The 288358-nt window shown below is 40.2% G+C and overlaps 6 protein-coding genes and 1 long non-coding RNA gene across 28 annotated transcripts in view; 2 read left to right on the top strand and 5 right to left on the bottom strand.

The window, feature by feature from the left end:
* The window catches only part of ablim2 (actin binding LIM protein family, member 2), a 108213-nt gene extending 12958 nt beyond the window's left edge, over positions 1–95255 (bottom strand). The window contains exons 1-17 of one of the 18 annotated variants that reach the window (XR_002428091.2): positions 79428–79634; positions 58132–58296; positions 41842–42025; positions 37800–37912; positions 37558–37684; positions 33179–33272; positions 22949–23036; positions 18567–18625; positions 17841–17933; positions 15643–15720; positions 15384–15527; positions 14250–14282; positions 11647–11764; positions 10918–11202; positions 10203–10274; positions 3877–3984; positions 2363–2416 (exon numbers count right to left, since the gene is read on the bottom strand). Coding sequence is in view for 17 of the 18 variants with exons in the window: in XM_021315833.2 (XP_021171508.2) it covers positions 2363–2416; positions 3877–3984; positions 10203–10274; positions 10918–11202; positions 11647–11764; positions 14250–14282; positions 15384–15527; positions 15643–15720; positions 17841–17933; positions 18567–18625; positions 22949–23036; positions 33179–33272; positions 37558–37684; positions 37800–37912; positions 41842–42025; positions 58132–58296; positions 79428–79443 (1831 nt within the window). In the remaining variant the exon portion in view is untranslated. Of the gene's footprint in view, positions 1–2362; positions 2417–3876; positions 3985–10202; positions 10275–10917; positions 11203–11646; positions 11765–14249; positions 14283–15383; positions 15528–15642; positions 15721–17840; positions 17934–18566; positions 18626–22948; positions 23037–33178; positions 33273–37557; positions 37685–37799; positions 37913–41841; positions 42026–58131; positions 58297–79427; positions 79635–94923 lie in introns of those variants that run through there. The other 17 variants (XM_021315834.2, XM_021315833.2, XM_021315835.2 and 14 more) reach the window with 17 other exon arrangements.
* A 6620-nt stretch (positions 95256–101875) lies between these two features.
* On the top strand, positions 101876–117626 carry zcchc4 (zinc finger, CCHC domain containing 4). The gene is made up of 13 exons (XM_036146184.1): positions 101876–102079; positions 102758–102876; positions 102954–103036; positions 103127–103399; positions 105578–105658; positions 112183–112255; positions 112323–112473; positions 112750–112850; positions 115703–115824; positions 115956–116031; positions 116125–116176; positions 116262–116409; positions 116524–117626. Exons 1-13 carry the CDS (start codon positions 102001–102003, stop codon positions 116639–116641), a joined length of 1476 nt encoding a protein of 491 aa, XP_036002077.1. The 5' UTR covers positions 101876–102000; the 3' UTR covers positions 116642–117626.
* si:dkey-219e21.4 (E3 ubiquitin-protein ligase TRIM62) lies at positions 107142–112142 on the bottom strand. 2 transcript variants are annotated; one of them, XM_036146186.1, is made up of 7 exons: positions 111953–112142; positions 109390–109612; positions 108894–108989; positions 108570–108803; positions 108460–108479; positions 108253–108383; positions 107142–108153 (listed from the first exon to the last, which is right to left on the bottom strand). In XM_036146186.1, exons 2-7 carry the CDS (start codon positions 109597–109599, stop codon positions 107561–107563), a joined length of 1284 nt encoding a protein of 427 aa, XP_036002079.1. In that variant the 5' UTR covers positions 109600–109612; positions 111953–112142; the 3' UTR covers positions 107142–107560. The 2 variants fall into 2 exon arrangements, with proteins under 2 accessions (XP_036002079.1, XP_012716897.2); XM_012861443.3 differs by having other exon boundaries at positions 109390–109609; positions 111953–112141.
* A 16259-nt stretch (positions 117627–133885) lies between the features above and the next one.
* Positions 133886–255554, top strand: pde5ab (phosphodiesterase 5A, cGMP-specific, b). Of its 4 annotated transcripts, none has more exons than XM_036146183.1 (22): positions 133886–134091; positions 187250–187757; positions 189416–189589; positions 196896–196985; positions 201423–201494; positions 202717–202806; positions 202888–203025; positions 217149–217216; positions 231240–231348; positions 231427–231511; positions 231976–232151; positions 234302–234361; positions 236907–237053; positions 240899–241024; positions 243405–243499; positions 243707–243794; positions 247538–247638; positions 248954–249031; positions 250295–250358; positions 254203–254277; positions 254435–254518; positions 254624–254743. In XM_036146183.1, the coding sequence occupies exons 1-22, from the start codon at positions 134087–134089 to the stop codon at positions 254741–254743; spliced, it is 2553 nt and encodes an 850-aa protein (XP_036002076.1). In that variant the 5' UTR covers positions 133886–134086. The 4 variants fall into 4 exon arrangements, with proteins under 4 accessions (XP_036002076.1, XP_012716921.2, XP_012716920.2 ...); XM_012861467.3 differs by lacking the exon at positions 133886–134091 and adding an exon at positions 176385–176819 and having other exon boundaries at positions 234302–234352; positions 254624–255554; XM_012861466.3 differs by lacking the exon at positions 133886–134091 and adding an exon at positions 176385–176819 and having other exon boundaries at positions 254624–255554.
* Positions 255555–257038: 1484 nt separating this feature from the next.
* On the bottom strand, positions 257039–262486 carry mad2l1 (MAD2 mitotic arrest deficient-like 1 (yeast)). The gene is made up of 5 exons (XM_012861469.3): positions 262295–262486; positions 259511–259657; positions 258274–258394; positions 257549–257652; positions 257039–257459 (listed from the first exon to the last, which is right to left on the bottom strand). Exons 1-5 carry the CDS (start codon positions 262356–262358, stop codon positions 257287–257289), a joined length of 609 nt encoding a protein of 202 aa, XP_012716923.1. The 5' UTR covers positions 262359–262486; the 3' UTR covers positions 257039–257286.
* Positions 262487–262695: 209 nt separating this feature from the next.
* On the bottom strand, positions 262696–264513 carry LOC118565952. Its single transcript, XR_004932701.1, has 4 exons — positions 264331–264513; positions 264070–264229; positions 263501–263738; positions 262696–262851 (listed from the first exon to the last, which is right to left on the bottom strand). It is a non-coding gene; the product is annotated as an uncharacterized LOC118565952 (long non-coding RNA).
* A 16006-nt stretch (positions 264514–280519) lies between these two features.
* Positions 280520–284243, bottom strand: LOC110368470 (chromosome partition protein Smc-like). The gene is made up of 2 exons (XM_021315890.2): positions 282262–284243; positions 280520–280756 (listed from the first exon to the last, which is right to left on the bottom strand). Exon 1 carries the CDS (start codon positions 284149–284151, stop codon positions 282262–282264), a length of 1890 nt encoding a protein of 629 aa, XP_021171565.2. The 5' UTR covers positions 284152–284243; the 3' UTR covers positions 280520–280756.
* Positions 284244–288358: the final 4115 nt, after the last annotated feature.

Here is a 288358-nt window from a genome sequence, read left to right as displayed (position 1 = left end):
AGTTTCGCAAATCCGTCATTTTTTTTCCTGCTGCAATTTTGTAGTCCAAGCTGTAGCTAAAAGTAGATAAGTGAAACGTGTTGTTGCTGTTGTTGAGTGTATTAACTCACAGTTTATTACACTGTCCCCCAGCATCAAAATGGCCAAACAGGGTGGAGTGGAACACTTTGAGACCTGGAGGGGGCAGGGTGTGAAGTGCCTCCTTTGTATTTAAAGAGACAACACCTCAAAACAGGAGCAAAAAAAAAAAGTGGTGAAGCATGATATGTCCCCTAAATCTTGCCACAGGCTCTCTGGATTTAGGTCTGGACTTTGACTAGGCCATTCTAACACCCAAATTACTTTAATCTAAACCATCCCATTGTATCTCTGGCCATATTTTTAAGGTGGTTGTCCTGCTTCAAGGGAAACCTCCACCCCAGCCTCAGGCCTTCTGCAGCCTCTAACAGGTTTTCTTCCAGTAGTGTCCCAGATTTAGCTACATCCATATTCCCACCAACTCTGACCAGCTGCCCTGTTCCTACGGAAGAAAAGGTGGTGGCAGCAACATGCTGTAGGTATGCCACAGCATGATACTGCCACCACCATGTTTCACAGTACATATGACGTGTTCAGGGTTATATGCAGTCTTACGTTTCCTCAAAATTACGTTTGTGGTTTAATGTGACAAGTTGTGGAAAAGTTCAGGGGGTGGGAATACTTTTTTCAAGCGCTATATGCATTATTCGTAAGGTGAACCTCTAAATGTAGATGTGAGTTTCAGTACTACCTAAAGGTTTGGAAACACTACAATAAATTATTAAGAGAAAAAGCAATATTTTTCCAATTTCAGAAAGTTAATTATGCAGATTCATAAGACAAAATACTTCAAGCCATTATCTGTTGCACTTAAGATGATTATGTCTTATAGATAATAAAATCCTCTAATTCAGTGTCTCAGAAAACTTTAACTTTGGGAAAAAGTGGAATATTGGTGTCACACCTTGAACGGCTTACTAACTTAAACATCAGCAAAGGTTCCCTGAGCCTCAGATTCTTGGGCCTCAGTAGTCCACACAATCATGGGGAAGACTGCTGACTGGACACTGATGACTATCAGACAGTAACTGACAGCCACATAAGGTCATTGCTAAAGAAGCTGGCTGTTTTATCCTGGCACAATCATAGAAAATTCAGTGAAAGGGAAGGCTGTGCTAGGAAACGGGAATAAAAGCTGCCTTGACAGAATTGTCAAGCAAAACCCCTACAAGGATTTGGGGGAGCTTCACAAGTAGCGGACTGAGGCTGGAGTCAGCTCATCAAGATCCACTAAACACAGACCAGTCCTACACATGAGTATGAAGACACTCCTGAACTAGAGACAAGATCAGAAGCATCCTACATGGGCTATGGAGAACACAATCTGGACTCTTGCTCAGTGGTTCAAAGCCCTCTTTCCAGATCAAAGTAAAATTTGCTCCGCTCCTCTGGAGGAAGACTGGACTTTGAAGAGTTGAGGTCATTTTCAGTCAGACTTAGTACTGGCCCACAGTGCCAAAAGATACCAAAAGCTGGTTCAGTGACCATGATCGGGCTTGAATGGTCAGCAAACTAACTTGACCGCATCTGCTTAGAGAATCCATGGAGGATTTCCTGAGGAAGACAAGAGACACCAGAACCAACAATATAGATGACCGGAAGGCCGCTATCAAAGCAACCTGAGTTTCCATTCCACCTCAGCAGAACCACAGGCTGATCGCCTACATGCCACGCCGCTTTGATCCAGTAATTCATCTAAAAGGAGCCCCAAAGACGTCTTGAATGCATTGAAATGGGCATACTTTTCCTGACACTTCAGTTTTAAAATATTATTTTTTATTGATGTTATAAAATATACGGATTTGTTTGGAGTCTCTGAATTTTATCTGTAAGCCATAATCATCAAAATTACAAGATACAAAGGCTTAAAATATAAATTTTTGGTGTAATGTAAATTACTGAAATGAGTGATTAAAAAATATTGAACTAACACAACATTCTAATGGTTTATGCTGTACCTGTATATTCTCAGCTATTTGGCAGATGTGACTCCTGGGCACCAATTTGACTTCAGTTTGAAGATATGCAGTAGGTCGGTAATGATTCACTTGTTTAGAAATATTCTTTAGATGGACAAAAATAAATGAGCAGCAGCCTGCAATACGTGCAGAACATTACACCAGCTCAAAGAATGTAGACCGTAAACTCTACCAAACGAGTGTAGGCCGAAGAAACCAAGGGATGAGAACTGGGAGGGTAAAAACAAGATGGCTGACATGCAACACATCGTGCAGAGACCAGACCAGACCAGAGAATGAAGCGTTAACGGCAAAGTTGACTGTACCATGCTGTCTGTAGATGGGGGGTTTTCTATAGATATTATCTTTGACCATAGTCTCTGAAGATGGACACAGAGCAGAGAAAATGGAGGAAGCCAACATGGGCGGGGGAGAGAAAGAAAGAAGGGAAGAGAGAGAATGGGGAAAAAGAAGCATGAGTTAGCATTTTATTGGAGGATGAACATACGGGGGGCAGAATAGCTTGGTTCAACACAACACATTTCTCTTTTTAATTATAGCAAACCAGGAGCATCAGGGTTTTTTAATAGTTTCATGCAACATAATAAATATATATATGTTGATTGGTTTCTATGGTGACTGAATATGAGGTTATTTGATGCAGGACATTTCAAGGAATCTCAAAGAATAATATCAAAAACAACACATGGTACCATCAGTCTTTGGATAACTGCAGATTTATTTTAGGATTAATGTATTAACTGCAATGCTGGATGAAGTGTTTCTGGAGTAAGATCAAGACAATGATTTCCCCCATGGCTGAGGGTTTCATCCCTCATGCTGTCAGTGGACACACACGGAGCTCTGAGGACCGACTGTTGCCCATTAAAACTACAACAGAGTTGTAATAAAACAACAAGAGCATTATTTTGTTTGGCTTGTTTCAGTGTCTGCCAGAATCTGAAACATCCAAACAAAAGCAATAACAATGGCTGCGAAGACCATTAAGTGGAAATCGTTGTCTGTTTTTTTTTTCCACTTAGCTTGCTTTTAATGGGAGACAATGTTGGTTTCCCACCTTTGCATGACTGACAGCGTTTTTGTCCAGAGGGACTGTATGCCGGACCAAACAGAAAGCAATGAAATACATACTGTTTAACATCAGCTTTTATCCTACTGTATCACCGTTTCATTGTGAGACTTGAAATCTGCTGTTGATTCAGTTCTCTGTCAAAGAGGATTTGTCTTAGAGACCAGGAGTAGGAGTTCAAGAAATGGACAACATCCAATCCAATGAAGGAGAAGTTAATCAGGAACTAATGCCTCGCTCATATTATCGTGTATCCGCCTTTCATTTCAGTGGTGTAGGAAGACACAATGCCGTAGTGAAAAAAAGGCTCAGGCATTGTGTTGGGAAAGGAAACGTGACAGCAGATTTAAATTGACCCATAGCTTTGGGCTGCCCCAACTTCAGTAATCAACACTTAACATCTGCTCCAGTACTGAAAACCAGCCAGTTAATCCATGAGCAAGGTTTAGTGGGTTAGAAGTACTATTGCCTTTAACACAGATAGTAATGGAAACACAGTTTTACACTTTACTGGCAGGCCAATCCAATTAACCAATATCAAACTATTGCTCACCACATTATGTTTACGTTTAGAATGACTATGTATGTTTTTCATCTGTCCTAAAATTTCTAACCAATTTGTTTTCATCAGATGTTTTCGTAGCAGCTCTAGAACTTACCTTGCACTTTACCTCCTGATCAGCTATTCCAGTCAAGGCAACAGGAAGAGTTAAGATGAGCCCTATAACGAGCAGTGCGGTTATGGCCTACCTGGTATGTGGAAATGCCGGGGAGCAGCCACGTATGTTGAAGTAGATGAGGGGGATTTGCCATCAGAGTAGGTGGACAAGCTGGGGGTACTCCGACCGCTTTCACTACCTCCAGTGTTAGAGATACAGGGCAAAGGGAAAGGGAGATTACAAAGGTTGAGAGGGGACAAAAACATCCTGTTATGTGAAGCATACTTACAAAGCTCAGAGGAGAAGCTGTGACTATAAACACTTGTGCCAGTGATTTGATAACCCAGCCCCTCATTGTGTTAATGTATGGTTTGTGGTTGTTGTAGAACAATTTTCTCATAATAAAAGACTGCCAACATATGAGCAAAATGGAACACTCAAGTCAATGACACTAAAAAGCAATCTTCCCCATCATCCTGCATTTTGATCACTGTCCTGTCATGCCTCCACAAGTTACATATTGGCCTAAAAAAATAAAAGGTCAAAGAAATGTGAATGGCTTTAGTTATGTATGCACAGAAAATAATGATCGAGGAAGTTAGTGGCCTTGTGCTCTGAAGGACTTGGTCTCTACATTACCTTGATAAGGTGGAAATTAAAAAAGTGCTCTAGTACGAAGGTTTTTAGTTTCTTACCAACCAAATACCAGTGGCAGATTAAAGCCCTACCTTATTACTGGTTAAAAAAATCACAAGCATACACAATCAAAATAACCATTCCACAGTTTTTATTCAACAAAATCTTTCTTATGTCTGGTTAACGATTATAAGAAGGAATTACTGTGGGGTCCTGACCCCAAGTTTTAGAACCAATGCTGCCGAACAGAACCTTCAATCCAAAGTCAAATGAACAATCTTCAGAATTTCAATATATTTAAAATGAATCCGCTTTAAAAAATAAAGCAACGTGCTTCATTCAACAAATGCCTTCAAAACTCCTTCTTCCTGCAGATACAGTTATACAGCTAAGCTCTCGGATTGATAGCAGAACAGTCTTTTGACTATCTAAGGAATCCGTTCTGAACTTTAGAGCCATAGAACAAGTATAACTGATTCACAGTAGCCTCATATCTCTGACTGTTTAGGAAACACTGAGGAAGTTCACGAGAAATCCATTTGGAGCATCTTGGAAACCAAGTGAGATTGGAACCCTTTATATAGGAAGCTTTTACAGTCATAGAAGTTGAGAGGAACGTTCTTCATCTCAGTCCCAGCAACCCACATTTTGTTTTTGGGTCACCAGTGAAACATTTTGCCAATTTTCCAACTTGTTGCTTTTACTCCTTTCCTACTTCCATTTGGAACTCACCAACAAACCAGATCCTGCTAATGTACATAGCATTAATATATCTTGTCATGAATCATGGAGAGGCCTTGTTGTAAAAATGCTCAAATCTCCGGTATAATTTAATTTAGTAGTTGCATTAGAGAGGGACTATGGCCCCCGTGTGGTCTAGGACTCCTAGTTTTACCACTCCATGTGACCTGATATTGGATGAGCCAAAGACATTGTATGAACACATGTCCATTATTATTATTTTTTGAATACTTTGTTATTCGCCCTAGAGGGATTCTTTTTGGTTTGCTGCCAGGTTTCAGTCAGATGACTCTTCTGATTTATGACAGACTATGACTACTGATCAAACTGCTTTTAGATATATTTGAGTCATGAACACATTTCATATGACTCTTGAAGCATGAGAACATGAAAATGTTGGTGTCTGAAGGAGCAAAGATCCCAACTAGGTCCCCGGTCCTGTTTTCTGTCACAGAAAGGCTGGGTGATCAAGCCACTGACACACTCAGTTCCAAAAAGGACAAATACTCTACATTTGCTTTGTGGAAGAAACACAGAGAAAGTGAGAGAGTTTGCCCATGAGAGAGCGTTAGCTGACTGAATGCACAGTCTCCACCCCTAAGAGGGAAACAGCTTATCAGCAGTAATCTGGATGCTGGTAGATGAGATCATTTACACATACGTCAGTCTCGCTTAAGTGATCTCTTACACACATGCTAAAAATCCCACACGTTAGGTTCAGAAAACTGTTGTTGTCTAAATGCAGGACAGATCCCTGATACAAAACAGAGCATTTAATGGTGAAGATATTTGCCACCCAAAGACATTGTACTACGTCTTTTAACAAAGATGAAGAAGAAAAGTTAGGGTTAGAAGCACAGTTAGGGATCCTGCAAGACAGCCAGCAACAGACGAACAATTGTATTGAAGCTCACTCTGCCCATATGAACTTCGTCATTTTAAAAGCTGTCATTCTGTTGTGATTTAGGTTTTTGTTTGTTATTGTTTGAACTTTCTGGACTGATTTTTCACACTTTGATCCTCTTCTCTCAGCCATCAGTCACTATCCAATCTGCTCAGTCATCTCCCAGCCACTACTTAGCACCTGACCAGCTCTACCTGCTGCCACTAATTACCTCCAGGTCATTTGACCTGTTTGCCTACCTTTATATACCTGCCTCAGTCTCACGTGCACTGCTGCCGTGTATTCTACCAGTTCCTGTGTGCTCAGCCAGCTTGACTCTGTCTATGCTCATGTTCAGCCCCACCGATGTTTGGTTCCAGTGTCTGCGTGCTGCTCAACACTGCTTTGCCCCTTGAGAGATCCAGCTGCTTGCTCTGCCTGTCCTGGTGGTTCCTCGGCCTGCATCATCTACTCTGGTCAGTTCCTTCCCTACGTCCTTGGGTTCCAAGATGGGGGCGCCCTGAGAGGCTGCGGCTGCTACGGTTCTCGACGACCTGCGAGCATTTCTACAAAATATGTCGCCTAGCACGCTACAAACTATTCATCCATCCAGTTATGACCGCCAGCGTCTGCTGGAGTCACGGTAATTAAGTGTTTTTGGACTCATAACTACAATCACTCTAGATTGTTTATGTAGGTTCGAAGTGCTTCGGGCACAAGTCCAAGAGGCCTACAATTCAGCGGACTCGCTAAGCAGCCCATGCCGGAGGAGGACCAAGCTAAGACGGTGTGACCGGTGGCAGAAGTGCAGCTGTCGAGGTGGGCTAACAGCTAAGCTAAAAGCTAACCCCTACAAACTTGAACTCTCTTCAAAGAGGGAGTTTAAAAACTGCTGCGACAATAAAGTTTATCTAAGTCTAAGGGTCTGTTCGGTCACTACCTACATCTTCTGGACCACTGCCTTATCTGCCAATATTCAACTTTTCTACAATAAACCTTTTCAAAACGTAACGCTGTGTCTGGCTGAATATCGGGTTCCCCGGCTCTACTCATCACACATTGATTAAAAGCTGTCACACAACCCTATCTCTCAGGTTGACATAGTTGTGTCAGCTTTAATTATTCTTGTTATCATTGCTAAACTGTTGGGGGTAATTTAAGACTCAAATCTTGCATCTCATTTGTCATTGCAACTGATGCCACTTAGCATGATTTTCAACCTTTTTATTCAGACGACTGTCAGGTTCATGTTCTCTTTACCTTGGAGCATTTTGCTGTCAGTCACTAATATAGATTCTAAAGTATTTTTAGTACATAAAAAGTTCACAATGGATCAAAAGGCAAGTGCTTTTTTCAGCCACTTTTAAAGTATGATTCATTCTACAGAGTGAAGTCATCCTCACCAAGGTTTGGGTTCATTGTCAGTTTAAGACCAAGGTTTCTGAGTCATGATTCATCAAAAATCATCTTCTCAAAAAAGAAAACAATCTTGATTACGTATTCTACTAAACAAATCGAGGTACACTATCAAACTACATCTTAATAAATAGCATAACATGAACATACACTACCAGCCAAAAGTTTGGACTCACCCTTGTCATTCAATGGCTTTTTCTCATTTTTATGACTTTCTACATTACAGAAACATAGTGAAGAAATCAGAGTAATGACTCAAAGCTATATAGAATTGTGTATCAAACACAACATTTTGAAATAACTCAAAACATTTAATATATTTTAGCTTTTTCTACATAACCCCCTTTTGTTTTGATTACTGCTTTGATCACTCTTGGCCTACCCTCAACAAACTTAATGAGGTTAGTCACCTGAAATAGTTTTCCAGCTGTCACAGAGTCCAAGAGGTGGTAATAAAAACAAAGACAAACCATTGAATGAGAAGATGAGTCCAAACATTTTACTGGTAGTGTAGATTTTTACCTAAAGCATGGATTTGCCTCATCTGTTCTTTATTTGTTTATTTCTTAATAGGACAGGCGTGAGAAGTTTAAGCTTTTACCAAACTCTACATCATTCCTAAAGGCCTAGAACGCAAATGAGACAACCTCAGATGCATAACAACATATGCTGTATGAGGGTGTTCCAGTCTATTTAACTAGAAATAAGCTAAAAGACAGAATCCAAGCAAAATCCACACTTTTGTGTAGTTAGCAGCAGACATTGTGGACTCACTCTATAAAATAAAGGCTATTGGCAGATTGCTGGTCTGTAGTATTAAGGTGTGTATTATACAACACATTAATGAGTATTATTGAATAAATTGCCCTAATGTGTGTTTAAATAAGATGCAAAGGCAATGATGTGTATATAAAGAAGCTTTAGTGAGCTGAACCACAGATTCAATTTACTGGCCTGTAGCATTAGCACAATGGCCTTAAGGAAAAGAAATTACTGCAAATGATCTTACAGAAGCAATTGTAATTGGCCATTAAACAGGTAAAGGTGATGTTTATGTTCCAAAAGGTAAATAAAAACCAGATTGTTCAGAGGCCAAAGTCAAACGCTGTATTTTAGACTGTTTTGGCCACACATAGCAAAATAAATGTTCCCAAAGACAGAAAAGGTAAGGCTTCTTTGGAAAGGAAAAAGGCTCATTTGTATAAAAAGGTACCTAGAAGCAAGACTTGGCTTTGCATAGTATCATAAAACAAACACAAGAACTTTTGGAATAATGCCAGAAAGAGATTCTTGAGTAAAATGTGAGATGATCTGTCCCAGAGCCAGACATTAGCCCAGACCTGGCTAATGACTGCAGAAAATCATTTTACAAAATTACCAGTAAGAAAATAATCTTAAAGTGTCACGATGGAACAGTCAGCATCCAGAACGTCAGACAGAATTAAAACAGAGGGAAAAAATGTATTTATCTTATTTTAATTGAACAGAAATAGCATGTTAAAAGCAATTTAGTCATCTTAATAACCAATGGAAATTTTTTTATTGCTATTACAGTGATCAAACCCTATTGCTCAGCAGCCTATCGGAGGTCTCTGCTGGTGTTTTAATGATTTATCTTTGAGAGGCCTCTAATCATCATCTTAATCTCTTTACCATCAGCCTAACCTTTAGCTCCCTCCATCAGATTGAAGTCAGCATGATGCCTGGGCCGCTCCAAAACATTAACAGTGCTTCCAGTCAGAAAAATTAAAAGATGACTTGGGCTTAAATCTGATGGGTGTATGCATAATTGCCGACTGTATTTATAAAGCACTTAAAAAAAAAAGTGCACTAAAATGTATACCAAAAACATACAATAAGATAAAAAAAAACAAGTCAAAAAGAAAATATAAAAATATGGGGTAGATTTTTCCACCTTTGAGGAGCAACAATAGAGAATGTCCTGCCCCCTCTGAGTTTTAAGAGTTTTATGGCCATGCAAAGCTATAATATCCTCCAAGCAATCCAAGAGTGTTAGACTGAAAAGCTATCCCTGTAATGGCAGAAAAAACAGTATAGCAGTCAAATGTAATTTCATACCTTCTAAGTATGGAACCTGCAGGCAAATAAATCTAACCAATTTTAGACTTACACTTAACATGACTTCTTCACCTTAGGTTTTATTTATGAAATGTATAAAATTTTAACTTGCAATAAGAAGCAAGAACTTTTGTCGCAACACATAAAATCCTGTTTTTTTTTTCTAAACATGAACAACATGCTAGAATTTCAATTTGGCCCAGTTGTCTACAGACATCTTCAGCGATCTTAAAAGAAGATACATCATGTACATTTTAAACTTAAAAAAACGTTTCTTACAGATTCATATGAGCACAGGGAGTGTTGACCATGACCAGGTATTATTCGGGCAAAACAAAACAACAGTAGATATGACGTCAAAGGCAGGCAAACAACAAGGTCAGTAATTGAACAAACATACATAAAAAGAGTCCCCCCAACCTTATTAAAGTTAAATGTCAAATGAATCTACAATGAGTTAAACCATGCACCACAACAACCACGTCAACAAACGCAAGTGACCAGAGCAAGCAGAATAAGAACATCTTGTGGTCCTCTGTATATGCTTTGAGGTATACCCATGAAACTCAACAACAACACAATACCAAACATCACAAAACCTCCTAACTACTCCACAAGGGGAGAGGAGACACAAACGAGAGAAAGACTACTGCTGTCTTTACCGTTAGGAGGTGGTAAATTGAGGTGCAGGGATGTCCTAGGCTTAGGACCGGGTTGGGGGTCCTGTTTGAACCCTAAGGGCGTAGGGAAAACCAAGCAATGGGGAAAAGATGAAGCTCGTGGGCAGTGGTTGGACAACCCTTTGAGCAGGGATTGCAGAGTGTGACTAGGAGAGTTATAGTAACGTTGATTTCATCAGTGTGTGATATTGTGAAGAGCATTGACAGTTTCATGGCTTTGGTGCAAGAATTAAACAAACTAAACCTTCATGATTGAAAAAACAGTGAGTATAGTAAAGTACATGCCAAGTAGGATACTCTGTTTCCAATTATAGCTCGTGAATCTAAAGCGAACTGAGAAGCCACAGAGTAAGAGTTTCCAGCACATGATGAATCCACATTTAACCAAAACCCACGCCAAGTGCAGTTAATTTAGAAAGCCCTTAACAGCACTCCATTCGTTAGGACTGGTGAGCTCAGAAAGAAAAAAAAAGAGTTGACTGGATATGTTGCTGCTTTGTTGAAGTCCAACAGCGTCTTTTCAAGGGATTTGTAGCGTCCTTACAAAATTAAGCGTTTTAACACTTTGAAAACAGATTTTAGGTACTTCAGATTGCAGCTTTTTGCTGGTTTGTTTTCCTTCCTTTAAATCTGACAGCACCAACAATCCCAGTAACTCATCCAGTGCACGGGGTTTGTCTCAAACTGGCTTTAATACCTCTGAAATAAGGGACGTAGTTGTGCTGCTGAAGCATTGCCAGGGTGGTGGGGTTCAGCTGTAAAGACAAGCTTGCACTGCCACCTGCTGGTATGGGGGAGTACTTGCCAAGGCCCACAGCACTACTGCTCCCTTCAGCCCTGCAATAGTGTGCAGGGAAGGAGGATGTATTCCTTGCCGAGGTGGCGGGGCTCTTAACACCACCCAGGTGGGGTATAGGTGAGGGGAGAGAACTGGAGTCACGGGGCAGGCTGCTGTATTTACCACCCATGTGTACCCCTGGTCCTGGATCCAATTGCATAAGAAATATGGAATTACTCATCAAAGTTTAGTTGTTTGTTAAGTCTTCTGTCCAAAACCCTTAAAGTGTGTTCACAAGCATTTTCTAAATAATAAGGCATTTGCTCGACAATAACAATCTGTGCAAAAGACAAAAATATTACATTTAAAAAAATGTTCCCCGGTACTTTCCTTGAAAATGTTATGTATTTATTATTATTTTTTGTTTTTTTCTACATATTATTACTTTTATTTATTTGAAGCAGAGGCAAGTCACCAAGGAAGAAAAAGAAGCGAAAAAAAAACCTAACAAACACCAAAAAAGCATCCATGTTGATGTTCATATCCAGGTAAGATCTCATTTTCATTTTTAAATGTTCCAAATCAATTAAAAACTTTCAAAGGCTGAAGAATAGCTTTGAAATGTAGAATAGTTAATGTGGGTTTTACCTGCTCTGCTGTAGTTCTGAGGAGAACGGGACGGGGTGTACCGACCGTATCCCCCCAGAGAGCTGTTGGAGCTGGGGCTGGAGGGCCTCCGCTGACGGGGGGACTTCTCCCCATCACCCTGGATACACAAACACACAAAATGGCAGAGAACGTCCTGTTTCTGTCTCTGGCTTCAGTTGCGACAGAAGACAAGAATGCCGACAAAATTCCATCACTGACATACTCCTGATAAAACTTTATGTAACTACAGAATACAAAGGGTATATTTTCTTAATCCTCAGCAGACATTACTGAGATGACAGGGATCAACTATGATGATTTGCAGGTTTCTTCAAGTGGCGCATAGTTTTTGGTGTAAGTTCTATATGAAAATGAATCTAAAAGGTACAAAGTACTTCCTTTAATCTTCATGTTTTCACATATCAGGACTTCACCAATGCTCATCTTTTCCACTGACTTAAACATCACCCACTATTACACCGTGTTATCTGTCGTTTGACTAATATACAGTCACAAATTCAGAACCAGCGAGTCAAAAACTCCTGTCCATGATCCGATAGGTTGTACAACCATGTTAGAAGAATAAGCAAGTCATAATCTTCTATATGGCCTCAGCTATCTTTCACATGAGTGCAGACATTCTCACCCATCCTTCCATACAAATTCACCTGAATTCTCCGAAGATTCGATGAACAGCTCTCAAGCTTTTCAGTCAAGCTAAGATCTGATTACAATGCTACTGAATTTTTCCTGCAGCCACTCTGTTGTGTATTTGCTGCTGTGTTTGGGATCACTGTCCTATTAAAAAGCCAATTAAGAGCAAGTCCATCTGTATTATGTCATGGATTGTGACAATGCCGTCAGGAAAAACTCTCCATATGAGAATCCAAATAGTGTGGAAAGGGCTTTCTATCCCTTCCCAGGGGAAGTGCAACATCAGTAACATCTCAAGTATTATTTTTGGTGTTTTTCCAATATTGTATTTCGTTAACACACTTCTAAATGCCCTAGACTGGAAAAGTGTGAGAACTACAACTTCATAGAGATCTAGAGCGATATCGCATTTGCTAATGTTCATAAATCAGAAATTTTCAATTCGTTCTAATGAAAGCTGTACACATGGACATTGTTGTTTCCTTTGCTTTAAATAAATCAAAGGATTATGTTTCTTTTCCACAACCCAATTACCCACCCAATGATACCTGCCTTTTTAATATTGTGGTGATGTTTTCCACTTCGTGGCTTCAGTAGAAAAAAATGATTTGATTTGAAGCAACATCAGGACAATGTGAGATTATGTAACATAAATCAACAAAACTAAACAGTTAACATTTTCGTTTTTCTTATGCATTACCGCATGTCAAAAAAACAGGCAGGTTAGATAGAATGAAAAAAAGGTGCTTATTTCACAGATTTCATGTATTACTATAATTAATTACTGAATGGGCCATTAAAGCTCTGACATGAGATACTTTTAAATAACTTTTTTGATGAATACAAACATTTAAACACTGTGTTACAAAAACAAAGGACATCTAAAGCAGTGGTCCCCAACATTTTTGGCACCATGGACCGGTTTAATATCAGACAACACTTTCAGAGACTGGTCTTTAAAGTGTGGGGGATAAATACAACAAAATAAAACTGTATGACCAACGCAAAAACTATGGTATTTTTAAAAATATATGTATATAAATATCTGCAAATATAAGTTGCATGAAAAATACAACTCACCATAATGTCAAATCAGTGGGAGCCCTGAACTTGACGGTCCCTTCTAGGGTCAATGGGAGACAATAACACCCGAAGTGTTTTGCTTGCATCCCGTCTACGTCCTAATTTTACTTTTCTCATAGCAACAATCCTTTCAACAAGCCTCGCCTAGAATTTCATGGCAAATGGTTTTGGTGGTGGGAAGGACCGATTCTTCACTAGTAATGAACGGCTTCTTAGCCTTAGCAACACGGGTTATCCAGCAAGTGTGACCCTACCTGTGCATTTACTGATGTTATCGAGACATGCATCTTGACATATGTCAGGAGTGAATCATAGACGGATGTAACAGACACAATCCTTTTTCAAAGTAAAAACAAATAATTAAAAATTGTCCTGAGTCAGATAACATATAAGACGTAAATTATGTAACAATAATAATAATAATAATAATAATAATAATAATAATATTAATAATAATAATAATAATAATAACAATGTTGTGATGAATTTTTTCTATGTGGCCCTATACCATATTTCTCACAGACCAGCACAGGTCCATGGCCCGGTGGTTGGGGACCACTGCTCTAAGAAATAGCACAGGTGCCGAGACATGACAAAATATGACAAGATGTGACACAGAACAACTACAGAAAAACTAATGATAATAATATTAAAAAATACAATTATTATTATCACAAAAGCACTCCTTAGTTAAACAAAAATTGGGAATGTCTGCCCACTGTCTCATCATCATCATCTGCTTTCCTTTAAATATGGAACCTGGAGGAAGGGAGGGAAATAAATAAATAAAGAAAGAAAGAAAGAAAGAAAGAAAGAAAGAAAGAGGAAGGGGGAGTTCTGTGCAGTGAGTCATCGTGTCACATTACCTCAGTAGGCGTAGGAGAAAGCAGCTGGGGGGACTGCAAATGAAAAACAGCGAGCAATTAGGATGAACTCATATGTGAGGACTTATATGAGTTACCATCCAGCAATGAGATTGGCAACTTGGTTTCAGTGAAAAATGACTGAGTGAGCAACATGATGTGGCAACAAAGTAAAACGTTTCATATACAAGCTCAGGGTAATGAAGCTGAATGCAGCATTGAGGAAGGTCTGTGCTGGTGGGGGAAAAGAAACCTTGATGAATGGCCTCTCTGTCATCAGCCGAAGAGAATAATAGGGGAACAGCAAGATAAGAAGCAACAAATGGATACTAGCTGAGAGGGAGAGGGAGCAGAACATGCAGTCCCCTGCAAAAGTAGTCATTCCTCTTGAACTTTTACACAAGGCACATTGTCAGCACAAACTTCATCAGGATTTCATGTGAAGGACTAGCAGAACGATGCACTGAATCACACTAAGGTGAGAGGAACAATATAGTACATCTTTAAGATGTTTACCCTTACTACGACGCTTCTGAGGTCAAAAGTCACATAAGAAGTACAGAGTCAATCTGTGTTCAACTTTATCTGAGTATAAATGCAGCGGTTCTGTCAAGACTGCAATAAACTAAAGCTAACCAATGCCTTGACCCGGGCTGGACGCCTGTAATAGTTCTGTAAAAGGAAGAGGACCAGAGGTCTCTCCACACCAACTCTGTGTCTGCTGTGAGATTGTAGCCTATGAATTTATTACACTGCAAAAAGGGAACTAAAAGTAAGTAAAGTTTTCTTGAAATGAGTGTAATTGTCCTTGATTTGAGCAGCTAAATAAGACTATTTGCCAATGGAATGAGTATTTATACAAGCCTAACCCCTAAAATGAGATATAAACAGGAGAATAATAATAGAATTAGATATCCTACACTTGAAATAAGATGACGGAGATGAATTGTACTTATTTTAAGTGCAAAAATCTTATTCCACTGGCAAATAGCTTTTTTTTTTTCTTATATACCTGCTCAAATCAAGGAACATTACACAAATTTCAAGAATATTTTACCTACTCTGACTTTCCTTTTTGCAGTGTACTCCTTCTAACTCTTAATAAAGTGATGTGTGACCAGCAGGAAGGTGCTATACCTCTCCATAGTGCCTCTCCTCAGACGGGTAGCTGACATAAGGAGAGTAGGAAAGCATGTCAGGCCTGTCGATGTTATAGATGGCCTTGGTCTTTGGAAGTGCTGCCAGGTCCTTGTAGTCCAGCGTCTCCTCTCCCAGTTTGGCCTAGGACCAGAAAACAGGGGGAAATGTTTTTACCCAGCGTCGTCTTTGTTCAGATGACACACATAAGATCTTTAGAACAGCGAGCAGAAAGCTGCAGCACGGTTAGCAGCCGTACATAGATGACTCTGCTGGGCGACCCGGAGGCACTGGATGCAGGAACTGAAGTGATGCTCTCAGAGGAGGTCCTGGTCACCTGAAACACAAACTCCCACTGTTTAAATGTTTAAACAGCCTGAAGAGGACAGCTGAGAAAGGTGGCACACTCAGACACTTAAAGCAGTCACTGACAAGGAAATGTGAGAACCCGGAACAAATGGCTTGATTAAGGGTTTCCACGCACATCTGTGTCTGGAAAAACACACAGCTTGGACACCTATGTGTTATTCATGCTATGTTTGGGTTAGTTAAACACCAGAGAGATTGATTTTTCGCTACAGCTTTGCTGCTGGTGATAAGCTTCTTGAAGGAAAGCATATATTTAAACAGAATGAATAGAATAAAGTTATTACTCGTCAGAATGTTGATTCAGTTTTAGAGTCCCTGTGTTCCCTGAGGGATATATTGGCGAAAAAGGGAAAACAAAGAGAGAGCCCTAAACGTCACTGTTTTCTTTTTCTGCTTGTGACGAGTCGTCATTAATAAGAGTTATTGAAAATGTTCCAAAATATGACTTTTTAATCACTGAAAATGATTCAAATAGTTTTTTGAAATTTACAGAAAACTGATTTAAACTTCAGACGTTTGATAAGTTGTTTATGTGAACCAATATAAATGGCTCAAGAATATAGCCTTGAGGAACTCCATGAAGTTTCTTAGCTCTGTTAGCATTATAACAAACTGCCGCCCTTTTGCAGCTGAAGCTAGTTAACCCTTTGTGGACAATACCATAAAACCCATGCTTATAAAGTGTCTTCATTAAAATATGATCAGTCACGGTGTCAAATGCTTTTGATGAATGGATGAATGCTACAGGAGAATCCATCATTTTTAAGTGCAGAAGTAACTCTATCAACTATGATGAATTATGGTCTAGATGACGGAGAATCCTTTCTGTACCCACAACACCACAAAACATGCCTTTATTATCAGAAAAAGGGAGACATTTGTCTTGCATCACAGCAAAGTTGCTTACAGACATATAGTGAATAGACAAAAGAATGAAAAAGTCTGCATTGTCAGATGTGCAGATGATGATAACCCATGTTTCAGGATTGACTGATGTACAAAAGCATCAGTCTTTTAACCTTAGGAAACTGTGAAACCCTGCAGCTTTGACTTGATGCTACCAGTCTCGTAATTATTTCTAGTGTTTTTGAAAAATATGGTTGAACAGATATTGGTCTGTAGTTTTGAAAACAAAATGGTATGTCTGACTTAACCAGAGGAATAACTTCTACTACTTTTAAATGATCTGGAACATTTGTTGTTTTCAGAGATTAAACATTATCATAACCAGCAGACTAGTCTTTACGTTTACCAGTTATGTGAGTTATTTATTGAAAACAAATGGGGTCAAAAAAAGAGATCACAGAAGTGTTTTGCTATATAAAGTCCAGAGGATTTCCATGACTAGGAGGAATTTTCTGAGCTAATTTATAACCAATACTGACATAGGAATGATTATATTTTTTGGTTGTATCAAAAGAGTTAGTATCAGGGAATACGGAGGGCAACTATGAATTCTATTTTCTCTCTTTGTAAAATTAGATTCAGTACTTCCCAGGGAGCTTTAATATCATTGCAACACTTACATTTTTCACTAAAATATTAATTTTTTTCAGTTTTGATTAGGTTATACTTATTCCTGTAAAATTTAGAAACAATAATTTGTAGAGCAAATCGGTCTTTTAGTCAACCTTCCCACCCTTTGATATGGAAGGTTATTGTTGTTGGTGATTAGATTAACAAGACTATCTCCGGATGAATTCAAGTAGTTTAATATGTCATACTGTAAACGTATCACACTAAATACAGATTTTCTATTAGTGAAGCTGTGTGAGCAGCTCATAAACGCCAGTCATCACTTAAAGCACACAAGCCGAAAAAGAGAGTCGAAGTCCTGTTGCATTTGATCTTTATCATCATGAACAAATATTTCGAGCTTATTAAATAATTTGTGTCCATGCACGAGCTGATCACCACCATCATCATTGTCACACTGTTCACATCTGCGAGCTGTAGACTGCAGAAGCAACGGTGCATGGCAGAAAGGTAAAGCTAGCAGTGTCAGAGAGTTAGAACCAACCCATGCAGCTAATCACTGTGGTAGGAGGCCAGTGTGGGTAGTTTGGAGATGGGCTTGCAAGAACTTACAGGGGCACAGACCTGATCATTAGAGCCATCACTGAGCTGTATCCGGACCTGCTTCTGAGAAGAGGTGTCATGATAAGGAGATAGATCACCGGGCTATTGATGGAATGATAATGTTATATGGTTTGCTGATGATATAAAGCTATTAATGCAACATCAACAGGATGTACTTGTTACCCAGATAGGATTGGGTTATGATAAAACAACATGAAATGCTATACAAAAGCAAAGAAAGAAAAAAAAATAGTGTTCTGATCATGAGTATCAGCTTGAGGGTCGGATCAAGTTTTTTTTTCTAAATGATCTTTATAAGAGTCACTGACCGAACTGAACTCCTGATACCTTTAGATAATATGCTGTCAGTGTATGCAAGCCGGTAAAGAGTGCAGTCATATTTGGGAGGGTGAGTTTTCACAAATCCCAATCAAATTATAATCTATTGATTTAGAATTTGCTTGTATGACTGAACTAAATAAACAGTTTTTTCATATTTATATCTGATGTTTTTTGTTGTTTCTTTATCTGTAAAGTGCCTTGAAACAGCGTTTGTTGTCAGTTGGTGTTACATAAATAAACTGAATTGAACTGAAGGTAGTTGCCCGCATCAGTCATACATCTTAATTTTGCACATACATAAAACTAGAAATAATATAGAAGGAAATCCAGCACTGCCATATAAGCCATCTAATGTTGACAGTTAAAGATTGCACCCTGGTATCTTTAACATACCTTGCTCTTCTCCTCTTGCTTGGCTGCTTGTCTGCATGGGGGATGCCAGATAGAAGATCCTGAGGACGCAGAGACAAACATAGAAACTGTTACACATTTCATTAAGCTTAAGTGTATTTTTCAGAGTTTGGTTCTGATTGGAACAACACACCATTAATTCTGGGAATCCTTGTGCAAAACAGGTCTTTGCTGAACTAATGAAGATGTTAATCATAATTATTTAACTCAAACTGGGTGTCTGGGCATACAGCCCAACAGAGTTACAAATGACCATTTCCCTGATACTGATCTTGTGTTCAGATATGTCACACAACAAAAGGAATATTTCTTACAATATGGACACCTTCAGCATTTGTTATGTTCAGCTCAAACTTAGATCACTAACACGCACACATTCATACACTGAGACGCAGTTCGGTAGGCAATCTGGGGTTAAGTGCCTTGCCCAAGGGCACATCGACATATGGCAAGGGGAAGCTGGAATCGAACCCACAACCTTCTGATTGCCAGACGACTACTCAACCCATCAAGCCACTGTTACTTTGCAGGACGGACACCCTAACCCCTGCACCACTGTACCCTTTAAGGTCCGAGTTCATGTTTCAAACACTCAACTTACATTTTCAACTGAGGATGTTGGTGATCTCCAAGAATTTTGCACATTTTAAAAACAGTAAGTTTACCCAAAGTGCTGTACACTTTGTGAAAGAGATAAAACCAAGACATAAAATAGAACAGAGCCAATAAAAACAGCCTTTAATCTCTGGGCCAAACACTATTGCAAAGAGATGTGTTTTTAAAAAGACTTAAAAACAAGAAGGAACGATGAAGCTATAATATTTAAAGTCAACACGCTCCAGAGTTTGGGAGCCGTAAAAAGAAAAGCCTGCTCTCTAAGTTTCCACCTTGTTTTTGGGACAAATGAAAGCAGCTTGGCCGGCAAGGACCCGCGAAGGACGATAAGGCTGGAGTAGGAAAAAAGAGCATTTAAGCGTTTAACATTAGGATTTTTGAATTAATGCTGTGATGCACATGGTGCCAATAAGGGAAAGACCAGATAGATACTCATACCTGTGTGTACCAGTTAGTTAGATGGGCAGCAGCATTTTAAACAACCTAGAGATGTGCAAGGGATGCTTGACTGAAACCAGCATAAAGTCCATTGCAATAGTCAAGATGAGTTGAAATTAAGGCATGCATTATTATGTTCTAGTTATGCCTTGATAGAACTGGTTTAAGTTTTGCTATTTGCCTTAGTTAGGTTAACTTTTATTTTTGCAAAACAGAGCTGATCTGTTTATTAAATGTAAAATATGAGTCCTTAATTACTTCTAGATTTGTTACATGCTGTTTGATTTATGACTTGAGGCAACCAAAATAAAAATAAAAACAGGTTGTGTGGGTTACTATTCAGCCTGAATAAAATAACCTCTGTTCTGTTTTCTTTGAAGTTCAAACATTTTAGAGTTATCCAAGCCTAGACATTTTGAAATCAGTTTAACATTAGCTGGATGGAGCATGGATTATTAGATGTTATAGGCAGATAACTCTAGAAATCATCTGAGGAGTAGTGGATACAAATGTCATGCTTGCTAAGAAAAGATACAGAAGGGAGCAGGTGTAAAGAAAACAGAAGAGGACCAATAAGTGAACCCTGAAGAAGGAAGGAAAGAGGCACAGAGGTGGACAGAAAATGTTCAATAATAACGCAAACCATTTATTTCCATTATTGTTGCAAGCAAAGAACACATTTATTAAAGGGAAATTTGAAAATTTAAAAAAAAAAAACACATTTTGTGAATGGAGATTTGAAAAAAAAAGTTAAATTCAGAAATTAAACTTTGCAAAACTTCTTAATCAAAAATGATGTTCATGTACAGTAAATATATATATTTTTTTAACATTTTTCTTTTTTTCTTTTTTACAGATTAAATATTTTGAAATTTTATCTTTTCAAATTTCTCATTTTCAAATTGCGTTTTACAGATCACATTCTCTTCACTTCGAGCTCTCGACACGCACATTGACCAGTAAAAGTGCCCTTGTGAACGTCCATGCAGACCGATAGAAATGTGTCTTTGAAAATGATGCAATTCGTAAAACTGAATCTGAAAGAAAGAGATTTAAGAAAATAAAATCTCGAAATGTAACATCTGTAAAAAAAAAATGACACTTTTTTTTAAATTAAACATAATTTTTTGAACAGCAAAGCTACAGTCAAAACCATTTTTTTATTAAGAAGTTTTGTAGTTTTTTTTCTTTCAAATTTCCATTTACAAAACGTGTTCTTTGCCTGCAACAAATACTGCTCTCCACTGCTAGCACAGAAAACATGGAAGGCCTTGTGTGAATTGGAGTGCTAACCGACTGTTTCTAACCATCTCTGGCCATTACATCCATAAGAAAACACTCCACAACCACAGTTTAACAAAAATGGCCACTTTACAAAGTGTTTGAGAAGGGTATAACTGCAGAGCGTAAGAACGCCCCCACTGTCGGAACGCCCACACGCCAACGCAAACGCTGATTGGTTCGTTGATTTGCCCACTTCAATACATATATTTTTTCCCTCCATCTCCTTCATTCAGCGGGACGGACGAAAAATGTCCGTCCCGCTGAAAAAATCCGTCCCGACGAAAAAAATCCCTATCGCAGGGTATTAGTTTTACCTAGGGACCACATGTGATTTGTAATAATAACGGCGTTGTATGCAGACAGATATTAACCGGCTCGCGGTGTCAGGAGAAAGCAACAGCGCGAGGACTATTATGACTATTATATGTAGTAGCCGATAGAATTCTGTCCTGTCAGGATAAGGGCTTCTACTGGAGAAACACCCCAAATATGCGACTGCACGTTCAAAAATAAAGCTAAAAAAAAAAAAAAAAACAACTCACGAAATTTACCAGCGACTGTAGAAAAAAAAAAGAAAGCATACAGAGGCAGAGTTGACAGCGCTGCTTCTGTCACACAGCTGCAGCGCAGCGTATTGATTACATGTAATCCCAGGTAAAAACCAGATCCAAGCGAGTAGGCGATTGGACATTTTGCTGCATGGAGCCAGGCAAAGTTGGAGAAAAAAAATCCGCTTCCTAGCATAAAGTCTGAAAAAGAAGGACAAATATGCGTGTGGGGCATTCAAAATCCGGACTGTCACCTGCCTTACAACGGACGAAAGGTTCGGATGCTTTTGTGTAACTCTGCAATATTTTTCAATGTATGGTTTGTTTAATAAAAAAACAAGTGTCCTAGTGTCCTTTTATTTGCGCACCCATAAGCGGAGCAAAAATCGGGCATCCTCGGACGGAGCTCTGGAAGTTTGCTTACTTTCAATACAAATTCGAAATAATTTATTAAGTTAGACAATAATTTAATTCAATCAATTGGTCCCATGTAGCCCATAAAGGGGTGACGTTTTCAGTCAGTTGATTTATCTGGAAAACGGGTGAGAATTCACGGGATTCAGTGTCTGAAAACATAAAGTACATTTTCCTGAATTGACTTGTATTGTGTCTGACTGCACCTTGGTCTGACCTAAGATGGCCGCTCTGTCGGCACGCCTCCCACCCGACAACGCGGCGTCTACGTATACATGTCTGTGCGCAGAAGGACCCCCCAGTCGGAACGCCCCCAGTCGGAACGCCCCCAGTCGGAACGCCCCCAGTCGGAACGCCCCCAGTCGGAACGCCCCCAGTCGGAACGCCTCCACAGTCGGAACGCCCCCAGTCGGAACGCCCACACAGCTCTGCAGTTACTCCTTACTGAAGTGTTTTAGAAAACAGATTTTTTTTTCACCAAGAACCCATCTGCATGTGGACAGGATTATGTGTATTCCACAGTTTGGAACGTCCACCTAGATCAGACCTATGAACACCAACTCAACCCAACCTCACAATCCAACATGTGATAGATTTAAGAATAAACAGTAAGTCTGGGCCTCTGAGCAAAACAATCAGCGAATCCTGCTGGCTTCTAACTGAAAACTAAAACAGAGCCGTGTTGTATATGACCCTATTTCCAGATCCAGTGTCCAAGTCAAACAGAACCGAGCACAAGCTAGCCATATCTATACATTTTAGAACTCAGCTCCGACAACAGGAGAGCCTTCACTTCCCCCAAAGGGAAAAGCAGCGGTTGAAGTGACACAGTGAATGCAGCAGCTGCAGCAGTAAATCACATCTCTGCGAGTCTGTCAGTGTCATCAGAAAAAACATTGGTAGGACTCATTCCTCCTGCTGCCGTGCCATTTCTTGGAATCAGTGGTATCTATGATCCAGTATTTTTAGAAAAATGGAGGAATGTGAACTGATAGAAGGGAAAAAAAGCATAAAACCAACATGATGTTAAGTAGCACTGACACAGCATGTGAAAGCTGCCCTCACCCTGCAGATACATTTCTTCTCCTTCTCCAAACATCTGCTCACAGCGGGCACAGCGGGCACATGTGGGGTGGTAATGCTTCTCTCCAGCCTGTTGATCCAAATATGAAAACATGTTAGATGCATGAAGTGGAAATTATTAGCTGGGACTTTTAGAGAAATCATGAAAGGAACAGCGCTGTAGGAACTGTAGATCCCTCAGATTCAGAGACAGAAAATTCCTATTCTAACCAAATCTCGAGAGATTGAGAAACTTTAGCATGAACAGTTAAAATCCTAAGATATATAGATATATTTTCTATCTATAACAATACAGGTAAAGATCCAATAAAGCATCATCCTTTTGATGTGATGTAATTTAACAGTACCCAATAGTAATAGCCTTTCTAATTTTGACAGCACCCTTGCTTTCTAAACCCTCAAATAAATGTATGTTATCTTTGATTGGCTGAGGCCCACAGTGCAACTGGAAATGCACCACAACGGATTTTCTTCAGCTACAAAAAAAAAACGGTACTTAACAGATTTGGTCATTCTGTTCTATCCACAAGTCACAAGGTGGAGCTATTGTGCAGCAAAGAAAGCTATGCAGGGGTAGAACTGTAATGGAAAGAAGCTGTTCTTTGGCTGCATAAATGTTGCTGAATGTTCAAAACTTCCAGGAACCCCCTCCATAAGTCTATGACCTTCCTTTCACCCTCCGTTTCTAATGACCTGTGTGTTTAACACAGAGTTGTCATAGTTTGCTTCACATTTAGAAGATAATTGGAGTAATGTCACAGGAGTTTGAAGAGAATCCACATGGTGGTGTGATGGGGGGGGGGGGTGTTTTGGAGAAGATGGATGTGTTATATTTTAGTTTGGAAATTATTTCTGAATCTGTGTATAAGGTTTTCAATGGTCCATTTGGTTCCCTGTTATCACCAGAGGGGTCAATGTAAAGGCAAAACGTTACCATCTTAACCTTACAGCCCACAGTGGCCACAGATCTGACTACCTCCCTAGGATCATAGAGGAAATAGGGGTGGGTCAGCAATAATCCTTGATTCCCAAGTAAGCACCTCTCAGTCTGATAGGCTTAAAAAAAACACCTTTGGATCACAGATTAGACGCAGGATCTGAAAGCGGTTGTTGTCACACTCTATTTAGGATGAAGTCTTATGCAGGATAACATGGTATGTTTGGATGCCTTCACGTTCCTGTTGCTTCAAACATTGGGCTGCCATAACATCTGAAAGCCTTATTGGTTTTGCAGTTGGTCAACCTAAGTAAACAATCCTCAAACATACCCCCTAAATGACCTCTTGCCAAGTCTTTCAAGTGCTGCTAATGCTATCTAATGAGGCTAGGAGGCATCTTTGTCTGGTGAAGTCTTAACTGACTATTGGATGCTTTGGTGACTGCAGGGACTTGACTCGTGTTCTACACACGCCAGCTCCATGAAAAATCATATGATTTACATATTCAATGCTGTCTGCATATGTACTGAATTACATCCAAATCAGACCAAAATGATGTTTAGTGTTGTGCCTCAGCCATGATGAATATAAATATCAGACTGTAATCTCACAGCTATATGAAATATGAGACTGTAGGAGCTTCCTAGGGCCGCCCTCACAGCAAGACGCCTCCTGAGACCTTGAAAACATCCCTACAGATTCAAATCGCCCTGTCTCCCGTGGACCATCAGAAGGTTCACCAATGGAGAGCTGCTGCACTGTCTGTTTCCTGACCATAACAGACAATATTTCCTCAAAGTTGAACCAAAGCTAAGTACAGTCTATTTTCTGTGAAATCAGCATAGACACAGAAGCAAACAGCTATCACAGAAAAAAGCTGTCCCGGATTGTTCTCTCCGCTCTTGCAGGGACTGGACATTAACTGTGCAAAAGCAGAGAACTGGGTTAAGAGGCGTCTTCAAACTAGCATGCTATTCACAAGCAATTGGCCCATTTGTGACTAAGAGTAGCCTTCATAGGATTGATATGAGAAAAGTGCAGAGTGCAGCCCCACCAGAAACCCAGCAGAACCTCCTTAGGGCACCTTGATCCCAAAACAAGAACCACTGCCCAGCTTTCAATACCTGAACCAGAGCGCTCACTACTGTCCTTGAAATGACTGAACATCATTGGATGTCACCCAGTCACCAAAGCGGTACCCACTAGGATGAGGTTTGGAAGAGAAAACAGGAAAAGTTAGTCTGGGATAAAACAATTAGGGAATTGTTTATTTTTCATTGTGTTTTGAAGTGAAAACCTGAAGCTAAGCTACCTGCTAATGATCTTTTGAAACAAAGCTATGATGCTGATGTGTTTTGGGTTGTGTTTGAGGTTACAATAAACTTTATTTATATGAGGGTTTAAAGACTGACTCGTTACACTAAAATATGACTAAAAAGTCAGTTTAAACATGCTCTCTGTTGTCAGTTAGCATTAGCAGCTAACAGCTCACTTCTAGCTTTCGTATAACATTAATAAGGAACATAAATGTTGATTAATGGTATGGACAGTATGAAGCTAGCTGCTTTGCTGTTAGCTACATGTGGCTAGCTAACAGCTACGTTCTTCTGTCCGCCCATCCCTTTAAAGCTTATCTCTACCATCCTAGTTCAAATCTGTTATTTCCAGAGAAATAATTACCTTAATTTAAAATCAAATGTCCTAAAGGTTATTGATTTTTAATTCAGGAAATCATTGTTTATAATATTATTTTCTCATATAATGTGTTATCTAACTTTAAGTTGCATTGTGAATGGGTTGAACATAGGGCTGGGTTTTTATCGTACAGTTTTATCGACATCGTGAAAGATTTCTTATCATGATAAGAATTTGGGTTTATCTTGAAAATTATAAATTCCAATTAGTAATGTCTGAAAAGCCCAAGAACTGCCGGTATTGTCAGGATTGTTGTTTGAGCCGTTTTCTCCACTGTTGGTTTCTTCAGAGCATCAATAAATGTCAATAAATCAACAAAATGCATAGTTTAGTGATAAAGATCACATGTCTGTATGCAACTTGTTGAAACTTGATGAAACATATTTCAAATTTAGTTTTAATATATGTAAAGCCCCTTGAGATGACATGTGTTGTAAATTAGCACTATATAAATAAAATTTAAGTGAATATATTAATACATTATTAAATGTGTGTGTGTGTGTGTGTGTGTGTGTGTGTGTGTGTGTGTGTGTGTGTGTGTGTTTTAAGGACAGTGTTTGCATTTATGGGGCTATAATTGACATGTACTCACAGCTACAAAGTTACCTAAAACGACTACAAAAAGTTGGTAATAGTCTTTTATCATCATTTTTATCATTATAACAATAGTACCACAATATATGGTGATGAAATTTAAAGTCCATATTAACCAACCCTAGTTCAACACATGCAAATTGTTGTTCTAAATTAGTTAAGCTAATTTGACTTGCTCCAAATTCTTTAAGATGAACCTTGACTCTCTAGATTAAAGATCCTCACTGAACTCATTTTCATGGAGACAGCGTTCAACCATTTTATTTGTCCTTTTGTTCTTTTTGTGTGTGTAGTTTCTTTTATCTTAATTTTACTTAGTAGTTTTCATTAGGTTTCATTAGGCTAAAAGTTGCTGGTGGAAATATGTTTGACTTGAAGACGACTTATTTCTGTTAATAAATTCTTATATTTAAATGGTGATAGTGAACACTCATTTATTCCATATGTGTGCAGTATTTGCTGTTAGAGAATCCTAGAGCTCGAATTCATTTTCCACCTATTGTCCTAATCTCAAAGCCATTTTTGGCCCGATAGTCACAGGACAATGCTGGACAGACCAAGGGTTATTTGATTAAATAATAAATAACTTAAAAGCATTTAAAAGCACAACAGCTATTAGCGGATGCACTTTGTATATTTTAGTGTGCTTTGGTTCGCAATGTTTTCTGTTAGAAAAACAACATAATAAATCAGTTCATCCATGAAACCAAGCATAGTTACATCACTTCTTGCTAATTTTCTTGCTCTCTGATCTCAGTCATAATGTCGACATCTCCTGATAGACGGGGTTTGCAGTGAGCTCATTGTATCCCTGTGAGGTCGGCCTGCCTTGCTGCGTCATTGGGGCCGGGAAGAACACCAGAAAACAGAACGCCAACGCCCAGTTTCTTGGATAACGTGCTGTTTAAATGCTTTTTCTGCAACAAATGGACAGCAGATGGAGAGAGAAGGCGTTTGAGGACAGACCAGTGCTGAAATTAAATGAGCACAGAGATTATAGGTCCAGGCACTACTGGGTCGAAACAAAACAAGTCAGACACTTGGAGATCCTCAGATGGTACAGGAGATCATACGAAGAGTTCATACTCCAACTAAATTAGGACCAAATGATGGAGGGAGACTGGAAGAAAGGAGGATGTTGACTTAAGAACACTGAGATACCAAATGGCTGGAAGAGGATTGAATTTTAAACATGGAAAGTATGAGTGGAGAGGAAAGCTGATAGCACCACTATCAAATCCTTCCTTTGTTGGAATCCAAGGCTGCATGAAGGGGAAATGATTTCCTTCAAAGACCTGCAGGGCTGATCTTTCAACTAAACGTAGCCGGCCAAAACTCAAAAGGAATGACTTTAAAGCATATACTTTTAAATATAAAATATTTTTTTACTGAGGCCTGGGGTTTGGCAGTGTGGGCTGAGATAAGAGGAGCATGGTGGGAGTAAAAAAGACCCACTGAACCTTCTTTAGTCCATCTCTCTTTTCCCTGCCAAACACAACCTAATTTCTCTAAATGATCCTCGATGTGCTCACAACGCCCCGGTCATCTCAAGAAGGAAGGAACCGCTCAGATGAGGGAAGAGAGACACTTAAACTATCAAAGTAGGCTGGGTGGGGCGTCCACTCAATACACATCAACATTTCATGGTGAGGTGTGCAAATCTTTAACTAATAATGTGTCTGAAGCAAGCTATACACACCCTGGATTACATAGACCTGTCTGAAACTAGATATCCAAACTAATATTTTAGGATGTTAACTGTTCATGCTAAAGAAACAATGCAGTCAGTTTCAACCTCCTTAAGTGCCACCAGTTTCAGTTACTCACTGATCAGACAGAAGGGACCTAATACCGGCTATACACTTACGATCCTGTGCCGGTCAAATTCAAAACACATCATGCGATAAAAAGCTCTGTGTTGTGTTTTTGCTAGTGTGAAGATAATCTCGGGTCTAATATCGCACTTCTAATACTCAATTTAACCTCAAGCTCTTATTTTGGAAGCTGTATATTGGAACCGCTATAATAGTCAATGTTATTCATAGATTTTTGCAGACGAGGAGCTTATTTCAAGTCCAAAGATGAAGTGTACATTATGTGAAATGAGATTAAGTTAGAGGAAATGGACTGGGGATATAATCTGGCTTCTATAGCCCCAGAGAGGCTTGTCCCAGTTACAGTTATTGGAAAAGGAGTGACTTTTGCCTTCCCATTATGTCTAATACAAAAATCATATTGCATTGACCAGTGGCCTGACAGTCAGCCTAGGGGAACACTGCCTCCTCAGTACAAACAAGGCTGAGCAGAGGATTTAATGGCAAACAGTAAATTATAGATGGCCTGTACTTGTACTGCACTTTACCAAATCCTGAGTTCCCCAAAGCACTTCGCTCCATATTCAGTCACTCACACATTCACAGGCTGATGGTGATGAGCTGCATTGCAGCCACAGCTGCCCTGGGCCAGACTGACAAAAGCAAAGCTGCCATACAATCAGCACTGACTCGCCCAAGACTGAGACAGTTGGAGAGGGAGTTCGACACGGCAACCCACCAGTTACAGAGCGAACTCCTCTCTCCTCCGTCACCATCACCCTCAATGAGATCCAAGCATTCACTACATGTTTATTTTTTAACTGACCTGTTTAAAACGGATCTAGATCATGTTTAATCTGACTTCCAGTTAGAAGAAACATGTTAGATAAATTAAAGTATTGCTCTGAACCTAAACCTAGAAGGGTATATATAACCTCTATTGCTGTGGTTGTGATTTTGGAGCATTTAAAGATCCTCTGGTAATGTTTATCTTTATGTCTCATCCAAGGTATCGTACAGTATCCATTATGCCCACTGACCGCTAAGAATGGCTTCTTTCAGTCATGACTGAAATGTTTTCTGCAGAGAACACAAGTCCTCTGTTCAGTCTTATAAATGTCTCCAACATTCAACAATTGTTTATAGATGGAGCAGATAACTATAATCAGTTCCTAGTTCTGGCTTTTTTCAACCAATCAGTGCTGGCTCTCACACACTCGGCTGTACTGTCCGTATACTGTGAGCCGCACAGGTGTTCATTCCTTCATTTTCGAGCGTATGTATTGCCTACATTTTTTGTGACAAATTCTTACATTTCCCATTCTTTCTGCCTGTGGGACAAAGCAGGCGAATGGATAGTGGCATGTTTGATGACCTAGTTGAGCACCCAGAGCCAGCAGGCACCCGCCGCATACCTGTCAGTGCAGCATAGAAAGTGGCTGTGACCTTGAGACCGCATGCTCAGTTTATCAAGTTCGGTGTCACAGTTTGATGTAAAGACTTCTCCCAGCCACGCAGTTTATAGCGTGACACCATGTACGAGGTAGTAAAACATGAGTTCTGCACGAATCTGACCACGAAGAGACCTGCCTCAAGTATGTGTGGATGTCGGAGGGGACTCATGTCTGTGCAATAATGTGGGACTCTTTAGTCTTAATTCTGAATACATTTTATGTTCCCCAGGTACGTGGTTTTAAACTCTCCTGGCATTAATAGTATTTGGCTTTTTTATTTTGAAATATTTTTTACATGTACACTGCAAAAACCGATCTAAAAATAAGTAAAATGTTCTTAAAGTTAGAATATTTGTCCTTGATTTGAGCAGGTAAATAAGATTATTTGCCAATGGAATGAGTATTTTGACCCCTAATATAAGATAATTAGACATCCTGCACTTAAAATAGGAACAACTCATCTCCATCATCTTATTTCAAGTGCAAAAATCTTATTCCATTGGCAAATTACCTTATTTACCTGCTCAAATCAAGGACAAATGCATTAATTTTAAGAACATTTTGCTCATTTTAAGTTCCGTTTTTGCAGTGTAGTTTCCGATCAAAGCTGCACACATGTTGAAATACAACTATTGGGGGTTCCTAATTTAAACTACTGTTGTAAAAAATTTTTTGTTTTTGTAAGAAAAAACTTGTTGGTTATTAAAAGGTAGGGTCATTCGCCATGAGAGCAGGTTGCCTTAAACATTCCTTTTTCTTTTCTAAACTGTGTACTACTTTCTAAAAGTACCTTGACAAAGCATTTTTACACCACTCATACCACTGTATATGTCCCGCCTCAGAAACCTGCACAGGGGCAGAATCCAAAGTCCTGCTACAATGATTCCGCTTCCTGTCACTGTTTGGGTCAGAGAACACGGCTTTTAACGGATAGGCCTGCTCAGCACTAAATGTGGCTGATGTCTTTTGCGCAGCTGGAAAGCACAGATATGTTCCCATCCTGGATTTCTGCCGCTTTGCAGACACTGAAGCCTGACTGCCGGGTGTAAAAGTATAGAAGGTGTAATAGAATGAAAAGGAATGGAGATTGTGTGATGGATGAAATGCTTTCCTCAGAAAACGGCCTGCTGTCCTGAGATCTCAGCAGGAGCTCAAAAAGCTCTCAACCTTCTGTCCATACCCTCATCCATTGTGTCTGCGTCAGGAAAAAGTGACTCCACTACCTGCCTTATGGTCTTCAGGCTTTCTCTTTCCAATCAGTCCTTCCAACTCTTTTAAAATGATAGACTATAGAAATGGAATTTTCCACAAAAGTAGTAAAGTTTTACTTCTTCCACATTAACCTGTAATTCCCATCTCTCCACAGAGCTCGTTAGCCCAATGATCGGACAAACAATGCTCTGCAGTTGGACTGTTATTTCTGGAATTTGAAGCATGCATTCAACAACGAACCAATTGTATCATCCTTTCTCTCTCAGTGGACCGCAGTCACTTCACTGTTTTTATTAAGAGTAACAGGAATCAGGCTAAACCAGTCTGGGCATCAATTACGAAAAGTATTCATTCCCATAAGAATTTTGACGGGGTTGTTTTTTTGTGATTTTATACGGCAGAACATCAGAAAGCAGTTTGCTAGCAGAACAAAACTTAAACTAGCTTTCACTCTTTTTTTCCACAAATTAAAATATAGTGTGTCATGCCTTTGTATTCAGCCACCTTGGATCAATCGTTTGACTCATTTGGCTCAGGTTACAGCTGCAAGTATTTTAGGGTATGTCACTATTACCTTTGTATGTCAAGGCCCCTAATTTGTTGCTTATTATATCTCTGGTGGCATTCAGAGTGGATGTCCTGCTGGAAGGTGAACCTCCACCCCAGTCTGTGGTCTCCTGCAGCCTCTAACAGGATTTCTTCCAGGATTATCCTGGATTTAGCTCCACCCACCTTACCATCAACTCTGACCAGCTTCCCTCTTCCTGCTGAAGAGAAGTATCCCCACAGCATGATGCTGCCACTACCATCTTTCACAATGAGGGAAGTGTTTTCAGGGTGATGTGCAGTCTTAATTTTCCTCCACTGAGCCTTTACATTCAGTATTTGTTGTTTGCTGTGTACCCAACATGGCTTTTAGTAAACTAGAGTTCCTCTGTACTGCCATAAATACCCGAGTTGTGGAGTTCATGACTAATACCTGTCTTGTTACCAGATTTTTCCCACCTGAGCTGTGAATCTATACAGCTCCCCAAGAGTTAATATGGGCCTCTTTGTTGCTGCTCTGATTAACGCTCTCCTTGCGCATCTTGTCAGTTAAGGTGGACATCCATGTCATGGTAGGTCTGCAGGTGGTCCATCCTCTCTCCATCTTCAGATGATGGATTGAACAGAGCTCTGGGAGATGTTTAATGCTTGGGAGATTATTGTAGAACCTAACCCCGCTTTAAAGTGAGCCAGAACTTTCTCCCCATTCTTTCTGCTGGGTTCCTTGGTCTTCAGGATGCTATTGGTTTTCTAATGTTCTCTAATGACCCTCTGAGGCCAGGTGCATTTAGGCAAAGATTCAATTACACAGCTGGACTGTGTAGGATAACTTCAAAATAACAGTGGTTGCACTGGGTTTTGTTTTGTAGAAACAGGAAAAAAGTTGCTCTGCAGTTAAAAAGGCTAGATTGCTATAATGTCGGTAAACATTTTCTATTGATACAGGCGTGAAGATTTTTCATCATATCAGCTTGTAATGAAACCTAAACAAAGGTGTTATTTTATTTAAAACTTTTTTCCATTGTTTTATTATATTTTCACAGTTTACCCCTGCCTCAGTCTTTTTTTTTTTTTTACCATAAACAACCTTTTTGTTTTAAAAAAAACATATGAAAGCATAAAATTTCCAGATGTATGAATACATATGAACTAAATTGTAGGGGTATCAGGGTAAAATCTGCTAAATATAAAGGTACTTCTCAGATTTCTATCCATAAAAATTTTTGAAGCTCAAGTACAAAGCTGGTTCTTGGCCTAGGCCACATAGGCAGTTGCCAAGAGTTATGATATGAAGGTTTGCCAAGTATTTCAGTTCATGACTTGGATGGCTAGATATAGTACATTCTTGATGTGCTGCAGCATGGACCTATAGCATAATTAAATAAATAGCACATTTTAAATGATATTGTTAAATACATATTTTTCAAATATTAAATAATGTATATATTTACATATAATTCCAAACCTGAATAGAGTCATCTCCACCTGTGTGTGTTTTATGATGCATTTAATGAATGGTTTAACAGATGATTTATTAATGCAAATGTGACGCTTTTGGCCCTTCATTGAACACAGAAATCATGAAATAATTAACTGCTGAAAAATGTACACATGCCTTTAAGAGACAATGAGTTCAAATGGATGTATATCTATTTTATTATTCAATTACGAATTTATTTATATTTTATAAACATTTAAGTTACAATTGATACCATTCTGGATTTAACCATTCTAATATATTCATTTACTATGATATCTTTACATAATTATACAACGATTTTTTAATGTTTTGGTTTTGATACTCCTTAACAGAGGCCTTTAAGGCTCTCCACAGACATTTCTAAGAAGTAAAAAACTTCAAATATCTGCTGGGTAGTAAAACAGAAAAAAAACAAGCAGGAAAGTGGGACTCATGCTGCATGCCAAACAAGTATTTCCACCACATAGTAAACACTGTACCTCCAGAACTTTCCCAGTGATGTACTTCTTACAGCTCTCACACTGGATGCCAAACATGGCATGGTAATCCATCTCACAGTAGGGGATCCCATCCCTGTTCAGACAACACAAGAAGATTGAATTAGGGTTAGCACAGACCATCAGCCATGCTTAATATCAACAAATAATGTAGAATTCAGCATATTCATTTCCTCTGTGTCTTGTGTCTTCAAGTGTCTTGTTTTGGTTTTAGAGGCATACCATGTGGCTGACATACCAAAAAAGATATCTGGAGATGGTAACCCAAGTGCTTGACTGACTTAAGAAATGCAGCTGGCATAAAAGTAGACAGATAGCAATCATTAAATATGAATCTGTGGATGTGTGACCTTTGTGTGGATGTGTGACCTTTGTGTGTGTGTGTGTGTGTGTGTGTGTGCAAGTGTGTGTGTGTGTGCAAGTGTGCCTGTTTGCAGACAGTGTGACTCGAGATTGAGACACAAGATGCACTTAAGTCACCAAAAAACCAACAACTTTACATCGACTTAAACCCTTAAAGGTGCGTTCACATTGGCGTGACAATGTCGGAACTTTTGCTTGCTGTCGCTCACTTGACACTTGACTCGGCAGGCGACAGCAATTGCACAGCGACCAATAAGCCAGAAATAGAGAAGTACAATGGCCCCATCTAGTGACACTTTCACTTCCCTGCCACTCCAGTCTTCACTCACTCTTCTCTAGGCTTGCTCCTTTCTGGACTTGTCTCAGTAGTAATAATTAGTTGAGTCATACTCAGGCCGACCGCAGACGGCCACTATCAGCATCCTATACGCAGTCCTTCACAGCCACATCCAGTTCCTGATCGGTTGTCGCGGCGCAACAAGACACAAAAGTTCAGCTTTTCCAAATCCAACAACTGTCGCTTGGCATCCATCGCAGGTGTCGTATCGCTCTGACTTCACTTTAATTGCCAAAATTCAGAATCAACTTTATTCGCCATGATTGTGGGTATAAACAAGGTAGTATCAATGCGTGAGGATCATCTCAAGTGATCCACAGTGTGTGTGTGTGTGTGTGTGGGGGTGGGGTGGGGGGGGGGTGGGGGGTCTCAGTCCCCAGCGTCATCTCCACAGTCTTTAGTGGGTTTAGCTCCAGGTGGTTCTGGGCGCACCAGTGGACCAGCTGACCCACATCAGTTCACCAGGTCTCATCCTGGATCAGACCGATGACAGTGGTGTCATGTGCAAACTTCAGGAGTTTCACAGACAGGGTCGCAGATGTGCCGGCATTAATATACAACTTCAGCAAACAGCAGTAAGGAGGAAAATATTACAGCAAAGCTGATGCTTCAGTCTTTTAAGCTTTCAGTTAGACTGTCATGTAACATGCAAGATTTGGATGTGTTTGCAAAGATCCTAGAAATCTTCCAGTTCTTAGTTCTAAAATTGCGCTATTAATGTGACAATGTCTGTTGGAGTAGCTTTGTTACTTCTATTCTGATATATACATTTACATAAGGGTATATGAAGCTTTTAATTTCTCAGCTTTTAATTTCTCAGTTTGCATATTACAATATTGGATGTTTTATTCACTCTGGTATAGGATGCTGTGCAGCTGGAAGGATTTTTGCCGATACCATTTCACTTTTGGACATTTGTTAAAAGCTTAACAATAGTTAACAAGTTGGCTTTCTACAACCAGGAGCAGCTGATTAATATATCAAGATCTCAAATAATACTTCACTTAAATCCCAGATGAGTTTTAAAGGAGGTGTCATGGATGCAAAGCAGGAGCAAAGACGAGAAACAGATGAAGGAAGTTCATATCTCTTCAATCTATTATGATGTGCAACATGAGATTGTTGGGATGCAAGTTGGTTGAACTCCAAGCCTTAACAAGGACCCCACCAGAAATTGCAGTATTACGTGTTTCACTGAAACATAGCTGCAGGATAATTTCCTCAACTCCAGCGTCTCTCGGCCAGGCTTTCTGACCGTACAAGGAGACAGTGAGTCAAAGAAGAGCAAAGGAGGTGCATTAGCAGTGCTTGTGAACAACAGATGGTGTCATCCAGGACATGTCACTGATATTGAAGTGTTAGCAGTGAGTTTTCATCGATATTATGTATCCAGTAGTTTACCAGTGTTATTTTAGCAACAGTCTACCTTCCTCCATCAGCTGTCGCTGACGCTGCATATGATGTCATCATCTCAGTTGTGGATAAACTACAAACTCAACATTCAAATACTTTTCTGGCAATATCTGGTTATCTTAACCATACCTCACTCTACCAGAGAAAATAGAACATTTGATTTGTTTTATGCAAATGTCAAGGACTCATAAATCTCTAAAGCAAGATCTCCTTCAGGGAAATCGGATCACAATCTTGTTTTTCTCAACTCGGAATATAAAGCCCTTGTTCAGAAGGAAACTGTGATAAAAATAACTGTGAGAAATGGTCACAGGAAGCTGAAGAACCCTTTTAGGTCGACTGCAGACTAGGATGCACTGTGCCAGCCACATGGAGAGGACATGACTACCATGACTGAGTGTGTAACTGATTATGTAAACTTCTGTGTGGATAACACCATCCCGAACAGAACAGTGAAATGCTTCCCCAACAACAAACCTTGGATCACCAGTGACCTGAATGAACTGCTCAATGAGCAAAAAGAGCCTTCAGAAAGGGAGACAAAGAATTACTGAGGAGTATACAGAAGCAAATTAAAGTCAGGGTAAGAAAAAGCAAGGAGGTGTACAGGAAGAAGCTGGAGAGCAAGCTCCAGCAGAACAATATGAGAGATGTGTGGTCAGGGATGAAGAAGATCACAGGCTTCAAGCAGGAGGATGGGACAGATGGAAGTCTGGACAGAACCAATGAGCTGAACACATTCTTCAACAGGTTCAGTTCAGGAACAAGCTCATCATCCTCCGTTGCTGCCCACAGTCATCAAAGCCTCAATTGACACAAAACTTTCCTGTCACATCTACAATGTTTTGTCTTCCACCTCAACCATGGGCACTTCTCCTTTTGTGTGTTTGTTTTCAGCCAAATACAAAGATGCTGATGTCCCCCTTTGCCTTCCCATTCCCCCTGTATGTCTCTAGAAGTCAGTGGAAGAAGCAGCTGGAGAGACTGAACCAGAATAAAAGGTGTCATCCCTGAAGGCCTGTGCAGAGCAGCTTTATGGTATTCTGTAGCAACTCTTCGACCTGACCCACTAGAAGATTCCAGTGTTGCAGGAGACCTTTTGCATTGTTCTGGCATTAAAGAAAACTTACAAATTAGTTCTTCATGACTATAGACCTGTTGCCCTGCCATCCCACATCAGAAAGGTCCTAGAGGGTCTTCTGTTGGCCCACCTGAGTAAAACATCAGGCAACTATCAGCAGGTCACCCCCTTTAGTGCACTGTCAAAAGGGAACAAAAAGGAAGTAAAATTTTCTTAAAATTTGTGTATTTGTTGTTCATTTGAAAAGGTAAATAACATTGTCTGCCATAGGTATGATTATTTTGCTCAAATGAAGAACAAATACACTAATTTCAAGAAAATTGTACTTCCTTTTAGTTCCCTTTTTGCAGTGTGACCTAAAAAGACTCAACAAGCTAATAAAGAATGCTGCCTCAGTTCTGGAGACTCTTGTAGAACATCTGAAGGTAACTGTACAATGAAGGATTCTTCATAAACCCTGAGCATCCTCTTCATCAGACTGTAATACAACAACAGAGTGTCTTCAGTCAGAGGCTTCTCCAGACTCGCTGTAAGACAGACCGCTACAGGAGATCCTTCCTGCCTGCAGCCATCACCATCTCTGTGAAGAAACCTGCAACAACTTTTGACTTTTTTCCAGGGATTAATGTAGTATCTTTGAATTGAATTAAGGTAATGCTCTGAATTCTCTAGGGAAAGCACACAGAGACCGTTGGTTGTAATGTTAACCGTGGTAATTGTCAATAAAGATGCTAAAAACAATTTCAAAGGTCAGCTGTCAGTCATCTATCGCTTACCGCTAAAACCTTGTTTTATAGTTTCTCACACTGGCTTCTGATCCTAACAAAAATAATGACTGACCAATCAAAACAAAGAGAAACATTTTGATTGTTGTTTATCATAGTTCTTAAAAAGGAAATAATAGAACACGCTAAAATGGACAGTTCAGAGCTATAGAAACAGAGATTGTCCACAAATCTATTTAAAAACAAACAAACCTGTACACGTTGTTTGCTGTGTTCTTACCTGTACCTATTGTTTATTTACTGCTTAGTGTTTATTGTGTGTACCCTAAGCTCGAGTATGTCCCAGAAAAACTTCACCACAGTAACACGCTGTGACAATTAATTATTCTCGATTCATGAATCGCTGATCTGTTCATGTCTAATAATAACCAAAGTAACTTACTTGCTGATGTACTCTGCATTGAGCACCTTGTTGCAGACTTTACACTTGAAGCAGCCCAGGTGCCAATGCTTGTCCAGAGCAACAAGAGACTGTTCATTCTTGAACTCCTTCTCACAGCCGCAGCAGTCTGCACACAACACATGATGTAGATGATGATAAAAGGAGGCCAGCTTCTGTTCCACCATTAAGTAGAAGGCCAATGTCACATCTGACATAATGGAAAAATGGGAACAAACACTGACTGTGGACAGCCTGGATGGGTGCAGGACTGTTGGCAGGCAGAGGTTGGGTACACTTCTGGCAGATACACTCCTTTCCATTAAATGTCACTCTGTCACCAGCTGGGAATGGCTGTCTGCAAACAAAGAACAATTATAGCATCAGATGAAAGCTTTCATTGGCCCTGTGTCATGTGATATAATCATAAAAAGGTCAAACTGTCACAAACCAGTTTTCAACCACTCAAAAAGATTTGGATACAATATCTAACATTGTATATAATTTAGTAACCTTGCCTGCAAGCTGAATTCTCGCAGAATTTGTGAGTTCACAAACACACAAGAATCCGTGTTGTTACCGCTCCCGCTTCAACCATTTGTCTCCAAACCAAAAACGGTTCGGGCCAATCATGTTGCAGTATTTTGGTTTAAGGCGGGACATACCGCTGTGTCGAAAGCAAAAGCGGTTGAGCCCACAGCCGAACTGACACAAACATGGCAGCGCCATCCATCCATCTATCTCGTAGCTGCTGCTAACACATCGGTTTTTGTAAGAATCCACAATTTCTTCTTTGATAGTAGAACAGCAAGAAGTGCCTTGACCAGCTTACCTTCCTGTGATTGGCTAAAACCAACCTTTGGTAGGCGGGCACTAGGTGTCGCTTCACCCAATCAGCTTGGAGAGTTCTGGTCTTTTCCCCAAACAGGTTCAACAGCAGCAGTCCCAGATTGATAATGTGCAGCACGTACAGTCCAAAACATTATCAGTCTGGCTGGCCAGGTTAATAATTATGTTCTTAGTCTGAAAATGAATTAGATCTCTTTTTATGTTTAGATTACTTTTCCATCCATCCATCCATCCATCCATCCATCCATCCATCCATCCATCCATCCATCCATCCATCCATCCATCCATCCATCCATCCATCCATCCATCCATCCATCCATCCATCCATCCATCCATCCATCCATCCATCCATCGTGTTTTGCGAATGTTCAGCTATGACTCCTACTTCCGTCTACCCAACTACCCTGTCAAGCCTCTCTTGGAGAATCCTGATGTACATCCAGAGCAGAGGAGATATCTTGTCTATCTCACAAATTCTAGGTCTGCCCTCATGTCTCCTCCCAGCTGGACCTGCCAAATATTACTCCTTTTAATTAAGCATTTGTTATGGTGCATCCTAAACAAAAACCTGAAACACCTTAACTGTCTCTGTTGGAGGTGGAGGGCCAGTAGCTCTTTACTCCGTGTTTAAGAAAGGGAATTAAAAACACAGTTGGTGGACTGGTGTTTGCTGGGGGATTGGTGGACAAATCGTCGTGCTTTCAATGTCAGTGAATGGGGACATGTACAAAATCAGAATGAGAGAAGAAAAGCTCCCTATGGAATGAGTGATGATATAGCAAGTACAGATGGAAAAAATATTTTGCTCAATTACTATAAAACAATAAGAAAGCAAGTGGCCACACATGGCACCACCTGCTTAGGTTCCCGTGTCCTTAGAGGAAGGCTTTTCTGAAGCAGAGCGCTACAACTCGTGAAGCCTCGATCAGTTCACAGTCGGTATCTTGCATTCAACTATTTCCTGAGTCTGGGAGGGATTTTATTTTAGCAGCATGTAGTGTGGAACAGTTTCTATCTTACTCTTCAGTCACCAGGAATAGCCCCTTTGATTTAAAAGTCCCATCAGAGACATACATGCAGCTGGAGAGACATTCCAAGCTCAGTGCAACAATGTTGATGCTCCTTTCTACAAAGTTGCAGCCACAGAGCGCAGACAGGAAGCTGATCACTTGGCACAGCAAGGCTCCGATTGGCTGCCACGTGCTGCTTTCCACAGCACGGAAATGGAGCACCAGTGGAGCTGTCATGCTGTCAGATCCTGGGGAATAACGGCTGTGAGAGGCTGAGATTATGGGTTAGTCATCAAGAAACAAGAGAAGTTTACCTTTAAACAGCAACAGACTGAGACTTGGGACGTGTTTTCCTTGCATATAGTGTCTAATGTAGTGAATAACACATACAGTCGTTTCTATCTTGGCACCTACAATAGTTTCCAAAAGTATTCATACATCTTTCAATGTGTTTTAGTGGGGTTTTGTGTGACGAACCAACACAAAGTCAAAGACTGTGGCATGCACTTGCATTAAGAACCTCTTTTACAATGATAACACCAGCAGAGAGGCCCAGTCTCTCTCATCATAGACACACAGTGGAGCGTGATGCATACCCACGAGCAGTGCTTCCTTTCTAATCCTGATCTCTATTTTTATTCCTCACAATAAGTGTGACTGTTTTGCCTCCACAAAAGCAACGCTTGTTTAAAAATAAAGCACAGGGGGTTGCGCGATCACGTTACAAACCTTGTCTGTCACATAGGAACATTCTAATGTCGGGTTCAGCAGAGGGATAAGTTTGATCGGAGGAGCATGAAAAATACAAACCGCTCATATCCCTCCAGTAGCTGTGGGAACAGAGCTAATGGCCGCTCCGACTTACCACACACTTAACATTTCTGCCACAGAGAGGCTCCTGTTACCTTCCTATGTGTGAGGAGCAGTGCTGGAATCAACAGCATGTACTACAGGGGGGAAGAACGTTAACCGTGAGGAAACGTGAGGATGACTGCCAAACAAGGACAGACACAGATTTTCAAGTGCCGCACCGGTGGACTAGCTAATATATCTGAATGCATAAGAAGTTCATAAAAGGCCAACACCACCCTGTTGATGTGAATGTTAAGACACAGGTAAGAAGTTAAAAAGATTCATGAGGCTAGAACAGATTACTAGATCAATGTGTGCTTCTGTGCTTTTTGTCTCTCTTGTTGTGTCTCTGTTCTGTCTTCCGTAACCCCAGTCGGTCGAGGCAGATGACCGTTCACACTGAGCCCGGTTCTGCCGGAGGTTTTCCTTCCCGTTAATGGGGAGTTTTTCTTCCCACTGTCGCTTCATGCTTGCTCAGTATGAGGGATTGCTGCAAAGCCATGGACAATGCAGATGACTCTCCCTGTGGCTCTACGCTTCTTCAGGAGTGAATGCTGCTTGTCGGGACTTTGATACAATCAACTGGTTTCCTTATATAGGACATTTTTGACCAATCTGTATAATCTGATTGATTTTGACTTTGTAAAGTGCCTCGAGATGACATGTTTCATGAATTGGTGCTATATAAATAAAATTGAATTGAAATTGAATTGAATTGAATTCTTTCAGCTGATGGTGCAAGACTGCTGCTCACTTCTTTCCAACACCAAACGCTAACGTACAAGAAAGGTTTCATTAGCCAGGACCAAGCCACGCTAAGTTAAGGGAAAGAAGATGAGATTCTACGCGGATTAGAAGCGTAAGAAAAATGGGGATAGGTGGGATGGAAAGGTGTTGTAAAGAAAGATGAGAAATATTAAATTAAGGTATAAAAGGGATCAGGAGCTTGAAAGGGATGAAAATGTGTCACAAAGAGGAATGAGAGAAATGAAAATAGTTGCCACAAAGGAGTGAGGAGAATAAGTAGGATGAAAAGGGGCCATAGCAACAGATGAGGACGATGAGTGATATGAAAAGTGGCCACAAAGAGGGATGGGACAGTGAGTGTCATAAGTAGGAGTTGTAAAGTAGGATGAGGAGAGTGAGTGAAATAAAATGGGTCATGTAGAGGGGTGAGGATGCTGAGTGGGATAAAAAGAGTCACAAAGAAGGATGCAGAGAATGAGTGGAAACAAAGGATCTTAAAGATGGAAGATAATGGATGAAAATGGGTCATGCAGAGGGATGAAAGTAATAAATGGTTCATGAGGAAAATTAGTAGAAATCAAAGACGTTTTAATTCAGGAGGATGAGTGTGAAGAAGCAGATGTGAAGAGGGTTGCGGAGGACGAGTGGGATGAAAGGATGAGTCAGGATGCATATGAAGGGAGGTTGGGATCAGGAGCCTGACACAGTGTGCTGAATGGTTCAAGCTGTAAGCAAGCTTGAGATTAGAGGTGTTAACCTTGCTCCACATTTCTATCCCTTTTGAGATTATTGTCGCATAGATTCTACTTCCCAGGATCCCTGTTCTTACTTGCATGAGGCGCAGACAAAGCAGCGAGGATGGTAGGTCTTCCCCAGCGCCGACACCACCTCCCCCTCAATGAAGTCCTGGCAGCTGAAGCAGCGGGTCCCGTACAGCCGCTGGTAGTCCAGCGTACAGATGTATTCACCCTGGCGCACAAAGAAGCCTCCTTGAGCAAGTTCACAGCCACATACTGGAAAAAGAGCACAGGAGAAAGAGGAAAAAAAGGTAAGAAAGACTGACATTTGAAACTAATAACATCCCAAATGAGAAGGATTTTTGTTCCATAAATAAAGCGTGATAAAAATGAATAGATTAAAATAACAAGCTTTGTTACCAGTGTTTATTTTATTTCTTCTTCAAGTCTCTCTTCCCTGACTCCTTGATGTTGACTAAAATCCACCAGCAACTAGTTAGAGGTCAAACTTCTGCAAGTTACCTTTTTCTAGGTAATGCCAATGAAATTGTTGACCAATGCATGCAGCACACCCTCAGCTCCAGTTACAGCTGGACTTTCACCTCAACTTTTATTCCTCACTTTTCTGCTTCGGTCTCACTTCTGCACTTCTGAATAGTTACAGTTGGGATTTATTCCATTCATTATTTCATTTTTGGGCAGTAGTGACCTTCAGTAAGCTGACAGGACATGGGGTTGAGAGGGGGGGGGGGGGGGGGGGAGACATGCAGAAGAGGCCTCCAAACATGGGTCATGTGCTCTGACTCATGATATTACATGATTAATATGGCGGATTTTATTATTCATAAGTCTTCTTATCCAATCCCGCAACTTCCTACTGAGACATCACTAAATACAAAAATTTTTATAGATACTGTTGTTATGTTTGATTTAATGTGATAAACCAACTGGAACATAATAATGAAGGATACATGGTTGTCTGTTGCAAATAATAGTCTGTAGTTAGTTAAATTTATATTCAGCCTCTCTGACACAGAACTTTATAGAACATCGTCTCACTCCAGCTGCAGGTCTGTTGGTGGACGTCTCTTTAAACATCCAGACTGAAAGTCTATTCTTTTTTTTTTTTCAATAGCCTGAAGTTCCGTCAGGTCGGATGGGAAGTGTCTGCGCACATCAATTGGCAAGCCTTGTGACCCTTTCACAATTGGAATTAGGTCATAAATCTGCCTAACCTACCTAACCCTGCTTTAAACTTCTGTAGAACGTTGTGCCTGACCTGTCTGCTGGGTTCCTGGGTGTTTATGATGCTCTTTGTTTTCTAAGAGCCAGAAACGGAACAGCTGCACACTCAGAAGAGCTTTTCTGGTGACTTCTGAAGGCAACATGGTTTTATTTCAGGTTATCACATTAAAAGGGGACTGAATAGAACTGTTGGCTACCCTTTTCAGATTTTTATGTCTCGTATATTTTTAAATACATGTATAAGTATCCTTCCATTTAGCAATTATACACTACTTTGTGCTCATTTGTAACATGGAACCCTAATTAAATGCATTGAAGTTTGTAGTTGTAACACAAAAAAATGACAGTGCACTATGTAGTACCTGTCAACAAGATCTGACAAAGCTAAAGCTTCCACACATTAATCTCCTCTCTAAATAGACCAAAAGCAAGCAATGAAAAGAGGTTGCTGTTAGTAGAGCCAGTCTGACACGTGTCTATTGCAAAAGCACAAACATGGGTGGGTAAATTCTCGTCACCATCTGTCTGGCTTTGTTCAAAAGATGACAGGAACTCATAATAATAATAAAGGACGTTAACCATAGCAACCGGATGACATCACATAACTACTGTGCCCCCCGGGAGGGTGCCCCAACTGGCTGTCCTCCCTTACTCTTTGTTTTCTGGAAAGAAAAACAGGAAAGATAAATTACGTTTACCTGCTGCCCTCAGTTCTGCACAGTCTCTCTCTCTCTCTCTCTCTCTCTCTCTCTCACACACACACACACACACACACACACACACACACACACACACACACACACACACACACACACACACACACACCTGTTTTAAATACTTGAGGACTTGACTTCCACTCATTTTCAACCATTTCTACGGCCTTCCCCTGACCCTAACTCTAACCTAAATGAGGGGGTCCAGTGGACTATGCATTACCTAAATGACACCTTAGTCCTAAACCTACTGCCCTCCCCCCCTCCAAAAAAAAAAGGTCTCACTTTACATCTAAGTCATTACTCTAGTGGTAAAATATGCAAAATATGTCCTCACTCAGCTCCATGTACAAGTACACACACAAAGAAAGGGAGGGAACGACTCAGATACACGTGATGTTCTGCTATTGTAACAAGGACTATGCATTGACTTCCATTAATTCATTGATTTCCATGGCTTGATCTTGACCCTAAACCCAACCTAAGCTAAACTCAACTAACCCATTAGCCCTAAACCTAACCCCTAATTCAAGAACTGCACTTTTCCTTGTTGGGAGCAAACTTTGGTCCCTAGATGGAGCAGTTGGTCCTCACAATGTGGTATATATTTGGAAAATGGTCCTTACACTGTAGCAAATGTTAGACCACACAATCACTCAGTGTCTCAAATGTGCATGAACATATGAAGGCTTCAAATGCTTGTGTACTTGCATCATCGTAAGGCGGTTCGGCCGGCTGCATTCACATTTCAATCATATTCGAAAAAAATCAAACAGGAATTGCGATGAGGCTTGTTTGTCAGAACAAAACCACCTTTTGAAAACCACAACCGTTAAGCAGATATTACACATATTTTTCAGTAAGCCCAAATTTCTGTATTACATTTTTTTTTGTCTTGGTCATATCTAATATTTGTATCCTAAATGACATGTTTTCATCAGCAGTATGCAGAAAATCATCTAAATCAATTAACAGTAATAGACGCTTCAAAACATCTATCTAATGTGTGACACTTAGTGAATTGAGTTAAGGAAATACATGGACTTTTGAATCAGATTCTAATTTAGTGAATGTGACTGTGCATATCTAATATCAGTGTGGGTTGGTTCCAATCCCTAGGAGTCTGGAGTTCATGACCTCTCTGCTGGCAGATTAGGGCAAAACCCAATGAGCATCTTGATCACATCTACAGTAAGTCTGTGTGTACTCAGCCTCATGTACTGCCATCAGCATGATTTCAGTCCCCGTCCTCAAGCGTTCAATCAAATTTTCTTTAGCCACTTTACAAAGTTACTGAGTAATGAAAACAATTCTAAATTTGATTCAATAATAAAACCAAATCATTTAATTACATCCCCAAGTAGTTGAATTACATTAGTTTTATCCTCAGTTGTAGCCTAGACAAAAAAAACCAACAACAACATCTACGCGAGGGATCAGGCGTGTGACCACAGGGATTAACAGGATCAAACTGATGCTCACTGCTGTGGACGAAACAGGATGAACCACACATCTGAGTCGCCTGCACATCACACCAAAGTCAAATGACAAGTTATACGCTTCCCCACAAGTTCTTCACTTTGTAAACCCTTTAATCCCCAGTGAAAACCTGAACAAACGTGTTGGAAAACCTTTTTTCCATAAACGTTTCACTGTTTGTGTTATAATGTCCCAGCAGGGAGCACAGCAAACTTTTACAACAACCGCAACAATACAAGTAGGGATGTTTTCTCAGGAAGTGGACGACATAGTTTCCAGTGGCCCCAGAACATCCCGTACACACTTCGGACAATCTGTCTAGAATGAGATAATGCTTAAGACTAGTGGGAAAAACACCAATGGATTAATGGATGGATGGAGAGATTTTCCTTCCACTTCACTATTATATAACCCTTTGTGTTTGTCTATGGAATAAAAATACATGAAAATACGCTCAGTTGGTGGTTGTCATGTAACAAACGGTTAAAATGGTCAACGGGAATCAATTCTTCTGCTATGAACTGCTGTGTGCTTTTAACTTCATACTCTTTGATTTGTTTTATGTGACAAAGGCCTCGATGTTAGACTTACTTTTTTAATTGCAGTTTTTCTGTTTTTTGTGGCACTAGTGGCTTGTTTTCTTTTTTTCCAATAGGCTGACAGGAAAGGGTGTTGGAGTGAGGGGGTGAGACATGCGGCAAAGGACCTCAGGCCAGAATTGAACGCCGGTCAGCCGCATCGAGGACCAAGGCCTCTGTACATGGGTCGTGCTCACTACCCCTGCGCCATCAGAGCAACGCCCCAGACTTGCTTTGACGGAATGTAGTCCTGACTTTGAATTGTATAACAAACAGAACAACAAGCAGCTCTGTCCTCTGCTGGTTGGAAGACACACGGCAGCAAAAAAATATACCCTGTGGGTGCCGAGTGCAGTTCTCATCGGCTCCCCTTTCACAACCTGCATTAGCCTCCTCCTCTTACCATATTAACAGTAAGCCACTTGCCTAAGAAGCTCAGCAGTTGCATTGATCATTTACTGGGTCCATTGCTAACAGAAAGCTTTATGTCCTCCACAGCTGACAGAAAACCCAACCTATCAATATTACATGCTTCTTCCTTAGCTCAGCAACTGTTTATACACTGCAGACGAGTAGATGTTGCTTTCGTATTAGTGTCTAATGTAGATCAAAAAGGATGTATTAGATAAAGTGGATTACGAAAACATGCAAACATCCTTCACTGCTAATGGAGACAGTCAAGGCTGTCTGCCTTTGATCTGCCATGTCTAATTTTGTCCTGTCTCATTCTATAATACCTGGGATTTCTTACAAGTCATGGAGGGATGGGGAAACTAAGCACACAAAGTTGTGAGGTACTTTGATTGATCTAATAACATTTATTTCCAAAGAGTGATAAAAAGTTTGATCTTGTTGCTGTCGTTGATCATATTTAAGACTTCTCCACTTGTTTAGATTCTACTCTATTTTCCATCAAATTTTGCTAGCTTTGTAACTCACAGCTGGCAATAAAATCTTTCACTTACAGCAATAGAACAAAAAAAAAAGAAAAAGATTGGGATTGGAAACAAGTCCACTGTGGGGCCAGCACATATAACACATGAATAACAATATGATCTCAAACTCTCTCATAAAGACAATTAGGATTCATCAGTCAACCTAACATTCATGTTTTAGTACTGTGCAAACTGGAATAAATGGAAGAACCAGACACAAAGAGAAATAACCTGCAAATGCTCCACAGACTGACCCAAACCCGAATATAAACCTATGATCTTCTAGCAGTGATCTATCCTCACCCCGTTAGCTGCCTACTCCCCTACCTCAGCACTTTGTATGTTTGCTGTTTTTGTCCCTCCCAGGAAAAACACAAACTTCTTCTCATAAGCATCATCGGTTAATGATGCAAAGTAATTTCAAAAATGTATGGGTTGTGTAACTCCAATAAATGATAGTCAAGCCGAAGGTTATCTGTTCCCGTGACAGATCTAAGTTCTCAGTAACCTTTTGATTTGACCGACGTGGACTGGAGCTGATATCAATGTTTACTGGTGGAGAATCTGTGGGTGATGATGATTAGGAGGCCTTCCAACCTTAGACTTGGAGCTCATCACTGAAGACAAATCTTTAAAACATCACAGGAAACATGGGAAAATTTGCTCAGCAAGTAGAAGAAGGTTGATTGCTGTAATGCCAATAAAATTAAATTTTCCATTGATTATTGGGAAGTGTAAGGATAGATTTGCACATGGCATTCTTTGTTAAAATGTAAATTAAACACTAACCTTCTTTCCAAACTGGAACATCCCTTACATGGTTTTGTTATCTCTCAAAAGATCAGGAAAAAAAACCTTCTTGACTGAATGAAAATTTTTTAAAATCTAAATCTGCTCGGCGTATAAATAATTTTGGGTTTAACATTATATCAAACAGGCAGGCGACATATTACTTATCAAGCCGTTGAGTCATGCGGCGTAATTTAAGAGTCATACTCTTTCATAAATAAAAGTCAACTGGCCCTAAAAAGAATCACAGCAGTAGGATGCAGCATGAGGGTAGGCCATTGGCTCCAACAGATATTAAAGGAGCAATAAGTAAGATATTTACTGTAAAATGAACCTAAATCATTCTCATTTCTCACCTGGGATGGAAGTAACATTCTCTATAAACAATCGGTCCTCTCCATTAACAATGTCTTAGTCAAGCGTTTCTCCTTACAAACCTAGAGGTACGGTCCGGAACTACTTTGGTTCAGAATGTCGCTTGTGTTTACTTCCTGGTTCCTGAGCCAATCATATGAAAGTACTCAGGGTTCCCAAATCAGAGTGCAACATTTGATATTGTGTTTTAGCAAAAGAGCAGCAGCCTGCAAACATGGAAGGCAGCAAGAGAAGCAGACCAGAAGTAGAAGAGAATGCAACATCATATACATTTCACAGCAACAACGCACAGTTCAGTAAACGGCTGTTCTCCGTGAAGGCATTGTGTATGTGTTGTTATAACGCTGGTTTGGGACCTTAAGAAACCTGGGAGCAGAGGTGTACGCAAAAACAAATATATGCAATCTCAGTGAATGGAAGCAATGTTATAAAGAAGCTAGAATCGTACAATATTTTTTAACTGCGAACAGGGCTTACGAATAACCTCCAATAGACATTTATTTCAGCGCAGACTAGGGCTGAACGAGAAAAAAAAGCGTATCGATAAATGGGCTCTATGAACTCTGTGAAGCTTGGTGACGGAGCGTTTGTGGGTCTGCGTTTTGATTGGCTGGGAGGGTGTAGCATTAACCTACATGATAGGCTAAAAGGCAAAGGAAGGAAAACTGTTCTTCTATTGAACTTTTTATGGATCCTTTTTTTCTATTGAATCACACATCTATTGATCAATATATATTGTTATTACATTTTGTCCAGCCCTAGTGAAGATCAGCTCAAGGATTCTCTAAATTCCATATATTCTTCATGTTCCTCAGTGTTAAATGATGACACTTAACCAGATCCATTTGTTTTTCTAATAAACGTAAATCTAAAAGTAGTGTATGAGCAGGTGGAGCTGTACAGAGATAGAGTTTGTTTAAGTTCAAATGATGTCTTTCTGTCTTTGTTGCTGTGGTATAATGGCAAACAGTAGTGATGAAACTTTACTGTTGTTCTAAATAACTGAAACTTCAATACCTGATAACAACAGTTGCTGAAGGTTTAACACCTCTAAACTCTGAATAACAGTCATTTGAAAGCTTTGGCCTAAGGTTTATCACACTTTTTCCCATCTCTATGACAACAGAGTGTGTGTACATAAACTCACTCTGGATTTCCTCAGAGGATGAGATCATGATTGAGCTAACTGAACTTTTTTCCTCAATACGTCAATGGCTACACGCCTGCAGAGATAAAACTCTTACTATTGCCAAGAGGAGTTGGCCTTATGAACTCTTGGTGAGTGGTAACAGTGACAGTTTCTGAAAACACGTGAGCCTTTGGTGATGTCCTTATATCCCAGCTCAAAACCATTGAAATTTTCCATGCAAAACTTCTAGAAAGACTAAGCATCATGTCAGGGCTATCCTTTAGGTTACTGGTGTGAGGAGTATATAAAGGGATCACTGAGGCAGAACAGTGTTGTAGTGTATTTTCTAAGGACTAAAGGCATATTGCTTTACATAAAAGTAATGACTTCCATCTCTGAAGCTTACCTCATCTGCTGAGAAGCCACTTACATAATTTAAATGACTCTCCAAGGTTTTCTGTGTGCCGTTAGATTTGCTTTCTCTGCACTGAGGGATCTCAGAGCCACACTTGCTTTTCCTTCAATTTATCTTGTTAAATGAGTGAAGACTCTAGCAAAAATTAGCAAAAAGTCCAACTGAATTCCTGACTTGTAACTGGAAGATAGCTAAAGCTGACTGAGGGACTCCCGAGCAACCACCCCCATCATTTGACAGTCTGCCACGGACCCGACCACCGCCCTGTCTGAAACAGACTTCACTGGTAGTGCTACCCGGCCCAGCCAAAAAGTGCCATTCATGACCCCCCACAGAATAACACTGAAAGACTGCATGATGCCAGAACTGTTCCCAAAGTCCATCTGAGCCTGAGCATTTCTCAGATATAAGGATATTTTGAGGAACCCGTTCGTCAGTATGTCTGTGATGTGAGAGTGGAGCTGAGCTTCACCTTCCAGAAGGACGATGACCCGAAGCATCCTGCTAAAGCAACACTCAACTAGTTGAAGGAGAAAGATTTAAATATTTTGGAAAGGACTCATCAAAGTCCAGACCTCAATCCAATTGGGAATCTGTGATTATGCTTGAAGACTGCTGTTCACAAGTCAAAACCATCAAACATAAAGAAGCTGGAGCAGTTTAGCTTTGAGGAGAAAAAGGAAATCCCAGTGTTTTGATGTGGTGAGCTCATAGAGATTGATCCAAAGACTCTGCAGCCAGAATGGAAGCAAAAGGTGACTCTACAAACTACTGACTTTTTTTTACTGTTAGGCACACTGAAGTTTTCTGCAGTGCAGAAAATCTTGTCCACCCAAACCCTGAGTCTCAATAAATTCCTCAGACAGAGAAGTAGTTTATGGTCTGTCTCACATAAACAAGTTTTTTGGTCCTAGCACTTTATCCTCCCAGGGAAAAATGTAAAAACAACGCACTCCATAAATCTGACAAGAAGCACACTGAGCTGAAGTTACAATTTCATGCAGTCACATGCAAAACAGATTTCATGCATTATTTTCTACATTGTTCTCATTTGGATGCAGTCCATAGCCAAGCCATAGCTATTTCATGTCTCATCTCTCAATCTGGAACCTATGTGGCTTCTACATTTTTCTAGCAATTCCACAGAGATGTGAAAATTTATTTTTAACACAAATGTCTAGCAAGATTTAAAAACGGTTAATAAATGTGTCCTTGGAATGAAATGCATACATTTCATACATGTGAGTTAGATCCCTGTGCTGGGGACATAATTTTCCAATAACAGCATCTCAGCTTACTTGTGCAAAGGTTGCCAGGTTAAGCATCCACCCATGAATTGTTCATAGGGCTTTTCCAGTAACAACATTTCACAACATTTTTAAAGGGGGCTGGCAGCACTGATATGCGTCTGATTCAACAAGCGAGGTAAGCAGAGAGCAGGGTTGGACAGTGTTTGTAAGACGAGGGGCGGCGCCAGCAGGGTTGTTGTCACTCACCGACCTTTTGTGTAAGAAAAAACGTTGCAGGATGTGGCCTGTTTGGGTGACTAATTTCTGAATATTTAAGGAAGCTTATAAAGGGGGATTCCCAAGTCATGTAAATTTTGACTGTTTCTCCTTTTTTGTCATTTGGTGGGGGTTTTTTTTCAGTACAAAAAGGAAACATCTGTCACCGGACGGTTCAGGAATTCAAATACATATTCATTTTGAATATTTCAAATAGTATTGTGCATTTCTGGTCTGCAGCTGACACAACATGAATCTGGATACACTGTAAAGGATCTGAATCCTTTAAAATACAGAATTGGATACAATATAATATCAAAGGACACAAATCAGGTCCCTACCAGGATGCGATTTTATCCACAGATTTTAGGTGAAATAAAGTGCGATTTGACACGAATGAGTATCTCGGCTCGAAGACATCGAGGGACGAATCAAAAGGAGACATCATAGCATTCTTCCTTTAATTAATATCTGTCTCAGTCATATAAGACAAATCCTGAACTACCAAGAGAAGTAAAGTGATACCCAATCGTTATTTAGAAGTGTACAAAATAGTTTTTTTTACGTGTGTGAAATGGAAGCAAGAACAAAACTGACAACCTGTGCGTGTGTGAAATTATGATGTAAACTGGCAAAAGGGGTAAACTGACCCTTAATTTGCAAGTGAGGTGAGAAGGGTCAGACACAAGCTGAACTGAGATACATCTATTTTATACTACATTAGTCAGTGTAGTTTAGATAGAGCTAAACTGCATTTGAAGTCTGAACGAGAGAGACTGTTGGGTCAGGACAGCTTGAACTGAAAAAAACCCAATATATTAGATGTACGGCACCTCCTCCTTGAGTCTACCTTAGGACACAAAACTATAAAGTGGAGAGAAATAACCAAAATGATTAGAGAGTGTGGTAGAAATTAAATTTAAACTGCAAGAGGAAAATGAGAACTGGGAATGTAAAATTTCAAAGCACTCGTTGCATTGTTGACAAAGCGTGAGTGACTTTCATTTCGAAAGGTTTAGCTCCAAGACATTGACAGTGATACAGTCACTAACATGGAAAGCTTCTGCTTTTACTCATGGTGAACTGGGGTTCATCTTCAGAAATGATTATTCACCACCACACGTGTTTTTCATCTGTTTCCAACCATTTCTTCAGAGTGAACAAAGTTTGGTTACATGAACTGCCTCAAGAGGAAGACTAAAAGTATATCTAAGACACACATGTGGTTCCACCCACTTTGAGGAAAAAAAAGTTTTGAGTTTAATGGAGAAACAAGAGAGCAATAACAAGATGCCGCACCCATGTTAGTGTTCTCCAGTGCATCTGGAGGAAGTGTGTGAACGACAGAAAGAAACACCCAAATGCAGTCTCCCCTTCGTAAGGGTGTGGCTGTATGTTTTAATATTTCAGCATTCCCCTAAGTGTCTAAATAATGTTTGCCTCCAGAGAGCTAAAACAGTTTATGCAAAAAGCGTGTGCCTGAGCTTCTTCTCTGCAGATGTGTGCTGCTGATGGTGTCTCGTGTCACTCAGAGCATGCCTGTGAAGCAGACATAACAGGATGAAGGGAGAGAGCCAAAACTGGCCCTTAAAAAAGCTAGACACTTCCTAAAATCATCCAATATTGTTTCGACAACAGCTGCCAAGAAAACAGCACCCATCAAAAACAGGTGGTGATGAGCAATGAGTAACAGAAAGCAGATTAATGCACTAAGATAGTATTTTGCTCCTTGTTTCCATAAAGATATTTATCCTGGGACTAAACCAAACAGCATAGCCAAATGAGCATTTAGAAAAAGAGACGTCATAATATATTTAGGTAAGAAAAGTATAAGAAAAAAATAAGAAACTTAAATTTATGCAAGAATAACTTAAGTCTCTAAACAACCATCTTACTTTCTTGTTATTGAAAGCTACAAAATCTTTTTACCTTAACACCCATATTGTCCCCATGTTCTTTGTCGTTCATTTTCAGAATAGATAAATAAGAAGTAAAAGAAAGGTACTAAATTCCTTCTGCTGGCTCTATAAAATGAAAACATCATAACCAACAACATGTGCTGTGTCTGTCAGTGTTGCTTTTACACTCCTTCAAAAACACAGCTACACACCTTATCAAACACCTAAAAAGACCGGTGTAATTCAGACCTAATTTGTAAGACAATCATAGCAGTCATTTTTATGAAAAAAATTCTGTTTTTGAGGAGCTGCTACATCTGGTCCGGACCGTCTGGACACAGGAGGACATGAAATATTGGGCGACTGGCATTAATTCTGGGGCTCAAGGCTGGGATAAATAATAAAGGGTGAATAGTTGCATTTGAAGTTGTACCATAAACAGGAAGTGTGGATTTATGATGTATTTGAAGGCTTGATTATTGTAATTCTATCAGGATATCCTTTAACTTCAGTCAGAAGCATTCAGCAAATCCAAAATGCTCAAGCAAGAATTCTAAAGAGTTCACAAGTTTCTCACTAAAGTTGGCAGTAGCGTTGGTCCATTCATCCTGATAGAACTGTAATTGAATGGGCCCACTTGCTTGCTCATGCCTTTTCAGCTCTGCCCATACATTTTCGATAGGATTTGGATCAGTGCTTTGTGATGGCCACTCCAAAACACAGAGTTTGTTATCCTTAAGTCACTTTGTAACCGGTTTGGTTGTATGCTTTGGATCCTTGTCCATTTGGAAGACCCATTTGCGCCCAAATGTCAGCTTTTTTGCTGATGTCTTCAGAGGTTCCTTCAGAATTTCCGCATATTGTTCTTCTCCTATGATGCCATCTATTTTGGGAAGTGCACCATTCGCTCCTACAGCAAATCAACCCCACAACATGACGCTGCTGCCACCACCATATTTCACAGTTGGGTGGCGTTCTGAGGCTCCAAAGCTTCCCCCGTCTTCCTCTAAATGTAACAATGGTCATTATGGCACAACACTTCAATTTAGTGTTGTGAGACCACAGGACATTTCTCCAAAAAGTGATTTCCTTGTCCCCGTGTGCATTTGCAACAGTAATCTGGCTTTTATGTGTTTCTTTAGGAGTAATGGCTTCTTCCTGGCAGAGTAGCATTTCAGCTCATGTCAGTACAGTACTCAATTTACTATGGATAATCACACACTCTCATCGTCTTTAACCAGCCTCTTAAGAAGGTCTTTTCCTGTTGTTATTGGGTTGGTATTACACATTTCAGACCAAAGCACGTTCATCTTTGTGACACAAAACCCGTCTCTTTACTGACCGATATCATGCTAGTGAGCACTGGAGCATCAAAGGGGTTATTCAGAAAACAGTCCAGTGTCATACACAGAAGAGCAGAGGCAGGCAGAGGTACCAGAGGGAGAGAGTTTTGTCCAGGAACGGTCCAATGTCTAGTTCCACGAAAACATACACACAAGCAGAGGTGACAAAGGGATTAGGCAGAGAAACTTGGTCAGAATACTTGCAAGGGTTTGATCAGAAGGCCAACGAGAAAGTCAGAACAGGGGCAAGGCAAGCAAGCAGGAATCCACAGAGCAATCTGAGTCAATCACAGAAAGGCAGTCAAAGAATACTGGAAGGTCTACTCATGGATGGCTTTTAAGAATCTGGCGGTTACCCACTGGGAGAGCCAGGAATATATAGTGTTCCTTCCAGGTGCAACAACTCCAGTAATTAGAGCTGCCACAGGTGTAAACACTCTAGATTGCCTGTGCAACACAGGGAGTGACGTCATGCACACAGCAGCAGGGCAACCATAACACACAGTCATAGGCTGTGACATTACTATCTGTGCTTTTCCTAGTTAATGATATGTTTAGAACGGCTGATCAGGTGCGACATGAACTTTAATAGAGTGCAGGTTTATGGTCTATAACTAGAACCCAGAACCGTGCATGTTGAAATTTGCTGCTAACCTTTCCTTGAACTATTTCTCTTTGACTTTCAGTTCAGTTCTGTGCAGCACAAAAATAAATGTGACCTACACTGAAGCAAATATGCTGCTTTCTTTCCAGCACTGACATTTGGAATAAGTCACCAACAGCATGTTTTATTTGCTAAAGCCCCACCCCAGTGGCTAACCAAAGCATTATAGTGCTGAGATAATTGGTACATGGAATAACCCAAATTAGTAAGAAATTCAGTTAATCCAGCTTTTATAGACAGACAGAAGGGTAGATGGGTGGAGTGAAAGGAACTTCCCAAAGAGGAGCCACTGACGGTTTTATTAGATTAACCAGTCCCATGCTTCCTAATTAGAGAAGCAAGGAGAATAACTTCACCCAGGAAGAAAGCTGCTTTCTGAGCCTGAATCCGGATTACAATATCTGCAATAAAATGATGTTTTAGTCTTAACATCTATATAATAGTGTTCAAGAATTCTGCCTTAAGGCATGTGAACACAAAAATGTCAATCAATTAGAAAAGCATTAAAGTCTATGTCCTCCTAGAAACTGACCTATTTAAAGTCAAAATAAAAGTTTTTTTGATTCACACTACACTGAATAAGATATTTTTTTGGTATTCAGCATTATATTTGGAATCGCATCAACAAAAATGAAAACATGTTAATAGTGGCACTATTTTTGGTTACAATCAAAAAAAGACTCTAGGTTGGAGAAATCTGGATTGACTATTCACGGCTCTCATATCATATTACAATGCATCATGGGTAATGTTGCTGCTTCCTTCTGTGGCCACAGGTTCAAAGATGGTGCTGTCTGCCGGCCAGCATAGGATTGAAGGTGATAAACTCCAGGAAGCTGTCGTCACTGTAAAGACCCCTCTGTTGCTTAGCAACTGTAGTGTATGTTGAAAACAACAGCAGTCTGACACAGAGCCTATGGTGAGAGTCAGGGCAGGAAAGGGCACAAACACTGAAGGCAGCACACACACGCACTTAACCCTACTCTCACAAACATATATACATACACTCATACATGCACACTTGTGAAACATGCTCACATTTCAGATTCTGACACTGGCAGTAACCCACCCTGAAACACACACTGCAAAAATCCACCCTGACGTACATCTTCTAAAGAACTCATTTGACGGGCTTATATCTGTCATTAAAGATCCTTATTAGTTACGCATTTTTTTATTAATATCCTTTTACAGCTGATGGAAGGCCAAACCCTACATAAATATTTCTTGTGACAAACCATCAGAGATTCACGTTCCCTCAACCTGATATCTTTTTGTTAAGATGGCGGAGGCGCAGGGATCAGTATCCGTCGAGGTGGTCCAGGCTTTTTTGTTTGTTTTTGTGTTTTTACTCTCTCACTCTGGCCAACATAAGATCCCTCGCCACCAGCGAGTGGACCTTCACAGAAGATTTTGTGTAGGGATTTTCACAGAATCATGGTTAGACGGCAGCGTCCCCGACGAAGCGGTAGGATTGGAAGAGTGCACACTGTTCAGGGCTGATCGAACGGTGGATGCTAATAAAAACAAGGGAGGAGGTCTGGCAGTTTACATCCACAACTCCTGGTGTACTTTGGCAAAAGTAGTCGGAACCTTCTGCTCACCTGACCTGGAACACCTTGCAGTTAAGCGCAGACCATTTAAACTGTCTAGAGAGTTCAGCTCTGTGATTATCATTGGCAGGTACGTACAGCCAAGAGCTAACGCTAAGCTAGCTCTTGAGGAACTTTACTGCTTTGTTACTGGCCAAATGAACAGTAATCCAGAAGTGGCTATGTTAATTGCTGGGGACTTTAACCATGTGAATTTAAAGGCTGAGCTCCACAAGTTCCACAAATTCATTAAGTTCCCGACCAGAGACAATAATACATTAGATCAAGTTTTCTGTAACATCCCAGGAGCATACAAAGCTGCCACAGCCCCACACTTTGGTTCATCAGATCACATCTCTGTGGACCTGATCCCTGCCTACAAGCCACAGATCTGCAGAACCAGACCGGCGATAAAAAACATTCAGGTTTGAACAGAAGAGGTCTGCTCAGCTCTACAGGACTGTATTTAAAGAGGGCGCTGACTTAGAAAGCTCCACATCATCTGTGCTTTCTATATCCACCTCTGCACTGATGCTGTCCTCCCCACAAAGACAATCAGAGTGTTTCCTAACCAGAAACCATGGGTGGATGACTCTGTGCAGTCCCTGCTGATGAAGGCCTTCAGATGTGGAGACAGACTGGCCTACAGCAGGGATGGAAGTGAACTGAAAAAAGGCATCCAGAAGGCAAAGCACAGATACAAGCAGCACATTGAGGACCACTTCAGCAGCAACAATCCAGTTAAAGAATTGACCTGACTGCGGTCACTCCAGGTTATTTTCCTGAATAATGTGGTGTTCCTGTTGTAGACTTCTGTAGTAATAAAAAGACTCCTGAAACCAAAACTATATTTTAACAGGTTCCTGGACATTCACATCTCCTCCGACCTCTCCTGGTCTGTGAACACCTCCCACCTGGTGAAGAAGGCCCAACAACGGCTCTTCTTCCTCAGGAAACTGAAAAGGTCTGGACTTTCCATTTAACTGCTAAAGAACTTCTATAGATCTACCATAGAGAGCGTTTTATGTCTCAGCATAACTGTGTGGTATGGGAGCTGCACAGTTCAGGAGAGGAAGGACCTAGCATGGGTGATGATTACAGTGCAGGGGATTATGGGATGCCGTCTGCAGGATCTAGACTCAATTTATGCAGAATGAGTCCAAAGAAGGGCCAGACGCATCTCCACTGATCCCACCCACCCAGGCAATGCGCTGTTTGCCCCTCTCCCATCAGGTAAACGCTTCAGAAGCCTTGAAGCCAAAACCAATAAGCTTAGAAACAGCTTCTTCCCAAAAGCTGTGAGGGCAATCGCCCCCTGATGGGAGACTGCAGCCCAACATGTTAAAAATCCCCCCACTGTTACTAGCCTGTCATACCTTACAATCACCTTAATGTTACTGTCTACTGCACACTATCATCTCAGAATATGTAAATGCATATTGCTGTAAATGAAGCATCAAGTCATCATTATTCAATAAGCACCCTATTACCTCATTATCTGTTATCTTAGACTTTCCCGAATGCTAAAAAAAATGTAACCCTTGAACTAATGTGAACAAGTAGCTGAACATGCAGTGACAAATAAATATAAAAGACTTCTTGACTTTTGATATGTTTCAGGGCACATGGTCCACATTCAGACCGTTTAGCTTGGTCCTTTGGGGTTGTGTGTTTGTGTGGAGACAGTGTGAAGGAAAGCAGTAAGAACTGGCTTTTACATACGTTTGCAGGCAAAACACTTTATGTGAAAGTGTTTGTTCTGAACTCGGAGAGCCTCCCCCTTACAGGGTTTCCCACAGTTCTGACAAGCGACAGACCCGCCTCCTTCCTGCTTCACCTTCTGCTTCTGCTGCTCCAGAGCCGAATGGACAGCCTGCTGTTGAAAGACTGCAAGGAGACACAAAGCACAGGAACAGAGATGGCTGTTATAGTCAAGAGGGCATGCGCTCACTCTTTGCACACTGATAACAGATTTTCCCAGTTGGACACAGGCTCACTGTTCCATATGCCCGTGCCAATGATGACATTGCCTGAGATAGTAAAAACCTAGAGTGACCACCATGATGAAAAGTAGGATACTGAATGTTGGCCAACAAGATCACAATACATTCCCACCTTTAGTGCAGATCCATAAAATGTTTCCCTCATTAAATGCTGTAATAATTTAGTAAATATCTGTCTACTTTCATTTAGCAGCTGTGAACTCTTTTGGATATATAAATATCAGAGTTAACAATTCAAATATCACTTCAGATAAGGACGCAAAATAGAATCACAATCATCTATATTGCCATTGTAATTTCTACAAGAAAACTAAAGCGACAATTAATCAGTGCATTACATAAAACAAAGCACAAAAGCACATAAATACCAATAATAACACACAGAGAGGCATAAATTCAAGCACTTTTGCACCTATCTGAAAATCAACATCATCCTTTTTTATCTCTCTGTTCTTGGACTATGAAAAACATGTTAATCTTCAACTGAGAAATACATGATAAACCAAATATGATTTAAAGCCCGTTGAGACCACATAAAACAGTATTAGCTGGTTTATAATTTAAGTATATGTATATTTTTATCCCCAAAGCTCAGCTGACTTTTTTGCTCAATAAACCTGATCAGTGCTGGATGTGGACCTGATATGGGCCCCTGATACAACTTCCATTTCAGAAAACTTAAAAACTATTTTTCCTTCTACTTCACAGTGATGCACTATTGTTGTTCTTTTGTCATTATAGTTAACCAGGCTGCTTTTCTCTGTTTTATTCACCTGACACCGATCTTTATTATAAAAGCGAAGAACGTTTTGCATCTAGCATTGCGATCTTCCATGACTCCTTCAAACAAACACTTTGAAGTCGCTGAAAAGCTGACATAACACTGATGCTTGACAAGCACCAGAACCTCAACAAGGTCCCAGCCTCTTTCGTCATAGTTAGCCTCTTTTGTTCCACACAGGAAGGACGGCTCGTGCCAAGAAAAATCCCATCAACACCACTATGAAAAAGATCCAGCTGAGGCACCTTAGGGGATTAATAACACGTGAGAGCAGAACATCTAGCGTTCTAACAGTACCATCGGTAAACTTCTCTCTAAATCTGGCTGGTGTGAGCACACAGCTGATCAGCCTTTCATCGCTGACACGGGGCATCAGCAGAATAAAAGGCTCTTTGTAGGAAACGCTGATGTTGTCACACTGGTTTCACCGGGCCTACCCGGTTGCCAATAATTGGGCTTGAAAAGAAGAGTTTATGTAATGCGCTGAATAACTGAAAGGGGAGACAGGGAGGGGAACACAGGGATGAAGTCAGTGTGGCAACTGGAACTGCTTTTTGAAACCAAATCCAGACCGGAAATGTGAGGAAGATTACGTGTCTTTGTGGTTTGGTCAATTCACTGTCTGTTTATTACAAGTTTTACTAGCGCAAGGCTTTGACTGAAACTCCGCTGTCTTCCAGAGGTCCGAACTTCCTAAACTGGCAAACATAAACCTGTGAATCTTGATTATCCCTAAGCGGCAACCGGCTGGTTCATTTAGTTGTTTATTAAGGCTGCAAAGTGTGTTTTACTTTTGAGTTTTCAACCTCTATGTTAGGGCTATTATGGCATTGGAACAAGCGTGATAAAGTTATATGAAATTAAGCAAAGACAGGTGCAGGAGCTAACTGACTACTGGCTGCCTTTTTCTTTCACCTTTTCTCCCTTTTAGAATTTTGTCCCATCTGTTTCTGTTCTTTTTTCACTCTTCTACCTTCCAGTTTCTTTGTCCATTGAACATGAAATACTCCCAGCATAAAATCTAATAAAGCTTCTTGCATTTATAAATCAAGTGGAGCACTTTAGCAAAAGCATTAAGGCTCCACTTGTGAAAGTAAAATCTGTTGGGCTCTCTTTGGCATTTAGACAACAATTCTTAATGCTACATTGCCAGACAGGACAAAAACAACATATATTCAGCATTGTATGATATTCAAGTCCTGATTTTCCAAAAATTTTATCCTAAAAAATTGTAAATTTGAATTAATCGATTTATCGCCCAGCCCGGCCTACAAGTGTTACGCATTGCCCAGGTGAATGCTGTGAGTTGGAAACAACGGATCCATATGCCATGGGTCACATGTCAGCACACAGGTATTGAATGATGTCACATGATAAGAGGACTCATAATAGTTTTGTGTTTGTTATAGTTTATTCTGTAAACCTATTGTCTATATTTTAAAGTTTTGTTCAAAGTTTTGTTGCACAACTGCCCTCTCACACACAGTGTGACATCACTTCTAGAATGTATATAAATAATGAATGACACACATGGCAAGGTAAAACAATGCTATTTGAATGCTACTCATTTATCTTCCTCTACTTCTTAAAGACATTTTCAAAAACGTTGGATAATCTGTACTGACCTATTTTAATGTTTTAATGTGCACAACATTTCAAATGTCTTACTTTTTGCAACATCTCTTCCATGAATATTCTGTCTTGACTGCATTTGACTGAATCAAAAGGAGCCAAAAGAGAGAGTTAGAAACATTAAAGCTGCTGTCACACTGCTCCTTCTCTTGCATGTATGTTGGTGGATCTAAAATCATGTAGAAGAAGATGATCAAGTCTCATCATGTGTACTAAATACATTTGTCACTTATAACTTTCCCCATTTTGTATAGCTAGCCGTACATCATCATCAGATGAGGTAGGAGCCTTGTTTCTTTAAAGCTGCACATTCTCCTGCGCTGCTGAAACACAACACAGGTATGCAGCAGTGAGATGGGAGTATAAAGAAACATCCTGTGAGTTGACCATACGGTAATACACACTGAAAGCCTTGCTTTTCTCCCTGTCCCTATAAATGCTTATTATCATAATGCTTCAACAGTGTGCCTATACGTGTGTGGTCCAACACATCCCTTTCTCTCAGAACCTTTATTTCGGCCACTCTGGCTGCGCTTTACAAGAAGAGACTTGACAGGGGAGGAAAAACAGACATTACACAGACTTCCAACAACAGCTTCTTCTGCAGCTTTTACAAGCAGAACTCACCCACGGCAGGGAATAAAACATTGTCCTTTCTTTGTCACAACAACTCAAATGTCGTTAGGCAGATTTTATTGGTACTTTGAGCAGGCCTTTCAGCATTTGTTCAAGTTTAATGTCAATGCCAGATTTCAAGGAAAAGAATAAAGATATGTCCTGATAATACTGTACATTCTTGTGGTAGGTAAATGTGAACTTTCATGGACACGTCCATGCTGCTGATGCTGTAACCAAAGAGCTGTTTGGCTTCAGACAGTAACTCTATATTAAAATTTGACCTCTAAACTGACAATGTGCTTATTTACAAATTGAGTCAACGCAGAAACAGGATTTAGACAAGAAAGTCCTTTCTCCATTTTACTGTGGGAGGCGGGGCCGTATTGAAAGCTCTAGTTAAGCATTCATGTGGGAGCTCAATAAAGTGAGGAATTTAGTAAAGGAAAGTCTTTAGACCTTGTAAAAAAAAAAAAAAAAAAAAAAAGGTTTCAGACCGAGATGATTGTAGCCAGATGGACAAAACCACTGGAGGAGTGCGTGAAAGGACTGAGAAGGAGGGTTAGAAGCCGGAATAAGTTGGTGCTGTTGGAGAAGGAGGAGGCTCTGCTACCTGATCTGGGGCCATGCCTGAACCATTCCACCTGTTGGGATTGATCAAGTGTCATTAGGTATTCCTGAAATGACAAACAGGTATGGGACATGCTTCTGTTCCATGTGTGCCAGATACAGAGACGTTCACGCACAAAAACACTGACTGGCTATGTGTTGTTGCAGTTTTGGATTATCAGTCAGTATTTAAAAGAAGTGAAGCAGTTACAAAGCTCTGGACAATACTGAATGTGAGACACTGTTATGTAATGTAAGGACTCTAGTGGCACTTAAGAGTACTGGGAAGCCAACTTTATTGGTCACAAGCATTTCTGCTTGTGACATTTGTCAGGTGCCTGCCAAACAGTTTGAACGTAGAAAGAAATTCAAATCAACCGGTCACACACATTCATGTAGATAAACTGGCCAATTGACATATAAGGGTTTGGGTTTGTTACCTGGTTGAACAAAAGTCTAGTTTGTTTTTCTGTTCAGAATGAAGGATGAGGTATTAAAGTAAAGTGCTCTAAGGGTAAATCTGCTGGTTTTCCTGCTTTAAAACCACATCTGGATATGTATGGTTGGGACAGAGATTATTGTGTAAAAACCTAATGACATGTTCACCACCAGGTGAATGGACAACAAACCCGTTGTCATGACACCACTGCTCATGGATTACCTTAAAGATGGGCAGAAATCCAGGCCCCAAGACCAGCCAGTGGTTGCAGAACATGACATGGAAGGGATTAGCATGTGCGATAACATGCTCAGCTTCTACACAGTTTTAATCTGGAACGAGCAGTGGACTGTTTGCACCATAATTCACTTCACTAATAATCAAGTGACAAGCCTGTCCACAAGATTAGAATTATTCAAGTGATGAAATGTTCTCTTTGGAAATCAAGAAGAAGAAGCCCCACCTGAATGAGGGAATTAGAAAATATGGTGCCACTTCACTGACACGCTTAACAGCTCAAACCCAGTACCATGTGTTCCTCTGTCTCTAAAAAAATCCCATAGTGCTTCGTCAAGTTTCACAAATGATTGCACATTTGTGAAATTAAAAGCTCAGTGTAATCAGTTTCTAAGTCAGTGGCTCCTACGTGAACCAGAAGGTTTCTACCTGTAGATTGGTGTGAGATGAAGCGGACAGTGGTCAGAGAGTCCTAAAGCTGAACAACGGGATAACACCGTACACATTCCAAAAAAAGTAAAAAACAAAGCAACTGGACTTATTTTCCGTAGTCCAGTTGCTTTGTTTTTTACTTTTTTTGGATTGACCATGACCTGGATGACTGAGAATCTTCACCAGCATACCGTACACATTCTTTAAAACCATAACAGTGGTCCAGAGTGTTCGTGTCCTGCTTGGGAACTTTACTTGGTAAAATCCCTTGAAACAATGTGCTCACCAGTTATTTGTTGTATCGCAGTGTCCTCACAACCTTCACAAGCAACTGACAAGCCGCCATTTTCTCTCTGACCTTCGGACACGTGGGCTAAACCTTCAGAACCAGCTGTTCCAAAGGATGATACTCTTACTCCAGCTAAGGTTGAATCTAGATCAGTAGTGAATAAACTGATCTAAATCTTCCATCCCTAAGGATAGGTCCAGACTAGGTTAGATTTTTTTCTATGCATGATTAAAACATGGATGACCATGTCACTCATTTCTCTGTAAACAGTTGCCGCCTAAATGTATATGAGTTGTACTGGTTTAGCCAAGTCCAACGAGCCCAAAGCATTTTCAACCTCTCTTGTTTATTGTGTTTTTGTGCAATTTTTTTTGTATTTTGCTATATTTGAATTATTAGCTTTTTAGGGTATGTAAAGCTAAAGCATTTTGACAAACTGAGTTCTATTTTGAAGTGCTCTATAAATAAAGTTGAGTTGAGTTGAGAAAATTGGAGAAGATAATGCCTTGGACTGCCTGATGTTTCAGGATTTTCTCGCTGGTAAACATGTTGGAGGAAATTTTTCCCAATGGCTCAGAGCACATCAGTTTATCTGTTTCTCTACTATTAACTCTACTTTTTATTTAACATTTGGGAGTTTTTTTTACTCTGTCTTCTCGAACCTTCAGTCGGTTGTAATAGCTGGATGCTGACACTTGATCAGGTTCTGCTGGAGTTTTCTCACCGTAAAAGGGAGTTCTTGCTTTTAATTTTATAGCATGAGAGATTGCTGCAAAGTTAATATCACCATGCAATTAACTGCCACTACATGCTTGTCCTGGAGGAAGCCTTGCTGCAAAGCGTGTGTCTAAATCCCGTCAGCTGTGTTTCATGAGAGAGAAAGCATGTAGTTGGAATAATAAACTAAACTTGATTTCACTGCTTTACCAATAGAACTGAATTGAATGTAACTGACTCTATATCAATCTGTATATGGCTTTAATTTATTTTTGGTTTTCTTTGTTTTTCAAAATGCATTCAGACAACAGTGGTCAGTGGTTAGAGGAGTTGTCTTGCAAACAGAAGGTGGTGGGTTTGATTCCAGTTTCCTGCTGTCATATATCAAGGTGGCTCTGGGTAAGGTACTTAACCCCAAGTTGCATACCAGTCTGCATATAGGTGTATGAATGTGTGTTAGTGACTGAAATTGGAGGAATGTGGCTCTAGTGTGAAGAACTTTGAAGGGTCAGTATGACTAGAAAAGCACTGTATTAATTTACAATTAGTAGTCACTCTTTGCTGCATTTAATTCAGTTCATATCTACTAAAATATGTACCTCTCTCTTCCTCTTGATAAAATGAACAATGCCACCTCTTTGCCTGAACCTAATAGCTTCAATGTGCATACATAAAAAGGGTGGCTGGTTAAATGATTCCTTCCAATTAAATTTCTGTATTCATTAATCCAACTTTTTTCCCATGGCTTCCCATTTCTCCAGTGGGAGGCCAGTTGTCTGTATCATCATTCAGCTGCTGGCGTGGTGCTTTTGGCCCAAAGCCATCGCTGATGCCATTGTCCCAAAGATTGCCGGCAGGCAGGCAGCCATCTGAGCAATCCAACACTCCATGTCAGCATTGCATATAGCAGGTGTCTGCAACTCCAGTGCAAGAGTGCCACTGTCCTGAGACCTTTAGTGACATCCCTCTTCTAACTAACCTTAATAAAATGATTGTTTAATTATCAGGCCTTTGCAGAAGTTGCTGACATGCCAAGGAGGTAATTCAGTTTTTGATTCAGTTGAGCTGGAGCAGGAATGCATCTAAGAATTGCAGGAGAGCAGCACTCAAAGACTGGAGTTGCAGATGCCTGACAAATAGTAACACCACCAGAAGCCACTGAAGTACCGTATTGGCCACAGGCGGAGCTTTAAGGCTTACCACCTGGAAAAGTTAGTAACATGGCTGTGTGTTCAGAGGTAGGCAAACATAACATGACCCTGTCGACTTTCACTCTTCGCCATGCTGTGCAAGACTCAGAAACCTTTATGTGGAATGCCATTTCAGGAGCCAGTACTCCTACACCTACCAAAAATAGTTAGTTCCCTTAACTCAAGGGGATCCCATGTTGCTCTGCAGCATTCTTTTGGGGGGAGGTTGACATCGTGCTCACGTTACCACAGCAGGAGAACTTTGTGACACCCAAGCTTTTGACCTTGACAACCTTCACTTTTTCATGCCTTAGCACATTATGCATGTGAGGATAAAAGGCGTAATGTAAAGCTGGACAAGGTCCAGAAGACATATAAAGGAATCTCCTTTATATGGCCTGAAACAAATCTGTGCATTTGTCATGTTGCTGACACTTTACTGGTGTCTTACTTAGTGGCCCCAAATGTTTTTGTTGACAGCCTAAAGGCCAGTGCCCCCCATTCACAAAGAGTCCCAAGACTATAAGTAGCTCTTAGTGACATCATTTTAGGAAAAATCTAAGAAATTCCCAAATTCTAAGATTTTTCTTAGAATGTTACCTCGATAAGATAAAAAGTCATTCACAAAGCAGCCTGGGCCTTAAGAGAGCTCCTAAAGGGGAAAAATGTTAGGAGTACTGAGGAGGACTTTTAGTGAGTCTGAAGCAGAGAAGATGGTTGAAACAGAGAGAGCTGATTGGCTGATCCACCACCTAAACAGTAGAGGAAATGAGCACATAATCTTCTAGAACGATTATTAATATGTAGATGTGATAAACTTTATCATCCGCATAGATGGAAATTAATAGTGTGGACCTAGTGTAATTTTATTGAGGATTAAGTGATAACAGGGAAAATATTGAATGATCATTAATACAAACTGGAGAAATCGACAAATAATATAGTACAGAGGAACCTTCATATAATTTACAGAAATGCTCTCAATAATAAACATTTTAGAAGAAATGGAAAACTTTGCAGAAAAATATATACATATAAATACTCTAGACAAGATAAAAGAGATGAGAAAGTATTTTCTGTATTGTACATGATGACGTCAGCAGCCTAAATGCTTATATGAATTTTGCTTGTGTGACGTCATCTGCTCTCTGGCTTTTGATCGCTGCACGGATCGATTCTCACTTTCCAGGCTGGTGCATAAAAGCACCAAGACATGCAGAGAAAAAGGCACATATGTGCTTCAAAGGCTGCCTATTTGCACTGTGATCCATGGACCAATTTACCTTTCAACACTCCTCTATTCTCCTCCTATAAGGGAATGCTCCTCTCGGTTTTCTCCACCATTTTTCCCATTTAATGTCAGTTGTTTTTTCAAATCCAAATGCTTTATACAAGCAGGAAAGCGCAGGAAAATTCTGACATGTGAGTGCACATTAACATCAAATAGAATAAATGACCAGTAGGGCGAGTAAATATAACAAGCAAATCAAAGTAATGATGAGGGTGTAAATAAGGTGTATTCAAACATTTTGATGCTGTGTGACAATTCTTTCATTTTATTAAGCTTCATCATCATGAAACACATTTCTTAATTGAATCTAATTGGTTAATTTATCTCTTTTTATCACTAGGAGCGTATTTGTGTGTTTTTGTACTGTCAATCAATCACAGCTTTAAGAAGCTAAAAATTAAGCATAGGGGTAGTAAATTCAGCTTAAATAAATATGAAATTTTAATTTAAACATTTAAGTCTACAGCATTTATTTGTGCGCATCAGCTCAATTTGTCTCAAATTTTAGGCTGTTTCAGCTCAAATAACCTTTTGAAACCTGGGTGAGGCTACTCAAGCAGCACACGAGACTCAGCGTTCAGCCTGTTTGGAAAGTCGACACACTCGTGTCTTCTTCTTTGCACAGAGCTACTATCAGCTTTGGAATGTCATCTTTTGCGCTTCGGAACATCTGACAAGTTCTCTGTCGGGATCGTAATTATTGCTGGAGGACCACCAACCTATACGTGGCTGCCCGTAGGACGCCATTTCAGTAGCTCATTGTAGATTGATTCATTTTTCCTGGTTTATTGTTAAGCAGTGTTTAGAACGTTTTCACTGAATCCTGTTCACAATGAACTGGTGCTGAAAAATGTGTAAATATGAAACTCCCAGAAAGACTGAGCTTTTAAAACACTACAGGCTACAACATGTGCATTGTGGGCAATTTCTGCCTTGTCTCTATTGGGAATAATCTTTCAAAACATGGGCCAGCCTTAAAGTCATTCATCTTATCAAACAGAAAATGTGAATGATGTCTTGTCTTTTAAAAAAATATTTAAAAAGCGCCTACTTGACCTTTTTTCTTTGAATTCTCCATCAGATCAACACAGTTGAAATTCGCAGAGAGGTTGCCATTGGCTGCTTAGTGGTCTACCTTGGGGAAATGAGGACAGTCTTTTTGAATATGTGGTAGGTGAAAGTGAATCCACTTTCAACACCTTGAAGTTAAAGCGAAATGGAACTTTCCTTTCACACTGTCTTTGTGAATCTCTCACCAGTATATGTCTCTACCTATCCTGTCCTTGTTTCTTTTTCTGCTGCTTGTTCAGCATTAGTGATCAAAAGGGACAAACTAACTTTTAGTAACTAACTTTTCTTTGTACATCCTGAATAAAAATATATTCAAAACTTGTTTCCAGATAACTTTTACATTTGTACAGAAGAGTATTACAGCCACTGGAAATATAGAAATTGAGAGTACTTTTTATCTTTTTATTCATCCCAGAAAAATTTTAGAATTTTGTTTTCCAGTGGCCCTACTACTCTTCCATACGTTTGCCTTTCACTATGTTAAAACCAGGAACAAGTGCAAAACCCGAATCTGTTTTTCTTGGATGTGGTGGCAGGCACCATCGACAGGACAGTGATACTGATATTGGTTTCTGATATTCTTGCTTTCAGGTTCCTGAGAGCCAAACTGGAGATCTTGAGAGTTGGGTGATGAAGATCCTCATCACCAAAGGTACTACAGCATGTGATCCAGCAAACACAACCATCATCATAGAGGGCACAGAAGTCCTGCAAGGGTTACATGTGCCAAGGGCCTGTGCTTTGCTGATGGGTCTCATCTATGCCCTCAATCTAAGCTACCCACGAGAGCTGAAGTACACCTGTGAGGTATTTCAGAAGGTGTTCCTTAGATTAGATAGTCAGAAATGCAGCCCAAAAGTCACATCTCTAAAGCAAAAGCTGCAAGGAAACCCCTTTGAGCCTCGTAGCTGAAAATCAAAAATGGGAACCTCATTTGTGCTATGATGGACTTGCTGTTCAAGTTGCTTTTCCAAGTTTATGCGGTGTAATGTCTTTCAACCCACATCTGGTTGCTGTTCATGTTATTCAGGTCTTTGAAGTCGGTAGTCATGTCTGAGAGCTGGAACATTGTTTTCAGCTGACCCAGAATGTTAATTGTTTTGTGTGGTGCTATATTTGTCTTTATGGTTACCCATCCAAATTAAGGGCATAGTTCATTAGTTTTGCCAAAATGCAAAAATGTCTCAGTAAGAGTCACAGTCGTTTAAAGTCGTTGACTCAACTTGTTTAGAGCTGCTAACGCTACACTGTAAAGACTAACACTAAATGCATACATTACACCCTGTACATACTGTACACACTGCATACTGTGACACACTACATACACACAGTAAAGAACTACACACTAACACATAAAAACAAAATATTGACCAAAATTGCAAGAGATCGTTAAAAAATGGAAATGAAAGTTAAACAGCTCTGAAATGAGAGAATTATCAATGGCAAGTTTTTAATAGTGCTGTTATTAAGATATTTGCACTTAATTTATACAAAATGTTCATAAAATAAACTGTTTTAATTGTGAAATATTGTTCTTGTTTATTAATTTCCCCCAACTAGAGCAAAAAATACTATAATTAATATGTTTAGTTTTTGCATGGACATTTTTGAGTAGAAAATGTTTACGTATACATTTACAACAACTTAAATTGGAATGATGAGATAACAAAATTTTAAGGAATATTGAATAATAAATTAAATAAGCACTACTTGATTTATCTCTTGAATATACATAAAAAACATGATCAATGTACTTAATCCGTTGTGCCATAAACATAAATCACATGCAACCAATGTGACACTTCAGTAATATATACAAAAAAACAATTAGATTCAACTTCAGATAGCTTTGTATTTATGTGGCTCTTTAAGTTGGTGCTGTTATGCTGGACTTGTAGAGATTACTCAATAAACAATGAAGTTGGGACAACTTAAAAAGATCCATGCAAAAAGTAGACATACCTTTTTAAGTAAACCCATTACATTATTTGTTAGAGTACAGCGTTACACCTAGCAATGGAGTCAACCACACTTCCTCACTAAGATACAAACTTCTGTCATCTCCTTCCTCAGAGTCGCTCTCAGCAGCTATCTGAATCCCTCTGAAGCTAAAACTCCTGAGTAGGAATTTCTAGGCAGTAGTAGCTCTCTGAGAGGACTCTTAAGATCCTTCTGAATATGGGCACAGAAATGCATTGACAACTGCATATAATGTTTTTTTTTCTTTTTTAAACGTGTCCAGCCTTGCAGTGTAGCACTTATGTGCTCGTTTCTTCCACTGTTTAGGTGGTGGATCAGCCAATCAGCTTTCTACCACCGTCCCTGCTTTAGGCTCGCTACAAGTCCTTCTCAGTACACTAACATTGCATCCCTTTTGGAGCTCTCTTAAAGCCTAGGACACTTTGTGAATAACTTTTATCTTGCTGAGGTCAAAATTCAATAAAAATCTTAGAATTCGAGAAGTTTTAAGATTTGTCTAAAAATGACGTCACACTGCGCGATTTTAGCAATCTTATAAGACAACCCATGACACACTGTGACGTGGCTTTAATAATCTTTGGTTAAGACGTCAGGTTTGATGTGTGCACATTGTACGATCATCTTTTTGTACTACATTACAACGTACGACAATAAGGAACTTCATCAGTGTCTGCCATCCATAAACAAACAAAATATGGTCTTCCCTTCAGTCATCTCCAAAAATTACAATACATTCGGCATTGTATGGTATGTCCCGGACCAGAGATCACATCACCCCTGTCCTCCAACAGCTTCACTGGCTTCCTGTCCAATACCGCATCCAGTACAAGCTTCTTCTCCTCACCTACAAGTCCCTTCATAATATGGCCCCTCCATATCTGACTGACCTCCTTAAACCCCACCCACACCAAACACCGGACCTAAGGGGGCCGAGCCTTCGCTGCTGATGCCCCCACCCTTTGGAACTCACTGCCCAAAACCATCAGGAACTCAGACTCATTACAGAACTTTTCCATAGTATGATTTATCGTAAATTTCTGAACGCTTCACTCGTCAGTCCTAAATCCATCCGAAACAAAACCACAATCACATATATTTAATAAAAACAGTCCAGTAAAAAATTTAAGTGTTATTATTGGATGAATCAATTTAGTCACATGTCAATGCCCTTCATAAATATTAATGAAAATATTTGTTGGGCTAAATGTTCTGGTTCAGTGCACCAAGTCCACTTCAGGCGCAGAAAATAAATAAATGAATAAAATAAATGCATTTTAAAATTCCAACAGTGAGAAAAAATGTATTGGGGTCCAAATGATTTGTCACTCAAGGACTAGGCTGCCACAATAAGCCATCATCCGCCTGTTCAGCCTGACACCATCATCCTGGCTGTTTTACATATCCAACCACATCAACCGCAGCACCGTGTTCGTCTGAATTATCGCGTTCACTGTCTGGTAATTTATAGAAAAACGTTCGGCAAAATGTTCCAGTTCAGCGCATCAAAGTCTGCTGCAGACATAAAAAAATGCGTCTAGGCTCAAATTATTTATCAGTCTTGGTACAGGCTCCCACAATGAGAGAACAATAACGAAAGCTGTCACCGGGTTGTGAGTGACGTTCAGTCCAACATGAACACAGCTGATGAAGATGCACCGTTCACAGCCCTGGTTGATGAAACAAACTTGTCTGCAAACAGGACAGGTCACAACAATTGACTAAAATTTTTTTTTTTTTTTTTGAACTTCAAAAAGTTTTGTGCATTCCCACATTGTAGCAAAGTTTCTCACTAACAGGTTGTAAAGTACCTTCCATGACACTACATGAACACAGTTCACCTGTCAGTGCAGCCATGTTGGGTTTCAAGGTGAGGTTGGTGGGAAACCTTTAATGTTCCTACTCTAATTTTCTCTTTTCAGGTGTGTTCCACTTCTCTGATTAATACTTCTACAAAGTTCACTATTTGCAAAAAAGCAAAAAGTTGAATCTGTCAAAGCATTTTATTTAGCATTTAATGTGAGCCAACTGTCATTGCAAATTAGGTGCTGCTTTTAGTATGAAGGGTGTTTTACAAACAAAATAAAGTTGAATTGATTTGCATTGAACAGGTCAAGTTTAATCAGACTGGATAGCTTCTCAGCTCTCAGCTTTTATGGTAACTGAGCGTTTTTCATTTAGCAGGTCCCACTGACATCAGAAATCTCTTACACAAGATAGAACTACAAATCACAAACTGCTTAAATCACATAATCCATGACTTTTGTAACATCTAACTGGTTTTCTTCCAGGATTGTTCTATATTTATTTTCTCTGTCCCTGCTGAAGAAAAGGATGCTCACAGCTTGATGCTACCACAGGCATATTTTATGGTAGGGATTATATGATCAGGATGATTTGAAGTGTGTGTTTTCTGTTCACTTATACAGTTTTGCAACTAGGTGCTCTCTGACCAGTGCAGAGCACCTTCTTGCAAAAGTGTGCAATGGCTTCTGTATGCCTTGTTGCTAGATGCAAACAACACATTTTGATAGTGGCCCTATCACCAGAATATTTCTCATGACCAGCGGATCTCAGCAGTTCATCCATTGGTATCATGGCTTCTTCTTTAAATAATGGTCTACTTGCCCCAAATGGGAGTTTAATCGGACGCCTGTGTCTTTGTGGTTGTAATATGGTGTAATGTGAAATGTTTAAAGAGATATGAACATTTAGTTCATATTTAGCGTGACACTGTATATATATAAGAACCCTTAATGGTTATGTGGGAAGGACACCAAGGACAGAGTACCGTATTTTTTGGACTACAAGGCGCATTTCAATCCTTTAAATTTTCTCAAAAATTGATGGTGCACCTTATAATCCGGTGCACCTTATAAATAATTACCAATGTGCTTACTGACTTTATGTGGTACAGCATTACAGTACCCTGTGTCACTACCCCCAACCTCGCGCACTACCAGTGCACTACCAGTGCGCGAGGTCGGGGTAAATCGGCTCGTAGACGATCGTAGCTCTGATTCAACAGCAGGATGCGCTCACGATCACTCGAGGGCCAACTGCATTTCTAACATGTTTGATTTTCAACCGACCGTCCGATTCCTGATCGTGAGGTGGTCGTGAGAGGCTAATTGCCCCTCGTTACCCCCTGTATACTACACCACGCAGGACGCACCATGCAGCTGAAACTCTGATCCAAAAAAATTCTCGCGTTACTGAAGAATCGGCCTGAAAAGGGCAAAAACTCATACAGTGTATGCCCCGCTTAAGTAAAATTTTCTTGAAATTAGTATGTTTTTATTTGAGCAGCTAAATAAGACTATTTTTCAATGAATGAGTATTTTTACCCCTAAAATATGATAATTAGATATACTGCACTTGAAATAAGATCATGGAGATCAACTGTTCTTATTTTAAGGGCAAACATCTTATTCCATTGGCAAAAAGTCTCATTTACCTGCTCAAATCAAGAAAAAATGCAATAATTTCAAAAAACTTTTACTTACTTTTAGTTCCCTTTTTGCAGTGCGGAGTGATATTACACAACTGGGAAGAATATTTAATGCTCCTTATAATCCGGTGCGCCTTATGGTCTGAAAATGGTAAGCAGAAATGAAAGTTGGAGAAAAATGATGGGAGAGTTTTGAGCTATGTTTGTCTTCCAGGCCGCGTGTTTCAGCCCACAGAGACACAGCATGACTTGTGAATAGAGCCTCTCAGTGGAAAGCATTGTGCCAGTTGTTTGGTGCAAAATCTGTGGCATATACCAAGAAACTTTAGCACCTCACAGGAGGAGATGACAGTAAGCAGCAGAGACTGTGCTGTAACTCACAGGTAGGTCTAAAGTCTTTCCACCCAAGTCTAGTGCTAGGTGCCAATATAAAAAATGTCCTGACTTAAGAGCTCGCATGCAAGTCTTGACTCAAAGTCCTAAACTTTTAATTTCAAACCGTAAACAAGTCATTTGACCAAATCTATCAGTTATCAAGAGCAATACCATTTTTGAGATTTTAGGATACTTTTTGTCTGCTGAACAACGAACAAGAAGAAGTGAACTTCTAGATTGACCAAACATCAGAGCTGATGTTGCTTCTTGTAGTAAATATTAACAAAAAAAAACTTAACCTGCAGTGAGTTTAGAAAATAATAAGCATTTTTTTCTATTAATGGCTATACAACAGCATGCTTGAAATATCTTAAAACCACATCCTTTAAAAGTGCAAATTTCTATAACACAAGGGCCAATAGCAGGAAAAACACTTTGAAACAGCAGAGAGTTAGGGTTAGGGTTAGTTTTAGGGACAGGTAGATATATTCATTTATCAAGCAAAGATCAAACGTCAGATAGGGTTACTGGGTCAAACACATTTAGAGACTATGAAAGTGGAAGGCCAGAAACAAAGTTATGAGACGTTGACGGATAAATCCTTCCTCTGATATTAGTGACTTTCATCAGAATAAAATGAGCAAGTCATCACTGTCAGCTTTAGAGGAGACAGGTACAGTAGGGATCACAGGGAAAACAGGAGTTTTTTTTTTTGTTTGTTTCAAACAGGAGAGAAATATTCCATTCTGGGAGCTTTTATCAATTAATTTAAAGAGTTCTGAAGTTGTAGTTCTAAAAAAGCTGAAAAACTGTTGCTCCGGTCAAATTAAGTCAACAGATTATAACCAATGTTTAGAGAATCCACAAACCAAAAACCAGAATATACAGCTGGACACCTGAATAGCCCTTCTCTATGCCAGGACACGACACACGATTAATACATGATGCAAATAGAACTAAAGGGTAGACACCTAGACATGGAAGTATATGAATGAACTTCAATATTCCAGTCAAGCGTCGTCAAAGTTTGGCTTTGATACGACCTCTTTGCTCCCTGTCATATTCCCTCGGTGTTTTTATTGACGCGCCGACACTCAACGCCCAATAGCCTGGAACACATTGTTCCAATCACTATTCTTGAAGTCACTGTAATGTCCTGAACATAACAGCTCCTTTTTGAAGGTGTTTTTCCATTTCCATTCCTATTGACCAAATTGCATCTAAAAACAAACCATCTTCTCTTTGTGTAATGTCGCAGTCGGTGTATTTTCCACTTTGTGAAAAGAAATTGCTACAGTGGAATGTGGTACCGTTGCCCTACTTCCAAACTTGTTTTAGAAAGTGCCAGTTTGAAATGCAGGAATGAATATGCATAAATAAATCAGTAGACAATACAGTCTGCAATATGAAAGGTAATGAAAATCTGTTTTGACATTTAAAAAAAAAAAACTTGCTTTGTGTTTTCTTTTCTTCTAAAAACAGCTGTGCCTCATGACTACAAGACAGCTTGATGTAAAGGATTTAAATTTAGTAACCAGCGGAAACAAACGTTGTACTGGTTTTCTATTGCACGCTTTTTTCCATTATTCCTTCGGTTGAGCCGAGTACAATATGACTTAATGCAGGGCTTTGTTCTGCTTCTGTTCAGGTAGAAACAGTCAACCTTCAATCCGTGTGACACATGCAGTCTAGGATTAACTACACCTTAAGAGACTTGCCAAGAGGCCAATAGTAACCCTGGAGGAGCTATGGCAAAAATAAATCCATTGTTGAAAGAAAGCCATACATCCTGTTTGAAATTTGCCACAAGCCATTTATAAGACACTACACACATTCAGAAGGTGGTGCTCTGATCAGATGGAACCATTAAGACGTTTCTGGGAGTACTTGTAGATTGATATGTGCAGTTAAAAACTAAAAATGCACCTTTGCCTGAACACACCATTCCCCTTGTGGTGGTGGTAGCATTTTTTTTTACATTAATTAACATGTAATTACCCAGCTAAAAGATCCATTGAGATCAAGAACTCTTTCGCTAGGGTGACCTGGCCAAGAAAGGCAGCAGCACATGTTCTAGTGGACAACAATAACGAAATAACCATAAATCTGTATAAACTGCAAGCAATTTGACAAATAAAATGCAGGAGTTATTTTTACAGTGACAATACAACATTTAAAGCAGTAATAATCAACACATTAAAACACAGGGAATGTTTACAGGATTTGCATTGTCAGTTAGAGCTGAAGGCTTTCAATGAAACAAGTTCTGTTAGTTTCAGCAGAGGTAGGCAGAGGAGCCATAAATTGTACTCAAGTAAGAGCAGCATTACGTCAACATATTTTTAAGTAAAAGTAAAATAGAGTCAGCCAAGAAGTTACTCAAGTAAGAGTAAAAAAAAGTATTTAGTAAGAAAGCTACTAAGTACTGAGTAACTAATCATAACAATTGATATAAATATTTTAAAATGATGTAATCAGTCAGGCAAATTTTTTTAATTATGTACAAATTCTGGTATTTAAATGACTAACATAAAAAATATACTAAAAAATATAACTTTTTTCACTTTGCAACAATTACAAAGTAACATATTCAGGCAGAAGAAACACTTTTCTAAATAATGTTTTTCAACATAAAACTTATGAAACCAAACAGTTAATACAGTAAGTTAGGACAGTGCAAAGTACTTTTAATGACAATATCTACTGTTTACTGTATGTCCACTTGACCAGTATATGTCTTGATGAGGTCAGCAGATGGAAAATAACGTTAAAACAACAAAGCTTGTGTACGAACAAGAAGTCTCACTTTAACATAAACTGTAGGCGTGTCTCTCTGGTGCATTTTTGCTCAAAACACGTTTGTTATTCAGTGAAGTTACTTACTGTGGGTAGAGTAGCCAGAAATTGGACTCAAGTAAGAGTAGCGATACTTCTTAATGACATGATTCAAGTAAAAGTAAAGCGTACAGTGCAGTAAAACTAATTCTAAAAGTACATTTTTTCCCAAAAGTTACTCAAGTAAATGTCACTGAGTAAATGTAACTTGTTACTACCCACCTCTGAGTTTCAGATCATACTGGAGGGCATTTCAAGCAGAGGGGGCAGAAGAACTGAACACTTTCTTTCCAGTTTCAGTTCAAAAACGAGGTGTAGTGAAATACAAAATGTAGTTCGATCGTATGGCATAACGGCTTTCAGTTATCTGCAGAAAAGTGCATCAATGAGTAGAAACAAACTAATAGACTCTTGTAAACCAGAGTCAGCCTCTGCATGCATTGCCTTACATTCAAGGAGGGCACGCTAGCTTTAGCAAACAGTTCACAGTGGTCAGTGAAGTGTCTGCAGTCAGCGATAAATCTGGGAGCTTAGTGGGACACCATGGTCAAGGACTGTGGGAAACTGACTGAAGCACAAAACTCAACATTACCGTAAGTACAGGAAGAAACATGGATGTTATCAGAAGCCTCCAAACTCTGAGAAACATGACTTGTGTCTTTTATAGAAACCGAGCTTCACTCTTAGTTTGGAGATCAAATATTTAAGATTAACTTTAAAAGCTCTGCATCAATGATTAATACCAGGTTGTTGTAACTGTGACTAGCTCATCAGTTTTATCTTGAGCAGTTAGTTTGATATTCCTCAGCAGGGACAAGAAAGTTGGTCAGATTCGATGGAGCTAATTCCTGGTCAATCCTGGCAAAATACTTGTAAGATGCGTTCCGTTAGCTGTGACATCATCCAGGGAAGACGGATCACCCGCTACTACCATCTAATGTAGAACAGATTACTGGATCAATGTGTGCTTCTGTGCTTTTTTGTCTCTCTTGTTGTGTCTCTGCTCTGTCTTCCGTAACCCCAGTCGGTCGAGGCAGATGACCGTTCATACTCTCCCGGTTCTGGTTCTGCAGGAGGTTTTCCTTCCCGTTAATGGGGAGTTTTTCTTCCCACTGTCGCTTCATGCTTGCTCAGTATGAGGGATTGCTGCAAAGCCATGGACAATGCAGATGACTCTCCCTGTGGCTCTACGCTTCCTCAGGAGTGAATGCTGCTTGTCGGGACTTTGATGCAATCAACTGGTTCCCTTATATAGGACATTTTTGACAATATTTGTATAATCTGACCCAATCTGTATAATCTGATTGATTTTGATTTTGTAAAGTGCCTTGAGATGACATGTTTCATGAATTGGTGCTATATAAATAAAACTGAACTGAATTGAATTGAATGCTGCAGAAGACCTGAGCCTGGGACAGAGGTTTACCTTCCAGCAGGACAAAGACCTTAAACACAGAGATAGAGCTACAATGGAATTGTTTAGATTAAAGCATGTTCATGTGTTACAACGACCTAGTCAAGATCCACAAGATAATCCAACAAAGAAGCAGAGAAGCTGTAGCAAGGTTTGAAAGCTGATAGAGAAGCAGGCCATCCAATCTGACTATATTTGAATGACCTGCAGCTGGAACAACATTGTAAAGTGGTTCTTTAAAGTATTGACTCAGGAAGGCAGAATACAGGCACACCACACTTTTCAGATTTATATTTATATAGAAATGTAAAAATCATATTGTCCCCCCTTTAACTTCACCAACATAAAACTCCAATAAAATATGCAGCATTTCTGGGCTGTGGCATGACAAAACATGATAACGGTCAAGGCGTGTGATTACTTTTGCAAGGCAGTCTAGTCGTTGGTAGTAAACAGACGGATAGATGGAGTGTTTACTGGTAGGTCTGAAATAGTACTAGGCGTCTCTGTGACGGCTGACAAGCAGCCAGTAAAACACGTCACGCACCCAGGATACGCTGTCCCACTCCTGGACTGAGACACAACCTGAAGGGGGGCGGGGTCCGTATATTCCACAGCTTGTTGGCTCTACAGTTGTCTGCAGTTTCACTGTAGAACAGCGTTTTAAATCTCCACAAGAACCGAATCCAATCAGGTGTTTACGACTTCTGCAGGATGTCCCTGTGCAATCTGAGGTTGTCTCCATTGTGTCCTCACCAACGAGAAAGCTTTGTAACATTATGATGATAGCGGGCACGCCTTCCTGCTCAATACAAAAGTAAGGTATGTCTATTATGCAGAAAGTAGCCGACAGAAGGAGGTTACCGGTGCTAACAAAAGAATGGGGGCTAATAGAAGGAAGTATTTATAGCCTGCTAATGACCACCAACAGTTAGGATTCTTCTCGTAGCCAACTGGGTCAAACAGTGGAAAAATGATTTTCCTCAATTACTAAATCATGCATGATAAAACATCTACACCCTCCTTATGAAGAACGTTTTTGACTGTTAATGCTTGCTGGGAGTAATCAAGGCATTCTTAGGAAAGTGACATTGGTTTCACACAGGAAGTGCAGGGGTAATTATATCAAAGTACTAGCATTAAAAAGGTTGTGCTGTTATGCAATACAGGGACCAAGTAAATAAAAACACCAAAGAGATTCCTCCTCAGCAACTGGCCCTCATCCCTGAGTAAGCTACCCAGATGGCTGAGCTCCCGGTGTCAGGGATGCAAGCCAGGGACCAGGGCAACAGTCTGGTTGCCAGAGATGTCGCAGCATATCGACCTGCAGCAAAAGGCATTCAGCTTTCTACCACAGCCGTGTTGCTGTCTCTCACGTTCACATGGTAAAGCACTGCTTCAGACTGGGATTAGGTAACACAAGGGCACATTGAGCTGTAGGTAAAGGACGAGCCAGAAGAGACGGGACGTGCACGCTCGTCTCAAACTTCAATCAAAAAGGTGTCGAGTGACACTTCTCAATAGAAACACCAGTAACATTAGTATAAGGTTAAGTGTTGCTTATTGCAAAAAAAGAAAGATCTACCTTTTACCCTCCTGTGTCCTTTCAGGTGAACAAACCACAACCAGCTCATTGAAGGTTAATGAGAGGAATTTTTACCTTTCTCCTCCGGCATTGTCGCTCAGTAGTTGCTCCCAGTTATAAAGACAGTTAATGTGTTTTAAAAAGAAGAATTACAGCCTAAATCCCAGAAACCTTCTTAGACTCCAGTGACAGTGTTGCAACACATCCTCTGCACACTCCAAAGCTGTGGTTTAATGATAGATGAGAGCAGAGAGTGAGCACTCTGTCCGGCACTATCTCTGGAATGAGCCGGAGGTCATGTGACTCTCTCTCTCTCTCCCACCTCGCAGAGTTATGGCAAATATCTGTTATAAATAGAAGCGCACAGAGCTCAAAGAGAATGTCACCTCCTCCTGATAATCCGTTACTGGGTGTGTCCCAGTCTACCCAGTCAACACAACACTCAACTTTGACAGCTCACTGATAAACTAAGTGTTGTCAAAAATGTTTTAAAAAAAATCATCAAGTTGTATTTGTAAATTATTATCCTGAAAAATCGCACAGGAAGGCAGTAGACGGATGCATTAGATGGCAAAATGAGACATTTCTGATTTTGACACAAAACGTTTTAGGAATGCCTAAAGCTGCATTATTTCTCTGTTTTTCATAAGATCTCATTATGGGTGTGGCTCTCTGTTCATGGCTCTCTTACAGTTTGTAGTCCTATATCCATTATGAGATATGCTAACCTTGCACTGGCTATTTCTGCATTAGATGCTTGAGAACTCAACATGAGTCATTGCACACGAGCAAAGAAAGTTCAAAGTTTTGAAATTTAGAGGTTACGGGAATGTAATATTATACCTAAGGCAAATATATTTGTCAGAGTTTTCAAATTGGGCTGCATAGTGGCGCAGTGAGTAGCACTGTTGCCATGCAGCAAGAAGGTCCTTCCCTTGTCTTTCTGCATGGAGTTTGCATGTTCTTCCTGTGCATGTGTGGGTTCTCTCCAGGTACTCTGGCTTCCTCCCACAGTCCAGAAACATGAATGTTAGGTTAATTGGCCTCTCTAAATTCTCCTTAGGTGTGAGTGTGTGCGCGAAAGGTTGTTTGTCCTGTTTGTCTCTGTGTTGCCCTGCAATATACTGGTGACCAGTCCAGGATGTACCCCGTCTCTCGCCCAGTGATCGCTGGAGATAGGCACCAGCAACCCATGTCTATCCCCACTAGGGATAGACATGGTAGAAAATGGATGGATGGATGGAGTTTTCAAATTAGTTTTATCCAACTACAAGTGTCTTCTCTACTTTTTCTGTGTGTGTGTGTCCTGTTTGAAAGTGTAGCATTAATAATTGCTGGCATAATGCCAGAGTCCAACAGATTTTACTTTCACAAGTAAAGCATTCCTGCTTTCACTATAGTGCTCTGCTTGATTTATATATGCAAAAATCTTTATTAGATTTGATTCTGGGACTATTTCATGTTCAATGGACACAGAAACAGGACAGTAGAAGAGGAAAAAAAGAAGAGAAAAAGATGAGATGAAATGCTAAAAGGGAGAAAAGGTGAAAAAAAAAATTGTGGAGCGGAAAAGTGGAGAACAAGATAATATCATCGGAGTCTGCTTCTACAGCTGCAAAGAGTGATATAAAATGAAAAGCAAAACAAACTGTTAAAGTATTACAGATACAAACAACCAACGCCTAGATAACAGCATCTGTGAAACATACACAGTATTATTATTTAATACAAGATGTATAAAGTGACAGCTAAGCTAATAATATGGGTTTTCTGTATAAAAGTGGGTCTGTGAGCACCGGAATCCAAGATCCTGTAGGTGTTTGCAAAGTTTTTCAATAAAAAAAAAAAATGCTCAAAAGTGGTTGTGAGGAGCCACAGACCCGCCCCCCAGAGTGCCGAGGCAGACACCAGGGAAACCAGAACCCCAGATGCCCGAAAGAGCCCCCAGAGCAAAGGAGCCCAAGAGGGACAAACACAGGGATAGCTGCTTCCCCCATCCCAGGGAACAGCCACAGTGCTGAGGTCCCTGGGAGCTGCCGTGACGAGCCTGATCCGCCAGCAGGCAGCCAGCTACGCCAGCACGGATCCAACAATGGGTCCAAAGCTACGGGGACCAAGGCCCCATTAAGCAGTCGCCAAGAGTGAGCCAGCACACCCCCGAGCACCCAGCCCAGACACCAAGGACCAGCAACGCACCAGCTGGTCAAAGTGCCAGCCAATGAAGTGGAACAGGACAGGGGGATGGGCTCCCCACCTAGTGGAGACCTGAGATGTCACAGGAGAGGGGGCACTCCAAACCCAACCTGACATAGGAGCAAACAGAAAACCAGGTACACAGGCACATTCACACGTTCCCACCCTAGCGCCCCCACATGCATAAACTCTTACCATACAGAAGAAGACAGCCCCCATATTGGGGCTGGCCCACCAATGTTTGCTTAAATAATAAACTTCTGAAATCACAGTGCGCATTCCCAACATGCTCTAGACACTAGGGTGACCAAACGTCCGTATTTCCCGGGACATGTCCATATTTCACGTCCTGTCCCGGGCGTCCCGGGTTTTTTTTAGAAAGTGAGGAAATGTCCTGTTTATTAAATTACCTTCATTGGACCATTAAATTGACAGGCACTAGGGCCCTGCGCACAGCGCTGCGTGTGACGTAATCCCTGAGCCGCGTCAGTGCGGGCAGCCCTGTTCTTAATCAGAAGATAGATAGCGTGGCTGTCAGTACGCCAACAACATGCCGAAGCGCAAATGTATGTTTACCGACGATTTACAAAAGAGTTTCCCCGCTTTCAGACCGGGTCAAGACAAATGGGAGGCCTCTATTGTGCTATTCATTCATTACAGGAATTGTTAAGCATTTTTTAAATAACAAATTTTGAATAAAATTATCATTTGTTATTGGAGTTATTGCTGTTGACTTTTACTGAAAAGCATTTTTAATAAACCAACTGTAAATATCACGTTATTGTAGGATTACGTAGGCCTATGTTAAGTGAGTGCATGCCCCAGACATCTCTATGCATGGGAACAGAGATCCCCCCCCCCCCCTCCGCTCCAAGGTGTCCTGGTTTTCCCAAATGAAAATATGGTCACCCTACTAGACACTGTGGAGGACAAATCATATGGCTCCAAGTTCAGATCGTCCAGTCAAAATACTGGGAATGCACATGTTATGTTTACGTTCTGCCAGATGTTGTGCGACCATCTAGAGTTGGTTGTCCTTGCTGGCTCATTGAAGGATCGATGCAAATATTTTCTGTTCAATATATGAATGATATGAATGAGCCTTTATTTGTAATTTTATGTATAAAAATGTAATTACATTTAGCTCATATAAAAGGGTTGATTTATGCTAATTCATCGGTTTAATTCAAAATTGATCAAAGTCAATCAGTTGAACAGGATTCACCTCCCTTGGCATCTTTCATGTTTTGTTGTCTCACAACTTGGAATTAAAGTGGATTGTTTGAGCGTTTGTACCGTTTCATTTACAGAACATGCTCATAACTTTAAAAATGTATTACCTTTATTGTGGAGTAAACAACAAATAACAGAAAACGCTTGGGCTCAGGGCTGGGAAGTAAACAAGAATATTTTTATATCTGCGGCAGCACAAACTGGCCGGGACAATCACATCCCACCAGTGGGAGGCTCAGTTAAACACCCAGACTTACAGTTGGCAGAAGGTTTGCCCACTCTCCCATTTAAGCTGGGATGTCCTGTATTTTTAACAAAATTAAAGTGTCTTTTTCTCGGATTTTGGCTACAGCCTGCAATTTGTATTTAAAACTCTAGATAGCACTGCTTGCCTTACTTACCTTGACTTAAAAAACAAAGTCACGTCGAAGTAGAAAGCACAGTGCAGCTTTGCTTCTCCAACGGATTAAATTTAAACCCGGCCACAATGAAGCAATCCTAAATTGTAATGGAACAACAAACATGAATATTAATATTACCTACAATAAGAAGACTTTCCTATCTTAACGTGAAGCCTGTTAACAAAAATCAATAATAACGTCCCTAATGCAAATTAGAAGGTCTGTAAAGCATTACACAGAGAACACAAGGAGAACTATTAAATTAAAGCCATTGTATATCAAGGGCAGAAGAACCTGCTGTTCACAAGAAATGAAAGATTTTTACTCTCAAAAGCTTTTGGAATTAGGTAAACAATTGCTTTACTAGCAATGTAGCATCCTAACATGAGTGAATACTGCATATACCGAATGGCAGAACAATGACTTCATTCTTCATCCAGCCGGCGTAGGGTCACCTTAGGGTAATGATGATGATGTTGGACCTTGTCCATGTTCAAGGCCCTTACAGAACAATGACCACCACTGTAACAGTGAACAAGGCACTGTCCAACTCATTAGGCACTGAGCCAGACATAACGGCATGTCCTGAGGGAGGGGATAGTCATCATTACTGCTCTTATGGTTGGTCTTCCTGCGTGTGACCTTGTAAAAATATATGATGTATTCTCTCACACATCCAAATAATTAAAATCATGTGTTCCAAACACTTCCATGGCCACAGGTGTATAAAATCAAGAACCTAAGCATGCAGATTGTTTCTACAAACATTTAGGAACGAACGGGTCGCTCTCAGTAGCTCAGAGAATTCCAGTGTGGTATAAGAGAACCAGTTGTCCACTTTACAATGACATTTAAGTTCCAGTTAACACATATTAAAGGTGTGTGATGGCTTAAAACAAAAATGATGTCATGTAAAAAACAGCGTCCTGTGATAGGATGCCACCTGTGCACAAAGTCCAGTCGTAAAATCTCCTCCCTCCTAAATGCTCCAGTGGTATTACAGTATAGTATTCCTATCCAGTGGTATTATAACAAAATGGAAGCAATTGTGAACAACAGTCAAGATGAGGAGTGTGTGTGTGTGTGTGTGTGTGTGTGTGTGGGGGGGGGGGGGGGGGGGGGGTAGCAGATGCTGAGGCGAACAGTGCCCAGAAAACCTTCTGTACTGTCAATCACTACAGACCTCCAAACTTTGTGGGGCTTTCAGATTTACCGGCTTGAATTTTGGCTTTTCAAAGTACATCAACTACAGTAAGTGATACGAAAAGGGGAACGACGTAGGAAGGGTCCTCGGGCACACTTGATGTAACAGGAAAGAGAAATTTAACACAGGACGTACAGATGTGAGGAAAGCAAGAGCTGCCAGGCCCACAGCCGGACCAAAATAGACATGGCAGAGCAGGAAGACACATGCAATTTAATTCGATACCGTGATTGGCTAAAACCAACCTTTGGTAGGTGGGCACTAGGTGTGGCTTCGCCCTATCAGCTCGGAAGGTTCTGCTGAATGTCCTTCCTTCCTCAGAATGGATTCGATGGGAGCAGACCCAGATTTATAATGTGCAGAACATACAGTACTACACATTATCAATCTGATTGACCAGGTTAGGTTTTCCTGCCTGCACCAAGGTTTTGGTTTCTTTAATAAACATTTTAAAGCACAAAACTGTGGCTGACTTGAATATCAGGATCATTGATTGTCTTGTGTGTGACAAATATGACAAATTCCAGTTATGGCTGCTGATCATTTTTTCGATCAGATGTAGTATTTCTATTTCAGTTCTGGCTTAGTTCCTGACAAAAAGGTATGATCAGTATAATGTTTCAAACCTTTTAGTTTGTTTGTAGATGCTGTATGATCATTAATATTAATAAGCACTTTCGGAGAAAGCCCTATCATTAAAACTGTCTTCAGTCAAGATGTCCACTTATAAAACATATAGACTTCTGATACCACTCATTCTCACAGGAAAGGATCTCTCCAAGATCTTTATCCTCTCGAACAGGGTATTGGGCCTTGGTACCTGTACACACATCCAGGAAAAAAAAACAAAAATGCATCAAGATTTATGAATGTAGACTTTAAGAATTCCAAGGTCTTGACAGATACAGTATCTTTATTTAGCAATTCATTGGGCACTCAAATGGTTTTACTGATGTCTAAATAATCAACAAGGACAGACCCAGATAATTGTGTAGCAAAATGTGGGGAACCCAAATGACTCCTAACTCTACAAATGTAGATTCAGCAGTAAAAGGGTGTCAGTCATACACTCATGATTTCAGTGCAGGGCATCAAGACTAGCAATACTGGTTGAAATATCCTTCATTTATCATTGCTAAATTCTTCTGTGTTTGCTGCATAGAAGATGAATGTACCCACTGGAGCTGATGTACCCACTAAAAAAATGACCCAATGTCTCACAGACAATTATCTGGTTTCCACCTGGGGCTTTTGCAGCATTTAATCCCATTTTTTTTTAACTTAGAATAGAAAGAGCCAAAATATTTGCCCTCAAGGCACACCTTCAGTGTCTACTGTGGGTCTGTGTGTACACCCACTGAGACTGTTAGCCAGGCCTTCTTGTTCACCATCATGTCTGATTTCACAAATGTGATCCGGCATGAAAGGTCGAAATTGCCCAAAGCCCTCCTAAACCCAACAATGACAGTTTTCCCAGATAAGTTGAAGCTGTTATAGCTGCAAGGGGAGGGATGACAACCTATTAAATCATGTGGATTAAGAATGGGATGTCACATAAGTTTATATGTCCATACTTATAAGTAAGTATATACTTATAAGACAATATTTTAGGCCAATACTGTTTTCTTTTCAGCCTATATTTTTATTTTTGTCATTTTTTTTATAATGTACCTCTAAGACTCTAAGGCTACGTTCACACTGCAGGTCTTAATGCTCAATTCCAATTTTTTTGTGAAATCGGATTTTTTTGCGTGGTCGTTCACATTTCCAAATATATGCGACTTGTATGTGATCTCCTGAGTGAACTGAAAACGTTCAACCTAAGTGTCTCGCATGCGCAGTCGAGTACGTGATGACGTCACACGTAGCAAGCGTCCTCAGTGTTTACAGAAGTAAACATGGATTATAATGCTGGCACGCATTTTGCGGTCTTTAATTTATTTTCTAACCGGAGCTTTCCCTCCATTGACTGCTCTTCTCATTGTAGTCCGCTATGGGTGTCGTCTTTCTTCCCGCTTCTGCATAGCAGGACGCAGAATAGTGACGTTTGTCAAGTATTAATGACTTGTAGGTCGGATAAATGCGACCTGGCCGTACAGACACAGGTCGCATTTGAAAAGATCAGATACGTATCGGATTCAGGACCACATATCCAAGTGGCTTGGGTCGCATTTGAAAAAATCCGATCTGTGTCGTTCAGACTGTCATAAAAAGATCAGATCCAGGTCGCATATGGGCAAAAAAAATCGGAATTGGGTCACTTCAGGCTGCAGTGTGAACGTAGCCTAAGATGCCAGTCAGAAACTAATACTAGCAAAACTAACACTTACAAACTAAAAAGTTCACTAAGTGTGCGCGGTCAAGACTGATTACCAAAACTTTCAAAAGGAAAATATCAGCTGATTTATCAACAAACCACTAATATCAGAAGGCTGACAATACCGGTCACTGTCTAATTGAAATCCATTTCATAGGTGATATATTAATATCTTGTAAAGTATTTTTGGTCAGCTATAATTGTTTTTAAATGTCCTTTAGACAAAAATGTTGATTAAATACACGGGTCCCTGTTTTAAAGCAATTATCGAGTTTAATGTTACAATAAACTGTGACGTGTGCAGTGATCTATTTCATCTTTTATAAAAAAAATAGACTATATAGTAAGGTCACTTAAATATGCAGTTACAGATATTTAGTGTGTAGTAACCCCGAGCTGATAGATGTACTCTTTCTTTGCAATGTATTGAACAGCTCCCTTTCAATGTCTACAAGTTTAACTCCTCCCAGCCAGTAGGAGGCGCACTCTCTCGCTCTTTTTCCAACCTTCAGTTGTACATTTTAAACATTAAACTTGACCGATGTTCACTCTCGTTTGCTTCTTTCTATTGTCCCCCCCCCCTTTTTTTGATTTGTTTGAATTTGAGAAATGAAACGTCGAGAAGAAGCCATTTATAAGTGCTATCACAGAGCTACTACAATCTGGCAATGCCTGAAGTCTGTCTCACGTGACTTTAACCTACTATTCCTACCGGTGAACAATCCCTTTGGCATCTTAGCCAGAAGTAAATATTAATATATTTTGGGCCTGTCACAATTTATGAAACAATTATTTATATATTATTTGTTTTTCAGTAAAATTTATATTTTTATTCTGCACCTCTCATTCTGTGGATGTATTATTTTTTTTAAATTTATAATTTTGATGAAAAAGTTGTAGCTATGACCTTTAACCCATGATGACTGCTGCCATATCAAAAGGTCTGTGTGTCCAAAATAGACGTTTGGATTAATATTAAGCATACTTCAAAACCGGGCTGAGGAAGTAATCATGTGAAACTGAACAGGTAACATGTTTTATTTTTAGGAAAGTGACAAATGAATAAAAAAAAATCTCACATTTTTGTCACATTGTTGGACATCAAACAGTTTCCAGTTGTGTCGGTTTCCTATATTTATTTATAGATTTAATTCATGTGTGATAAATCATAGTACTTTAGCTTCAGTCAAATACATGGTTAGTATCTCTGAAAAATCACGTGAACAAACAGCTTGTGAAAGTACAAACAACATGCCATTCCCTGCATCATCAAAGGCCCATGTAAAACAGCAGGCTGAGGGGAAATGTCACAAGCCAACAGCACACTGCAGGCCTAATTACTGCTCTGAGTGTGTGTTTGTGAGTAGCCCTAGTTTAGGTCTGTGTACCAGTGAGCTCAGCTAGTATTTATCCCAGTCAGAAAGGCTGTTGAATCCTCGCTGGATATGCAGCAACTGTCCCCACTGCGTTTTCACTTGGCATTGGTGGGTCATGACTGCAGAGACAATCTAGACAGCACAACCAGAGAAAACAAATCTAATAATTTAAATCATCCGATCAAATTTGTCAGGAATCTTTTGTAGCATTTTATTCCTCAATGAATTTGTAATAAGTCAGATAAGAAATAAGAGAAGTAAATAATAGGACCTGTTGTTATAGACGGCAATTTATTGCTTAAAGTATGTTTGAAAAGAAACATACATTTTATGTTGTAACATCTGAGCTTTTGCTATGTCAGAACCCAAAGGACATCTTTTGTAGCTTTGGACATCATTTATACCCTTATGTCCCATGTATTTTATTTTTTTTCAAACAAACGAAGAAAAACGGTGAATCATCCAAATACACTCAACCTGTAAATGATTTGGGTCAAATTATACCAACATGGTTCCAACATGACCACCCAGCTGTCAGGACATTTTCAGCTTCATTGGAAGACAGGATAAAATTGGACTCATATCATTAAGGTTAAAGTCCAGTTAGCTAAGCTATAAGGAACTATTCAACCAGCCAGATTCTTATGAAATGTGTCTTTTTTTGTTTTTGTTTTAATGTCTCCAAACATTTAAAAACATGTAACGTACGTATTCCAAGTATGAGAAGTGATTTTCACTGCTGTAAATGATGATTTCATTCTCTGAGGGAAAACAGCTGCCAAAACCAACCAGGTTGTGAGTGAAAAAGTAACCCTAAATCTAATTGATTGTTCCATCCTTGCAGCAACAGCTGCCTTCAAGTATTTGTGATAACTGGCAATCAGTCTTTTCAGTCAGTGTGGAGGACATTTGGTCCACATTGCATTAGAGAAACCTATTTAGGGTCACATCATTGCATCTCAATCAAATTTAAAGCAACACTTTGACTAGGCCACCAAACAGGTCTACATGCTCTGGATCTGGAAAGTAAATAAATAACTTGTGCTTTGAATGAGGGGTTTAAATGTTTTTTCCAGTGCTTAGAATATTGTATAATTTTATGCTGAGAGGGAAATAATGTTAAATATGACAAAAGAAATATTTTCTATTTAGAAATCTTCATACTGCTAAAGCAACACTGAAGTGGTTTACGATGAAACAGTTAGATGTTTTGGAATGGCCTAGTGCAGAGGTCAGTAACCTTTACAACCCGCAGAGCCATTTTTGCACTCGACCCAGCTAAACAGATTTTCTTTAAAGCCACAAAAGTTATACATATCTTTGAAACAACAGCTTGTTTTTATAGTATAGTATAGGTAATTTGTTTACATTTATTTAATTAAAGATCAAGTTTTATTATTCAAACCATTCATTTTTATATTTAGGTTTAATGCATTTTCTTCAATTGGACATTTGATTTTTATAGCAAATGGCATCAAAATTATAAAAAAAAGCAAGTCGTTTGCAACCTATTGACAAAAAGATACTTAATTTATCTATAGTAAAATATTCTATACACCATTAGTTTCTTTCTTTCTGGAAATATTATGCATATATTGCAGAACTAAATGCATCCTAAAGCTAGCAATTTTAATTTACGTTTACATTTAGAAACATTGACCAATTGCTTCCCCCCGCATTTTTGGTCAAAGTTTTTAAGAGCTAAAGGTTTAAAGAGCCACATGTTGCTCTGGAGCCACAGGTTGCAGACCCCTGGCCTAGTTAAAGTCCAGACCTCAATCCAATAGAGAATCTGTTCTTGGAAGATTGCTGTGCACAAACAGAAATCATCCAGCTTGATGGAACTGCAGCAGTTTAGCCTTGAGAAATGGGCAGAAATCGCAGAGGCCAGATGTGGCCTAAACCTAAGGCGTATTCCCCCAGAATGTTGTGTACAAACAGACAGAAACCAGCGCAAGAATCCTTATTGATTAGGTTGCTCCTCATGTGATCTTTGGCAGTAATCCAAGAGGGAATTAACAGGCGATTCTCCAGTCATCCTTCCCTATTAGTCACTGAAGTGAAGCTGCTCAGTGCTGTCCAGTTGTCCAAGATAAGCAGCTAGTTCGGAACTAAACACGAGGCCTGAAATGATGCATTACAGATCCATTACCCTGGAACTGAAAGAATGCTGACAGGAAGCCATCATGAAAATGCTGCAAGGTTTAGCTGAGGGTAAGATCATCATGCCAAGCCTGTTTCATGTAAGCTTGACCACACATATTCTTTTGGATTGAGATGGTAAACTATTTTACATTCAGGTGAAACAATCCCACCGAGACAGGCGTAGACGGAAAGCAAAAGACAGGATGTAATTAGGAGACACTTTGTGTAGGCTTGAGAAAAGACCCAGATAAGATCAGGACAGGACCCCTGGCAGGATCCGGCTGCAGCATACCTTTTGCACTAGGGTTGAAATTCATTATATTACTGTGAAGTTTTAAACCACAGCACATCAGATTCTTAAAAACAGCCAAGGGGTCAGGATGAGACTTGAGAATCAGGACAGAGTTGAGGAGAATGCTGGAATACGATGAGGTTCCGTGGCCACTTGTAAATAGCGCACTATATTAAGCAATGAGTTTAATACAATAGGATCTCAGGTGATAAAACAAAAGTTGATTCTGTGAACTGCCACCAAAGTGTAAGTGTGATCAGAACACAACCAAGGTCCAGGCAGCACCCTTCCACAGGTAGAGGGTCCGACTGTCTTATAAGTCCCAGACAAACATTAACTTTTGGTTAGCGCTTTCTTGGGAAGATTACAAGACCGTGCTAATGGATTTCTGCTGTCTTGAGAGCCAGACACACTGCAGCAATCTCATTAGTAGCTCCCGGGTATCCCTTTTAAAAGTAAGGACTATCATGGAGTTCTTTAGAGAGGAACAAATCAATTACAGTCAGGTCACAGGAACTATTATCTTTTTAACTTCTTCTGTTTTACCCTGAATCAAACCTAAGTCATATGACAATTCTTGTAAGATCAACAGCAAATATCATTCAGAGCACCCTGTTATGATTGCAGCAAAGTCAAATAAAATCAGACTGTTTCTAATGCTCTGTTTCCCTCCCCTAGGGCCTGCCCTCACGGCAGGGTGCCCTCTCTATAAGCCTAGCCCCCGAACAATCATTCTCTTTAATATTTTTTTTTCCTGGACCACGGCAAACCAGCCAGGAGAGACGAAGCTACCGTGGGCCTGCATGGGGTTGGCGACCCACCACATGGGTGCAGGCTGGACTTGAACCTAAGTACAGCCTGCCTTTTTCAACATTAAAACCTGAGCAGCTCACCACCATGGAAATAGGCTGTTTGTAATCTTTCCTCTTTTGCAGGAAAGATATATGTGGATATGTGGTCCTTTTGCAGGAGAAAAGATGACCTGACTGTGCATAGGCCCTCACAGGACGCCAAAGGAAACCCTTTTGATCTCAGGCCGGATTGACAAGAAGTGAGAACTGCCACTTCCTCGCCACCGGCCTGAACTGCTTTCAACCAGATGCCCCAAAGTCAACCGAACAGACACAGAGGCAGAGGTTTGGCAGAGATGATAAGGAAAGTTAGGACGGGATGAAGCCATTTAAAATGGTTTACTTCTTATGTGGTCTTATTGGGTTTTTAAAGTGTGACTGAGGTTAAGATGTGGAGCTTACAGGCTAAGTGACCCGCTAGCATAACTTTGAAACAAAGCTATGCTCACAGGTTTTGGGTTGTGTTTTATGGTTATGACAAACTTTATTTCCATAAGGGTTTTATAAACCGACGGGACATTAATGTTTGTGTCTTCCAGTCCACTGATTATGCCAAAATATAGCTTAAAAGTCCTTCTAAATAAGCTCAGAATGTCCGCTAGCATTAGCCACAATTAGCTTCCTTAATAACTTACTGCTCCCTAGTAAGCTTAGCTACGGTTTGCTTAAAGATAATGCTTGTTTTTGTTTCGCTCCGCCATCGTCCGACAGTGCTACAAGCGGGAGTACAGTATTAATAGGAAACATTATTGTGGATTTAATGGTATTTTGTGTAGCTTAAGAATAAATCATCAAGCTAATGGCGACATGGTCCCGGTGTGCCCAGACACACTTCATTTCTGGTCGAATGTCTGCCTACAGCACCCTCTAGCTTCTTAAGTTACCAATTTTAGTCTTAATTATTTCCTGGAGAAATAATTACATTAATAAAATCAAGTGTCCTAAAGATTTTTTATTTTTATTTATCAGATCATTATTTAAAATGTTATTTCCTCAGATAATGTTTTATCTAACTTGGAGTTGCATTGTGAATGAGTTGAACATATACCAAATTTTATTCTAAATTAGTTTAACTAATTTAATCTCATTCCATGTTCTTTGAGATGAGCTTTGGTTCTCTAACTTCGATCCGCAGTGAACCAGGATTGACTGAATTATTCTTACGGTGATAGTTTTCAACCATTGCTTCCATTCTTTTGTGTGTACATAGTTCCTTAGTTTCTTTAATCTGTTTATATCTGTTAATAAAGTCTTGTACTTGAAGAGAAGTTGTCACTCATTTATTACATATGTGTCCAGAGTATGCTGTTAGAGGAATGCCAGTGCTCAAATCATTCTTTCAACTGTTGTTCTAATATCAAAGCCAATTGGCTGGATATTCACCGGACAACACCTGACAGACTGAGAGTTATTTAATAAACATGAAATACCTTAAAACATGCATAATTGCACAACAGCCCCAACATTTACACAACCAGGATGCATTTGAACAATGCTACTCTGACTTCTCCCTCTCTAAAGCAGGAACAAATACAGCCACTTTTACCTCTAGTGAAAGTAATGATCACTTTTTTCTTAACAAGTCTTGAAATTAGAAAACTATGACCTCGAAGAGGACAGGAATTCAAGACAAACATTTTTTTCAATCAGCAGACATCCTAACAAATTTCATGCCAGTGAAAGTGTCTCCAAAGAAACAAATGAATGTCTCAGCACCAGGCCTCAGCAGGGCTGAATGGGTGAACGCTGACGAGGGAATCCAGCATTTTGATTCAGGTGTTTTGGAACAGGGATGCATCCAAAAGTTGCAAGATAGTAGCTCTGAGGACTGGACCTGGAGTAGATTACAGACATAAGAAGACAGCTGGCCTAACAACTAAAGTAGTTTTTATTGTAAAACTTAAAGCCAGAACATTGAAATTTTACAATGACTTCCGGTATATTTACACCCTTTGAACTTTGTCGCAAATTGTTACATACAACAGTGTATTATAAGCAATGTATTCTATTTGAATTTTATGTAAACGGACCAACACAAAGTAGCACCTAATTTTTGACGTGGAAGCAAAATAGATTTTTATAACTATTTACAGATAAATCCTGGAAAACTGTGGTGTGCATGTACTGCACATTGAGTCTGGTGAGTCAGTTTCTTGTAGAAGATCCCTCACTGCAATGACAGCTGTAAAAATAATACTCTGTGTTCTAGATTAGATTCAGGTCTGGACTTTGACAGCATCCCCACACCACCACGATGATCTCACCAACATGTTTCAGCATGTCCTAACCTAACCTTGCCTTAAAACTCTGCACAACCTTCTCCCTGACCTGTTTGCAGGGTTCCTTGGACTTCGTGATGCTATTTGTTCTATAATGTTCTCTAAAGAACTTCTGTGACAAGAAACGGAGCAGCTCCATCTATACTAACACAAAACATACAAAAAATAAAGGAAGTTCAATTAAACCAGCCAAAATTTGTAGTCAGTAACAGACATTCCCAATTCACGTATAGTTACAAGACAATGCACTCATGTTTCAGTTTATTGTTATAACTTTTCTATTCCAGGAAACCCAGCAGATTGCATCGAATTGCTCACTTGCAGCATTCAGATCCCTGATGGATGATGGAGCTTGATTATTAAAGGTTTTATATGTGAGAAGGAGAATTTTGAATTATATTCTTGATTCAACAGGAAGCCAATGACGGGAAGCTAAAATGGGACAAATATGATCCCTCTTTTTAAGTTTCTTCAGAACTTTTACTGCAGCGTTTTGGATCAGCCTAAGGCTTTGAACTGCATTTGCTAATTGTTCAACTTCTGAAAGTTGGACAACTATATTTTATTTAGGAGCACCAGATTAAAGGGGCCTAAATACATATGCATGCTGCACTTTTCAGATTTTATTTATAGAAATCCTCTTCCTTGCACTTTAGTTTTGCAACTACTTTGGGTTGGCCAATCACATAAAGTCCCACTGAAATGCACCGGCGTTTGTGGTTCTAATGTGACAAAATGAGCTTACATTGTGTGTACATGTTGTGGAACCTAAAGCGATGCCTAAGGGATGCATTTGTGTGAAACCTCTTTGTTGCTGTGTGTTTTCAGTACAACAGCAGGGCAAGGTTAAGATAAATCCTCCCTATACATGATTCACCAAGGTCCTCAGACACAAAGCCAGCTGTGGCAGCAGCACCACCCCACCAGGACTCCAACCTGCTGTGGACCTACAGTCTGAACCAGCAATGACTGCGGGGCTGCTGGAAAAAAAAACATCTATCAAATCCCCATCCTCATCAAAGCACCAATTACCAAATATGATTTATTTGCCACAGGACCAACATAAGCAAAGGAAATTATGCAACACTATATATCCTTTTGTGGATGAAAGGGGCACAATTATGGCCCAAGCAATGAAAAGCAGCATAAACAATGACAGAGCAGCAACAGACGCAGTGCTGATGAACACAGCTACAGAATCTGTTCAAAGCAGCGCAGAATTCCTCTTTATCCAAACTGTAATCACACCCTTTAGCGAGTTAAATCAATGCGTTTCTTACCAGTGCTGCTCATGATCGCAGTCAGATGTTTTCTCCAGTCAGATGATGCTCAGTAAACAAACCGGTCCACGCTGACAGGACATGGATGATGATGCCCGCAGCAGCCTCAGAGAGCAGCCAGCAGAATGGATAGACTGATGGGGAGGAGGGGGAAAAGGAGGATGACTCCGGGCTTTCCCTGCCTGCCGAGGCCGATCAGAGCTCCACAAACAGCCGCAGCAACGGACACGATGTCCTGCGTGGGTACCACTGCGGAGCTGCTCCGGTTCCCCGCGCAACGCACGGCGCAGGCTGGGTGTGGGTGCACCGTGGGGGCCGCTCCGCTGGAGTAAAGCTAGATACAGTAGATGTCATCACTTCCGCTGTGACCTTTCAGAATAAACGTTTAGTTCAAAGGGTCGTTCTGATGTTGATTGTATTAAAATTGAGTCCGTTTTTTATATATTAAAGAAATAATATTGATCGCATATAGTACTGTATATTACCAGAATAACTCCCGCTGAGATGTCCTCCACTTATTTCTACGTTGACTGTAATCAGATGAAAACCTTCCCACCCTCTGTGACCTTGAGCGACTTTCCAAAAGTACAGTAAACCAGGCAGGCTTTGCAATCATAGCCGTTCAACCATCAGTTTATGCTTTTATTTTGGAGGGGGACACGCCCGACTGCCGGTCTATCCGGGAGCGGAGTGACTGCTGCTGCATCCAGCAGACTGCCACAGAGCGGAGGCCTGGGCTGACAGCGCCGCTCTCCTGCTGGCGTGGGACACATGGGGCATGTAGTTCTTGACGAAAGCATTTTATTTCATCTGATTAAAGCATGTGTCTTATGTTATTTATTTCAATAAAATTTTATTTATTTTTGTACTGTTTTGATTTGAAAGTAGTATACTTGAAGTTAATTTAAAGTATACTTCAGTATAAGCTTAATTCTTAGTATTAATGTAATTACTGTGAATGCAGTAGGCATTCACAGTTATTGAGATCCTCTTCCGCCTTTTTACTGTTTAAACTTTGCTTCGCTTCTCCTCCTACAGTTTTTCTCCGATTTCAACCATTCAACTTTTAAACTATTCAGCTTCTTCTGGAATGGACGGCTATGTCTTTTTGTACTTTTAACTCTTCAACTTTTAAAAATATTCAGCTTTTTCTGCACATTTTCAGCTTTTTTTTCCTCCCATAGGAAATGAATGTAATTCACTAAAATTCCCCTCATTTCAGCTGCTTTTTGACAGGTTACTGCTTCAGCCTACTTTCAGCTAGAAACGCCATTCAACTTTTAAAATGTAGTGATATCTTTCAGCTATTATGGTCTATTTCAGCTTTTTCATATCTTTTACCATTTTCATATAGTACCTCCTTAAAATAATTTTGGCTTTTCAAGAAATTCAGCAAATAACATGCGTTGCTATGGTCGTCAAGGAGGCAGTTATAGAGTGCGCACTCTAGAAATTCAACAAATTCTTCTTCTCCGAACAACTTCTTCTCACTCGCTCAATTTTCAACCTATCCACATAAATTATACATCAAAACGTAGGAATTTTTGTCTGGATTCAGGAAATGTAACCGTCATTGGTGTAGCATTTATAGATTTTTCGCAAATCACCTCAGAGCGACACAAACCCGAAACCTCCCCCATTCATTTCCTATGGAGCGGTTTTGAAAAATGACGTCTGAAAATCCAAAACATCACACGTTTTCGCATCGTCGCTACTCCTAAACTGTTTGATGTACAGGCATGACACTTTCACATATGAATGTCCCAACCCTTCTGGCACTCACAAAAAAGGAATTTTGTGGATAACTGTTACGGTTTTTCCCCAGGAACAATTTGTTCGGGAGTAGCGAATTTGCAAAATCCTGAAGACGCTTTGGACCTCCATCACCCCAAATGATCCACTTTTTTACATCGTCGCTGTGCCTACACCGATTTTTGTACAAACATTAAAATGAGCAACATAGTCCTCAAAAGCCTGCTGATACTCACAGTGAAATAATTGTTTTGATATCTCTTATACTTTTTCAGATAGAGCGATTTGTTCGGGACTGTTTTTAGAGGATTTTGGAAATTCCTTAAAAAAAACCTTTAGATCATAATTTTTTACGCCTTTATTAAACTTTTTCCACCAAAAAACGATAGCTTTTCTTCTTCCCCTATCCGTTACGAACTAAACGCAGAAAAAATTACGTCTCTACCATTTAGGGATCAGGAGATATGAAGCGTTGTTCGGGGCAAAGTTCTCCATTATAATCCAATGGGACTTATTGTGAGCAAAGTCTCTGCACTTCGGTAGACTGGCCGCTGCAGCCAGGTGTGTCAGTGAGTTACCATGACGACGGAACTCTGAGGGCCAGAGGGAGAGGATCAATTGAGATACAATGGCAACTTTCGACGCTCACCGCAGTTGCTGTGATTAATGTAGGCATTTGCACAGAGCACCATCTACGAGCTCATAATTCTGGATATATTTGTATTTTGTATAACTAGTGTCTATTTTACCAATAAAACTACAGGTGAGTGAATATGACGGCTGCATCCGCAAAGGTCTAAAATAAACAACATGGGTGAAATTGGGCATCCTTATTATATACCAGGCAATACCTCAAACCTGGGAGTCACACCATGATTCCAGGATGCTGAGCCATTTGTTTTAGTAGAATATCCCAATTATTATTCAAATTAAAAAAAACATGTGTTTGGTGGTGTAGAAAGCCTTGCTAAAGTCACAAGACAAAAATGCATCTGTTTGAAGGTAGTCCCAATAATTAGTACATCAAGAATCAGTCTTGTGTAATTATGGATGCTTCTACCTTTTTTAAAGGCTGACTGGCATTCATCAACAATTAAGATTAAAACCCTCATTCAAGTGATTTGCGCAGACACCTGCTAACAGTTAATACCTCTAAAAAGGAGGGGGTGGGTGGTAGCTGAGAGCTGAGAGGTGGGAATTTCTGGAAAGAAGAGCAGGCTGTTGTCAAAAATAAAGAAAGAGGAGCCTTCCCTGGCAGAGTGTCTGATCAAATCTGCTGGATAACTGGTTTCATACCAATCACTTACACTAAACCTACCACAGGCCAGTATTTTGGGAAGTGACCTTAAGTTGTTTTCATGCCCTTCCAAACTCTGCTGCAGCTGGTCCTCCACCTAATTCCTGTAGATGTTTATTCCATCCCTCATTAATTAATTGTATAATTCCATCCCTCATCATTCTCAGTTCCTACTGCACAGCTCTAAGCTCCTGATCTAAAGCCTCTCTTATTCCCATTAAGGAGATCCTGTATTTCAGTGTTCATCCCGTGCTTGTTGTTCCAGAAACCTTCTACGTTCATGACAGTGTACAGTGCACACAGTGTCGTCCACACAGATGTTAACGTCATTTGTGATGCAATCTATGACGTTGCCAATGGCCACCAACATATCTACTGTTGAACAGCTGAAAAAAGCAAAGTGGAGATCCTGAAGTTCCCAAACCAGACACCTTCCTTTGCATCACTACACCTTGAGATCCTGATAATGAACACCACAAACTAGATTGGCGACATGGGGCAGCCCTGGCCAAGTCCAACGCGCACTGGGAACTGGCTCAGTTATGTGGTAAGAACACAGACGCAGCTCTCTCAACAAAGACTGTTTGGTCCTGAAAAGCTAACCAGCAATGCAGCCTCAATCTCATTTATATATATATATATGTATATATATATATATATATATATATATATATATATATATATATATATATATATAGATAGATAGATAGATAGATAGATAGATAGATAGATAGATAGATAGATAGATAGATAGATAGATAGATAGATAGATAGATAGATAGATAGATAGATACAAACACACATTAGGGCTGTTGATATGATTGCAATAACTATTTGTGCATTGTTGTTGTTTTTTTACTTTGACCGTGACAAAATAATGCAACACAACGGTTAATTTGAAAAGTGCTTCCTCTACATTGCCCTATACACCTCTGTATGCTCAGTCAATCTATCGATTGATGGGGAAAAGAAAACCCTCAGCTTATCATTTACCTGGGAGACAAACCGTGACGTCCAAAATAAATGTTACACAAACCAGAAAGCAGAAACCTTTTAGAGGAAGCTCCATATGTCGCTCTCACGTGTGATCATCAGACCTTTGCTAGCAATGATAACTATTTGGGTGTTACAGCCACTTTATTGATGCCAACTGGTGTATGAACTCCTTTGTATTAACTATGGAGCAACACTATGAAGAGGCATGTGCTGTCGCACAAGAATGGGCGATAGAGAAAAAGTTAACAACGCTTGGAACAGACAGTGCTCGAAACATGACAGCAGCTGCAAGACTCCTTCCATCTGAACATCTGCTTTGCACTGCACACGCTTTACAGAGAGCAATCGCAGTGTCAATAGGTAGACAGTGGCTTTGAAGCTTTTTTAACCAAACGTTGAAAGCTTGTTGGTCATGTTAAGCACAGCCCGTCTAAAGTTGTTTTTATTTCCCAGCTATTTAAAAGTGTGGACACTTTTGTTAAACTGATGACTTAAATTCTAAGTTGACTTGAAATGTGATTAATTGTGATAATTTGTTATAACAGATGTACTTACAGAGTGCGAGTGTAATACATGTGAGGGTGCACGCGCATGGTTGTTTGTCCTGTTTGTCACTGTGTTGCCCTGTGATACACTGGCAATCTGTCCAAGGTGTACCCTGCCTCACACACTGCTACCGCTGGAGATGGGCACCATTTTAACTTTATTGAACATTCATATAATGCAGTAGTACAATGACTTTATAGATATTTACCAATACAAAGCTTGTAGATGTGTAAATCATTCAAAAAGATAACACCAAAAGAAAAATACGCATTTCCTTCCCAAACAGAACAGTATTTTGCTTAATTAATATTTTTTTTCTGAGTTTTTGAACCTCTAACGTAGTGTCTATAAATTACTCTCCCTTTCTCAAGGTCCGCCTGCTGAAATGTAGTGATGTTTTTCATGTAACTGCTGTGTAGTGAGATATCACGCCACAGAAAAACAAATTCTGCTCTTTCTATCTACATATGTTTATACAAACCTTTCACTGTTTGATATACACACTCATACAGGCGTCTAACCGTTAATTTAAATGTCTGGATGTGATGCTGTAACTGTTTTTCAGTTCGTAGATTAGTGGGGAATGTGACCTCTAATTTCAAACCACGGAGCAGAGAACATGTTCTTAAGACACTAGGCCTTTAAAACCTTCAACTAAATTGTGTTCATATCAAAACAGTAATTTCTTGAATTTGACAGACAACACTGGTTTTACATGACGTATAAGGATAATAAATGTGTTATTGTTATGAATGTAATTAAAAGAAGTCATACTTTAATCCGTTTTCTTCAGCAATTTGCTGCTATACTGAGCAATGTACAATCCCTGGAGCGGAAACGCACCAAGTTTTATTTTTTTCTTTTGAGAACCTTTTTCAGACATTTATCCACATTAATACAAAAACTAATAGACTTAAAAACAGCTTATTTCCCAAAGCCTGTGAGGGCTATCACCTCAGGCAGAGAATCAATAAACCAACAGTCCAGTACATAATCTGCTACATCTTACAAACATACCACTGGTTCCACAGGTTCTTGATCCATGTGAATTATTTACACTGTCTATCACATGCAAAGAAGAGTACATTAACATGTATTATCTTTAAAAGGACTGCTATCTGACTCAAAAATTAGTCTTATTAGATGCTAAGGACTATATGCAGGCTTTAAACTTATCAGGTAGTGTTGTTGCTCAATGTAATCAACTGATTACACAGGAAAAAGAAGATTTGGAAAGATCATGTCTTGTTGTGTCTGTTATGTGATTATGAGGCAGCGTCTGTCTCAGTCATGAAACAGTGTATTAAATCAATCAGTGTATGAATATAATTATTCATTTTATAGTAATAGCTACCTGTGTATCATGCTCACAATTCTGCCTATAGTAATAGCCACCTGCACATATATCCATAGTAGCTACATGTAAACTCTGTTATAATAATCATCTGTATACTATGCTATTGTACATATCTGTAAAACTATATTCACAGTAATATCCACCTGCTATTGCACTTCTGGTTAGACTTAAACTGCATTTTGTTGCCTTGTACCTGTACCTGTGTAATGACAATAAAGTTGAATCTAATCTAACCTAATCTAAAACTGGGCCAATCAGAAAATTTTCAGCAATTTTGTTTTGAAATCAAGTTACAAATTTGATCCAGAATGGAACAAATTGGGCACTGTCAAAACAGATACACAGACGTTTGAAGATGATCCCAACAGAAGTAATATTCATATCAAAACGTTTCTGATTCTGACTTTAGCGGGGTAAATGTTATAAATCAACCTAAATAAAAGGTCTTTAACTTTATTAGTTATTACATATTGATTGGGGAGAAGAATAACGTCTCAAATACCCGAGCCATATAATGTTATTGGGAAACCAATATTATATGGAGAGGATTTTGTGTCTACATAAAATGTACTTTCCGTACAACGTTGCATTCAATCAACATTCGGAACTCAGAAATATTGGCTTCTGACAAAATCAACTGTAACCTTGTAAAGTCGGACAAGGTTCAGTATGGCAGTTTCTTGCATTAACAACAGTAATAAAACCTGATACAACTGTGATAAATGTTTATATTTTATAAGACACAGTTACAAGAGTGTCTTGGTGGCTGCAACTCTAAACCGAAGAAATTAAAAGTGCTGCTTGCATGTGGAAATTACAGTGACGTTTGTAAGAGTCACTACTAACATAACACCAGCTTTACCGGCCGTCGCCAACTTGTGGTTGTTTTTGTTTTGGAACCCCGACTGTGTTAACTGAGACGCTTCTTCCTCGGGTTGCCCCCATTCCCAGATCTTATTTTTGATTTCCGAGGCAACTGGAATGCAACAGCAGACACGTCGATGACGTCCGAAGTGACGTAAAATGCGCGCGACTTAAGCAGCATGGCGTTGTTGGTGTTTTCTTTTTGAAGTTTCTGATAGATTTGAAGTAGAGGAGGCAGTAGCCGTACAGACAGCTGAGACAGATAATGGAGGCGAACAGCGACAGTGTTGGAATAGACGTTGTCCTTCCAGAGGAGGGGAGAACAGCGCCCTGCTGTCCGCATGGTGAGCTGATGGCTGCTGCACGGCACCAAACTCTGGTCTAAAATCCCGCACACGGTACCGGTTATCTGAGAGGGATTTTGTGCAAAATATACCCCAGACCAGTGGCCTGCAACCTTTACAGTCTAAAGAGCCATTTTGCTTACAGACCACTTTAATTAAACTCGTTCAGAGCCGCAAATGTTGCCTGACCTTTTGAAAAAAGACAAGTTATATATTTTTTATATAAAGATCTAGTGTAGGAAGGGGAACCTTTTATGTCTATTTTGAGTAAAAAAAAAAAAAAAAAAAAAAAAAAAAAAGGGATGGACGGGATGTTGATAGTGATGTAAAAAATACATAATGAAAAAATATTGATTTAAAATTAAATATAACTGGGCACTTTTAGCATCATTCTGTTGTGAAAATTAAAAGCCATTGATCCAAGAAAAAACGTCTAAAACCTGCATTTATTATCATTATTACATTTAAATACCATAATAAAAATAGAATTTGTAGCCAAAGTTATTAAGAGCCACTGTGGAAGGTCCAAAGAGCCACAGGTTGCAGACCCCTGCCCCAGACTTATCCTGAATGTTTAAAAAGAAGCATAATAGGTCTCTTGTAAATATTTCCCTGTGTGTTAGCAGTTGTTCAGTAGAAGATAAATGGAGAGTGGCTCACCATCCTGTGTTTGCACAGGTCCTACTTTACTGTTCGAGAAGGTTGGCAAAGGAGGCAACAATGGCAGGCGGTTTTATGCATGCTCAGCCTGTCGGGACAGGAAAGACTGCAGCTTCTTCCAGTGGGAAGATGAAAAGGTAGGCCATAGTAGCAAAATATCTAATCCCTGAAAATTCAGAGTCACAAATAAATGTCTGACACACTTCCATTAAAGGTGTCAGAAGCCAGGATGCTGGCCAGAGAAGCAGAGATGCAGTCAAAGATGCCTGGTCTCACGCGGCAGGACTACTGTAACAGGTAGGTAGTCTGCTCATTTGGCTCAGGACCCGGCTTGTCTCTCGTGAGAACAGTGGATGAACGCAGCGTGTCTTCTGACGCGTTCCTCAGGTTTCTGAAGTATGCCTCCCTGCCCCTTCATGAAAAGAGGTTCTGTGAAGACTGTCAGATTCTGCTCCTGCCTGCGGAGCACGGCGCTCATTCTGCACACAGGACCGCGCCGGTCACCGCCGCCCAGCTGAGGAGGCCGAGCGTCCTGCTGCGTCCTCTTTACAACAAGAAAAGCAACGCCCAGTACCTGTTCACAGATCGCAGCGCGCACTTCCTGCTGGACACCTTAGCTGGTCTGGGTTACAGAAAGGTGCTGTGCGTGGGGACACCTAGGTGAGACAGATTACACGCGAGGGTGTTGTAACGTTAGGTGGGGCACGCTTTGTTTGTCGTTTTTAACACTTTACCTTGCTTGAAGAATTAAAAGGTTTCTCTTTACATGCTGTTATTGGTCAATTAAAAATAGGTCTGAAGACTGAAGTGATTTTTATGGCAGACGTAAGACTGCCTACATCAGGAGTACTTCAAGGTTCCCTCCTCGGTCCTGTCTCGTTTTCACTGTTTAGGCTCTTAGGGAACAGAATATAGTTTTCCCTTATACATTTTCTAACTATTAAAAACATTTTGAAACGATAGCCGTTTCCAACAGCTGGCATTTTTCAATACCGCAACATTTTACGAACTAAAATTTTAACCATATAAAACCTGTTTAGTTTGACAGCAATGTTACCGCCTGCAGACACGGCACCTTCTCTCTGGAAAGACCACATATTCTGACCTTTACATAGCCATGAACCACATTATCAATAAAGTACAGAGACTTAAGATAGACGAGCTGAAATGATCAAACCAACATCAAAGACAAAATACAGTTGCATTAAAGGTGCACAGGCACGTGATACGCCTTAACAAAAAAGACCAAAAAACAGTTGATCATGATAAAATAAGGCTATATACACCAAGCATCCGTCCTGATAGTGTTTTGATAGTCCTTTTTGAGCCCAAATAGAATTCCAACACCGGGTTCATGAGCAGACATGAACAGCCGTGGCGTATTCTGCCAGCAGTACCACAGAACTAGCAGAAAGCCAGATGGTGGCCATTGACAGCTATTTTATAGAACGCTGCAATGCCTCATGGAGAAGCCATAGCTCAGCGTGGTCAAAGACCAACCCGACCTATTCAAACTGAAATTTACAGACATCCCCTGGACATGATTTTAACGCACTGTGTACTGCGTTAAAATAATAATTATAATAAAAATGTACTCTGGGTAAATAAAAAAAATACACCTAATTGCATAACGTATCCCCTAATTCATGTAAAAATCACAGGGATCCTTATTCTCATGGATTATGAGTGTTATCACAGGAACTTGAACTGCAGCAAAATATGGTTTGCTAATTTGCGGGGGTATTTTTACTTTACAAATTACTGACATGGATGACTCGTACAGGACTAACAACACAGACAATCATTGTAATTATTACAAATGGCATGTGGTACCTAGGTAAAACTAACTCCGTCAGAATAAAGCTTAAAAGCACTTTAGCACTATTAGCAAGGATGTTTATCATCATTTATCATTAATCCATCAACTTCGCAGCAACATCTGAATGTTTCCTCCTGCTTTAGTGAACACCAACATTCAGACTGTAATCCTAGCTTTATTCAAGTCTTATCCCTCTTGGAATCAAACTTTTTCTTTTACGCTTTTTTTTTTTTTTTTTTTTTTTTTTTTACAACTGCGCTGGGAGTTCGATGCTCGCTCAACCCCATTGCTGCAGCTCGTTGACCAATTGTACGCATGCACAGTGCCATAGCTGCAGTCACAGGGTGTTGTTATGGTAAATATGCATAGAAGGGCTTTATTTACTAACAAATTGAGCAAAAACAAAGTGTAAAAAATGGATATAAGAACTAGTACGTCAGCAGGATGCCGTAATTTGTCAGAAACACTTTGCATGCAACCAGAGTGAGCTACTGGCGTATTAATTTTTAAATTCACCTTTAAGTTTTCAGGAGTTATTAATGTTATTCGTCCACAGACATTCATTGCTACATTACAGCAATGGAGTGAAGCTGTTGCTATGATGATTATCTTAATCCCTTGCTACTCGTACCACTGACTGTGGGTCCAGACCAAACAGCAGAGGGTGCTGTTGGCCCATCTATCAGGAGTTAATGCCCCCACTGAGGGCCCTCTGTCAGGCCCTAGAGAAATATTTTTGTACTAACAGTTTTCACCTAATAAAGCCTATTGGAGGTCAGACTAGTCATCAGCGTACTCCAAGCATATCTGATGATACACCAAGCAGTATTTTATAAATATATATAGGTAAAACATGATGGAAAACTAAGATACTCATGAGACTAACACTTCACATATGTTTACGTAATAGAAATTAGTTTAACTATTGTACCACATGCTTTGACCATGCAAGTCCTGCTAAAATGACGCCTTTTGAATATTATTACATTATTGATGGGAGTTTTGGGGGGGGGTGCCAGATTGCAGGAACTGATCAAGCTGAGAAACCTGGAGCAAAAACAGGAGCCAATGCAGAGTCTGCTGTTGGACATCGATTTCAGGTGAGTTTGGCTCTTTTTATTTAGTCCTCCATTTATTGTCACAATAGGGATTTCTAGTCTACAGAGGGTACTCAGTGGCTGAAAGCGCCTCAGGCCTTACGGCTGTACAACAGGCCCAAATCATCAGCTTTCCTCCACCATGCTTAACAGTTGGAATCAGGTGTTAGAATTGAGGTTTTCTGGATTAGGGTCAAGCATCTCAACGTGGGCCCCATCTGTCGAAGACACATTGTTCCAGAAGTTTTATGGTTCATAGAAATGCAAGTCATAATGCTTTTTTCTTTTGTTTGTTTTTTTAGAAAGAAATGGTTTTCTTGGGAGTAACCTTTCCAAACTACTTCTATTTGTTTTAATCTGAGTTCTTGGGTGTTTTGCAATTTCCATGAGCATGACACAGTCTGACACATGGGAATTATCTCGGACCTCTAGTCTTACAAAGATTGTCAGTTGTCTGAAATTTTATCAACTTTTAATCTTTTCCTCCGTTGACTGATGGCTGTTAGTCTGGAAATGGCCTTATCACTCCTCCCAGATCAAAGAGCAGTAATAGTTGCTTCTCTGAGTCTCTCTTTTTTTCTTGTCTTTCAACCTCGGCGTTGTGTTAAAAAACACCTGTATGCCCCAGAGTAGCAAGCTGCCAAAAAGCCTGCTTTTATAGGGTTGCTTTTATAGGCTTTAAAATTGAGTAAGCCTGGCAATACGAGTCCTAACAGGCAGTACGTGGGGCCACCATTATTTAAGCCTTTTTTTACATGGAGAAGAGATTGTAAACAGTAATGTGACCTTTCTTTTCAATATTTTCTGATTGCACTTTTAAACAGTCTTGGTAATAGGATCAATATATTGCTAGTTGTCATTAATAATGCATGAAGTCCTGACATTCTTAAATGATGTTAGCATTTATTTTGTGACATTTTTTGAAGATAAATCCCATTAGTCGTTACTGTATTATGTATTACATTTTAAAATTTGCAGTAAGTTTGTAATACAAAACATAGCATCTTAAAAGAGCTTTCATTTCAATTTAAAATGTGTTTAAGCTTATTGTCCTTATTGCTCGGCTCTAGAACAAATTCATAGTTATTAAATACTTTTCCCCTACCTGTATTAACACCGATGAGAACTTTCTTTTTCTCCAGTACAGCATCAAATGTTTTCCAGTTTGGTTCAGTTTTGTGGCTAACATTATCCTCCTCCTCATCAGAAAGTATTCACACCCCTCACTTTGTAACTCATTGTAAAATAAATGTGGCTATAGTTTTCTACAGCTTGAGTGCAGCTCCCCTGTGGTGATTGACCACGATTTAGAATGTAAGACCATGTCTAGATCAAGTCTCTCAGTTGATGGTGGAGAAATAAATCATCTGCAGACCTCTGAGACCGGAGTCTATTAAACAACAATTGTAGGAAGGATACTGAAGGAAGAACACACAAAAGTCTTAACAACAATGGTTAAAAAAAGTTTTAATATATTTGAAGTCTGTATAAGTATCAAAACCAGGTGTAAAACTGACCAAGCCTTGAGTCACAAAACATTGACTAACACTGTGGTTTTGACTCTTAGGACATTATAGTTTTAAATGTGAATAAGCTGATTAAACTAGGAAAGGACACATGGAAAATATGATCAAGCTGATGTCAGATACCAGCATTAGTGACTGCTTACAGTGTATTTCAGAAAACTAATGCACATCACAGTATTATGTTTTAATAGTGTAGCAGGAACTCATCCAAAACCAGACGTAATGCCCTGGGATTAGCTGGCTGACTATCGTCCTGTTCATTTTAAGATAAACCAACCATGCCTCAGACACTGTGAGATGAGGAAGGAAGAAACTACTAAATTAGCAAACCCTAGTAATGGTGCGCAGTGCCTCCCTTGATCCAGTGGGACTGTTAGCTTTACAGGGAGTAACAGAACTCCATGTGGTTTGGCCAGCTCTGGCTCTCTGCTGGTTCCAGGAAGCGTACGGCCGGGTACAACGGCTCAGTGAACTGATGATGAGCTCTGTCGAACACTGGCGTTACAGCTGCTGAGAACCTCTGCAGGGCAACCATCCTGTCTGCATCATAAAACGTCAACTGACCCTTATCATAATTCACCCACACTCCCACTCTCTCCGGCGGACTCCGCCCGCCACCCTGACAGACCATGTGCCGGTCGTTGTGCCAAGCTGACAGATTCCCGTTCTTGAGCTCCAAGCACCAGGAGTTCCTGTTGCGGCCCAGCTTAGCACCCTTATCCTGGCCCTTCCTTTGCAGGCTGCCATAGGCCACACCCACTGCCCAGTTAGAGCAGCAGCGGACGTCCACTTCCCAGTAACTCAAGCCTGCAGTGATGGGAGGCGAGCCCAAAGCGCAGCAGACCTTATCAAACTGCAGAAGATGCTCCGGAGCGGAGCCCAGCGTGGTAGAGAAGGTGGCGCCCCGCCCCGTTGAGGTAACAGCGATCTGGCTGTGGCAGGTCTGCCTGTCGATCACAGTGGGCCGTGAATCTGGAAGAAGGATTAAAGTTCATGTACCCCTGTGAGTCAGCCGGTTACTTTAAAGCAGTTTGACTAGACTGGGTGGACTAGAAATATTTGTTGGAATACCTAACAGCAGAGTCTTCCTCTGTAGCTGGGCCTTGAGGTTTTTGGAGATGGTGGAGAGGGTTTTCAGCAGCCTCTCGAATCTCTTGTGATTGAGTTTAATTTCCATCTCTGAGGCATCAGGCCTTTTGGGGCTGGATGAGTGGTTAACCAGATTAATGTTAGAAGTGGGGCGGAATACCACCTTCTAACCTAAGGCGAGGGACTTACCTGACGATCTCTGACTGACCCTTGAAGAGAAGGACAAGCAGAAGTGAAACATCAGCTGGATGCCTTCAGGCGTTGTTAGTAAGCACTGTTGGACAGAAATGGAGTCAGACCTTATCTTCCTCTGCTGTGGACGTCTTGTTCATGGCTCCCAGGATAATACTGATGCCCTTCATGACCTGCTCCTGATGTTTTACCCAGTTCTTCAGTATCTGGTCCAGCCTGGTCCCGGTCCTTTTCAGGTCCATATCCAGAGAGTCCAGGACAGACTGCTCATCCTGCTTTAGGACGCGCAGCATGCTGTCAAAGTGCTCCTGCACCTGGTGCTTCATCACCTCTGTGGTCCGCTTGATTAGAGAGCATACGGAGCATGTTTTAGTTCCTGTGTTTCAGAGCTAGCTGCACCAAGTCCTGGCAGCGTTGGGTTCCATACTCACAGAGAGGTCCGCTTTGCGTTTCTTCAGAGACTGGATGTGAGCGTCCGTCTTGGCTCTCTCAGCTTTCAGCCCTTCCAGACGTTGGGATAGCAGCTCCTTTTGGAGAACAGGGCATTCACATGGCATCACAATCAGCTCACTCAGGAATTTCACACTGGATATATGTTGATGCATTCTGGGAGGGTTCCTGAGCTTCATGACGGTAGACGAGTGTGTGGGCAGAGAAAGGACAGCTGGGATGCAGTTCATATAGGACAGAAACTTAGAGTTGGCATGAATTCAACCTTTGCATTACCAGTAATATATCACAATGAATACTTTTCCTAAACACTTATAAATTATTGTAGTCTGCTGTAGATATTGCCTTTCCAATAAATCAAGTTGTTTGGCTAGGTTGTTCTTCTGTTTGAGAGTATGATGGATGAGGAACTAATGGACTCTACTTAGCCCGAGTTGGTGCTCAGAAACCTTCATCACAACAAAGTCTTAGATTTACCTGAGAGGGCTGTTGGTCTTTGGCGGCCTTCCTCTGTAGTTTGGGCGACCGAGGGAAAGGTTGCACCGGGCCGTCACTGCTGGAGTCCAGAGGGGTGAAGCCTGCCCCGTCCTGCAGGAAGCTGGGGAGGCCAGCAGAGGGAGCCGAGAACTGACTTTGGTCCTGCGCAACAAGCCGTCCATCAATAACAGCCGATTGTTCCATAGCCATTTCTCAGGGCCTGCTTAAAAAGGAAACAAAACATGTGAAGCATTTTTCATTTTGAATTGGATAGAATACTTTTAGTTGTTTAAAGTTTGCTTTATTTAGAATCTGCAGTGACTTGGAAAAGCATTTCCATCTGAACATTTTGTGACTGAAGCCACAAATCTCACTATGTTTTATGGTTTTATGTGACGGACCACCACAGAGTAGTGGATAACTAAAAGTTTCTTCCAGGATAGTCCTGGATTTAGCCCCATCCATCTTCCCATTAACTCTGACCAGCTCCCCTGTTCCCTCTGAAGAAAAGCTTCCCCACAGCATGTGCTGCCTTTACCACTACTGTTGTGTTTTGTTTTTTTTTTTGCTTTAAACTTCTCCACAACTTCCTCCCTGACCTGTTAGCTTTGTTCCTTCGTCTTCATGGGCCCTTTATGGTAAGATAACATACTTTATTGTTCGTGAAATGTACATAAAATGGAAATTTCCCTTCAGCGTCTTGCAGGAAAAGACCAAACAAAAACAAATCTAAAATCCACAAAGCACTTAGCTAAAACTTTGAGCTAAGAACATGATCCCACCCACAGGCATAAAAAACTTACTGTCCTCAGTAAGTTTCATCAAAGTAAGACATAGTTCACTATTATTTTAGTATATCTATGTTTTAAAAAGTTACAGCTGATGGAACAAAATACGTCTAATAGTTTTCTGGGCTAATTCTGCCAGATGGCAACAACTTAAACCATGAAGGAGGGATTCTTATGCCTGGATGGACCACATTTTCCTGGTGTGAGAACTGATTTACGCCTGTAGTGCTACTGATTTCACTGATCGCCTGATTTAGCTTGTCTCAGTGTTTAAGGGAGAGGTTACTGTACCAAACTGTCAGATTAAAGGAGAGAACACTCTTCGTGATGAACTATGTTCAGTGTGTGTTTACTTGCATAAAGGTTCCCAATTTCCTCTAAAGAGTCAATAGACTTTTTATTTGTGTAATCTGCATGAAACTGTTATCTTTAATTATACCCAAGGGTTTGAAACGACCAACCTGCTCCACTTCCTTATCTTTGGGGATCATTGGCTTAAATACTAACGCTGTCATGCCATCTTCAGCCTCACACGCAGACACCGCTCTTTGTTTTCACTGACATTAAATTCAAGATTACTGCTGTCAAGCCAAATGATGAGGTGGTTGACATGCTAAAAGAAAGTAGGTAGGGTTCACGATAGGACGCAGACAAGATAGCAGAGCTGTTAGTGTGGACGGAAAATAACAGGGGATCAAACACATCCCTGTGGAACGCCTGTGTTTAAGCCGATGCTGTTAGAGTGAATGTTGATAATATAAACTAGTCATAGGTTTTCTTTTCAAAGCTCTCTAAATGACTGGCATTACTACCTAAATTCAGATTAAATCAACTCTTTAAAGGAAAATGGGGTTGAATTGTGTAGAAAGCAGATGGCAAGTCCATGAAAAGTATTTGCACGCATGACTCCACCTCCTCTTCTTCAGACAGAAAACTTTCTAACCAATTTGAGTAATAAACTGAATTAGAGTGGGTAGTTTGATAAGTAGGATCACTTGGATTGTTTGTACATGGCTTGGACTTTGTCCATATGATGGGAATGAAACAAGTTTTTCTCTTTTTCTAAAGTTCCTTGAGCCAACACTATATAAATAAACTGAACTGAACTAAATTACATCTAATTGACCAGGGACCTTATCCAGGAGAGCGGTTAACCCAATTAGCAAACTTTAAAGCATTTCTAACCTTGTCTAACCTCTGTGGCCTTCGTAGAAAGGCTGCATTTATGCCTGGGTTAAATTACCACACACACAGATGGACTGGAAGGCAGTCCATCTGTGGAACGCTTCCGGGGGGGCATGTTAGACTTTTCTGAACTCGATTAGTAAAAATATATTTTTCTTGTGCTTTGCAGCGCTAAACTGTTTTGTTTTGGCCTTTCATGTAAACTCTTGTTATTCTAAACTGAATTTAGAGGTTGTAATAAAAAAAGAGGTGTAAATACTTTCTCACGCCGCTGTAAACTAGTTCCTCGGGTTTGTTGCACCCTGTCTCTTCATGCTGAACGTTTTTTTTTTTTTTTCTTTTTCCAAACTATTGTTGTTTCCTTATCCCCCGAGTGGAGTCAAAGGCAGTTTTCTGACCCGGTGGAAGGGACCCATTTAGTTTATTAAACACTGCTGATTATTCACCCGAATCTGCAGTATTTCTGTCCTGCTGTCAAACTGGGCAGAAATTCCCCTTTAGTCTTCTATGTGCTAAATGTAACACGTTCCTTATGAGCTGCAGAGTAAACGGTGCTTCTGAATCAAAGAAATGTTAGAAGGAGCTCTTACCTGAGTTGCCGTGCTGCGTCTCTACTGCTGGGTTTCTCTGAAGAAGTGCAGTCGGGGTGGGTTGTGCTGTTTCAAGCTTGAGCCTGCAGCACGTTGTTCTTCATGGGACACAGCACCCCTGGCTCCATGACTGTTTCCTGTCAAATGCATACTCAGCAGATGGGTTCAAACCTGTTTCCCGAGCTGGGGCAAGTTCTAACCATCAGCCGAATGATTTGTCTGGGTTTCAGGTACGCTCAGTTCTACAGTCTGGACGAGTTCTGTCACTACAACATGTTCAACCATCACTTCTTCGGAGGAGAGGTAAGAGTTGCTGACCGAGCTTTCTGCAGTGTCCGGCTCTCAGTGATGGAGCTTTGTGTCCTTTCAGGCCTCCAGCGCCGTTCTGGACGCCTTCCTGAGGGAGCTCGATGGGAAGAAGGTGATAATGGTGGCGGACCCTCCGTTCGGTGGACTGGTCAAACCTCTGGCCAACAGTTTCTCACTGATATCCCAGACATGGAGGAAGCAGCAGAACCCCGGTTAGCAGCTTTTAGGTCATGGCCGTGACGTCTTTACGGCTGGTTAAAGAGCTTCTTTTGCTTCGATGCTGCTCAAAACAACACAGGGGATCAAGAAAAGGCAATTTTATGAATACAGATTTAAGTTCTTTTTGCTTACTTCTAATAATGCATTCATGTTCTGAAACCTTCAGGAAAAGGTTTAACCTCTCATACCTTCAAATGTCATTCTGCAGTGATATGAATGTTTGCGCTTCTTGAGAAATCTTGTTTAACTCCTGACCTGCATGTGTTCAGGGGACTCTAATGTTGACATGCCCATCATTTGGATCTTCCCCTACTTCTTTGAGCCTCGCATCCTGGAGTGTCTCCCTTCACTCACCATGTTGGACTACCAGGTACCAGCTTACTGAAGTGTTAAAATATATTTCTGCATCTGTATCGGTCCTCTCATGCGCATGGAGACGACTCAAAGGCGCTAACTCAAAAGCGTAGTCTGAGGCTACTGGCATTGTTTTTAAGTCTCACCAAACTGCAGCAGGTCAGGATAAATCAGAAACCCGGCGTTTTTATATCACATATCACATTCTAACCACAAACCTCAGTGTATTTCAGGAGGATTTGAAAAGAATACATGGATTTTAACATTTGGTACAAATTAACATCTTAATAGTTGGAGCTACAAAAAGAAAAAATCCCCGGAAAAGATTTCCTAGGAGCCTGGACAGATGATAACAATACTGGCAATACTAGAGGTTTGGCAGACTGGTGGTTTTAGACACGGGACTTTCCACTGCATGGGATTCTCCCTCTGTCCAGTTTATTACCAATAATGTTTTCTCAATGCGTACGCATCTTTTTAAGAAAGGGAGAGAGAGACTCTGAATAAGTTTGGAGTGAAACTCATAGCACCTGACGTATTATTCTCCCTGCTTTTCCAACCTCTGCCTTCTGCCAAGGTGGAACCCAACAAGGGCTTTCTACTTTTCCTCTACACCAAAACGGTCTACGTTTTCTCTGGAGTTGAAAATGAGTTCCAGTTTTGAAAGCATGCCAGCGTGCGTTGTCGTATAGATAGGATAACAGAATCTGCCTGTATGGGGAAGCCCCGCCGCATGCACAGCGTGACGTAGTGGTGCCGCCTTATTAAGCAGGGAGTGTTGGTTGGTACGCATGTTTCAAACACACCACCTACCGCTGTGATGTGCACAGAGATTATGATTAAAATGTTATTATGTAGACTGGTTAATAGAAACTGGAAAAGGTTTTAATAGCTCGTTGTGGCGTGAACAGGGGCTCGGTGTCTTCAGTGCTAGAACAGAACGGACATTTTCAAGACACGAGCTACCTGCAAGGATCCAACATCTTCCCCCTGAAGCCCATGTGGATCAAACGTTCGCAGTGGAGACGTTCTCCAACACCCCCTCCTCACTGATCAGATGATGCTGCTCATCGGTCCTAAATGTTCCACGTTCAGCTCTAGTTTAGTCTCATTAACCAATCACAGAACAAAGTCACTGTAAAGTCACAATAAGTTGAACTTCACTGTTTTATACCTAGGATCCAATTGGAAGGTGTACATGTGACTTTGCTGCCTTCTATTTTAAAGCTCTGAAGACATGTATTCATACTAAAGCATTTTTGGTAGCGCCCCGTTGATTCAGCAAGCATTATTATCGAACAAATTCAGCGTTGTTTTAAACTTGTAGTCATGTGCAACTAAAGAGTAAACTGACACGCTCCACCGTGCAACAGAACCATAAAGGAACTCCCAGCGGTTATTAAACTCTGCTTTTGGGGAACATTAAGGTTCCTTGTTCAGGTTCCTACGGTGATGGAGAAAAACAGGTGGACCGGACCAATGCCTCACCTCAGCGGGTTTTTATCAGGGATCTTAATTACTCACCTGAACTGATGACAAGCAGAATTTAAAGGAGTATTTAAAGTCCGTGTTTTACAGCTGAATACCGTGAAAAACATGTTTATTTCTATTATTGTAATGGACAAAAGTCATACCGAACCAACCAATGTACGTGCCTAAACCTCATTTTTGTGTAACTTTACACCCCTAGTCTATATGCTAATTCAATCCACTATATTTCACTCGTTTCAGTTTATTTATACAGTGCCAATTAACACATCGTCTCAAGGCAAGTTACAAAAAGAGTCGATCCAATCCTACAGAAAAGACAATTCAAGGACATCATTCCTATTGATCCTAGTTAGTTTAGTTTATTGTTCAAATTAAAGTTTTCTACCTAAGGAATCCCAGCAGGTTGCATCGAGTCATTGACTTGCATTATCCACTCATCAGCATGGAGCCACAGCGGACGGTCACTTGCACTGTTGGCTTTGCAGCAATCCCTCAAAAGCAGAGACACAAAATCGAGTACAGAAGCGCTGATCCAGGAGTACTTTCTATGTGAAAGAAGAGTAAAAACATAATGGCAGTACTAGTGGCTTTAACAAGGAGGGAAACTCAGCTAAGCAGAAAAGCTTAGCTCCTAAAGTCTAGAGGACTAAAGAGAGCACACAGTTAGCTGCAGTGAGAGCTCCGTCAATATCTGTGTTTAGGAGAGAAACAGGTTAAACGCTGGAAGACAGGACCAACTGTATCATCTATAGAAGGAGAGATGAAGATATTGACAGCAGGAGCTCAGCTGATGCGCCTTCCAGGAAGGCATTTGTCTGTTAAAGTACTGTGAGAAGACACTGGTTGTAAATGGGTGATGTATAAATAAACTGAATAGAAATAAACAACACTGAGATTGTCACCAGGCCCTTCACTCCCACCAGAATCAGAATCCTCCTCAGCCTCCAGCAGCAGGCAAGGACTCAGACTCTGGTCCTGGTGGTTTGAGGGTCCGGGTTTAAATGCTGCCACTCCTGCTTGTTTCCAGGATGCTCTGTGGTCCAGCTTCATGGAAGCAATTGTTATATTAGACACCAGCAATAGATCTAAGCTACCAACAATTACTGAGTAATATCTCAATATGTTTCCATTTAAATAAAGGGTACAAATGATACTAAATATCAGTTTAAAGCCCAGTTTTAATTTAATCAAATGTGCATGACTGGTTCTGAGTTCCACCGTGGTGAGCTGGTCGTTAAGGCTCCTTTAGGAAGCTCAAGTGATGCAGCAACTGCTGCGTCTGCAGGCAGTGTCCTGAATGGAGCAAAAGCTCTACAGACAGTAGCTGGAGCATCCATCGGTCTTTTTCTGTTGTCCTAACTGTGTGCTTTTACCAAGGTGGACTATGACAACCATCCTCTGTATAAACACGGGAAGACAGGCAGGAAGCAGTCTCCTGTCAGACTCTTCACTAATATTCCACCCAACCTTGTTGTTCTGCCCAAAGAGGAGGGCTACAGGTACCAACAACCCATCATTGACTCCTCATATGCCTCCAGCAGATGAGGAGTCAATGATATATTTGTGAGGCATGAACTTAAATCGTGTAGAATCAGTGGCATGTGTCAAAGTTGATCTTTAATTTCTGCAGGTTTTGCTCCATATGCCAGAGACATGTGTGCTCCCTGAACAAACACTGCAATAAATGCAATCTTTGTCCATCCAAGGTATCACATGCTCTTATGGACGTTTACTCTAAAACCTGTGATGGTGTGTTTAATGTCTGCTCTATAAAGCGTATTTTCTGTCTGTAACCTCAGGATGGCCGTGAATGGAAGCACTGCTCGGCATGCGGGAAATGTGTGAAACCATGTAAGACGCGTCATCTCTTAAGATTGTTGGGTTGTTGTTTCTTTGTACTGGATGTTTAGAATAATAAACACTTTCCCAACGTTAGCCTGGAGACACTGCGTGTCCTGCGACCGCTGCGCCCTGCCGGACCACCCCTGCAGCCGCGCCCACCCAGAGGACGGCTGCTTCGGCTGCGGCAGCCTGGAGCACAAACGCAAAGCCTGCCCTCTCAGAGACGCTCGCAGGAGGAACAGGTGGGCCGGGCGACATCCTGGAAGGGGTTAAATATTTCTCATTCATTTACAGATTGAACATGGCAGGCCTTAACTTGTCCCAATATCTGTGCGCATTTGATTTTGCTTCTTTAGTTACGGGCCCAAAGCCAAGAGACGGGGCGGGAAAGCTTTCCAGCAGCCACCAAAGCCCGAAGCCAAGAAGAAGTCTGGAGCAGCACGCAGAGCAAAGAAAAGAGCTCCGACTCTGTGATTTCATCTTGGTGTTGGCTACATCTCAGTTTGTGGATATTAAGTGCACCCTCTTTTACCCCTGGGCTTTTATAAATCAGAACATAATGTAATGATCTGGTGTTTGGCAGGTTCAAACAGTATTTAAACCTAACAGTGGGTGTGGATAAAACCCACAATAGACTAGATAAAGCGGAGAGGAGAGCCAGAATGGAATGGCTGTGTGTGAAAACCTAAGTACACCCCATAGGTGGCAGAGCCTCCTTCAGCAGCAATAACTCAGCGCTGGTTTTCTGCCTCTCACATCTTTGTGTGGGATCTTTGGTCCACTCTGTTTTTCATACAACACCTCTTCAGGTCAGTGAGGTTTGGACGCAGCTCTCTGAAGGTCCCGGCACATTTCAGTCAGGTTGATGTCTGGACTTTGACTAGACTGTTTCTACCTAAATTCTTTTCCAACCATTCTGTAGTAGATTAGCTGCTATGTTTGGGATCATTGTTCTCTTGATGACCCAGTTTGGACCTTCAGTCTTCAGCTATCGGACAGATGGGCTAACATTTGACTTTAAAGTAGAAGAGTTCATGCTCCACCCAAAACAAGCAACATACCCTGGTCCAGATCACCACTCTTCCAATAGCATGCTTGACAGTTTGTGCTGAGATGCTGTTTGTTTTTCCCACAAACATGCATTAAGGCCAGACGTCTCTACTTTACTCTCATCTGTCCAAAGGACCAGTTGTTCCAGAAGCTTAAGCTGCACTGCTGTAGTCTTAAAGAGAAGAGACTAGGTCCTGGAGAACCTTCAAAACAGCCATCTGCTTGTTCACTACAGTAATTGCCCTAAAGTAATGATGTTGAACACTTGAACTCCAGATGATTTTTATTAGGTTCTGATAGATAAAATGGTAAAACTAAAAGAGGATGCACTTTTCTTCATCAAAAGTTTAAAGCTGACTGGCTGTTCAACTGTTTATTGTTTGACTGCAATAAAGAGACCATAACAAAGCTTTTTCATTATTTGTTCACTGATTCAAATTTGTAATTTGCTTTAAATACATTTTTATACAAAGAAAGAATATATCTTTTATGTGTAATGCACTATGAAGTGATGGGAGTCAAACAAATCAAATATGTTTTTGTGTCCTGGGTCCTTTTTAACATTTCTGCTTCCCAGTTACTTGTACATAGTTCTCCAAGTAGTTTATGGACCTGTTCCTTTTCACAGTACTGTCATAATCTGTGGTTGAAGCCGAAAAAAAGTATTTACAGCCCTTAGAGATTTCTTCTGCTTCTCCTTTTTGTCACTAATTTTTTAGGATCAACAAAAAATGTTAAAATCAGACAAAGATGACTTGAGTGAATAGAGGAAGTACATCTCCAGTGAATTAATTCATTAAAGGAAAAAATCAAACAAACCAACTTGGTTAAATTTAACTGATTAATCAGATTCTTTGATTCAGTTTTACCTGCTAGACCCCAGACTATTACTGCCAGACCTGCAGAAACAAATCACTCCAATAATCCTGGTTTCCAGGGCTGTGGGACTCCAGAGAGCCATGGTGAGAACCAATATTCATGGAGCAAAATGGAACAGTGGAGAAACTTCCCAGGAGTGGTCTGCCTACCAAGATTACACCAAGAACTCTTTGATGACTCATCCAGGAGATCACAGAACCCAGAACAGCATGTAAAGCTTCATGCCTCAGTGAAGATTAATGCTGAGCTGCCCGGTCTGGGAGCGTCTCCTAGTCTACAACCAGCAGGTCTCCTGCACCTGGTGGAGATGATCAAGGAAGTCTGGAGGCCCTTCCAGGACAGCAAAGTGTGGGAGAATCTGGACTTGGAAAAAGTGCAGGACTAAAACTTTGTTTGAAAAAGGAGCTGGTGAGCATTAAGCCATGTGATTAAAGACCAGTTTGAAATGTACTATGTTAGACATGTAATCTAAAAGACAAATTGCAAGTGATGTACACTGCTAAAAAAAACAATGGGAACACTTAAACAACTCAATGTAACTCCCAAGTAAATCACAGTTCTGTGAAATCAAACTGTCCCCAACTAGAAGCAGTGAGCAACACCCCCCTCACCCGTACCCCAATAAAGGAGTGGTTCTGCAGGTGGTGACCACAGACCACTTCTCAGTTCCTCTGCTGTCTGTCTGATGTTTTTGAATGCTGGTGATACTTTCACTCTAGTGGTAATAGGAGACGGAGTCTACAACCCCTACAATTGGCTCAGGTAGTGCAGCTCATCCAGGATGGCACATCAATGGGAGCTGTAGCAAGAAGGTTTGCTGTGTCTGTCAGCGTAGTGTTACGAGGAGTCAGACTACCTCTGGAGAGCACATGGAGGGCTGTGTGGCCCCCAAAGAAATGCCACCCACACCATTACTGACCCACTGCCAAACCGGTCATGCTGGGCGATGTTGCAGGCAGCAGAACGTTCTCCACGGCGTCTCCAGACTCTGTCACATGTGGTGTGATCGGTGTGAACCTCCTTTCATCTGTGAAGAGCACAGGGCGCCAGTGGTGAATTTGCCAATATTGGTCTTCTCTGCCAAATGCCAAACGTCCTGCACGGTGTTGGGCTGTAAGCATAACCCCCACATGTAGACGTTGGGCCCTCATACCACCATCATGGAGTCTGTTTCTGATCATTTGAGCAGACACATGCACATTTGTGGCCTGCTGGAGGACATGTTGCAGGGCTCTGGCAGTGCTCTTCATGTTCCTCCTTGCACAAAGGTGGAGGTAGCGGTTCTGCTGCAGGATTGTTGCCCTCCTACGGCCACGTCTCCTGATGCACTGGCCTGTGTGCCAATAGGTACAGAGATGAGATCCTCAGACTCATGAGACCATATGCTGGTGTGGTTGGCCCTGGGTTCTTTCTAATGCAAGACAATGCTATACCTCATGTGGTTGGAATGTGTCAGCAGTTTCTGCAAGACGAATGCATTGATGCCATGGGCCGGCCCACCGATTTCCCAGACCTGAATCCACTTGAGGAGATCTGGGACATCATGTCTCGCTCCATCCACCAACGCCACGTTGCACCACAGACAGTCCAGGAGTTGGCGGATGCGTTGGCGGATGTGTTAGTCCAGGTCTGGGAGGGGATCCCTCAGGAGACCTTCTACCACCTCATCAGGAGCATGCCCAGGCATTGTAGGGAGGTCATACAGACATGTGGAGGCCACACACGCTACTGAGCCTCATTTTGACTAGTTTTAAATACATTACATCAAAGTTTGATACACCTGTAGTCTTTCTGCACTTTGATTTTGTGTGGCTTCAAATCCAGACCTCAGTGGGTTAACAAATTTGATTTCCATTGATAATCTTTGTGGGATTTTGTTGTCAGCACATTCAACTATATAAATAACACAATATTTAATAGAAATATTTAATCCATTCAGATGCAGGATGTATTATTTTAGTGTTCAATTAATTAGTTTGAGCAGCGTATATCAAAGTGCAGTTAAAATGTGTATTTAAAAAAGGTCTTAAGCTGAAAGTAACTTGCTAAATGTATTTAAAGGAGTGAAAAGCTATCAAAGTCTAAGCAGGTGAATATTCTCCGTCATCCAGGACATGGCAAATCAAAAAACAAAACAAACAAAGACAAAAAAATCTGGACTTCAGTTCTTTTGGTAAACTACCCTCATTGGAGGAAGCAAAAACGGTGAGAAGACGGCTTCAACAAGATGCGAACCTGAGCAGAGGGAATGTTGTCCAAATGTTGTCTGTTACAGAGGAGAAAGAAATAGATAACAAGCATGTTATGAAATCACTTCAGGCACTGAGCAAATTCCAGCTCAAAAACTTGTGAAACAAGTTGCCTTTTTAAGTGGTAGGCGCTTGCCAGTAAAATACCAACATAATAATAATAATAATAATAAATACATGTCTGTGCCAGTTCTCAGTTATCCAGGTCATGTACACCTACAGTTGGAGCGCTGCTGGATTTCAGCACATGGAGGCCCATCCTTTTAGAAACAACCAAGAGTCTTTATTGTCACTGTGTAACCATAATGGCATTTTGGAGAGACACCAGGTCAGAATTCACACATAACACACAGACACAAATGAAGACACAATGTTCAAGTTGAATGCACTGACAGTACTTCCTGAGATGCCAATAGTGTGCAATAGTCCTGACCATTTACTAAAATGTAAATGTTCAGGTCAAAAAAGACAGCAGTTCTTTTACAAAACGTTGTAAACCACAGTGCAATTGCACGAATGTGTCAGACAAACCACACAGCATTTGTGCTCAGGGGCTCCAAATGTCTTGCACCGCTGCTAATCTTCCTAAGGCATTCATGCAGCAGCAGGTTCTTTTTGCTGTGATGCTGGTGGGGTCAAACCTCCATTTTCCTGTATACTGAACGACTGTTCAAAGTGCTGCTGTTATCATTCAACTCTGCTCCAGTTCCCGTCCTCTTTGAGCCCTCTTGGAGTCAGGTAATCATTACAGCCAAAATCATTCTCTTCCGGTTTTCTCTCTCATCCGAAACGCCTACTTCCTCTTGAATGTACGGCAAGTGTTGCGTGCCAAAGCAAGTATCTAATGAGGCAACCTCTTTTAATCAACAAATAGGCTACAAACTGTAAACTGTGGAGAGGTCAAAGGGGATCAGGATTAGGGTAGAAGTCCCGGTACGCTGAGGGGTAAAATTTTGAAATGCCGGTACTATATATCAGTGTGTACCGGCCTACTTAAAGCACTGAAACAGTGAGCAAATAGTCATTATACAAAATTGACATCTTCAAGGTAAAGAACTGTGCAATTTGCAAGAATGTCAGAGCAAACACTCCCTGCTAAGGTAAAAGTGTGCAAATAGACATTAGCATGTGAGAGACAGTATATTAATTCTTTATTAGCTCCACCAAGTGGCTCAAGGTAAACCCCACAGGACTGCAGCGATTATGACTAATACCTGGTTAGACCCTAACAGATTTCTACTGGTTTTGCTTCTCTATCCCTAAAGGTGGCTCACTATCAAACTTATGTCAATGTCAGTTAAAGATACAAAAAGTAGTTTTCACATGATTATTTCACTGTGGGAAAAAAAGATTTCAACACAAACCTGGTCCTGTGTGAAAAAGTATTTACTCCCTAAACCTCTTAATCCTTAAAATAATGCTGGAGGAATTTTGGCCCGCTCTGCTTTGCAGAATTGTTTCAATTCAGTTACAGTTGTGAGCTTTCAGGCATGAAGGGCCTGCTAGGGACATGTCACAGCATCTGAAGTTTAAAGTCTAGACCAGACAGACAAAGTTGTTAGGCATGACATTTACCAGTATGTTTAATTTTCTCCTGAGTTTCTCAGAAACTCATGACACATATGGGATGACAATGTTTTTGGGTCTCTCTGTTTTCTCCTCTGTGAGACGCAGTGTTGTTTTTTCATGCTAGTTTTATTGGTCATTTTAACAAACCACAAGCCTGAAGTGATTTCCGGAGGTGATTTGTATCTGACTTGGAATAAGCTTTTTTACTCAGCTGCTGATAAACTTCTAAGGGCCACAATTGAAAGCATCCTGTGTCTCAGCGTGACAGTGTGGTCTTGGAGCTGCGCATCACAGGAGAGGAAGGATATAGCACAGGTGGTGAGGTCAACACGGGATTGTGGGATGTCATCTACAAGATCTAGACACAGTTTATGCAGCACTAGTCCAGAGAAGAGATGGATGTATTGTCATAGATCCCACCCACCTGGGCAGTGAACTGTTTGTCCCACTTCCATCAGGTAAACAATTCAGAAACATTAAATCAAAAACTAATGGACTTAAAAACAGCTTTTTTCCCAAAGCTGTGAAGGCTATTGTCCTCTGCTGAGAATTGAATAAACCACCAGCCCAGTTCATAGTCTGTTACATGTCGACATACAACTGGTTCCACAGGTTCTTGAGTGTGCTGTCACCATAACTCACTCTTTCATCCAACTAATATAGAGAGAATTCAGTAGTTAATTAATGAAGCAATTCCAAAACACATAAAGACATAAACATCTACTTTGGGGTTTTAGACACCTATATCAGTTCAGACATGGTGGGTCTGGGAGATGTTGCAAACAACAATCTAGTTGGTCTTCCTTTGTTCCAACAAAAAATCTTTGTTCTAAATTTCAAGTCACAACTTTTCATTTGATCCCCTTTCATATGATATGCATAAATAGAAGAACAAACAGATGTAAAGGGTGTCCAGCATTGTTAATTAATGTAAGAAAATCAAAAATGAGGAAATAAAACAGATGTTGCATTCTGGGAATGTGAGTTGTACTGTAGTACTCGACAAACTGTTTCCAAAGTGTCCATTTTGCCCCTCAAGCCTAACATTCCCCTCACGTTTTAAGGATTTTTTATTGGTTACTCTCAAGGGAGCACATTTTGTTTTACTCAAGCCTGAGATCCTCTGTTGGTCTTCATTCAAAGCTTTTTGTGCATACTGCTTCTTTACCAAGTTATTATTGAACGTATCTTGAATTACTGGTTTCTCAGAAATGAAATGAGAGCCATTCTTAAAGTTCAATAGTCTTTATGGTTAAAAAGGTGAATCATGCAAAACATGGAAACCGGTAGGTTTAAAATAAAATGTCAAAATAAATGTTAGAATCACTGCATTTTTGATTATTTTATTTTCCGTTTGCCAACTTCAACTGTTCTCGCTGTATTTATTACAGTACAACAATTGTGAATTTTGGTCTAAGATTATGTGCTGCAAACAGCTGTGCTTACTAAAACGGTGTTTTAAAGAAATCACATGTCCTACTTCACTTTTCAGCGGGTTGTGGTGCCCCCTGATGGCCAGTAAAACGCGTATGTTTTATTGACTTCATTGGAAACTATGATGTCAATACTTTGAGTGGCTTTCAGTTTTTGTTTTTTGTTTTTTTTTACATTGCATGAAGAACAGATCACCATAACAGATGGGGAAATCTAATTAGAAAGAACTGTAGCTGAGGAAACTCACAAAAGATGAGAAGTAAGGCCAACAAAGCATTAAAAAGCTATGCAAGTGTGAGGGATTTAAATGCTAAACAGGCAAAGGAAGATTTGTATGTGACAGCATTATCTTCTCTGAAATGGAAATAAGATAGGAATAAGGACAAAACTAATTAGATGCATCATAAAATGTGGAGGATTGGAGCACTTTCACTTCTACAATAAGATGTTTTACTGCTGAAACATCCAAACAGTGTAAAAATTGCTGGATTATGTTGGGTTTATGCTTTGCAGATAGACATTTTAACCAAACGTTACTTAAAAAATATGACTCAGTTTCTTGGGCTTGGGAAGGCAGGGGGAAGCATCATTATTCTTTAAATACCGCAATGACACACTGGCCTGATCAGTCATCAGACTGACCCTCTACCATGGGATGAAACAGGAAATAGTCAGATATTAAAATTAGGTAAGGTAAGGTAAGTTTATTTATATATATTTATTTACATATATTTATTTATATACATATTAATATATATTTTATATATTATACTGGATAGTAGTGGTCATATTAGTGAGTGGTGGTCAACACTTAAAATAAGGCATTTGGTAATTTAAGATCATATCAGTTTATTAAGTGCTAAATAGTAAGAGCAAGTGAGTGCTAACTATGCCTGACTTTCACATTTTGACCAATGACAATAAAGAGTCTTTATTGTCATTATATATCAATCATGAAATCTGGGAGAGACGCTGGCTCAAAATTCAAATATAATACACAGACACAATCAAAGACATGGAAAAATGGAACAAATTATCATTTGGAAAAATAATTAAGGTTGAGCTGGACAGCAGAAGAGAAAGACGTATCAGGAGGGAAATTACTGTGCAACTGTTGATATGTAAAGCATATTCAAACAAAAAATAAAACGTTTGAGTTATATGTACCAAACAACACTTCAATTCAATTCAATTTTATTTATATATACGCAATTTTACAACACGTCATGTTGAGTCAAATTCATTCAAATCATCCAGACAGATTGGTAAAAAATTTCCTATCCAAGGAAACCCAGCAAATTGCATCAAATCTTGACAAGCAGCAGTCACTCCTCCTGAAAGAGCCACAGTGGACAGTCATCTACATTGTTGATGGTTCTGCAGCAATCGCTCATACTGAGCATGCATGAAGCGACAGTGGAGAGGAAAATTGCAGCAGAACCAGGCTCAGTGTGAGCGGTCATCTGCCTCGACCGACTGGAGGTTAGAGAAGACAGAGCAGAGACACAGAAAGCACAGAAACTCAAATTGATCCAGGAATCCTTTCTATGTTAGAGGGTAATAGGGGATGATATGCCTCCCCTGGATGATGTCACAGCTAACGGAACACCAGACCAGGTGTACCTACTATGAAGAGAAAAAAGACAGAGAGCAAAAAATTTAAAATTTAACGAAAAACAATGCAAATTGGAAAACAGGAGGAGAACTCAGCAGAGTGATAAAAATAGACCCTGATGTCCTCCAGTAGCCTAAGCCTATAGCAGCATAACTACAGAGATAGCTCAGGGTAACCTAAGCCACTGTAACTCTGAGCTTTATAAAAAAAAAAGAAAGGTTTAAGTCTAGTCTTAAAAGTAGACAGGGTGTCTGCCTCACGGACCAAAACTGGGAGTTGGTTCCACAGGAGAGGAGCCTGATAGCTAAAGGATCTGCCTCCCATTCTACTTTTAGAGACTCTAGGAACCACCAGCAGACCTGCAGTCTGAGAGTGAAGTGCTCTGTTAGGAACATACGGGGTAATCAGAGCTCTGATATATGATGGAGCTTGATTATTAAGAGCTTTATACGTTAGAAGGAGAATTTTAAATTTGTATCTTGATTTAACAGGAAACCCCCGCGACCCCATGAGGGATAAAGCGGTTCGGAAAATGGATGGATGGATGGATGGATTTAACAGGAAGCCAGTGAAGGGAAGCTAAAATTGGAGAAATATGATCCCTCTTGTTGATTTTCATCAGAACTCTCGTTGCAGCATTTTGGATCAGCTGAATACTTTGAACTGCATAATTTTGGCAATAGTCCGGAGCTTCATGAGCAGCTAGAAAGTGTGCAAATAGCCCTTAGGATCTGATAAAATGTTTATTTTCAATTGTAAAAGAGATAGACAGCAGTCAATTTGTGATGTAAAATACTGTGCAATTGCATGGATGTACCAAACTTTCGAAAGCGTGCAAAGAGATATTAGCATAAGAGACACAGTGTGATTAATTCTCAATCAAATCAAGAACCTGTGGGACCAGCAGCATGTTTGTAAAGATGTAACAGACTATGAACTGGGCTGGTGGTTTAGGCACAGGCTGCTTTTGATTGTATAGCGCTATAGAAGTTTATGAGCAGATGAGTAGGACATCCAGTCCATTTCAGTTTCCTAAGGAAGAAGAGCCGTTGTTCACCAGGTGGGAGGTGTTCACAGTCCAGGAGAGGTGAGAGGAGATGTGAATGCCCAGGGCCTTTATGCTGTCCACACGCTCCACCACCTCCCCCTGTATGCAGAGAGGAGCTTGTTCAGTCTTCCTGGACCTCCTGTAATCTATTATTACCTCCTTGGTTTTACTGGTATTTAGGATGAGGTGATTCCTAGAGCACCATCGTGTCAGATTGTGGATCTGTTCTCTGCAGTGGGTCTCATCATTTTTGGAAATGAGATTCACTACAGTGGTGTCGTCCGCAATCTTCACAACTATGTTTGTGGGGTGGACAGCAGAACAGTCGTGGGTGAAGAGGACAGGACTGAGTACACATCCCTGCGGCGTTCCAGTGTTGAGGAGTGATGGGGCAGATGTGAGTTTCCCTATCCTGGAGAACAATTTACAAGAGGTATTTTTGGAAAATGTCACTAAAGGTCATCCATGAACACAGCAGGAGCTGAGAGGTGCTTCTCAATCTTGAAAGGACTAAAAACCTTTGTCAGAGACACCATGACTCAGGAGGGGTCGAAAACACCGGCTGTGATTATAACGAACGGCGCTGGTGAACCCGATATTCAGCCGGACACAGAGTTACGTAGTTTTAAAAGGTTTATTGAGAGGATGAATAATGGCAGGTGAGGCAGGCAATCAAAACCAGACTTGGCAGCTGAGTTATGGCTGAAGGTACAGGCAGGCAGGGATGAGCAGAGGACCAGAAGATGCAGGCAGTGACAGATCCAAACACAAGATGTGGACCGGGGAACCACCAGAACGGACAGAGCAGGCAGCTGGAACTCACGAGGAAACAGTGCAGAAACATGCAGATACCGGCAACTTTTAACTAAAGAGTCCAGCTGGCTGAGCACACAGGATCTGGTAGAGATGGGGTAGATCACAGTGGACAGACAAGAGAGAAGACAAGAAGAGAAGAAATGTTCTGGCAGGGATGAGTTGGCTGAGACAGGTATAAGTAGACAGGTGCACAGGTGAGCTGAGTTGGCAGTAATTACTGGCAACAGGTGGAGTTGACGTGGGCTAATTGACTGGGGGCTGAGCTGATTGGATGGTGGATAGTTGCTTAGAGGTGCCAGGCTAATGGGAAAGGTCCAGAAAAGACAAAAGCAAAACAAACACTAAATCATGACAATGATCTCCATGAAAAGTGACTTGTTTGTGAAGTGACAGATTTCAGTGATAAAATCATTGGAAAATTTGCCTACCAAAAGAACAGGAGAGCAAATTTGTTGCGTTGTAATCTCCAACCTCAAGCACCCCCCCCCCCTAAAAAAACCTTACCAGCCACCACTGATTTCTAGAATTTCTTTCTCTCCTGCTTTATAAAGTTTCCACTTTAAACTATGTACAATTTAATCATTCACATACATAACATATAATAATTTTAGTCTTAGAAAACATTTTAGGTTGGACCTGAAATGTTGAATCGTTTTTACACAATACTTTTTGAAACAGAACAAAGTAGATGTGGTATGGGAAGCTTCCGTTTTATAGTGCCTCAATAAAAACGTGTTGTTTTGTAAAAATGAAAGAGGGGAATCTGAGCTGAAAGAAGCCGGATCCTTTTTGAAACCATGAACCTCTGTAACCCTTTGAAGCAGGTGCTGTTTACTGAGCTTTAATCTACATCCATCAAAGACAGAACTCTGCAGGTGGTTGTCCTCTGAGAAGCACACCTGCCAACGCTGAACTGGTTGTATGTGAGACAGGAATCGTGTCCAAAATCATTGAATTTCACTCCAAGCAAAAGAAGATTCAAACACATGGTTCTTGATTTTGTTTGTAAAACCAAAACAATGTCCTCTGAAATTATTTCAGACATTACATTGAGAAGTGGAAGTTTTTGCTTCCACTGATCAGGATCAACCTGATTATTAACCCAAAACAAAGTCTGGCATTAAGTTCTTGCTCCTGTTGCAAATCGTGATTTATTCAATCGGTGCTGTAACTGTGTAAACAGTTCTATTTCAACACAGCATGACTAAATACTACTACACACACATAGAACATGTTTCAAGGTAACCCTTACCAGCACATTTCACACCCTTTCACTCCTTACGGTCTATATTACTCCTAACAGTGATCAATTTGTGCAAAACCATAATTGGCAACCCTAACTCGGCCTTAGAGTTTATGCTTCTTGGACTGGTCTCCATGAGGTCTATTGGATATACAGTGAATACACCCTTTTACTTTTTCCACATTTTTTTACATTACAGATTTATTCTAAAAGCCATTTGAGTAAGGTTTTCTTTTAAAAAGACCAATTGAAACAACCACTTTGGCAAAGTGAACACATGTAGAGATTAAGCGTCTCCCCACGGGTTAAAACAAGTCCAAATAAAGACTTAAAAGCAAAAGGTTACACACTCACTGCAATATACTTTTTCCAGGGAAGCTCAGAATCATGGGAGAGACACTTAATCTAACCCCGGAGTTAGGTTAACCCAAATCCATGCTGATGTGACTCTAGAACTGTACTAGAGTGGCTGCGTGTTGGAGCACTTCTGTTTTTATTTTTTTATTTTGATAATAAAATAAAAAAAATTAATTTCCCCTTTTAATGGATCAAACATTACTTTTTTGGATATTCTTCTCAACTGCTGTTGGATACTCTGCTGCTTGAAGGATTTTTGCTGGAAAATTGTAATTTTTTGGAACATTTGTTATGATGTGTAACCGTAACAACCAGTTTGTTTTGTACAACCCGGAGCAGCTGATTAACATCTCAAAAGCTGAAATAATACTTCAACTATGTCCCCAAATCCCACATGACCTGAAAAGGTGGCGCCAATGATGCAGAGTAAGAGCAGGAAGAAAAGAGAGAAGGAGGAAATTGAAGCCATCTCTTCCATCGATTATTATGTGCGATGTGGGAAACAAGTTGGAGGAACTCCATGCCTTAAAAAGGACCCTGCCAGAATATTGGGAATGCAGTATTATGTGTTTCACTACCGCAGGATCATATTCCACGACTCTAGTGTCTCTCAGGCTTTCTAAACATACGAGCAGACAGAGATTTAAAGAAAAGTGTAAAGAGCAAAGATGATGTTTTGGGGGTGCTGGTGAACAACAGATGTGTCATCCAGGACATATTCCACCATCAGCTGTTACCGACACTGCATTTCATGTCATCATCTCAGTTGTGGATAAGCTACAGACACAACATCCAAATGCTTTTCTGGCAATATTTGTTGATTTTAATCATGCCTCACTCTGCTGCAAATCCAACTTTCAACAGTTAGTCACCTGCTCTGCTGGAGAAAATAAAACTCTGGTCTTGTTTTATGCAAATGTCAAAGACTCATACATCTCTGAGGCAAGACCTCCTCTAGGCAAATCAAATCACGATCTGCTTTTTCTCTCCTCAGAACATAAGCCTCTTTCTCAAAGGCAACCTGTAGTAAACACATCCGCTGGAAAATGGTCACAAGAAGCCGAGGAAGCCCTTGAGGGGAGCTTTGAGGCAGCAGACTGAGATGCACTAGGCCAGCCACATGGAGAGGACATCAATGCCATGACTGAGTGTGTAACTGACTATATACATTTTTGTGTGGACAACACCATCCTCACCAGAACACTGAGACGCTTCCCCGACAACAAACCCTGGAACTGCTAAATGAGAAAGAAAATAGAGCCTTCAGGAAGAGAGACCAAGAATTACAGAGGAGTATGCAGAATAAATTTAAAGTCAAGATCAAAGAAAGCAAGGAGGTGTACAGGAAGAAGCTGGAGAGCAAGCTCCAGCAGAACAATATAAGAGATGTGTGGTCAGGGATGAAGAAGATCACAGGCTTCAAGCAGGAGGATCGGACAGATGGAAGTCTGGACAGAACCAATGAGCTGAACACATTCTTCAACAGGTTCAGTTCAGGAACAAGCTCATCCCTCTCTCTTGCTCACAGCCAAAACTTCTATGTTACACCATGTCACGCAATGGACCCTTCTGGCTCTGCATGTTTGTTCATCACAAGATGGTGCTGCTCTCCCTTTGCCTCTGCCTTCCACTTCTCTGTCTCTAGAATTTAAAGTGAAGAGGCAGCTAGAGAGACTGAACTGGAATAAGGCTGCAGGTCCAGATGGTGTCTACCCCAGAGTCCTAAAGGCCTGTGATGAACAGTTCTTTGGGATTCTACAGCACCTCTTAAACCTGACCAAGGAGAAGGTTACAACGTCGTGGAAGACCTCCTCCATTGCTCCTGTACCGAAAAAGCTCACTGATCAGTCCTCAATGACTTTAGGGCTGTTGCCCTGACATCCCACATCATGAAGGTCCTACAGTTGATCACAATATTCTCCTACATAGACTTGAGCATACTGTAGGGATTAAGGTGAAAGCATTAGGCTGGTTTAAATCTTATCTGTCTGACAGATTCCAGTTTGTTCATGTTAATAATAAATCTTGAAACTTTAGGGTACCGCTTGTGGAGTACCACAGGGTTCAGTCCTTGGGCCACTTCTCTTTACTGTATACATGCTTCTGATTGTTCAAATTATCAGACAGCATGGGATTAATTTCCACTGTTATGCTGATGACATTAAGCTATATTGATCCATAAATCCTGATGAATCCAATCAATTACTTCAACTATAGGCATGTCTTGATGATATTCCCTTCTTTTAAATTCTGACAAGAAAGAAATTGTAATCTTTGGACCAGAGTCCCCCAAAAATAAAGTTCTTCATCAATCACTCAATCATCAGGATGCATAGGTCTCTGGTAATAACGTAGAAAAAAAACAACCTGTTTTACTTTTTACCAAAACATGTCATTTAAATCCCATATTAAACAGGTTTCCAGGGTTTCCTTTTTTTACCTCCGGAATATCGCCAAAATTAGAAATATTTTGTGCAGTAGTGATGCTGAAAAAACAGTCCAATGCTCTTTATTTGTTATTTTTTTTACCATCAGGAAGTCCACAATATGCAGTTTGAATCCTTCAGCTGATCCAAAATACTGTAGCAAGAGTTCTGATGAAAATTAACAAGAGGGATTATATTTCTCAAAATTTAGCTTCTCTTCATTGGCTCCCTGTTAAATCAAATAAAATTCTCCTTCTCATGTATAAAGCCCTTAATAATCAAGCTCCATCATACATCAAAGCTCTGATTACCCCGTATGTTCCTAACAGAGCACTTCGCTCTCAGGCTGCAGGTCTACTGGTGGATCTAAAAGTAGAATGGGAGGCAGGTCCTTTAGTTATCAGGTTCCTCTCCTGGGGAGCTAAGCCTAAGTTTCAGTCTGTGAGGCAAACATCCTGTCTACTTTCAAGACTAAGCTTACAACTTTTGTTTTTGATAAAACTTATAGTCAGAGTTGCTGAGGTTATCCTGAGCTATATCTGTTGTTATGCTTCTGTAGGCTTAGGCTGCTGGAGGAGATCAAGATCTATATAAACAGAAAGGCCACTTTACCTCACTCTGCTACTTTCTCCTACTACTCTACAATTTTGCATTATTTGCTGTTAATTTAACTTTTCTCCCATTCTGTTTTTCTCATCATAGTAGCTACATCTGGCCTGGGGTTTTGTTCGCCCGTGACACCTTCAAGGAACGGGGCATTGATTGGGCTACTTCTGCCAACTACTTCATGTTTTTTTTCTTTAATATGTAGATTATACAGTTTTACCCTTCTCTCAGTATTTCACATTATCACTCTGTTTCACAGCAGTTATTTGAGGTAATATATACACTACTGTTCAAAAGTTTGGGGTCACCCAAACAATTTTGTGTTTTCCATGAAAAGTCACACTTATTCACCACCACATTGTGAAATGAATAGAAAATAGAGTCAAGACATTGACAAGGTTAGAAATAATGATTTGTATTTGAAATAAGATTTTTTTTACATCAAACTTTGCGTTCATCAAAGAATCCTCCATTTGCAGCAATTACAGCATTGCAGACCTTTACCATTCTAGCTGTTAATTTGTTGAGGTAATTTGGAGAAATTGCACCCCACGATTCCAGAAGCAGCTCCCACAAGTTGGATTGATTGGATGGGCACTTCTTGCGTACCATACGGTCAAGCTGCTCCCACAACAGCTCAATGGGGTTCAGATCTGGTGACTGTGCTGGCCTCTCCATTACTGATAGAATACCAGCTGCTGCTCTAAATAGCTCTTGCACAATTTGGAGGTGTGTTTAGGGTCATTGTCCTGTTGTAGGATGAAATTGGCTCCAATCAAGCGCTGTCCACTGGGTATGGCATGGCGTTGTAAAATGGAGTGACAGCCTTCCTTATTCAGAATCCCTTTTACCCTGTACAAATCTCCCACCTTATCAGCACCAAAGCAACCCCAGACCATCACTTTACCTCCACCATGCTTAACAGATGGCGTCAGGCATTCTTCCAGCATCTTTTCATTTGTTCTACGTCTCACAAGCGTTCTTCTTTGTGATCCAAACACCTCAAACTTGAATTCATCCATCCACAACACTTTTTTCTAGTCTTCCTCTGTCCAATGTCTGTGTTCTTTTGCCCATCTTAATATTTTTCTTTTATTGGCCAGTCTCAGATATGGCTTTTTCTTTGCCACTCTGCCCTGAAGCCCAGAATCCCGTAGCCGCCTCTTCACTGTAGATGTTGACACTGGTGTTTTGCGGGTACTATTTAATGAAGATGCCAGTTGGGGTCCTGTGAGGTGTCTGTTTCTCAAACTAGAGACTCTAATGTACTTATCTTCTTGCTCAGTTGTGCAACGCGGCCTCCCACTTCTTTTTCTACTCTGGTTAGAGCCTGTTTGTGCTGTCCTCTGAAGGGAGTAGTACACACCGTTGTAGGAAATCTTCAATTTCTTAGCAATTTCTCGCATGGCATAGCCTTCATTTCTAAGAACAAGAATAGACTGTCGAGTTTCAGATGAAAGTTCTCTTTTTCTGGCCATTTTGAGCGTTTAATTGACCCCACAAATGTGATGCTCCAGAATCACAATCTGCTCAAAGGAAAGTCAGTTTTGTAGCTTCTGTAACGAGCTAAACTGTTTTCAGATGTGTGAACATGATTGCACAAGGGTTTTCTAATCATCAATTAGCCTTCTGAGCCAATGAGCAAACACATTGTACCATTAGAACACTGGAGTGATAGTTGCTGGAAATGGGCCTCTATACACCTATGTAGATATTGCACCAAAAACCAGACATTTGCAGCTAGAATAGTCATTTACCACATTAGCAATGTATAGAGTGTATTTCTTTAAAGTTAAGACTAGTTTAAAGTTATCTTCATTGAAAAGTACAGTGCTTTTCCTTTAAAAATAAGGACATTTCAATGTGACCCCAAACTTTTAAACGGTAGTATATATATATATATATATATATATATATATATATATATATATATATATATATATATATATATATATATATATATATTAAAATTTGCTTCACTGATTTAAAACATATGAACAAGCAATCACAAGAATACTGTAAATATAAATTCACATCGCTGTGGATGTTTCAATAATTTTGAAATAGTTTTCAAACTTCTTGGTCATCCGGTGACTTCTGGGACTGCTGTATAGGTACTTAGTACCTAAGTCGTACAATAACAGATGTTTCCTACAATCCAATTATTGTTGTCGGTCACAAATGATGAGAGTCCACTTTTAAAGTATTTTAGATGACAACACATTTCTTACAAGGGAGCACAGCTGTAAGGAAATATGAGAGTCAGAAATTGCATAGATATCCCGGCTTCTGAGAAAGGAGAATGGTAGGAGGGGGTTTGAGAGTGGCCAGCCTCTCTAGAGGCCTGCAGTCTCCCAGATACAGAGGAGAAGGAGGGGGAGAGATGACGGAAAACCAGAGATTATTGAAGGGGACGGAGGTGTGACATCACAGGCTGGTAGGGTCCCGGCATGAGACTCTGGTTCTAATAATGATCCCATCTCTGCCTACTTAAAACACATGTAAATTATTTAGTGTACCCATTGAAGTTCCAAAAAAGGAAGCAACTAAAGTGAGTGAAAACATTGAGGAGACATCTGAGAAGGGAAACCCCCTCGGTGGAGCCACGAGGAAATCTGTGCCCTGCCATGGGGTGAGTACGATGCTGAGAAGAAGATGGAGGCAGCAGTTGGCTTCAGCAAACCACAACTGCATTTAGAGAACCACGAGACAGCTCCCTGTTTGGCTGTGTGTGTGTGTGTGTGTGTGTGTGTTTGTGTGCGATTTCGGCAAAAAGATGAGGGAGGGACAGTGTTGCACTTTTTGAAGTAGGAGGAACAGTTTGGGGTGCTTCAGAGCATGTAGACGTGTGTGATGTTAGAGCAGCTTTAAATCTATCTGACTTCATAATGGAAGAGCTGGCTCGCTGAAGCGCAAGCTGCTCTGAGTAAGACTTTATTACTGCGCTATCAATTTTGAGGGGTTTTTGTTCCTTATTTTAGGAAATAAAAGAGCTGTTTCTCCACCACCGCTGAAAAAACCCGACTTCAGATTCTGTCCAACATTCTTACTTCATGAGTCCAGCCCCTGACAAAAGTATCTACACCCTGTGAACGTTTTCACACTTTGCTCCATTCCAACCACATTTGTCATTTTATTTTAATGTGTTCTTATGCAACAGACCGGCCCACTGTAATTTCTAACGTCTAATAATGTCACTGATACAAAATTCTTATTACAGTACAGTATAACAGTTTTACTAAAGGTGCAAGCAGTACTGGATGGCCGTCTGACCTCAGCACTGATCTGGCTTGTGTCGCGACCATGAGCGCTCCGCTTCGCCACCACAACACCTCCAACGAGCCTGCCAGTCACCCCAAAAGTTAGCAATCAGGCGGTAGTAAGAAATCTTCACTGTCATGGACGGTCATTCACACAACTTGTAGCTTTGATGTCAATCTCACTGATTCACCACAATTATGTGGTGAAGCAGTGAGATTGTGGCCCATGAGAAAGCACAAAAAATTAAGCGTGGATCTGATAAGGAAGCTGTTTAAAATGGGAAGAACAGTTGATTCTGATTCCAGTTCAATCCAATGACCTGTTTGACATAGATCATTCATATTATATTTGGAGCAAATCAAATCATGCATGTGTGATAGTCAACCGTATGCAAACTGCACCACACCCACATGGTTCAGCCAGCAGTCACTGTTTCAGAAGATTCAGCATCACCTTAGTGTTAAGAATAAGAATGCATGCTTTGAATTTGTAAAGGAAAACGTTATGCCTAGCACAAACCCAACACATCCTATCACCCCCAAAAACACCATCCCCGCAGTGGTGGCAGCATCATGCTGTGGGGATGTTTTTCAGCAGCAGGGACTGGGAGACTGGTCTAATTCAAGGGAAAGATGGGTTGTGCTAAATACAAGGATGTTCATCAGAATCAGAACTGGTGTCAGTCTCCCTGTGATTTAACCTTCCAGGAGGACAATGACCCGAAGCGTGCTGCTAAAGCAACACTACAGTGGTTTGAGGGGAAGCATTTAAATGTGTTGGGATGGCCTAGTCAATGTCCAGACCTGTGCATTTGAGAATCTGCGGTTAGACTTGAAGATCGTTGTTCAAAAGTGAGCAGTTTAGCCTTGAAGAATGGACAGAAATCCCAGAGGCCAGATGTGCTGAGATCATGGAGACTGATCCAAAGAGACTTGAGTCGCTGCAAAAGGTGGCTCTGGACATAACTGACTTTAGGGGTGTAGGGGTGAACAGTTAGACACACTAATGTTTTCTGTTATTTTGTTTGGTTTGTTGTTCTCCACAATAAAAAATAATCAATCTTCAAAGTTGTTGGCAAGTGCCAAAGGGGGTGAATACTTTTGCAAGGCACTGTATGTGAGTAGTGAAGGAACCTGGCTGTCCTGGATCTTATTTAGGGGTCTCATAGTGAAAGGGGGAGATGAATGAAAATCTAGGCTACATCTTTTTATTTAGATTTTACGAAACAACTTTATTTTTTTATTCCCTAACCATGACATACTTAGATAAAATCCTTCTAAAATTAAACACTTGCTGTCCAAAAAAGAAAACTAAAACATCAGCATTTCACTTCCCATGGAGGTTGTGGGACTTGTGGGCAGAGTTACAGATCTTGAGAAGCCAAGCCAGCAAATCATCACCTTTAACCCAGACTCCTCCCAGATTAGCAGGAGATCAGAGTCGGCCAAAGAAGAAGCATTTGACTTCTGGATCTGTCAGTTTTGTTAATTTGTGCTCTCAGTCTGCTGTTCCCCATGCTTTTTGTTTCTTTTTCATTTTTTTACTCTCGCTTAACCTCTGTCTCATATAATTTAGCTCGCACAAACTCTGGGGTTTCTTCACATATTTCACATCTGAGCTCAGGACATTTTTCTGAACATTTTTTCCCTTTTTGCTTCTAAAACAGCTCCTCAGCTCTTGTGGCCTATCTCAGAGCTTTGGAGAGGTTACCCCGGGCCGCTCGAGCAAGAGGATGAGTTTGTCGTGACTATATAAGGCCTCTGTGTACTCTTCGGCTAGGCCTGCAATGTGGCCTGCTTAATAGTGGAAATATCTCAAGAGGCCTTTTTGCTTTGTTTTTATCACATGGGATCAGAGATGTTTATCTACTGTTTCAAAGCATGTGGGAATGGGATGAAATGGAGCACACTGGGTTGTTTTTAGTTTTGGCCTTGATGTGTGTAAGGTGGAGGAATTAGAGGTTTGATGGCAAATGATGGAAAGTGGAAACATTTTTTACTGATGAGCTTCTGGCAGCTGGTCTCCTGATATGTTGTTTAAAAGGGGTTGCCAGCTAGGATGGGAATTTGCTTCATTTGAGACTTTTCACATTTTGTCATGTGAGAACCCAAACACTTATATAATAAGCTGGACAAGGTGGTCTTTAATCAGAGAAGCAGCCACAGCAAGTTTGGAGGAGCTGCATAAATCCAGAGCTCGGGTGTGAAGTTATGTTGACAAGTCAAGTACTAGTTTACATTATGGAAGAGCGGCAAAAAAAAAAAGCCATTGTTGAAAGAGAGGCAGAAAAAGTCATGTTTGTTTTGCCACAAACGATGTGGGAGACAAAGCCAGCACTTGGAAGAATGAGCTCTGATCTGAAACCAAAATGTAACTTTTTTGCCAACATGCAAAGCACTGTGTGTAGTGGAATAGATCCACTTCACATCACCCTCAGCGCACCGCATTCCCATTGTGAAACATGGTAGTGGCAGAATCATGCTGTGGGGATGCTTTTCTTCAGCAAGGATAGGACAGTGTATAACATTAATTCTGTTAAACGCAGTGTTGTATAAAGTACTGAAATCTCGGAGTCAAGTAAAAGTATAAGTACCTCTCCAAAATATGACTTTGGTAAAAGTCCAAGTCACTGACTGAAATGTTACTTGAGTTAAAGTCTTAAAGTATGTGAAATGTATTGTACTTAAGTAAAAAGTAAAACAAAGCAAATGCAGTTTGAATGACCTTTTTTAGATGTTGGTAAACCTTGAAAGTCAAATTCCCTTAAAATAATATAAACAACCAAGTGCAGGAGAAATTTATACCAAGTTTAGACAGAAAATACAACCTTTTTGTAAGCTTTAAGTTTTCCTTCTTCAAGTAAGGTCAGTGCTATGCACTCTAAAATTGTACACAACCAAGTGCAGGCAAAATTTAGACCACGGGGTGTATACTAAGAACATGGTGAAGTGATAAACCAGGTTTAGTTAAACTACAGGAAGTGGTAAACCTGCTAATAGATACACCTGCAGGTTATCATTTAGTTGAGAAAATTAGGACTCTCTGCTAGATGCTTTACCTATACCACAAGGTTAATTTAACCTGCTTTACTACTGAACCAGCTTCATATCCTGTTAGTGGTGATGAACAAGACCAGGCAAGTCCCGACTTTGTCGTAGTCAATCAGTAGGTGGGGTCAAAACACTTGTTTCTCTCTCTTTTTGTAACGAGTAACTAAACCAAACATTGAAAATGTATTGGAGTAAAAGTCTGCAATTAAGTTCGGAAATATAGTGAAGTAAAAGTAAAAGTTATCAAAAGATGTTATACTCGAGAAAAGTATAAAGTACTCCAAAATATACTTAAGTACAGTAGTGAAGTATTTTTACTTCGTTACTATACAACACTGGTTAAACGTCTGGAATTTTTAGCAGGTTAGTTTAGTAGCACAGAGGGTTGTTATTAGTGTCGACTGTTCTGGTGTCAATGGAATAAACAATTAGAAGACCCCAAAAACAGGAAGGGTTCTTTGGGTGGAGGCTTCAGGAAGTTTCCCCTGCTCATTTGTTTTGACTGTGTTCAGTAGTTTTGCCTTTGACCAGGTTCAGGGTCACCAGAGGTAGCACTAGGGGATACCTGGACCCTGCAGAGATTGCACAGGCACTACAACTCCACCAGGATGGTACATCAATACCGGTCATAGCAAGAAGGTTGGTTGTGTCTCTCAGCAGAGTCTCTACAACAGGAGTTGGGAACCTTCGGCCTCCTGGACATATACAGAACCCTTTTATCTGGGATGCCATGCAATTTCAAGTGAATATAAAAAGCAATATATATATATATATATATATATATATATATATATGTATATATAATCGTCAAATAACTCCTATAATGTCTCTCCAGAGTGGATTTTTTCATCACTGCCAGTGGCTCCACATGAACTGCACACATGGGTTAGCTTTTCTCTTTAATGCAAAAATATTCATTAATCTATTTCACTTGAAAAACGTGACATTCAGCATCCACTTTTCTTTTTTATTGCTGTCGCCATGAGTGACACCTGTATACTCTATCTCATCTTATGCTTGCACATGACCAGTTATGTCATTTTGAAAGAACTAGGGCAGGGGTGTCAAACTAATTTCTATATGGGGCCACTTTGACGTCATGAAGTCATTAAAAGGGCCGGTTGCACGTGTATAGACGATACTTTTCATTTCATAATTTCATTCCAGTTCACATAGAAGTATAAAAAATGCACGGTAACATAGAAATAGCAACCTTAGGCCCAGTTTATACAGTTTATCTGCAAGAAAAGTTGATACTGGGGTGAGTTACACTTACAGGAGGCACAGTTTTAGCCACTTTATGCACTTTAAAAGGATATATGCCTCTACTTTATGACATGATATGCCTTTTTTTATTGGCTCTTGAGGGCTGGATAATTTACCTTGACGGGCCGGATTCAGCCCGCGGGCCTTGAGTTTGACACCTATGAACTAGGGTGTCCGTTCTGTAACCGGCTGGTTGATGGTTCAGTCCCCTGCTCCAACCGTCTCAGTTGTTGTGACCTTGGGAAAGACACTTCACCCGCTTTGCCTGTTGGTGGTGGTCAGAGGGCCTGGTGGCACATGTATGGCAGTCTAGGTTCTTTCAGTCAGAATCTGGAGATCTGGTGTACCGCCGCATACATGTGAGTTATTCTATTGTCTGAGGGAAGAAGTTCAGCAGTTCATGGAGATAAAGGGGATAGCTGCAGTGGAGCTTAGTGATATGGATGGTGTTTCATTAAAAACAGAAGTTGTCTCTGTAAAAGCTGAATTTATAAGAGAAACAGGAAAAGAATGGAGTTTGAAAGAAAATTACAAACAGACAGGGAACCAGGATTAATAATAAAGCGTTTACGGTTGTGTCCAGACATCTGTGAGCCGATGAGGTGTCCCAGCGAGGGCAAGGCGAGATAGGACTGCTCAGAGAGGAGAAAACCTGGTCAGGACAACAGGCAATGAAGGCAATGCGTGCTGGACAGAAAGGCTTTCGATAATCTGGAAGGGAATGGCTGTGGAAGACCTGCATATAAAGGCAGGATTACAGCGGGGAGAAATGAAGGTAATTAGGAGAGAGACAGGTGTCGCTGCTTCTGCCAATGAGCAGAGCAGCTAAGAAATGGTAGGAAAAACATGGAAGACAGGGCAAGATCATAACAATAACTTGTAACTGAAGTTGCTCGGTATCCAATTAAAGACTGTTACGCCATCACATCATGGCTAAATTGTGTTAATTTTGAACAATGTGTGACATGGGGAAGGAATCAAAATGGATTTTAAGCAACAGGAGTTTAGGACCCTCACAGGCACCAAGGATCTGCCCTCCCAGCAGGGTCCATGCTACAGACCACTCCCCACAGACAAAAGGTCAGAGCACTTCTGACCAGACTCTCAGATGACCATCACTTTCTCCCTGGAGCCCTCGAGGAGAGGGGGTTGTCACCCAGTCTTCACTTTCTTCCTGCCTGAGACAAAGGAGGAGGGAGGCTGGCCTGAACCATAAGGCCTCACGAGGCCAGGAAAGACACACAAGCCAGTACCTGGGAGAAATCCCTCTTCGCCCACAGGATATAACCGGGCAAATCAGAGTTAAGTCTGCTGTCTTAACTTCAGTGTCAGGTGCAGGAGGAAGGAATCCCTCCATGCCAAAAACGGCTTTGTTTATTTCTCTTCAGCTGTTACAAGAAAGGTGACTTGAGACAGTGCCGATCAGCCTCCTTTACCCACTTCCCACGCTGAGAGAAAGTGAGAGCTGAAATAGAGACTGCATGGAGCATCGGTCAAGGCCACCCCCTCGACCACATGCTGCTGCTAGACTGCAGAGCCACAGGCTAGCCCGCTGCTTAACAGACCAACGATTTTCCCTGCTTTTCTATTGTCCTTCCTTGGATGGCCAAAGTGGACCAGACTCACACGAGGCACCGACTTGGCAGAGAAGCTCGAGGGAAAGGTTACACAATCATTGGGAAATGCTTGTGTAATGCGTTTAGATGGTGTTTTCAACACATAGGGCTAACGGAGGTAGCTCATGCTAGCATTCTGTATCAGGCCATTGCCGATATGATTCGAGTGTGTTTTTATGGTTATAACAAACGTTATCTCCACAGGGGTTTCATACACTGATGGGATATTAATGTTCATGTTAACTGGCTCACTCATTATGGTTAAAAATAAAGCCAAGTCTTTAAAGTTAGCGCTGAAATTTGTAGCCAAAATGCTATTTAGCTTCTGGTAACTTCTGATTTCTGGTTATTCAACAGAAGAAGTATAAGGCTTGTTCGTTTCGCTCCGCCATTGTTCGATAGTGCTATGAGCCTTATTCCCACATTAATAAGGAGTATTAATGCCGATTTAAAGGCATTTTGGTTAACTTTGGGTGTAACCAATTTTAGCGACCGATCGCTGCAGCGACCCCAGCTCCCGGAGGTAGAATCACATTGATAAAATCGAGCACCCTAAAGTAAATTATTTTACTGAGCAAATAAATTCTTTACCATGTTATTTCCTCAAATAATGTTTTGTGTAACTCAGGATTTGCATTGTGAATGGATTGAAAACATGCCAAATGTTGTTCCGAATTAGTTAAGCTAATTTAACTCCATTCCATGTTTTTCTTACGTCAGATCTGCAGTGAACCAGGATTCACTGAACTATTCTGATTATGATCAACCAGTTTTGTTTTGTCTTTTGTTTTGTTTTTATGTAAATAGTTCCTTAGCTTAGTTTCTTTTTATCTTCATTTTGCTTAGTAGTTTAGTTAAGTTTCACTAGTAAAATAGAGGATTTATTGATTGAAATATAGTTTTTATTCAAATAAACAGTGTTATATAGTGATGTTCTCTGGATGTTTATTTAATTTCTGTTAATAAATTCTTGAACTTGAAGAAGTTGTCACTCCTTTATTCTATGTGTGTGCAGAGTTTGCTGTTAAAAGATCGCTAGTGCTAGAATTCATCCCTTTCAACCATTGTCCTGATATTAGCTTAAGAGCTGATTATCACCAGACAATACTTAAACAAACAGAGAGTTATTTATTAAACATTAAATAACTTTAAACACTGTATAACTGCACAACAAGACAAATGAACAAAAAGTGAGCTACGTGCTGTTTAAAGATCTTCCAGTCCAGCACAAGTGTAATGAACAGTGCTCAAAGAACCCGATATTCCTACCAGACACAGTTATGTTTAAAAGGTTTATTGTAGCGGTTGAGTTGTGGTAGATGAGGCAGACATACAGAACCAGACTGACCAGATGCAGGTGGAACCAGCAGTGCTTGACAAGATGAGATGATCTGGCAGTTGGTGGGTGAGTGAAGCAGTTTTATGAAGGCTGGGGAACAGGTGAGCGGAGTAAGAATGGATTAGTGACAGCAGGTGGAACTGGTCTGGGCTGATGACTGGTAACTGAGGACTAATTGGAGGGTTTCTGTGGCTAAGAGGTGACAGAGCTGATTCTAGACAAGTCCCGAAAAGTCCAAAACAAACAAGCAAAAACCTAAATAATGACAAGGGACTAAATGCAACCAAAACACATGATGATGATGTTTATACAGTCACTCCAGCAGTGGAGCTTTTCTCAAGAAAATTTTTAGTAATTGAGGTAGTCTTTGTTGAAGCTGATTTTAAACTGAAAGAAAGCAAAAAAAGAATTGAAGGAAGTTAAAAAAAACTGAAAGGAAACACAAAAAACTGGAAGGAAACTAAAAAAACAAAACAAAAAATGTTGTTGAATAGTTTACCTACTTCCGCTTAGGGAGGGGCATTTATTTATTTGTATCATGAATAAAATGATAGCTGTGAGTTGTGGTGAAAATTAGAAACTGATGATAATTGGAAGGCCCAGGAAGTGTGGTTGGGATTGTTAATTTTTCTTTTTCCCACAGTTGGCTTAATGACGGCATTAATAATTATCAATATATTTAAAACAATGAATCAATGCAACTAGTTCTGTTTAGTGGTACAGCTGCACCATTAATGTACCTGGTGTACATTTGTAAACTCATTGAAAGTGGGTAACTTTAATTTCTAGAAGCAGCATTTGTATTGTGGTTGTATTGCTGACCACACTTACTCAGATAAACTGAAATAAAAGACTGATGATTTTAAACTGTTTTCAATCACAGCTTTTTTCTCTTTCTCATATTACATACCATCAGCCACTGTGACAAACATTTTTCTTTCACTTTTTATTTTTTTTGCCTCACTGCAACTATTTTATCGATAACTCCTTGTGTCAGGAGTTTGTTTGTTTGAAGTAACAGATGTTTATTCAATAGTGAAAATGACGGCTTACAGGCAGACTGGGTAAACCGGAACCAGGAACACAGCAAGATGGTGACCAGAACCAGGTAGCATAACAAATGGCCTGACAACTGAGTATGGCAGACTGGCTATATAGGGGAGTAGACAAAAGGAAAGATCGGTGGAGGAATTAACCATAGAGGTTAGAGGGAGGGAGTGAGAGCAATGACATGGTAAAGACAGAACGGGAACAGAACCTAACAGGAATACATGCAAAATTACAGAATATAACCAAAGAATACACTAACCAAACTAAGAACAGGCAGGAAAGCAAAGGCCTGACAGATCTACAATGTTATGCAATTACACACTGTTTTAAAGTTAATTAATATTTAATAAATAACTCTATCTGTTAGGTATTGTCCGGTGAATATCAGCTATAGAGCTGATATCAGGACAATAGTTAAAAGGGATGAATTCGAGCACTGGCATTCTTTTAACAGCAAACTCTGCACACATATAGAATAAATGAGTGACAACTTCTCTTCAAGTTCAAAAATGTATTAACAGAAATACAATGAACATCCAGAGAACATCACTATATAATGCTGTTTATCTGAATTAACAATATATTTCAATCAACAAATCCTCTCCTAGTGAAACTTAATTAAAACTACTAAGCAAATTGAAGATAAAAAGAAGTTAAGGAACTATGTACATACAAAAGAAACAAAGGACAAAATAAAGTGGTTGATCATCATCAGAATTATTCGGCGAATCCTGGTTCACTGCAGATCTGAGTTAAAGATAAGATAAGATAGAATTAGATAAGATAAGATAGGGCTTTATTGATCTCACATTGGAGAAATTTACTTGTCACACATCGGCTTAATAAACAAAAAGAAGGTGCCAAAAGAAGGAGAGGTGCATAAGGTATAAGGTAAAGAACCAAAGTTCATCTTAAAGAATGTGAATTGAGGTTAAATTAGCTTAAATAATTCAGAACATTTGGTATGTGTTTCAACCCATTCAAAATGCAAATCCTGAGTTAAACAAAACATGATTTGATAAAATTATATTTTACCTGAGTTAAAGAACCAAAGTTCATCTTAAAGACTATGGAATGAGCTGAAATTAGCTTAACTAATTCAGGACAACATTTGGTTTGGTTTTTCAACCCATTCACAATGCAATTCTGAGTTAAACAAAACATTATTTGATAAAATAACATCTTAAAGAAAGATTTTCTCAGTGAAATCATTAACTTTAGGATTTTATTAATGTGATTATACATCTGGGAGGCTAGCAATTGGTCAGTAAAATCGGCTAATCCTAAAATTAATATTCCATATTAATGCAGTGATAATGCTCATAGCATTATCGAACGATGGTGGAGTGAAACGAAACAAACCTTATGCTTGAAACGAATCGTAGTTGCATATCCAGGAACAGACCTCTCAACTTTTATCAAAAGTTAGGAGTGAGATTATGCTAATTTGGGGGCGGGGCTTGTTTGGGGGCGGGGCTAACCGGACCCTGGAAGAGCCGGTGGAGTCAACTCCATCTCATTTTTATCCCACCAGACAATGAAGTAGACATGTATTACTTGTGTTAAAAAGAGAAAGAGACGTATTAATACTTTATTGTTCAGTTAATGGATTAAAACATAAAAAAATACACAATTGTTCAAATAATACTGAATAAAATTAAGTAGATTTTAATTATTGACCGAATTATTATACTGTTACACATTCATCTATGGGTTGTTTATCATTGTAAATCTATAACCTGATTGGTGAATCAGGCTGAGTTTCATCAAGCCTTTATGGTCAACATTTTACCCTCAGCAGCAACACTGAAGCACACAGAGGTTCCCGCTGCGTCTTTACGCACGATCCAGCTGCTGATGTCTCCCTCTTTTCAGCTCAATGCACTTCTAGACTGTTACAGTTTATAACATTCTCATCACCTTTCACAGCGACAGGTTTCTCAGTCAGTCGCCGCGCTGACCAGACAAATCTCTACTGCTCTCGTCAGTGCGCTCTGGGCGCACTGACGCCCAGAAAGCTCCTGCTCCGAGAGAAAGGAGGGGAGAGAGAGGAGCAAGCGCGGAGGCACAGAAATATGGTGCATGTAGTTAAAAAATGCAGAATTAATAAAAACGAAACTTATAAACTGACCAAGTGGCGTTTTAAACTGCATCTGGTTAGCAGAACTGTTTTTATGATCCAGCGTGCAGCCATGACTGGTTCTGAATGAACCGGTCATCTCGCAGCAGCTCCGCCCCCTCCCCTCCTCCTGTGTACGCGGTACAGGACCTTACCGGCTCACTTTCACCACTGTTAAGACTAAAATTATTCATAACTCTGATCACTCTTCCTGCTGCTCTGTTAACACGAACTGCAGCAGGAATTACTGATGGCTACAAGCTGTGAAAGAAGCCGAAACAGCTCAGCAGAAGGCAGAGTTTTGTCGTCCGCAGCCCAGATGGGCTTTGTGATTTTTATGCGTGAGAAATTCCATGTTTGCGTGTGAAATGCCATGTGTTGCGTGTGAGCGTGTGAAGTTAGTGAAATGCGTGTGTCACACGGTCAATGCGTGAGAGTTGAGAGCTATGTCCAGGAAGCTGGAAGTTACCGGAAGCTAATAGCATTAGGCTAGCGGACATTCGGCACTAACTTTAAAAAGCTTCAGCTTTATTCTAGTCATAATGAGTGAACCGGATAACATAAACATCAATACCCAAACGGTGCATAAAACCCTGGTGGAGATAATGTTTGTTATAACCATGAAACACACTGGAATCACATTAGCTATGGAATGGTATCAAAATGCTAACGGGAGCTATGTCGGTCAGCTCCATGTGTTAAAAACACCATGTAAACGCATTACGTAAACTTTCTAAATAAACCATTTAACTTTACCTGTTTATTTCTCTGACAAACCTGTCGGTGCCTCGTGTGAGTTCCGTTCACTTTAGGTGTCCAAGGGAAAGCAGTGGTCCAGGAAAACGTTGGTTATTTCAGCAGCGGGCTAGTGGCTCTGTGGCTAGCCAAAACATGGTTGGGTCGGAATCTCCCGCTTTTGTTGTCCCAACGAAACAGCAGGGACTGAGTTTCACAGAAGCACATTTTTACTCAGCTTGTGGGTCTTTCGAGCCCCATGATGGAGCATGGCTGGCTGGTCTCCCCTGCTACCCTCTCCTCCAGAGTCCCAGACAAGAAGTGTAAGATAGTGAGGAGTGGTCAATGCTTATAGCAGGCATCCCTGCTGTGAGAGGCTGTCTCCGCGTGGATATGTGAAATTCCTTTGCTTACAACCCATCCAGACTTATCCCCCATGGTACATGTTCAGAATTCAATCTGAATTCTAGTCCATGGGCAGATGGAACAACAACAAATAAACCACAAACACTGAAAATGAATAGAAAACTTAACCAGGGACAGAAACAAGAATCTACAGATAATAGCCAATACTAAATAAGTGCAAGATATAAACAGACTGCAGGATCCCCAGGAGCCTAAAATTAAATAATAATGAACAGAAACTGACTATGACAGACACCGAATAAACAAAGTCCTTTGGTTCCTGACACCAAGTTATTCACCACGCAGAGGACATCGCTGTCATGAGTTAAAAGGTTCGAAGCACAGTTACTTTGGTGGTTAGTTTTCTGTTGCCATATATTCATTTATATTTCTGTGTTTTCAAACGTTTTGCAGTCTGAGTTTCTTTAATGTTTTGTTATGTCCTGTTGGTTATTGCTTTATTTGTCCCTATGTTTCCTTTTGTATTGGTTTAGGTTCTTTACGGCAGTTCGTCCTGGTTTCCAGGTAGCTGTAGTCTCATAATTAGACTCACCTGTTTTGCATCCAATGATTAGCCTCAGCAGTTTTTAGCTCCGTGTCTCCAACCAATCTTCTTCCTATTTTCCAGTTTTTGTCCTCTATCCAAGATTCCTGCTTTGCTTTCTTTTGGGTTTCTTGCTTCAAGACTCTCATTTTTTATATATATATATTTGTTTTATTTAGTTAATTACACTGGAATCATGGTCCTACCTGCCTCTTGCCTGTGTTTGGGTCCAACACCACAACAACCATTCATGTGTCTGGAAGATTAAGATTGGACTGAAAATGTTGTTGCTTTTGTAATATTCATCAATTCTATGTAATGGGAAGGCTTCTTTGACTGTGTGTGTACTGATTTCCTCTCTCGGTTAAAAGACTACTACCACAAGTAAACAGTAACTTCTGACACATTTAAGCGTCTCATATTTCAGTTTATAAAAAGTAATCCAAAATTTGAGAACCACATCCAGCAGCTTGCCTTCACTGCTATAAAGCATCTTTAATTAGTTATGACACGAGTCAAGTAATGATGTGAACCTTGAGACCTTTCTGATTTTTTTCCTTCAGAATTTAAATTCTGTTAAATGTGGTTTGCAGGCTGTTGTTTCGGCACAGATCTCTAAAAATACCTTCCATATGATCAGCAATATATGTAGGTTGATGACTGACCCAATGAATGCATAGTGCACAGGTTCCATTGCTGGAAAAGGGGTCTAAATCTATGTTTCACAGTTTGTTTAAGGTGTGTGAAATATATTGTATGTTGTTACTTTGCAAACTCAAGCCGTGTTGCCATGTTCCTCTCAATGGAGAAATTTTTGCTCTGGCATTGTATCAACTTTCATAAACTTTAACATTTACCATACAGAAGAAAGCCACTACGCTTCTGAATAGCTAATAACATCAAATCATGAATGATGACGTTTTTTTTTCACGAAAATACATATTGGGATATTTAACATACATTTTGGGGGGAAACGTGTAAAGATATAAAACATTTCTTATCAATTTATGGTATATTTTTACTTTTGCACATGGGAAGGACAGTGTTTGGCCTATCTTTCACTGCATCAGGGCCCATACTACATTTCAGAGGCCAGATTGGATATAAACACGACAGACAGTCATGTGTTTACGTAAGGATATGTTTGCTCTTTTTCCACTGCTAAAACCCTTTGGGTGCAACAGTTTGATGAATGATTCTGCTCCCCAGCAAGATTTGGATTAGGCCTGCGAGCCTTGTTGAAAGTTATTACTTTCTATTGGGAACATATAAGCAAAGGCCATGTGCTTTTCATCACTTCTTGAATGACCATTGCACATGGAAGAAAAAAAAAACCCCGAAAGACCTGCAGACAATGTGTGATGTTACAGTATGGATGAGTGTTTGAATCATTTTGTTTTTGTTGTTTGGTCCAAATTCCTCTGTTCTTTTTTTTCTTCATATCTTCTTTTGGTGTAACTGAAGTCCTCTCTGGCAGTGTTACCCTGAGTATTCCCACTGGAAGTGACAGGGATGGGACTAAGATTCCATCGTATTATTTCCAAATTTCCATTTCAGGACACACGCTTTAACAAAGAATCTGAGGTTAAAATCAAATCTCCAAAAATGAGACAAACTGGGACTCGTTACAGCAGGAAGACATGCAGCTCATATTTGGTTTCCCATACATGTGTCAAAATGTGAAGAAAACGACTGGAAACAGTGATTTGTATTCAGATTCTGGCTTAAGGAGTTTTTCACAACACCTTTTAGGCAGAATAAATTCTGAGGAATGTTTAATTATGATGAATTAACATAAAGTTCTAATTGAAAAAAATCGGTAATGTATTTTATATGTTATTGTTATTACGTGCTGCGGAAGACCAGGGTTTATGCACCACATGAGCATTATTTATGAGGCAGGTGCCATTGATATTTGTCATTCCTTGGGGCAAATGACCCGCACAATTGTATAGGTACATAGTATGTATCATTACTTAAATGATGGAATATTGCACCTCTGAGTGATTTCACTCCAGCCTTGATAAATTCATATCTAGCTGTTTGCCTGGAAAGTTTGATTCAAGTGGGCAAACGTGAATGTGAACATTAGTGCTGATCACAGAAGAAAGTTCAGGTCTGCCCAAAATCAGAGAACCAAATGCAGGAAGCAGATTACAACGCTGGTCATTGTGGGTACACCAAAACACAACCAAAACAAACATGCGCACAGCAAGACTGCCGGCAGAAAAGACTTGCAAGTTAAAACGGCTGTTAGATGAAGTTTATGGTCAGAAGAATATATCCCAGCTGCTGTTAAGAACTCACAAGAAACATGAAGCTGTCAAACTGATTAGACCAGTGCCACATGACAGTGGAAAGAAAAGAAACCTCCAATTGTATTTAAGACACACGATGTGCTCAGAAGAAGTGGCAATTCAGGAGATTAAAAGAACTAAATGGCTACATTTAGACTGGATTCCTGACATTCTTTGTGCTTCCCTGGGCACTTCAATTTTGTTTGACAGACTGAGACAAAACAAACTTTGCCCAGCAGAATATAACAACACAAACTTAACTGATCCAAGTCAGCAATTGTACGGTCCATGTGACTTTTAAATTAAATAAAAGCCTTAGTTTGTAATCTCCTCTGAGTTTACTATAAGCTCTCATTTCTATCTAAACATAACTGTAATTTGTTTAAACTCACTCCAGGTGTCCACCTTCATGTAATTCTTTACAGTAAAGTGACAGCATTTCTATTCGATTCCGCTTATTTATTTTTGCACAATTCACAACTAAAGTCGGCTCAAGGCACATTGCAAAACCAACCTATCATAAATATACACATTTATATATTCCCAATTCAATCCAGTCATACATTGTCTACATCATTTAATCCCTTGTTATCCTAGGTATGGAACCGTTAAGTTCAGTTTATCATTAGAGTGGTAGAAAGTTTTCTGTTTAAGGAACCCAGCTGACTGCATTAGGACACTGACTTTGCAGCAAGCCTGTTTCCTGAACAACCACATAGTGACAGCGGACAGTTTCCTGCATTGTGTCATTGACTTTGCCGTGGTCCCTCAAACTATGCATGCATGTAGTGACAGTGGGAAGGAAAACTCTCCTTTAACAGATTCTTACTGGCTCCAGTGTGGGCCTTATCTACAACTTGCAACATGAAAATAGTTTATCATTTTCCTTCCACTTCGGTAATGAACTATGTTTGTTTCTCAGTTAAAACACATGTATGTTTTTTGTGGTTATAATGTAATGGTATGGATACTTTTGCAAGGTGCTGTGTTTGGTATTCTGTTGACCTTCAAGCACAGAAATACTGTTATAGACAACTGCCTTCAGCAAGCTGAATCAGCTACATTAAGTGCATAGGCACATTATATGCCTATACAAAAAGACTAAAGAAACAGTTGATCATGATACAAAAAAAAAGGCTATATACACCAAGCGTCCGTCCTGATAATGTTTTGATAGTCCTTTTTGAGCCCAAATAGAATTCCAACACCGGGCGCAATGAGCAGACATGAACAGGCATCATCTGCCAGCAGTACCACAGAACTAGCAGAAAGCCAGATGGTGGCCATTGACAGCTATTTTATAGAGCGCTGCAATGCCTCACGGAGAAGCCATAGCTCGGCGTGGTCAAAGACCAACCCGACCTATTCAAACTGAAATTTACAGACATCTCCTGGACATGATTTTAACGCACTGTGTACTCCGTTACAGTCACTCAGTGATGTTACTGCCAGCGCTAGCCAGCTGTGTAACAGAGTCATACCACAGTGCAATGCATGATGGGATCCACATTTGGATCTGCTCTGGTCGCTCCTTCTCTCCAGCCTTTTCTTTTTTTGATGCTGAATGTTATGGTGTTTTCTAAACACTCAAAAGCCTCAAATATTTGCCAAAAGCAAATAAAGATGTGCTCGGGGAATATGAAACTGCTAATCGCATAATGTAACCCCCAATTTCTGTAGAAATCACAGGAATGCCTATTCTACTATTATGACAGGAACTTGGAGTGCAGCAAAATATAGTAGGTAACTTGTAGGGTAATTTTTACTTTACAAATTATTGACATGGATGACTCGTACAGGATTAGCAACACAGACAATCATCGTAATTATTACAAATGGCATGTGGTGCCTAGGTAAAACTAATCCTGTCAGAATGAAGCTTAAAAGCACTACTAACACTAGTAGCACTATTAGCAAAGACATTTACTCATATATCCATCAATTTTGTGGCAACATCTCAATGCTTCCTCACCTTTAGCTTCTGCTTTAGTGAACACTAACATTCATACTGTATTCCCAGCGCTATTCAAGTCTTATCCCTCTTGGTATCCAACATTCTTTTGGTTCTTTTTTGCGACTGATCTTGGAATTTTATTATTTTTTCGTAACTCTGCTGGGAGTTTGACACTCACTTACCCCCATTGCTTCAGCTTGTTGCTATGGTAAATATACACAGAAGGGCTTTATTTACAAACAAAGTGAGCAGAAACAAAGCAAAAAAGACAGAAATAACAAACAATACGCCAGCAGGATGCTGTAATTTAGAAAAACTTTGTATGCAACCAGAGGTAAGCTACTGGCGTATTCATTTTGAAGAGGAATATAATGTGCCAATGCACCTTTAAACCTACAGAATAGACATTATCTGATAATGTTGGAATAATCAGCACAATTGGCATTTTGCAAATGTATCTGAATTAACAGCAGAATATTTAACCACAACCAACCTAGAACATGCTTGTAATTAGGTAGGGGAAGGGTGTGTATTTGCTCTATTTTCCTTCACTTAATGGGTTAGATTAGAGTTGCTGAAATAAAATAATTTTCAATAACATTCTAATTTAAAATATGACTGTACATAAAATATTCAAAAGCTTTGCTTTTAATCCCTGCATCATGATTCTGGCACCGCCATGATTTACTCTAAGAATGGTGCCAGGTGATGAGTAGTACCTGCTTTTGTCCAAACAAGATGCTTTGAGTTTAGACCAGAGTGTTCTACTTTGGTTTCATCACTGATATATCAGCAGGGTCAGATGGTCCACAGTGGGATCAGGACCACAGCCAGAAGAGATGGGCTGCAATACAAAGTCTTTGGAAACTATACGAGAAAAGTCCCTGATTCTCAAATATTCCAAATAAGAAGCACTAAATTATGTGGCCTGGAAAGAAATTGCGGGTGCAATAAGTGGGCATGTTGTGGGTGATCTTCAAAGATTGGGTCTGGAATGCATAACACGTGCAAAACCAGTTCAGTCCACCTCATTGAATTGGGTAAATTCTGTGCTACAGCAGTTTGGAAGCTGCTGAAAAAGAAAGGTGAACTTCTAAGGAATGTTTCAATTTCTGAATCCAACCAGAAACAGTCATCACATAATCTCTCCAGACACCCAGGTGCACAAAACCATTTAATGACGAGCTAAGATAAGAAATTCCTTCATTGTTCCACAATGGGACAACAGACAGTAGAGAATTGCTATTTAAGTTTTCCTTTTATTAGAAACAATTTTAGTTATTACTATAAAAAAAAGGTGGGAAAATGTTTTTTGTCCGCAGAAGCAAAAACTGTTTAACTACATAATGACGGAAGACCCAACTTTTTTTTATTTTAACTTTTCTGAGTTTAATACAGTAATATTACAGATGACAAATCTGATTTACATAGGAAATGAACATATCCCCGTTTGTATTTATTCTATGTAGGAACATTGAGGGAGGGAAATAATCCCTCTTGCCACATTTTATGGATGCGCACTCAAGGCACTCCCTCCCTCTCTCTCGCTGCCCTGCCTAATGTTTTGTTACATAGAGTAATCAGACATTCCAGATTAATCAGGACAACCCCGTTTTGAACGACATATTAAAGCTGTCCCTGGAAATGTCCCCGATTTTGCTGTTTTCTGTCTGAGAACTTAATGTTGCACAACAACAGCTGTAATGGTGGCTTGTTGTATATTCATGAAGGCAGACACAAAAAATGTTAGCACCCACGGTTCCGCAAATTATATACAAGCAAATTGCTTTGCACCTGGTATGAAGATCAGCGTTGCACATGATAATTAATTTGCACTTTTCAATACGTGCAAACCTTTTGAAGCTCAGGCCCTGTATGTGTAAATGGAACATCTTTTAGGTAAGGCAAGGTAAAGGCAAATTTATTTGTAAAGCACATTTCAGTACAAGGACAATGCAAAGTGCTTTACATGATTAAAACATAGGAAAGTAAAAATTGAATAAAAGCAAGTTAAAAAAATAGTTGAAATAAAATGTAGGAAAATTTTAATAAAAACAGAAAACAGAGCAAATATGAATGATTTTAAAAACAGTGCTGGTGCCTATCTCCAGTTGTCAATTGGCGAGAGGTGAGGTACACCCTAGACAGGTCACCAGTCTATCACAGGGCAACACAGAGACAGACAGGACAAAAAAGGATATAAAGACCTGAGTGGTCTAGGGGGTTCATACACTGACAATAAGTCTGATATATTTTGGTGCTAAGTCATTCAGTGAATTATAGACTAACAGAAGTATTTTAAAGTCTATTCTCTGAGATACAGGGAGCCAGTGTAAGGACTTTAGAACTGGGGTGATGTGCTCTACTTTCTTGAGTGAGGATGCAGGAGCCAACGTTCTGGATCAGCTGCAGCTGTCTGACTGTTTAGGCATACCTGTAAGGTCAACGTCCTGCAACAGACTGGCGACCTGTCCACGGTGTACCCTGCCTCTCGCCCAGTGAACGCTGGAGATGGGCACCAGCACCCCTCGTGACCCCATGAGGGATTAAGCGGGTCAGAAAATGGATGGATGGATGGATGTAAGGTCACCATTGCATATTTGCATGGATGAGTTTTTCAAGATCCTGATGGGACATTAATCCTTTTATATTATTCTATATTCTTCAGGTGATAGAAGGCTGACTAAGAAATCTAAGAAAACAGGAATAGCATCTAATCGTACGATTAAGCATATACGTAAAGCAAAAGCTGATTTCTACATTGATGTCATAAAAAGAGCAAATGGGAATGGAAACTTAATATGGGAAAATTTAAATAAGCTACTACGCACAACAATCATGATCATGCCACAAATCTTCAGATTAAAGTAAATAGTGCATTAAATGATCCATCCATACATCCGTTTTCTTCCGCTTATCTGGGGTCGGGTTGCGGGGGTAGCAGCCTCAGTAGGGAGGCCCAGACGTCCCTCTCCCCAGCCACTTGGGCCAGCTCCTCAGGAGGAATCCCAAGGCGTTCCCAGGCCAGCCGAGAGACATAGTCCCTCCAGCGTGTCCTGGGTCTTCCCCTGGGTCTCCTCCCGGTGGGACGTGCCCGGAACACCTCACCAGGGAGGCGTCCAGGAGGCATCCTGACCAGATGCCCGAGCCACCTCAACTGGCTCCTCTGGACGTGGAGGAGCAGCGGCTCTACTCTGAGTCCTCCCCGGATGACTGAGCTCCTCACCCTATCTCTAAGGGAGAGCCCAGACACACTACGGAGAAAACTCATTTCAGCCGCTTGTATCCGGGATCTCGTTCTTTCGGTCACGACCCAAAGCTCGTGACCATAAATGAGGGTAGGAACGTAGATCGACCGGTAAATCGAGAGCTTCGCCTTTTGGCTCAGCTCTCTCTTTACCACCACAACAGCTGGACAAAGGCAGCTTTGTGGGTGCTGTATTCCTTGATTTAAAATGTGCTTTTGATACAATCAACCATAATGTTCTGCTGGCTAAGTAAACTCAGTTTAATTTCTCTAAAAGTGCCCTCTGCAAATCATATCTGTCCAACAGAAAGCAAGCAGTTCAAATAGATAATTCACAGTCCACCTTCCTTACTTGCTCTGCTGAAGTACCACAGGGATCAATACTCGGAACAATTCTATTTAGCCTTTATGTCAATGATTTACCCAATATTTGTAAAACTGTAAAAATGCAATTATATGCTGATGACACTGTACTATATGTTCATGCAAAAACTAAAAGTGAAGCTGCTGCTGTTCTCTCTAGCGCTATGGTATCAGTGTCTCAATGGCTCCAGGACTCCTGCCTACATCTTAACATTAGAAAAACAGTCTGTATGTTTTTCTCCCGACAGCCAGTAGAGGGTGATGAACCATCCATCCATCCATTTTCTGACCCGCTTAATCCCTCATGGGGTCACGGGGGGTGCTGGTGCCTATCTCCAGCGTTCACTGGGCGAGAGGCGGGGTACACCCTGGACAGGTCGCCAGTCTGTCACAGGGCAACACAGAGACAGACAACCATTCATGCACACACTCACAACGAATTTAGAGAAGCCAATTAACCTAACAGTCATGTTTTTTGGACTGTGGGAGAAAGTCAGAGTACCCGGAGAGAACCCACGCATGCACAGGAAGAACATGCAAACTCCATGCAGAAAGACAAGTGAAGGACCTTCTTGCTGCATGGCAACAGTGCTAACCACTGCAGCACTGTGCAGCCTGGGTGATGAACCATCTATGTTAATCAACAGTCTCTCCGTTGATTAACTTAGATTGAATGTGGTTGAACACTGTAAATATGTTAACCAGATGTCCCAATTTGTGTGGAACTGTGCCACATTTTTCACTCCTGTGTTCCACAAATTGCAACAATGTTCCGCATTCGACTGAGTCAAATTACGAAAAGTCAAGAAATTTATTCTACAGGCGCTTTTCTGTAACATAAAGAAAGTACAACTTCAGTCATCGTCACAGAGCTGCACCAGCTGTTAGTTAAAATATGCAGCAGCATCCAATTCATGACCAAGATGCGCACGATGCTCATAAAATAAAAAGAAAAGGCTTTTGATATAGCTATACAGAATAAAATGAAAATTATGTCAAAGAAAAGGAAATGCTGCTTCAATATAGATAGGAGAATGGTTTTCCAACTCGGTGAGGCAAGAAAATGTGATTCTCAGAGAGTTTTTTGAAAAGTTTGCCCAAGTTATTTTACAATTTTCCACACAGGAGGCTGTACATTTTTAGCATGTACAGCTAAAAAAATAAAGCCAGCCAATCTATGGACTCATTTTTATTCAAACTCAAAGATGACTGCCAGACAGACAAGGAATGGCATCCAAGATGACATTTCACATTACATAAAGGTTTAATAACGTTTTCTGATAAACTTTAGAAAAAGTGTGGAACTTTAAAAGCTTGTAAGTTTTTTTCCCCCGATAAACTTAAAACAACTTCATTAAACTTTGAAAAAGTTTAACAGTTTAATTAAACCTTAAAAGAAGTTAAATAATATTTTTATAAAATCATACTTATTCATAGTTGTGCACAAACAAGCAAAGCAACGATTGATTAGTGCAATGTGAGATCTGTGTTAAATTAAAATGTATGACCTCATATATTGTTGGTAATGTGTCCCTCACGAGCATCCTTGTCCCACATTTCTCTTTTGAGATCTGCTCTCCCTTGCTTCAACTGGTCAACACATTACAAAATATGCTTTACTATGTCCTTAGTTTTATGGTAAACTGTCATTTTTGACTAAACAAGAGGGGTTGTCTAGTAGGTGTAATTCCAGCCTCCTCCTGTCACGTCTCAATGAGCCCCTCGCCCTCGGCAAGGCACTCAACCCCAGGTTGCCTAGCAATCTGTGTATCTGTGTATTATTGTGTGAATGTTACTGAATGGGATTGTGCAGCAGGTGTTCGGTGGATGAGTGTGTGATGTTCAACTACTCCATATTAACCCAGATATGACAGTGGAGATGCTGGTGGACCCCGGGTCAGCTGGAGATCACCTCCTGATGGTCATGCATGAGCACGACATCCAGCAAGTCAACTTCAAAAACCTGAACATTCACATTAATAATGACCTCAGCTGGCAACACACTCAAAAATTGTTTGTGCTCTAAACTTTCTTTGCAGACTCAAGGTGGTTTGGGGTTTGTACAGATATTCTGTTGATTTTTTAGGAAACAATTGAGTCCATTTTAAGCATTTTAATGGCTGGTTTGGGAATTTAACTGTAAACTAGGCAGATAGTATTTAACAGATCCCTCCCAATTTCTGCACTCTGAGCATGTCTTACTGATCTAAGGACAAAGGTATAGAGCCCCTCGCTTACCCATGGTTACAAGCGTTCATTCCTTCCGTTATCAGTTAAAGTTATTAAGGAACACAGAGATCACAAGATCGACATGTCTGAAAGAACGCAAACCTACCTAGAAAACTAATTCTTTAACCAGTTTAGTCCTTCGATAATGAATTTGAGGTTGGAGGAACGTGTTCCTTTTATTGTTGGGTGGGTTCCTTCCATTTTTTCACAATTATGAGAAGATGGCATTGTTTTAAGTAACTTACCTTTTTGTTGTGTTATTTTTTTACTTTACAATTTAACATGAAACATTGTTAGTCATGTGCTTTTAAATTAATTAGTCCATTTAAAAAAATGATTTTATTAAATTATGTATGTATTTATCTCCTTTGAAATGTTATGGAGGAGTGCACTGTGTAGTGTAACCCCTCTGTCCAAGGCCAATTTCTCCCAAGGGAGACAAATAAAGAGACTGACTTTGATTGAATGAATATGGCTCTAGTGTAAAATGCTTTAAGTGGTCAGTATGACTAGAAAAGCATTGGAATCTGAAGTCATATTCTTTGTTTGTGCCTACAAACTTGGCAATTCTGATTCTGGAATAGATGTAGTCCATTTACCGTGGTGGTGATTCTTTCCAGCCCGAAGCCATTGTTTTTTTTAGCTGCAACCATATCATGGATATTATTTGTTCAAAGGCTGTAGGGGGCATCAAGCAAACTTATTATAACGTTGCTAATATTCAGCATGATTCCGAACCTCATTCATAATATCAGTCAGTCATTTCTGTTACAACCACAGCCTCTATTATTACAAGCTTCTTGCAGTTGGCAGATATAGCACTTGTAATGTCAACACATATGGCAAGGTTGTTATGCAGTACTGTACATAACATTAGGCCAAGGAAGGGGAAGTGATTAAGAGCCACATGTGCATGGTCCACCCAGAGCGGGTGAAAGAGGACTCGTATTCTGATTAGCTGAGCTGTTTGGGAGGTTGGGTGCGTCTGTTCATCAGTGTTTCCAAATACGACATATTTTGTATGTATATTGTGATAAATAATGATACCATGATAAAATGTATCATACTGCAGAAGTAAACTCACAAAATAACTTTTACTGTCGATGCGTCTTTCTTCGTGTCTTGTTTTGCGTTCTATGGACGACTCAAATGCAGAGTTGCAGAACATGAGGTTTAACAATAAAAGTGTCATGATTTGTCTTTGGATGAACCCGGACACAGCACGCACACACAGAGCTTGTTCTTGAAGTGAGTTTTATTGCACAGAATGATGAGTGAATGACGAGAGGAACCAGAGTCTTTATGGACGGAGGTGAAGGGTGCGGAAGCTGGCTGGCAGGAGGAGCACGGGAGACTGACCCGGAGGAGACTCGGGAGCGGAGGACTTGAAGGCTTGAGCTGAGTAGCCTGACTGGAGAGCGTAGAACTGAGGAGCTGAAGACCGTGGAGCAGAGTTGCAGAGCTGAAGACCGTGGAGCGGAGTTGCTGAGCTGAAGATCGTGGAGCAGAGTTGCAGAGCAGAAGACCGTGGAGCTGAGTGGATTCTTGGAGGTGCAGAAAGGCGCGGGCGCAGGAACTCTGGCAACCAGACGTGGGAAAAATCTCTGGTTGCTGAAGATGTTTCTGTGCAGCCGAGAGGATTCTTGGAGGTGCAGACAGGCGCGGGCGCTGGAACTCTGGCAACCAGACGTGGGAAAGTCTCTGGTTGCCGAAGACGTCACCGTGCAGCCGAGAGGATTCTTGGAGGTGAGGGCGCAGGAACTCTGGCAACCAGACGTGGGAGGATCTCTGGACAGAGGCGCAACAGAGGATGAAACAGACAGAGACTGAACGGGAGTGAACACTACGGGCCGGCAACGAGAGCAGAAAGAGGTATGTTTAAATAGAGGTGGAACCAGGTGGAAGCAGTAGTGAGTTGATTGCAGCCTGCCAGGTGAAACCCATCAGGCTGCGCAGTAACGAGAGAGAGAGAGGGAGAGAGGCTCAGCATGCAGCCCTCACGCTGCATCCTGACAAAAAGTATTTTTAAAAAAAAGGAACCGGCATGAGAGATACTGGCAGGGGGGACAAAATGAAGCAAGTAGAGTAAAAAAAAAACTGTAATAGAAGAAAACTGACAATAGAGAATTATACAAATCTAGCAAGACAATGAGTAAACTGGCTGGCTTTTAGGTACTACGTAGATAATGGGCTTAAAAGCCGTGGATAAATGAAAGGAGAACCAGGTGTGATTAATCAAGAGAACAGAACTTTTTTAACCAAAGATAAAAGAAAAATATGTATGCTTTTTGCACTCAATTATGTAGGATGGGTTTAGGATGACAACCATCACTACTCATGTTTTTCCCAAAAACAACCTTATCAGGGAAACTGAAGGAAGGTGACCAACAAACACAGGATGGCCTTTTCCACCAAATCATTTTCAGGTCTTCTTGTTTCCACGGAGAGAAAACCCAGACTAGCAACAAAGAGCCAGTGCCAACTCTGCCCAAGTTCACAGCTGGGCCAGAACAAAGAACAGCTTTCGCCAGCAGCAAGGGGCGAGCCCATGGAGAACAGCAGGTGATCAGAACATTCTGAGGATGAAGGATCAGAACATTGAGTCTTCATTGTTGTCAATGTTTAACAGCTCACTTACGCAAGGTTGTGTTCCATCCTACTTTGAACACACTGAGGAAACTGCTACAAAACAAACCCAATCTTGACAGCAGGTTTATGGGTAACAACAGGGCGATTGAGAAACAGCTTTTTCTTAGTAAACTATGAGAAACAAAGTTGTACAGACAGATATCCACTATGCAATGTGCAGATCTGTTCAGTGAGGCTTTATAAAACTTTACTTCCCAGGCTCTTTTAAAGGTTTATAATTATCTTTTTAAAGCTTGTGATGCAGGGAATTGTAATTTTATTTGTTCTCAGTGCGGCATTTGATGCCTTTGACCGTAACACTATATTGTATAAGATGAGGGTTTTAGCTGGTACCTCTGGTTTGAACCAGAAACAATCTAGTGAAGATCTACACCAGATTGTTTCTCTTCTTATTCTCGGAGGACTTTTTCTGTTGGGGCAAACAGGTTCACTTCGATGATTGCTTCTGTAAACTGTGGGGATCCTCAGGGGACAAGTCTAGGACCATTATTACTTGCTTTTTACATGCTTCCTTTAGCTGGCATCATTCTATTTTCTGATGGCATTTATTTTCACTTGTATGCAGATGATATCCAACTGTATATGTCATGTTTCGGGTTAGGTTGAGGTAGGACCCAAACGCAGAGAGGCCAGGGCAGGGAGCGGTTATGGGTGAGTTTAATGAAAAAAAAAAAAAAAACTTACAAAACACTGGAGAACTTAGGAGCGCAAAACAAAACGTAGACCTGGGGTGCAAAGGAGGAAGCGAAGAGGCAAGTTTACATGAAGGCTCGGTAGTAGGCGCCGTCGTAGCGGAGACAGTAGAAACAGTCCCAGTAGAAGAAACCTGCAGTGGGTGGAGAAATTAGAGGAGCTTAATACTGAGAGGAAAGGAGCTGGAACAAAGGCAGGGATGGATTGGTTCATTGGACACAGGGGTGGAGAAGGAGCCGGGAGAGAAACTGAGGAGAGAGAGCTAGCGGCAACCGGGGGCGAGAGAGAGCAACAGGAAAACCAGACTGAATGTAACTAATGAAAATTATATACAAAACCCAAGAACTGAGTAACCCATGACAGAATATGTCTAACTTAATCAGCTGGATAGGCTGTCCATCATACTTCACTGTCTATTTATGATGACCTGACTGAGAGCATGATTGTATCTCCTCCTGAACTACATACATACAATTTTTTTGTCTAGCTCCTTGTCCAGCATTCTAAATCTTAGTGTAAGATTCAATTCATCTCTCGTCCTCCTTCGCCGGAAGGACTCTCCTCTCGTCTGAAGAAACCGGCTGAATAAAGCAAGAGTTTCTGAAGAAAGGACGACCCACTTCCTGCACAAAAATCCAGACAAAGACAACAGAAAAACAAGTTTTAAAGCACTATTTCCACGTTTTTTTAATGATTTTTTTCTTTTAAACTACACAAACTGGGCGATATTATGTTTCCGATCGACAATGATTTACAGCTCCCTTTTCTGTAGAAATCAGACTTTTTGGTTTTATTAAAGGCTGCACAGTGCTGCAGTAGGTAGCACTGTTGCCCTGCAGCAAGACAATCCTGGGTTCAGTGAAATCTCTCCCCTGCAGTGCGGGACTTAACTGACTCATGTGCCATTTCCATATCACTTATCTGCATCACTTTTATCTGATACATGCAAATATCAACATATCTCCCCCCTTTCTGGCTTCACTGACTTCCCATACATTTTAGGATTCATATGTTTTTAAGGCTCTTGATGGCCTTGCCCCTTGCTACTTTTTTGAGCAGTGGCACCATTATACTAACCTGACTCTAGCCAGATGTATGTCACTCCGCCTAGCTCCACTCACATCCATCTGGGACTGATCCATAGAAATTGCCTTTATTGAAGGCTGGGCCTTATCAAAAATCCTTGCATATGATTGGATAAGCCACTTGTCTGTCATCTTTATCGACGTGCTATTTCAACCACTCACACCAAAGCTAACCCGTGACGCTGTGAGAGCGACGCAGGAAAAAACAAAACTTTTTTTTTTTAAATGTGTTTGCGGCTCTAGTGGCACGCGTTTTATTGACAGTGAGCTGACAGGATGAGGGGGAAAGACAGGCGGCAAAGCGCCGCGGGTCGGAGTCGATCCCGGGCCGACCGCGTCGAGGACTAAAGGCATAGCTCTCAACTCTCACGCATTGACCGTGTGACACACGCATTTCACTAACTTCACACGCTCACACGCAACACATGGCATTTCACACGCAGACATGGCATTTCTCATGCATAAAAATCACAAAGCCCCTCTGGGCTGCGGACGACAAAACTCTGCCTTCTGCTGAGCTGTTTCGGCTTCTTTTACAGCTTGTGGCCATCAGTAATTCCTGCTGCAGTTCGTGTTAACAGAGCAGCAGGAAGAGTGATCAGAGTTATGAATAATTTTAGTCTTAACCAGTGGTGAAAGTGAGCCGGTGTTATGCTCAAAAGTGCATGCCTGCCGAGATATGCATCCCCTGTCGCGGGAGCGCGCCTCGCTCTGTACAAATGAATATCGACGGAAAACAAATTAAAATACGACCAACGGAGCGACTTGTTCTTATATTCATTATATAAAAACGTTTAAATGTACTTCTAGTGTGAAAAAAAACTGTGTGTATTTGGCAGATTCGTTTACAAAAGTACGGGTGTTATGAACAACATTAAATCCAAAGTTTTTATCCGAGGTACGGCTGATTTATTTGTTGTGGTCTCTTGTCATGCACACACCACAATAAACCGTGAGAGCCGACATGAGTTTTGAAACTGCAAAGCTTTTTCTTAAGCGGAAGATCAAACATGCAGACACAGCGTTCATAGACCAGTGGGATGCATTCGTGAGCGTCAGAAAGCTATGGTGCATTCAGGAGCATGGGACATTTCAAACTTACAAGGAAAGAGGCATAAAACGGAATAGAACTTAACTCATACAATAATCTATTTATCCAGAAACAGTGTGGGCTTTCTTACAATACTGAATGCTCTATAATTGTATTTCTGTTATGTTTTGATTATGCACATCTGCTAGCTTTTAATTCTGAAAAATCTATAATATTACAGCAGCAAATTATCAAAGTTTTTCAAAAGCCTGTTTAAAAGCTCCAAATGGGGCTTCAGATCATAAAGAGACAATTGCACTGTCATTGTTTTACAGGGCAGAATTTGCATTTGCTGACCCTTGTCCTTTAATTACAGATGGATATACAGGAATACAGTCAAGTGTCAACTCCTCTGAGATAGCAGGGGATGCGTTTTTTGGCAATGGGGCTGCCAAAAAACACATCCCCCTATGTTTTTAATCTAAAAATTGTCCCACACACCTGAAATTCACACTAGTAGTTCAGAACACATGTGTAAACACGTAGAAAATGTTACATCAACTACAAGTGTATATTTCTATGAAACAGCAGGGGATGCGTTTTTGGCAACGGGCTGGTTATAAACTGTAACAGTCTAGAAGTGCATTGAGCTGAAAAGAGGGAGAGATCAGCAGCTGGATCGTGCATAAAGACGCAGCGGGAACCTCTGTGTGCTTTAGTGTTGCTGCTGAGGGGAAAATGTTGACCATAAAGACTTGATGAAACTCAGCCTGATTCACCAATCAGGTTATAGATTTACAATGATAAACAAACCCATAGATTAATGTGTAACAGTGTAATAATTCGGTGAATAACTTAAAACTACTTAATTTTATTCAGTATTATTTGAACAATTGTGTTTTTTTTATGTTTTAATCCATTAACTGAACAATAAGGTATTAATTCGTCTCTTTCTCTTTTTAACAAAAGTAATACATGTCTACTTCAATGTCTGGTGGGATAAAAATGAGATGGAGTTGAGACTCCACCGGCTCTTCCAGGGCCCCGTTAGCCCCGCCCCAAACAAGCCCCGCCCCCAAAATTAGCATAATCTCACTCTTAACTTTTGATAAAAGTTGAGAGGTCTGAAAGGCCTCCTAATATGGTTCGCGCTAACTGCTCCGCTGCGGGCGCGCCCCGGAAACAAAACTTGCCAAATCCGGTCGGGAGAAGGGCAAAAACATGGTTTCCACCAACAAAAGCCTTCAGAGCCGTTCTCTGATGTTCTTTTAATGAAACAATATTAGGTAGATTGGACAACACGGAAGAAATAGCAGCATCAATGTTAACGCTTGCTTCCTCAACGAGCCGCCATTGCTGTCTGAATCAAAACAGTCTCACGTCACGGTCGCTTCTCCACTACGTCACATCTATAAAACTCCAGCCCTGCGTCCTGATTGGCTAGACAATAAAATTGGTTGGAGAAATCACTTTCTATGGGAGAGGTCCCAGATGGATGTGAGTGAAGCCAGGCGGAGCGAAATCCATATGACTAGGGTCAGGTTACCATTATACATCATCCTGCACCCTTTGGTCAGCTGATCAGCTGTTCCTTAGGGTGCCTAAAACAAAACAGAAGCTTAGGGGGACCGTGCCTTTGGTGTGCCAAGTCCTTAAATGTGGAATGAGCTACCACTGAACCTCAGACAGGCTACATCACTGTCTGATTTTAAATCTCTTCTTAAAACTAATTTATTTGCCTTTGTCTTTGACACCACGTGAGAAGTTGATGTTAGCTTCTGCTTATTTTAGTCTTTTATTGCATGGCTGCTAATCCATTTTAATCGTATTTCAGTACTGTATTTCATGTTTGTTTCCTTACTATAGAATTTTAATGCTTTAAATGTTTTTGTGTATTTTGTACAGGACTTTGCTCCCTTTGGTAATTTAAAGTGCTTTGTAAATAAAGTTGGATTGGATTGGATCACCAATGGGCTGTGCTTTATCTGACCATTTATGTTGTCAACACCAGGTATTGTTGGTAACTGTTCTTCAATTCAAGAAAAAAAGCTTTTTTTAATGCAAGCAAGTTGTGCTTCATTTATGGTGTCAATGAGATCAGCTGACATCAGCTTCTGTTAACCAGGTTCAGGGCCATGTGTTGAGGGATGTTTAAAATCATGCTAACACACACAAAATGTTTCATGTTCACAATAGACAAGTTCCACTATGTTTGACAAACTTGTCTAAATGTTTTTCCAGGAGTCGTTTTTTACCCCCTTAAAAAAAGTATGTTTATACTCATGCAGTGAACATCACAGACTGATCTAGACATTTTAGTGGAAAATATGTGGTTTACAGCCATGTGATAGATGAGGCTATGTCAGAAATGGAGACTGAACCCTGTTCAGTGTCACCTTGGAAACCCTCGGAGCCAAAACGAGATGAGTGGATAAAAGGGTTTGTGTGTTGAGTCTTAGAATAAAGCTTTTTATTTTCAGTGAGGCAGATTTATGGCTTTAACCTGCCAGTGACTTCCAGCAGGAGTTCTTCTCTTGAGACCAGTAATGTCTTCCAGTCAGTTTGCAGAGCAGCTGGTGACAGGTGAGGGTATCAGAATTGAATAGAGAGAAAAATCAACTAACAAAACGTTTCCAATTTCTATCCAACAAAGGATGGCTCCTCACACACAACCTTGCACTGAACTAGTCAGAGGAAGCTTTAACACTCAAAACTGAGAATCAGTGGACTTAAATACTGCTTGCAGTATTTATTTATTCATTACAATAAATTTTAGTTCAGGTTCAAATTTTAAAAGCTATTCCTATATTTTTTCCCCAGTTGTTTTCTCCAACTAGTTGCTTAATTTCTACACCCGATTCACAAAGTCTATCCCTCTAAATACAAGCAGGAGCATTCCAACCAAGTGTGTCCAGCTGAAAGGAGCAATTTGTACCTATACTTCCATGAGGTGCCAGTAGGCCTCTCTTCAGCCACAGACAAAGCAGACACATAAGTGATTAAAAACATAGCGAAATGTTTTAGTTTTTTTACTTACTTTTATTAATTTGTCCTGAGGGGACACATGCAGCCGGATACACACTGGATTCCTGGGGAAGTTGGAAGATAGTGTGTCTGTTTATTTTGTCCATCGAGGGCGTGGAAGATGCGTACATAATTGGATTTATGTTAACAGGATTTCTGCTTATTGGAGCTGGCGACTACCTGGTATATCGGAAAAGAAGGAAGATCTCGGCAGCAGTTCTGGCCTTGGTAAGGCTGTCGGGAGTGTGTGAAGGATTAAACCGAACTGTGATCACCCAGACTCAAATGCTTTGTGAGCAAAACCGCAAGCTGGATGTGATCCTGGCACAGCATCCCATGCTCTCTGTGGTCTGAACTCAATGGTTAAACGGATAAGACCTCTGGGAAGCTGTAGCTCGATTTACGGCAGAGAGACCAAGAAAACTGGCTGTTTGTGACTCCCATGAAGTTGGACCAGCAAAAACTTGAAAGCTGATAGAAATTTCACGGTCAGCCTAAGACAAAACAATCTCCATGTTATTGAATTTGGCTGTCCCATGCCGGCCTTGGAGGCTGGTTTATCTCAAACTCTCCAGGATGTTATCCAAACAAGAAGCTGTACCCCTGCCTGCACCCGTTCATGACACCTGTGACCTCCAACAGTGCTCTACTGACCTGCTGACAGCATACCATCTAGAACTATGGCTGGAGGGGGGAGGGGCTACTAGGCAATAATGGGCCTACTCTGACACACACACATACACATACATGAACATGGTGATAAATACATTCTCCACTCACTGCCTTTGCTGTGTACAATATGCTTGTGTGTATGTTGCTTTTTTGCACTTATTTTTTTTTATCATCATCCTCCTACTGCCCCCCTAAGAGACTTTTTTTTCCTTTTTTCCCTCAACCATCCCAATGTATTCCTTTTCTACACTCTGTAAAAGGCAGCACCTTGGAAAAGGCAGCAAGGCTTTGGCGACCTGCCTCCCATGTATGTCTTTCTCTTGATGGGTTGTACTAAAACATAATTTCCCCATGTGGGTCAATAAAGCAATTCAATTCAAATTGATTAACAGAAAAAGAGATTTACCGTGTGTCTTATATTGTCTTATCTTCCTTAAAGGTGTGAGTGAAGTAAAATCATGTCTCATATGCTACTTGTTGCCTATGTATAACTTTATCGCATGGCAACATTGAAAGTACAACAAAAGAAACACATCCTTTGAATTTCATCTACCCCCCTCACCACCACCACCCCTTTTCTCCTGCTGCACAAAAAAGAACACCAGCCTTTAGCAGATGGCATGTCCCTTCTGATCAGAATCATACAAACAATTTTAGTCTTCTAGAATTTCAAGTAATTAATTTTTGCTTTTATTTACACAAAATATACAAAAATATGATTGGGGTTTTCAATACATGTGGAACTATATCTCAGACATTTGGGTAAACTGCTTTAGCGCATTGAAACACTGGTTGCTCACCGAAGCCAGATTAGGATCATATCTGCCTATGTGTGTATAGTTTCAGAATGAGAAGCAAATCCACACTCAGGTTTGCTAACATTTAGTACCCCCAAATATCCCTAATAATTCTGTGCACATGTCTAGCAGTGTATGTAGACTAAAAACCACTATTGAGTACCTACAATCCCGTCAGAAAGCATTGAATGGGTAACCACTACTTTACCATAATCAATAAGGTACCGCTTGTAACCATAGTCATGCTGTTGTCCCCAGAAATGTAACATGAAACTACGTTATGGAGGTGAAAGCCATGTGTCTCTGATATTCATGGCAGGTGAAAAGAAAGACAGTGAGCACATGCCCAATGTTCAGGCAAGTTAATTATTTTAGGCTAAATCTATTTTTTGGACCTTTAAGTCTCATTTACACACTGAGCCTGCTGGAGGTTTTCCTCCCTGTTAAAGGGAAGTTTTCCTCTCTACTGTCGCTTCATGCATGCTCAGTATGAGGGATTGCTGCAAAGCCATCAACAATGCAGACAACTGTCCACTGTGGCTCTACGCTCTTTCAGGAGGAGTGAATGCTGCTTGGAGAGACTTGATGCAATCAACTGGGTTTCCTTAGAGAGGAAACTTTTTGACCAATCTGTTTGGATAATTTGACTGAATTTGACTTTGCAAAGTGCCTTAATATTACATGTATTGTGAATTGGTGCTATATGAATAAAATTGGGCTGAACTGAATTATACAGCACATTTACTATGGTCATATTCAATAAATTGGAATGTCTGTTGTCAGATTACAAGTACCTTTTGAAAATAACAACCTATAAGCAGGTGTGATTGTGAAACATACATTTCATTAAGCCAAACAATGTTTTGTATGTAATATTCTGGTCTTAGATGTGAAGGATGTTGATGTTGATTCTGTCTTTACATTTTCTGCCATTAAGTGTGCCTGATTTAGATTGTGTTTGGATTTGTTTGTTTGTTCCTCTCCATTAAGTTGATGTAATTAGTCAGGGTCATGCGTTCACTCACTTAGCAAAATGTACCCATCGGGACACTAAAGTATCTATTCTTTTCTATTCTGGCCTCAGAGGTCTGTTAGAGAACATTAGAGAACAGGCGGCATCATCAAGACGAAGAAACACAGCAGACAGGTCAGGAGGAAAGTTTAAACCTAGGTCAGGTTAGACTTTAAGATAACATCACAATATTTGAAGATGGTTTGAACCATCATTGAAAATCCTAAGCTTGGGTGGGGGAATCCTCTGTCAGGAGAACTATTAAGCATGTTTTTCACAAATAGGGCCTTTTGAATGAACACTTAAAAAGTTGGTAACACTGTCATAGTTTGAGTTCTGTTTTAGTTTAGGTCTTGTTGGTGTTTGAGATCTGTCATTATTTGAGTATTATTTCTCTGCAGTTCATGTGTTTTCTCAGTTCTGTTGGGATCTCGTTACTGATGTCGGCTCTGATAACTTACTCCTCACACCTGCTCATCTCCACCTCTGCTGCAATTAGTTCTAACATGCTTCACCTCTATCTACCACTACTTAACCAATTCTCAGACCCGACATCAGTGCCAGATCCTCTCGTGAGCTTACTTAGTGAGTTGTATCCAGTGGTTTTTTTTTTCTATCTGTCAATCCTGACCTTATTTGCTTTGTGGATTCTGAGCCAGCCTGACTCTGCACCTGTTTTTCCCTGCTTGTTTGGATTGCCTGCTTGCTTTTGTCTTGACCGGACCAGAGTTTTGAAATCCCTGAGTTTTGCTTTGTTCCTGCCTGTTTTTGGTTCAGCTCTCTTGTGTACCGACCAGAACTGTTACTGAGCCTGCCTGTCCCTTTTTTCTGCCAGTCTGAGGTTAATATATCCTCCTTTTATCTACTCCTGTTGTCAGTCTGAATTCTGGGTCCATCCGTCCCCGTTCATTACAAACACAACATCTGGAAAATAGTGCTCTGGTTAGACGAGCTCAATATTAAACGTTCTAGCCCAGATGGTTTTGTTCAGCCAGAAAGGTGAAGCTAGTTTTTGGCCAAAGTTGTTGAGGAGACAGATGAAAACCTGTCAAACATTGTGGAGGTTCACCTTCTAGCAGAACAGCCCTAACCATTCACCCAGAGCTACTGTGGAATGGTTTGGATCACAGCATATTCAGATGCATAGTCCAGAGCTACATTTTTATTTTATTTTAAATTTTTATTTCATTCATTGTGTTCAAACAAAACAATTAAACATTAAAACAAACATTCTAAAACCCTGAATGAAACAGAGCAGAAAGGAGAATAATCTTATATTATCTGTTCCCTTTACTTAAAACAATATATTTACAAAAAAATGAAATTACAAAATCATCAACAACACAATAAGCATCAAAATATACATAACAAAAACCAAAGATAATTCAATGAAATATCTGTCCTCCAAACTGAAATACACATTTTACGTTAGGTAATTTTCTGTACATTCATAAAACATAGAATTTCACATGATTATTAATAATCAGCATAACTAACATATTCACTCAGCATAGCGGCTTTTATTGTCCAAATTAAACTGGGAATCTGTTGCAAGACTTGAAGACTCATGTCTACAGATATTCTCCATCTATTCTGTCTGAGCCTGAGCTGTTTTACAGAGAAGAATAAGTTAAAGTTTCAATCTGTAGTTCAATCAAATCAAATCACAATGAAATATGTGAAGTTTCTGGCCAGCAAATGCAACTCAGTTCAAGGGGTGTGAATAAGTTTGAGATTCTATAAATTGGTTATTTAGGTGATAATTATCGTCATCCCAATATTGTTTAAGAGGTGATTTGGGGTATATTGACTGAACCTTATGGATCTTCCTGTAAATTATTAGGTTTTTTTTTTTTTTTTTTTTTTACATTTCTCTCTTCTAAACATGTTTGGAAATAATGAACACAGAATTTCATTGGCTATCAGGCCCTGTGGTTTATATACGGTGAAGAGGACTGTGAATTTTTTTTCTATGCCCCCAACCCCTTCATAGTTGATATGGGCTCTGCTGTCTTTGATTGGCTGTTTCTGCCGTCAGGGTGGGGGTGGAAGACTCGAAGGGTAGGGATGAGTCCCCCCGGGAAAGACCAGCCACCATCTGCTAGTAAGGTGACACCACCAGGGGGGCCCGCGTGTCCAGCTGGGAGGACACTGGAAACCTGTGCAGCAAATGCAGACCCAGAGGTTGAAAGCTATCAGACTTCATCACAAAAATCCTGACTTCCTCTGGCTTTGGTAAAAAATATTTGCTGTGCTACATTTCATTTGTATTTTCTTATTTGTTATGGCAGCCGTAACCACGTTTAGATTTAGTTAAAAACTAGGTTTCAAAGCAAATTAGGTTTAAAAAAAATAAGTTACATCATGCCATATTTTACCCTGGAATGGAACCTTCAGGGGAGCTTTTGATATTGTCCTCACCTTAAGCACATTTCTTTGTGATTTCTTTTTTCTGGGCCAAGGACACCAATCTTGTCTTTCTTCTGGAAATTGTTTACTGCCTATGCAAAGACTCAAACAATCAGCTGAACTCTTTTCCAGTGAAATCTGGAAGAATTCAATTTAGTTCAAGTAATTTATTTATGTAGTAAATAACTCTCACCTAATTTACAGTGCAATGTAACTTGTGCAGTAGGGCACATGCTTTATCAGTGCCACAGTCTGTATGAAGGCTTCATATAGAAAGGACACTGTGGAGCACATTGCAATCTCTGTATTAATTGTTTTTCAATTATTGTATTGAAGAACAGAAAATCTACATCAATATAAAAGAAGGATACAATTTTATTACATTTCAATAAAATGAATATACACTGATGTGGGGGAAAAGGATGTCCAATATAATATGTGATCATTTCAAAAGAAATGTTCCCATAATGATATCTAAATTATTTCTATTAATTATCTGGAAAAGTACACGTTTGAAATACAACACCAAAATGTAGCTTGTTTTTCCTCATATATCTGAATTAGAATTAGTTAAAGTTAATGAATGTCATTACATTACAACACAATAAACTCTACTTGAACATACATTCTCCTGTAGGCACTACAAGTCTATCAATCTTTATCTGTTGTTATTGAATCATTGTCCAGCCCTAGCATATGCACATGAAGCTATGAAGCTCCTAAAATGTTCTGGTGCAACTAATTACCTTCAAAAGTCCCATAATTAGGGAAATGAAGTCCACTTGTGTGCAGTCTAAGTGTCACATGACCTGCCAGTATAAACTTCTGTAAGGCCCAGAGGCTGCAGCAGCACTAAGCTGGAGGAATCACACCATGGAGACCAAGGAGCTCTCCAGACAAGTCAGGGACAGTTGTTGAGGAGAACAAGTCAGGGTGGGGTTAGAAAAACATTCAAATCTTTTTCATTAATCAGAGCAGCAGCTCAGAGACCAAAGGTAACCCTGAAGGAGCTGCAGAGCTCCGCAGCAGAGACTGGAGGATCTGTCCAGAGAACCACAATAAGCTGTACGCTCCATAGAGCAGGGCTTTAAGGTCCATTGTGTACTTTCAAAATAAGAAAGCACATTTTAAGTTTGCCAAAAGGCACATGGGCAACTCCCCAAATATATGGAGGAAGGTGCTCTGGTCAGACAACACTAAAACAGAACTTTTTGAACAACGATGTTTGATGCAAACCCAACATTCCCACAGTGAAACATGATCAGGATAAGTTGTTGTGCTCAACAGTGGGCATTTGACTCCACATCTTTGATTTTCCTCTGAACATCAGGCGTACACCTGCCTGATTAGCTTGCTTTTTCTGATTCTCAGGAATGATGGCAGCAAGATGCTCTGTTAATGCAGTGGCAATAGACTTAGATGTAGCTGACTGCAGAGGAATGAACTCAAACAATCTTTAATGCGCATGGTGTTAGCACAAATTGAGACTGTGCTATCTGTTGTTTCATCTGCCTGGGTAGATTTTGAAAAACACACTCTTTTGAGCTTCTTCAGTTATTTGCCAGGAGCTCACTTCATTCTGATGTTGAAGTAGCCTTAAAAGCAATTCTTTCTAAGCTCCATGCAGGAGAGGCAACAAAATCCACCAATCCATGAAATGTCCCAGGGTTAAAAAAGCTCTTTCCCTCATCATGGCCACGTAAAGCCAACTTAAAAGCTCCCCATCATTTCACTCAGTCTGTTCGTCTGGACAGTATATGTGATGATTTTTTGTCCACTCTTTGTTATGCTTTCTAAAGCCAACTCTACAGCTCTCATCTAGGTGTTCAGCAGTGCTTATTGCCCAAAATCTTTGGACGCATGCTGTTGTCAAGATGGCTACGGTTACTTTCATGCTATTTGCATTTTTCACAGAGATGTTCGAGGTCTCTGAACCACGCTTTTGTCCAGAAAACGTCATTGCCAACACCTTTAAACTGTAAGGTATGCGCTTCTGTGCAGTGGAAGCGGGGTGTGTTGTTCTCAACTTCCTCCAGCTGGGTTGTCTCTCTAGAGCAGAGTTGCAGCATCTTGCAACTGCAAATCACTTTGTTGGGTTAAAAATAAATCTTCTGTTGGACTTCTGCCAGATTTTGGGTCCATCCCAACAACCGATTGTGACAGGGTTATTTTTGTAATTCTAAACTTGACTTTAGCATTATTTAAACAGAGAAAGCTAAACATCCTCTGAAATACACTCTGTTATTATGATGTCTTCTTCCTAAACTCATTTCATAACTCTAGGGTTTAGGACTCTATTCCTCATGTCAAAATCATAAACTTTTCTCCTACTTCTTCTTTGGGGGTTATTTTAAATTGCCTGTACGTGTATAGCGCTTTATGAAGTCCATGGACCCCACACCAAAGCGCTTTTCACTACATTCAGTCATTCACACCCTGATGGTGGTGAGCTACATTGTGGCCACAGCTGCCCTGGGGCAGACTGGCAGAAGTCAGGCTGCCATGCATCAGGGTCACCGGGCCCTCTGACCACCGCCAGGGTGAAGTGTCCATTGTGTGGGGACACAATGACTGAGATGGTGAGAGTGTGGGTTTGAACTGGCAGGCAACCTGTCAGTTACAGGATGAACTCCCTAGCCCGTTAAACCACTGTCGTCTATTTTAGGAATATTCAGATGCCTTCAATAATTCTCTGAATTGGCCCCAAATGGCTATACTGGAATGTCCACTATTTTTTAAGCCATAGTACATATTTGATCTTAATAAAGCTTTCCTGAGGGGAAAGCGTGGAAACATGTTTACATGTTTCCCTATGGATTGCTGATGGTGGCACAACATACTGCTGTGAAGTTTTTTTCAAAAGTCAGAGAAGGACCAACCTACATCCAATACCCTAGAGTCCCTGACCTGAATTTGGAAGCAACACATCTTTAAACGTCTTCCTTTTAAACAATGCTACAAAAATAACTTTATACAGGACAGTAGGTTTTCACAAGTCCAAACCACTTGCGCTGGGAGGAAGGAGAGGTTGGCAGGGTTCCAACAAAAATGACTGCGATTCAGTAGGGCCTCAGTTTATCTCCCGCTGCAGTAGCAACGCACTTACTTCCACTTTGACTTGTAGTTTGGCCTGATTTCAGTCGAAAAACAGGGACGGACTTTAAATGTGGAAACTCGCTGGTTAGGATTGAGAAAACATTGCAGGCTTAAATCAGCGTGTTTCTAGATAACGTATCTGCAGGCATTGATAACCTCAGTTTGGACAAAACTCCAAAGTTCTGCTGAAACATTGTAGAAGTGCTTAAAAAAAGATATTTCTTAAGCATCTAAAATAAATCTTCACTGATGACTAAACTAACATTGTATTAAAAAAAGAGGACGCTAGAGAGGTTTCCACATATATTTGAGCAGACATCCATCCATCCCTCCATTGTATATGCCTGCCTATCCCTGCAGGGTCACCGGGGGGCTGGTGCCTATCCCCAGCGTTCATTGGACGTGTGGCGGAGTACACCTTTGACAGACCCTCAGTCCAGTGCAGCGCTTATTTAAAGAGATAGAGATTTAATATCAATGTTTCCAACACTGTGAAATTCAAGTAAAAGAAATAAACAAGAGCTAGAAAAAAGTCCATTAAAAAAAATCCATCCCAGGTCGCAGGTGGGCTGGTGTCTGTCTCCAGCGGACAATGGGCAAAAGGCGGGCTACATCTTGGACAGGTCACCAGTATATCCATGCAGAAGGACCCCAGGTCAAACCCAAAGTTCAAACCGAGGACCTTCTTGCTGCAAGGCAACAGTGCTACTAATTGCATCACTATGCAGCTCTTGAAAAAAAATCCCTTAAATTGTAACTGAAATAAATTTGGACACCACCACATTTATTCCATCTTAAGATCAGACAAAATTGTATCGCATCTGACGCGCATGATAATATTGTTTCTCATCATTCTGAAACAGGTTTATAATCCTTAAACCTTATACATTTAGTTTAGAAACTGAACACCTTGGGTTTATTCTGTCATATAAATCTGTTTCTCCTCATTCAGTCCTGTTAGCCGCAGCGCTAATAGCTGATCCCCGGTGGAAATAATAGACGTGTGCCATTGCCTCACCTGGTAAAGGCGAAAAAGAAAGGAAGACACACATCACTAGAGATATATATAGAAAAAAATGAAAACATGATAAAGATACAGAGCCATTGCCATCCAGGAACCACCTCACACCGTGCTGTAGAAAAGAAAATGTTAAAGAGGTCTCCAAAAACCCTAAAATATAAACTTGAGATCTACCGGAAGTTCCTGCTACTGTTGTTAAAAAACATGGCTGTACAATCAGAGAAAAAGATTAGCTTTAATGAGAAGTGTGCAAGGTGGAAACCTTTGCCCCCTAAAAAAAAAACATGAAGACCAGACTGAAGTGTGACTTGGCCTAGTCAAAGCTCAGATCTCATTAATGGGATGTAGAAATACTTGAAAATCAGCTGTACATGCAGGAAACTCTGCAGGAGATAGTTAATGACTACAAGAAACTGCACAATGTGGATGCCAACCCCCCATCGATGTATCAATGCGTGTAACTTTGCAGTTCCAAGGGAGGCAATATTTGGTGCAGTGTTGTATAAAGTACTGAAATCTCAGAGTCAAGTAAAAGTATAAGTACCTCTCTAAAATATGACTTTGGTAAAAGTCCAAGTCACTGACTGAAATGTTACTTGAGTAAAAGTCTTAAAGTATCTGAAATGTCTTTTACTTAAGTATGAAAATTACTGTAAAAATAGATGTACTTAAGTAATGTAATAAAAAGTAAAAAGTAAAACAGAGCAAATGCAGTTTGAATGACATTTTTTAGATTTTGGTAAACTTAGAAAGTCAAATTCACTTAAAATAATATAAACAACCAAGTGCAGGAGAAATTTAGACCAAGTTTAAACAGAAAATACAACCATTTTGTAAGCTTTCAGTTTTCCTTCTTCAAGTAAGGTCAGTGCTATGCGCTTTAAAATTGTACACAACCAAGTGCATGCACAATTTAGACCAGGGAGTGTATACTAAGAACATCGTTAAGTGATAAACCAGGTCTAGTCAACCTACAGGAAGTGGTAAACCTGCTAACTTAACCTGCCCTACCACTGAACCAGCTTCTTATCCTGTTGGTGGTGATGAACAAGCCCAGCCAAGTCCCAACTTTGTCACAGTCAATTAGTAGGTGGGGACAAAACACTTGCGTGCGTCTCTCTCTCTCTTTTTGTAATGAGTAACTAAACCAAACATTGAAAATGTATTGGAGTAAAAGTATGCAATTAAGTTCAGAAATATAGTGAAGTAAAAGTAAAAGTTATCGAAAAATTTTATACTCGAGAAAAGTATAAAGTACTCCAAAATATACTTAAGTACAGTAGTGAAGTATTTTTACTTCATTACTATACAACACTGATTTTGGTGTGATATAGGGGTGGAACAGTACACAGAAATCCCAGTTTAGCATGTTTTTGCTTTGCTTTAATTAACAAACAAAGTGGTCACTACCGAACTGACTGGTGATTTAGTTTGATTTTATTTAATTGATAAAGGATAGGAGGGTAGATCCACTAACAAAATGGATGGATGAATGTTCACGTATTAATTATTTTAATGTTACTGTATGTCAGAAAAGAATCAAAACGAATGCATTGTGGGCCTTCCACTGATATCCACATATTAATTATTGGATAGATGGTTTCGACAGAAGCATTAATGCTTTTACTATGAATCTCTTTCCACCAAACTGTACATTTGACATAATGTACAGTTTGTCAAATGTACAGGAGGGCAGATGGAATCCCCGTGTACCACGCTGGAATTTAGTGAGCTTCTGACAAAGCAGCCTGCATGTATTCATAGGTGCCGGATCTTACACACCTGTCCCCGTGGAAGAGAGAGGGAGCCAGAGAGATGCTGCGTTTTCTGCCAAGCCTCACTTTTTGAAAGAAAAAATAAATCCCTTTTACCGGTTCGACTTAACAGTGCTGCTGACAATTGTGTTTACCAATTCTTCAGCCCTCGGCTACTTGCCTATACTTGAAAAATATAGCTGGTTTATGAGCTGCGTGGTTGGTGGGGCTGCTGTTTGTACAGTCCCTCAGTCAGAGCGTGTATGAGGGCTAATTACTGCCCTCTGCCTCTCTCTCCCTCGCGCTCTCCTCATTCCTCCCAGACTCGCTCCAAGCAACTAGGAAGCGCCGCGCTCGGTCCCAGCCTAATTTGCTGTCCGCGAGCAGCGGCGGACCGTGCCACCGGCCCACGAGGAGCTCCGCGCTCGCGCTCCTGGGACTTTATCGGTCCGCGCGCTTTCATCCAGCCGCTCGCGGCGCAGATGTAAGACGCCGGTCCAAACCGGAGCTTTTTTTTCAGCGGGAGGAGACTCTCTGTCGTCGCCATGGAGGACCGCTGTTCCCCGGAAAACGAGAGGATGGAAGCGTGGCTGGACGACCACCTGGAGTTCACCCACTCCTACTTTGTCAAGAAGGCGTCAAGGTAAACAAACGGCATGGAGATGTATGTGTGGCTGCAAGTGAGAGTTTTACTCCGCGAGCGCAGTCTTCTGCTTGGCAGCCTCACAGCCGACCAGAATCCGTCCAGTTTCCTCTGTTAGCAACTGTTTTGACCTTCCTGTTTGGAATGAGCGGCTGTAGTGTGAACAGTTCAGAGCCCAGCACTCAGGTGTAGTGGTCCGTCTGTCATTTCACAGCTCAGCCTTGTTTCATTTCACCATCCGGTTAACGATCAGCTGCATCCAGCGCTGTAATCATTAACTTTTACTGCTGTCCGGGACTGTTTATTTTCACTGCATACTGTTGGATCGGTCCTTGCTGTTAATTATACGAGCCGTTTACATATAGGCCAGTGCCATAAATGAATGCACTGCACTCCAGCTGCAGCCCTCTCTCATTGACCCCAAAGAGCTGGGGATATCAGCCGGTTTATTTCTTGCGCACATTCCAGATCGCTCTTCCAGGAGACTTAACCGCTATATAAGCCAAAAAAGCATGCATGCAAACAAAAAAACAAAAACAAAAAAAATAACTGATTTATTAGCTCCAAGAGGTTTGCACACATGAGCCTCTCTGTTACTTTGCAAGAGTCATTTCTTCAAGAGGTATCGATTCAGCCACACCTCCCCTAGATACATTAGGCTTTATCCTGTGGGGAGTCAGCTCAGTGGGAGATGGAGCTCAGGGAGTCCTCAGATTGGGTCTGATGTGCTGCCTGGTTGTGTGTTTCCAGGTTTATTAGCAACGACACATGCCAAATATCGAAAATGGATACATTTCTTAATGTAAAGAATGTCTTAACCGAGCCCTTCGCGGCTGTGAAGGAACTGCAATGAGGAGCTTCATCGTGGCTTGAAAACCAGCATGTCAGCAGAGGTCCTGCTTGTGCTGTGTGTTTGTTGGGTGATGAGATTGCTGCTCAGATTCAGAATGTATTCCCTGTGTGACAAACCTATTCCCCAGTCCATCTAAACCTGGCCATGGCGTTAAATATGATAGATGTAGTGCGTTGCAGTATTATTCAAATTCACTTTTTCTGCTTTTTTACATAATAATTAATACGTAATATATTTCATTAGGATTTTAAAGTCTAGACCAACAAAAAGTAGTGTATAAATATGGATAGGAGAGAAAATTATGGTTTTCCAACAAAAAAAAAAAAGCCTTGCATTTATTTGCGTTCTGTCCCCCTTGTGTCAATCCCTTGTAGAACCACCCATCACAAGTTTTCTGCAGTCTCTAAATATCTGCTGGGACTGTTCTGTGATCAGCTCCAATGGGCATCCCACTAACCCCCAACAGCTTCCCTGGCCATGCAAAAAACAATCACAACTGACTGGATGGGAAAATGCAAAATGAATATCAGTTCTTAAAAAACAAAAAATCATAATTTTTTTATACATTTGATTGAAAAATGGCATGTTTATATATGTATATTCTATTGTTTAAAAAAACCCACCGGAAACATCTTTATTGCTATTAAAGCAAACACACCCTAATTGCTGATCAGCAGTGTGCATGTTTGCTCTTGTATGTTGATGATTTATCTTTGGTGGTGACCTCACCATAACCCTTATCTTTAGCCCCCTTTATGGACTGTTACATACAAATTGGATCTCTGACTGGAGTCCTAAAATATGTTTATACTACAAACTGGACCAATTAAAAGATTACTTTAAAGCTTAATCAACCGGAGATGTGAATCCTTTTGGACTTAACTCAACATCTACATTTGCTGAGTTTCCTACATGACCCCATGGCAAACTGGACTTCTTATGGTTGTTTTTCAACAATCTTCCTATTATCTTGCACATATAGATCGAAGTGTACAAAAGTAAAAGCTTCCTTGGAACAGGTCCTACAGCCTGAAGTGTGGATGTCTGAGGCTACTCCAGATTTCAGAATTTCTTTGTCAGAATAAAAAAACAAATCATCCAATTCACACATTTATACAGTAATTTGTATTGGTCTGTCAGACAACATTTCCAATAAAATACATCAACATTTGTGGTTTCAACATGATGAATTTTGAAGCGGTTCAGGGCTTTGAATAGTTTTGTTATACACTGTATCTGTCATTTATCCCAAGGTGTTCCCAAAGCTCCATACCAGTGTTGTGAAGCACTTTAAATTAACCCAAGGTCCACCAAAGAACTGTAAATATGCAAATGACAAACATAAAAAAAAGAAAGAAAATGAAACAAGTTAAAAAGTAGTTTAAAACTAGTCAACCTCTTAGGATGTGCTAAAGGCTTCAGCAAATAAACGTTTTATGACGATTCTGAAACTCTGAAACAGGAGATGCCTGTTTGACATACAAGAGCAGATCATTGCACAACTTGGGGGCAGCGAAAGCATACCCGACTCTGAGTTTGCGCTTGGTTCTAGGCACATTAAGGAGCTGCTGGTTGCCAGACCTAAGAGAGCTGGGAGGTATATGTGGCTGTAGCAGAGATTGGGGTCAAAGAAACTGGTGTGGAGTTGGTGGGGGTTTAGGCCGTTAAAGGATTAAAAAGCAAATAAAAGACATTTAAAAGGGATCCTGAAATGTTCAGGCAGCCAGTGGTGTGAAGTTACTATAGAGGTCCTCAAGCTTTCTTGTCGTTGTTAAAGGTCATGCTGCAGGGTTTTGCACAACTGCAGAGGCCTAATGGACCCATCTTTAACCCTGAAATCAAGCGCCTTACAGTAACTCAAATTAAATGTAGCAAATGATGGACGGATTGATGTTTCTAGATAGAATGGACTTTATTTTGGTGAATTGCCTCCAATGATAAAAAAAAAATAAATCCTAGATCTTATTAGAGCCCTGATTTGGCTTTCCTCTGTTTAAACTCTCAGATTAGAGATACTAGCATACTATGTTGGAGAACCAAGATCCATTGTGGAAGGTCTCAGAAGGGCCCCCAAACAAACACCATTCCTTATTTTCCCCCTTTTTTTTTTTCAAATGCTCGTTAAAGTGTAAATACTCTGAAGCCCTCCAGACCTCTATGTTATCAAGACATTTGAACAGTGAGTCTAATGAGAAACCCTTTGGCTTTTTAAGAGTGAAATAAAACTGGGGGTCATCCGCATAACAGTGAAAGCAAATCCATGATTCTCAAAGATAATGCCAAGAGAGCAACCATGTTTAGGGAAGGCATAGAATGGCCAAAACTGGTCAAAGACAGAAGAGAGGACCGGGATAGAGGGGGGTAGTGAACAGAGCGAGAGATCTGAGCTTTCAGAGATGTTACTTTATCAATAAGGAAGATGTAGGAATTTTTCACAAATCTCTCGAGAAGACTTGACACAAATAGTCTGTGGAGCATGAAAGACCAACTCAACAGTTTTAAATAAAAAATGAGCCTTACGACAATTTGCCTGAATAATAGCAGCAAAGTGCTTTCTTCTAGCAAGTTAACAGTGTTCTGATAAGAACTCCAGTAGTATTTTAATATTTCATACAACACCTGAAGTTTATCCTCCTTCCATTTACCTTCAGCTCTCCTACACATTCTTCTGGCAGCATGGGTGGGTTCAGCCAGGGTTCAGATTTGGCTTTTACTTGCCCGATCTTAAAGGGGGACACAGACTGTAAAACGATTGAGCAGGTTGAATAAAATGAGCTAAGCTCCTCATTATATATAGATTTAGGAAAGCCACAGTTCTGATTTAAAACACCAGATAAGTAGCCAGCAGTGGAAGGGTTAAAACATAATTAAGTAACAACCACAGCAGGAGGTGTTTCATTTTTGCACAAGAGAAACGTCCAACAAGACGGGCTTATGATCCGACCATGCTACATAACAGAGCTTTAAGTTAAAGTCAGGTTAACCTTGAGTTAAACAACGTTTCAGTGTGTGACCACATCTCTATGTAACTACAGACACAGATTGCGCAAGCTTAAAAGACTCTATAAGGATTCAAAAGGCCTTCGCCATTGGCTTATTAGGACAGCAAACATAAATATTGAATTCCCCAACAAGAAGAACCGGGATCATATTTTGGCACCATTTCAGCCATAATATCAGAAAAGTCATTGAATAAGTCCTTATTGTATGTGGGTGGCCTGAAGACCACAGCGCAGCTCAAACTCAGTTCAAAGTTACTAGGTAATGTTAATAAAGATAGTGGTTTACATTTATAGTGGTTTTTACAAACAGTCACTCCTCTGCCCGTCATCATAGGGAGTTTACAAAGCAGCTACCATCCAGTAAAACCTCTGTAAAAGCCCCTAGCCAGTTTCAGTTACTCAGACAAAATCCAGTATTTGGGACGTGAATGAGTCCTGGAAAATAAAAGGTTTTTTTTTGTCTGCGATCTGGCTTTTACCAGTTCAAAGCTGGCGGACATCAATTTCCGTTGCTATCTGCGAGACCTCACACAGCAGCCACATGTGCTGTGGATTCACCCTGTGCCGGCAGAGATGAGGAGTGACGGACATGGGGCACTAGAACATCTGAGTTGGCCCAGCGAGGCACCAATGGGATCCAGAAGGTGCGGAGAAAAGACGAAGCGAGGCATAAATTCATCCTCGTTCCAATGAGTCATGGAGAAACACACCAGATAAGTGCTAAACTTCACGAGCAGACCGCTGTGTTTGCCCCAGCGCCGGAAGATTGGGAGCGAAGTTGTCGTGGTTTAGTAGAGTGAAGACCCAAATGGAGGTGAAGTGGATGTTTAATCAAAGAAAAGAGAATTTACAGCATGGATCAAAGACAGAGAAACACAATGGAGCGCAAATGGGCAAGGACAAACCAGGAGTAGCAAACAGAAGGTACCAGTGACAAAACATGAAACGACACTACTTAAATACTAGGAGGAAAGGGAGAGAAAAAGCATGAGAAAGAGGTGGTTAGGGGACAGAGGGGAAAGCAAAAACGGATCTAAAAATAAGTAAAACTTTCTTAAAGTTAGTGTATATGTCCTTGATTTGAGCAGGTAAATAAGATGATTTGCCAATGGAATAAGATGTTTGCACTTAAAATAGGAGCAATTCATCTCCATCATCTTATTTTAAGTGCAGGATGTCTAATTATCTTATTTTAGGGGTCAAAATACTTGTTCCATTGGCAGATCATCTTATTTACCTGCTCAAATCAAGGACAAATACACTAACTTTAAGAACATTTTACTTATTTTTAGATCCGTTTTTGCAGTGTATGAAGGCAAAGCTGTGAGAAAGGGAGAGTAAAGGCAGAGCAGAGTGAGGAACCAGGGAGAAAGGAAACTATAAAAGATAAACCACTAGATAAATAACTAAAGAAGTCATCATCTAAAAAATGACAAAATCAAAACACACCCAATGATCATGACAGAGGTGTGGCGGAGGCAAGCTGGGATCCCAGATATAAATGGAGGGAATGTGTTATGTCTGGTATGATTGCCGCAGGTAAGATCACTGGCAAATGTTGAAGATCCAGCAATGTTCAGTGATCGTACACCGGAAAATAGTTGACTCTAAAACTAACCAGCAGCATAGGGGCAGAGACAGACGGCGAGCCACACACACGGCCATCTTGAATTGAAAACCAGTGACACGCCAAGTCGGTTACCAAATGCCAAAGTGTTGCACATATCAGTACTTAAGAGTTAGTTTTGCTTTTTATGTCTCTATTTTATGCTTATATAAGTCATATAAGCAATTTTTGTGTGGAGTAGATATATTCCTCAGTGTTTTTTGTAACAAGCCATCATAGTAATGGTTATAATGCTTATAACTATTAAAACAATTAAAGATTATTTATTGTCACCGCATGTTACTGTGGTGAAATTTCTTTTTGGCCACTTCACCTAGGAGTACACATAAAAGACAAACAAATAGATAACAGGTAACAAATAATGAGGTAATAGTGTACAAATAGGCAATGACATCAACGTATGACGGGCTACTAACAGTGGTGGGATTTTTAACATGTTGGACTGCAGTCTCCCATCAGAGGGCGATTGCCCTCACAGCTCTTGGGAAGAAGCTGTTTCTAAGCTTATTGGTTTTGGCTTCAAGACTTCTGAAGCATTTACATGATGGGAGAGGGGAAAACAGCGCATTACCTGGGTGGGTGGGATCAGTGGAGATGCGTCTGGCCCTTCTTTGGACTCGTTCTGCATAAAATGAGTCCAAATCCTGTAGATGGCATCCCACAATCCCCTGCGCTGTTCTCACCACCTGTGCTAGGTCCTTCCTCTCCTGAACTGTGTAGCTCCCAACAAGGCACATTTTAATGAAAGAACTTTTGCGAGGTGCTACTTTAAGGAAATTGAATAATGCAAAGGAATGTACATTTTTGGTACTGGCTTCAAATTGGGTCAATATCCCCTTAAGGATTAGGGGAAGTTTTGAGTATGTTTAGGGGGCGTGGCCAGGCCTCAAACTTGGCCTTGTCACCAAGAAAACATTCACATAGAAAAGTTTAATTACTTCAAAGTTGGTGGTATTCATCCATATTGGTGGCCTAATAATATTATTAGCGTGGGATCTTTTGAAGACCATATTTGTAGGCCTATTACGTCACAGCGTGGCGTGCACCTTTTTGTGACTTGCCGCAGACTGCACGGGGTGATTTAAAGGAGTCCTCGCCAAACAAATTTGCCTGTTCCGCCATCGAATGGCTCAGAATTTTCAACTGGCACAATTTAGTTAAATGCTGTGTTGTTAATGTTTACTGTGTTACTGAAAACAGCATACGTCACAAGTGCTTGTGAATTGCGACTACCTTGGAGCAGCTCAGTGTATCAGCTCGGTGTCACCTAGAAAACAGTCCGATATGAAGACTTCTTCCCACTGAGCAGTTTATAGTGTGACGACGCGTACATGCCCGTTGAACTGAGCTCTGTGTGTAACTGTCCACGGACTGATGTCTGCCTTAGTGTGGTGGAGCCTAGAGGCAGAAATAGCCCAGGATGCAATCTGCCGCTTTTTAGAAAAGGTAATCATTTTAAGAGAATTAACCGTACACACATACAGATGTTCACTCATTTATTACATGCCATGACCTTCTTGGGGGGAGGTCTTGTTGGAGGGATGGGGCGACCCCCCTTGTAGAATGGTAGGCGAAACACTGCGTTAGTGTCAGCATTACTAACTGTAAACAGCAGTCTCTGTGTATTCCTTGGGGAATGTGTTAAGTGGGAAATTTCCAAAAGACTCCCAGCATTTCCAAATGCAGCGTGACCTATGACACACAGAGACTGAAAATGTAAAAGGAAGAAAACAGCTGCTCACTGAGCGAGGGGTTAAATGCAGAGGACAATAAAGATGATTATTATTACACTCTAAACGGCTAAGTTTGAGTCCTCGCTTAGTAACAACTTCCATAGATTCTTATGCCACCGTTAAGCTGACTTGAAAGAGTGTGAAACATGGCGTGCATATCTTTAATTGTTCAAATCAAATTTTAGCTTCTAGTGATCTGTCTGGACCCATTGGTGTTGGAAGTAGGACATATTTTTTTCCCTCCTCATTAAGCACATGAAGCATAACACATCCACACACTCACACTTTAACATGTTGTGATTGGTTAATGTGCTCAGGCTTATAGTTTGAAAAAAATGGCCACTGTGGAAAAGGTTTTGCAGTTTGGGACTAACTGTGGATTTACTTACCAGGCTCATTTCCATTTTGACAAGGCCTTTTCCTGTTGAGTTTAAATATTAACCCCCAACAAGTGGAAGCCGATTGTTACTTACTCTCCTAAAGGTAAGCTTAAAGCACCGTTGTGTGACTATTAAAGTCTAAATGACTCATTTGTCCTGCTTTAAAACAGAAGCTGGCTAATGTTATGCTGAAATGAGATTTTGCAGAGTTCACCCAGGACTTATTGTGCTGCTATTCTGTTATGTTTTTGAAGTGTCACACATCCTAGTAACCTTTTCAGAAATCCTCAACCAGAGGTGATTAGGTCTTTTTTTGCAATAACTTCCATCTAAATCTTTGCAGCAAAGTATGCCAGAAGAAATGCATTCAATAGGTGGGTACTCACTATGTCTAAGTTTTTATGCTACCAATCTCCAGAACTTCTCTTCAGGGAACTGGTTCCATTTTATGTTAAAATTATAGTTTTATAAAACTTTGAAATTTAAACTTTGTGTTGTGTCTACAGCTTCTTAGTGTCTTTCATTTCCTTTTTGTGTTGTCAAAGGTCTTTAATCTTTACCTTTGCAAAGACCTTCAGGGAATTCTCAGAAAGTCTCTTCATTTTTAGTTGGTTATAAAGATTTCTCTGAGGTGTTTTATTGGAATTAAAAGTACAGGTACACCCTCATTTTTCTTGGTAAAGGGCTTTGAACTATGCAGTCATTTTCTAGCTTGAGCCAACAACTGCTTGTTGCTGAGATAGTCTTCAGTGTGTCTCTGTGCAGCGTGGGAGTCCTTAGAGATATCGACCATTTCCTTCAGGTCCAAATGTGAATATTAAATACGTTTTTTAGGGGATAAAAGAAAATGAATGACCATTGTTTTGATTTTGAGCTGGACTAAACAGTTTTCTGCTGATTCATGGTGATAGGATCAAGGACATCTCTTCTTGCAGCCCCCGAGGCTGAACAGGTAGGGGTAGCTTTTAGCAAACATGCTCACATGGACTGGCTCTTCACATAAATCTTCGTACTCATGCAATGAAAACAACTTTGCAAATGACACTTCACATTAATGCATTACTGTTAGATTTCAGTTGACCTCCACATGTTAAATGTTCAGGGAGCAGAACAATCCAGGGGCAACATCACATAGTACAGTTCTTTAAAAAAGTATTCACACTCCTTTAACATTGCGATAAACAGAATTGCGATATATTCAAAACATAATTTTGACTTTTCTCTGCATTAACCTTAAGCAACAAAAATGGCCTGTAGATAAAGATATTTCTAAGCAAGGACTATTCAAAACAAGAATTTTTACTGTTTTAATTAATCAAAATATTATTACTCAAGAGCATAGCTTGTTGAGTTGGACATCAATCTTTGTTGAACATAAAGTGCAACTAACAAAGAAGTCTATTTATTAAACATTTTGAACACTACTTAATGATATGTTGAGATTCCTGAAAGTTTTTGGTAAAAAAGTATGATTATATAAACTCTAAAAGAATTTACAAAATTTACAAAACTGGTGCAACTATCTTCTTTTCCATGTAAAGGCAAACCCACTTTAAACCTATTACGGGCACCTAAAGGACACATCTAATCCTTTAATTTGTTACATAACCAAAAATTGTGGACCTCTGCAATTTGTAAATTGTGTTTTTTAAAATTCCGATTATATTGCAAATGTGATTAATTTTCCATGTAGTTTATTGGGTTTTAAGTGAACGACCAACACCAACTTGAGCATGTTGGTCCGGGCTAAGTTCTGGAATTGCACATGCATGCTGTCGTAAGATTACTTTAAAAAAAAAAAAAACCTCACTTGGACACTTGGTCTTTATCTAATGTTGAGCCTATTTCTCATTTGCTCTTTCTTTCCAAGATTTTAGAAAAAACACCCTTTTACCAAACTACAGCCAGTTTTAGAACATCATTACATGTTTTGAAAAATGTCGGCGTAGCTTCAGACTGTGGCATAGCACAGAGTCTGCCTGAGGACTGCATAATAACATTGCTTTGTCTGTTGTCGTGGTGCTGCTGGACCTCACAGCAGCCTTTGATACTGTCGACCACTCTGCCCTTCTGTCGCACTTAAGCTGTGTTGGTATCTGCGGCTCAGCGCTTAAATGGTTTACATCCTATCTGACAGACAGGTCTCTCAGTTATAATTAATAACATATCTTCCGTCAGTGCTTCTCTGTCATGTGAGTTACCGCCCCCCCCCCCCTCCCCCAAGCGATTTCAACCTTACACCACTTGTCTTTCCACTGCCATGCGGATAATCTTCAGATTTACTTGTCTTTAGAACCTGGTAACAGTCACATGCAATACTCCCATCTTTAGGTTATGTCTGCAGTGGTTGAACAAGAAATTTCTCTCCTTAAATGAACAGAAATTTAGTGAAAAAAAAAATTTAGAAAGTTGGTATATAGATAGATAGATAGATAGATAGATAGATAGATAGATAGATAGATAGATAGATAGATAGATAGATAGATAGATAGATAGATAGATAGATAGATAGATAGATAGATAGATAGATAGATAGATAGATAGATACCTATGCCCTGGGGTTTCCTCTGAGGTAGATGTGTCAAAACCTCAAAGTAACTGGAATATAGAGGCCCCTTAATTAGAAATGAGAGCCACCTCTGATTCCGCCTTTTAATGCAGCAGAGTTCTGAATTTTTCTGTATCTCAGAGCTCCTCGCTTCTCCATTCCACCAGAGAAAAACTCATCTCAGCTGCTTTTGTCCCTAGTCTCCCAGAGAACAATGCTTCTAATTACTTTGTCCTCCAGGTAAATAGGTCAAAGATGGTAATACGTTTTCTTTTCTGTGTTGACAGGGAGATGGTGAATGCCTGGTTTGCTGAGCGTGTCCATACCATCCAGCCGTCTGTGTCTAAAGAAAACTCTTCGCAGCAGCGGACGCATCAGTCCACCTCAGATCTTTGCCCGTCTTCTAACCCCACTATCCTCTCGTCAGCCCTTACCCTCCTGGACAACCGCTGCTCCTCTCCAGCCACTGTCCCCAGCCCGGCTCCTGGTACCCCAACTCGCAAAATCTCAGCTTCAGAGTTTGACCGCCCATTGAGACCCATTGTGGTTAAAGACTCGGAGGGGTCCCTCACATTTCTGAGTGACTCTGAACGGGAACCCGTGCCTCTCTTTGGTTCAGTGATGGGGGAGAATGGTGGCAGTGGTGATGGTAGCGTTAGGGGTGGAGACCGCTGTACCAGGCTGCTGGAGCTGGTAAAGGAAGTATCGAGTCATCTGGATGTGACGGCACTCTGCCATAAGATTTTCCTGCACATCAATGAGCTGATCGCTGCAGATCGATACTCACTTTTTCTGGTAAGAACCTTTCACTGGAGTTCTGCCATCCGCTATTGGGAGAGAAGATTCGTGCAGATCGTTTTTTTACTTTATTTAAGCATGGTTTCCAAAACCAGGAACCACATTCAGAAAGATAAGTAAAAAATGTTTTAATTCAAGTGTTTTATTGCCACAATGACAAACACAATTTTGCATTAGGATGCAACATTGCTGACTTGTTGTTTTTGCCATGTCACACTGTGCATGTTGTGCTTACCCAATTAGTAACCCTCCCTGAGCTCTAGGTTATATTTTCCCTCCAGTCTGATCCCTGGAAAAAGGGATCTAATGATGTAAGGATAATACCTCGAATTTCACCTCGTGTTACATTCTGAAAATAACCCATAATGTGAATTGCAGCTGATGTGAAACCTTGGTTTCACATCTGTTGCAATTTGTCCCAGTATCAAAACATTTTCATGGAATTAGAAATATAATGGCATATACTAGGAATTTACTAAATCATTTACTTCCACGCCTACCAGCATTCTAGTTATGTGATCAATGCTTTTTGAGGGTGTGAAAGAAGCTTGTCTAATTAACTTACACACATTTCATTGCTCAGATATGCATTATATTATCAATCATTGTTGAAGGAATATTTGTGTTCAGAAATGCACCAAGCCAAGATTGTGTTTAATAATCCCTTATTCACTCAGACACAATCTATTACCTTTTCCTAATACTTTTGTGTTGCTGTCCATGGATTCTGGAAGGAAATTAGCTTAAAGATGCTTTGTTAGTTTAGCATTTTGGTTATTGCATTGTTATTAGATAAGTTCAAAGTGAAAACATGGAGTTCAACCGCCTCATTCTCTGATTTACAGTTCCTTGTAAAATTATTAAGTCACTTAAAATGTCACTAAATATTGTCACATTAATACTAAAAGCTTTAAAGATTTTTTATAAGGATTGTAGGAGATAAACCAACACACAGTACTGTCTAACTTTTAAATAGAAAATAAAACATGATCCATTTTTACAAATTAAAGTCTTAAAAGTGTGGCTTGCCTTTGCGTTCAGCCTGCTTCATTCTAATAATCCTTAATAAAATCCATTGCAGCCTTCAAACTTCACCTATTCAGTGAACAGAGTCCATATATGTGTAATGAAATCACAGCTGATAATTTTATGGTCTCAGAGGTTCTTTAAAGAACATTAGAGAACAAATAGCATTGTGAAGACCAAGGAGCCCAGTAGATAGGATGGGAGGCAGTGGTGAAGTTTAAAGCAAGGTTTATGTTCAACAACAGTCTCCCAGAGCTCTGTTCAATCCATATATCACAATATCAAGCATAACATCCTGAATGTTACGGGCACCGCTGTTTTGATTTGCTTAGTTCCGCCTTCAATCCCAGAGAGTAATAGTACTGCAGATCATCACTAGGAGGCGAGGAGCAACCGAGGAACCGAGATAGGTAGTGTGTAAACGGTCGTCAGAGCGAGGCTCGGCTTGGTTAACTGATCCAAGCTCGGACTGGTCTCGGCTCGGATCGGTTTAACAAGGGTAGTGTAAATGGGGCTTAATATACCAACTAAAACTGTTCTGCAGTTACAGGTTGCAAAGTTGTACAGCATATTTATTTGCTTCATGTCTTAACAGAGGTGCTGTTGTTTCTGTGTGTTTCTTCTTCCAGGTGGGCGAGGATAGCTCCAACAGGAAGTTCTTGGTCAGCCGGCTGTTTGATGTTGCTGAAGGATCCACATTGGAAGAATCCTCCAGTAGCTGCATTCGGCTAGAATGGAACAAGGGGATAGTTGGGCACGTAGCTTCAACGGGGCAACCACTCAATATCAAGAATGCATATGAGGTGAGGTCTTTGCTGTTTAACGTGGAGCTTTTAGTCCAGGTCAGCAGGATTTATGCTGATTTGTTTGTCCCTGTTTGCTTAAAACTGAGTTTGCTTTGGGCTCAAATGGTTGTTCTTGCTGACAGAGTAAAGACCACTGCCCATATTCACAAAGATTCTCAGAGTTCTCTTAGAGAGCTGCTAACTTAGCCTAAAAAATCCGGCCAAGAAGTCTTAGCTTCAGAGTGATTCAGATAGCTGCTAAGAGCAACTCTGTACAGATCACAGAAAGTCCTATCTTAGTGAGGAGGTGTAGCTGTCTTCTAAGAGCAAAAGAAGAAATCCACACGTGATCCTAGTAATCAGTGGACAGAAATTAACAGATTAGACTGGATTTATCATGTCATGTTGATAAAACTTAGCAAAATTAAGGAATTGTCATAGCATTAAAATGTTTGAATGCACATCCTTATCATTATTTTGATTTGCTTGTTCTGTTTGTAAAACTGGTCATTTTACTACTTTCATCTATTTAATGTTAATGTGCACTCACCTGTTAGCATTTTACTGGGATTGCCTGCTTATATAAAGTGGTCAGATTTGGCAAAACGTTGGAGAAAACCGAACTGGACAGAGGAGCAACGTCTCTGTCCGCACAGCTCTGTGAGGGGAATACTGGAGTGTTGAAAGGTAAATTGATCCCTGGATCATGGTGCGACTAGACGAATTTTGAAGCACACTACCGTATATAAATGCATCTGTTTTTTGTGCGTCCAGCCTGGAAAGTGAGAAGCGCTCCGTAGAGCATTCAAAAGCCAGGGAGGGAACGGCATCAGACAAGCAAACCTCTAGATGACCATTCAGGCTTCTGACATCATCATGTACAATACAGAAAACAGCTTGTCAAGAGTGTGTATTTATGTATATATTTTTCTGCTACTTTTTCCGTCCATCTATTTTCTAACACGTCTATTCCTTGTGGGGTCGTGAGGGGTGTTGGTGCCTATCTCCAGCTGTCAATAGGTGAGAGGCGGGGTACACCCTGGACAGGTCACCAGTCTATCGCAGGGCAACACAGAGACAAATATTCATGATTATTATTATTTATCCCCAAAATTATGTTACTAGAGCCTTTTAACCTGTCCTCCCACTAAAACAAATTAATTTTCCTCTATGGGGATGATGAAGTTTTTCTTATCAACATATTAATAATTATATGATTGTTATAGAAGTTTAGGTCCTTGTTTCCTCCACTGTTTAGGTGGTGGATCAGCCAATCGCTCTCTCTGTTTCCACCATCTTCCCTGCCTCAGAAAGTCCTTAAGGAGTTCTCTTAAAGCCTAAGATGCTTCATGAATTACCTTAATCTTACTCAGGTAACATTTCTAGAAAAATCTTACAATTCGACAAATTATAAGGCCTATTCATTTATTTTATTTTTTTGGTGGCATAATATGTGACAAGCCATGGCAAGACCAGGAACAAGTCTCCCCGGTATCATTTTGTGTTATCTACAAATCCTGAAAGAATGGAATCTAAGCTTTCCAGTGATGTCAAACTTGTGGAAACCAAACAAAGAATTGAAGAAGATATGACCAATTGAATGTTGACACGCTGCAAAGAAGATTAGTGAGAAAACAGGCCTCAGAGTTTCTTTAGAATCACCTGGGAAGGCAGATTGGGGCGTAAACAACAGCTGTTAATTTGAATACATTTGCAGCAACACCTCCCATCCCAGCAATGTCAACAGTGTCCACGTAAACTCACTACACTGTGGTGTGAACTCACAGCACTATTTTTCTATGTAAAGATATTTCACGGCACTGAATTACAATATTTGTGTTACATTTATGCACTGAATAAGAATCTTTCAGCTGTCCAGAAAAATAACAACACCAAATGTAATGGTAACACACACACACACACACACACGCACGCACCCACGCACACACACACACACACACACACACACACACACACACACACACACACACACACACACACACACACACACAATTGCACAGACATTTACATAATTGGTAAATGTTAATCAGTTTAAGTTTTTTTTTAAATCTCTGCATGTTTTTTGTATCTGTGATTTGCATCATGGCTGCAACTTGGTCTGAAAAACTCTCTCTTTAATCGGGTCTTCCTGCTCGGGGACCCAGAGTGGCAGTCTGTGAGAACCTCAATGCTAAGAAAAATACTCAATAACCCAAATATCCAATTAAGCCACTTTGTCACCTTTCTTATCTTGGACCATAATGTGCCTAAAATATTGTTAATATATAAACCAATAACATCATGTTTAATACTTCACAGTTGTCGTTATGGAAACTTTACTGTCATTTTTACATACTTTATAAACTTCAACATCATTCAGCTTTTGCTGTTCATCTGCCATAGTGACAAGCCAATACTTTGGCTTTTGCATTTTCCTTGTGTGTAAAAAATTACAATATTACAGCAGTTTTATACTTTCATCAACAGCAACAGCCACCAGGTTTGATTTTTAGCCATCAGTTGCAGATTTGATGGAAATGATTAACTTTTAAAAATTACTTTTTTAGTATTAATATGAATATTGATAGAATATTGAAACCCTACTTTCTTTCTTTCAAGATTTTTTGTCACGAGTGGCCTTTATTTGACAATAAGCTGACAGGAAATGGGAATAAAACAAACAATATCCAAAAGGAAAGTTCTCCACAGTGATTGGTTTAGTGCATATTTCTGTACACATTTAAGGCAAATACAAAAAAGCAACAAAATAAAACGCTTAAAGAATTTGTAACTACCATCATGCTTTGCTGTGCAAACATTAAAGTGTCCAAGTGCATACAGCATGTAACACTCCTTTGATTCTTGGAGCCTTTGGCCATGTAACATACATATGTTTTACCTGGTAATATACAGAAGGGACAGATTGAATAAGGAAGTTCAGTCTCAGCTCCTTTCATCCACCTTGTGGCTGCAGATCAGCACTGTGACCTGAGCAGATGGAGCTCCTGACATTTAACCCCCCTGTGTGCAACTCCTCGATTACTTCAGCCAGGACTCCCAAGTGAGACTGATGGCAGGGAGATCACGGATTGAATGGACTGAATCTGGGCCTAATTTAAAGGCTATCAAATGTGTGTGTTGATGGTGTGTAGAAGCTGACCACCTGGAAGAGTTCTGAGTGTCTTTGTATGTTTGTGTTCATGAGTGAAGAGCTGAGAGCAAGTGGCTGTAATTGAATGCATGTGTTTTTCTGGTGTCTGACTATCAAACCTTGTTTATGCACTCAGAATTATATAGCTTAACAGTAAATTGTTGTCTGACTCTTCAGCAGAGAACAGACATCTGGCCTATGTAAATATGTCTGCTCCTACGGAATTCTATTATTCAAATTGTCCTGGTCAGTGCTGAGACATTTGGACTTGTGTTGTCCCTGTGAAAACCTGCTGGCTGAGGGACAGTCAGGCTTTCTGTTATTATTGTTTTTTTTTAATTTTGCACAAATATTTGTATCATCCTGAGGTTACATTGAAAAGCAGAGGGGTAACGTACTGGTCTTACTCATTCTGATGCATCTCAATAATCCTGGTAGAAAAAAAAGAAAAAAATTGAGCTGGTATTTTGGACGTGTTCTTTGTTAAAACATTTTGTCTCTTCTCCAACACACTTCTTCAGGGAGATGAGACAAAGAAGAACTTGACCCGAGGATCTGTATCAATACAATGCGTCTTTCCATATGACCCCAATAAGCCGTACACTACATAGATTTGCATTATATGGAAGAGTGGCCAGAAAAAAAGTTACTTAGTGTTAAAAAGAAGAAGGCATGTGGGTGACTCCTCAAATGTATGGAGGAAGGTGCTCTGGTCAGGGGAGACTAAAATGTAACTTTTTAGCCATCAAGGAAGATACTGTCTGGCACTGGGTCAGCATAAGGATGGTGCTAAACACAGGGAAATTCTGCAGCACAGCCTGTGTCAGTCTGTCTGTGATTTGAGACTGGGACGGAGGTTCACCCTCCAGCAGGACAATGACCAGAAGCAGACTGCTAAAGCAACACTAGCGTGGTTTAAGGGAAACAATTAAATGTGTTGTGATGGGCTAGTCAACGTTCAGACATCAAGCCAATCGATAGTCTCTGGTTAGACTTGAAAATCGCTGGACAGAAGTGGAAACCATCCATGAAGGAGCTGCAGCAGTTTAGCCTCGAGGAATGGGAAAGAATCTCAGTGGCCAAATGTGGCCATGCTATACATAGGGATAATGTGTAAATCACTCGCTGCGAATGTGTCGTTTGTGTTTGGTGTAAACACACCTTAAGGCTTGCCCTATATTTTCAAAAGGGTTTTTTATAGTTTTTTTTTAATGTTTATTTTGAAAAGAAAATTAGGCTCAAAATTTTTTTTTTAATTTTATCTTTGTTTACTCATATATAAATCAAATATAGTGACATTTGCAATAGTGCTTCCACTGGAAAAAAAGATTGTTTAATGCCTAACCCTCACACGGATACCAAAAGTTTTAATTTACACTTGATAGCTGTGGAGCTTTACATGATTCATATCAGGTAAGTAATTTCAGGTGTAAATTGCTCCTAAACCCCTCTGGGTTTAAGGGGATTTATTAATATGAAATAGATGAAGTGTAAAATGACAATTATGGCCAGTAAACATAACAATAAGCAAATCATAAAATGATAATGATGATGATGTGAATAAAGTACATTCCAACATTATAATGCTGTGACAATTATTTAATGTTGTTAATTTTGCTAAGTTTTATTATCATGACACATTTCTTAATCCAGGCTAATCAATTAATTTATCTCCATGGATTACTAGGAACCATATTTGTGTGTGTGTGTGTGTGTGTGTGTGTATTTTGTTTGTTGTATCAACCAATAACAGCTCTTAAAAGACATTAACCTGGTCAACCACATCTCACTAAGATAAGAATATCTGTCGTCTCCTTACTCAGGGTCACTCTCAGCAGCTATGTGAATCATTCTTAAGGTAAAAGTCATTGGCAGGAATTTCTAGGCCAAGATAGGAACGGTCTAAAAGGATTCTGAGAATCATTGTGAATACGGGTCTATTCTTCAACACACAAATTTCCCTTGAGTTAAGTCAGTGATGCAAATAAAAAGACAGTGTCAGAGGCTTTAAAGGTAAGTTGGTGGGTGGGAGAGTTGCAAGTAGGAGCTGGGTCCAGTAAATGAGTCTTTTCATCTGGTATTTCCTGATTCTTCAAAAGCCAACTCCCTATGTAAAACCAGAGGTTTTGCTTCTCGTCACAGATCCTAAACACAGCATCTGCATATGAATTTGGTTTGCAAAGGAGTGGACTTTGTGTTGGCTAAAGCTGATGGCTCCATGTGTTCATCTTCTACTGAATATCAACCCTCTTATGTAAATCGAAACTGCAGGCGCTGTTAGTGTAGGCCATTGGAGTGCTTGTTGAAGCTAAGTGATGTCTGGTTCTGATGCTGATACATTGTTGAAATGTTAGCCACTCTTATGTAACCAGCTACTAAGCTCTGCTTATTGTTGGCTGACATTTAAAGCTTTCCGTTTGCAGACAGCACATAAGAAGTCAACAATTAAACGCGCAGTCAATGTATTTGTTGCTATGCTGAATGAGAGTTTCATCAGTACTCAACAGTGAATAAAATGTGTAGGAAGAGCCCTGAGTAGAACCTCCATCCTGTAACTTCCGCACAGTTTGTTTAAATCAGCAGTGCCAAAACACGTCTCTGTTGCTGTGTTTTATTGCCATTGGGAGTTGGAGGTGGAACTTATTCCATTTTTAATTCAGGATCAAATAAACACTGCCTTACATAAGTATCCATACCACCTAAACCTTTGGTCACATTACATTATCTAATAATGCTATTTCAAAAAGTATAAGAATCAGATCAGAATCAGCTTTATTTGGCCATGAAGAATTTGACCCTGGATTGTACATTGCTCACAATGTGCTTACTTACTTTATAATACAATAACACAATAATGTTACATAGAAAAACACACAAACACACTAGAAACAATGAACAAACTGAGAAAAAGAATGCAACGATGCAATGAGCAGAGTGCAAAGGATGCAGAAGTAAATATTTCCATTGTTGTTATTATGTACAGGTGGGGTTTTTTTTATTCTGTTTTGCCTTATTGTCAGTCAGTTGTTCATTAGAGTGATGGCTTGTGGGAAGAAACTGTTCCTGAGTATGTTGGTCTTGGCGTACAGTGCTCTGTTGCGCCTACCAGAGGGTAGAAGGTGGATCCTGCTGTGACCAGAGTGAGATGGACCTGCAGTGATGTTTCTTGCCCGTTTCCTGACTTTGGAAATGTACAGGTCCTGAACGGAAGAAAGGTTGGCACTGAGGATCTTTTCTGCAGCCCTGACTGTCTGTTGGAGTCTGGCCTGGTCCTTTTTGGTGGTAGATCCAAACCAGACAGTTATGGAGGAACAGAAGACAGGCTGGATGATGGCTTTGTAGAAGTGGATCACCACCTTCTTAGGCAGGTTGAGCTTCCTGAGCTGGCTCAGGAAGTACATCCTCTGCTGGACCTTCTTGATGATGGTCACAGTGTTGGGCTCCCACTGTAGGTCCTGGGATGTTGCGGATCCCAGAAACCTGAAGGTTTCCATAGCAGACACCGAGCTGTCGAGTATGATGATGGGGGGGCTCCTCCTGAAGTCCATGATCATCTCCACAGTTTTGACTGTGTTAAGCTCCATGTTGTTCTGGCTGCCCCACAGAGTCAGCTGATCAATCTCCTGTCTGTGCGCAGACTCATCACTGTGCTGTATTTATGCTAAGAGGCAAGAGAATACTTTTTCTTGGAAGCAGAGACTTTGTGTTAACATACTGTAAGTATGAAACTGTTGAGCAGCTGTAAATGCATGATGTCCTCCAGGTGGGCTGGTCTGCTTTTTAGGGAGCAGTGTGAAAGTGAACCAAACCAAAGGAAAGTCTTAAATCCTTCTGAATTTTCTACAAAGCAGCTAAATGTGGTGGATGAATGTACTCGGGGATGCTGAGGGAAAATCTCCATACTCTAAATCAGATAACTTTATGTTGGTCTGTCACATAAAAATCCACTTAAAAGAGTTCAAGGAGTGTGAATATTTTCAAAAGCACTGTGATTAGCTTACTGGCTACTAGCATTACTTGTATTTTGCACTATACTACATTGTTTACATTCACAGACTCATCAGTAAACGTGTTGATTTTCAAAGATGTTAGAAAGAAATGTTATCACTTTTTGTGTAAAAGCAACATAACTTCATACTAACAGGATCCCTTGTCTAACTTCTGCTTCCCCAGGACCCAAGATTCAATGCAGAAGTCGACCTGATCACAGGCTACAAAACCCAGAGTATACTTTGTCTACCCATCAAGAACCACAGAGGAGAGGTGAGGTGCTTTGCATATTTACGCTCCGTTTAAAGCTTTCTGTGACTGATTAATTAAATGTCTGATGATTTAAACTCAAACTGAACAAGAATATAACCTCAGTTTACCTATTGCTTTAATCAAGAGAGTCTCTGCCCTCTCAGAACGCCCTCCTGTGCCACTTTTTCAACCACCTAGCTGTTGATTTTAAGTTGAAGAATTTAGAGGAACTTGACTGTGATGACAAGGCAACAGGTATACTGAATAAGCTATGGCTGAGGGGTCAGACTAAAAAAAACAGGAATCAAACTGAACGAAGATACAAGGACATAATATAACACAGAACACCAACATGAGATGAATGATAGAGTCAACTATAAGCGATAAGTAATAATGACACCTAGTGTTTCAAATTGGAGCAACACACAAAACAGATACATCACTATATAATGCTGTGTATCTAAATGAACACTATACTTCAATCAACAAGCCATCTACTAGGCTAGTGAAACCTAACTAAACTACTAAGCAAAAAGTAGATAAAAAAGAAGCTAAGGTAAGGAACTATGTACATGCAAAAAGACAAAAGACAACATAACAGTGGTGATCATCTTCAGAATAATTCAGTAAATCCTGGTTCACTGCAGATCTGACTTAAAGAACATGGAATGGAGTTAATTAGCTTAACTTATTTAGAACAACATTTGTCATGTGTTTCAACCCATTCATAATGCAAATCCTAAGTTAAACAAAACATTATTTGATATAAAAATATTTTAATTGAGTTAAGGAACCAAAGTTCACCTTAGAGAACATGGAATGAGCTTAAATTAGCTTAACTAATTCAGAACAACATTTGGCATGTGTTTCAACCCATTCAAAATACAAATCCCGAGTTACATAAACATTATTTGAGGAAATAACATTTTAAACATCTGTAAACGTTAGGAACGCTCTATTTTATTAATGCGATTATTTGGCATAGGGCCCCTTCTAGGAGGCTAGTGGTCGCTGTAGCGATCAGCCCCTAAAATTGGTTACTTCTATAGTCATACAAACGCCTTCAAATCGACATTAATATTCCATATTAATGCTGTAATCACACTCATAGCACTATCGAACGATGGCGGAGCGAAACGAAGCAAGCTTTATGTTTGAAACAAGCCCTTTTTGAATGTCAGGAAAGTCACCAGGAGCTAAATAGCATTTTGGCTAGCGGATTTTCTGCGCTAACTTTAAAAGCTTAAGCTTAATTTTAGTCATAATGAGTGGGCCGGATAACATAAACATTAATATCCCATCAATGTATGAAACCAGTGTGGAGATGACGTTTGTTATAACCATAAAAGCACACTCGAATCACATCGGCAATGACATGGTATGACAATGCTAGCGGGGAGCTACTCGGTAGCTCCATGTGTTTAAAAACACATGTACCCGCATCACACAAGCTTTCCAAACAAACCTTTTGACTTTCCCTGTGGTTTCTCTGCCAAACCTGTCAGTGCCTCGTGTGAGTTCGGTTTACTTTGGCCATCCAAGAAAGAGCAGTGGAAAACAGGGGATATGCCGGTTCTTTCAGCATAGGCTCTGCGGCCTAGCCGACACGTGGTCAGGGTGCTGGTCCAAGTGCCTGCTTGCACTCTATGAGCTCTCAGCTTGTCTGGTGAGGGAAGGCGACCAATCCACCGTCTTGCGTCTGCTTTCCTGCAACAGCTGACAAAAATAAACAAAGCTGTTTCGGCATTCTTTACTTTGCGGTTGGTTGCGCAGAAGTCAGAGTGCAACTTAGCTGCGGTCGGGTCGATGAATCTCCGAACTCAGTCGGGTCCTCCGCTCCACAGAGGATGAGTTTCTCCCCATTTGCTGTCCCAACGAAACAGCAGGAACTGAGTTTCAGAGAGGCCCATGAGGCCCCATGCCTGGCTTGTGCGGGCGAACTCTCTCTCCTCCATGTCTCCAGGCAAAAGTGGTGGGAGCTAAAGTTTTGTAGCACCGATGTACCCCTGCTGAGGGGGCTGGTCTTTGGTGCCTGTAAAGCTTAATTTTGCTTCCAATCCAATCTGATTTTAGTTTCTCATCATGGCTCAATGGCATTACAGTCCTATGCTGCTGTGAAACCCCACTGAATTTTTACTTACACAGGACAGATATATGCTGTTGTGTTCTGTTCTATTTCTGGTTCGCTTCTCTTACTGGCTTCCATGTTTGCATGCTGCTGCTTTTTTGTCAAGATAAAATATCCAATGCTGCACACGTTTTTGGCAACCCTGGGAACTCTCATATGATTGGCTCAGGAACCAGGAAGTAAACACGGGCTACGCTCTGCACTGAAGATGTTCCGCACCGTAGATGTTCTGCACTGTATCTCTAGGTTTGACATTGAAGATAGAGAGGACTGTATATAGGGAATGTTACTTCCATCCCTATATACAGTATACAGTGTTACTTCCATCCCGGATGACAAATGTAAATGATTTTGGTTAATTTTACAGTAAATGCCTTCCACTTTGCTCCTTTAACATTTAAAGACATTTAACCCCTAGACAAAGACCTCTAGAACATAATAAATGACAAGAAAAACATCAATCTAAACCATAACCAAAGACCTCAAAATTGTGACATCCTGTGCATGAGTGGGTTCTCTCCGGGTACTCCGGTTCCTCCCGCAGTCCAAAACCGTGACCAGAGAAACAGAAACATAACAGGACTGAATTCTGAGAATGTTTACTGTTAGTGTCACTTACTGGTAAGTGTATTCCTTCAAACTGTCTTCCTCACTTGTTTGTTGTGACCAGATTTTGCCTGCTTTCTTAAATCCTGTACTGTGTGATCTCTTAGCAGGTCCATTTGTTCTAGGTGATCTCCATTCTTTTAGTAAGTCCAGGTCCAGTCTCTGAAAGTCATGTAGCATGTCCCAAGCTTAACCAGGATGTCCATGACCTTAATGTTCTGCTTCTTAAGCCACCCCATTGTTGTCTTACCATTGTGTTTGACATTATTGTCATGCAGGAAGAGGCACCTATCTTTACTGTTCTCATCCAGAATTTCTCATTCATTGGCCCTTCAATGCCATAAGGTCTTCTCTGTATTTCGAGCAGAAAAACAGCCCCAAACCAAAGTGTTTCCACTTCTGTGGTCAACATTAGAGCTGGTGTTCTTGACGACATAATTAATATGTCCCTTCTTGCAAACACAGCAGGTTGAACTGATGTAAATTAGTTCAATTTTGATCACATCTGACCACAGCAGTTCCTCCCAAAATATTCTCTAAATAATTTTGATGTTCACTTGAGAGCCAAGACGGGGCCTGCTCATAGTCCTTCTGTTGCAGGATAGTAGATGTAGATTTCAGTCTCTCACAGAGGAGTGTGCTACAACAGGTGTTCTCCGTGACTGTGGTCTAATTGCCTTCACATTGTTAACAAGCTTGTTCCCTGCCTTGCGTGAAGCCCAAAAAAAGCTCTGGTATGGTTCCAACAGCTCTCATTCTCTCACCAAGCTTCTCGATGATGTTCTTGGAGCCCATAGTAGTTCCATCTGGTCCTAGGGGTCCGTTGACAGCACGGTAGTCTGTCAGGGTGGTGGAGAATCTGAAGGAACTTAGTGGACTGATGGTGTGATGATCTGTGAGCAACAGGAGTACATAACCCATCTGTCAGAAATCTGTTTTTTATTGAAGAATGTTAAATACTTATTTCCATGACACAATACAAGTTTAAATTTTTTTTAAATTGAAATTCTGTCTCTCTGCATTAAAATAAAACTACCAGAAAGTTTGCAAACAAACATAGAAAATCTGCAGGGGATCAAATACTTAGTTCCCTCCCTGTATGTTCCACTCCGGAAAAAGATTCATTAAAATACTCCAAATGATACAAGGTTCATGGCAATGATTGCTGCATGAAAACAAGTGAAAGGCAGGAACAGCTAACATTTGGTCTGATGAACCAAGAATGGCTCCAGCCCTCACTGGGATGTCCCTGTGGTAGAAGATGGCACCAGCGGATGTCGTCCACAAGGAGCTAACCATCTGTTACTTATCCCAGCTGGATCTCATTGATCGTTTGCTTACAGTAGAAAAATATTAGGCTTGTTCTTGTTCTTTAAAGTTACCCTGTTTCCATCTGAAAATCACCAGCTGTCTCTGTTCCTTTTAAGAAGCAATGCCGTTTTTGTGGGGCTTTGATCCAAACATCAATATGTTGGTGTTTCCATGTACACATTTAAACATGAGTTCATAAAAAGATGTGTTGATACTGTTGTTTTCACTTTCCATTCTGTGTAATATAAAAGAATGAACACCACCAAACCAGCTCATAAGACGGTAGATTTTTACAGTTAATGTTTGGTATTTAAAGAAATCCTGTTTGGTCTGAAGCATTTTCTGACCTCTGTAAAGCTGCTCTAAATAAATGACTCCTGTCTTTGCTTCATTATTATTCCAACTTGCTGCAGGTAGTTGGAGTGGCCCAGGCTATTAACAAGAAATGTGGAGAGGATGGTGCCTTCACTGAACAGGATGAAAAGGTTGGTCAGTTTGACTGAATAACACTGTGAGCCAGTGGTTTTGCTCAAGCTCTGTTATTGTTACCTCTTATAGTACTCTTCTACAGAACAAGCAGCACTTCTCTCTCTTAGCTTCTCTTCAACCTTGTCTGCGGAACCTGTGGATATTTTTATTTCGGCCATGTCCATGGAGAGCTATTCTAAACAGATAACGCCTTCACGCCTAGACTACTTCAGTAATCTTTTTACTTGTTTCCATAGAAAGGAGATTTATCCCCTTCAGGTGTCCCATAAATGCAAATGCAAAGTTTGAAACTAGAGCTCAGGAAAAAGCTCAAACGATGCCTGTTTCTGCCTCCTTTCACTTGAAAATCCTGATACTGACTTTTAGAGACTTTAATGGTAAAATTAGGACTTTGATCTAAAGTGAGGACCTTTTTTTGGTCCTTCCTTTTTTCTGGGCTAGAGGTTAGGTTTAGCACTGAGGTGGAGAGAGAAAGAGAATGTGTGTGTTTTGTGTAGATGTGGGCGCTAGTTTGCCACCTAGATTTGCAAAGATGTTACAATGATTAGAAGAGTTAAACCTTACAGCGCTCAGCCTCAAGAGCAGAAACAGCAGGTAGCCTTGGCTCCTAGAGGCTGTAGCGGTGAAGCCTTGGACAGAAAGACACCAGGCACCCCCACAGAGTAGCCATACAGCCGACACCATGCGAGGCCCGCAGTGAAGCACAGGAGCAGCAGTACCCAGGGCAGGGTGGCACAGGGAGAGACGCGTGGTACTGAACCACAACACCAAACCCAACCACTACATTCCCCTCTGAATATCGAGCTCACAGTCTGGAAACCCTGGAAGTCAGATGGATGGTATTGTGCCATTCCATCCAATCACACAGCCACATGGGGGTTAAGGGAATCTTATCCCCACAAAAGCCCAGTTCAGTCGCTGCAGTTCATAGCTGGCTCAGAACATCCCTGAGAGCCACTGACTGCCAGCCAAGAACCCACCATGCTACAACATGGCTCAAGCTCCCATACCAGTGTAGTTCCCTCCCACTGGACCCCACTGCTCAGTAACAGCAGAATCTTCCTCACCTCAACCCGAAATCCATGTGTCAGATGTATTTATGTTTTACTGTGGTGCTCTCTATAACATTATCATCTGTAAAAAGTGCTATATAGATAAAAATGACTTGTTATTTTCTTCCGTACTTACTTCCTGCTTCATTATTTTCCTTCCAAACAGGACTTCTCGGTCTATCTGGCCTTTTCAGGCATTGTTCTGCACAACGCACAGCTGTATGAGACCTCGCAGCTGGAAAACAGACGCAATCAGGCAAGTGGGATTGTTTGTGAAAGATCGCATCCACACAGATAGAGCTTAGTGTGAATGTGATGAATGTGTTTGTAAGTGCAGGTGCTGTTGGACCTGGCCAGTCTGATCTTTGAGGAGCAGCAGTGTTTGGAGGTTTTGTTACGGAAGATTGCTGGAACCATCCTGTCCTTCATGCAGGCTCAGGCCTGCACTGTCTTCATCGCTGATGACGACTCAATGGTCAGTACACACAGTTGCTCTGGTCAGAGGGTCAAAATTAAACTTTCTGAGCTTTATATAAACTAACACTGCTCTTTACCCTGAACACATCATCCTCATTCTGAAACACAGTGGTGGCAGCATTATGCTGTGGGGGTCAGGAAGTTATCAATTAATGAGTTAATCTAAAGTTGATTGATCTTATCAATCGACTAACAATTAATTGATAAGCAGCCATTTTCTTAAAAAAACATAGTTTTCTCTTGTATCAAGAGGGTCTGTCATGAAGGGCAATTTTTTTTTTTTTTTTTTTTACAAAATGTTGAATTTTAAAAGAGGCACATCATTATATTTTAACAGCTTATTGTGCCCCCTGTATGAAATACTGACTGAATGAACAAAAATAGTGCTTTTCTTACACATTATTAAACATAGACTTATTTATAAAATATAACAAAACAGCAACCTATTTGGTTACTGACAAAAACAAACACCTATAATCTTCAAAAAAAGCCCTCACCATCAGTCGTGCTTTTACCATCATGTCTTTTTCTATCATGTTACAATTTTTTGTGTAATGACCTCTGCTTTTCTGTCATCACATCCTTGCCTTCTGAGCGGATCAGTGAGTTTTGTTTGAGAAGTCGATGCTGCTCTGCCATGCAGCCCGGCTGAATGGGAGCTATTTAGCTGACAAATTAAGGAGCTTCGCTAAGTGTTTGTATTTAAACACAGAACCGTATAAAGAGCATTTCGCATCCTGGTCATCATTAAACTGTGTAAAAATAATCCCATACCGGACTCCATTTGGACCATTTGATGTTTACTCCGCCATTACTTCTTTCTCTAACAACTACTGTGGTGGGCTCCACTATACAATGAGAGGCCACACCCTCTTGTGGATGACTTTCATACTGCAACACTGAAAGAAGGTCCTTCTAAGCCAGGGGTTAAAGTTCTCCGTTGCTGCGACGGATTTCCGTCATTTGGAAAATAAGCGCAAATAGTTTTGTCTACACTTTTTATTCAAGGTTTTAAACTGAAGCTGCTCTCAACCAATGAAACCTGGCAGAGCCAGGACATTAGCCAATCAGAAAGAGAGTAGGGCGGGTCTTTGCAAAGCGGACCTCTGACAACGAGCTTCATTGGTGTTTAATCATTACACATCTCAAATTGGCCACAGATGACATAGATGAAAGTAGCGGTAGTCAAAGGGTTTGTTTGGATTCATGAGCCAGGAGGTGAGAAAGTTCAGCAGATTGACCATCTGACAACAACTTCCTCGGTAAGCGTGTCTGTCGTTGCTCCTGCAGTTAATGAATAATTTCCACCTGTGGCCATGTCACCTGTCAGTGTTTATTCCCAGGCTTCCAGTAACTTAGCTGATAAACCAACCAGGGATCTCCTCATGATTCACTATTATGTTTTATTTAAAACTCAGAGTAACGCGCTAGCTCAGGCTAATTTAGCATGATGCGGTTTTTTCATGAAGAAGGGTCAGAAGTGAAACAATGTCCCGCATTTGACTGGGTCAGATTTGGAAAAATTAAAACAAAAATAATAATAATTTCACCTGCACTTGTCTGAACCAAAGAAGGCAGAGCTGCAGTCAGAGCGGCTATCAGTCAATATGCAGCAGCTCCACCTGATGAGCTGCTGAGCACCAGGACACTCTTAATAAAATGACAAGGATTTTTATGTGTACAGATTATTAAGGAAACTACATAAAAAAATGAACTGCAGCTACAACTAGAGAACGGGTTCTAACTCGGTGAGGCCAAAGGTGATTCTCAGAGAGCTGTTATGAAGTTATTTTTTTATTTTTACACAGAGTAGAGCACGATGTGAAGCTACACTGTAGAAGCAAGTCATACTAAAAACCACTGAAAAAGCCTCCTGTCTGTGGATCTATGGACTCATTTTACTCTGACCCCAAAACACCTGCCAGACAGACATCACTGCAGCCAAGATTACCTTCAACAATATTTCACTTTATGAAATACATTAATAACATTTTGCTAATTAAAAAATGTTCATATCTAAGAGCAAGCTGTGTTTTTTTTATGATAAACTTTGAGCAATTTTATTAAACTTTAAAAATGTAACATCCCATCCTTCATCCATTTTCTATACCGGCTTTTCTCTTCAGGCGTGACGTCAAGTCGTATCAGATGGGGAAATGCAGCTCGAGGTCACACAGGGTGGTGGTGGTGGGGGGGGGGGGGGGGGGGTTGCTCGTCCATCCTGGTGTTTGAAGTGCTCTGTGAATAAAAGTAGTATAGTAAACCAGATACATACCAGGTATTTATCAAAACAGAATGAGCAGAAATGTAAGTCTCGGGATCTTTAAAGCTGGTAGATACCTACTATTGGAGGTGGTTCTACACAGTATTGACCCAGAGGGCTGAATACAAATGTGCCATAATTTCGATTTGTAAAGCAGTTTTAAAAATTGCTAAAAGTTATGAACTACTTTTTGTTGTTGGATCATATAAATATGTATAAAAACCACTGAAGGATGTGGTTATAGTGTGACGAAGTTTAATAGTTATGAATGCCTTTGGCAGACCACACAATAGTTGCCTTTCTCTGCTAGAATTACACTTTATACATGCAAACTGTGCCCCTGGGACAGATTGTGCCAGGATCATTTTGAGTGAAATTAGTTCATCTGACGGAATTGAAATACACTCAGTGCCCTCAGATGCCCAACAGATCACTTCCATGATGAATTTCATTACTGCACATGATGAATGACTGCAGGCAGTGCTGAGGTCACAACTAAAAATAAACCTCCATTTTCTATCATAATGTAGGTAATGATTGTTGCAAAAGCAAACATTGTCATTTATTGTTGGCAGCATCTTTCTATTATAGTTTTGACAAAGGACTGCCAATAACCAACGAGATGCTAAGGCCTGAATTTTCCAGTTTTTGCACTATGCAGATTTAACACATTTCATTTAAAGACTAAACACTTTTCTTTACTTGGAATGAAAAACATTTAATATGTACAGATTAAGAGGTTACAGAACAAATTTTGGCAAATTCCATCCAAGTAGACTACTTCCGTTACATGGCTTGGAAGATGTTTAATCCAAGAATCAAGGGGTGTTTATTAAATGTATCCATCAGAGGTCATATTTCTGGTTTCATTGTTCTGTAACATCTAGGTATGCTGGGGATGGTTTGGGAAGTGTTGAAATTGGCCTCTTTGGAAATGTGCACACTTTTAGAGCCTGACATCCAAATATTTTATGTATGAATGCTGACATACAGCCAAGACATTTAATGTTGAATAAAGAAGCAACAGAAGAGATTGAACAAGGAGAATCCTCCTTGCTGTTGGCCACTGCATCTGCTTCATTCTCCGAGTCCTTTTTATGAGCTCAAGATTCAGCTCAGAGCACAGCTGTGTTGAGGCCCACTGGGTTTTGTACCAATAATAAAAACAGCTTCAGCTCTGGAAATATATTGGTCCTTGTTCATTTTTATCTTATTCAGACTATTTTTATCTTATTCAGACTATTTCCCATTTTGTACCCAGGTGTTTCCACTTCCAACCTCTAAACAAGCTGGTAAAACCATTTTACTGGTAGTGAAGTATTTTAAGACATAAGGGGACAAACAAAGATTCTCAAACGTACATGTATATAAAATACATTTTACAGTATTTTCTTAAGATTTTAAAGGTCACTATTTTGTAGCTGCCACCTTGTGTGGAGGTATTCTGTTTTGAGTTTTCCATCTTAAAGCTCAGAAATTCAATCTTCCATTAAAAAATTATGTCTGGATTCTGGATGATTGAAAAAAAGAAACAACATTGTAGGCATTGTAAGTGGACCATTGATATACATATGTTGCATCACAGTAGTTATCAGGCTCCTTTGCCTGGAAACAACTGGAAAACAGATATGCAGTGTGAAACAGACTTCTGACCTAAGTGGCTGCATGTGTATCCAGCCGCCTAAAGATAGCTGGTGGGAAAACAACAGTTTTTTTATAGCTTATCTGTGTCCTCTGAAAATAATTCTAGTAAAAACTGGTAACAGGCTCTTCTCTCAGTTCATTTTATTAAATGTAGTTATTTGTATTTTTCCACATATTTAGTATGGTTAATGTCATTAATGTCCATATTTACAATGATGATGACGCCTTATTATTTCTCTGTTGCATGCTACAAATTAAGTTTTTGCTTCAATTTGATTCAGTTTGCTTAGATAGGACACATTCACAATGAATGCCCTCTCAATGCACTTGAGTAGTAAAACAAAAACAAAGATCATCAAGTATATAAAGCATTTTTAAGTATCCAAAAAAGTGCTATATAAAATTGAATTATTATTATTATTATTATTATTATTATTGTTATTATTATTATTATTATTATTATTGTTGTTCTTCTTAATGTTCTTATATGAAGTAATATAATAATAATAATAATAATATAAAATATAAATTCAGTCCAATCATACAAACAGATGCAACGTTATTTACACACATTCTTATTTGATAATAGTTATTAAAAAAATCTTTCTAAGTCGGTTTATTAGCCCAATTGGTAAAATCTGCCAGGAGATTTCATGGGGTCATTAACTTTGCAGCTTATACTGAGAGCCCATGTTTACAGTGGAGAGTAGAACTCCCCTTTAACAGAAAGAAACGTCCATCAGAACTTCCCAGTGTAAACTGCTATCTATTTAAACGTAACAAAGCAGACACACAAGGGACAACGGAAGTACTGATCCAGTATTAAAAAAAACTAAAACGTTAATGGCAGCAGTAGCAATGTTGGGGCTTCGTCTAAGAGAGGACTACATTAATACAGTAGTAAAGTCTAAAGTTAATTAAATCAAGAGCTCTGTCAATTGCTGTCTTGCAGACAGAGAAGGTTAAGCATAGAAACACAGTCATGTAAAACATCTATTGAAGGAGAACACAAAAGTAATGATAGATGAGGTTTAACTTTTCTGAAGAGAAAGAAACTAAAAGAACATAAAGTTAGTCTCACCAATAACTGTAGATAATGCATAATCGGAGAGCAGTAGGAGAAAATAGCAGTGAGGGAAAGTGGTCAGTATTTTCTTTCAGCAGCCTAAGCCTATAGCTAAGGATAACCTAAGCCACTCTAACTAGAAGCTGTATCAAAAAGGAAAGTTTTAAGCCTAGTCTTATATGCAGACAGGGTGTCTGTATCACAGACTTAAACTGGGAGTTGATTCCACATTAGAGGAGCCTGAAAAGTAATAGATCTGGCTCTCATCATACCTATGGAACCTCTTGGAAACTTGCAAAGAAGGTGCCCTGCTCAGATTGGACTGTTTGGCCATGCTCACACTCCTACACAATCCCTCAGGGAAACATTTTAGTGGCAGCATCATGCTGTGGGGATATTTTCTTAATAGCAGAGACACAAATGCTGACCCAAGTTGAAAACTAATATTCACAGACACTCTTTGTCCAATCTGACTGACTTTGAGCTGAGCTCAGTCACATAAAATCCCAATGAAATATATTTGTGGCTGAAATGTGACAACGTGGGAAAGGTTTCCTGGGGAATGTCTGTACAACAGGCCATCTTATTGTTCAGGTTTTACCCAGCTCTTCTCCCATTTTATAACCAAGCTGATGTAGCCTCAGCTCATATGTATTTGTCCCTCTCATGAACTCACACTCTCCAGACAAGCTGTCTCCTAAACTCACCCACCCCTCTTTCTTGCTATTCTGTTCCTTTCCTTACCAAACATTTACTCTGAGATTAAGGACCTCTACTGGCTTTATCTTACACACAGCCCTCTGTATGCAGGTGTCAGTATTTCATGTCTGTAGTTTCTCAGTTGGGTCTGTGGATTTTAACACAGCATTTTCTGCAGCATAGTAGTTTCTGCTCTTTGGGAATGGAGTAAAATACAGACTGACTGAAAGACTGACTGCACCAACAGTAACAGAAGGAAAATGTTTGCTCACTTTAGCTCACTTCCTTTTACTGGCATGTGTGATGTCAGTTTGGAAACTGTTTACCTGTGTGCATATCCGTCCTCAAAAAATATAATAGTTGAGTTTTCTATGGACATGTCTGTGTGAAGGCCAGGAAGCATTTAGCTTCAGTTGAAATTTTTATTTTGCACAAAGTTATCTGCAAGCTTGTTTTGTGTGGTACTCAAGGCGGTCCAAACGGGGCAGCTGATTGTTCTGAGCTTGAATGCTACTTACTCAGCCTGTTGGCATTTGCTGTATACGGGTGCCTGGTGGTGTTACATGGGTTCTGTCTGACTGGTCCTGACATTTGCTTAGCACTGAAATGCGTTTCTTCCCCCTCTAGAAGAAATAAAGCTGAAAATGGACATGAGTCCCCTGAAACATATTTCAGGGGACGTATTTCTACACACAAAAGCTGTGCAGAGTTTTTCTTTACAACACCTTCTCCTTGACCAGCTAAAATGACAGTTTTCATCCAAAGTTTACCCCATGAGAGATTTATATTAATGTGTATATTCTTAAACTGCACATACAGCTGATCTTTTGAACTTTTTTAATCTGCCCTGTCTGGAAGTATAGCATTAAGAATTGCTGTCTTAATACCAAAGAAACCCAAAAGATTTGCTTTCACAAGTGGAGCATTACTATTTTTGTTATAGCGCTCCACTTGATTTATATGCAAAAAGCTTTATTCGATTTTATTCTGAGACTATTTCACTTTCAATGAACACAAAAACGGGAAGGTTAGAGAGAAGAGAAGAAAGAGAAAAAGATGAGACAACATGCTAAAAGGAAGAAAAGGTAAGAAAAATAGAGAGGAAAAGGAGAGAGCAATATTACATCCTTGGAGTCTGCTTCTACACCTGTAGAGAGAGATATAACAAGAACAGCAAAACAATTAGGTATTACAGGTACAAACAACCAACGCCTTGATAACATCACTGAAAAATATACAGTATTATTTATTACTTTTTCGAATTTAGTCATATTAAACATCACAGACATGTATCTTAGTAAAACATTTTGAGAGGAAAATGCAACATTGTTTTTATTTTCTCTTTTCTTACTATTAATTGTCTGAGAAGTGTGGAGAACATTTGTACGTGCCCTGTCTGGCAGTGTAGCATTAGGAATTGCTGCATTATTGCTAAAGAGAGCCCAACAGATTTACGTTCACAAGTGGAGCATTACTACTTTTGCCATAGTGACTCCACTTGATTTAAATATGCATAAAGCTTTATTAGATTTTATTCTGGGACTGTTTAACAAGCCCCAGCCACAGTGCTGAAGCCCCTGGGAGCTGGTGCGACGAGCCCACGGGTTCAACCGGCAGCCTGCTACGCCGGAGCGAATACAGCAATGGGCCCAGAGAGCCTCCAGTGGGGCCCCGACGGGGCCATGGAGCCCAGTGAGTCAGCCCACTCGAGCACCCAGCCCCAGACACCGAGGACGAACAACGCATCAACGAGTTAAGGCCCCCGCCAACGGAGGGGAGCCGGATGTTGGGGGGACTCCACACTCAGTGGAAACTGAGATGCCCCAGACATTATGACAGACAAAGCTTTTAAAGAAAGCTGTGTTTACAACATCAAGGCAGCAGGAGGACCTTAGCTGCTGAACGATTTCTTCTAAGGTTTTGTAGTTTATTTGGCTGAGTCAGGACATTTTGTCAAGATAAGTTCTATATGGAGACAGCTTTGGTTCTGAACTTGATATGGATGTATAGACTAATCCTCTTGTCTTTAGGATTTTCTCAGTGAAGTTAGCAAATTCATTACAGGCTCTGGTGGAATGGAGTTCAGAAGCCACGGACACAGGAGGGTTTGGTAACCTGTTGACTGTGGAAAATATTATTTAGCATTAATGTTTTTGTTGATGGTCTCAGAGAAGTTACAGGACAAAGAGGAAGGAGAAGAGTAAGTTTGGTTGAAGGTTTCAGTGGCATCGTCCTTAAATATCAGATTCTTTTATGTCTCTTTGGCTGAATGAGTCATTGGAAAGGATGCTTTCAAAGGTAACAGAAAAGTGATCAGATAGGACAACATCAGTTTCATTGACCTTGGGAATGTTAAGACCCTTAGTGATGACCAGGTATAAAATATGATGTCATTGCGCAACAGTGGAAAAAAAAAAAACTTGTTTCAGCCAGAGCAGATCTATAATATAAGTGGGCTCAGTACGGAGGCATATACTTCCACTGACTTGGATATAAAGACAGGAGGAAGCAAAACAAATAAAATCAGCAGCCACATTTATGTTTTGCATAACAGGAATACAAAGAAAAAAACTGTTTTTATGTTTTACATTTAGAGTTTTCTTCAAATTTCCCAATAACTAAGAAAAATATTTAGAAATCTAGATTTAAATCAAACCCCCGTGACCCCATGAGGGATTAAGCGGTTTGGAAAATGGATGGATGGATGGATTTAAATCAAGTAGCATTCATCTGCAAGTAATATTTATATGTAATAAATTCAACTCAGCTGGTTTCTTTTATAAGAAATCTTACATACACCTCTTTCATGCCCCCTTTAATACTTTCGCAAAGATTATTTACAGCTTTTTGTGAGTGGAAGCCTAACATTCTTTTTATGCCTACTTACCTCGTCTACACCCTGATCATGTTTCTTGGTATTCCCTGTCTTACTTTGTCCTTGTCAGACTTCTGCTAAAGCTTCTGTTTTCTGGACCTTGACTTGGATTTTTTACCATGTCCCTTGGATCTGTCTGCCTTTCTTTGTCCGGACCACCTGTATGACCCAAGTCTGTTCCCTGGAACGTCTTGTCTCTCTTCTCTGCAGTGAGTAGCTAGCCCTCAGTATCGCCGGGTTCCTGCTTAATCCTGCAGAGGAGTTCTGTTTCCAGATTTTCTTTAATAAACCTTTTTGAAACACAACACCATGCGTGCTTTAAATATCAGGTTCTCTGCCCGCTCAGGAACGTGACACAAAGAGGAATTTGGCAAAAAAATTAGATTCCAAATAACTCTTTCACATCATTTCATGTATGGCTTTGGTTTCAGAGGCCAAGGTAGACATGATGCCATCACAAAACAATGCTCTGACATTGCCTTACTCCAGATTTGAAAACTGCAGCACATAAGTCATACTGACTTTATAATTTGTTTTGGTGGGGGTGGGGGCTCCTGGACAGACACATGTTATGTAGACCAGGGGTGTCAAACCCCTGTCCTCGAGGTGCCCTACTTCTTTTAGAAGTGTCCCTGGTCCAACAGAACTAACTCAAATGGTTGAATTAGCTCCTCAGTCTACAGTCAAGTCCTCCAGAATCCTGCTAAAGACCCGATTATTTGACTCAGATGTGTTGGAAAAGGTTCCTTCCACTCAACTTTCCATTAATATTATTGGATTTAGTTCTCTCCATCTTTAACATATTTATACATCTAATCCACGTTTCTGTCTCTGCACCTTTTATCTTTATCTTTCAGACTCTAAATATCATAGATCCTACACTTCCTACCAACTTATTGCTTGAATGAAAATCTTTTTAAATGCAGATCTATCAGAGTTAGAGTAATTTTTAGGCATTTCTTTAATTTATTACTTTTATTTTATTACATATATGATCTGTTTTATATCATCCATTCATGGGGTCTATATCTAGATTTTTGTTTTTTTATATTTACAAGAAAAAGTAGATAGTTTTCTGTCATGGATTCAGAAAAGTATAGTGTTGTTTCCAGCAGACAGAACAATGTTTGATAATCAGAGCAAATAGTATTTTTGTAGGACATCTGGAAATGACCATAGAGCTTTCACATGCCTTGCATACAGCAGATGTGCATTCCTGCTACAGAATGAAATAAGATCACAGCAATGACCCAATAATACCACTTAATCACATGCAACACCAGACAGACTTCACCCGGTTCTGTGAGGCACATAGGAGGCATCCTGATCACATGCCTGAACCATCTCACCTGACACCTGTCGATGTGATAATAAAAGAGATTCTCACCCTATGGCTAAAGCAGAGCCCTGCCATCCTACTCAAGGAACTCATTTGAGTGGTCTTTTGGCCATGATTCTAAGTTTATGATCATTGAAAAGCCACGCCCCTCACAGTTGGGCTTTCTCCAACTGAAACTCGCATCAGCATGAGAACCGCATGAAGGCAATCCTTGGGAATGGGAACATGTAGGAAAAAAACTCATTTTAAGCAGACAGACTGAGCCTCTGCCTTAGAAATATGGCAGAAAAAAAACAGCAGAGGCAGATGATTCTTAACAGGACCTGCCAAAACAAACCGAGGAGCTTGTTCCTAAACGAGAGGCTCTGTCTGTGACATAGATGTGGTTTGGTTATGAAAAGTCTGACACAGAGCAGACAACTGTGCTGTGCGAGTTATACCACAAACTGGTCCCCACTACAGGTTCCAACACTACAAACCACCCACACAACAATCACGTAAAAGGGAGAGAGAAAGAGAGAGCTTAAGGATGTGAGGCAAAACAGAGCCGCCAGGAGCTTAAGCTTAAAGCACGGACTCAAACTCTGGAACAGGCTTTGCCCTGCAGCACGCCATGTAGCAAAGACAGATGGAAAGAGACTTACAGTCATCACTGCAACTTATTTCTGCAAGATATTGCGTCAATTTACCCGAGTGACAAAAAAGAGTTCAAAGAGTTGACTCCTGGGTTGCAATGCGGAGCCGAAACACTTCACATACGTTCAGGTGTGTCATTTATAGTGCTGGTGTTTGGGCGAAAGGAGAGTAAATCTGCCAGGTAGAACATTACGCTACAACCACAGATCTGTGGACGAGTTGATTGTTGCATTCTTATAGGAGTTTGCTGGTGAATGGAACCTCTGCAGTCGATGTTTGCAAACTAGTTATTTTTCTGATGACTGTTCAGCACAGATACCTAGCGGCCCCAGAGAAACGCTTGAGGTTTGATTGTGTAGCCACAGGACTTTACAGTTCTGAGTATGATATTGAGACAAGCAAATTAAAAGTTGAAATGATTAGGATCTCTTTAGTTTATTTGTCACCAGAACAATGTGCAGAAGTTGTAATTTTGCCTGCAATATTACTATAATGTAATATATACATGAACGTTTTACAAAAATGTAGATTACAAAATGTTGCCCTGCTTTTAAGTATCTTAATTTTATTTACACAGAGGGGAATGTGAAACCAGCCCAGGTAATGGTAAATGGTAAATAGCCTGCACTTGTATAGCGCTTTATCAAGTCCAGAGGACCCCAAAGCGCTTCACACTACATTCATTCACGCACACATTCATGCGTATCGTTTGCTTGTTGCAGGATATAAGTTTATTGGCAGATTTAATTTTCTGCTTTATTTAAAGCTTGGAAATAGCCCATGTTTACATTTTGTATTTTCTTGAGAAATATTTATGTTGGGTCAATCAGACAGTTGCTTCTTTTTGCCCAGCGACCAAATCCAATGCGACAAATTTAGGAGTTATATTTAACTACTCCTTGAGCTTTGACTCACACATCAGCTCTGTTTCTCAATTCTGTTTTTTTTCATTTAAGAAACTTTTTATAAAGTACAAGACCGTGTGCTCCCAAGTTGATCTGGAGAACATTCATGCATTTTTTTGTTTTTGTTTTTGGACATTGCGTTTAGACTACTGTGATGTTCTTTTTACTGGTCTGGACAGATATTATTTTCATTCAGTACCCAGATGCCACACTTCTAAAGAAATCTAGTAAATACTTTTATATCACACTAGTCTTATGCTCCCTACTGGCTCCCAGTAGATTTTAGAAATTCAATTGAAAGCTTTTAAGAATTGACTAAACTGTGTAGTCAATTAGTGTTACATAAATAAACTGAATTTAACTTAAATGTGACTAATGTTGTATAGCACTTTGTAAATTTAAATGCTCTTTATAATTAAATAAACTTAACTTTTTTACTGACCTACTTGGGTGTTTTATTATTCCCTTTTTAGTTAGTTTATACAGTACTATAATTCAGTTCTTCTTATCATAATACAATTTTGTTGTGGGCATTATTGCTGCTATTCTTTAGGCCTAAAGTATGTTTATATTTGTTTTAATACATTTTATGTTAGTTTTTTTTTTTTTTTTTTTTGCAATGTTTCCCATTTGTGTTTTGATAGTTTTATTTATATAAGGCTAAAGTTCCATCTTGAGAGTCTTTTCCTTTCCTTTTTATGTCTAATATATTTTTAGCGTTATTGCTGGTACGGTTGATAACATTTTGTTTGTCTTAACGTTGTATCAAAGGTATATATATTTAAAATATTAGTTCCTTTGCATAGTTGTTAATATTTTATATCTCTATCTGATAAGTTGTGAACCAAATATTGCTGCTACAGCAATTGTTGAAAATCATTTTATCCAACATTTTTTTTTCTAATTCTCGGTTAAACATCTCGTTCTTCATAAAAGCACAGAATAAATTATACGAATATGTACTCTTGACTTTTCATGACTTGATTTCACTGTAAAAAAGAAGAAATAGTGCTTTATGTGTAGTAATTACATAAGTATAAATATCTAGACTAGTTACTGTATCTATGTTTTATATTTGATATATATATATTATCAGAATATGAAATGACTGATGTCAGGTTTTTAAATTTTGATTATATCATACAGACCTGTTCCTGATCCAAACTGAGACCCTGGTTTATCTTTTCTTGTTGCCAACCTACAGACTGAAAAACACAAAATATTACTCAAACTGTTTGGCAGGACATACTTCTGTATGTTTAAGTATTCTTGAACAAGGGGAAATATTCATCTGCTGTGATTTTGTCTCCCACTAATGATGTTTTTAGTGTCCCTGAAAATGTGTTTGTTCTCATAATCGCCCTAGGATCGTTTATTTGCCAATACAAAAGGAATGCACAGTTCTCTGAGAAGAAAGCTTTTATTGTGATAAATGACAGAGAAGCATTCATCTGATTGTTTTTATTTCATTATTAGGGATATAACTTGTCTTTTTTCATTTTTTCTTACATAGTTTTATTTGACTATTTCTGGGGCAGCTTAGGGCCTTCCTGAATACCTTGACGGTATTGTCATGGCTCGTCACTCATTTGGCTACGGGTGAGGGTTGGAACACAGATCAGTAAATCAAGACTTGTGAAAAAGACACCAGCATTCTTAAGGTCTGCTGTTTGAAGCAAAGTCTGACCCCAGCCCAGTGACTTTTGGGACTTGGGACCATAAAATGAACTGAAATAAATGTATGTTCACGAGTTGGACGAGTTTGGATAGTCTAACATTTGTTTGTTGTTCAGTTGCTTTGCTAACATTCTTTACGGTTTTGTGTTGTTGCTCTATTAAATGCATAAAAGAAACAGAAATTCATCTGCCTGCCAGTGATTAATGCTGCTTTCCTTTCTTGTCATACACAGCTTTCATGGATAGCTCCAAATAAATACTGGATTTGTTCCAGTTTTCCAGTGTCTGTTCCAGTTCTGCATTATCCCATGTTATCCTGTTATAAACCTTGCCTTCTGCCAAAGACCCCCGTAAATGTCATCCCATTACTGGCTCCTTTTTTGTTTAAAGCAGCTTTATTGGCCTCACCTTGATAGATCTAATGCCACAGAGCAAAGCTCTATGTACAGTATGTGTGCACGAAACCAAGAAGCTTCTTCCAGCTTCAACATCCTGTCCCTACCTTTTAGATGGAAAAATGATCCTTTGTGAGGGTCTGAGAGTGCAGGTTGAGAGAAAACAAGTCCCTATAAGGGGGGAATGCGAAAGGAGAGCTGGAATGCTGAAATAAACTCTGCTTAAGGCAAAGCTTGATTGGTAATAGATCATCTCTTTTTTTTCATGCTTTACTTTCAGCCTGAATACGTGGTCTCAATGCTGGACATTGTTTTTTTTTTTTTTTTTTAAAAAAAAGCTGGGCTTTGTTTTCATAACATAATTGGGGGAGGGGGTGTAATATCAGAGCACTCTGAGCAGACCTGCAGCAAAACACAAGTGACCTTTTAGCTCAGAATGAGCTGAGTGACCCAAGATCCTGTCTGTATTCTGGTGTCGGTGTATTAATGGATACAGATTTTGTGAGTTTGACTCTTGGGTAAGGCTCTTAGAGTAGTTAGTATGACCAGAAAAGTGCTTCATGAATTAATTCCATTTATTTATCATCCTTGCCAAATAAAGGTGTTTTTCTTCTTTTTGTAGAATTCTTTCTCCAGCGTGTTTCACATGGAACATGAGGACCTGGCTGAAGTCCTAGATGCCCCCAAAAGGTAAGAGGATCCCTTAAGCTGTTGGCTCTCCCACAGATTGATTCTGTTGCTATTTCCACCAGTTATTACAACCAATGGGTCCTCAAATTTGCAAGCTACCCTTTTCACTCTCCCTCAGAGGCCATTAGATGATATTTGCTTAAAGGAACTATACCTGGATTTATTTTTGCCTGGATAAGAAAAATGCTTTTTACGCAATGTATTATGAGTTAAAAGATGTAATTTGAGAATAACAATTGACTAGTTGATTGAGCGATCAAGCGAGCCCAGGCTGTTTTTAGTAAGAATAAGTAATGAACTAGGAATTTTGAATTTGGACACAGCTCATAAGTGATGCACATCCAAAAGGGAGAAAATCAGAGCTGAGTCTGAAAGCACACTCATTTCTATTTTGAAAAGTATGGCTGAAAGTAACCACAGAAAAAAAAGTTAAAAAATGCTTTAGTCCCGGGTCCAGTTTCATTCCTCAAGGGCTCATATTCTGCTACTTTTTGACAAATCTCTGATCGAACACACCTGAATCAAAAGGGCTGAATTTTCTCCCCAGCATCTAGTCAACTTCACTAGAGTCCTACTAATGACCTAATTATTTGATTTAGATGTGTCTAACATGTTTTTTCCTCCATCAAAAGCTTCCTAACATTATTTTGTAAATAAATGGCAGAATTTTCTTTCGCTGGGCCGTTCTCTCCTCTCTTTTTGTTGTTGTACTCTCACTCTTCCATTTACGTTCCATTGCTTGAGTGACATTGTTAGCTGCCAAGGGTGTAACTTTTATTGAGAGGTATAACTAATTTATCTGATTGGATGAAGAACGACACAAATGAGCCATGACACTGATGAGCCATGGGTGCAGAGAGCTGTGCTCTGAGAAGAATCTTTAAGAAACCAGTTAGTCAGCATGATGTCACATAAAAGCCAAAGGTTTAAGAACACACCTAACATACCCATCTGTCCTGCTTCCCTATGAAACAATGTGAATTGAGAACTTACACAAATAAGTAACCCCAATACACATTTTATACTGGTGTCTATGTTATCATATGATATGTAGTATATTCTTTTTTTGTGAAGTACAATGTTAACGTAAAAAGTTGAGTACTAAAAATTGTGATGATATTGGCTAATCTGAATATTGTAAAAGAAGCTGTGCCCTGTTAATCCAATTCATTTCCAAAATACTTTATTATTCCCAAAGGGAAATTAAATGTTGCTGTAACTCAATCTAACCCAGTTTCTCCAAAATGGTTATGGATGCCTGATTAAAGGTGTGTGGATCTTAAGGAGGTAACGTAGATAAGATGAGGCTGGATCTTTAAAACTTGTGAGCAATAACAAATTTAAATCAATTTGTCGACGGACAGGAAGCCAGTGAATAGATTTTAAAAATGGGGTTATGTGTTCATGTGTACAGGTTAAAAGACGAGCTGCAGCGTTCTGACCTATTTACAAACACTGCAGGGATAATTGATCCAGCTTGACAAATAGAGTAACAATAATTCATCAGACCATCAAACAGGTTAAAAGCTGGCATTACCAGTCAGTCTCTCTTGATGCTTGGAGCAGGTAAGGAGCGACTGATGGTGCTTTTAGCTTTGATTTCTCATCATATTTATCTTACCAAACCTCTAGAGCCTCAAATAATAACAGATTTTCTGTGTTTTCATCAAAGTAGTGTGCACCATGGTGATGAGTTTAGTAGATTTTGGAAATACAGGACCACAGATATAGATTTCTGGATTGGACATTACATGACCACAGCATAATACACTGGCACCATTACTATGCAGTGAGTCTAGGTTGCTGCAGAAGCAGCATCAGAAGTACAAAAACCTTTTTTTTTTAAAGCCAATAAACTTTTATAAGTAGAATAACATATTGCTTTAACTTGACTGTAATTGAAATCTAATTGATATGAAATATAATTAAGAAAAATAAGTAATGCACACAGGTATGCCATACCATTTACAGTAATTTATTAGTGGAGTTTATGAAGGGTCCACAAAATCAGAATTTCTAGAAATTTTGTAGACATTTTCTAGCGCTACAAAATCTTTTAAGCTAGTTGTGCTGGATAGCCTATGCCTTAGGCTTGACTTAAGGACATTAGTGTTTGTCTGTCTGGGAGCTTCAGGAAGGCGGATACCCAGCCTGACTGAGCTGCATGGATTTTAAAGAATCAAGCATTACCTTAACCGAGCTTTCAGTTTTTACTCTCGGCTGTAGCCGGGGGGGGGGGGGGGGGGGGGGGGGGGGCAGACTGGAATAATGCAGCTTGAGCCGGTAAAAACAAATTGACTGCATGGCGATCTTTATAGCGTAAACCTGTCAACAGTATAATTATGCAGTTCCCACACTGATTATAGATTTAAGTTTAGGGAGAAAACATATTTCTATGTATCATAACTTCGACAATACTCTCATCTTTAATCTGAGCCACATTTTATAAAAACAAGATAAGACTTAAGGTGCTACAACTGTTTTTTTTTTTTGGGCAGATGTGTGTTCATTCCATATTAGAAAAGGATGGTTTTGTTGACAAGCCTCAATGCATAGCAATGACACCGGTATGTGCATCCCACTGTCTATAGTGGCAAATAGGGGATGTCCTATCCTGTAGTATATATCAATGTACAGGACAAGATGTTGAGTTCAAACAGAATGCACTATTTATATGCCAAGCTGATTTTTAAAATCCTTTAGGCATTTGGCTATAGTTCAGCTGGCAGTTGTTTCTACACGGCTCTTGGTCTTAGAGCTAAATCATTAAAACCCCTTCATGTTTATAAGGTTTACTTGATAATCACAGCTTTAACCCAGCAAAAAACAAAGTGATGTCATATTAAAATTTTGCTCGGCACATACAGGATCTTACTCTTCTTGATGCTGTAACAAGAGAAGGAACACGCACACTCTATATGTTTACAGACAATAACATGAGCTGGTCCATGTGTTAAGTGCACGTTTTTATTGGTTGGCACTCCACCAGCAGAGCCTGATCACATGCTCTAAGGCACACAAATAATACACCGAAGAGTAAATCTCCTGTGACGCAACTTAGTGTGCTTCTCCTCACATATGGATGGTGCTTTAGAAATATTTTCTACCTTCCATCAGAGACACTGTGGTCATGTTGGCAGGAAAACAGCCCCATTTATTCAGTAAAAAAGATAGACCACTGGGCTATCGCAAAGAGTTAGCCACTGAGGATAGGCTTTAAGATTTTATTTTGGGAGACTTGTAAACATCTCTTAGCGGTTGTTAGTGTGTAAGTAAAAGTATGTTTTTCATGTTAACACTGTTTAAATAATGCTTGGTAAATAACGTAATACTTGGGATATGGGTATGGTTGTTCAAGAAAAACAAGCTGCCAAGGGAGAACCCACGTTATGAATGGAAAAACTAGATGCTTTGACCAAATGCTCTATCCGTTAAACAAATGCTCAAGTGTTTACAGGGTCAGGATGAGAGGAAAGGCATTGACTGATTCTACAGCTCCAGAGCTTCCTGACATCAACTCATGCATAAGTCAGGTTGAGCGAATAACCTCTAATCTGATTTAAGATGCAATGAGATTGAAATCCTCCCCTGCTCCTACATCCATCTTCTTGTGCCCTCTTCAACAGGCCCTTTAGTCAGCATGGTGGCCTGGCCTCCAGTAATTCAGTCCTAATTTAGCTCTGGCTATAGAAATAAAGTGTGTGAGCGCGCACGTGTGTGTGTGTGTGTGTGTGTGTGTGTGTGTGTGTGTGTGTGTGTGTTACTCTTGGGTGTTAAATGTTTGTAATTTCTAGAGGTTTTTTTTTCCATTTTGAGCACTTTCATTTTGGTGCAGTCTATATGACCTGGGATTCAAGAGTTTATCAGTTTATCAGTGCTGTGTAGTGTTTCAATATAATCCTAAGTATACAGAGGCTGAATCTCTTTTCTTTTTTCTTAAAGATTTTTCACTGCTCATCCAAAAATATTCTGCTGTTCTGTTGATGCATTGGTAGTGCCAAGCTTTTATATTGTACTCAGATAAATCACACTGAAGGGGCCTTTATGGCAAAGAATCAATAACCCTTCCCTATGTCCAGTTTAGTGTTTAAAGCCAAGGCTGGTGATTTTTCTGGAAGTTTCCCCAAGTCTCTTTTTGAATAACTGCACATGCACAAGACCGTCTTACCTTGCCCTTTTACTCTTTAGGGGGATCGCGTGAATCTCACAAATCCACTTATGTCTTTTTACTGAAGCGTTTTTCTTCTTCTTTTTCTTCTTCATGAAGGACTTTTGCTTTTTGCGACTCTCAGCCATCTTTAAAGTATACAGTGAGAGCAGCAGAGCTACAATGAACACCTAACACTGGAGCTAACTGCTAAGCTAACCAGATACATAAACACTTGAAGTGCGTATGGGCAGCCAACAAGCGGAAACCTGTTGGCTGCCCAACACCCTGACGTTATGTGAGCAAATCACAATGATTGGCATGTGGGACAATCAATAGAAAAGGTGATACCCCCGGAATCCGAGCGCCCAGGCTGGACTTGCACCAGGTTCTAGTTACGGGGCAGGGAAGACAGGTGTTACTGACAGATGTTGCTGTCATCAAATCAGCTTCTTTGTGTTGATATTTTCAGCCACTTTGTTAAAGTAGTGTAATGCACCAACAGAATCTGGAGACCCGATAATTCAGCCGACAGAGAATGAACATTTAAAAGGTTTATTGATAATACACTGGTGTTGCTGGAAAATGAGTATTACTGTAAAGGTGCTGTAATAAAAAGAAACAAACCATAGAAATTTATCACAAATGTACAATTAATTAATTCCTTTATTATTCTGAACAATATGTGTAATATTATATAAACTAAACAAAGATACAGTTTTATTCAAAATAAAACACAGATGCTGCTTTATTTATATTGTATTAGTAACTGAATATTAGTAGCTAGACAAAAGATGAGGGTTACAGGAAGGTCCAGGTTGATATTTTGTGTTACATTTTCCAGTCTCCTAAAGAGTTTTATTTTGTGATTTGTTTCAACTTAGTTTGAGCTTCTTGTTTGAAATTTGTTGAATTATTGAAAGCAGTTAGTAGTCAGTAGTATGCATTTTACAATTATTACCCACTATAGCTTGAAATCAGTAAATCCTTCATATCTATCTTACTAAACTCCGGACCTCCTTTGACCCCTCCATTCATGTCTGAAGCTGCCATTGCATTATACTTTGTGATGATATGGACTTTCACTTGTTACAATGTCCAGAAACCCATTAAAGGGTGTTAATATTTACCTTAAAATGTATTTGTCTTATTGTTAAAGGATTTTGAACTGAGCAAGACTAAGCAACGTTCTAATTGGACGTGAACAGTTTCCAATGAGTGGATTTCCAAACAAACTTTAGTCATTTGTTGTAGAAAAGGTTGCCTTTGAAGGATAGAATGTTGTTGTTGTTGTGTCTGTGCCATCCAGTTAGTCCTGATCCACACTTTCCCATCTTTGTGGACATCTACTATTTAGAAAGTTCACCCCTATCCCCTTGCTTAACAAAACACCTGAGGGCAAATTCTTTTATAGTCCAAACTGACACAATATGCAGAATTTTACAGTCACACCTGATTTTGCATGAATCAACCATTTCACTGTCTAATCATGACTTAGAGGAAACATAGTGCAGAATAATGAAATTGAAATAATGAAATGAAACCCTTGAGCTACCTAATGGGTTTTTTTCTATTTGTTTATTGGTCTTGTAAGCATTGTCAAAGTATAAATGGCAGATAGTATAAAATGTCACAATTAGAGGCTATTTTCAGATAATTTACCTTACAAATTCAGGATTTAATTATTTGAATGTGACCGCAATAAACCACTGATTTTATCTAAGGTTTAGACTTTAATTGCAGTGTGATGTAGTGAATAAAGCATATGTGAGCACAGAGAACAGGAGACTATTCCACACATGAAAATGGTAAATGGCCTGTACTTGTATAGCACTTCATCACGTCCTTAGGACCCCAAACCACGTTCTACTACATCCAGTCATTCACCCATTCACTGCATTGGAGCCACAGCTCCCCTGGGGCAGGCTGACCGAAGCTGGACTGCCTTACAATCGGTGCTGGTAAAGTGTTTAGCCCAAGGATACAACTAAGACAGTCAGAGCAGGTGTTTGAACCAGCAACCCATCAGTTACAGGACAATCACCTAGCTCTTGCACCACTGTCGCTGGAGGCCTGATTATAAATACTATGCCATAATGTCATTAATCAATCTGGAGCATGTGATTTTGCAGGTAATTATAGACCTATTGCAATCATTCCAGTAATTTCTAAAGTAATTGAAAAGCTGGTGGCTGAGCAAATAATGAGCTATTTGGAAGTAATCACCTTCTAAAACCATAAGCAATTTGGAATTTAATCAAAATACTCAACCGAAATGGCCTTATGCCATTTTACAGAATTCATTAAAAGTAGTGTGGATTGAGGGAAAATAGTTGAGGCTGTGTTTTTAGATTTTAAAGAGCCCTTTGACACCGCAAATCACTAATGAAACTGAGACTATTAAATGTGTCACAACAAGCGACACACTGGTTCAAATCTTATCTTGACTCTAAACAGAAATGTGTTAAAATAAACAACGTTAAATCTCTAATCAAAAATTTTTATTTAGGTGTACCACAAAGCTCTATACTGGGGCCTCTGCTCTTCTGCTCATACAGGAATGATCTGCCGAAAATCTACAAGGATGCAAACTGCCAACTGTATGCAGATCACACAATCATTTATATGACAGCAGATACTCCTCATCAGGCTGCCAAATTATTAACTAAACAGCTGGTTGGAATAGCTCAATGGCTCAAGAAAAATTGCCTAACTTTAAATTATTCAAAAACCGTTTCAATGTGTTTCTCTCTAAAAAGAAAAAAGCAGAAAGACTTCAAAGTAAATATGAATCCAAATGAAATCAAGAAAGTCTCAGAGTTCAAATATCTGGGGATTAGTTCGGACTCGGAACTAAGGTTTGATATTAGTGTTCAGAAACTATATGCATGAAGAGATATTATTGCACGTGTCATACTGTTGTATTATTTGGGGCAAGGCTTTAAAATCTATAATAAAGCCATTAATGACATTATACAAGCAAACTTTAAAAGTATTTGATCAGAAACCAGTGAAGTAGCATCACTGCCAAATTGTCAAAAAGTATCACTTATTGAGTTTTGTCAGTTTTCTTTTGCTAAAACAATGTGCATGACTGGTCTTGCCCCAGATTTAATTAAATTTGCCAATTAATACAAAAGTATAATAATGAAAGTGTGAGAACAAGAGCTGAAGTAAGTGCAAACTGTCGAGTCAAAAGGAGTAGAACATCCATCCATCCATTTTCCTACACGCTTATCCCTGTGGGGTCGTGAGGGGTGCTGGTGTCTATCTCCAGCTGTCAATGGGCGAGAGGCAGGGTACACCCTGCACAGGTCGCCAGTCTGTCGCAGGGCAAGGCATAGAACAGCTTTTGGTCAATCAGCATTTTCAGTCAAAAAATCACAGATATGGAAAGCTTTACCACAGGATCTGAAGTCGCTGTCAGACATGAGGCTTTTCTCAACAAAACTGAAGCGTTGGCTGAGAGAACATCAACACTGTGAACATTAATAATCTGATTTGGAGAGGTGTTTTCTGTATGTATTTTACCTTTGCAATGTTTCTGTAATTTTATACTACTACCATATGAGTCATAAATTTGTAACTCTGAATTTGCACAAGGAATTTTAAATTTTAAATTTGTTTTCCTGGATCAAAAGGCTGACCAGGGTGTAAATTAGCATTCTGCTAGAAGCTCTATGTATGGTGCATACCTTGCCCACCATTAACAATGTCTTAGTTGGGCTGTTCCTGTTAAAATAAATAAAATGAAATATGCAATTTGACACATGATACCTTATACTATCAATATCAGAGCTACTGAAAAAAAAAATTGGAGCTATAAACATTATTTTCAGATGGTGAACTATATGAACCTGAATTTATTCCATTTTGAACAAGCTAAACTGAAATTAGAGATCAAACTGCACAGCACCGGCCAACTAAATCTAATAGAAAAGGCATGAATTATTATCTAAACACAATGAAAAACAGGTGAAAAACAACAAAACTTGACATCCAATCTTTCAGTAGCAAAGCAAAGGTATGCTGCAGAATTTCGTTCAGCATGCTGAAATCCTGAGACTGTCCCCAATGTCCTCAAGCAAAAACAATGTTTTCAAAACAACGTTTCTTAGATATATATGGATTTCTGATGTACAACTATGATTTATGCATATCTAAAACCAAATTTTTGTGACAAAAACAATTCATTGTTCGCAGCAACTCTTGCACTTTTGAATAAGTATAATTTTATTTACAACCTATGGAGCTTACAGCTGGATCTGATAAATCGGTCTGCTCAGACAGACTTCATATGCAGCACATTGCAATTTGTTTCTGTGTGGTTAAAAGAAGACATTTCGATATATTTGAACATGAAAGATATTTCCATTTCCATAAAAGTAAACAGTTCAAATCCAGCGTATGAATGTTTTCCACCTCCTAGCTATTATTTCTGTGAGTGGAAGGACAGGGAAAGGGAAAATATGTAGTTGTGAAAACAGTCTGATGACAGCTAAATCAGACAAAAAACAGATATCCTATCTTGCCCCGTTGGTCTTAGGACATCCTTCTATAACCGGCCTTTAGTGCAGTTTCTTCTAATCTAATAATTTCTGTGAATGCCTTTGTGTGTTTGTGCTGGATTTCCTGTTGGCGAGATCAGATCCAGCAAAAATGGACATCTCCAACTGGGCCAACTTGGGATGGGAGGGGTCCTGCAGGATGTTAGCTTTAACTGGCTTGAACCACAGGAGGCTTTTTATAGTGGCATTAACCACGGGCTTCAGCTTCCCAGTGACCCTGCATCTGTTTCTCCAAAGCAGGAAGTTCAATCAAGCAGAACTAATGTTGATCCAGCTCGCAGCAATCACAGACAGAGCATTTTAAGTTGAAAAAGTTGAACAATTAAGTTGTTCTGTGTATAGAGCTGGATTGTGGCTCTATAGTTGTACTGTCACGCTTCTTAGTGACGGCAGTGACGTAGTTACTCTGTGGCCTCTTTTAACTCAATCACAGAGAGAGGGAGAGGAAATGTGAATTGACTGAGTGAGAGTGGAGCAAAAAATCTGAATAAACTTATTGTACAGAATGTCCATCTGACCACATGTGCTGAATTTAGTTTTGGAATAAGATGCGGCTAGAATTTAGCCTGAGGCTTTGGGTAAAAGGTAAAAATAAACATGCTCTGCTGAGTTCCAGATGAAATTGTAAGACTACAGAATACAAAGATTCATCTCTTTGTTTATCAATTGCATGAAAATATGGCTCCTGCGGCCCGTGGTGGGGCCAAAACTATATGCGTATACTTTCAGAACGTCACTATTTGAGAATAATATAGTAATTCCTTACACAATTGAGCCACTATGGCCACTAGTTCCTTTATTTTGACACCTATTTCGAAGCAATTTTGTCAAGCTATGGTCTCTCCAGAGCCAATAATATGGATGGTGTGTCGTCTCATGTGATAAAGGTCCCTCCTGCTCTCACGCATCCAGCTATGGCCTATCTGCTCTGATGTTGATTCCAACACTACAGCTGTGTAGCCAACGAAATTCCTGTCATACCATAATGCTACATCAGAGTTTCCACGGGATCTTAAAAAGTCTTGGGTGGTGGGGATCATGGGACATGCAGCAGCCAGTGGCTTAATAGAGCATGTAAGTAAATGTTTTATTTCAGCAAACATGATTAATGACAAATGTCTAATATTTATTTAAGGAGTTGGTAAAATTCGCAACTTTTTCATCATAAAATCTGATTCAACATTTCAATTCAATTCAATTCAATTCAATTTTATTTATATAGCGCCAAATCTTGAAACATGTCATCTCAAGGCACTTTACAAAGTCAAGTTCAATCATATTATACAGATATTATTCAACATTTAAAATGAGATAACCGGGCAGACAAAAATATAAGGTTGTATGCAAAATCTGGACTCTTAAAGACCAAAATAACAATTTTAGAAAAACAACAATTCAAAAATAACAAATTTAAGAAACACTTTTGCACATCCATTTTCTTTAACATCAAACTTGTAAAACCAATATCTACAGTAGGTAATGTATATTGTTAGAACAGTGCTTAGTCCTTCCAGTGAGAATATCTACTGTCTACAGTTTATTCATTTGATTGCCAAATGGTTCTGCAGGCTTGAGCCCCATTGGGGCTTTTTTCAAATGACATCACATTTGCCTGGAGACAAAGTTTCCCGGATGTTCAGACAAGCAGAGTACAAACTAGAATGGCAACAACTGCAATACCAATCATTCTGGAAGATGGTAGCAACCCATAATCAGCAGACTTTGCAACACTGAAGCTCACATACACACAAAACACACCTCATGGATTGCATGATTTTGTCAGTCCGCTGAGAAAAAGCCAAATTAATGTAGCCTACGTGCACAGATGTTGCAGTCGCAAAGATTAGGTCTGGACATTTAAGTGTTGGCTCCTTATGCCGACGAAATGGAGAGAGAACATAGGTGTGTTTTGGTCAGATTTTCCTCTATAAAGTCCTCCCGCTTACAAGCTCATCTCCAACTGTGACATGTCTCGGCAGTCCTTTGGGGGTTTAGGAAAATCCATCCATTCAACCATTTTCTAACACATCGATGGATCGCGAGGGGTGCTGGTGCCTATCTCCAGCTGTCAATGGGCGAGAGGCGGGGTTCACCCTGGACAGGTCGCCAGTCTATAGCAGGGCGTTTAGGAAAATCAATGAAAAAATCCCTTCATATGGTCACAATCATCATATCATGAGTCACTCCAGCAGATAACAACGTAGCTGTGTTTTGTTGCTACCATAATATGTCTGTTGAGGTGATATTTAGACCTGATCTGTTCAGTGTTTGACTCATACAAGTAAACCATGCCAGCTTTACTGCTCAACATTTGTCCGAATCTAATATGGTTGCGGCTCATGCACACTGAGCTGTTCTAAATTTAGCAATTTGACATCTTTTGAGAAAAACTAATAGATAACAAATAACATTAAAACAAAGCTGGTGTATAAACAAGAAGTCTCACCTTAGCATAAACTTTAAGTGTCTCTTCTGCGCATTTTTGTTTAAAACAAGCATATTTTTTATTCAGTGAAGTTACTCATAATGGGTTGAGTTGTCATAAAGTTTACTCAAGTAAGAATGCCGATGCCTGTTAATAATATTGATAGTGTGGCATACTCAGCTAAAAACGATGCAATATTCAAGTTAAACAGTGGAATAAGTCTAGCCTATTTACATGCATGAGAAGGTTCTGTTGGCACCAGTATACAAAGCTCTGGATCCACTGCCTGTTCTCTGACTCGTCCTCATCTGTGATGAGACCGACTATGGCAGCAATGTCATCAGAGAACCTCTGTATAGGTGGCAACCTGCGGTGCCTTTTCCTTGCATCTCTCAGTTCTTCTTTATTTCCTGACCTGAAAGCCTTCTTCTTCTTCTCCCTTAGTAAAGATTTTATCTCAGGGTTTATCTAGGGCTTGCTGTTGGTGAAGCACCTTACCGTCATAAGGGCCACAGTGGAGTCCACACAGAAGTTGAAGTAGCCTGTGATGCATTATTAGGAACATCCCATCAGTGTCCTAGCAGCACAGTAGTCTCGTCGCAGATTCTGCACTGCACCTGCGATCAAAAGAGAAAGAAGGGAGAGAGCTATTTGTTCCAACTATTAGGCTCTTGATCAGAGGATCCAATCAATAGGAATGCACTGATAGGACACATGCCAAGACTCGATCAACCTCCGCCGGATCACTTGAGTGAGGGTGCCCACCTGTGGGCATAAGGGATATCACTCGCTAGCCTCAGGAAAAGTATCATTACAATATAAGAGAAAGATACATGTTTTTGAATTTAAAAACCTTTTAGAAAAATGTTAATGTTTTTGTTTTTTACAAACATTGCAAAATTGTGGCAAACACGACTCTTTGATTACAGGGATTAAGGTTAGAGGCCCAGTCACACCCAGGGTCAGTTTCTGATGATATTGCCCCAGCTTGATAATCAGTAAGGAATAGTTAAGGTAAATAAAAGTCAGTCCACAATGCATGTGACCATATCTTTCAGCAGCGTACACACAAACAGGTGATGTCTGTTCTTTTTTGTTGCAACAGAGAAGTGAGTAGTAAGTTGTGAATTACTATGAAATGAAGTGCCTATATTTCAAATGCACAACAAAAAAAACAACACATGGTGATTCAAAATGTGTGTGTTTGCTTGGAAGTGTGTGTGCAACAACTAGTGCATATTTTCCACATTGGTTTACTTGCACCAATCTATTCATATGTTCTACATTTCCTTTTACAATACACACAGCACACCAAAATATGTTTTACCTATTTGACATACTTTGCCTCCACTAATAATCCCTCCTTCTCTCAAACCTACCATCCCACCACAGCACTGCAGCCAAAATCCACTGGCTCTCAGTTTAACTCCATGTTTTATTTAGATATCCATTTTCCATGATTTGTCACGTGCTAAAGGCAACAAACAAGCTTATTAAGAACTGACATATGTGACAGACGGCTCAGCTCTTGGAAATGGACTCGGGTGCTGCCCTCGAGCTGCAGTCAGCCCTCCATCATCCAGCAGATGTTTTAATTCAGGGTAGCTTGAGTGGAGCAAGGTTTTGTGTGGAATCTGAGCAGGTCGGCTTACGGAGGACCTTGATCAGATTGTATACATCTTTTGGACTCTGGTGAAGTCCACACCTAGTCAGCTCCATATAATCAAGGCATTTGTGGCATAAGGCAAGTTGTCATTTTCCCATTTACTTCAAAGCAGAATTTTAAGATAGAATGTAGCAGTGGAAGTATTGAAACATAATTTTGTGAACATATCAAGTAGTAAGATGTGTGGTTTCCTGTTCTGATGAGCAATGTTGTATGATACTGATCTTTTTTGTAGCAATAATAGAATAAAAGAGTTGTCATCTGAGCAGGCCTTTTAAAATGATACACAAAACTAAACATGAGCAAGAAGTGAAACAAGTGTTACAGTTCATGGGTCAAATGTCAGTCTATCCCAAAACTGAACAATGTAGGAGCTTGGGTACAAAGTCGGTTCTCCCTTTCTGTCCCAAAACAGAAGAACAAATGAGAAAAATATTCATTAGACAAGATGCAGTATCCTGATCCTGGATCTCATTGCCACTGACTGTCTGTCATTTCCAAAGAATCCTTATTAGTAATTCTGTGTTAGAGTAATAATGTGTTGTTGACTTTACAGTCACCAACACACAAGACTTCAAACTCCAATACTTGTATCATGTAAAAAGCAGGCAGACAAGTAACAGCAAGCAAAACAGCAAACTACAATCTTTGAAAAAAAAAAAAAAAAAAAACATAATTCAGAAAAACAAGAACTGAGGCAGTATGTACATGAGAGTTTTTTAGGGGCGATGTGGCACAGAGGTTAGGGAGTTTGTCTTGCAATTGGTGGGTTGCTGGTTTGATCCCCTGCACTGACTGTCTCTGTCGTTGTGTCCTTGGGCAAGACACTTCACCTGCATTGCCTGCTGGCGGTGGTCAGAGGGCCCGGTGGCGCCGATGTGTGGCAGCCTCGCCTCAGTCAGCCTGCCCCAGGGCAGCTGTGGCTACTAACATAGCTCACCACCGTCAGGGTGTGGATGTGTGTGTGAATGGGTGAATGACTGAATGTAGTGTAAAGCGCTTTGGAGGTCGTCAAGACTAGTTAAAGCGCTATACAAGTACAAGCCATTTACCATTTTCTCCCTCAGCAGAGTTGCTGGCTACCCTGACTGCAAGGTGATTACACCAAGCATCACTTAATGATGCTTGGTGTAATCCATGTGAAGTTCACTTTGAGCATGTCATCAAGCTTGGTGAAATCTTAAGCTATTTGTCATGTTGTGTGTTTTTCTCCCCAGAGACTGTGATGTCAGTCAGATAAACTACATGTACGCTCAGTATGTCAGAAACACCATGCAGCCTCTTAACATCGCAGACGTCACCAAGGACCAGCGCTTCCCTTGGACGGTCTGTGCCTTGCACTTTCTAAAACTTTCTTTTCTATTTCTCCCCCATTTAATAATCATCCCTCCTGTTATTTGACAGTGTGAAAGTCTTGATAACTCCAGCAGCCGGATAAAAAGCCTGCTCTGCACCCCCATCAGGAATGGCAAAAAAGACAAAGTCATAGGTAGGAGCCATTTTGCTTTCCTTGTTTACAACCACAAACTTCATAGGATTTGATCTAATAGACCACGAAAACGTTGTGCAGGAGAAAGTTTTTTGAAAACATTTTTTTAGAAATTAAAATGTGAGAAACAGAAGGAACAGAAGACCAAGTAGGATGGTCTTGCACATGCTCAGCTTTTCAACAAGGGACTTGGGCATTTCTTACCAACATGAAGAAAAATCGTCCACTATACCTTTAAAGAAACAAAATTGGGCTTCATGGGAGAGAGGTAAGAAGATGCCATTGTTGAAAAAAAGCCATAAGAGCTGTTGTTTGTAGTTTGCAACAAGCCATGTAGGAACACAAAAAATATCTGGAAGATGGTGCACTCCACATCCACAGTGAATAGTGGTGGTAGTATCATATCCAAGCAGGAGACAAAAGTGGCAATTTTGTTTTTTGTGTGTCTGTCTGCACGCCTTTAGGTGTGTGCCAGTTGGTGAACAAAACGGACGAAACATCAAGCAGCATTAAGGCATTCAATAGAAATGACGAGCAGTTCCTGGAAGCGTTTGCCATCTTCTGTGGCCTCGGCATTCAGAACACGCAGATGTATGAAACAGTGGAGAGAGCCATGGCCAAGCAAGAGGTCACTCTGGAGGTCAGCCCTGCAAACAAACTGTATAAACATGGCACACATTAGGAAGGAGAATACAGTGTTTCACTTCACTGAATACTAGGAAACAAACACAATGGTCCTTTGTCACAAATCAGTTGTTGCTATTGGGCATGAAAATATTATAGTACAACAGGATTTGTTTACCAGGTTTCAATAGACTTGTAAAAAAGCCATAGGCTGAAATAGTAACCATCAAACAGCTCTGTTGAAAGTCACTAATGATATTCTCATGGCCTCAGATATGGACTTGTGTCAGTGCTTATCCTGTTAGAGCTTAGTTCTACATTTGATACAGTTGATCACTATATTCTCCTTGAAAGACTTGAGCATACTGTAGGTATTATGGGAAAAGCATTAGGCTGGTTTAAATCGTATCTGTCTGACAGATTCCACTTTGTTCATGTTAATAATAAATCTTCTTCAAACTCTAGGGGCACTTGTGGAGTACCACAGGGTTCAGTCCTTGGAGCAATTCTCTTTACTATATTTAAAACAGATGGCTGCTTTATTCTTAGAAATCTCATTTTTGTCGCTAGATTGACCCCATGAGTGGATCAGAAGCAGATCCCAAGTGTGATAAAATTAAAATTGAATAAAGTTACACTCAAAAATATTCTAAACTCTAGGAGATCTTATTTTAAAGAGATTTTCATTCAATTAAGAACTAGGAAGGAAGAAAGGTAGGTAGCCTACAGAATATTACCATGTATAAATGTACACGTTAGAGATATAAACATAAAAAGAGAGACAGAAAGATGGATAAATAAGAGAAACACTAGGTGGCTGCTCGTATAAAGCTGTATTCTGTGATATTAATGGAAAGCTAAGTGGAAGAAAGCCTGGTTAGTACCTTCCATTGGGTGTCTGTACGTCTGACTTCAAAGTGCACAAGCGTCCAAGTTGAGGCGTTGGACGCCTTTTTGCTCCGCGAGATGTTTTCGGTCTGAACGCAGCATGAGTGACAACCGTTGGTTAGCAGTTACCGACTAATGTTAGCTTCTTTTGATGTCCTCATTTATCATCGGTTTAGTAAAGCTGAAATTTTTGTTTATGGAATGTGAGTTAGTCAATCTAACCTTCTGGTTAGATGTACCCACCACTGCCAAAATGCTCACTAAGGGGGAAGCGCTGGGTAGAGCCAGGCCAAGAAGAGCCTGTGGAAAAGGGCCATTATTTACCAAACAATGTCTTAACATAGATCTGATCAGAATATTCTTAATACCCCGGGGGCAAACTAGGACGTGTTAGGTTGTAAATTAAATCACATGGATATCTCCATTACATGCTCTGGGTTTAATTTTATCTGCTATTTTGTAATTAAAACTCAACTGGACTGAAGGAGATTTTCATGGTTCATAGCACAAAATAAAACCATGTGCCTTTTCAATGCATTCTGCTTCAAATGAGGAAAGTTTCTCCCCTCTGGGCTTTTTCCATATTTCCGTACCATTTACCAAAAACTCCTTTGAATTTGTATTGGGATTTTATGTAATAGACCAGCACAAAGTAGTTCAGAATTACAGTGTGGTGTGTATAACATTCAGTCATCTCTACTGGACCATGTTGAAAAAGCTGTAAGAGGTTTTATTGGTGGTGTGCCGCATGCCATTTAGATTTTACTGTAAATCAGATTCATGTAAAACTTTGAATTGTCTACAGCAAACTTGTAGGATAGAAAGTGAATAGAACATTTTCAGCAGTTTTGTTTTCCTGCATCTTGTCTAATGAATATTTTTCTCAGTTGTTCTTCTGTTTTGGGACAGAAAGGGAGAACCGACTTTGTACCCAAGCTCCTACATTGTTCAGTTTTGGGATAGACTGACATTTGACCCATGAACTGTAACACTTGTTTCACTTCTTGGTCATGTTTAGGTTTGTGCATCATTTTAAAAGGCCTGCTCAGATGACAACTCTTTTATTCTATTATTGCTACAAAAAAGATCAGTATCATACAACATTGCTCATCAGAACAGGAAACCACAGGCGGAAGTGAGACCATTATAATAATGTCTTCAGCACCAGGCAAAAATATTTAAATATATTTTAAAACTGGGTTATTTTCAGATATGCAGCATAAAACGCGTACATCTACTGTAGCATGCGGCTGAAGTTTATCTTGGTGTGTGTTCCAGGTTTTGTCGTATCATGCCTCTGCCACTGAGGAGGAAACCCGGGAACTCCAGGTAACAGTGGTAAATTAAAATTTCTTCCTTTAATCGAACAACCTGTGCATGTTTGAGACACAATTACACATCAATATGTGTACACACAATTTCTCTCTCTCTCTCTCTCTCTGTCTCTCTCACACACACACTCACACACTCACACACACACACACACACACACACACACACACACACACACACACGCGCGCGCACACACACACACACACACACAAATCGAGGACAAGACTTTTGGCCAAAAACTGTCGCCTGCTTGGCAGTGGTTTTTAGAATGGCCAAAAACATAGTTACTGACTCTCCTTCTTGGTTTCTTTCATTAAGACGTGAACGCTCAGCAGTAAGTAGGGGCTGGGGAGAAAAATGAGCTGTTGAAAATGAGCTGTCATAATCTCAGGTGCTGGGCTCTTCTGGCTGATCAATGCGACACAGCAGGTAAACGTCTTCGGTCCCATTACATTCAGAAATATGGCCACGATGCTACTCAGTCGCAACGTCGTTAGCTTTCGCAGGATATTTCAAATGCTCTGTGTAGAATCTCCATGTTTCAGTGTTTTCATCAAACGGGCCTATACAGACTTTATCCCAGCCATTTCTAACCGAGTATTCAGACATTAATCACAGCAACGTTATGTTGGTCTGTGCTAGTTAGCTTAGCCTGCTAATTTCACTGTCCTAGTCTGAAATCACCATTCAGCTCTAAAAGGCACATCACACAGAAAATGTTTAAGAAAATTAGACCACTACACAAGACCAATAAAAAGGATATTTTAAACAGAAATGTCAAACTTCTGAAAAGTATGTCATTACCTGGTTGAGGCTCCTTTTGCTTGAATTACTGCATCAATGTGGCGCAGCATGGAGGTGATCACCCTGTGGTTCTTCTGAGGTGTAATGGAAGCTCAGCTGGCTTTATTAGTGGCCTTCTGCATTGTTGGGTCTCGTGTTTCTTACCTTCCTCTTGACAATACTCCATTGATTCTTGATGTGGATCTGTTCAGGCCAGTTAGCTGGCTAATCAAGCATATTAACACCATGGTAACTGAACCAGCTTCTGGTATCTTTAGCAGTGTGGGCTGGTTCCAAGTCCAACTGGAAAATGAAATCAACATCACCATAAAGTTTCTCAGCAGAAGGAAGCTCTCTAAAATGTCCCAGTAGATGACTCTGGACTTCAGAAAACACACTGGACCAACAGCAGCAAATGACTTTGCACCCTGGATCATCACTAACTGGAAACTGTAGGCCATTGGACCTCAAGCAAGATGCTTCTCCTCTTTTCCTCTAGTCTCTGGGACCTTTCCAAATTTCCAAATGGCATGGCAACTGAACTTTCATCTGAAAGGAGTTGAACCACTGAGCAACAGTCCTGTTCCTAGCACAGATAAGACTTCTGACGTCGTCTCTGGTTCAGGATGGAATTATCTGTGCATAATGGCTCTTGATGCTCTGACTTCAGCTGAGTTGACTGAAGCTTCTTGAATGGATTTTCCTTAACAATCCTCTGAAGGCTGTGGCTATCCCTATTACTGGTGCACCTTTTCCTACCAAAATATTTCCTTCCTCTCAACTTTTTATAAATATGTGTAGTGATAGCACATAGTCAACAGTCAGCTTCTTTAGCAATAACCTTTTGTGGCTTCCTCTTCTTATGGAAGGTGTCAGAGATCTGTCCTGTCAGCAGTCTTCTCCATAATCGTGTCACCTACTGACCAAAAACGACAGACAGCCTCAGGAGGCTTGGTTGGTGTTAATTGGCTGATTAGTGGGTGTAATATAAAAAAAAATTCAAGTTGTATTTTTTTTTGTATTTTTATCCAAAATGCAGCCATTGGGCTGAGGCAGATGGCTGCTTACAGTGAGCCACAATCATCAGAATTACAGCAACTAAAGATTTGAAATATTTACTACAAGTGTAATGAATCTGTGTAATATGAGTTTCACTTTTTGAAAAAAAAAATTTTTAATTTTTCACAATATTATTATTTTTTTTAAATTTACCTGTAGATCAAACAGTAGATTCGTACAAGGAACTAACATACCCTGGACCCCACATGGATATAATTTTTCATGCATTCTGAAAATACCTCCCTGCAGATAGACATTTCTTATATTATCAGATAGCTAATTTGGAGTTTTATGATTTGGTTTTCTGATCAAACATAGTGAAGACTATCTTTATCATTAGTTCAAAGAATAGGACCAGCTGAAAAGGTCCTGCTCTGTTCCTCTCTTCTTAGAGGGAAGGGACTGAACTAACAGCACAGCTTGATGAAGGGGCCTCCCTTGGGTGCTACAAAGAGCCCAAATGATCTGGTATCTAGGACACAGGCTTGATTTTTCAAGAACATTGTACCCTTGAGGCTACTACATACAATTTATGTGACAATGCAATATAAGAAGCCTTCATAATGGGCTTGTTGAAGTTGTAACAGGGTGTGACACAAGCAAAATTAGGATCTAAAAACATATGAAGTCATCATCCAACTGAATAATGCACAATGTTCTCTTCTGCAGCCCTTTCCGCCTCATAATGTATGTGCTGTGATATTTGCAGGTGGCCACAGTCCCTTCAGCACAATCGTTGCGTCTGTTGGACTTCAGCTTCAGTGACTTCGACTTGTCAGACGCTGAAACCATCCTTGCAACTATCCGCATGTTTGTTGACCTCAACCTGATCCAGAACTTCCAAATGAAGTACACGGTAAGAGCTTGCCTTTTCAACAAATGTTGCACCTCTTCTTTTGAAAATGCAGAAGCTTTTCATAGTTCATCTTTTGTCTTTTGGTTACATTAAGAGACAAACACCCTACAGGCTGCGACTAAAAATATGTCACACGTGACTATTTTTTCTTGGTTACACTGGATTTGATGTAATTTTTTTTATGTTTTTCCCATGGTAAAAAATATATATTTATATTTTTTTTTGTTCTGTATTGCACGCTGAAGGGAAGCACACACCATCTCGTTTTCACATAAATGTAGAGGTATGTTCAGGCCTGTTAACTGGACTCTCGCTTGTTGACTTGTAGCCAGCCTAGAAGGTTTGAAGTCTGGAGTCTTATACTGCAGAACGGCTTAAATGTATCCAGGCTTCATGCTTGAGGTGGTCTGATGTGATTGGTTGCTTCCCAGTCTCTTCACCATAAGGTTTGGGAGAAGGCTAAAATTTGCCATCTAAGCTGCTCTCACAAAAATAACCAGTAAGTCTTTCAGGACCCATCCCATTGCAACTTTGAACGAAGTCACGATTTGTTGCTGTAGCACAATTGCATCAGATTCAGCAGATATCAGTCCATACATAAATGGACAGCAAGTTTTTAAAAATCAATGTGCTCATTATCAGAGTTTGACAGTGAAAAGAGGCAGAGGGAAAGTAGGCAGCAGTACAAGAGTTCATGGCTTCACAAAATATGACAAGAATCAGATGTCACACTGTGCCATTTTCCTAGAAAATATCCGACACTGCTTCGTATTTGTCGTAGGTGTTCTTAGGTCATGGGAGCTGTAAACTGGCAGTCAGTGAGTCTGTCACACTGACCAACCACAGGCCACTGATTCAAGCTCATGATGACCAAACGTTTTCTTCCACAACAAACACCTTCTGAGTATTTCTGTGTCTTCTCAGCCTGCCGGTGGGCTGAGGCAGATGGCAGCTCATACCTATTAAAGAGGAGTTCTCCTCTGTCCTGTCACCACATGCATGCTCAGTATGAGCACTTTCTGCAAAGTCAGTGACTTGAAATATTTTAAACAATTTGAATAAACTGAAAATGACTGCATTGTTTAATGACAAGGAGAAATTTGAACTGGATGTAGTTTAATTTGTGATTGAATGGAATTGACTTTGTATAAACACGATCTATTTGCCTTTTTAAAGTGCCTTGAGATGATATTTGTTAAGTATTCTTAACATATCAATAAACTGAAATGTCTATTCAAGAAAACATTTATTTTATTTTATTAACTTCAACGACAATATACCTCTTGTCAGTAGTGTACGTAAACGAGTGTATTATGACGACTGCATACATTTTTAACAGTGTTAATACCTGTAGTTTCTAACATCTATAAACCTGAGACCACACACATGTACCCGCAGTCCGTTCATTACCCTCTTCCTCCAAAAATCCTTCCTTCCTCTAATGCTTTCTGTCAGAGCCTGCGGATCCCCTCATCAAGCAACCCCCCCCCAGCTCCAACATGGCCCAAACGCCAGTGAGTGGCTATCCTCCTCACCAGGCTCTGCTTGTGAAGAGTTCCTTGTATGTTGGAGGCTGACCTCTGGAGTGGGTCACAAAAACAGCTTTGATTTTAGAAAATGAGGGGCCTAAGGCAGAGCCGGCTATCAGTCTGACATTCACACTGAAAGCTGGCACTCTGGCCACCCCAGAGCATCTCACCCAGCGAGCAAAGCTGCACCACATGTTATTACATTAGTGGTATTCTAGAAAATTCTTCACTGCAGTCACTCAATCTAATCTACGATCATGTTATGATCCCTACGGAGAAAATGAGGCAGGATTTGATTAGCTGAATAATGCTGTGGCGTTCTCAGTGGTGCCTTGGTAGAATTATTTCTACAGACAGCTCATGTTGAGAATGTAGTGCAGCAGGAAACCACGATTTATTGGAAGGGAGATGAGTTTTATTTTACCAGACTCGACAAACACCTCAAATAGTCTTGGATCTAATCTGTGAAGTGCAAACACTCAGTCCCGTTTACCAGAGCGTAAAACCTAACTTACTTTTAGTGCTGCTTTAAAATTTGTGTAGCCACAATAGCAAGTGTTAGAGCTCATTGAGGGGAATCTGTGTCCACTGTGGCTCAAGGAGAAAAGTCAGTTGGTCAGCTGTTTGTAGTCTTCATTGTCTGATCATTGTTCTTCAGGAACAGAGACTCTAAAATGTGTTCAGTGTCTTAGTTCAGGGTTTCTGAAGCGAGGTGGTGTTGAAAGGTTATAAGCAGTTAATCTCTTACCTGCTGCAGATAACTCTGTGTTGTATTCAGTGTAAATTCAAATTAGCTGCTCCCAGTGGCCTGAAGCTAATGCAAGTATGAGAGAAGCCAAGACCAAAGCTACTTCTATTTACAATACGCTTTGGGTATTAGTACTACTTTGGTAGTTAACTAAGGAGTCAACGACAGAAGAGGCACTACTGTCACATCTCAAAAGACAATCAAATAAGGTTGCAATAATATCACTCCTGGCTAGTCCCTTTTTCCTATGATCTGTATGAACTTTTAAACCATCATCATTTTTGCAGTTCAGGACAGACAGTATGTGAAGCAGCATTGCAGATATCTGTAAGACTTGATCTCGGTTTGGACTGTTTTGATCCAGTTGAGCTTTCTGAGTTATTAAAAATATTAGCTTCAACTAAACTTGTATGTTGGACCCAATCCTAACCAAATTATTTAAGGATGGGTTCCTTTGATTACTGTCTCCATTTTAGATATGATGAATCTTTCTTTAATAAACGGATCAGTATCACACGCTTTTAAGGTAGCTGTAATTAAACCTTTACCTAAGAAACTTTGTTTTGACCAAGATGACTTAAGAAATTACAGGCCTACAATTGGCTCTGTCTTTCAGTGTTTAGCCTGTTTTTCACCTAAAACCATCGCTCGGGTGAGCATTTACTGTGGCTAACTGTGTGTGCTCTCTTTTATCCACTAGATTTAAAAACTATCTCAGAGGTTGTCTGCTTTGCTGTGTTCCTCCTATACGAAGCCACTAAAGTGGCTGCTACTACTGCTATGAACTCTCTACTTTTCTTTCTTAAAGAAAGTACTCTGGATCACTGTTTCTGTGGTGGAGTTGTTGTTGTTACTGATTTTTTTTTTGTCTTCTGTGTTGTTGTTATTTTTTTTGTCCTTGCTCTTACTTCTCAAAGCCACAGTCAGTCGTGGCAGAGGGCCGTTCACACTTAGCCTGGTTCTGCTGCAGGATTCTCTCTGTTAAAGGGGTGTTTTCCTCTCCACTGTCACTACATGCTTGATCAGTATGAGGGATTGCTGCAAAGCCAATGACTCAAAGCAATCTGCTGAGTTTCCTTAGAAAACCTTTTACCAATCTGAATGGTGAACTGAATTAAACTGCATTGTTTGATGACTAAGATGAATTGGAATGGATGTGCTGTCTGTATGATTTGATTAATTAGCTTCTTTTTGTAAAGTGCCTTGAGATGATGTGTTGTGAATTGGCACTATATAAATAAACTGATATGAATTGATTACTGACATGTGAAATGCAGGTAGGAGGCAGTGTGATGGCCGCAGTGAGAACTCAGTGTAAGTGTAACTGCTTTAAGAAATATGCCATAGCATTTTGGCACCACTCAGATAGGGTTTCTGTCTAAATATGACTCAAGGTGTGTATATTGTCTCGTTTGTGAATTCATGATTTAAAGGTTTCTATATACAAGTAGCATTACACAAAGCTTTGCAATGTAATAACTGATTTTGATTTCATAAACTATGAATTGATGTTTGTTATCCTCCTTCCAGGCATCTGAACCTTTCACTGCATCCTTTCTCTTTTGTAGAATTTATGCCAGTGGGTTCTGAGTGTTAGGAAGAACTACAGAAAGAACGTGGCGTATCACAACTGGAGACATGCATTGAACACGGCTCAATGCATGTTTGCTCTTCTCAAGTCAGGACACTTACAGGTTGGTGCGCATTTATTAAACTATGCCTCTTATTAACTCAAACTGATCAATAGGTTTCCAGGTCAGGAAAATCTAAAAGACCCACAAAGAGAGAACTGTCACAAGAAGGAAAATCCACTTATGTCATAAATTCTTCTTGATATTTCTAGACAGACTTTAAGTCACCTTAAGTGGTATACAAATTCTACCTAACTACAGGTCAGAAGTTTACACGCACTCACCCTATCGATTTTAGGCCATTTTATCGACAATTTTTGCGTATTGTCTCTTATCCATCCAGGCTCAACGTTGTACAAACAGGCTTAACTATACAGCTAAGCTAAAAAAAACATTTACACCCTCAACAAATTTAGATTTAAAATAACCTTTTAACTTTTAAATTTTACAAACATATTTCTTCTGCCAGAGTCCCAACCTGAATCTGACAGAGAATCTGTGGAAGAAGCTAAAGATTAGGGTGATGGTAAGGAGGCCTTACTGCCTCAAAAACTTGGAGCTCATCACCAAAGATAAATAATCAAAATGCCAGAGGAGACCTGTAAAAAGCAATTAGATGAAAGTTTGGATTGCTTTAATAGTAATAAAGATTTTTCTCTTGATTTTTGGGAGTGATGTAAATATTGTTCAACAAGCCATTTTTATCAAAATGTAATTTTTTTAATCTATTCCATCCCTTATATTGGGGATCTATTGGCTGTCTATCTGATGAACACCTCAAAGCCTGAGTAGTCAGATACTCTGCTGTGAAACAAAATACAATAAATTGCACTTTCACAGCTCATAACCACATTTTCTTTTCTTTACACATTAGAAAACATACATACTGTATGTATAGTAATGTCTGTATGCTATAAGCACTAGAACCAAAGTCAAACTGGTGGATTCTGCATATAGTCTGAGACGAATAAAGACGATCAACTGAAACTGAGATGAAAAATTATTGCTTTCGATTTTAGGTTATAGTTTGTGAGACGTGAGTCTCATTTCCTGTCCGAAAAAAACCTTCTTTGTTAAATGAAAGTAATTGTATGTCTACATCAGTCGGGGATATGAATATTTTTTATCTGAAATGTTGGCAGGATTTGTACAACTCATTTAAATTGGTTCTTAGGCTTGAACCCACCAATTGAAATGGGTCGAGGTTAGAGTTGCTCCAGAAACTCAACGTCATGATATCAAAAGCAGAGTCCATCAGTGGTAGGGGATAACGGTTCTTGGCGGTGATGGAATTTAGGCCCCAATAATCTATGCATGGACAAAGAGATCCATCCTTCATGCCAACAAAGAAGAAGCCCGCATCTGCAGGCGAAGAGGAAGGTCGAATGATACCTGCTCTTAATGCCTCCTCAATATACTTCTTCATGGCCTCATGTTCTCATGCTGTAAGGGGATAGGTACGTCCTCTAGGTGGCATGGTTCCTGGAAGTAGATCGATAGAGCAGTCATCAGGACAGTGAGGTGGTAGGGCAGTAGCCTTATGTTTATTAAAAACCTCCTTCAAATCCAGGTACTCCTTGGGAAACTTGGAAAGATCTGGGTAGGTTTCTTCATAAACATCCTTGCAGATGGTGTTGCCTTCAGCAGGAGTTAAACACCTCGCCAAACACTTCTCTGACCAGCCTAGAATTTCTTCAAGCCTCCAATTAATGGGAGGGTTATGTTTAGCTAGCCAGGTGGCTACCAGAAACACGGGGAGATCGGGAGACTTAATGATCGTAAAGACCAAACTTTCAAAATGTTTACCTCCAATGCAGAACTGGACAGGAGCTGTCTGGGAACAAGACTTATTCATAACATGTCCATCCAGTCCTAAAACCTTACGTATGGTTTCTGCAGAAACCAACTGAATGCCTAGACTGCATGCAACAGATTCATCCAGCAATCAGGGACAGAGCAGCTACTATACGGAAGGCTGAGACGACCAACAGGGAAAATAATCATAGCCAAAGCTGTGATCATTACAGCAGAAAGTAATGTGACTTGATTAAATCATGCAGGCGTGCTTACCGCTGATATAGAGCAGTGTGCAGAAGTCTTGAGTCATTCTTTGTGTCTTCAATGTTTTTACTTCAAAGATTCAGAACTCTCGTAGCATTTGCTCTGAGACTTTCTGAGACTCATGCAAAGTATTTATTTGGTTATTATCTGTTTTTTTACTCAAATTTGCCCTGGACATGGTCGGTCGAGCAGAGCCAATGCAATAATTACATTATTCATTATAAAGCACCGTGGTCATATACCCAAACAGTTTTAATTACCGTCCAGATTGAGAAGCTTGAAGAGTTATATCAGTTCTGTGTATTGGGTTTTATTATGGTAACTATTTTTTATCTGCTAGTATGAAAGCATACAAGGTGATTGTATCCCTTCATTTGGACAGAACAACCTGAATGATCTGGAGATCTTGGCTCTGATGATTGCAACTCTCTGCCATGACCTGGACCACAGAGGAGTCAACAACTCTTACATACAAAGGTACAGCAGGACAGCCAGAGAGGGGGAGAGGCCTGATTATATAACATTGATGGTTTTATAGTGTGGATGACTGATGCGCATCCTCACTAAGACTAAGAAAGAAGAGCACATCAACCCAGTTCTAAAGTCCTTACACTTGTCATGTACAGCGCTTTGAATCGTCTGTTACTGAAAAGTGCTTTATAAACAAACTTGCCTTGCCTTTAGGAGTGATCACCCACTGGCCCAGCTGTATTGCCACTCTACAATGGAGCATCACCACTTTGACCAGTGCCTCATGATCCTCAACAGTCCTGTACGTACAGTTACACATATACTCCAGACCAAAAGCATTATTTTTATATCATGATAGAGGTGTCAATCCTGAACTCATATTAAAATCTGCTAATATTAATGTAAATCTATGTACATAAAAAAAACTAAGGAAAAGGTGCACAATTGTCAAAGAGCAGCTTTGTTTGTGACTTAAAGTAAGTGTGAAAATGCTACAGATTCATTAATGCCAAAAGGAAACTAAATGTTGTTATAACTCATTTATCCAAGTTTCTCCAAAGAGTTGTTGTAGTTGGTGATGACTGTAGGCAGAAAGGGTCTCCTGTAGTGGTCTGCCTTCAGTCAGACAATTCTCTGGAAATGCTGTAAGGCGATCTGTCGTATGACAGTTTGACGAAGAGGATGCTCAGGGTTGTCTTTATTCTTCATTTTATGAAGAAACCTTCTTTGAACAGTCATTTCCCAGGGGCTCCAGTGCAGTCTCCACTGCACAACCAGCCTTCTTTATCAGCTTGTTGAGAATTTTTAAGTCACTGCTCTGATGCTGCTACCGCAGTAGATGCTGGCAGAAGAGATGACATTCTCCACAACTTCTAGAAAATCTGCACCATCTTGCTGCAAACTATGAGGGCCCTGAACTTTCTCAGGACGTACTCTCTCCTCTGTCCCTTCCTGTAGACAGAGTCATTGTTGCTGTTTAGGCTGTTGTTCAGGTGAACACTTTGTGTTTTCTTATTTTCAATTGAAGAAGCTGCTGCGCATTTTCACCGCAGGTAAACAATTTGCATGGATCACTGCACTGTTTCACGCAATGTTAATTTTTGTACATGCCAAGTTCTCAATTACACATGTTGTGCTATTACACACGGTTTTAAGTTATTTAATGTTTAATAAATAACTCTCAATCTGATAGGTATTGTAATATCAGCCCAAACAGCTGATAATAGGACAATTGCTGATAGGGTGATTCGAGCACTGGCATTCTTCTAACAGCAAACTCTGCAGACATATGGAATAAAGGAGTGACAACTTCTCTTCATGTTCAAGAATTTATTAACATAAATAAATGAACATCCAGAGAACATCACTATAGAATGCTGTTTATCCAAATTAACACTATATTGAAAGCAGTTTGTGCCGGCTTCTCTGTGAATCCCAGCCTGGGATCAAAAGGGTCCTTCCCAGATCTCCAGTGGTCTGCGCTCGGGCTGTGGAGACAGGGACCTCCGCGTGGCCTTCCTGGCTTGGCTGTGTTCTCTGCATAGTTTGAAGGGTGACTTCAGATCAGCTTTTCTCCTGCAACAGCTGATACAAATTACAAACATCCTGTTTCTATGGCAGTCGGCTGGTTTAAGTTCCGATGTTGGAAAGGCCATGATGCACTCATGTGGCTGTTCGCTGAACTCCAGACGGATCCTCCGCAGAGGAAGTTGAGAGGCTCCGCTATGCTGCTTAAGGAAGCAGGCAAATAGAGACCAATTGTAGCTGGCCAGGGGCTTCATACAGTTTCCCCCCAACCTACTACAGCAGAAGGTTTTTGTGTGATTGCACGCTTTGTACGGGTGGCCCCAGGTGTTCTCTGACCAGATCTTCTCATTTCACATTTTTACTGTGTTCCCTTCTCATGGCAAACTTTTTTTATGGTTTTCTTTTAACAATAGCTTTCTGTTTGACACTGCTCCATAAGTGCCTGATTTGTTAGGTGCACTACTAATAGTTGCCACTTCAAACGATTTTTCCTTCCTGCAGCTCCTCCGGGGTTACCATGAGCCTCTTTGCTACTTCTCAGATTAATGCTCTATTGGCCCTCTTGTCAGTTTAGGTCTCTGGCCTCGACTCTGTAGGTTTGCAGTTGGTCCATGTGCGTTCTATTGTTGGATAACAGATTAAACAGTACTGAACAAGATTCAAAGCTTGGGTTATTGTTTTATAATCTAAGTCTACTGTACTTAACTTTACAGTTCTGCAAAACTTTGTGTTTGAGCATTACTTAAAATCCAGATAAAACACAGTGACTTCAGTCAGACACGGTTATGAGGGCTATTTAAAAACAACTTAATAGACTCAGCATGTCAACAGAATATCAAAGACCATTTCAGCTTTGCTCTAACTAGAAAACTGTCAAGATCTCATCACTGAGGTCTGGTTTGATCACCTATGCCACACACCTGTTTAACTCCGCCCTGTTTTTCATTACAGCTCACCTGTTCCACCTGCTTAGAACAGTATATATTCACTTTCCAAACCAGACAGCATTGCCAGATTATTTTCCATTTCTTTTATGGCCAGATTATTATGTTAGGATCGGAACTAGATGGAATCAGTGTTCAAACCAGACAAACAGTAAGTTCCGATAAACAGTTTATTTAACTGAAACGGGGCAATCAACTCCAACGTCAGCGGCAGGAAAACTAAGGACAGAGACAGTAGGTTAGTGACCACGTCTATCAGGAGATGATTGTTCAGAAACGTGACGGTCACTAACCTCAGCTCAATGTCCAGACTTGCTCCGGAGTCCGATGTAAAATCCCAGCCGGCTGGCTGTTTACGCTGCGCGGCGGTGGCCGCCCTGGGTGTCCCGGACGCTGGTGCGTCGGCAGTCGTCGGATGGTCGGAGACGTGGAGGGAAACAGTAGCAGGATGATCAAAAAAGGATAATCCGGAATCGGTGTCGGGGATGCGGTCCAAGGTCAGAGCCGGTTTGTCAGAAATCCGAAGAGGTGCCAGAGGATAATCCAAAACGTGGTCGGGTCACAGGTCCAAGGTACGGTACACAATCAAGCAGACAGAATGTAAGAGGACAGGCAGGCTCAGTGGTCGATAGACGGAACTGGTCGGGATCAGGAAATCAGACAAAGTATAAACGCTGGAAAATATCGCACCTAAGGCTTGAAAATAATCTGGCAATGCTGTCTGGTTTGGAAAGTGAATATATACTGTTCTAAGCAGGTGGAACAGGTGAGCTGTAATGAAAAACAGGGCGGAGTTAAACAGGTGTGTGGCATAGGTGATCAAACCAGACCTCAGTGATGAGATCTTGACAAAAACATGTCTCCTTTAATCAAAGTGAGGATGCTTGGAGAGTTATCTGAGCTTTCCCTTTAATGTAGTGTTGGTCAAATAAAAATGTAATCATAGTCTAAGCACCTCACTGTTCAACATTAAATCCAGCATCAACATTAAATCCAGCATCACATATCCACAGAAGAGCAGAAGATGGGCTGGTGCCTGTCATCATGCCGATGCTGCTACAGTGTCCTTCGTCCCTTTGCCTTATTTATTACACCTATTCAGCTCATTCTGCAGCTGCAGGCTGCCACCAAACAATCTGATGGGGCCATAAAATCTACTGACTTACAGCCTGCTCTTATCTTTATGGCCTCAGAACAAACTCTAAATGCACTTGTGACTCCACAGCAACACTCAGCCCCAAATGCTCCCAGACTTTAACGCAGACGTAAGGAGACAGACCTGTTAGCAGACTGTCATGTGCACGCTGATTAATGCAAATGCTCCGTCTCTAAAAGCATGCAGGTCGGAAGTGGTATGGAATAATGTGTCAACATCCAGGCATATAAACAGTGAAGGGACAGCCTGGGTTCATCTTTCCTGGTGTTGTTCTGTTTATTGTTGTCATGGTAATGCCTTGATGGTTTGCCACAGTTAGAGTAACAAGTGCAGTCAGCGGTATCAGAGCACAAAGTGGGGGTTTGTTATCTGTATATATGCTACTATTCCTACATTCACACTTTTTCCTCTTTCCAGGGAAACCAGATCCTCAGTGGTCTCTCTTTGGTAGAATACAAGACCACACTGAAGATGATTGAGAAGGCAATACTGGCCACAGACCTCGCCCTGTACATGAAGTGGGTACCAAAGGAAACAATTCCAGATTTTTCTGGCTGTCCAGCTAAAGGACCCTGCTTGAACTGTGTTTATGAACATTTACAGACACCTGAAATGAAAAGTAAAGTTTTTTAATGATTTCAATGACCTTCTGTGATTTATGTTGAGTACAACTGTTTAGTCAATGTGGCAAACTTCAATTTCCATGTTGACAAGCCCCAAAACTGAGAGGTAAAAGAACAATGATGCACTTAAAAAAAATATTTGAGCCAGCTTAGGAAATAGCCAACGCTCAGATGGGGACAAATTGTAGTTTTGATCATCTAAACATTTCCAAGGTCACTATGACTGAGACCACCTTTGTGGTATCTTTAAAAGCATCGTTTCTATTGATTCAATTTGCCAGAGACATTAAACAACCAAGTTTTTAAGGACAGGTCTGTTGAAACCTTAAACAAGATTTAAGGTTTATCATCTATGAAGAGAATTTACAGATATAACTTAGAACTGCAGAATGTAAGGGAATCCTTCTTTTCTTAAATCATCAACAGAAACATTAAAAATGCTCGCACCTTGAATGCCACCACCGACGAATTAACAAACCCTCCCGTATCTAGCATTTGAACTCTCCTCTACTTGGATCTGCAATTAATTTGCAAACTTCCTTACTGAGAAAACTCTGAAAATTAAAGGGGTAGTCTGTGCTTCTATCATGTCCAGTAGCAATGTTGTGTCCACTCAAAACAAATTTGGACAAAATTATACAGTTCTATCAAATTAAATGCAAAAGGTTAGAATACCATCCATCCATCCATCCATTTTCCGACACGCTTATCCCTCATGGAGTCATGAGGGGTGCTGGTGCCTATCTCCAACGTTCAATGGATGAGAGGCGGGGTACACCCTGGACAGGTCGCCAGTCTGTCACAGGGCAGCTTAGAATACATTGTACATTAATTAATCTCTTCCCCTGCCGACATGGTATTTAAACCACAGCGTTCTTTAAGAAAATTCTGCCTGTCATAGCTTCTGATTTGACAGAAATAATAATCTCATCCCTTTTGTCAGGTATTTCCCTCTAGGCCTTACAAATAGAAATTACAAAACTACTTTTGAAAAAGAACTATCTGGACAAGTTGGTGTTGCAAAATTACAGGCCCATCTAAAATCACTCAAGTTCATATATGTGTGTGAAGGCAGACCAGCAAATAGCTTTGGAAAAATAGTGTTTAAAGGGATGCCAACATCTTTTGGTTCTAATGCTAATTTCACAAGGCACCTGATACATGATTTTAACTTCCTGTTTCCTGTCTGTGTGCCTGTGTGGATTATTAGAAGACGAGAAGAGTTCTTTGAGCTCACCAAGAACAACCAGTTTGTTTGGGAGGACGACCATCACAGAGACCTTCTGAGGTGAGCACTACCAGGACCAAAAGGTGGAATTTCAAAGGAGTAATTAAGATATCTGCAGCATATCTGCCATTAAGAATGTGGTTAATTTAAGATACATTTCTTTGCCCCCTTACAAGTCTAGATAACCACCTTCATCTTGTACTTAATGTATGATTTTAGCAATGCAGAACATTTATTTATGAGACACAGTTCAGCCACAGTGCTTCACATATTTTACGTCTTGTCACATAATAGCTACATTCTTCAGTACATTTTATTACAGTTTTATTTGAAAAACACAAAGTACTGCATCATTATGCTGTCGCAGGAAAATCATAGCTCAGGTGCGAGGATCTGTCTGCAGAACAACTACTGGTTGAGCCCTACAGAAATCTGACCTTTGTGGAAAAATGGCAAAAACAAACTTAGTGAAGAATGAAAGCCAAACAAGTCATGTTTGCAGTTTTCCACAAACCCTAGGTGTGCAGCAAACTTGTAGAAGAAGTGGCTCTGATAGGTCAGACCGAAAGGGAACTTTGTGGCCCGCAATTCGTTAAGCAAACTAACACCTTATATCACCGTGAAATCACCATTTGGAGTGTGAGACATAGTGGTGGCAGCATCATGCTGTGGGATGCTTTTATTCAGCTGGGAGAGGGAAGATGGTCAGAGTTGATGGGAAGATGGATGGAGCTAAATCCAGGACAGTTCTGCAAGAAAACCTGTTAGAGGCTGCAGGAGACCTGAGAATGGGGGGAGGTTCACCTTCGCTAAATATAATCAGAGCTACTATGGTATAGTTTAGATCAAAACATACTCATGAATTAGAATGGCCCAGGCAAAGTCCAGACCTAAATCCAGTAGGTCTGTGGCAAGACTTGACAATTGCTGTTTATAGAGGCTCTCCAGACAATTTGAGTGTCACACTTGTAATTGCAGGAAGGTTCTACAAAGAACAGACTTATTTGGGCAGAGCAGGCGAAGCAAACCTTTGTAAACCATGTATCATTTTCCTGAAATCACAACGATCTAGTACTTATTGAATTAAATAGCTTTGGATGTTTATTACAAAATTGTTTTGTTAAAATACACAAATAAGTACTTTTTTCTCAAATATTGATAAACAGTGTTTGAAAGTAAGACCATCAAATATCCTTTAAGTTCTGTTCACATCATCATTTTACTCATGGTTATTGAAGGATGTGAAGAAGTACTGTAGTGTTTGTACCAAGAGTGGCTTCTTTAGACATTATTTGATCTCTGTGTTCCCTTCTCCTCCTTCAGGTCAATGCTGATGACTGCATGTGACATCTCTGCCATCACTAAGCCCTGGCCGGTGCAAAAAAGGGTAATAATGATAAAAACTAACATATCTATTCTAATTTATCTTTGTCTCTTTTTGTGTTGTCTTTTTCTTTTGCTCACTTAACATTGTCCTAACTGCTGGTTTCTGTAGGGACTGTCTGACACTTGACTTGTTAACCCTCGTCATCATCAGTGCGATATTTATTAAGCTAGATAGCAGAACTTGCTACTCTGTGGTGAAGAAATGTTTATTGTGGAAAGTTGGGCATGTCACTAATTGATATTACAGAAATACTCAATACTGTGTTTCTGTTTGTGTGTTTAATTTGAAATCATACAGCTGCTGTGTACATACAGACCGTTGGTAGCTGCTGTGATCCAATTGGTGGACTTTTAGTCTACATGTCAGTAAATCATCTGCAGCCCTAACCCTTGCTGACTGCGTGCAGCTGGGCTGCTCTCTACTCTGCCGTACAGAACCCATCTGACAGCACCGACGCGTTCTGTGTGCGCCGTTTCCTGTTTTTGCCTCTTTCATCTCTGATTACCTCGTTTTACACTCTGTTTATGTCTGAAGGCTCCCCGCTCTCCCTGACAGGGTTGTCCTCGCGCACTCCGAGCTGTGCCCCTGCTGTTTCATCTCCCCGGTGCCATTCGTTAGACCGCACCTCATTAGGAACGGCAGGCTCAGAGGGAGCTCAGCACACGCACGTGTTCTTTGTGTGTCCGTAATTGAGTGCTCATTAATAAAAACAGCTGTGGCCCCGTCCTCAGATTACATCTCTAAGGAATAAACATGCACACACATGCAAACCATTTCCAACATGGACACGCGGGACGGCATCTCATATGGGTCTTGGTAGGAAACAGCATGTTGCATCTTCTAGAACTGACATCTACCTTTATTTTCTTCAGGAAAACTGTTTTTGACATAAATGTAGGTTAATCTAAAGACAGACTGACAGTTTATTCAGCTGGACACATTAATTAGCTTCTTTGGCATCCCAAGATAAACTAGGGTTGCACAGCTTCGCTGCACACAATGTCTATATTGCAAAGAGCTGCTTGGACTGCAGTAAACAGGAGCTAATAATAGAAATACCACGTACTCAGGCTCTCTCTGCCAGTAATATATTTGGTCATGTAGCTGGATAAAGTACTCGCTATCTGGACTCCATGTTTGCCACAAACCCAGAGCAGAAAGAAACTCGCTTTATTTACAACAAGTCATGTCATCATCGTGACATTCACCAACATCACGTACCGCCTGCTTTCTTACTATTGTACAGCCCTAATACAAAGCAGAATGCCACACATAGATAATGTTTTACACCTAGAAGGGGTTGGATACAGATAATCAAAGCTGTACTGAGCAATAGCTCTTTGTTAAAATGTGTCCAATAACCTGTTGTCTTGCCTTTTAATTTTAAAAGGACCTACAGAGCCTTACAAAGGTATTCATAGAAATGTGAAAAATATAGTGCTGTTACAGCCACAGATGTGTTGTGATAGATCAGTTTAATGTCTTGCTTGATAGTGAGGTGGAGGAAAAATGATACAGTTACTGTTTTTAAAAAAAAACAGAAATCTGTGGCAAGACTTTGTGCACAGTCGCCTTTAGTCTCCTATGCCTAAAGAAAATTCAGTGCAACCAATTCATAGTCACTGCTATTCAAACTAGCATGTCCTGTTTAGCTCTTAAACTAAGGTACACAAAACTTTACACAAACATGTAATCAGGTTATGAATGTCTCCAAAACTAAACTGAAGTTCGCTGACGCTGCTTCCGCAAGAGCCAACTGGTTAATTACCAGCAGGGAACTGCCGAGTGAATCCCTAACGCTGATACCGGTAGTGGAACTCGTCTGAAATTCAACCCAAGGCCAAATGTGAGAACCATTTCTCAGTATGGGAAGGTTCTAACAGTTAACTTTTGGAAGGGTTGCCAAGATGCAGATGTCTCATTTCTCACAAACAAAACAGGAAGGCAGAAGGTTTTGGGATAACAAACAATTCAACCTGACTGTGAAACCCAGTGGGGGAAGGATGAGGATGCCCTTAAGCTCTTCTGTATAAAACAATGTGACACCATCTGTAATACTAGGCCTGAAATAAGTCTTGCAACAGAACAGATATAGTAAAGACAGCTATAATTGTGCACTAATATTACAAAGGTAAGGAAATGTCTTGCTGGGATTAGTTATTTGAAGCTGATCATGTTTTCAGAGCGCTAGGTTTACAGGATTTCGTCTGTTTAGACTTGCACCTTTGGAAAAGTGATCCGGAAAACAAGGTGAACTCAAACACAAGCAGCTGAAATGAGCTTCTGTCAGACAGCGGCTCAGATCCTCCCCTACAGATAGGGTGAGCAGCTCTGTCATCCTGGGGCGAGCCGGGAGTGCAGCTGCTGCTCCTCCACATCTAAAGGAGATACTTCAGGCATCTTTTCAATCCACTGGAGTTTATTTATGTATATCGTTCCGTGGCGATCTGATCAGGAGGCTTCCTGTTTCATTGAAGGTTTGACCGACCCGTGACTCTGGGTGGGGACCCAATGGTTGGAGGGACTGTACCTCCCTTGTGAGCTGGGAACACCTTGGGATCCCCCAGAATGAGCTGGAGCGTGTCGACCCATAGAAAATATTTCAACCAACGTGAATAATGAACTGAACTTGTTTAAAAACTATAATCTGTCTGGAAGATTTGATCTGACTGACTTGAACTGGACCCAATATAAATAAAGAGAATTGAATAGTCTTGGGTAGAGGAATGTTTGGGTTTTCCTTCTGGACCTGTGAACTCTGCAGCCTGACCTAGCACAAATTTCAATGGATGGACGTTTGGACTAATATCTTCAGAACCCCCCAGCTTGTGGTGATGTTTGCTCTGGTGTTGATGCTGCTGTTGAGCATGACCTTGGACCCGTTTCTGCTCACTCCCAATCCATAAACTCTGGCTCTTGTACCAAGTTCTGTGCAGGCCTTGACATAACTTATGGTCCCAGTTTTTCCTGCATGGTTCTGTCCACAAACAAGTTGAGTGGTTAACAGGGACAATAGTTCCCTAAGCTGGTTCTTCCAGGTCACTGTGATACTGAAATGCTCCTGTAGGAACTAGTCCTTCCTTTGGGTCGTGGCTCCTGGGGGTGTGCAGAAGCCTCCATGCCACACCGTATTAAATGCTTTCTGAAGTTATAGAATTGCTCATACTGGTGCTGGTGTTTTTTTTTTTTTGTTAGTTTTTTTTTTTTGCATTGATTGATTTTGCAATTGAATATCTGATGTGAATCCTTCCTGATCAGTGGATTATTAAATTCCTGAAAAATATTCTTAAATTTCAGATAAGTTCTGATTTGCTAATTTAAGAATAAGAGAAAAAAGACAAGTTGGACATCCTCCAAACTTGAATCTAGCAGTAAATTTGCAAACTGGTGTGGACATGAAAAATTGAAAAAGGTAAATGAAAACCTCCCAGGTCTTGGTTTCTATCAGCTATTATAAGACCTTTCTCTGGCAGAGTCCTCCTGCAGCTCCGCTGCTCTGAGGCTTGATTACCGACCCAATCAAGCCCTGCAGGTGGCTTCAGTACTCCTACACAGAGTGGTACTGATTGGAACTGAGCATAGCGGTACTCAGTTGGCAGGTCTCTTATTGTTTCTGCTCTTAGTCTTTGTATCTGTTGTTGTTTTTTAAGTTTGACGGTGTTGAGTTCTGTTTTCCATGTGGAAGACCGTCTCATGGAAGTTTCACCAATAGCCAGATGTGACAGATCAGCGGTTTCCAGCTTCTTATGCTGGAAACTGCCTTAAAGTACAGTTGTGTTTACTGTCCGTCCTTTCTGTGAACTCTGGATGTGTGAACTGAAGTGTTGACATTGTGTCTCTGCAGATTGCAGAGCTGGTGGCCACTGAATTCTTTGAGCAGGGGGACAAGGAGCGTCGGGAACTGAACATTGAGCCTATCGTAAGTAGCCTTTACCTCTCCAGCTGTTTTGCTTCATATTAGGCGCATTCTAATGTATTGGAATGTATGCAATGAAGAAATTATATATAAATAAAGAAGCTGCAGCTTTTTTTTTGGCTGATGTTTGCTTTGTATTGTTTATTACCTTTTACTTCAGGACCTGATGAATCGTGAGAAAAGAGATAAGATACCCAGCATGCAGGTTTCCTTTATTGATGCCATTTGCGTTCAGTTATATGAGGTAACCTGAGCCCATTGCTTGTGTCTTTTTCCAACCAGCGCTCCGAATGACTTGCAGGCATCCCATCCTTTTCTGCTTGCTGAACTGTCTTTGTTGTTTTCACAGACTTTGGCTGGTTTGTCAGAGCACTGCTCCCCTCTGCTGGAAGGGTGTCAGAAAAACCGGCAACATTGGAAGCGTTTGGCTGAGGACTGCGAGAAAGGCCTGGCCAATGGTCTGGTGTGATCCCAACCACAGTTTGCCTTGTGGAAAAATTCTCCTGTAACCCAGACTCACTAAACCTTCATAAAATTATCATGATACAAAGACCATGTCATGAGGACATCGGGGCCTAAACATTTTCTGAAAAGGGAAGGCCACCATCAGGTCTCAAAGGTCATAAGGTTCTCACTAAGCAAATATCCCAAACCCGGCACAACAGCCATGCTGTCTGTCCAAAAGCTGCATGTTCTGATGTGTTTCATTCACCTTGGAAGATGGAGCTGAGATCCTGAGAATGCCATGGATACTGCGGCTCCCATCTCCAGTGGTCTTTGGGCGAGACCCCTGGACAGGTTACCAGTCCACCACAGGGGAACAGAGACACACAGGACAGGCAATCATGCACACACACCTTAAGTGCAATTTAGAGGGTTCTCAGTTCCAACTTCAAAGTACAAATGGAACGCACAATTACAATGTAAACTAACACGTACAATGTTAAGCTAATGTTCGGGTACAACAGAGTGATGAACATGTAACAGATTTCACTTGTGACAGCATACCTCGTATAACACTAGAGACTAATACGTGAGAATGTTACCTGAATTAGGCCGAGATCTAAAACAATGCTGATTCATCAGGGTTTTATTTTCTGTGATAAACCCATTAACACGTGGACACTGCGGGATGTTAACCCCACAATTACTATTTCTCATCACCTGGTTCTTGCACCAGCAGCTAGCATAGAGGAAGTGACGGACACGTTAACGTTAGCCTGTTAGCATGGCGCCTAGATTTCATGGCTGATTTTCTTCCATTGTCCCAGCCATCTTGATAACTTCCATATTTAAACTCCTCCAGCAAACAGGAGTCCATCACCTCTGAAATTATGTTTTTTTTCTAGTTGGCAACGCTTGACTTCCTGGTGTCTGCGCTGTTTTTCTGCCACCCACAGGAAACAGTAACAGAGAACAGTTATTAGCAATGTTTTAGAGTGGCTTTTACCTTGAAGTCTCCGCCTGCAGCCTTTGCCTCTGTTAGGTGGTCAGACACAGCGCCCGCCCAATGGGATCAAATGCTGTATTTACGGTACACTTTAAACTGAGTCACTATAAGCTTGTTAGATGTCTTTGTTTGTAGCACACACAGCACTTGGGTTTGAGTGGTTCATACTTTTTCACTCAGTCACGTATTTATTTTTGTTTTATATATTTATTAAGAGTTTCTATATTGTGAGGTGATCATTTTATCAGGAGCACTCTGTTCTTGTAGGAAATGTAGTTTTACTAAAACAAAAATCCATGTGTGCGTTACTTAAACTTCTGTAAGGAACAACTGATGAGCAGTGCGTTACATCGATGACAGTTTCCTCAACACGTCAGAGCCATAAACCAGACCAGCAGCTTTAAAGGGCCTGGAGGGTTCCACCAGCGTGCTGGGAATGTGAGACAGGCCACCAGAAGGAATAAGTGGCAGCCTCACAGGTGGTGACCGAAGCGCCTCATAGGGGTCACAGTTGGGAATTGCACGAGGTCAGGTGGTCAGGTAGGTGAAGGTGTGCATCTCATTAGGCACGATTGCGGCTGTGTGGGAGTTTCAACATGTTTTCCCAGATTTTAAGGAGTTCCATGATGCAAACATCTGACCTCAAGCAATTTCTAAATGTGACACCAACAAACTGTCATTTGTCAATAATAGTGTCTAATGAGCTTTACTTACTTGCAAATGATTTTCCAGCAGCAAATTATTGCTCCTCCCAGGGTGCCAACAGTTATGCCACCTAGCTCCTTTCTATATGAATCAATGCTTCTGGGTGTTTAGCTGGTTTATGCGGTTTTCCAACTGAAAACTTAGGTCTCCTTTTAGTGCAGCTTCACTCTTTGTACCTGTGGTTGTTTTGTTGCAAAGGATCCAGGACCAAGCCTCTTTCTAAAAACTTGTTTTTCTTTACTTCCTGGATCTCTTACCCCGATTTCTTGTATGAGACATTTTTATTTAAGGTGGATTTCTAAACAAGCTGACACGTAATAAGCTGATCTGGTACCACACTTAAAGAGTTTCACATCTGCATCTTTCAACACCACTGAACACTGTGAGCCAAGTAAACAGTACAGCTGAATAAATAGTGCTTATTTTTCATGCTGTTTGTGGACCTCGTTTCTAAAGTACCACCTACTCCGACTACTTAATTAGGAACATCTAGCTAGTCCAGGGTTAGACCCCATTTTGGCTTCAGAACTCTAAAGATTGGCTGCAGACTGCATCATTACTTGTGTTGCACTGCCACCTTGTGGTCATAACCAGTAACGCAGAAACAAATCTGGGCCAAGCAAAATGCATTTAATTGGTAAGTTTTTAAAAGTAGGACACAAAGCACTATCTGATAAAACAGGAGGAGAACAGAGAGAAAACAGTTCAAGAGAAATATTTACATCAGGAAGGACAGCAGAATTGCTTCACTTTGCTTTCAGACAAAATGAGGGTCAGGAAAGGGAAACGAGTCCTATGTCCATTGGTGAAGTGAACCGGGGACAGTAAAATTGACTTTAAGGAGCAAGTTCAGGGGGTTAAACTGAGTTGGTCCTCTTGTAAGCCACCATGCTGTCCACCTTGTGGATGGAGGTAGTGAAGGAGCGCAGACGCACCTCCTCGGACTGGTCAATAATCTGTGGGCCGGACTCCTCCCACTTTTCCGGAACGACCAGGTCTTTGTCAGTGTAGACCAGGAGATCAAAAGCACCTGCAGTGGAAGGGTCAGAGGTCAGAAACAAACGGGCTCAGGGAGCTGGTTAAAGCTTCCTCGTACAGAGGAAGAAGAAAGGAACTCACATGGCGTCTCCAGCAGGGGGAGGAAGGTGACCGTGGCGGTTATCTGTCTGATGACAGAGCGGATCTCATCCTGAATGGTCTTCAGGGATTTCTCCCTGGGAGCGCTGGGTAACATGACAACTCTGTTAACTCAACTAAATCAGACACACGTAAACATCCTTTATTGATCAACTGTCCTCTAAATGATCATGTCGGGGTTCTTCCTGCCTCTTGTGGCAACACGTTTGCTCTTTCTGCCTCCTCTGATCAGAAGTCACATGTATGCTACAGTCTTGTTCCTGGTAATTGTTTCAACGCAACCAAGAAGGTTTTCTTACTTCATTACAAATATTTTTGTGTAATGTTCATTCTATAAATAAAGCATTTGTCAAATCTGATGTTTCTTTCCACAAGAGCGACTGGAAGATCACCTCACATGCGTTACATTTGTGCGCATATTTTACAGATTTGTTAAATCTATCACTGTGTTCCGACAGTAAACTATGAGACAGATAACCTGTAAAGAAAACAAAAGAAGTAAATCAAGCTTCTATGGCTCCTTCTGCCATTTAAAGGTGTATTTATTTGCAGAAATACAGTCAGAAACAACCAATCAAAGCCAGGAGAAATGTCTGGTTCTGATTGGTTGTTAATCACTCTTGCTCTTTGCTCACAAAGCTCCCTACTGCAGCTTTAAACTGAACATTCTTGGAGCGTCAATGAAAACAGAGTAATAAGGAGCTGACCTGCTCTCCTTGGCCGACTTGTCACACTCGATGTCAAACTGCCATCTCTCCAACACCTCGTTGGTTTCCAGACACGTGATGACCAACACCAGCTTCTGCACCGTGCACTCGAACAGCCACTCTGAGGAACAAAGGTTGACGATGAAACGCTGCAACTCCACCTTCTAAATGATTTCAACTTCATTCGCTGCTGCCTAAAACCTGATGGGATGTAATGTGGTTGTGAGCTGAAGATTCATTTCCACTGATGTGGACAATAAGATCCATCTAAGGAGAGCTACTGTATACAGATGCAGGGATCAAACTGGTGTCCGCACTTAAAAACAGTTTCTGTTCAGTCCAACAACCAATAACCAGAAAAAGAAAATGTGCTGCAGGTTCTTTGGACTCAGAAAATGGGGAAATTACAAATGGATCATTTTTGCATCAAAGCATCCGTATATGCCTCGGCTGATTTTTACTAAACTCAAACCAAGGTGCTTTAAAGAACATGCCCTTTGATAAATGTCCTTTTCCCCATTTCATGCATTAAAGGATGAAATGGGGATTGACACGTGGATTGCTAATCCAACCCTCCTGGGAGAAAACTGGTCAACTGATTGGTGCGTCACTAACTCTGTGAAGGAAGCTGGGTTCCTTTGACAGTTAATAAATGACAAATTTCCTAGAAATGCAAACAAAAACCATTTTCACACAGCTTGATGCCGGGGTTCCAGCAACATTTCCTGACACCAGTGTTAGTTCTGTCCATCCTTCATGCAGGCCTTTTATGGACATGAGCATTTAAAGCAAACCTTACACTTTACTCTGATCATCCACTCAGCTACAGCCAGACTAAACGTAACCAGGAGAGCTTGTTCCTCATCTGCTCATCTCAGCACGGCCCCATGCGTTTTTTTAGAGCATTTATCAAGTGCTGCCACCTGCTGGCAGACAAAACTATACTATGGTGTGTGAATACGGAGAGGAACAGGGACATCTGGCTCTCATCAGGTTACTGAGAATGAGCATCTACCCACGTTTCCATGGTAACCTGCAGCTGAAGGCTGAGCAGGAACAAAGTCATCAAAGAGGAAGTGCAGAGGTGGTAGCACACCCCAGACATTTGATTATGACCTCAGGAACCTACATTAACATGTCAGAGAAAATGCATCAGCCTTTCCACCGGGTCTACGCTCTGCAAACACAGCAACTGTCTGTTGGGCCAGTCCTCTAAGCTGGAGAAGAGCAGAGGTACCTTTGAGCTGAGACACCACGTTGGTCAGATAGTTCTTCAGCTTGGCGTCGGTGGTGATATGGAGGCTCATGTCATAGTGTGAGGCTTTGGTGAACGTCTCTGGAGGGTAGATGCCCCGCTGGTACAGGATGCTGTTGATGCCGAACGCTGCGGAGAGATGGTGGCTCAGATCAGAGGAGGCTCATGTAAACATGCTCTTTAAATGGCACCGCAGATGCACTGATCAGGCCAATGCTGGCTCAGAGGGATTTCTGGCTTCTTCAGCCAGAGCTGCACAATATACACCACAAGAGCAACGTGTGCAACATCACACTGCCAAAGGACTGCATGATTCTCATATTTGGTAGACTATTACATTTGTAGTGAGGTGCATGCTCGCTGTTAAAGAACGCTTAAAAAAACTTTTCAACTTTTTAAAACCAGTGACGGCAAGAACCCTGTGGACGAAGGCTATGTAAACAAGCAGAAGCTGGTTTACCGACACCCCGGTATCCCACCATGCAATGCGGTTGTTACCTCACCCTTTCAAGCCCTATTGTAGCTCTATTCTAGCTCCTGTTTCTTCCTTTCATCACGTCAACAGTAAGAACTAGAGATGCACCGATCCGATACCCGCATCGGATATCTCCAAAAGCACCACGTAGAACGCTTTAAACAATGTTTATTTCAAGCCTGATAACTTCAGTCACATGGCATGGTACACGGTTTATTCATTCAATAGTAGAATTAGATCGGTATCGGCCCATAAGCTTAGCCCAGGTTTCAGACTGAATCTGAACAAAAAATCTGGATCGATGCATCTCTAGTAAGAACTATCATGGGGAGGAAAGCAGGTAAGACAGTCTTGCGTAGTTACTCAAAAAGTGACTAACACTGCTGGAAAAATCGACGACTACCTTTAAATTGTCAGCTAAAAATTGCTCCAATTCAGCCGTGCCGCATGGCGGAGCAGCGTCAACCTCTCAACCAAAACCAACTGATGTGCTCAGAAGGTAAAGATGGGATGTGACAATTAGTGTTTCACATATTTCCTTCGATTCAGTAACCTACGATGTTCCGGTTTTGTTATATCTTATATATGTGTCTAAGTTTAATAATGCGAGAGAATTTATTGTCTAAGCAATGTATTACATGTGCTACAATAAAAATTTTAAATGTTGTGATATGCCTGTTTTTAGATTCAGCCTACTGTTAAAAAACTAGCCCTTTATGATATGGAAAGACCCTTTTGATACTCAGGTTTTTAAGAAAATTAACTACCAATTAAACATTAAACAATAAAGATAAATCCACTTTAAATTGGCTATAATGAATAACTAATTTAAAGTTGATTTATCTTGATTGTTTAACAATTAATTGATAAATTAATCGTTAAATTAGCTATAATGAATAACTGGCTGCACAGTGGTGCAGTGGGTAGCACTGGTGCCATGAAGCAAGAAGGTTCAGGGTTCAGATTCAACCTTGGCCTTTCTGCATGGAGTTTGCATGTTCTCCCTGTGCCTGCGTGGGTTCTCTCCGGGTACTCTGACTTCCTCCCACAGTCCAAAAACAGCAATTAACAGTTAGGTTAATTGCTCTCTCTAAATTCTCCTTAGGTGTGAGTGTGTGTGAGAATGGTTGTTTGTCTCTGTGTTGCCCTGCGACAGACTGGTGACATGTCCAGGGTGTACCCCGCCTCTCGCCCAGTGAACGCTGGAGATAGACACCAGCGTTGAGGGATTAAGCGGGTCAGAAGATAGATGGATGGATAATGAATAACTTGCATCCTTATTCTAAACAGACGCAAATTCTAACACACAGAAACTTATATACCTAAAGGCGCTCCTGTTCCAAAAAACACATTGTCAAGCTTAGATCGATTTTTCTTGTAATTAGGATTGAAACTATGTGCTTTTGTTTTGTTATGTTTTACTTGAAAACCTAAAAACATGAATAAAATGGCAGTTCTTCTGAAATGACAAGTTTCCTACAGCAGCTATATGCTGGTGAAGATTCTCAGTCATCATGGTCATTCCAAAAAAGTAAAAAACACCAACTGGACTTTCTTCCGAGGTTTGAAGACGTTTTGCTTCCTCTCCCGGAAGTCTGGAGTAGCGTTATAGTCCTGCCCAACAAAGGCCTTGTAATGGCTTAGATAACATGCAGATTGAACCGAAACAGGTCCACCCCTTCACTGCTCTTGGTGCCTCTGCTCTGAACAAAGGGTTTAGAACATGAAACCTTCTTTAATCACCAGCTGGACGGTGGAATCAGCTGGTTGCTCCAACAGGACAAAGTTACCAAACACACATCCTGGCCTAAAAGAAATAAATGGAACGGACCAATATTAACTTTCTGGAATGATTCGAGTCTCAAATCAAATATCCAGACAGGTTGGGCGTTTGAGGCGCTCTTTGCAACAGTAAATATAGTTAGTGGAAAGTATGAATCTAGTACAATTATATAAAGTTGGCATTATATTATTTCAAACAACATAACCCCTCCCCCTAATACCGTCGATTCCCCCAGCAGCGTAGCCCAGGGGGGCGGAGCACTCGCTGTGCAGGCGGAGAAGGAAAGCTGCTGTAAAACTGTTAAAGGCGTCCTCTGCTCGAACAACGTTTCCTTTCCAGCTCTGAGCCCAAACCCAACTGTTCCGAAGTTTGACTCCAGCTTCACGTCGAGTGGAACAAACAAAGCTACATAAGGTCAGGCCCCACAGCAGCAGCAGCACAGCGTGACGCGTGGAGGCTAGACAGAAAGCAACCAGCTGCTAAGCGGGGAATTAAAGCCGATACTTACAGAAGAAATCGGCCACCAGCTCCGCGCTTCCTTTCAGGGTGACTCCCTTCAGAGTGCTCGTCATGGTACCGACTATCACGAACAGGTTCTCCTCTAGAAGATATTAGTGCTGCGGCTGCCTCTTTTTTCTCCGGAGACTTCTTCTGCTACCCGCCGTCCAGTTTGAAAATGTCAGCAGCGTTTCAGCGCATGCGTAAAAGCCCTTCTTTTGTTAAATGGCGGTTGGCAAGTACCGCTTGTGGTGCACTACCGCCATCTACTGGAATGGAGTGAGTTTAGGGACAATCTATGTCTGTCTGTCTGTCTCTCCCCCCCTTTTTTTTTATATGGACTAAATCTGATTTAACACCATTTCTGTTATTTTGGATTTTTGGATCTATCCACACAAACAGCAACACATTCATACGTATCATCTTAACATGCACGTACTGGGAATAACGGGTAATGCACATGGATGTGAAATGTTTCCGTTGTCTTGTGAGGCTTTGGTGAATGTTTCTGAGGTGACAGCGTAAGATCAGCAGCAGGTAAAAGAGGTGGAAGAATTGATTGAAGAGCTGTGTGACAGATAATTCAAAAGCCTTTATAATCTGGTCTACTGTGCAGCCAAACAATTCTAATGAATTCTTTCTTTTTTCAGAAAACATTTGCCTTATAAATATTTTCTCATCTACAGAAAATATTAACAATTTTTTTAAAAGATTATAATAAAATAGAAGATTGAGCTAAAAGATCAATCTTCTATTTTATTATATATATATTATTATTTATATTTAATTGCTTGCTTCTTGTATATTTTTAACACTGACATTGTCATGTTTTCCCCTCTCCCCGATTACCCTATTATTTTCAAATCAAGAAAACCTCCATTGTATTCTACAAATATCGGCAATAATAATAAGAAACAATTTAAATCCAGTGAACTCTCTAGAGTTCCCTGGGGGACACCATTTTCAATAAAAGAATTCCCCCAAGAACATTGTCCTATTCTTAATTGTATTGATCACCCAAATATTTGTCCAACATTTAACAATTGAATTCTATCAGCCACGCTCTCCCTATTAATTTCTGCCTTTCTGATTTCATGTTTATTCATTAAACAGGGTCCATAATATTTCTAACCACTTGACGTTTTGATAAATATCCTTCCTTCTCTATAAAGTAGGTCAAGCATTAATTTTTTATTCTCTCCATCTATACACATACATGTGAAGTTAAAGCTATTAGTCTATAACTCCCTGGGTTTGATTGCTCTCTCTGGTTTTATAATCTGCTTGATGGCAACTTCTTGCAGGCTTTAGGTAAACCAGCTTCTTCTTCCCAGACCTTGTGAAGAATTCCCAATGAAACCGTTTTAGATGGTTTACTAACCGGCCTAATCATAATATAAGAAATATGATCTTTCTCTGGAGTTTTTTGATTTCCTGAGAGCATTCTTCTTTTTCTGTAACAGAAAAACAAACACTCAATAATTCATTGCTGTTTCCGTTTTCTCTTAATAAATGAAGGATTCCATTTATTGTGCGGTCTAATCCTTGTTTTCTTTCTCCACTTAAAGATGCATAGCCACGTTATTTGACATTTTTTTATTATTTTTGCATCATTAACACACTCTGGTTGCATACAAAGTTTTTCTGAAAGATTTTTGTGTCCTGTTGGTGTATTAGTTATTATGTTAGGTGTTTTTTTTGCTTTGTTTTTGGTCAATATGTTAATAAATAAAGCCCTTTGTGTATATTTATAATGACAACGGAGGTATGACACTGCACATGTACCTTGATGCTGTGTCCCAGTTTGTGTTTATGAAGGAGAATTTTCTTTCTCCGTGATGTTCTGGTATTAGGCTCTGGCTTTGATAGTTCAGTAATACTGCCTGTAGATGGCGCCACGTCTGTTTATAGCTGCTCATCGCACCCTTGCTGGTTTATATTTAGACTGAAAAAGGGCCATTAAAACACTATCAGGATGGACGCTTGGTGTATATAACCTTATTTTATCATGATCATATTGTTTTTGGTCATTTTTATAAGCAATACCTTTAAATTACAAGAGCTGTGAACTTCTCCTCCTCTGTCATCTCCATCCTTCAGAACAGGATATCCATATTCTGCTTTTAATTAATCTCTTTCTTTATCATTCCCAAAACTGTTTAAAGTTTTGTTTCTCTACCCACCATAAACATATTAGAGCATTGGCTAGACACATAGAACAAATCAATACATGGATGTGCCATAACATTCTTCGGCTGAAAAAACTAACAAAACTGATGTAATAAATTTTGGTCCAACGGGGGATTGATCAAGAGTCAGCATACAGTTACTACAGCTAGAAACCACAGACCAGAGCTGAAATCTCTGTGACCTGATGGACTCAGACCTCAACCTTCAGAAGCACCTACAGAGAGTCTCTAAATCAGCTTGAGGAACATTCCCAGGATTATAGGACTGATGTCTCAGCAGGATCTGGAAAAACCAATCCATGCGTTTATTTTTAGTAGAATTGATTACTGCAACGGTGTTTTCACAGGACTGCCTAAAAAGTGGATCAGACAGCTGCAGCTGATCCAGAACGCTGCTGCCCGTGTCCTCACTAAGACTAAGAAAGTAGAGCACATCACCCCAGTTCTAAAGTCATTACACTGGCTCCCTGTATCTCAGAGAATAGACTTTAATATACTTCTGTTAGTCTATAAATCCTTAAATGGCTTAGCACCTAAATACATCACAGACTTGTTATCAGTGTATCAACCATCCAGACCACTAAGGTCTTCAGGCTCCAGCCTACTCTGCAGAACCAGAACCAGAACTAAACATGGAGAAGCAGCATTTAGTTCCTATGCTCCACTTATCTGGAACAAACTTCAAGAAAATTGTAAAAGTGCGGAAAGCCTGAGTTCCTTTAAATCAAGATTAAAAACACATTTGTTTAAAATGACCTTTGACTGTTCTAGTTAAACTGTTTTACTGAAACATCATTAGTTTAAGTTTATAGTCCAACTGCTTTTAAAATCATTAATATTTGCTTTTAGTTTCCATTTTCTATGTTTGTTTTGTTTCAGTTTTCCTACATTTTATTCCAATAGATTTTTTATGTGCTTTTATCCTGTTTTTATTTCCTATGTTTTAATTGTATAAAGCACCTGGCATTGTTGTACTGAAATGTGCTAAACAAACTAGCTTTGCCTTACATCCATTATTTCTTCCACCACCTCTCCATTAGCATCATTACTATCCCACAATGTACTGTAAGTATTAAAAGCTTCACAACAAATTACTTTTTCTTCAATGTTTTCAGTTAGTTCCTCCATTGGATCTACATAAAGGTTTTACACGGATTATAAAAGTTTAAAGGGGACATGTCATGCTTTACAGTTCTTCCTTTTCACATTGCATTTATTTATGTATTCTACAGTGGAACTGCAATGCTTTGGTCTGAATTCCTCATTCATTTATCTCCATGTTCCTCTTTATCCCTGTTCTGAGGTGAGTCTGAGAGAACTACTTTTGGTACTGTCTCTTTAAATCTAAAGGAAGTTCCCCCCTCCAGGTCCTAGCGTTCCACTCCACCTCATTCAACCTTTTTTGTAGTATGCTGGGGGACGGTATAATGAACAACCAAACATTTTCACTTACCTAGATAGTCTGATATGGAGTGAAGCTGAACGTCTGATGCAGTATGGAAGCAATTCACTTGACCATCTGCATTTGCAATTTCTCCTGTCTACAAAAGGAGCGTACGCCTGGGTCAGAGATACTGTGAGGAAAGCAATTTCCCGTCAGATTTTACTTTTTTAGATTACAACCTTTCCATGGAAACCGACGTATACAAGTTTCAGGCCCCATTTCCTACGTATGCAACCTTTATAAATCCTTTATAAATTAGGTCGCCCTTACCGGTATTGAGCCATTGTGCTAAAAGACATCAGCTCAGGTCCGTTGCATGAATACATTTTGTTATCTGGTGAGCAGCTATTCATCCATTCATCCTGCTCCACACAGGGCTGGGGCAGGAAGTTCAGGAACCCAAGACTAAATAGAAGAAGCTGGAGTAACGATGATGAGACGATGTGGGGGACAAAGAGAGAAACTCCAATACCACTGGGAGAACACAGAGAATATTGGTCAGGCAAAGAGAAAACAATAGAGCAGGAAATGGACAGCATATGCTAAAAACATGAAAAAGGAGAAAACAGATGACATTTGGTGTCAATGAAAGGAAACGTACTTGGGTTTCATGATTAACCAAACAGAAAATACCTGAACAGGACAGAAATGAACTCATACAAAACGAGTCTCGTGTCAAATTGTCACATCTTATGTCCAAGAGATAATAAGCCCACGGTCTCTTTCCACACTGCAGCCTCAGCGTTCAGCATGTTATATATTATAGTAAGCATCTGAAGTAAATCTCTTTGAATGGTCTGTTTTACAGACACTGCTTGTGTTTGTCTCGTAAAGAAATAGCTTCTTTTAAAGGATGGACTTCCTGCCCGCCCATTAAACATGTCGGCCTCAGGGAAGACCATCAAGAGCAAACGATATCTGAACGATGCAGGTTTGGACACGACACAGCTACTCAGTCATTGTAAAGCCGTCAGCAACCCACCCAAATGCAATAACAGCTCCCTGAGGATGTATACATGTGTCCAGGGTCCGCACATGCAGTGGTGAGGGCGACGTTTTATTGCATCACAGAATAAGCTTATCCAGAGTCCCTATGCATTTTCACATATAACGGGATCCAGTCTCAGTTCACTCTAAACCGCAGCACAGTGCTGTGAAAATGTTTTTGCTCCTTACAGATTCATTCTGTTTTTGCTGGATTGTTACACTGAAATGCTTCAAACCATCGACAAAAGATACCCTGAGTATACACAAAAAGCAGTTTTCCCAAGGTTTTTCCCCCATTTATTATCCCTTTAGGGAAAATGCTGTAAACAACCAACCCCTTCGTAAAAATGCCTAATAATAATTGTTAAGAATAGTTTCAAGATCAATACTCCGCTCACACTGTTTATGATCTTTAGGGAGATAAAAGTCTCATTTACAATCAGAAACAAACATGTTGGTTAATTAATTTAAAACATTTTTGGGGGTCTGAAAGATTTTGGACATTACTGCATATCTGGACAGAGATTACATTTAGATGATGTAAGAGGCTATTGATTGTAGCAGCCACTGCAGCCACTTTCAAACAGTAGTTGACATTCTGACAAACAGATATGACCAAAGACAACCCACATAGACAAACAGGAAAAATGAGACAGTTGGAAGTAGTAGTTATTTGAGACTTCATTATAGAAACAGAATAAAATCAAGTTTAGTGTCTGATCTCCCATCAGGTACGACATTTTGAGCAGAATGCAGCAATAGACTCCGGTTATGGCTTCCACAGTAAGATGTGCTGATATGCGCATTGCGATTTACTTACATGCGTAATGAGTTAAGACGTGCAAAATATCACCCCTGTCCAGTAAACACGATCGCTTCAGTGTTGCAGTGCCAGGCTTTTCAGACCAAAGTTATCAAATTTCAGGACGAGTTGATGCTGATATGTTTAAATAACAGTATTAGTCTGTCCTTGTTGTGCACGATTTGCAACAGCACTGCCCAGTGCGCACCAGCGGCAGGTTGCTATATGGAGAAAATACAGGCATGTGAAAATCATAGCAATGACCTTCTCTGTTCATATGAACATGTTTGAAATAGAACACGGAACAATATCCGTTATGGCATCAGGATGACAACAGAAGGGAGCCATGAGTGTCACCTGTTTTCATTCACCACGAGCTTATATAACGCTACCGAGCGTATATTACAGTAAAAAATGATAAAACTTAGTCCTATGCTGTATCCCAATATCATCAAAATCAAAATCTAAGGCTGCATCTAGTTCAAATCACAATATCAGTACAATATTACCCAGCCCTACTTTTTTTAGTCAAGGAAAATACTTGCATTTTACAATGAAAATGCAAACTGAGTTAGTACAATTTAGCTCCATTACTCTTGCTCTTTGTGTTTAGAGTGATACAGGGCAAGCTTCACATAGCTCATTATCAGTAATACCTCTATTTATTCATCTCTTTTTAGATATACTTCTGAAAAATTAGACCTGCATCTTTATAACATTTGCAGACACCTGTAGCTCAGGCTCCAGCAACACCCGGTCCTGTCTTCTCTAGATCAGCTGCCTCTGGTGATGAGCTCACTGCTAGAAAGGAAGCTGTTCCTGCAAAACAGCTGTGAGAGCGCTTTTCTGCTGAATGATTGATCAGAAGATGCAGAAGATACTTCAAAAAAGTAAGCAAAGTAGCTAAAAACACAATCAAATCCCACAAGAATGAATCTGAACATGAAAGGACATTAGCTAATGGATCTCAAGCAGAACAAAAAACAAGGGAAAAGACACAATTTTCCTGAGTCATTCTTAAAAGGTCTGAATTGTTTCTCAAAGCTTAAGTGAAATTTTAAATTGGAATGGAACAAAGGTGAACGGCGAAGACAATTTAAAGCAGAGAGATAAAGAGATGTCACAAATAAAGTCAAAGGTATAAGACAGGAGAGAGAAAGAGAGAGGCGAAGCAAACAAACAGAGGAGAGAAAAGGGAACTGAGAGGGGAAATAATGACAAAAAGAAGATTCAAACATAGAGGAGAGAAAGAGACATATAACAGATAGAAATGTTGAGAAGAAAGAAAGAGACAGATAGGGGACAGAAAATCTGAGGAGAAACAGACAGAAATTTGCACACAGGCACTAGACAAAGAACTAGTGAGGGCAGGGCGAGCATAGGAACACAGGACAGGCAGGGCGAGCATAGGAACACAGGACAGGCAGGGCGAGCATAGGAACACAGGACAGGCAGGGCGAGCACACAAGCACTGGGAGCAAACATGCTGGCAGTGAGATGAAGCGATCTAGCAGGGAATGACTGTGTGAAGCCAAACTAATGGAGCCCAAAGGCTGATCTTACTGTCTCCACTAAATGTACATGGTTTTTATTCTTCCCTTTCCATAATCCTGGGCCCAGTTTCAGAAAAAAACAGCTGATCTACCTGAGTAGAAAGCAGCTACTCTGGGTAGTTCTACCTCACTCTGTCATACTCAGCGTTTTTGGTTTCAGAACAGGTGATATCAACCAGACACCAAAATATATGAATAGAAAATTAGAGCTGGAAGTCTAATCCAGAATAAATGATTGCTTTCATTCTTTGTAGTTCTTTTGTCAGTCGTGTGGGTCTCTGACTATAGAGCAACATCAAACTTCTATAAACGCGTGCAACAGTAACATTTCTGACAGATTTCTGAAAGATTTTCTGCATCACCTACGTTATTAAAAAGCTGTCATTGGCATAAAAACAAAGCAGCACAAAGAAATTGCTCAGAACTGAGAGCGTACCCTCATTGTGTTAGAAAAGCGATGTGCGGGCTGAGAATACTGAGATAAACCAATTACAGCAGTGAAAAATGACTATGAATCTAGAAATAATAAGACATTTAATCAGCCTCTCACGACAGAGATTTCTGTGGCGTGTTTGTGTTCCAGCATACAGACTCCTCCAGAAAAGCACAGGCCTTTCCTGACACTTCTTTTTGCAGATCTCAGCTTAGAAGTAATAAAAACTCAGGATTTGTCCCAACAACTCTGCTCGGTTGCAGGGTTGTTTCACGGAGTAATTTGTTGTCCTAATTTGAATCAGGGTCAAGGCTGCTGAGCTTTCTGAAACGCAAAAGCCAGGGTATGCAGGAATTTACCCCAGAAATTACTCTGGATATCCACTGACCCAGCTTTCTGAAACAGGACCCTGATGGCTTAGTGTTGTTCGTCTAAAAATGTTCTTGTTTTATATTATTATTATTATTATTATTATTATTATTATTATTATTATTATTATTATCCATCCATTTTCTAACACGTCTATGCCTTGTGGGTAATGGGTGCTGATCTCAATCTCCAGCTGTCAATGGGTGAGAGGCAGGGTACGCCCTGGACAGGTTGCCAGTCTATCGCATTATTATTATTATTATTATTATTATTATTATTATTATTATTATTATTATTATTATTATTATTATTATTATTATTATTATTACTATTATTTAGTTTTACTCTCATTCATTAATCATCTATTTGTTGTTCAAAGTATGTGCATAGATATAAAAACATACCACCAAATAAAATTAATCACAAACACCATTTCTTTAATTTATTAGGAATACGTTCACAGCTTAAACCCAAACCCAAATTTTTGAACAAAGCTTAAATCTCTTTAATTGTAGAGAATAAGAACAAAATGACCAAACATTGACTTTACATATCATCTGAATTACTCCTGCTTTTAACTCATTGCAGAAAGCCAGCGGGAATCTGAAAGCAAAGTGCTGGGAGACAAGTGCTCTCTCAATAGCACTTGTGGGACAAGTTTGTCCCCTTTTGGCTACTGTAATCAAGAATGGCAGAATATGTGTTTATGAAAGCAATACCTGATTCTTGCTAATAAAAGCCAAATTAGATACACATTGTCCCTTTAAATAAAAATTGTAAAGTCCAAACGTTCTTTGTGTGTATGTGTGCGTTCTTGTACTTGCAGCTGAACATTTTTTGCTCATTTTACTAGTAACGTGAGGACTTTGATATAAGGTCCTCACTTTTTTTCTAGGCTAGGGTGTGTGTGTGTGTGTGTGTGTGTTTTCAGTTCTATGTCAGACTGCTGTCTGAGTAGCATCTTAAATATCCCCACAGAGTCACTGTAATGTGACACAGGGCCATATTTTGGTTGCTGAGCTGTATGCAGCAGGAGCGAACCAGCAGCAGTGAACAAGTTCTTTTCAGCACAGCTTAGATTTGAAGAAAGGAGCCCAGTGTGCTTTGCAGGAAAAAAAAAACTGCCCACCTATTTGTTTGAGAGCAGCCAGGCTGACACACACTCACACATGAAGGTTTGTACAAACTGCCTCCTTCGTCAAACATCTCCAGCCCGCTGTGGCGTGCACTAGAGAGGCTAAAAATAGCCCAGCAGGTCTTCTGTGGACCTCCTTTGTGTGGTGTCAGTTGAATGTTATTAAAAATCGAACCCCTAACCCCGCACCCTCACCTGCAGACTATCAGTCAGACTTCAGTCAGGCACCAAGGTTGCTGCATGTGGCTTTCGCTGAGCCTCTTCTGAAGCCATCATGCACAGAACCAACCAGAAAAGAAAAACCATGCCTTATAAAATAACATCAAAAACATAAAACAGGACAGCTAATAACATGTTCTTACTTATTGTAGGTATTACCATAGTAAAAAGGATATACATCCCCTTTAAATTCAAGGGTTTTACCTGTTTGGTTCATAACGAGTTTCTTTGTTTTTGTGTGTGTGTGCAAATTTTGCCATTTTGGCACACTTGTTAAATAAATATTAACATGGTGGTATGTGAGCTTCTGCACACAAAATGGGGCTTGAAACGGGCATATGTCACTTTCCACGCATAAATCTATAGAAAAAAACGAATTTGACTTCAGAATGTGCAGTCCCTTAAGCAAATTCTGACTCATGCGTACGCTAGTTTTAGAAATAGGGAAAACTAGTGACCCAGATTGTGAGGTGTGAAATTGAAACCACACTGCATCATGATTTTTCTCAGATGTTCAGTTTCACTCCATATCAGGCTTTCATTATAGATTCACTTCAACATAAGCATTCATTATTCGTGCTTAGGCTTGTAAGACATAAGTACACATCAGGTAATTCAAATAATTAAAAAACCTTTGATCAACTTAAATCTTAATTTAAAATCTGCACAATGTTTTAAAATTTGGTACCATCACATTCCTCTCCCTGATGATCACCAGGGTGATGTGATCAACACATAAATTTGGGCAAGGCATGAGCCAATCACACTGATGGCTATAAATGTTTAAATGCTGTGGTGCAGAAAAAAAAGGGGGGAAAAAATAAATAAATAAAATAAATAAATAAATAATTGCTGTGGTGCAATGCCGGGCAATGAATGCAGTGGCACTGCTTTAAGACCTTGCAAATGGAGGAATTAGGAGGGAACGTATTTGCAGGGATCACCAAGAATGTTTTAGCCGTTGATGATAGGAAAACATCACATATCAGGAGGCGCAGATAAATTAGGCCGTGTGCACAATGTGAAGAGAAAAGACACACCGTGGCTCTGCAGCAACTCTGAGAGTCTAAAACCCGTGAATCCTACTAGAAATTAAAGTTACAAAGCTACCGTAAAATTATGTTGTATTTAACCTTTAAAGGGGCCTTATACATAAAACTAAAACAATATGACAGCAAATATTAATACTAAAGAATAAACAAACAAAAGTACCACGGAGTTACACATTCATCTATTTTCTGTATCTGCTTAATCCTTGCAGGTTTGTGGGGAAGTCACCAGCCAACATTGTCAGTACAGAGGATCCAAATTCAGATGGGAGGCAATTTTAAGGTGAATGACTGTCTCAGTTGAAGCTTTGAAGACAGGTGCATGCAGTGTTGTATAGTAACGAAGTAAAAATACTTCACTACTGTACTTAAGTATATTTTGGAGTACTTTATACTTTTATGGAGTATACATTTTTTTGATAACTTTTACTTTTACTTCACTATATTTCCGAACGTAATTGCATACTTTTACTCCGATACATTTTCAATGTTTGGTTTAGTTACTTGTTACAAAAAAAAAATAAAAAGAGAGAGAGAGAGAGAGAGAGAGGTTTCCAGATGTGCGTACATACACAGATTCGCCGAAGCACTGCTGTGGGCCAGCGGGGGCGGGGCCTGGTGCTCCATGCAGCCAATCACTAACGCGCCTGGTCTTTGATTGACAAGTTAGACACCAACCTTTAACTCCACTCTCATTGGTTGTGCTGCCTTAAATCCAGCCTTCCCTCTTCCTGATAGGCTGTTTTCTATTGCAGGTGTGTGCGTGTATGTGCGTGCGAGCTTGGAGCGCGAGAGAGTTCAGTTTTGAATCATACTGGGACACTGCTAGACTACGAAACTAGTCCCAGTTAAGAAACTAAATGTTAGCTGCAAGGCTGCTGAGTGCAGTTCTGAACAGAAGCAGGAGATAGAGTTTTGATTTGTTGAACTTGAGAAATGTAAGTAACCAACGTTAATATCTCAAAATACCATTTAATTCTGAAGTATAACACATTTTATCAATAAAAACCTAATCTCTTTTTTAAACTAATGGTTCTGTACGAAGAAAGAAAACTGAAAGGTAGTATTTTCTGTCTAAATTTCTCCTGCACTTGGTTGTTTATATTATTTTGAGGAAATTTGACTTTCAAGGTTTACCAACATCTTAAAAATGTAATTCAAACTGCATTTGCTTTGTTTTACTTTTTATTACATTACTTGAGTACATCTATTTTTACAGTAATTTTAATACTCAAGTACAAGACATTTCAGATACTTTAAGACTTTTACTCAAGTAACATTTTAGTCAGTGACTTCGACTTTTACTTAAGTCATATTTTGGGGTAGGTACTTATACTTTTACTTGACTCCGAAATTTCAGTACTTTATGCAACACTGGGTGCATGAGCAGATTAATTGATTCTGTGCCAATATAAACAGAACATTCTGATTTTATTTTTGTTATTTAATCCAAATACATTTTAATTCGATAAGGAAATTTTGACCATGTAAACATAGCCAATGAGTCTCTGGCAGAATCTTCAAAGCCATCATGTGAATAGACCATCCCGTATTCTCTGATTGCCTGCTAGAACCAGTGTTCAATTCAGTTCAATTCAATTTTATTTATATAGCGCCAATTCATAAAACATGTCATCTCAAGGCACTTTACAAAGTCAAAATCAGTCAGATTATACAGATTGGTCAAAAATGTCCTATATAAGGGAACCAGCTGATTGCATCAAAGTCCCAACAAGCAGCATTCACTCCTGGGGAACCATAGATCTACAGCAAGAGTCGACTGCATTGTACATGGCTTTGCTGCAATCCCTCATACTGAGCAAGCATGAAGCGACAGTGGAAAGAAAAACTCCCCATTAACGGGAAGGAAACCTCCGGCAGAACCGGGCTCAGTATGAACGGTCATCTGCCTCGACCGACTGGGGTTACAGAAGACAGAACAGAGACACAACAAGAGAAACAAAAAAGCACAGAAGCACACATTGATCCAGTAATCTGTTCTAGTAATCTGTTGTTCTCTGCATTCTAGCCCTTTTGTCTTGCCCCTGTCAGACTCTCCTGTTGGCCTCTGATTCTAAACACCGACCTATCGATCCACCTCTTGAGCAAATCTGTCTCTGATACTCTGCGTATGACTCATGCCTAGCCTGGTCAGCCAGACTGACTTACATAGAGGAAATACACTGGGCGAGTAAAAGCATAAATTTTACATCAGACGCTGCAAAGTAAGCTCCACCGCGGCGTGTTTCTGCACAGAGAAGAACTTTGGCCACATGGAAAGTGCAGCAAGTAGAAGGCGCACCTTGGCCTTCCTTCTGCTAGTTGACAAAGTGTTGAGAGAGGAAAGGCAGAGTGCTCAGCAGAAATGGGTGTGTCACATCAATCCACAGCATCAACAACAAGGTGACTTCTACCACCTTTTGGCTGAAATGAGACTCGAGTATTATTTTGGGATACTTTTGGTAGTGAACTTTGACACAGGATGTTGTATTCCCGTTCATTCCGTGCCAAAACAGGAGCGTATACGTGCGTATTATGCTTCTAGTGTAAATCTATTGACTGATTCAAATGAAAAGCTAACCTAAGTGTGGGTCCCCAGTATGCTGCTTTGCTGTGCTTACACGCTAGAATACGTCTGGTGTATTTCCTCCTTAAGGCTACATTCCCTCCGGCCCAAAACAGACCGGACCAATCACAGCGCGGGAGGCGGGACTTTATGATGCGTCACTATTATCCATGATGCGGCAGCGCTTTTCTGCTACAGACAAGAAACATATGGAGAATTTTGTTGCTTGGTGCCTTGGAAGATTAAGAAAAGGCATGTGAGTACACCATGTGTTCTCTGATTTTTTTTAGATGAAAATGACAAAAAAAAAAAAGGTTTACTGGAGAGTTTGCTCAACGGCTTGACTGTTCAGGATATTGTCCCGAGAACCCAATATTCAGCCAGACAGAGTTACGTTTTAAAAGGTTTATTGAACTAGATGAGTAGTGGGTGAAAAGCAGGCAGACAGAACTAGACTTGATGGATGAATAGTGGCTGATGAGGCAGGTATGCAGAAGCAGACTTAAACAGGTGTAGCCCCGGCTCGCTGGGTGAAACCACTCTGACTGACTATCTATCTATCTATCTATCTATCTATCTATCTATCTATCTATCTATCTATCTATCTATCTATCTATCTATCTATCTATCTATCTATCTATCTATCTATCTATCTATCTATCTATCTATCTATCTATCTATCTATCTATCTATCTATCTATCTATCTATCATCTAGTGATATTTAGGTCTATTATTTAAAATAAAATGTTAACACAAACACTGACCTAAATAACCGTTTCATTTCTGTAAAATTGCTGAGAACGTAAACAGACCATTCACAATGGTTTTTAAACATTAACCAAGTATCCGAAAACTTCATAAAAAGCAGCAAGCACCACAACCATATTAGTCTTTATTTCCAGTGGTACCGTAACACAACCAGGATCAATGTCACATTTTGGTTCTTAGCGTGGTTCTGTATAGTCTAACATTGGCCCAGGATGTTGTACCTGAAACAGAGTCATGCTTTCCTGATATGTGCAAGTTCTTCAAAGAGTTTGGGGACATGAAGGAGAAACAAGAAGGTTTGGAAACAAGACCTAAGGAGACTGAAAACAGGTTCTACAACTGAAGAAGAAAGGTAAAATGAAACCTATTTTCTGAATGAAAAAATATTTTGACAAATAAGTGGTTTAGCTACTTTATACACACACACACACACACACACACACACACACACACACATATATATATATATATATATATATATATATATATATATATATATATATATATATATATATATATATATATATATCTTTATTTATTTATTTTAGTAACATCCAAGATAGCATTCGGTGCTGCAATAGGTGAAAATGGGCCCATTTCCACCTATTGCAGCCCAGATTTGTTATTACACAGTGATAACAAATCTGGGCAATGCCTACAATCACCACACAGGTAAGCCAGTCAACATTTTTGTTATAGATTTTTATTTCTGTCCTAAATTATAATATTTCTAGCATACGTTCTTCTTCTTAATCAACACCCAAATATAAGAGAGGGATTTGAGGACTCTCCTACTTCAGGGTTGGCTAAGAGAAAAAGGCTGGAGGCAGGAGGAGGGACAGTCCCAAACCTCCAGTTTAGCACTGCTTTATATCATATCCTTATATATTTTCCCTTTTCCAAATGTCATTTTCCAGGTATGACTTATATCAACTGATGTTATATAGATGTTATTACATGTAATCTCAAGGCACTTTATAAAGTAAATCTGATAAAATCATACAGACAGATTGGTTAAAATGTTTCTGTCTAAGGAAACCAAGCAGATTGCATTGAGTCATTGACTTGCAGCATTAACCCCCCCAAGAAGAGCACGTAGTGACAGTGGACAGTTGCTTGCAATGTGCCGTTGACTGTACTGCAATCTTTCACTCCGAGCATTCAAGTAGCGACAGTGGAAAGGAGAACTGCCCTTTGACAGTAAGAAATCTCCAGCTGAAGCAGGCTCAGTGTGAGCGGCCATCTGCCATGACCCATCGGGCTTTGAGAAGTAAGAGCACACACACAGAAAGAGCATAGAAGCAGTGATCTGTGTTAGAAAAGAGGTGAAAGGGTAATGGCAGACTGCCAATATCCATTCTATTCCACCATAAATGTCAACAAACCAATCACCAGCATTTTCATAAATTATTTTGCAATATCGCTGCATTCGAGCCAGAAATACAGGAAAACACCAACCGCTTGATATCAAGACTTTTTTGTCCTTTTTCTCACACTGAAGTGTTTGTGGTAGACATTGTTTACTCACGGTGAAATGAGGACAGCTGTGACCTAGGCCTAAGTGGAAAAAGTGCTCTTGAGGAAGGTATGCCATGGATCTGTTTATTCTGCGTTCTAGTGCTAAGTTTTGGAAAAAGTCAAACCTGTTGTTAGTGAAGGTTGGTCCACACGATGGCCGCCCTTGTCCCTGCTCCTGTCTGCGATGGTCAAAAAGCAAGATTACAAGTTGTGAATAGAGAGTGGAGGGTGTTTGGTTTGGTTTGAGAACATCAGGGCCTGTTTCTTGCTTTTTGCAAATGAGCGGATCACATATAAATGTAAATGGCCAGCATGAGAGAAAACTCTTCTGAGCATGAGAATATGGTATAATAGGTGTTTTAGAAGATTATGCAATTAGATGTCTTGCTCATGAGTAATTGTAAGATAATGGAAGATAAAATATCAGATCTGAGCAGTTATGTATTCATTAGTTCTTGTGAAAAAGGAGCTGATTCAAAAAGTAAAGGTGTTGATTTACCGTTCTACATTGAAACTCTCTCCTATGATTTGGAGATCATAGGAGAGAGTTCATCCTTGACTGAAATAAAAGGATTCTGGATTCAAGAAGCTAAAATAAGCTTCCTTTGCATAAAGGGAAGAACTTTGTCATACATAGAGAGCTTAGAGTCCATTTTTACTTAGCAAAGAAAGAGGTTAGTTGAGGTCTTTTGGGCATTTGATCAGGATCACAACAGATGAATAGTTTTTAACATCACTGTCCACATAGGAGCCTAAAACAAGTTAAGAAAAACGTAGACATTTTTGACTGGAACAATTTTTTTTACAATATTAACTGACAGACTATAGCAGGTGTTTCAGGCTCCAGGCCTCAAGAGCCAGAACTCTGCAGATTTTGAATGTTTCCTTGCTCCAACACAGTTGTTTGATATGACTTAATTACTTCCTTCATGTCACCTTGCTCTTCAGAGGCCTGGTAATGAAGAGCTGATTTGATTTAGGTGTGTTCAATCGAGGGAGCATGGAAAACTTGAAGAACCCAGACCTTTAAGAACTGACTGTGAAGACCACTGTTCTGAACTAAAAAAAAAAAAAGAAGAGAAAATAAATAAATGAAATACATGTCAGGCATGCTTGCTCCATTTGCAGTCTGAACAGGGAGGTCCAAAAATCTTCTTTGCCAACTGCAGCTAGGAGTGGCTGTCGCACAATGACCAAGCTGCTTATCAATGCTTTTGGTTGCAGAGTGGCCAAAGTTTCCAAAAAAGTTACCAGTATTGCCATAAACCTTCACTAAATATGTTTTGTTTTAAAGTTACCACTAGAGGAATAATGTGGAGACAAAAAAATAAAATTAGCAAAACTGCTAGCCCCTCCTTGTCAGTGATTTGCATATATTAATGATGGTTGACTTGAATTTTACTGGTTATTGTGAGCACAACACAGATATTGTAGAGTACCCCATTAGTGCCGAAAATAAATAGGTTTGTGGAGTGGAAAAGGATGACACAAAGGAGGTAGGTTCATACACTTCTTTACTCCAACAAAGCAAAGATCAACTGTCAGCCAAACCATATATATATATATATATATATATATATATATATATATATATATATATATATATATATATACATATATATATATCCATCCATCCATCCATCCATTGTCTTCCGCTTATCCAGGGTCGGGTCGCGGGGGTAGCAGCTTCAGTAGGGAGGCTCAGACGTCCCTCTCCCCAGCCACTTGGGCCAGCTCCTCAGGAGGAATCCCAAGGCGTTCCCAGGCCAGCCGGGAGACATAGTCCCTCCAGCGTGTCCTGGGTCTTCCCCTGGGCCTCCTCCCGGTGGGACGTGCCCGGAACACCTCACCAGGGAGGTGTCCAGGAGGCATCCTGACCAGATGCCCGAGCCACCTCAACTGGCTCCTCTCGACGTGGAGGAGCAGCGGCTCTACTCTGAGTCCTCCCCGGATGACTGAGCTCCTCACCCTATCTCTAAGGGAGAGCCCAGACACACTAAGGAGAAAACTCATTTCAGCCGCTTGTATCCGGGATCTCGTTCTTTTCGGTCACGACCCAAAGCCAGGACGAAAACCACACTGCTCTTCCTGAATCCGAGATTCGACTATCCGACGGACCCTCCTTTCCAGGACCCCCGAATAGACCTTACCAGGGAGGCTTAAGAGTGTGATTACTCTGTAGTTGGAACACACCCTCCGGTCCCCCTTTTTAAATAGGGGGACCACCACCCCAGTCTGCCAATCCAGGGGAACTGCCTCCGATGTCCACGCAATGTTGCAGAGCCGCGTTAACCAACACAGCCCCACAACATCCAGAGCCTTAAGGTACTCAGGGCGAATCTCATCCACCCCCGGGGCCTTGCCACCGAGGAGCTTTTTAACAACCTCTGCAACCCCAGCACCAGAGATGGGAGAACCCGACCCAGAGTCCTCAGGCTCTGCTTCCGCAATGGAAGACGTGTTGGTGGGATTAGGGAGGTCTTCGAAGTATTCCGCCCACCGATGCACGACGGCACCAAGATAAAGGGCAACAAGTATGCCAACCCCAGCTCGGTGCCTCTCACCAGGGGCAACTCCAGAGTGGAAGAATGTCCAGCCCCTCTCAAGGAGACTGGTTCTAGAACCAGAGCCATGCCACCTCGACGCATGGCGGTTGAGAATATTGAAATTAATTATTTGACGACCCCAAATGAGCCCCAGCTAGGACCGTCTTCACAAAAGCTCTCTGCCCCCACTTCAGGCATGTTATTGAGCAGTTGGTTGTTTGTAAATCATGTACTAAAATGCCAGTTTGTTCTTTTTAGATAACATTTGGCAACATCTTGACATCGAAGTGGGCGGGCAGACCCACAGTGCCACAGCTGATGCTATCCAGGAGGTACTTGGCAGAGGGTCCCAAGATCCTATGATATACTGGAAAAACCAAAAGAGTCTGTCCGAACCTCTTCCATCTTCCATTACAATTTCTCTGCACTCCAGCGTCATCTGTTTCTACACCTGGAGAAGTGCTATCAAAAAAGCATAACAGAATCAATATCAAAACGTTGAAACAACTTAATTTTTGAATAAAAATTTGTAAAGAAAAATGTCATTCCACAAGCATCCTCATTCACAACATGTTTACTCAGAGGTTATTACCTTATGATACAGGTTCACATTATTTTTTGGCTGTACCTAAAAAAAAAAAAATAACACACTATTATACACACTAGATATTTGAAATTAAAATGAAAATATTAAATATTACAATGCAACATACAATGACTTAAATTGTATTATTCTGTATACTCAAATCAGTGTCAGTTAACTGTCAACTGGTTGCCTGTAGTGATTTTAAACGTCCAGCAGGTGTCAGTATTCAGTGACACAGTATCAATACAGTTTGGCAATGTGTCGAAACGCTTCATGACGCCTCATCGACCCATCACTAGAAATGGTTCTAAAGGGAAAATAGAGACACAGTATTAGGTCTGGCTCGGCGGAAACTCGGAACAGTTAGTTCGGTTATGTGCCATGCTGGAAGCGAGAAAGAACTGACGCCCTCTTCCTGGTCTCCGCTCCTTAAGAAGGGCTCTAACTAGCAGAGATGAGGAGCACCTGCCCGTCACGCCCTGCAGAGAAGAGAGAGAGAAATACAACCCAGCCCTGCACCCAGGCCTGGAGTGCAAAGGCAAACCGCAATCTTTAGTAATATTCGGGTAACATGCTATGCTTTAAATCTTCTGAAAATATTACACCCACATCCGGTTTATTAATCTATGAATGGGAGAGAATGTGAAAAGTGGACATAAAAGTGACGATTTGGTCACCGTAGCATATTCAGTGTGTGGCGTATTCACTTTGAAAGGAAGGTTACAATACTAACGTGTGCTTTGGGGCTCCAGGTGACATCTATGTGTTTATATCGTTTTTCTAATCTTCCTAAACAGAAAATAACAATTAACATGATATATTTTTTTAATATTCTGGGAGAAAACCGAAGCGCCCGGAGAAAACCCACTCTATGTGGATAGTTTTAATTTTGCCGCCGTTTTGATTGTTGAAAAACCTGGAGCACGCGGAGAAATTTTATTTTTATAAGGTTAGTTTTAGTTTAGTTTCTTTTCTTTTAGAAAAACCCTTGAGTAAATCTACTTCGGTAAGGTTAGTTTTAATTTAGCATTGTTTTAATGTAGTAAAACCGAGCGCGAGAACATGGCTTTTTTCTCTCTAAAGGATTTTGTTTTTGGTCTGACTTTTTGAAAATTTTTATATAACTAAATTTTGATTCTTTAAGAAAATTGCATGGTGAAAACTACGCTTTCTAAAGGTGAAGTCAGTTCAATTCAATTAAACTTTATTTATATAGTGCCAATTAATGAAACCCTCCCCCGGGAAAGGAAGGTGACGATACTGACGTGTGCTTTGGGGCTCCAGGTGACATCTATGTGTTTATATTGTTTTTTCTAATCTTCCTAATCAGAAAATAGCAGTTAACATGATATTAGTTTTTTATACTGGGAGAAAACCGGAGCACCCGGCGAAAACCCAATCTATGAGGATAGTTTTAATTTTGCCGCCGTTGTGATTGTTGAAAAACCTGGAGCACGCGGAGAAAGCCTATTTATATAAGGTTAGTTTTAGTTAAGTTTCTTTTATTTTAGAGAAACCCCTTGAGAAAACCTACTTCGGTTAGGTTAGTTTTAATTTAGCACTGTTTTAATGTGGTAAAACCGAGCGCGAGAACATGGCTTTTTTCTCTCTAAAGCATTTTGTTTTTGGTACGACTTTCTGAAAATTTCTATATAAATAAATTTAGATCCTTTAAAAAAAAAAAAAATTGCATGGTGAAAACCACACTTTCTAAAAGTGAGGTCAGGGAAATATATCGGTGTAATTTCCAGCATTATTTAATCCCTCTAAGGCCAATTTATTGCAGTATTACCCAAAAATATTTTCCCTTACCTAGACACTGTCTGGAATAAAGTTCACATGGTGTAAGAGGGGACTTGGTGGGGAGGTTTCAGGTGAAGGTAAACAGCGTTTGTCCGACACAGGTTCAAATGTGTCAACTGTTGCTGGAGCTGAACAGGCCCGCAGGACCGTCTCAAGGCAAGGAGGGGGCTTGGCCGCTTCGATTACTGCCTCCTCTGTGAAGTTTCGTGCTGGGTGGGCCTTTCGTTTGAAAAGTTTGTTGATCCAGTTCTTGACTTTGGAAATGGTAGGATGCTTTTGTATTTTAAGCTCTGTCTCCACTTTTCTCAACCTAATCTCCAGAGTTTTCTTTTCCTCTTCCAATTTTCCGTAATTTTCGGTAGCAGCGTTGTATCGCGTCATATCTATCAACTGGGTATGCTGTATGTTATACAACACTTTGTTCAAATTCTTCACGTCTCTCTTTTGACTAGCGACGGTGTCACCGAATATATTCTTGAGCTTGTTAATGTAGCGATGAAACACTTCAAATTGGGTGTCGACTAAGCTCATTTTGGATTTGTCCAGGTGTTTTTCCTTTAGCTGAACAAAACAGGGGAAAAAGGCTCTGGGACAATGAAAAACATCGACGCAGTTCTGGATGTCACACTGCATAGAGATGATTTTGTTCTCTAGCTGTTTGATTTTAATGTTGCATCTGTCAATCTCTGGTTTCACGCCGTTGTAAGTGGTGGTCAGGATCTTGTGTTTCGCGCTGAGAACATTGTATGCAAGGGTTTTTGATTGAAGCGTCTTGTTAAAAGCAGCATGTGTTTCCTTTTCTGCCTCTAACTTATCTTCCAGAGCCTCACACATTTTAACTCTTTCATCTAGACTGACTTTCAAAATAGCACTTTTGGACCGTTCCATTTTAAGCACATCGAAAAGATGTCCTCTCTCTTTCTTTAGGCCCTTTATTTCCCTCTCAAAGCTCTGTATACTTCCCTGAAGCTCCTTAATTTTCATGTGCAATTTACTTATTTGTTTTTCTTTTTCTTTTTCTTTTTCTTTTAACTCAGCGATGGAATTGTTTCGCCGACTAAGTTCTTTGTAGAGTGAGTTCTGCTCTTCTTTGTCCATTTTAGCTCTGTTCACACACATCAATTTAGCGTCTTTGACGTCCATCTGCAGCTGTTTAATCCTTTTTATTAATATGCTCTCTCGTTCCTTGTCTGTACAAATGGTTTCCTCCAGGTTCTGTATAGTTTTCTCATATACCTTTTTTTCCTTCATCAGATTACGTTTTGCCGTTTCTTCAACTCTTAATTTTATACCGTCTATCACCTTCTGCTGTTTCATTTCCTTACTTTTCTGACTAAGCTCTTGTTGCTTAAGAGTCAACGCTGATTCAAATTCCCTTGTTTTCTCAATCGTGCATTGCTTAAGTATCTTGATTTTCTTTACTAATCTGACATTAGCTTCATCTCTGTTCACCACTTCATTCTTGAAGTCTTCAAAGAGTTGGCTTTCAGTAGAGAGTAGGTTTGAAAGCTTCTCGTTTGTTATCTGTTGCTCACGCATTATCTTAGCATCTTCAGCTTCTTTGGTTGCCAGCTGCTCTTCAAACAGGATTTTTGAGGCCTGAATTTCTCTCAAATATTCTTCATTTTTCGTTCGAAGCTTTGCATTTTCTTTCTTGAGCTCCTCGATGATAATATTCAAAGAAATGTTCTCATTTTTCCAGTATATCTCGTCCTCTTCGTACTGTTCTTGCCACTCACTTTTCCAGAATTTCTGAAATTTAAGTTTTCTGCCTTTTGAGAAGTCATCGACGTATTCGACAAGATCCTCATAGTTAGCATTGTTCACAGCTTCCGCAACTTCCTCATAACGTTTCGCAGGTTCCATTGGTTCCTCAGGTTCTTGCTGAGCTTCTGCCATCGCCAAGCTGGTTTTGGAAAAATCCGAGAGAAAAAGGTCTGCTGTCTTTGCTCTGACTGTCCGCGGGAGTAATAGCTCCAAGCTGTGCTGGCCGGTAATACGTGGCCACTATGATGTCACAGTCATAGCCTATGCTGTTCCGATGATGTCACTGATGTCACATGGCATGCAGTGTTCCGCCCACACAGCTCACGTTAAAAACAGTAGAAGTTTGAAAACAAACAACAGAAGAGAATTATTTACACGGAATCCAGGTGGAACCCCACAGTTGGATCTAGATTTGTTGATTTGGCTGGCAGTACCTGGACAGATGCTGCTAGCATGAATATAATTGTGAGTGTAAAATGTACTCCAGTTTAAAGAATCCAGACAAATGAAAACAATAAACAACAAAAAATGAATTGTCTGTCCACCTACATACATTTGGTCTCCATGGTAACTAGTTTCTAGTGTATTTGTTACAGTCCCCTGTTTTAAAGAATGCAGAACGCTTCACCTTCAGAAGGGGCTCTGGAGGTAAACATACTGCAGGGAAAGTTTTGCTTCATGTTTTTGATTCTGCTGTTAAAGAGTGAGAAACATCTACAGAAACACCTCAAATACCTCTCTTTTCCTGAACCGCAAATAAGGCTGCGGGTCCAGATGGTTTCTTAGAAACCCACATGAGTTATACCAGCATTTAATTTCCCTTTGGGATTATTAAAGCATTTTTGAATTGAATGATATGGTTCATGATATGATAGAGAAAATGTAAGCACACCTGGGCTATTTGCTTATTTCAGGTGAATTTATGAGAATTGTCGTCGAGGTATTAGTGCGTAAAAATTTTTTCACAGCCAGGTACATTCTTATAAAGAACTCAAAGGTGAGTCAAAGTGCAAAGTACAGTAGGCTGGCTGGACTGAGCAACACACCTCGATTTAATTGGCACTTTTGCAGTGCGTGTTGTTCCTAGGCAGGTATCTAATTTGCAACAGACCTGCTTATAATAGAGAGAAAAACTGGAGGATACATTCCTGCTCTAAAAGAAATACCAAAAAACTTACAGGTGCTACCACACAGACTGACCAGTGTATGTAGAAACAGAAACAGCTTCTTCCCAAGAGCTGTGAGGGCAATCGCCCCCTGATGGGAGACAGCAGCCCAACATGTTAAAAATCACCCCACTGTTAGTAGCCCGTCATACGTTACAATCACATTAATGTTACTGTCTACTGCACACTATCATCTCAGAATATGTAAATGCACATTGCTGTAGACAAAACCTCATTATCATCACTGTTCAATAAGCACCTTACTACCTCATTGTCTGTAATCTGAAGAAAAAAACAGTAACCCTTGTTCATTGCCTGTTTGTTTGTCAGTTTTTACCTTCTTTTTGTGTTATGTGAACTGTAATGTGAACCGGATCACCCAAAGAGAAAGTTTGCCATGGTGACAAATAAAATATTCTATTATATTCTGTTCTATTCTGTGTCGAGTATCAGTTCATACACAGCGAATAACCAGTAAATAACCAATATAAGTTTTAACAGAAGTAATCATAAAAGGTCAGTTCAAACAATCAACCCTTTTGACATAATTGTATTATGTCAAAGGGGGGTACATGTATTATGTCAAAGGGGGGTACATTAGTACATTTAATTATGTAGTAAGCAGTGGCGGCTCTGATATAATAAGTTAGGACGGGCTAAAAACTCAACACCTATTAGCAGCAACTTTTTTTTTTGTGATGCATACAGCCTGACTTTGATAAATGTTAAATTAAACAGATAAATTAGCATAAACCACCACACTAGAAATGCCATTTTATTTAAGCTAAGTGTAATTTAATTTTTATACATAAAATTACAAATAAAGGCTCACTCATTATATTCATATATCGAACAAAAAATATTCACATCAATCCTTCAATGAGCTAGCAAGGACAACCAACACTAGATTGATATCTGCTTTTAGTTTCCATTTTCCTATGTTTTGGTTTGTTTCAATTTTCCTACAATTTATTCCAGTAGTTTTTTCGTACTTGTTTTTATTCGGCTTTCATTTTTCAATTTTTCAATCACGTAAAGCACTTTGCATTGTCCTTGTACTGAAATGTGCTGTACAAATAAACCTGCCTTGCCTTGCCTAGATGGCTGCACACTATCTGGCAGAACGTAAATGAAAAGTGTGCATTTCTAGTATTTTGATTGGACGATCCAAGCTTGGGGCGGTAGAATTTGTAACCCACGGTTACTGAGAGCGTGTTGGGCCTGCGCACTATGATTTCAGATGTTCATTATTTAAACTAACGTTGGTGGGCCGGCCCCAATATCAAGGCGCCTCAAGAGGATTTAGCCTATTGAGCTTGTCAGTTTTCTGGCAGACTTAGATATATAGACACAAATGTTTATATTGATAAGCGAATATGTCTTTTTTACAGTATTGCTCTATAAAGAACGATCCGATCCCACTGATTACTGTGAACACAGAGCTCCACATCATCTGCTGGGGCCAGGCCCCACTGGCCCCAAATGCAGAGGCACCAGAGTAATTAAGTGTAAATATGTGTTATAATTGATTGCCTTGTCTTCTCCAAGACACTTCCTTAGTCTGTGGAGTTAAAGATAAAATCAGCCTTTGAAGCAGTCCCTTTGCTTGTTGATTGCAACAATCAAAATTTGTGCTCACATGCAAAGGTGGTCCATCAGGCGAGAAGCCGATCATTAGTGCTCTGATGGCCGCCTGTTGTTCCCAGGGGCAATAATAGCATCGTAAGTGGGGTACAATTGCAAACAGAGGCCTCAACCCTGTTTAACGGTGGATGCTTTCTTTTCACATAAAATGACCTGCTTTACTCCACTTTCAAATCAACGTTACACTTTCAAATCAAGATTAGGATCTGTGGGAATAGAGGAGGATTTTGATTTGTTTTGTCACATTCATAAATCTTATAAATTAAGTATTAGTTATCATTGCTAAGTATAGAATCATGATCCAGTTTCTGTAAAACATGCCTTGTGCCTCTTCAAGGCCTGTCAATCGTTTCTGGTCCATTTTTTTGCACTCTTCATTCCCCTTTATTCCCCAGTCCTACTTAACGATGGGGCTGAGGCCCAGAGTGGAGCCGTCAGCACCGCAAGAAGCTTCCGGGTTTGTACCTTTGGACTGGGGAATGACAAAGTCTAGGAAATACACAAACCAGAGATAATGTCGATTTACAGTAATTTAAGACACTTGGGTACAATACAGCTTCCTGCCACCTACAAAGAAGTTGTTGACCATCCGACTTTCAAGTGACACTGTGGGTGACTAGATCACAAACTTGGCCTCAAACAGACAACATAAGCTTCTGGAACCAATTAAAAGCAGCCCAATTTCTTTCTTTGCAATTTGACAAGTTCTCTCTTCCGCTACTGCTGAGAAAGTAGTTTACATAAAGACATGTTGTTTCGTAGCTTCCATTGCATTGACAACTTCACTGTCAATGGCTGGGACTGGCAGAACTGTGCTGGTTTATTTGGTTGTATAGCAGAAGCACAATGGACACTGTTTTGGGCGATGGATGTAACTGTGAGAACTATCAACTCCAGACCTCTCAACTTTTATCAAAAGTTAAGAGTGAGATTATGCTAATTTTGGGGCGGGGCTTGTTTTGGGGGCGGGGCTAACCGGACCTGGAAGAGCCGGTGGAGTCAACTCCATCTCATTTTTATCCCACCAGACAATGAAGTAGACATGTATTACTTTTGTTAAAAAGAGAAAGAGACGTATTAATACTTTATTGTTCAGTTAATGGATTAAAACATAAAAAATACACAATTGTTCAAATAATACTGAATAAAATTAAGTAGTTTTAAGTTATTGACCGAATTATTACACTGTTACACATTAATCTATGGGTTTGTTTATCATTGTAGATCTATAACCTGATTGGTGGATCAGGCTGAGTTTCATCAAGCCTTTATGGTCAACATTTTACCCTCAGCAGCAACACTGAAGCACACAGAGGTTCCCGCTGAGTCTTTATGCACGATCCAGCTGCTGATGTCTCCCTCCTTTCAGCTCAATGCACTTCTAGACTGTTACAGTTTATAACCATTATCACCTTTCACAGCGACAGGTTTCTCAGTCAGTCGCCGCGCTGATCAGACGAATCTCTATTGCTCTCGTCAGTGCGCTCTGGGCGGTGAGGTGGGCGGATTTTACCCCCGTGCGCTGCGTG

This window comes from Fundulus heteroclitus, chromosome 14, assembly GCF_011125445.2.
Source record: "Fundulus heteroclitus isolate FHET01 chromosome 14, MU-UCD_Fhet_4.1, whole genome shotgun sequence".
Taxonomy (NCBI): Eukaryota; Metazoa; Chordata; class Actinopteri; order Cyprinodontiformes; family Fundulidae; genus Fundulus; species Fundulus heteroclitus.
This window is presented reverse-complemented; position numbering and strand designations above follow the sequence as displayed.

Excerpts from the sequence above, each read along its gene's own strand:
- zcchc4 (XM_036146184.1), top strand. The coding sequence starts at position 102,001 with ATGGAGGCGAACAGCGACAGTGTTGGAATAGACGTTGTCCTTCCAGAG. Across the intron at positions 105,659-112,182 it reads CTGTTGGACATCGATTTCAG|GTACGCTCAGTTCTACAGTC; the intron begins GTGAGTTTGGCT and ends TCTGGGTTTCAG. Across the intron at positions 115,825-115,955 it reads CCCAAAGAGGAGGGCTACAG|GTTTTGCTCCATATGCCAGA; the intron begins GTACCAACAACC and ends TAATTTCTGCAG.
- si:dkey-219e21.4 (XM_036146186.1), bottom strand. The coding sequence starts at position 109,599 with ATGGCTATGGAACAATCGGCTGTTATTGATGGACGGCTTGTTGCGCAG. Across the intron at positions 108,990-109,389 it reads AAGACCAACAGCCCTCTCAG|GAGCTGCTATCCCAACGTCT; the intron begins GTAAATCTAAGA and ends GTTCTCCAAAAG. Across the intron at positions 108,804-108,893 it reads AACGCAAAGCGGACCTCTCT|CGGACCACAGAGGTGATGAA; the intron begins GTGAGTATGGAA and ends TCTCTAATCAAG.
- pde5ab (XM_012861466.3), top strand. The coding sequence starts at position 176,722 with ATGGAGGACCGCTGTTCCCCGGAAAACGAGAGGATGGAAGCGTGGCTG. Across the intron at positions 202,807-202,887 it reads TGGAAAACAGACGCAATCAG|GTGCTGTTGGACCTGGCCAG; the intron begins GCAAGTGGGATT and ends TTGTAAGTGCAG. Across the intron at positions 232,152-234,301 it reads AGCAAGAGGTCACTCTGGAG|GTTTTGTCGTATCATGCCTC; the intron begins GTCAGCCCTGCA and ends TGTGTGTTCCAG.
- mad2l1 (XM_012861469.3), bottom strand. The coding sequence starts at position 262,358 with ATGACGAGCACTCTGAAGGGAGTCACCCTGAAAGGAAGCGCGGAGCTG. Across the intron at positions 259,658-262,294 it reads GCTGGTGGCCGATTTCTTCT|CGTTCGGCATCAACAGCATC; the intron begins GTAAGTATCGGC and ends ATCTCTCCGCAG. Across the intron at positions 257,460-257,548 it reads CCCCCTGCTGGAGACGCCAT|GTGCTTTTGATCTCCTGGTC; the intron begins GTGAGTTCCTTT and ends CTTCCACTGCAG.
- LOC110368470 (XM_021315890.2), bottom strand. The coding sequence starts at position 284,151 with ATGGCAGAAGCTCAGCAAGAACCTGAGGAACCAATGGAACCTGCGAAA.